At 36.8% G+C, this 288358-nt stretch overlaps 23 protein-coding genes, 1 long non-coding RNA gene and 8 other non-coding genes across 40 annotated transcripts; 13 read left to right on the top strand and 19 right to left on the bottom strand.

Moving 5' to 3' along the window:
- Positions 1–50339: 50339 nt before the first annotated feature.
- Positions 50340–51651, bottom strand: LOC133837236 (involucrin-like). Its single transcript, XM_062267922.1, has 2 exons — positions 51570–51651; positions 50340–51409 (listed from the first exon to the last, which is right to left on the bottom strand). Exons 1-2 carry the CDS (start codon positions 51649–51651, stop codon positions 50340–50342), a joined length of 1152 nt encoding a protein of 383 aa, XP_062123906.1.
- Positions 51652–51943: 292 nt separating this feature from the next.
- On the bottom strand, positions 51944–52684 carry LOC133850488 (salivary glue protein Sgs-3-like). 2 transcript variants are annotated; one of them, XM_062286609.1, is made up of 3 exons: positions 52564–52684; positions 52141–52533; positions 51944–52074 (listed from the first exon to the last, which is right to left on the bottom strand). In XM_062286609.1, exons 1-3 carry the CDS (start codon positions 52643–52645, stop codon positions 52016–52018), a joined length of 534 nt encoding a protein of 177 aa, XP_062142593.1. In that variant the 5' UTR covers positions 52646–52684; the 3' UTR covers positions 51944–52015. The 2 variants fall into 2 exon arrangements, with proteins under 2 accessions (XP_062142593.1, XP_062142592.1); XM_062286608.1 differs by having other exon boundaries at positions 52141–52667.
- A 2863-nt stretch (positions 52685–55547) lies between these two features.
- Positions 55548–56390, bottom strand: LOC133850644 (uncharacterized). Its single transcript, XM_062286781.1, has 2 exons — positions 55802–56390; positions 55548–55741 (listed from the first exon to the last, which is right to left on the bottom strand). Exon 1 carries the CDS (start codon positions 56306–56308, stop codon positions 55859–55861), a length of 450 nt encoding a protein of 149 aa, XP_062142765.1. The 5' UTR covers positions 56309–56390; the 3' UTR covers positions 55548–55741; positions 55802–55858.
- A 19659-nt stretch (positions 56391–76049) lies between these two features.
- Positions 76050–78269, bottom strand: LOC133845835 (conserved oligomeric Golgi complex subunit 8). 2 transcript variants are annotated; one of them, XM_062280416.1, is made up of 5 exons: positions 77994–78269; positions 77452–77927; positions 77179–77392; positions 76948–77138; positions 76050–76892 (listed from the first exon to the last, which is right to left on the bottom strand). In XM_062280416.1, the coding sequence occupies exons 1-5, from the start codon at positions 78064–78066 to the stop codon at positions 76116–76118; spliced, it is 1731 nt and encodes a 576-aa protein (XP_062136400.1). In that variant the 5' UTR covers positions 78067–78269; the 3' UTR covers positions 76050–76115. The 2 variants fall into 2 exon arrangements, with proteins under 2 accessions (XP_062136400.1, XP_062136411.1); XM_062280427.1 differs by having other exon boundaries at positions 76948–77123; positions 77994–78265.
- Positions 78270–79553: 1284 nt separating this feature from the next.
- LOC133849931 (uncharacterized) lies at positions 79554–80170 on the top strand. The gene is made up of 2 exons (XR_009895525.1): positions 79554–79769; positions 79821–80170. It is a non-coding gene; the product is annotated as an uncharacterized LOC133849931 (long non-coding RNA).
- Positions 80171–83283: 3113 nt separating this feature from the next.
- LOC133842762 (protein spaetzle 4) lies at positions 83284–91461 on the top strand. Its single transcript, XM_062275987.1, has 3 exons — positions 83284–83700; positions 89055–90355; positions 90416–91461. Exons 1-3 carry the CDS (start codon positions 83641–83643, stop codon positions 90876–90878), a joined length of 1824 nt encoding a protein of 607 aa, XP_062131971.1. The 5' UTR covers positions 83284–83640; the 3' UTR covers positions 90879–91461.
- Positions 91024–99005, bottom strand: LOC133842746 (disks large homolog 5). The gene is given in 10 exon segments (XM_062275961.1): positions 91024–92364; positions 92434–92650; positions 92706–92935; positions 92989–93227; positions 93286–93505; positions 93574–93828; positions 94271–94642; positions 94705–98674; positions 98676–98836; positions 98902–99005. Coding segments are annotated over 10 exon segments (5823 nt in total). The 5' UTR covers positions 98957–99005; the 3' UTR covers positions 91024–92260.
- Positions 99006–102579: 3574 nt separating this feature from the next.
- On the bottom strand, positions 102580–111403 carry LOC133842780 (aristaless-related homeobox protein). Its single transcript, XM_062276034.1, has 6 exons — positions 110875–111403; positions 109388–109555; positions 107573–107889; positions 106128–106185; positions 102966–103264; positions 102580–102905 (listed from the first exon to the last, which is right to left on the bottom strand). The coding sequence occupies exons 1-6, from the start codon at positions 111284–111286 to the stop codon at positions 102729–102731; spliced, it is 1431 nt and encodes a 476-aa protein (XP_062132018.1). The 5' UTR covers positions 111287–111403; the 3' UTR covers positions 102580–102728.
- A 1648-nt stretch (positions 111404–113051) lies between these two features.
- LOC133842811 (MOB kinase activator-like 3) lies at positions 113052–114830 on the bottom strand. 2 transcript variants are annotated; one of them, XM_062276074.1, is made up of 6 exons: positions 114672–114830; positions 114385–114535; positions 114185–114308; positions 114025–114128; positions 113404–113519; positions 113052–113340 (listed from the first exon to the last, which is right to left on the bottom strand). In XM_062276074.1, exons 1-6 carry the CDS (start codon positions 114711–114713, stop codon positions 113221–113223), a joined length of 657 nt encoding a protein of 218 aa, XP_062132058.1. In that variant the 5' UTR covers positions 114714–114830; the 3' UTR covers positions 113052–113220. The 2 variants fall into 2 exon arrangements, with proteins under 2 accessions (XP_062132058.1, XP_062132052.1); XM_062276068.1 differs by having other exon boundaries at positions 114666–114818.
- Positions 114831–115037: 207 nt separating this feature from the next.
- LOC133842755 (double-strand-break repair protein rad21 homolog) lies at positions 115038–118004 on the top strand. The gene is made up of 2 exons (XM_062275972.1): positions 115038–117692; positions 117765–118004. The coding sequence occupies exon 1, from the start codon at positions 115130–115132 to the stop codon at positions 117311–117313; it is 2184 nt and encodes a 727-aa protein (XP_062131956.1). The 5' UTR covers positions 115038–115129; the 3' UTR covers positions 117314–117692; positions 117765–118004.
- LOC133842801 (probable transcriptional regulatory protein Tlet_1011) lies at positions 117899–119590 on the bottom strand. The gene is given in 5 exon segments (XM_062276056.1): positions 117899–118122; positions 118180–118275; positions 118341–118506; positions 118583–118905; positions 118907–119590. Coding segments are annotated over 5 exon segments (801 nt in total). The 5' UTR covers positions 119018–119590; the 3' UTR covers positions 117899–118017.
- Positions 119591–120185: 595 nt separating this feature from the next.
- On the top strand, positions 120186–122955 carry LOC133842842 (uncharacterized). Of its 3 annotated transcripts, none has more exons than XM_062276110.1 (4): positions 120186–120208; positions 120873–121077; positions 121142–121265; positions 122723–122955. In XM_062276110.1, exons 1-4 carry the CDS (start codon positions 120202–120204, stop codon positions 122807–122809), a joined length of 423 nt encoding a protein of 140 aa, XP_062132094.1. In that variant the 5' UTR covers positions 120186–120201; the 3' UTR covers positions 122810–122955. The 3 variants fall into 3 exon arrangements, with proteins under 3 accessions (XP_062132094.1, XP_062132110.1, XP_062132102.1); XM_062276126.1 differs by lacking the exon at positions 122723–122955 and adding an exon at positions 121925–121968 and having other exon boundaries at positions 120187–120208; XM_062276118.1 differs by lacking the exon at positions 120186–120208 and adding an exon at positions 120215–120327.
- Positions 122956–123181: 226 nt separating this feature from the next.
- LOC133842826 (nematocyst expressed protein 4-like) lies at positions 123182–123910 on the top strand. Its single transcript, XM_062276085.1, has one exon. The coding sequence runs from the start codon at positions 123258–123260 to the stop codon at positions 123804–123806; it is 549 nt and encodes a 182-aa protein (XP_062132069.1). The 5' UTR covers positions 123182–123257; the 3' UTR covers positions 123807–123910.
- A 432-nt stretch (positions 123911–124342) lies between these two features.
- LOC133842763 (bone morphogenetic protein receptor type-1B) lies at positions 124343–178461 on the top strand. 2 transcript variants are annotated; one of them, XM_062276000.1, is made up of 4 exons: positions 124343–124483; positions 153853–153990; positions 175187–175374; positions 175439–178461. In XM_062276000.1, the coding sequence occupies exons 1-4, from the start codon at positions 124420–124422 to the stop codon at positions 176744–176746; spliced, it is 1698 nt and encodes a 565-aa protein (XP_062131984.1). In that variant the 5' UTR covers positions 124343–124419; the 3' UTR covers positions 176747–178461. The 2 variants fall into 2 exon arrangements, with proteins under 2 accessions (XP_062131984.1, XP_062131992.1); XM_062276008.1 differs by lacking the exons at positions 124343–124483; positions 153853–153990 and adding an exon at positions 159265–160514.
- On the bottom strand, positions 127022–128921 carry LOC133850368 (probable cytochrome P450 4ac1). The gene is made up of 5 exons (XM_062286439.1): positions 128651–128921; positions 128377–128580; positions 128229–128310; positions 128072–128172; positions 127022–127995 (listed from the first exon to the last, which is right to left on the bottom strand). Exons 1-5 carry the CDS (start codon positions 128850–128852, stop codon positions 127037–127039), a joined length of 1548 nt encoding a protein of 515 aa, XP_062142423.1. The 5' UTR covers positions 128853–128921; the 3' UTR covers positions 127022–127036.
- LOC133850508 (probable cytochrome P450 4ac1) lies at positions 129998–135276 on the bottom strand. Its single transcript, XM_062286637.1, is given in 13 exon segments — positions 129998–130419; positions 130421–131079; positions 131156–131224; positions 131227–131255; positions 131312–131393; positions 131460–131663; positions 131734–131950; positions 133609–133923; positions 134013–134377; positions 134483–134583; positions 134640–134721; positions 134789–134992; positions 135060–135276. Coding segments are annotated over 13 exon segments (2829 nt in total). The 5' UTR covers positions 135262–135276; the 3' UTR covers positions 129998–130119.
- Trnan-guu (transfer RNA asparagine (anticodon GUU)) lies at positions 149009–149082 on the bottom strand. The gene has a single exon. It is a non-coding gene; the product is annotated as a tRNA-Asn (tRNA).
- Positions 154067–154138, top strand: Trnad-guc (transfer RNA aspartic acid (anticodon GUC)). The gene has a single exon. It is a non-coding gene; the product is annotated as a tRNA-Asp (tRNA).
- On the bottom strand, positions 154556–154627 carry Trnad-guc (transfer RNA aspartic acid (anticodon GUC)). Its single transcript has one exon. It is a non-coding gene; the product is annotated as a tRNA-Asp (tRNA).
- Trnad-guc (transfer RNA aspartic acid (anticodon GUC)) lies at positions 155189–155260 on the top strand. The gene has a single exon. It is a non-coding gene; the product is annotated as a tRNA-Asp (tRNA).
- Trnad-guc (transfer RNA aspartic acid (anticodon GUC)) lies at positions 155670–155741 on the bottom strand. Its single transcript has one exon. It is a non-coding gene; the product is annotated as a tRNA-Asp (tRNA).
- Positions 178083–178998, bottom strand: LOC133842834 (troponin C). The gene is made up of 3 exons (XM_062276098.1): positions 178837–178998; positions 178325–178742; positions 178083–178262 (listed from the first exon to the last, which is right to left on the bottom strand). The coding sequence occupies exons 1-3, from the start codon at positions 178837–178839 to the stop codon at positions 178234–178236; spliced, it is 450 nt and encodes a 149-aa protein (XP_062132082.1). The 5' UTR covers positions 178840–178998; the 3' UTR covers positions 178083–178233.
- A 1973-nt stretch (positions 178999–180971) lies between these two features.
- On the bottom strand, positions 180972–182430 carry LOC133842791 (pancreatic triacylglycerol lipase). The gene is made up of 4 exons (XM_062276046.1): positions 182292–182430; positions 182110–182221; positions 181474–182057; positions 180972–181417 (listed from the first exon to the last, which is right to left on the bottom strand). The coding sequence occupies exons 1-4, from the start codon at positions 182314–182316 to the stop codon at positions 181077–181079; spliced, it is 1062 nt and encodes a 353-aa protein (XP_062132030.1). The 5' UTR covers positions 182317–182430; the 3' UTR covers positions 180972–181076.
- Positions 182431–183252: 822 nt separating this feature from the next.
- On the top strand, positions 183253–187539 carry LOC133842775 (TBC1 domain family member 19). Its single transcript, XM_062276020.1, is given in 8 exon segments — positions 183253–184014; positions 184094–184280; positions 186142–186235; positions 186294–186534; positions 186599–186832; positions 186834–187069; positions 187137–187218; positions 187284–187539. Coding segments are annotated over 8 exon segments (1518 nt in total). The 5' UTR covers positions 183253–183744; the 3' UTR covers positions 187458–187539.
- A 46-nt stretch (positions 187540–187585) lies between these two features.
- LOC133837213 (probable cytochrome P450 28d1) lies at positions 187586–192566 on the bottom strand. The gene is made up of 12 exons (XM_062267889.1): positions 192464–192566; positions 192298–192405; positions 191606–192236; positions 191276–191545; positions 191051–191209; positions 189851–189915; positions 189272–189474; positions 189076–189214; positions 188911–189018; positions 188216–188846; positions 187886–188155; positions 187586–187820 (listed from the first exon to the last, which is right to left on the bottom strand). The coding sequence occupies exons 1-12, from the start codon at positions 192473–192475 to the stop codon at positions 187654–187656; spliced, it is 2763 nt and encodes a 920-aa protein (XP_062123873.1). The 5' UTR covers positions 192476–192566; the 3' UTR covers positions 187586–187653.
- A 6950-nt stretch (positions 192567–199516) lies between these two features.
- On the bottom strand, positions 199517–200288 carry LOC133850815 (uncharacterized). The gene has a single exon (XM_062287024.1). The coding sequence runs from the start codon at positions 200071–200073 to the stop codon at positions 199669–199671; it is 405 nt and encodes a 134-aa protein (XP_062143008.1). The 5' UTR covers positions 200074–200288; the 3' UTR covers positions 199517–199668.
- Positions 200289–206103: 5815 nt separating this feature from the next.
- Trnap-agg (transfer RNA proline (anticodon AGG)) lies at positions 206104–206175 on the top strand. Its single transcript has one exon. It is a non-coding gene; the product is annotated as a tRNA-Pro (tRNA).
- Positions 206176–206261: 86 nt separating this feature from the next.
- Trnap-agg (transfer RNA proline (anticodon AGG)) lies at positions 206262–206333 on the bottom strand. Its single transcript has one exon. It is a non-coding gene; the product is annotated as a tRNA-Pro (tRNA).
- A 201-nt stretch (positions 206334–206534) lies between these two features.
- Trnap-agg (transfer RNA proline (anticodon AGG)) lies at positions 206535–206606 on the top strand. Its single transcript has one exon. It is a non-coding gene; the product is annotated as a tRNA-Pro (tRNA).
- Positions 206607–206695: 89 nt separating this feature from the next.
- LOC133836327 (protein outspread) lies at positions 206696–277187 on the bottom strand. Of its 3 annotated transcripts, XM_062266751.1 has the most exons (12): positions 275953–277187; positions 241638–241661; positions 239073–239153; positions 217515–217580; positions 216880–217453; positions 209811–212617; positions 209616–209750; positions 209201–209340; positions 208982–209131; positions 208803–208914; positions 208249–208588; positions 206696–207864 (listed from the first exon to the last, which is right to left on the bottom strand). In XM_062266751.1, exons 1-12 carry the CDS (start codon positions 276157–276159, stop codon positions 207593–207595), a joined length of 4908 nt encoding a protein of 1635 aa, XP_062122735.1. In that variant the 5' UTR covers positions 276160–277187; the 3' UTR covers positions 206696–207592. The 3 variants fall into 3 exon arrangements, with proteins under 3 accessions (XP_062122735.1, XP_062122740.1, XP_062122747.1); XM_062266756.1 differs by lacking the exon at positions 241638–241661; XM_062266763.1 differs by lacking the exon at positions 208249–208588 and having other exon boundaries at positions 207728–207864.
- On the top strand, positions 220226–222149 carry LOC133843422 (alcohol dehydrogenase). Its single transcript, XM_062276957.1, has 4 exons — positions 220226–220353; positions 221016–221151; positions 221229–221633; positions 221696–222149. The coding sequence occupies exons 2-4, from the start codon at positions 221059–221061 to the stop codon at positions 221960–221962; spliced, it is 765 nt and encodes a 254-aa protein (XP_062132941.1). The 5' UTR covers positions 220226–220353; positions 221016–221058; the 3' UTR covers positions 221963–222149.
- LOC133843413 (alcohol dehydrogenase-related 31 kDa protein) lies at positions 222220–223354 on the top strand. The gene is made up of 3 exons (XM_062276943.1): positions 222220–222362; positions 222425–222829; positions 222888–223354. The coding sequence occupies exons 1-3, from the start codon at positions 222267–222269 to the stop codon at positions 223206–223208; spliced, it is 822 nt and encodes a 273-aa protein (XP_062132927.1). The 5' UTR covers positions 222220–222266; the 3' UTR covers positions 223209–223354.
- Positions 277188–288358: the final 11171 nt, after the last annotated feature.

Here is a 288358-nt window from a genome sequence, read left to right as displayed (position 1 = left end):
CTTAATAAATTTGTTAATAGATTGTATCCTTTAAGGTCAGATTTGCTTTATACAGAAAGTCGCACAACAGAGTGTGTTCGACTCTGAAATATTCGCTAGTAATTTTTAATAAAGCAAGATGACATTCTTAAAAATTTCAATAATTTTAAAGTATTACGATATGCTGATGTAAATTGTATTATATATGGTTAAAAAAATAACAAGAAAAAAAAATTTATATTTCCACATACGTGTGAAACTAACGGCCGCCAATTTTCATTATCTCTTTTCTGTCACGCGATATTTTATCGAGGTGAAGTCGAAAGACTTTCTTTCTTACTTGTTTTCTGATCGCAACCAAATTTTCAGGGATCATAACTACTATAGTTATTACTGTATATACCAAAATTCGTAACTCTAGCTTTAGAATTACGCTTGTTATTCGATTTTTTTGATTTGCGGGGGCGGAAGTGGGCGTGGCAAAAATTTGAAAGAAACTTGATCTGCGTGCAAACATAACAAATGCTGTCGAAAAAAAAATTATAGCTCTATCTCTTATAGTCTCTGAGATCCAGTGTTTCATTCGGACGGACGGACAGACGGACAGACGGACATGGCTATATCGTCTCGGCTGTTGACGCCGATCAAGAATGTATATACTTTATAGGGTCGGAGATGCCTCCTTCTACCTGTTACATACATTTCCTGCCGGCACAAAGTTATAATACCCTTCTACCCTATGGGTAGCGGGTATAAAAATTGTGGAAGTAATTAAAGAAATACTTTTGTATGGGTAAAAAACGCCTACTTACTAGGGTCTGAGTTGCTTTGGCTGACAATCTGGTATATTGTGCCGTCTATGGTATATTTTGAATGCGGTACTATATCGATATACCACATATATCATTTGGTATATTTTTAGTATTTTTGCAGTTTATTTGGTATATTTTGAGAATAATACCGCAAAATATATTGCTTTTATTAAAAATGGGTAGCGGGTATCTCACAGTCGAGCACACTCGACTGCAACTTTCTTACTTGTTATTTTTGCATGAAATTCAAGTTTGCTTCAAATTTCACCGCATATCGAAAATTATCAAATATTATTTAAGAAATATTTTTGTAGGGAAAAAAATCCTTAAGCAATCGTACTGCATCGATATACCAAATAAAACATTTAGCATATTTTGAGTATTTTTGGAATATTATTTCGGTTTTTTTTGGATTATGGCTTCTATCTATCTCGACTCTAGCTTTCTTACTTGTATAATATATATATATTATACAAGTAAGAAAGCTATATATATATATATATATATATATATATATATATATATAAATAAATATATATATATATATATATATATAACAATTGAATTATTTAAAAAGTCATGGAAATATACAATGTGAGTGAGGTCTTCAAAGCATAATTATACAACTTTGGTATTTATTTATGATGCGTTGTTTATATATTGTATGGAAACTAAGGAACATTTCCATTTGCAAACATTAACGCTACATAAAAGCTCCTTGAAACCACTAAAAATATTTTTAAGAGATATTTTACGAGATCGTTGCATATGTAGTCACATCATAAGCTAACATTTCCATGTAAGAGTTCAATTAATTAGCTATCATTATGAGTTTATCACGTAGAACAGCCACTTGAAATAACGGCAAAGGATTAGTCTCAAAGTTGTGCTGCATGCGAGCGAGAAACATTAGCGCGGATTACATTGCGGCGATTGTGGATACAGTGCATCTATGAGATACATTTGGGAGAGTGGGCACAGAAATAGTCATCATTAGGTTCTGAAATTTATGAGTGGCGAGCAGGCCGAAGGCAGGGGGAAGCACGATGGGGACTGGCTGCGGCACGTTCCAAAACAATTTAGAAAATAATAAATGGCAAGCATAAATTAAATTATTGTAATATTGAGTTTTGTGTAAGCTTCTTAAATTAACCAAAATGTCGCTCGCGCTTCTGCTGCGCAATTAACTAAAGTCCCCGAAGACGAAACCCCGTCACCCTCGGACCGTTTCCATGCAAGGCCCCCTACATTCGATTGTACGGCGGCAAATATGGAATAAACGATGGAATGAGAATGTCAAAAACGCAATTATTTATACAAACTGAAACATTTTAAAATCAATTAGAAAATGTGGCGACGCATGGCGCATGACGAGGCGTCTGCTGTGTGGCAACCGCAGTCGCAGTCGCTATCGTTGTCGAAGTCAAAGTCACAGTCGTCATATCCACCAACTATAAGCTGCCAACCACCAGCCTCCCTCCACCCCATTCTGCTGCTGTTTATCCAAGCAGCACAAATGAAGTGCATCGTCTGCGCTGCGCTTCCCTAGTGAAGTGTTGCAGCCCGATTGTCTGCCACATACGGAAAGAGGCAGAGAGGGAGGCCATCCTCCCTCCTTCCATCTGTCCATAACGATGTCAATGACAAATCACGGACGCACGTCAAAAATCTGTCCTGAAATATTTGAGCTGTCAATTTGCTTGGATCGACCCCGAAGCCTCGAAGAATATCTCCTTTGTGTGTGACTCTGATTTCTAAAATTAGTTCCAAAATATTGTTACAAATGTGTTGAGTCTAAACAACTGGAAACTAATGAGTGACTGCAAGCGGGGTGGGGAAGAGAAGGAGCGAGTCTCTACTTCTACTTATGCTAGGCCTGGCCTGTTCTTCAAGTGGATGCCAGCAATTTATGAATCTTATGAAAGACGTCTGCCGAGCCTTTCAGTCAATTGATTGCCAAACTAAATCACTTGAAGGCACAACTGCATCTTTTGGATGTAAGAACAACTACTGCAGTGAGAACATAACCTAAGACAATATTTTACTTATGCATTGAAACATTTTATTAATGAATTTATTGTATGAACAAGATCAACATCTTCTTGAAAATGAAACTGCATTACATATCCAGAAAACCATTAAACCATTATTACCCATTTTCAATAAAACCATTTTCGATGGTGCTCGATTACCAATTTTTAATAAAAGCAAAACAGTACGGTAGTATTCTTTAAATTCATCAAATCAATATACCACAAAAATAATAAAATATACCAAGGACTATAATTGGAATATTGACAAAGTGCTACATTTAAAATATACCATAGAATACAAAATGCACCACTTTGTCAGCCAATTACAATTTTTATCTGATCTCAAAAATAATATATAGTTATTATTGTATGTACCAAAAATCGTTACTCTAGCTTCAATTTTATTCGATTTTTTGTTGAAAAAATTTGAGACAAACATGATGTACGTGTAAACATAATAAATGCTGTCGAAAAAATAGTGAAACTCTCAGGTTATAGCCTCTGAGATCGGATAGATGGACAGATTAACATGGCTGTTGACATTGATCAAGAAAATATATACTTTATAAGGTCGGAAATACCTCCTTCTGTATTTTACATACGTTTGATGCAGGCAAAAATTTATAATGCCCGCCTAACCTCTTGGTAGCGGGTATAAATACAGAAATATGCCGAATGGGTTTGGTACATCGATATAGTGTAACATTCAAAAAATACCCTTGAGTACAAAACATATCAGATTGTCTGCTAAAGCAGACAAAGATCTTTGATTTGCACATGCAAAATATATTTGAATATTTAAAGTAGCAAGCATTATAATTTGCAAATGAAACAGATATGAATGGAAAATATTAGCAAGTAGCAATAACATAATCGAATCACTGTGAAAAATGCCATCAAATCGATAAGATGAGTCTGCGGTATAGAACTAAAAAGGCGCATCAAATCCTTTGACAGATGACACGAAAATTCGCTTTCATCGCGAAATGACAACGCATTTTACTCATCGACCAAGGAGATATTGAGGTACTCCAACTTACCATATATGTCCTTGTTCTAGTAAGTAGTACCGTGTCGAAGCGGTAAATGGGAAACCCTTTCGGCGAGTGCCGAATCAGGAGTCATCATTGAATTCGCACTCGTATTTCATATGTGATGCATCAAAGCAGATTGACAACACAACAGCATTCGCATTTAGATCAATAACTTGTTCGTCAATAAGGCCACATCGAATGCAACCCCCAAGTGAAATTGGTGACAGTTCAAGTAAAAAGCCAAATAAAGCGTAAAAGTTGCCGCTTGTTTTTTTGCTTGCCTCTGTTTTTTGCAACCCTTTTGGCAAAATGAATTCGAAACGGCGTAACAACAAAAAAAAAGCGCTACTCGAGGGCGAGCGGAACAAACAAGTGCTGAATGTGGTAGGAGATGGGGTATAAAAGGGTGATGGGTGAGAGGTACGGATACGGATACGGAGTATGAGGCGATGGTATGCTGTGAAGCGGAAATGAAATTAAGCGAAAATATGCCCGCGACTCGCCAACATGGAATTAATCAATTTAATCTGTTAAATGAATGAAGGGAGAGCGCAAGAAGTTGTGGGGGGAGGGAGGAGGTGAGCACAACATGCTCTTACTATATGTTATATACTTAAAGTGGAAAAGAGAGGCAGTTACAAGAGGGTAACGATCGCCGCGTCGTGGGCTGGCCATTAGCAAGATTTAGTACTGGTCTGCCACTTGTCTCATTACCATAAAAGTTCTTATGCGTATTCTACGAATTCCGAATCTCCCGATTCTTTCGATTCTCCGTCAATTTACAGCTGAGACTAAAAGACGCAGAGACGAGTCGGTTTGGGAAAGTTGAGTATCTCTCAGATTGAGTATCTCAATCGCTTACTGTATAATTTTTATGATATTGTGCGAGAGTTGTAATAGCCTCCCAAAGAGCTCTTACATTTTGTTGAGAAGTGTGTAACACAATGTTAAAAAAGTTTCTGAATTTTAAGAATATCTTAAAGAAAATTTACTGTATTCAACTATTTAGCTGTGGAGTGGGTCTTGGTTAATAGATCATCTATATTATCGATAGAAACTTCCTTTCATAATTAAGATGCTGACGAGAAGTTTTCATTAAGAGAGTTCTCAAAATATGTAGTTAAGATGCAGTAAATATTTATTGATACACAGCAAGGGTATTAAGTCGCCGACTTGTCGAAAATAAATTGTCGTTTCTTGATCAGTTTTGTGTTGTTGCTTTGTTTCTTATTCTGCTTGTATTTTATTTTTTAATAGTCGTGCGTTGCTTTCAACATTTTATACTCAATTAATTCATCATTATTCGAGTTTTTCTTTCACTCGGTCATTCCTTAGATTGGTTACAACAGCAACAGCATTCATTCGGTGGATGCCACACGTTTGGATCTTTGGTGTTTCATCTTGAAACGAAGCCATCAAAATTTTGTTTTTATGATTTCAAGCGAATTTTTGTGTTGTTTGTATTTAATTTATTTATTTTGAATTGAATTTATTTACATTGAAATTCAATATTTGGTAAATGTATTTTTAATTTTATGACCCTTGTTGATTATTAACCGAAAATGGTGTTAGATAAACTCGCTTCGTATCGCTGGAGTTGATGTAAAGGAATTTCTAAACAAATACTTTTTAATGGAAGCTCTTGTTGCTGTTGTCGTTTATGAGCTTTTTGATGGGCCCTCTTGCATTATTCGAATAGATTTTCCATTTTCCCTTTACCATTTACCAGTTGACACTTTGCCAGTAGTAAGCTGTGAAACTTTGATTTTTGTAGCATATTCGAGTTGAAGACATCGCAACTAAATGAGATGTACAATATATGTTAGAAAGTGAAGAATAGATGGACTTTGTTTAATTCTAACTTGAGATCTTGATAGGCGATTGGTCAATTTCATGTGAAAATATCTTGCCAATTTATAGCATAAATCACTTGCGAAGTGACCGAGAAAACAGCGATAAGTTTGCAACTCGATCAGCTTAACAGTTTTTGTCTGGGTTTCAGACTGGGGGAATAGTTCCAATCTAGAGCCGCAGAAACAGAATAGACAATGAGCTAGTAACTAGGAGCTGGAAGGGAGCTGCACCCTCAAATCCCAATGCAATCCCAATATGTGTGGGCCCAATATCCAAACCCAAACCCAATTCCAATCCCAATCCCAGTCTCAATTCTGGCACAAGTGAAAATATGTGCAAATGGTGTAGTCGAGAGGTCGCTTGTAGGCGTTCCAATCGAACAGCGGGGGGGGGGGCGAGGATGTGGTAGGGCGTAGGTAGGAAGGCGAGTTTTGAGGGAGTTGCATTTGCGGAAATGTGTGCACAACATGCAACATAAATGGAAATGCCGCTCGGAAAACATATTGTTTTTGGGCCCAAAATGCACTAATTTTCCTAACGCGCCTCATGGGGGATGCGAATGCGGATGCGAATGTGAATGGACAGTGGGCGATGTCCAAGTCTGGGTATGTAGTCCAGCTTTTGGAGTTGGCTCACAATTTAGAAATTGGACGGCATTTTTCGTTGAATTGTGTGCTGATTGTAATTCATTCGGTGCGTGTGTCTGTTTGAAGAGTGCACACAGTAGCTTCCCCTGCTACCCTTCCAGTCCTGCCCTATACCCACTACCCTTTGCTGATGCAACTTGTGCGTTGCACACACAGAGAAAATTTGAAAATTTTGATTGCATGTTTCGATACAAAATGGTGCCGGCAAAGCGAACGTTCCGACTGCTGCTCCTGCTCCTGATGGTGATGATGATGAGGCATGCCAATCCCGTTGACGATGAGGACGACGAGCAATTCGCTGAAGATTGCCCCAAAAGGGGGTGAGCTCGGAAGGGGCAAGGTGAACACTCGAAATTGCAGTGCGTGCGCTGTGCGTCGGTTCTTTGCGATTGGGACTGGGATGTGTGTTTGTGTCTGTGTGTGTGTGTGTGTGTGTTTGGACACTGGGCAAATGTGCATTTTAGGTCGACGAAGCGTAAATTAGGATTTCAAAATGACATTTGGAATATTTACGACTTTTCCAACGGAGAGACCATCACCTCCCTCCCCCTCGCAGAGCAAGACTCCTACATAGTTCACTGCCGGACGTTGTTGTTCATGGTAATTGCGTAGCCGGTACCTCGCATCCAAAACGAAGCGAAATGAAAGGACGGGGACGGTGACGGGGACTAGAACGAGAGCGAGGCTTGGCCTGTTTGCCTGCACACAGGTGCAACTGTAAAAAGAGTGTACAGTCTCTATGTGTGCGTGTGTGTGTGTGTGTTTTGTGGATGCGTTTGACGTTCTTTGTTGAATTATGCAACTTAAAAGTTGCACAAGTCGACTTAAAATTGGCAAAATAGAAGCTTTTGATTGGAAAATTGTTTGATTGGTTGCAATTTCGAATTTAAATATTTTCACAAGGCCACAAAGGCCCCCGAACAATAGCCCCTTCCCTCCCCCGCACCGTGTGTGATTGCATGTATGTATGTATTTATGTTTACTATGTTATATACTCACATACTCCCAACAGTGAAACACCTAAAAAATGTTTCATTTGAACATGCAAAACCACTCACAGGCCGACAGGATCTATGGGTAATCAATCTCTTTTTCATATAAGTCAAACTTGTCGCAACGAAAAAAATGAATGAAATCCAAAACGCCAGCCGAACGAGCTCACATAAAAGATGAGGCACCAAAACCAAAAACCAGAAACACAAACCAACCAATTTCACCCGGCCAACGAATCCGTCCAGGATAAGCTCCTGCCGCCATCAATGTCTCCTGGCTGCAAAATAGAATGTCGTGATAAAAAACCAAAAATGACAAGAATGAAAAGAAAACAAAACGGATCGAAACGAAACGAAACGAAAGACAACAAAAACAACAAGGGGAGCAGAAAATCCAGAGCAGAGCAAAGAAAAATTATACAAGTACAGACACACGCACAACACACAAACACAAGTCCGTCCATACACATTGAGTATATTTTGTATATTTTCAATTTTCACCGAAATAAATAAACATCATCAATGTCAAATGGAAATCACTCGTATTGGCAGCACACACACACACACACACACACATACACACACAATCGCGTCACACTCTGCGACTCCGGGGTGGGCGGTAGACTGGCATTTGCTTTTTATGAAACTATTTCAAAATGCGAAACCAATTCGCATAAAATTTTGTCAGCGGCATGTGACAACATGAAATAAAAGCAAATTCAGCATACAAAATAAAATAAGAAACTTTCGCAGTGCGAAATAAAATAGAACAGAAACACGAAAATAGGAAAAAAAAAATCAAAACAAATGTCAATAGCCCAGTCCGTCTCCGTCTCTCCCTGCTCCTCCTCCTCCTTCTTCTCATCCGTCTCCCTCTGTGTCTGTCCGTGTTTATTGACATTTTGGCAAACACAAATTCAAATCTGAATTCGCGACAGGAGGACGCCAAATCGCTTGGGAGGTCATCGTTCTCGCTCTCGCTGCCATTCCTATTCGCTCTCTTTCTCTCTGGCTTTCCCGTTACTTGCAACCAGACCTCCAGCTTTCGTTCCCGCTTCTGCTCCTGTTCAGGTTCCTGAACTGCGGCAAATATTTTCAAAAACCATTGGCACATGTCCTTATGAATGATGTGTTAATGTGACAGCCAGTGACGAATGCAAGTGAGTGTGAGTGAGTGTTACACTGAGTGTATGGGTGCAAGATTATGTGTGAAGAGTGTGTGAAGTTTAAAGCTGTCAGAGCACAGTGCGTTCTCAAAGTAACAGTGAATAATGCCAGAGCAACACATAGTGTATTCCAACTCCCGATTTCCACAGAAATTCAGAGAGTCATAATTTTCCTTCGTATTTATTATTTATAATTTATAATTTATTTATAATTTACTTCATCTTAGTCACATTAAATTAAAAAGAATAAAAATATTACGATAACTATATAATGCATAGTTCCTGAGAATTTTCTATTCAAATTTCCGATGTAGATAGTTATTGAAAACCCCAAGAAAACAAGTAAGAAAGCTCGTCTGTGAGATATCCGCGACGCATTTTTAAGGAAAGTGCGGTAATATTTTAAAATATACCAAATTAATATATTACAAAAATACTTAAATATACCAAAAGCTTTATGTGGTATACTACTACATATACCACTGAGTACTAAAATATAACAGATTGTCGGTCAAAGCAACTAAGACCGTACGGAATTAACCCTTAAAGGATAAGGGGAAAAATAAAAATAAAATAAAACTAAGAAGTGAATGCAGGCATCTCCGTGACAAATATTGTTCTTAGCTCCAAAAGTCTCTGAGATATACCCACTTTCACAAATATACAGGCACATTTACATCAAAATAGGCAAATTGTATAAAAATAAAGAGCTGATTCAGTTACTGTATAGTCCATACTCGCTCTGTAAAAATACATATTTCAAACCTAGAATTCACTAAAAAGAACTATGAGATAGGCAATATCGAACCTTAACACATTTACTATTTCCTTATCTAATTATTCTACAATTAGAATTAAATTTCTTATTGTTCTGAATGAATCTCTCACCGATCTCACTTTCAGAATGACCTCTTCGAGCTCCTTTATTTTGCCTAATTACAGTCAATTGTTTAGCATTTTCCGCTCCTAAAAAAATTCGAAAAAATCAAAATCTCCCCTGGGCTACATAAATTAAAGGCTTGACTAGCAAGCTGGGTTTCCACACGCTCTTTTTCAGTCTCCTTCTCCCTTTCCCACTGTTAAACGCCATGCAACAAAATAGACCGACACGTGGGATATACATTCGGCGGGGGAGGAGGGGGATATAACAAAAAATCGCTTTGGGACAATGACAGCTCCAAAAGCAGACAGGACACTTTGCTCTAAGTGTAATGCCGTATCCTTAGGAGACTGATTCTGTCTCAGTCGCTGTCGCTGTCGCTGTCGCTGCCGTTACTATTACTGTTGCTGCCGCTGCTGCAGTCACTATGAAATTCCAAGAAAATGCGACAGTTTTCACATTTGTGGGGGAAGCTGAAAAAACATTTGGCACGCGGCGTGTGACATTTATCAAAAAACAAGATAGAGCGATCTGATTCTCTTTCGGATGAGGGAAAATTATTCTTAACTTTTACCACCACTATTTCGATGCTCTCTCTGAAATTTTTAATTTGAAAATTCGAATTATTGAACCTAATGAAAATTGTAAAATTGATTCAATTATTGAATCCCACCTACAATATTTGACTAAGTTGTAGTTAAAAAATCTGAGCGGGTTACGTATTCTACCATAACACAAATATATGTATTTTACTTCGAAGGGTGTAGACCAAGAAATAAATAAAAACCTTCGAATTGTGATTGATTGGCAAGCAAGTGTCACAGAGGGAGGAAAGAAATTATAGAGCGAACACCTTGAATTTGGGATAATTTATGGGCGAGCTTTGTTCTGACCTTTGAACCCGAATCGTACCAAAAATTTATGGACCATAAGTAAACCCTTTTCTTTTTGGAATGCGGTTGCATTATTGGCCCACACAATTTTATTGAGGGGAATCAATCATGACTCAAGGTTGACTTATTGCCTAGAACATAAGCGCGAATTCTTGTTGCCAATTTAAAGTGACTGCTGATTGTTGTTGCCATAAAACTTCTTGGAGTTGGGCTGAAATGATTATTGCTTTGGCTGGAGATCTTGGCCATAAACAATTTGATTGGCCAATCGTTCTTCAAGATTTATTTTCAACTAGCCAGAAATTTATTAATTGCCAAGCGTCATAAATACTTGTGACCAGTTTATGACATATAGTATGCTATGTATGACGAGTGCAACATGCGGAGCTTCAGCCTCAATTTATATGCTGACCTGGCGACTGTCTCACTATCTGATAGTGACTCTGTCTCTTTGACAATCGCAACGCATTATATTTTGTGGCACAGTCATAACTCAGACCAGAGATGGCAACCAGAGTCGGCAATCACACGCCAAATCGATTAAATTGCATTTGTCTTCTTCTGTTGAACACAATCAGCTATCTACCTGTTCGCATACTTATGTGGCACACTGTTGACGACAACCCGTCCACACTCCAGCTCCAGTTCCAGCTCCATCTCCAACTCCAACTGTGCCGAGCCGTTTACTGCATTCATTCATTTATAATTTAATAACGAGCAGTGTTGGTATCGCTCCACTTTGATGGATGAATGGATGGCTGAAAGAATGGTTGGATGGATGGATGAAAAGCTTTGTGGACAGGCGGCAGGAGATGTTGCATTGGGACACATGGTCATCGTAAAATTTTATGCGCACCTCGTTGCCAGCTTTATGGTCCGCTTCTCTTCTACACTTCTCCAGTGTTCACTCTCCCCAGCAGCGAAGCGAAGAGCGGCTCATATTTTTGTGGCCTTCGTGGCTTTTGCCAAATCGAGGACCATAATTCACAATTTAATTAAGAGTCGCAAAAAAGACTATAAGCACCTTTTGCAGCGTTTCGCTCATCGGTTTATCACTTTTCCTTCAACATCCACCACATTATTCAAGGATGTATCAAATATCGTTTTAGGTCAATCACAGTCTATTCGATTGAATGACAATTCTCATTTATTGACGACATTTTTTAGAAGTTCCACTTCCACTATATAGTAATCTGTTTATAGATAGCAAAAGAAGCTAAAAGGATTTTTACTTTATATGTTTTAGAAGATCAAATAAAAATAACTTGATATATCATTTATACAACACTCGCTACCCGCTTGGTTATTGCCTACAGGAAATGTATTTAACAGGTAGAAGAATTCATCTCCGACCTCATAAAGTATACATATTCTTGATCACTGTCAACCGTCGAGACGATAAAGCCAGCTATTGTTATTTTTGTTTTGATTTTCACGATGATTTTGTATTGCAAAAAACGGTTATAATAATCGAATCTTAACTACATTGACATATGTTTGTACTCTTGGCATATTTTCAGTGTCGTAGAATTTCGACCGAAAAAAGCCTTATAATAATCGAATCTTAACTACATTGACATATGTTTGTACTCTTGGCATATTTTCAGTGTCGTAGAATTTCGACCGAAAAAAGCCTTGGGTACATTTTAGTATTTTTGTAGTATATTTTTGGTATATTTTTACCGCTCCCACTATCCGTTGGGTAGTAACTTTGTGACTACAAAAAAAAGGCTTTTATTAAAAAGGCGTAATGGGTATATCGAAGTCGAGCACACTCGACTCGAGCTTTCTTACTTGATTTTCCTAAGAACCAACTTGGATAGGAACGTATAACTTTACGAATAGATCGCTATTGTGTCATAACATTTCTCATTGAGGAAAAGTTTCAATCATTTGCTTACTTCGTCGGGACTGACGCTTGCCACATGCCGCATAAAGTTTTTGGCACACACAAAGAGGCCGAAGTCAGGCGGGGGAGGAAGGAGACTGCTGAAGGGAAGAGAAAATGCGTAAAAGTAATTTTAATCGAAAATTGATTTATAATTGAAAAATCTCATTTGCAGAAATTGATTCACCGCAGATGCCGCAACGCCTCCTGCACAAGATGCGTACGGCTGGTAAATGCGTGCAATATTTATCGCCGATGGGCGGAGAGGGGGCAAGTGGGGACAAGTGGGCACAAGTGGGCGAAGTGGCAAGAGGGGCAGATAAAGGGTAGGTAACCGAAGCTAGCGTCAAGTAGTGGCTCCAACAAAAACTTTTCTCCAAAGTAGAAAAATGTCTGCGAAGGACGAGCAACTGCAAAGGCATCTTGTGGATGCGGCAACGGCATCCTTTGGCTTTCTTCCTAACCGTCTGCCCCGCGACTCCCCCCTTTTATCTTATGGCCTTCATCAAAGAATCTGCCGCTGCCGCAGCTTGCTACTGTTGTTGCTGCTTCTGTTGGTGGTGGCGTCAACAACTTTTCCGATTGACTTTGCTTACGTTTAGATTTTTCTAGCTTCATTGCTGCCCCCACCTAAACCTCTTATGCTGCTGTTGATGCGGTAAGCGCCACGCTTGTGGCAACATTGTAATTTTGAAAATGAGTAAAGTTTGAAAAACCTTGTGGTTGTAGTTCTTCACGTCGCCCTCTCGCTCCCTCTATGTCCTAGCCCATCCCTTGATCCTTTCTTGACTGCGGCATGGCTTTAGTTAAATCAAATTCTTATTGAAATCTTTTAGCTGTCAGTGCTCTGCACCACTTCCGTTTCCGCTCTGACACTTGTTTTGATGTGAGCTCCACGCTCCTCATCTCATTCAGTCTCTTTTGTCAATGCTCTCCTCCGCCATTCGTAATTCAATTATGGCCGCCTAGCAGCGAGTGCACAAAACTTTTTAAATTATTTAACAAAGTTCTGCACTTGGGGGAATTATGTGCACCGTCTCAAGTGTCATCTTTCTTTGTCTTTCAGCAATTGTCCTGCGACAGCCGCTTGTGCTTGTCCTTTGCCAATTATTGCCCTCTCCACGCACTGCTTTTGCAATTAAAATTAATTTTCCCTGGGATTGCAGACGCCTTTGTCTGTCTGTCTGGCCAGGACCAGACAATGTTACAAGACGTCTTCATTTTGAAAATGACGAAACAGATGAAACGAATAGACTGGGAAATTGAAAGATTGCCAAAAGTCTCACTCTTTCCCGGCCGGCTCATACATCTTTATTTACAAAATGTTCGGAATGATTCAAATTCTTATTGAAAAACAAAAACATATAATTTTGAATTATATAAAGAGGTGATTATGTGTTTCTGAGAGTTTAGCACTGATTTCATGGCACTCGTCGCACTTTGAACACGAAATATTACAAATTAAGCAAAATTACTCAAACTAATTAGGAAATCAGCCGTCATTTGTTTAATGACAGTCTACAACGCGCTTTCAGATGACGAAGCTTACAAATTGATTGACGGCTGTCTCGCCGAAATGGAAATGCCACGGCGAATGCAACAGCAACGGCAACTGCAACTGCAACAACAACTACAACAACTACAACAACAACAACAATGACAACTCGGGTGCGGCCGGCGTGACAATACTGAAATGGATGCATAGTTTGGATAACTCTGTAGTTGTGTATGTACGAGTATCTGAATCTGGTATCGTAGTATTTATTGGGGAGCATGATGCAAAGTTAATGCACCGATTTGACTTTATTAAATTAAACGGCCGCAAACGGTCAATGCGGGCCGATTCTGCCAGCTTGGCAATAAATCAAAAACAAGTTCAAAATTTGTGTCACCTCAGATGCGATCCGATCCGAAGCGATGCGACGGACGCGACGCAAAGTGACGCGATCCAATTCGATCGGCAATCGATCAGGTAATGTGAGCAACGCTTTTAAATTGGCAACAACAGCTCAGAGATCGCCTCGTACGTGAACATTTTATTGAGCACATTTGACTATTATTAGGGAAATCGCATTGCTGTTTCGATATTTATGGAAACATGATTTATATCGGCTCGCTGCCCAATTCGACATTGCGTATACGCAGAGTAACGACATACTATATTTGGTCAAATTGCTTACAGCACACGTTGCATATGAATCAAATCATATCACTGCGAATTAGCTAAATCTGAATGATCGCTTATGATTATTTGGAACTAATTCAACTATCTTTCAGCATTCCCTCCGATTATTTGTTTAACAAACCTAACGCACGCCTACAACTCAATGCCGAAACGGAAGTTTTTTTCATTAACAGCTTTATGTCTGTTTTAACAGCATTTGGCAGCGACTAATCGGCCAAATAAAATAAACCATATCTCTCTCTGTCTCCCACTTGATTTGTCGACATGTGAGCGCACTAAAATACTTGTATGTGGAGAGTCTCTTCTTTCAGTGTCAGAGTTTGCTTTTTGTCATTCAAATCGCCTGCTCTGGTCATTTGCATTGCCATTTACTCGTTATTGTTCGATTTTATTAGCTTCATAAAATATTTCTATTGGATACACGAAAATGATTAGGTTTCTTTCCTAATGTTTTAATCTTTAAGCTTCAACAGTTGAATTCCATTTGGATTTATGTATTTTTTGATTAATTTCTCATTTTATTAATTTTATGTATTTAGGCATTCCTTTGCACATAGCTCAGCGACAGCCTACAAATGAATGTTGCGGCTGTAACATATTCATTAAAAATATTGAAATGGATTAACACAAGCAATTAAAAAACTAAATGCATTTATAAATGCAAATAGACAATTCTATTTACAATATCATTTTGAGAGTTGTGTGCATCAACTCAAGTCTCTATTTGGTCAATAAAATTTAGTTTATTTATCGCTTCACAAATGTAAATTATATTTCTAATAACTACAATTCGAATTTATACTAATGTTGTTGTTGTGTAAAAATTTAGTATTTATTTACAGTGAAAAGAAAAAAAATCTCTTAGCATATTTACAGGTAAGATTGATTTTAGGAACTTTTTGTTTTTCATATGAAATCGTTAATTTTTGCAATTATCTCAAACATAACAGAACAAGTAAGCAAGGTACAGACCCGTGTGCTACTTTTACCTATTTTGATTAAAAGAAAAACAGTCGATATTATTCCAATAATACACAAAATAAATACACCACAAAAAAAACTATGATATATATTGTTATATTACTAGATTTAAAATATACATACTATAGAGTTCAAAATATCCCTCATTGTCCGTCAAGGCAACTAAGACGCCTAGTAAATAGGCGTTTTTGAACATACAAAAATATTTCTTTAATAACATCGACCATTCTTATCTGATCGCAACCAAACTTTCAGAAATGATCAATAGTGTAGCAATATGTATGTATCGCTGATTTAGGTTTAAAATTTTGCTCGCTCTTCGATTTTTGAAACAAACTTGATCTTGACAAACAAAACAATTGCCGTCGAAAAAAAATTATAACTCTATCTCGTATATTTTTTCAGATGGACAACGGTATATCTTCTCGGCTGTTGACGCTGATCAAGAATAAATATACTTTAAGGGATCCGAGATGACTCTATTTGCCTGTTCTATACATTTCCTGCAGACTCAAATTTGTAATACTCTGCTGCCCTATGGGTAGAGGGTTTAAGAATTAACTGCTGTTACACAGAGTGCAAGAATACAATAATAAAATATTGCAGACCCACAGAAAAACATGCTCGTATTCCGAGTTATTTTTACATCCAATTAATGGAGTTGTTCCTTGATATTGATTATCACATCAAACAGAATGCTTTAAAAAATATTTAATGTTATCTGAATTCCAGAAAACTCGATGAACATTAACTGTCTCTTCACAGTCGCTAGTTTGATGATTACCGGTTAAATGAGTGACTACGTGGAGAGCATGAAAGAGAGATCGAATAAAGAGAGAGAGAGAGAGAAATATGAGCAACGAGCTGGCAAGTTATTACCAGATAATGAATAGTCATAATGGTAAATGATAAATGGTTAATGACAGCTAGCCAATTAAATACATACATATTTGATTTTGATTTCGTGTTGCCAAACAGCTTTTCATTATATAAATGCGTCTAATTAAAAATTAGTGCAGTTTTTAATTAAGAAAAATACGAAAATGAGACTTCATAACCAGTTGCCAAAAATGGAGTATAAAATGGAAAGAGGGGAAAAGGAAACTCGAATCGAAATAAAGCAAATAAAGCAGCCACAAAAACGCAAATGGTCGACTATAAAATACCCGGTACACGGATCTGATAGTTTATGTCCCATAATGAAATTTAATATTTAATAGACTAACCATTTATTTTTATTTACAAATAAGTGTTGTCATAATGTTTGGTATTATACCTTTTCCACATATGAGTGACGGGTAGAAAAAACAAAAGCAGAGACTGAAACACAAACAGAAACTGAAATTAAATAAATAAAATTGAGCAAAAAAATTGAACTGAATACCGCAGCGACACAAAAAGGCATAAGCGACATAAGCAACAACAATGACAACAACAACAACAACAACAAAAACAGCGACGAGCAGCAATCAACTAACAACAACAACTGCAGCAGCAGCAGCAGCAACAACACGAAGAGAACGCAGCGCGTGTTGACAAAACGCTGTCCGATGCTGCCATTTATGAAACTCATGTTGACATGCGCCGGGCAGCAGGCGGCATATGAGGGTTAGAGGGAGGGGGAGGTGAAGGGGAACGTGTATGAAATAATTTCTGTCTTTCTGCTGCGCCGCTGCTTTTGGCCTGCGCCGGCATTCTTGCCGCAATTTGCTGCCAGCTGCCGCCAGTTGCAGTACGTACTTTATGGTCATGCGCTCCGTCGACGACTCGCTCCAAATTCTTAACAGCCAGCCAGACTAAGCCACCGCATCACCGCACCAGCGGCTCACCATAGCGAGCGGAACGTGCCATAAATTCGCTAATCAAAGCGACGCTTCATTCTGCGCGTGGTAAGCGACTGATTGCTGGCCAGTTGACATATAATTTGGGTATCGCTGCCAACTCCCTCGAGGTGGCGTGCAACGCATCGAGACCACTAAAAAAAAGTCGTCGCTGTGTTGCATTGCATCACTCTGCCCGTCACTTTCAGTGTTGGGTGTGTGTGGTCCTTGAATTAACACGACTGCTTCAGTTGCAGCTGCGTAAGAACGTTCAGCACTTTTGTATAGAGGTGCTAACGATGGAACCGCTGAACAAATCGAGATAGCCACTTTGAAGCTTCATTAATCAGCACTTTCCCTAGCTACATACATATGTACATTTATCGCATACGCATTCTGGGGTACATGGCATTAGATAGATCCCAATGGCACAATTAAGAAAATATCTTATCCTTTCTACGTAACAACTTATGTAAGCGCAACAACTATTGAGTCATCTGTGCAACCGAATATACTTTATAATATAAATTGGCAAATATGTATCTGCATAATTTTTTTTTTTTTTGCATAATTTGTATTTGGAACTTTGGAAAAGATTTAAGAAAAGAGTTTTGCGTTAGTTAGATGTTTGACCAAGCGTTGTTAATTATGAAATTACAAGTGATAGTTTTAATTTTGCTCACCTAACCTCTCCCTATTCAGCATACATAGATTGATTTGACGTATGGAAGGAACAGAAACAAGGGCCACCTTGAAGTTTCTTTCTTGAATGACGTCCATGTTTTTTATGTAACTTGTCTACATTTGGAGAACACGTCTGGACTAAGATTCTTATGCACAGATAAGTTCTAAAATCAAGATTTTTTCAAGGTTAAGTTTATGTGGCATTCCAAAACAATTCAATTAAATTAAAATATCACTGAAATTAATAACATTATTACAATTCAATAAAATATTTTGTTTTTTCCAATTTATTTAACTGTTTAAGTATTTTTAAACCTACTATCTCTAAATTAGAAGGGTATTATAACTTTGTATCGGCAATAAATGTATGTAACAGTCAGAAGGAATAATTTCCACCTTATAAAGTAATTTATAAAGTACATTTGTAAACAGAGCCTATTAGTGCAATACAATAACTCAATACATATTAATAACGAATTTGTGCATAAACATTTTACATTTTACAATGCTTAAAAACTAGGTCAGTTAAATTTTTGATATGAAAAATAAATCGAGGGTTTCTTGGGGTACTATACGAGACACTAAGTACAACATTGTTAGTAGTAAATGCATAATTAATGAAATGCAAAACTAAAAGAATGTGGGGGGATATCAAAAGCTTTGGTTAAGTAATTCCACCTTGCAGACTTATCAACATGGTCGAGTTGTTGGTAAAGTACTCGTTGTCGATAAATGGCTGGTATGGTAGCAAATTTATGCATTCAAGTCATAAAACAAAACAAAAAGGCTAAAGTTACACTTTTTTATAGCTATTTCTCATAATAATTTCCCAGGCAAGCCCGAATCGAAAACGTGCGCCATAAACCCGCCGACGTTTATAAGAAAAGCGATAAAATTATGAAAAATTTTAACGAGTTTGTGCGTGTGCAAGTACCCCGCATACATATGTTGTGTGCTCCCCCCATATTTAGACATGAGTATGTGGAACATGGTTAAATGTGAGAGACATGTAACTTGTCATAAGTGCGACGCAATTCAGTTTCCCAGTTCACAGTTCCCCATTTCCAGGCCACGTCAACGTCAAAGAAACAGCTCGACCTGAACACGTTCCACATCGCGACGTAGCCATCGTCGTTGGACTTGTTCTTCTAAGAATCACAGCCCAGCACGCGCGGAACCTGCTGTGGAATAGATTTGTCGTAGTGCGTTATACGCATGATAGTATGTAACATCCATATGTATGTACTCATATGAATATGACGTGTAGACCTTCGGGCGATTATGCTCCAGTGCTCGACTATCGCACCCTGTAAATCACACGTAGGTGAACGGCATTAAAATGTCGTTGATGTTTTGAAAATTAAAATGAAATTACATAAATTTCAGAATGCGACAAGAGCGCTGAAGAATACATTACACTATTCAAGTATGTAGAATATTTGATATTAGGAAAATTTAATAAATGTATCTGATCAATATTGTTCATGCTCCATTTATCTCTGTAAAAAAAGTAGGATACAAAATAAATTAAATACTTGGCATACGGCTCAAACACCTCAGCGAATTCCGTAATCAAATTAGCGTTAAGCGATGAGCAGCTAATAATCTGTAAACCGTATTAAAAAGAACTTAAGACGCGTTCAAGAAGAAAACACCAAAAAACAAAGACCCCTGAAAAGTAAATGCAAAATGAAAAAGGAAACCCAAATGAATGGCTCGAAGGAGGAGAGGAAGGAGACAGGAAAAATATTTCCAGAAAATTAAAGCTAATGAAAGTGCCTTTCTCGGCGCAAAGAAGACCACCTTAAGAAAAACTGACAGCCATAATTCATGGCCGTCTCTAAAAGATGCCCCCAAAACGGCATCTATGCAAAGCGAACACTCCCACTGGCCACGCCCCGCCCCCCACCCACTAACCATCCCCTCGCTTTCCTGGTGGCACTGACACTGTGAAAAATGTGCTGCCTCGACGGGCTAATGATAATGATAACAAACATGCCTCAAGTCCCGAAGTCAGAAACTTTTTGACATGACGCGCTTTGCTACAGTCTCCCAACTTTGCAACTTCCCCAACCTCAAGCTTCGCCATTGAACTGCTGAGCTGCGAAGTTGGTATCCTTTGCGCATATTTCAATATAATTCATTCATTTGCCCATCATTTGAAAATGTGAATTCTTGCGCATCATCATTGTTTGATTACTCGTGCTTTATATGTATGTATTTGTATTTCAAACTTTATTTTCATTTTCCTTCCGGTTCATCTTTCAAACTGAGGGGTGGCTGGGACAGCACGGTAACTTTTCACTTTCTCCGACTTTCGCTGTTGGAAAATCGCTTGATAAATTGGGGTCGAAATCATTATAAGCGTTACTCTAACTCATTGCCATTAATTTTTTGTGAGATTGCCTTGCCTTCAAGTGGAAGTACAATAGAATTCATAAGACATGGGACCCATTTGAGAGCGAAACCATTTTCTTTATTTCTTTTATGTTACCAAAGATTCAATCTTTGATTTGAGGCTTGTCTTAAAATAATTCCCAATTTATAATATATTTGTATCTACTTTATTTTAATAAATTATTTCGCAATGTTCAAATGTCAATTTTGATCAAAGCTATTGCCATGCTATACTATTTAACATTAGCTCAAAACTTGTATATTAATCCGCTGTAGTATTTAAGGGTTACTTCCTATTAGGCACTTGAAAGCCGATATGCGAGTGAAAGGTTAATTCTTATTGAACTTGCCGATTACGCAAATCGATAAAAATAAAAATCTTTGGTAGTAATAGGACGTCTAAGTTTGGAGGAATAATGCGGATTAACTTCTTCTGCGCACCCCTATCAAAATCATAGATATATTTAGTACTTTTTGAAGTATATTTACATGATATTCTCACAGGTACATAGTTTTGCCTGTTCAATGAAATTACAATTTTTTTTAAATTATATGATAAGTGTGCAAATAATTTGAAATTTGGGAAAATTCAGTGTCTTTTATTTAATCTATCTATATATTATATATAAAAGAAAGTCTATAATGTTTCACCACTTTTAAATCAAGAACGGCAAAACAGATTTGAGTGAAAATTGGTAGGGAGGTATCTTAGAGCCGGGAGACTGCTATAGGATACTTTTTATCCCGTTCAACAGCGCGAATTTTACTCCACCGACATGGCTGCACTTATAATAATGTGAGCGTAACGTATCATACACGATATTACGATATTAGTTATACATTTACATTTATTTTACAGTCAGCAACGCCGCGAGCAAGACGATCGAAAAAAAATCTATATACATAAAAGAAAAAAAGTTTTGAAAATTGAAAAAATGTAAAAACTTTGGAAATTAAAAAATCATATACATTTATTTTACAGTCAGCAATGCCGCGAGCAAGACGATCGAATCTTAAATAATGAAAAATAAAATAAAATAAACAATTTGGTAGTTTTCTATCTATTATCTATCAACAACAACGTCGATCGAATCTTAAAAATTGAAAAAAAAAATAAATAAATAATAAATAAATAAAATAAAATTAAATAATGAATGGTTGAGTGAGCGAGCAATTTTAGCGGAAAAAATTGTAAAATCGGCACAATTTTAAAAATCGGAAAAATTTCGGAAATTGAAAAAATTATGAAAAAACCGGCAAAATTTTGAAAATTGAAAAAAAAAACGTAAAAATGTGCAAAATTTTGCAAATTAAAAAAAATTAGAAATCGGCAACATTTGGAAATTGAAAAAAAATTGAAATTGAAAAAAATTGAAAAAAAAAAATCATTGGAATTTGAAAAAGTGTAAAAATCTGAAAAATTTTAGAAATTTAAAAAAAATTGTAAAAATCGATAAAAATTTGTAAAATGGAAAAAATTCCAAATTTTTGGAAATTGAAAAAATGTAAAAATCTGCAATAATAATAAAAAAAAAAATAACTTCATGTGTGCCGAACAAAGTTTGCCGGGTCGACTAGTTATAATATTATAATAATAATAAAGTGTATAGAAAAAATCATCGTTTCATGGAAGAAGAGAGAATTAGTAAGAGTCTAGAGAAAACATACAAAGAAATACAAAGTCTTTAAAAATGTTTAGGTGAAACATTCCAAGGTGAAACATTCCTTAGCGGACAACTCTATTTATTGGTCCCCATTTGTGTGACACTCCTTTTGTGTGACACTCCTTTTGGGTTTCAAACATAGCTTACTCTTTTGGAAGCATTACTCGTATCTTGGCTTAGTAATAAACTTGATGAGAAGACCTCTTTAATCTTTTACAACTTAAATTATAATATAAATTTACTAAAATACATGCATTTCCTTAAACCACATTAATTATTAAAGGATTGTGTATTATCTCGGTTTTTATTTTAGTTGATTTGTCTTTAATTCATTGTCCCAAAAGCATTAAGAGCAGATTTCACTCCCCTTACTGTTACAAGTAGAATAATAACAAATAAACAGCTCAAATAAAAAAGGCTCCAGTCTATATTTTGTAAAAGTGTCAGGGTATATTGTCCTCAGACCAATACTCCTGTCCTGCCTGGTTGCCGTAACTCGGGGGTGACTTTGATCATGAATCACATTTTAAGTGAGTGTCGCACACGTCGCTCATACCCCGAAGCCAGAGGACATTTTTATAGAGGGAAGTGGTGGTGGTGTCAAAAGGACAAGTGGCAGGACAAACCGTTATGAAAATTCAATTTTGTGTCGAATTTATTAAAAGCAGCTTAAATCGTAAGCGCGTTGAAAAGGGCATTTGGGAATTTCGACAAGTGCAGTTTGAAAATAAGAATATATGAACTGTCATCAACTGAGGGGCGGCCTTCCATCTCCATCCAACTTACAGCTTACGTTTTGGCCGCAGGCTAGCTCTAATGGAATAATTTTGGCTTCAAGTTAATCAAATAATAGCCCAGCATGTGCATTTCCTATTTGGGGCGGATATTTTTTTATCAATTTTTATTCAACTTTTATGCAAAACTGCGATCACAGATGGCATACACTAAATGTATTACAACTTTTTGTGCTCTTTTCAATTTCATCTTCCACACTAATACAACATGATTATGTGTGTGATAATGTAAACTAATTACTCGATAAATTCTACAAAAGATTTACCTTAATATAAGCACTAAGCATAAAAGCTTAAGTGTGAGGTGCATTTTGAATATACCAAATTAATATAACATTAACATAAAAAAAAAAACAGTAAGAAAGCTACATTCGAGTGTGCTCGACAATAAAAAAAGCCGCTACCCATTATGAATAAAAACAAAATATTGCGGTATTAATTTTAAAATACACCGAAATAATATATATATATATATATATATAAACATACCATATTTGGTAAATTTATATATAAAAAGTAGTATATATGTTAACTAGAATGTAGTAAGATATACTACAGAGTGCAAAATATACCAGATTGTCAGCCAAAGCAAATAAGACTTCTAGTAAGTAGACGTTTTTGCCCATACAAAAGTATTTCTTTAATAACTTCGACAATTTTTATCTAATCGCAACCAAATTTTCATTACATTCTTTATTTTATTATTCGATATTTTTCGACTTGCAGGGGCGGAAGTGGATGTAACAAAAATTTCGAAACAAACTTGATCTGCGTACAAACATAACAAATGCTATCTAAAAAAAAATTATATCTATATCTCTTATAGTCTCCTAAATCTAGGTGTTCATACGGACGGACAGACAGAAGGTTATTATTATTTGTTATATATGTGATTCACTTCAATTCTCCAACTTTTAGTTCATTATAATTATTTGCCACTTTAAAATTGTCAAAAATACCCCATCAACAAAATAAACTCATCAAAATGAAAAGTTCTCCTTTTGCTATTAATTTGCATAACCCCAAAGAAATCATATGCGCAGTCCATAATTTCGACTTGTGCACATCTTTAACCCCAAAGAGATGCCCGGGGAAAGAACAGAAGGGCAACCACGCCCTCTTCCACACTAAAAGCCAGCTTAACACTTTGCTGATTATTAGAAGCATACTTCAGGGCGAACAAGTGCATAATTTTCCAATTGCTTTGTTTCACAGTCGACGCTTTCGGGGATGATTGTTTCATTGCACAAAGTCCCTTTATTGCCGAACAATGTAAACAACAACACGGACAGCAACAACTCGTCGAAAGCGTTTCAAAATTACATTATTTTAATTTAATATGCAAAAAGGGGGACGGTCCAGGTCCAATGTGCACAAGGGCTAACAGACATTTTGACATATTTTCATTTTCATTTCCACACTCACCATAATTTCCCCTGTTGTCTTTATGGAGATTTTAAAGCAGCAGCCCCGTGGGTGGAGCATGCCACAAGGTGGCACAACTGCGAGCCAAGTGCGCAATTTCAAACGCAGTCGGCAGGTTGACTTTCAGACGAGACCGAACGAAGAGTGTGAAGAAGTAAAGGGGAATGGGAATGGAAGGAAGGGGAAGGAAGCAACCCTAGAGGGTTGAAATAACACTGAGTGAAGCTGTGCTTATGATTATGATATTATTTCGAAATTATCCGCTTAGTTTCACGCATATGCCCCTGGCCCATTCTTCTGGAAAATGAAATCATTTTACTGTTAATAATGATGACATATGATTTTCATTGTCAATGTTGCTTCGTGTTGTCGTAGTTACTGTTAAGTGAATTAGACGCTTTGTCATTTTATTGAATTTGTCGGGCACCGAGTCAACTGGTGGGCTTGGTGGCTCTCGAGGGTAGTGCAGGCACGGGGGTGCATAGATATGGCTAGTCAAAAATCTAACCGGTTGCGTTAAATTTGTTGGCACATCATTAGTCAAGGCATTGACAGTGACAAGGTTCATGTTCAGCATCTGTTTTGATATTCTAGTGTATACCAAACTGTGGGCCAGTTAAAGGGTTTCAACTTGACTCGTTTTGTCCACATGAAAGTGGGCGTCAAATAAAGCGAATTTTGATTTATGATTAGCACAGAGACGGTCATTAACATTAGATGTGTCTCGGTAAAACTAATTTAGCCAAAGACTTGTAAGACTTTCTATTAAAATGTAAAATAGACAAATTTTGTCACAGTTACTTTAACATGCAGAACGGAGAATATCTATGCTATTCTTGCCTTCATTTTAATTATTTAATGTGATGTAACACTGTAAAAGTAAAATTTAAAGTTTAATTTATTCTAAGCGATGTATAATAATTGATTATTCTTTTGTTTCAAAAATATTCAAATTAGGTAAATACATACATTTATAGTGCAAGTGAAATGGCAGTGATATATGAAAATATCTTTAATTTTTAATGGTCTTGATGATAAAGAGATTGACAGTGCTTTAAAATCCAAAGAAATTAAAAATTGCAACCCCTTTTGCTAGTTTTTTTAATAAAATCCATAAGACCATAGCCAAATATTGCAGCAGGATCATGGCCAGTCCATCAATCACATTACCGGCAAGACACCACACCACAATTTCAATGGCCGCCAATCAATGCGAGGTCTACTATAAAATGTCTACCAAAGAGTCACAAAATTGCCGCCACAGGATTCCTGTTCCTGTCTGAGTAATCTGCACCCACTCTATGGGTTATTCCGTCCCCCTTCGCGCTGTCATTAGTACCTGCTGTGTGTCTCTCCGATCAGACTAGGTTCAGACTGAAATAGACTCAAAGCAGGATTAAAATTACGACCACGACGGGGATGAGGGGGAGAGAGAGAAAGAGAGTACATGACATTGCAATGGGGCTGTGGACTTTCAGAAATTATTCTGGACAAATTAATAAATAGTCTAAGCTCGAAACGAGACGTGAAAGAATACCGATTTCACAAAGGACATTTACAAATTTCGAACGATTTGTTTCGTCGAATTCGTTGTTTTCACAATTTCCGCGAGGTGGGAAGGGTAGGTTATAAAAATAAAACCTGCCTTTTGCCATATGCCATTTAAATGATAAAAGGATTTCAAAGCCCCACTCCGCCCCCACAAAACGGACACGCACACGTGGTCAATTGCGCTTGGGGTCAACCCTTTCACACGAATGCCATTATTCTGCTTCGCAACTCCTGCCTCAAGCTTATGCTCCGGCCTCGAAGTGTCAGCACATTTTTCAAAGGAGCATATAAAATGGCAGTCATACATTATGTCCATATCTGCCCGTCGGCCGTTGTCCGTTGGCCGTTGCCTGCTGCCCGTTGTCCGTTGTCCGTTTATTTGCTCCTCTCTTGTCTCTAGTCCCTTGCCCCTTGCCCCTTGTCCCTGGTACATTGTCCAGTTCGTTGGGGCTGTTCCGCAAAGGTTGTGGCAAATGTAACACCACATTTGATGTACATATTGTACCTCGAACAGATTATGCATTAAGCGCTTATTTAGCATTTTTCGTATATAGCTTTGCTGCTCCCGCTGCCATTTTGCCATTGGAGTGGCCAGTCGGTCCCCCCAAAAATTCACATTTCCACATTAGAATGCTTAAAAAGGGTTGCAGAGACCTAAACGTGAGGGCATTATAAAGTTTCATTGCCTACTTCAAAATGTATATATGTTTATGGAATGCATTATGTTAAGAGACAGTCAGACAGCATTTGTATACTCTATAGAAATACAACGATTTGATGGTGTATGCTGAAAGAGTATTTAATATATAATAACGTACAACTGAATAATAAAATGCGCTTATTAAATAATTAAATAGTAAGCACTACTAAACAAATAAAATTAAAGAGATGTGGTCTTAAATATATATAATATTGTATCCTTTTATTAATAAGATCTTGGTCTTATATAAAATGTTATTCAAATCGAGGTAATATTTCTAGTTCTTGACGCACTTTTTAGTACTTTTTGATTTTAGTACATTTGATTTAATCTAATAAAAAATATACAATTGTATTTTAGTAAATGCTCGCAATTATATGCCATTACAATAAACATTATAGCAACTTTTTCACATTAAATCTATTCTTTTGTTTTTCACTATTCTTATTAACGTTGGAATGAGTTAAATGGTTTTTTATTTAGTAAACTTCTCACAAATTTAGTGATTGTTATTTAATTCGCTTTTAAGATACAGAAAATAAATATAATCAAACTTGAGATTTACCGTATTGAAATTAGTTTAATCCGTTGATTGTCGCCGATTGTTTTAATTGCAAGAAGCACCATAAATTTGTGTGCTTAATTTAAAAAGTAAATTTCAATTGCTGGACCCTTCAAGTCAAATGGATCTGCGAGCTGAGCACAAAGCAGAGGCCGAATAATTGCTTTTTGCTAATTAATTTGTTATTTTGAGTTAGCCTTCATCTGGTCATCTGGCAGAAAAGCGCTCTGTGGGCTGATTTCCTGCATTTCACTGAGACCCCGCTCAAGCTTATTTCGCTATTAAGGATAAGTTCTTGTCGTTCGTAGGCACAGAATAGATAATTAAATAATGTAGGAAAAAAAGAAAGACCAAAGCATAGCACGGAAATCTCCAGAAGCAAAGAAAAATAGAAGCGTTGAAAATGAAATGAAATGAATGAAAATTGCATTTGAATTTGATAAACGCCAATCATAGTAGAGCCTCTCTGAAGCAGTCCTCAAAACTAATTGCCCACTCGCAGCTCTAGCGGTGGCTCTGAGAGGTGGTTCATTATGGACCGCAGAACCACATAGCTGGTGAACCCACAGTCAACCTTCATAATTTTCAAATGTGGCTTAAAATAATTGCCAACTTGGCTTAAAATACTCACAAAAGAACGTCACATAGTTAGGATCCTTTGTCACGTCCAGAGACAAAGCAAAACCCAAAAACAAGAAGATTGAGCAGGAGCAGCAACAGGGATGGGGGCTGGGGCTAGAGGAGGAACGACTGAAAAAATGGCCACTCGGAATTGTCCGTTTTTTGTTTTTTTGTTTTTTTGGTTAGCTGTCGCTCACGTAGGCATCGTCCATGTAATTAAATTAAAATGGAAAATTTACTCGTACTGTGGATTAAATTAATTTTCATTTGCATAAGTTTTGCGAGTTGCAAGTTGCCACTTGCCACTTGCCACTTGCCTGTTGGCCAGTCAACTCTGTGCTTGTCCGTTCATTAATTCCCTCATTATGCCATTTATTGCTGAATTTACTAGGAATGTGCCTTCATTTTTGTCTCTCATCCATTAGGCACCGCAGTAAGTATAGCATGCACAATGAATTAGCCCAAGCACGAAATCGTTGAACAAGTAATTAATTTCTAAATCTAACATAAACACATCATGGGCTGTGCTCAACTATGATGTACCCAGAACTTAACTACATATGTATATTTTTCAATACATTTCTATCATAAAGAAAGAAAAAGTTAACTAACATAGTGTCATCACAACGTAGTGATTATATTTATATTTTCTTGATAAACACAAAGATTTCATTTTATGAGCTAAATTGTTCCATATTAATCAATTTCATATTAAAAGTTTTCCTGTATAAAAGATAGAAATACGAACGAAAAGTTTAAATAACGAGACATTAGCTGGTTAGTTTATTGTGTTCTCGATTATATATGCTAACTTTGTTTTGTATGGAATGGTATATTTTTATACCAACTACTTTGAAATAATATCTTTGTGTCGCATTCGAATGTTCCACACACTAGATAAGTTTTCTTGTTTTTAATTCTTTAAAATCTTTTTACAGATGCTCCAATATTCCTTATGCACAATGTGTGTCCGAATGAATGTAACAAATTCCTAGATGATAATTGGATTCAGAAAAGGATCTCTACAATATTATATCTTTTATTCTTACTCTTTTCTTATTTAAATGTAAGTTGTTAAGAGTTTCAGGTATTGAAATACTTTGAAAGTATTTTTAAACTGTTCTATAGCGCTAATATGAAAACCAACTTTTATGCATTGGATTGTTTGATTTAATATTTTTTGATTAATTTCTCAATTAACTTTCATAAGTTATAGCAAGAAATCAAAGTAAGAAATAATCAACAACTTATAAAGGACATCGGTTATAATAACTTTGTTTCTTTGCTTTATTTCTCATTATAAATGATTTCCAACTGAGAATTAATTTTAAGCAAACTAATTATAATAACTCAAACACTCACTTCAAGGCTTAAGTGAGTGCAACAAAATGTGAATATTGTAATTGTGAATTGAAGCTTAACGGTTTACTTATTTTAATTACTTTCAAATAACAAACAAATGCCAAGCATACTTATTTCACAACCCTTTTCTTGGTTTTGTTCGTTAAAAAAAAGGCCAAAGAGAAAATGAAATGTTTACAAGGTGGATCCGAAAAAAATAAAGACGAAGCGCACAAAAAGTAAATTAAAATGAAAATGCAATTTTATTTATTGTTATGTAGCATTTTTTGTTCAACTGCCTTCTGCGAGCTTATGTAAATTTATTTATTTTGCGTAATTTTTCTTGTTTTTACAAAAGAATAAATTTGCCTTGTTTTCCACAGGAAACCCTAGAAACCATGTCCGCCAAGTCGCCACGTCTACTGAGGCCTTTTTTCAGAGCTAAAAAAAATTTAATTAGAATAAAGAGTGGTGGACGTAAAGCGGAGCACAAAATTAAAATGAAACGAAAAGTGAGAAGTGAGAGGAAAATATTTGTGTATAGAAAAAACCCAAAAATAAACAAGACGAAAAGTCGACAGTTCTCAACCGAAAGATACTCGGTAACCATACTAAAATATTTCTATAAAAACCTGCAATACTTATTACGTCTGTTCAATCGGACAATGCGCTTGAGAGAATACTTTGACAATCTCCATAAACACAAACGAGAATCTTTAGAAAAGAGTCCATTCAAGATAGGTGTATCAGGAAAAAAAAGGTGCGTGCCTCTAAAGTAACTGTATAGTAAATTCAACAATGTGTATTCCAAACTATTATCTTCATCTAAAAGATTATATTGTTATATATAAACACAACTTTATCATACTGTTATGTCCTCACGCTACCGGGTATAAAAATTACATGGCAGCTTTGCCGGACTCAGGGCTGTCCGAAGATTTGCTCTGTACATTTTTTTGTAATAAGACAAAAGTTGTGCAATTTTCATGTGGAACTGACAGTCGTCGGTGCCTCCGAGCACTCCGTAATGAGATCTAGCGTGACGGCATTGGTCAGTCCGTGGTACGGGAGAGAAAAAAGGATACCGTGTCCAACTCCCACTTAGGCTTTGACGCCAAGTAAATTGGCGTGTTCTGGCGTCGCGTTGGAAATTATAACCAATAAAATTTAAAACGCTACTAAAAAAAAAATGTGCAGAAAAGAAAATGTGATAAATTACATTTTCAAATGCCAACAGTTAGAGCTCAGCTTTGAGAAAGACTTCTTTCTACCCCTCACTTTCTGTGCTTACGAGTATATTCAACTTAATTACGCACATTGTTTATGACTTCATATAACAATCTAAATATTCTAAAATAAGGTTTAAGCACACCCGAGCCAAGACCGAGGCTAAGGTCTGTGGCTCATACTGCTGAGCTTTACGTAGTTACGCATACGTCGCATCGTTACGCTTGACGTTAGTTTGGTGCAAATTTAATTACGTCGTATTATGGAATTTATATGACAATGCCAGAGAACATATACGAAAGCATACCACATGTATGTCTCTATGTATGTATATACACCCCCATGTGTGGATGGGGATTAATTATGATCTGCCTAAATTGTACAACGAGTTTTAAATGAATTGTAATAACTTTTGTTGGAGGATTTTAATTTGGAATTTCAAAACTGTTCAGCAAATAAATTTGTCAGTCAGTAACATAAGAATTAAAACACGCAAAAATCCCATTGAGAGTTTATCTATATAATATATAATAGCATAACGACTGTTATTTGAATTTCAAGATTTAATTTTTCATACCCGCTACCCACAGGGTAGAATATATTATATATTTTCTTGATCAGCGATTTTTGGTACAAACATTACTAACTGCAGTATTTATGATTCTTGCAAAATTTGAGTAAAAAAAAGGCCATTACTACGGGGGTTAGTTGCTTTGACTGACAGTTGTTTTGAATGAAATATATAAGTAAACCAAATATAATTTTTAGTATATTTTAGTATATCGCACTGAATTGCGTTAATTCAAAATGGGTAGCAGGTATCTCACAGTAGGGCACCCCCGACTACAGCTTTCCTCTTTGTTTTTTTGTGTAAATACATTTGAAGCCAAAAAGTATCGAATCAATCAATATTCAGTCACGTTGACTTCCCAGAAAACATTCATGAATACTGGATAACTTTGAATCGAGCACACGGGGCTGTAGATTAATATAGTCAACTTGTATATAAATTGAACTTCATCCTTAGCATTGATTCTTATAACAAACTTAATTAATTAAATAAAAAAGAAGCAAATAAAAAAAGCAAATCCCATGCAAATTATATTAATAGCAAAGTTCCGACATTTCAGCGCTTAGCAAACAGCAGGAAGCATTCCAATCACCCATCAAAAGGACATAACGATAATTAATGGAATTTGCCGATGGAATACCTAATGAGTAGAACAAAACAAGAACAGAAGCAGGTTAAGTCTGGACTATGTCGAGATGGACGTTAGCTTTCTTTCCATGTATTTTTATTATTTTTCGATCAAGTTTGTTGTTCTATTATTAACATTTTCAACCATTGACAGTTGCCTGCTCTGCTCACAGCGGCAAACAAACTTGAATTCAAATGAGTTTCCTCCCGTCCTGGCCTAGATCTGGGCTGTGTGGTGATTGAGACGATGTAAGTGGAAAAAAAATTAACATTAAATTACTGGGTGTCACGAATGAGGGTAACTGGGTGAGGTGGTGAGGGGGGAGCATAACATTCGTATGACAATTTGAGAACGACTTGAAGTTGGAATTTTTACAAGGAAAATATGTAAATTGTCTTGTAATAAAAATGTCCAAGAGCAACACCAAGACCAAGACCAAGACCGAGGCAGCTGCTCGAATCCGCGCGTATCTGCAAATATAAATTTTATGAAACATTCCCGGAAGAGCGTAGGAATTAAAACAACGCGAGAATAAAAAAGATGCGAAATAAATAAATAAAGTGAGAAGAAAAACAACAAAAAAAAATAAGAAAAAAAAATACAAAAAGAAATACAATGAAACAAAGTAGAGCCAAGTGACTGCGACAGAAATGTAGCAAGAGGAAGGAAAAAATTATATCCCTGCAGGACATTATTTTAAATACTAATCCGCATCAGTTTTCATTTGAATCTTAGTGCTGGGGCACGGTGAGGCACGACGAGCTGGGAACGCTTTGCCCTGTCAGCAACCCCAGGACATCGACATCAACATCGTCGCCTGTCCTTCTGCTCTCTCTCTCTTCTCCTTCACATCCACATCCACGACGACGTCGACGTCGGCGTCCACGTCCCAGTTTGCAACGTGCCTGCCATCTTTGTTTGTGCGCCGTTACATAAATTCAGATGTTATCCTAAATGCGCAGCATGCACGTTATTAAAATAACGCCAGGCAGCCCCCAGGTCTTGGCAATCTATGCTCAGGCAACAGCCGGAAGTTAACAAATGAAAAAATAACGCCCGATGCCTGTTTCTCTTTTGTCTGGCATTCTATCGGATGTCACCGCATCTTCTCTGCTATGGAAAGAAGCACGTATGACCAATTATGCTCCAAAGGACTACGAATCTTATACCGCCAAATTAAAATGTAATTAATCGAAGTTCAACTTCAGGCATTCAAACGCGAACAAACCCAATATTCACAAACTCTTTGGGGTGTTACATGGCGTATACGTAATCAAAAACATTATGTTCTAAAAGCATTCATATTTTGAATTAATTTATTCGATTCATAGATTCCACATTTAAATTTTGTTAAAGGTTTAACAACTAAACTCCAAGTATATTTAACTGATAATGAAGGCATTAAATATGCAAAATATTTCGATAAATAGAAGGAATATAACAATTACGTTCCACTGAGATTAGAACATTACTTGCAGTCAAACACTCTTAATACGAAATTTCTTACAATACTAAAGTAATACCTTTAATTATCTTCGAAGGAGTACAAGGACCTTCACAGCAAGCTTTGAGCTCTAATAATCCCGGAGATCCACGTTTATACATTTAAATTGATAAATCCTATTTCATTTATTAGCTTCGCACAAGAGAATATAAACTATTTTTCATTTTTAATGGAAGACTAAGAAACATTATTAAAAGTCTTTCATCTTCTCCCAATAAACTCAAATCTTGCCTTTCCTTCAGTGAAAATTCTACGTGATATATTTGAAGGTTTTTTTTTAAACATAAATTATTCGAATGAGTTTAATGTTAAAAATAGGTGCAGAGATTTCAGATACATTTATATGTAGGCACATTTAGTTTATGTAAGCAATCAAAAGTTTAACTATATCTAGTATTGCAAAAGCTGTTGTGCTTGTTGTTGTTCCCAGGAATAGTATCAGTTATCGCTAACAAAGCACAACCAACAACCGAATGCGAACCACAACCCGAAACGTGGGTTGGTACCCAGCAAGATAAACTGCAACTGCAACTGCAGTGGCAACAGAATGGCAGATCATTGATGCCGTTCGCATTTTAGCATTTTCGGAAAACCCATTTGCATTTCCATAAACATGAAGCAACATTTATGCTTCTTTGGTTTCAGTTCAACATTACCGTCCGTAGCGCACACCTAATCCAAATTTGTGGTTTGGTCTGGGTGCCCTTCCATTTGAATTAGTCGGCGATAATTACGCGGCCATATTTCCTGTGAATCATTTGCATGCAAAGCGCAGCATACAAAATAGAGGTCGCCCAATCAGCTGTCCATTTCAATGTCGGTTTAATTATCTATTTTGAATTGTGCTTTTGAGAAAATTTCTAAATGAATGGGCGTATCGCTCAATTTTTAATTTAAATTGAATTTTCAAATTCATTTGATAAAGGTAAATGTGAAAATATGAAACCTTTCGTACATTCCTGATTCATAATGCCAGTAAATCGTTGAACTCGTACAGCTTGGTAAAAAAAAAAAAAATTTTAAATGTAAAATTCGTGTGTTACCTACGTAATTGAATTTAAAAATGTTTCCTTTGGGTTCTTTTCATATGGCTCACGAAGGTGGCTGCTAAATTATTCTCAATACAATTTCCAATAAACAAATAAAATCAGAGCTCTATGTAACTAGTGAATTGGGACATGAATATACATATGTGTACGGGCATTGTGCAGGAGACACGGACATTCGACATGAACAAACAGCAGTAAAATGAACAAATTGTTGTTGTTGTTGTTGTTGCTGTTTTTGTTGACGGCCATAGAAAATTCTAAATGCTTCAATCAGCAATTCGTATTATTAAATATTAATGCAGAACTTAAGTCGTCCTGTCTCGGACTGACCCTTTCGATGTTAGTCCAAAAAGGTCAACATGTGTCTGCACCACACATATGCACACACTCACACACAGATTGATAGAATGAGATAGAGGAACAGAGGAAGAGAACGGGTGAAAGAGAGATGTACTCCCAGACACTCCAGGAAGCCAATTGGAGAGTGCATGGTAAATGGAATCTTGGACATTTTTCATCATAAAGTGGTGGCTGGTTCTGGCTTTGATTTCGAATTGGATTTGAATTTGGAATTTTGGCTTACGCCGCAGGCGTGTAGTAGTTGGAGCTGGCCGACACATAAATATTTCTCTTTGTTTAGCACTGGCTGGGCAAAAAAGAAAATGCCCAGCTCTATCCCAGCTGACTGCGAGCTACAACACAAACAAACAAGCTGAGAGACAAGCAGATGGACAGGCAGCTTTTCTTGCCAGTACAAGTACTACATATATGGTATGTTCAGATATGACTAACGGTCGAATGGTCAAGTCAAACTTATTGTCATGTCATGTAAGTGTTTTCCGCACATTCCCCACAACTGGACAGCCCCACAAAGAGCCCAAATGCATTGTTCGTCTTTTTCAATTTCATTCCACAACAAGTGTCCCATTTGGTTTTCATACTTTGCGGAAATGAGGTCCAAGCAATTCATCGCACGTATCATCAGCTGCAGCTCAGGAGCTCAGGCGCTCAGGAGGAAAATTCAAAGCATGAGATAGCCAAAACTGAAAAATTTTGATGGACTGCAGACTTTTCTTAAAATGGATGTCAACATTCTGTGTTTCAATTTCTCTATGAATTCGCTTAGATAACTATCAATATTTTGGTTCTAGGGAACTTAAGATAGAAAATCAATATTAGCGGTATCCTGCTGTTGTCCGTATTACGGTATTTATTTGCTCCCACTTTAGCAGAAAGTAAACCATTTTCTTTCTACGCACTAACTGAATGTAAACGTCTGCTGGGTAGCTATCAAAAATTCATTTCAACTTTTGTTGTAGGCCAAGAGGATGACAAGTGAGAGAAGACAAGTCAAGTGACAGGTCGGGTTTTGGGACTCGAATGGGAAAAAGAGGATACGTGGGCAGTGGACCAGTTGCTGTAATGTAGCCACATCACAAAAACACAAACACAAACGGAGGAAATGTAAATATACCATCTAATGGCCACTCCCCCGAGAGGGTGAGGGGGTGGAGGAGATAGATGAAACTAGCCCTAGCCAAGAGTGACTACGTAGCTAACTTTCGCCGCATCTTTTGCGAAAAGTTCAAAGTGACTTAAGTGAAATTTTGCAGCTCATGGCACGGCCAAAGGGGCCACCATGAACATGAGTAAAAATTAAATTGATTTTGCTCGGACATGGCAAAAGTTGAACTTTTATTTTTTAGTTTTAACACAGACTCTCTCGTCTTGCCATTTCATACTTGGGTTTATGGCAACCCCCCGAGTATAGTTTCGCTGTCCTTCTTACTATTTATTTTAGATATTCTTCTGTGAATTGTAGTTTGAGTAAGTGAATGCTCTGCATAGTTTCATGTTATTAAGAGTAGGAAAAAATGTTTTTCTATTGACTTTCGACTTAAAGTCGAATGCCTGAAGCCTGAAGCAAATTACAATGTATTGTCGTCAGCTGAACCAGAAGATGGGTAAGGGATGATTTGTCTTTTTCTCAAACCTGCTCAGCAATTTTATTTCAATTAAATTATAAATTATGCTCTGATCTGTCTCTTGTGCTTCCATTCAAAGGGTTTCTCACATTTTAATTTCACCTCTGCTGATAATTTTCAAGAATGGTTTGACACTTCAAAGTCATTATGAAGATAGCAACCTCTTAGTTTGACTAACCGTCCCGCCCCCCCTTCAAGATATCTCGGCAATTATACTGGAATCTAGACATTTATGTACACAACTCGCTCACTCGCAGCCGGCAACTGGAAAGTGTAGACGACGCCCAGGCATTCATTCCTTTCATTTGCCTATGCCCATCGTTGCTCATTCATCCATCCGTTAGCTTCTTCACTCTTTTATTCATTCGTTCCGTATATCTGTCTGTCTTTCTGTCCGTCTGTCCGTCTATCTGTCTATCCATCTAACTGTCTATCTGCCTGTCGCCTCAGTCGGTGGGTTCTGCCACCGACATTCCTTTAGCACTTTTTGATGTAATTTTGGCGTTTGCCAAAAAATGCCTTCTGGCTGCCGCCTGTAGATGTCTCTGTCGCGATAAGACCGACTGTCAAGTGTTGTGGGACGGGCGGGCGACAGCCCAAAGGACTCAAAGTGGTAGGCGTCAAATGGCGACGAAGCGAAAGCAAAGCGGTTTCCGAATGAGACACGCTTAGGTAAATGGAAAAAAAGTGGCGGGAAATTAAGAAAACGCTGGCATGGAAATGAGCAAAATACCTGATTATGTTGAAATACATACATATATAAAGATGGTTAAGAGTATGTCACGCCTTGACTCGACTCAAATGTGAAATTAAAATTTTAACATTGCGCACATAATTTTATGCCTTTGACAACAGAACAGCAACCTTGAAGGGAATGAAGAACGGACGGTTTAATGACGTTCTCAACTGTTATTCACATAAATAAAGACACAAGATAATAGAAACTTTCCCAACCCCATGAAGATGATGTCAACAGACTTGTCAATGTCTCGTCGCATATACTACGCCTAAAGTTGTAAGAAAATAATTGGAAATGACATATATTATTTCATATATTCATGTGGATATATAGTAGCTATAAATTATCTTCTAATGCTTAACAATTGCATTATCGTCCATTTTTTACTCCATCGATATCGAAAAATCTTAACTCAAAAAGCTACAGAAAAAAACCCTTTTAGCACTGTCCATTTCCATAAATTATTTCACAGATAAAACTTATATGGCAACCCAAAACCATCCTCATATCCATTTCCTTTTCTGTACACCAATCCAATCTCTACCCTGCACCTTTTGTAATACGAACTGAGCGGAGGACCATTCTGATGTCCACTCCCCAGCGACTTTGGCTCTGTCCAGAGAACTGACGGTATTGAAAAATAAGCGACGCTTCAACGTAGTTCCGGACCTAACGGTCGGTCTGGAGGTGAAAAATAAAAAATAGCGTCCAGTCGTTGCTCAACCTCAAGATTCATAGCAAGAGACATACAAAAAAAATGAGAAAATACTCGATGAAATAACGCAAAAGGCAACAAAGAATAGGACAAATAGTGTCGGACAAAAAGAAGGAGAAAAAGGAAATCAAAATAGCCACATGCCAGTACTATATTATAGAAAAAACAAAACTCTCTCTCTCTCTCTCTCTCTTTCTCTTTCACTAATACATACAGACACACACTCACATACATACATGCGCAAGCACCCATACATTGAAAACTGAACATGAAGGAACGCCGCAACGGAAATGGAAAGGATAAAATTAATTTTTTCTTCTCTCTTTTTTCATTTACTTTTGCCTTTATTCCGTCGCGATTCTCATTCTCACCTTGGTCAGTGGGCGGCCAGGATGGTGATTGGGGTAAGGGATGGAGAAGTTGAGAGAGTTGAGGGCCGCTTCTGACGCTATCAAACACCACAATCCCATTTAGTTTGTGGCGCATTTGTTTTTGCAACAGGAGGCGACTCCGCTTTCTCCCTGCTTGGCCATAAAAATGTGAAAAAATTGTGAAGGAAAAATAAAATAAAAATAACGGAGCACTGAACTTGCGGACAAATAAAAATGGAATTCGACTCACCTGTAACCACCAAGCTACACTTTTCAAACATGGAACATTATGAAAAAAGTAAAAGATAAATACATAAGGATTACATATTTAACAATTATTTTCACCACTTACAACAATATCATTCTAATCCAAAAAGTATGCAATACAATTTTAAACATAATATAAAATAATAAATAAAATCATCGACTCCTAACGAGATATGTATATACGACAGTATTATGAATACCTGTATATACATATATATATCTGTATATATACATCGTACATTCCAAGCATATATAACCGAGCAACTTTTCCGTTTATGTGTGTTTGTGAATATATGTGCACTCCAACACGTAGACAACTTTTCAGCTTTTCGTTTTCTATGTCTTTCGTTTATCCGCTTCTCTCTCTCGCTTTCTCTTTCTATCGCCAAGTCAGCTCTAAGTGCTACAAACAATAAATTTACTTTTTGTAGAAAATGTTGAAAAACTAGCGAATGTTAAAAAGAAAAGAAAAATACGCTCACACACTCGAGGTCTCGCACCGCAGACGGGATTCAAGAATGCTAGAAAACTCTATATCGAAGCAAATAGAGTAAAGGAAAAACTAAGGATAACAACGAAAGCCAACAAAATAACAATTTATAAACTTTCTTATGTTGAAAATACACAGCGAAACAATAATAAACACTATATAAAGTTTTCGATTTTGGAAATCCAAATTATAAATTTTCTAAGTAAATTTAAATAAAATATTAAATATCCTTATTAAATTAAATCGCTGCTTTACATCGCCCACAGCGGCCAGTTCTAGAATTTGTTGCGCATACGCAACGCAGGCCGCCATTTTCCTGACTCTGCCTTTTTCATATCCGGAATTATGAAACTAACCACAGAAATTATGAATTTAACAATGAACGCGTCTGCGTCAGGCTTTTGGCCAATGCGAGGGCAGCAATAGAACAGAAACACTGAGCTTGGCAACACGCCTACCACGGTGAAAGTGGGGTGTGCTTATTATATAAAGTTATGTATATCATAATCCATAACGTTTCATATATAATACCCTAACTTAATATTGTTGTTGTTGTTGTTGTGTTCGTCTCTTGGCTTGGAAATTACAACCACAAACACAAGGAAATCGCTGACAGTTGCAGTGGCAGCACGCACACCAAAAGGGGATATGAAAAGTAAACTCGTCTTCGTGCTAGAGCAGCCCTTAAACACTACGTTCGCCCACCCACATACCCACCATACACACACATACATATACAGACAGATATGGGGGCGCTTAAATCAACAAAAGAGGGCAAAGAAAAATGCGACGCCTTTTGGGGGGTGAAATGCGACGCAGAACGCAGCAAGTGCCACCCTTAGCGGCACCCTTACCGCGTCAATGCCACCCAATTATAACCATATATACACAAAGACCACGCGTGTGTGTGTGGGAGTGTGGAAGTGTACGTGAGGAGCGTGGCTGTGCAGCGAGGGGGCAAAGAGTAAGAGAGCGAGCTCATTTGAGAAACGATTTCCTCTCCAGCTCAGACGTCTTCCCAGCAGTCCGTCTGTCTGTTGCGGTGGTCGTTTTGTTATTGTTTCTTTTATTTTCTCGATTTTTTCTTCGATTTCTTTCAAATAAATATGTGTACACACATATAAATGTGTACATATAAAAAGGACAAAACAATAACAATAAAAATCATATATACTCGTTCCCCTGCTCCCCAACCTACTGGCCAACCACCACCCCCTACACCCCCTTTCCCATAGTACAAAACGCACGTGCACGCACACATACATATGTTTTGGTATATACGCAGGATGTTAAGATATGAGCGCCCCGAAGGAATACAGACAGACACACATACATATACATACATACACATATACAAACTGCTCTTTCAATCTCCTCCACTCCCACCACACGTTCTATGCTTATGTGCTGGACATGTTCCCTTCTCTTCCCCCCCTCCAACCATGGCAAAGTGCCACATTATATCTGCATGCATCTGTGTGTGTTTGCTTGTGCGTTATTCTTCGTGTGTGGGAGTGTGTCAGTATATAAATACATAATGGTCAGAAAAGTATCCTTTATGAAATTCAATTTATGTTAGATAGCTGTGTCCACTCCGCCTTATACCTTATTAGCTGCGAGGGCTGCACAATAAGTTTCAGCATGAAGTTGCCATTCCCTTAAATGTGTAATTAGTAATTATTCGTTTTAATTTTAATTGATGTAAATATATATTCTATACCGTATGAAATGAAATCAGCTAAGATGAAGTTAAAATCACGAAACCAATGCAAAAGACCAAAGCCATTAACTAGGCATTGAACTCGTCGATTACCCCATGGTATAAATGGCAATTACAATGGGGATAGACTGTATAAGCGTTGGTCAGTGGGCTCTCATTTCGTAGTTCACTGTTCGCAGTTCCTAGTTCCCATGACTATCCATTGATTTTTTTGCACATTTGCCACAAATAAAAACACATTAGACAAACTGAACGTTATCCGAGGGGACGGGGAGTAGGGGGCTCAAAAAAGCAATTCGAAATCTTCTCTTTCCACAACCACACAAGTCACAAACGTACAATGGGCCAAGGTAATCCTCCAGTCTCAGTACATAACACAGTCCTCTGAGTCCGCTCCCTGTCATGGGCTCTGTTTGATAAAATGCGTTAAAACGAAAATTAAGCAACACAATTAATGGCCCTCGGTTTATCATACAATTTTAATGGCACAAATAAATTGGCCAAGACCTAATTTGTCCGAGCAACGCACACATGTGTACAGCCAGCCATGTGCGTAGTTTTGTTTAGGCACAGAATTTGGAGAGTCAACTGAGTATCGCTAAATATGAGTATTCAAAATATTGTATGAATTATTACAGCTGCCGAAAAGTATGCAATCCGAAATAAACACAACTGCTTTAATTGTGTTATTGAAGCAAGCAGTTCAAAATTGTTCTGCTTAAAAGTATGCAAGGGATTTAATGAGATTGTGCTTCTTCCCGTTTGTGTCGTAACATGTGTGCATAAAGTTCTTAAATTATTTTTCTAAACAATTAACTGAATTATCATTTTATTTTTGTACAATCTTTAAATGAATATTTTTGTTAAAGAGCAATATCTGAGAGTGACCACATGGCTACATAACGTAATAAAAAACATGACATCATTCGGGAGATGTAACCGCAGAGTCAACACCCCATAGGAAAAGTCGTATGAGGAACTAGACACAGTGTTGGGGGGGTACAGAGGGTCGTTGTCCCCTGTTCTCGAACTACTCAATTCGCTAACATTGTTATAAAAGTGCAAGAGGGCAGCAAACGGAGAGCGAAGAGCGAAATGTTAAGGCAGATGAAGAGAAACTATCTTCTCTCTGACTTGACCAATACTCAGACGTCGACGCCCGGACTCAAGACGGATTCAACGGATGCTGCAGACACATTTGCAGAAGAAGTAATCAGCCCGACTCTGCTCCATGAGCGAGAGAGCAACAATAAACAAGTGAAGCTCAATGACGAGTGCTGGGCAAAAAAACGATGACGAGGACGATAGAAATGGCGATGGCTATGAGGATGGAGTTGGCAATGGCGTCGCCGACCTGTGGCCACCAGAAAAAAAAAGGAAAAACAGAAGAGTAGAGAAAAGTGGAAAAAATGAGAAACCGTGCGGAGTCCGCTGGCTGGGCAAATAAATTGTTCGACATAAAAACCGAGTGCAAGCGAAACAGCAGCTCACCAAAAAGAGAAGTCGGCTGCTCATACCATCACATCCCCTCGTCCTTTCCCATACCCTACGTCATCGCAGTCACCGTCTCTTTCCCCTTCTCTTTCTTAGGCAGCCACAAAAGACTCACGTGCAACAGAGCGAGAGCCAACGAACAGCGCACGGCACAAATAAAAAATTGAATGAAACATTTTTATAACCAAAAGAAAGGAAACGAGAAAGAGAAAGAGAAAGCAGCAAATGAGAGAGATAGAGTAAAAAAAACGAAAGAAAGACAGAGTGAGGCAGATGAAGGATATTGATGGCGTGCAACAGTAAAAGCAAGCAGCAAAACAGCGGCAGCAACGGTGCAAAGAAGCAGAGCAAAACTTGCTTATCAAATATGAAGGAGCTCACAATGTGGGTCGCAGCGCGCTCCGCACTCTTCGTTCACCTTACTATGCGACCATCGGCCATCGGGCATCGGGCATCATAAAAGCCATGAGCTCACCTAGCACAAGGTTCTGTAGCCAGCCGCACCTAAGGGTAGTTAAGTCCAAAGTTTTATGGGCAACGACAGGTGGACAGTTGGGTCAAGCGACCCAGCAACTAAACCACCCAAAAGTCGCCCAAACCACGCAAAACACACCCACTCCTATGTATCTTACAACGAATATATATATTCTTTTTGTAGTCATAAAATCGCACATTGTGTAAGTTCGGGGCAGGGCTCAACAGCGAAACAAAGAGAAAGAGAGAGAGAGAGAATGCGTATGCGAAAGCGAAAGCGAAAGAGAGAGAGCACCACTGGGAGCAAGAGTGTGGATAGGAAGGGGATCAGTGAGAGGCAGAAGGAAGCTGCACACGTGCGGATAATAAAAAATGTTTTACTTTTCAATCGACCAATAATATGGCGTTCAATGGACAGGCCAAACGTGCGCAACCCGGACCCATAACAATGGATTGGAACACACACATGTACGCGTACACACGCGCTACAGTAGCTTCAGATACGAATACCACCAAGCTACAAATATATACATACATTGGAAACTCACACGTACGTAGTTCAATCATCGTTAAAAAGAATTTCATTTTGAAAAATGCCAGAACTTCAATAAATTATATTGCTTGGTCAGAGCCAAACCCATCGGTTTGCATCGTACACAAAATGGCTCGTCTCCCACCAGCTTCCACTTACCTATCGGATGATAGGAGGTCGAGGCGAAGGATGGTTGGATCTCTGTGTTGAGGGGATATTTGGGGTGGGGCTTCTTTTAAGTTGTGGCTCGACTTGCTGGCACCTCTGTTATCATAACCACAATACAAAGAAAGCGGCGAGAGTGGAAAAAAAAATCCCAGCCCAGGTGAATCGGGTCAGCGAGGGAAGCGGCAACAAATGGTCAGCCATTGTGTAGCCACACACACACACATACACATACACACATAAATATACATATACATACATATAGATGCCAGACGTGGATACTGACACTGAGATGCAGCTTAGAGTCTGGGTCTGGCCCTCGAGTGGGTCAGGGTTTGAGTCGTTGCCACATCAGGAGGAGGACGAGAACAAACCAATGGCAAGCTGAAGCACGCTGCCCGGTCAATCGTTATTGGTTCGCGTAGCAATAATACATATTATATATGTACAGACACTCACACTCAAGCGTTTCCACACATACACTTACGTATGATATAAAAATTGTGAAATAAAAAATATCTCGGAGCAAAGGAAAACGAAAAGTGAGGTTTAGTTGAGTAATGCCTTGTAGCAATAGAGATCACCTGTTGTAGAAATCCAAAATCTTGTAGATTTAATTTCAATCTCACTTAAATTACACTCTATCGAATCTCTTAAATACTTCTTTAGAAACTATCAAGTCGAATACGTTGACTTCACTATTTTGAAACGCGAGAACTAGCCTTCAACTAATCTATGACTATCCCATCAAAGCCATTATTAATTATACAGGGTATTGAAAGACGCAAATAGAAAAACATCTGCTGTGAAGTGAAAAAGTAAAAAATCGATCTAACCAAAGAGAGGACACAAAAGCTAGTAAGGCGAAGGGGAAGAGCTAGCGAATGTCACGGCAAAATAAGGAGGAAGATTTGGCTCAACTTTGTTGCAACGCGACAATTTTTCTGCGCTTTCTCTCTGCGTCCACTTCACTGAATTGGATGGAATAAATTGGGTGCTCAGCGAAGGGAGAGCAGAAGCAAGCACAGAAATAGTCGAAAAAGGAAATGAACAGAAGGGGCAAGCAATGGATGAAGTCAAGGTGCCTGAGATTGTCATAATGACGCGCATTCCTGGGCGTTGCACTTGGATATTGATTGCAGCTTCTTTTGTGTCGTCTCTACAGTTTGCCAGATGCAGTGAAGCACAACGCTGGCACGAAATTTGCTAATTAAGTCATGAAATTGTGAGCTCCTGACACTCGAAGACTCAAGGAAGGATTGCTTACAGTTGGAAGACGCCTGAGACTGAGTAGAGTAAATGTCTGAAAAAAGCTATGACTCATTTAATTTGTAGTTACCATATGAATGCGAGCGAAAAGATAGATGGCGGATGCCTAGGGATTTCACTTTACTTAGCTGAAGCAAGAAATGTCAGCATTTATTTGAAAGGCAATCTGGCAAACATTTTTGACAAAATCTGTCAGAGTCACGCACATTTAGGCCCGCAGCTGAGAAGCAACTGGAGCACATTAGTTGGCCCCATTTGGGACAACTAGCACATGACATGGAGGATATCCTGGAGGCGCATACATTGGCATTGTCGTTATATCATCAGCACGGCGCAACGGCATTGACAATAAGCCAAAAAAAGGATGCTGAAAATTATATCAATTCCCCCAGAGTGAACGAAACCAATGCGAAGGAGTTTGTGAAAATCAGATGCTTTTTTGTCGACAAGATGCGCGTCAAACTTTTTTTGTTTGCCGCAGGCATAGAGAATTGCAAAAAAAGTGTGTATGTTGCGTGTTTAGTTGAAAAATCGCTAAAGGATAACATAAGGATTCCCCTAAGGGCATTTGGCGAGCGTACAAGTGATTTGTATGTGAATTTACATATCCATACGAACAGGTTGCTTTCCGCCACATCGTTACAGCCATCTAAATCCAAATCCCTGGGTATTTTCCAACTCGTTGAGCAGCCCCAAAAGTGTCGTCATCGTCATCGTCATCGTCATGCTTTCATGCTAAGTTTGAATGCGTTGTGGCAATAATTTTGCATAATGTATAAGTTATAGAATAGACGGATTCAAATTGAATCTACACAGCATCGAAGCGTATCTATCGCTTGGAAATGGATATTGAAACCGATATCCTGACAACACATACTTATAAGTACATACTCAATTAAGGCTATTCGGCGGTGAATTTAATTTTGTACTTAAATATATATGTATGTGGCTTTATTTTATTAATACCCTGTGCTTTTCTAGTAACCCTCGCATCGTAGATATCATTTATAAATTGTAATTTAAAAAAAAAGAAAATCAAGCTGGAACTGAAATAGAAATAGAATCCGAAAATAGAAATAGAACATAGCAACACCAAGAAGGAAAACAGGAAAAGCGTGAATTAGTCAACGTGCCTCATTCAGTGTCCAGTTTAGGGTGGCTCGTAGTTCGTCTGACAAAAGAACTAGCGAATTGCGGGGGGGCTGCCGGGTGTACACTTACAGTGGACAGTTGCGAATTGTCTGGTAGTTTTCTGCTTGGCTCATCATTTCTGAACCTGGTGTAATAAAACTCCCCATTTGCTCATTTGGCAATTATCCCAATAAATTAGCCGCAGCCATAGTCCAAACTACGGTCAGAACCCGATTTCGTTTTCTAAATGAGCCCAAAGGGAAGGAAGCAGGAGTAGCACATGAACTCGGACTTGAATTTATTCTCATTTACAGCGCTAAATACGAGTATTCTCTTGTCTACTGGCAAACGAATGTATGTACTCAGATGTTACCATAATCAGAGCTCACAAGTGGAAGACCAATTTGATTGCCAACAGTCATTATATAATAGACAGATGATTGAAGGCATATACGAGTGTATAGTTCTTTTTGTGATTGCTCAGCGTAATTTAATTAGATTCACAGATATATCAAAAGAAACCATGATAATAACAACGACACATGAATATAATTTTCATATGATTTTCTTTAATTCACATAGTTCTACTTATTCATGAATATTAGTTTTATATGCATTGGTCTAGTCTAGTCAAATTTGTATAAAGTAAACTTGGGCTGAGGTTATATCGTAGTCATAGACTAATGATAACAGAGCTAATAATAGCTTAAAATAAATTTATTTGTAAAACAAAAGAAATTCAGAAGTTGGATAATGTTTTTAAACAAATTATATACGACTGTAAAAACAGCAAATTTATAAAAAAAACTTTCAAATTTCCTTAAAATTGCCTCACTCATTTATTGCATTTGAATGATGTTCTAAAACTCTGTGCACCTCAGATTGCTGTTTTATCAGATTTACTGGTCCATATGTAGGAGAGGAACTAACATAGGATAGCGAGCAAAGCAAGTGGAGATGGTCCCACTGCAAATTGCAAAATAAACGAACAGTTTTCAAAACGAAACTATTGAGCCATGTAAAAGACTGCCCGGGTCTTTCCCCATCTACCAGCAACGTACTCGTAATGCTTTTCCAGCCGCTACTACTATCAATCAATCAACAAACGAACAAAACGCGTATACGCAATGTTGTCCGTACTACACCAAGGTAACAAATGAACACACACGCACTGAGTCATTGGTTGTTTCGCACTGCTTTCCAAATACCACAAAATCTATTTCGATTCGCAATCAAAATCCTAACTTCCATTTGGGAGTCAGCCTCTGCCGCTGAGCGATAGTAGGCCGCTTTTACTTTTACAATTGCAGTTGCCCCAAAAGGTGGCATAGCTGCACAGCTGCTGTCTATTGCCCATTTCAGGCGTTGCCCGGACCGTGGTTAGTTCCCCAATCGTGACCAACTTGTGCTTGAGTGCTTTCGTTTGTATTTAGTGGTGGACTTAAAAATACAGAAACGCCCGACGCATCCCACAAAGGCCGTGGTCGCCAATGCGTCCGGCCTCTGACGTTGAACGATAAGCCGTGGCCAACGCCACATCCACATCCACACACGCATTCACATTCACATTCACATGCACATTTGGGTCTCATTCCCATGTCCTTGTCTATTCAGTTGCCATGTTTTCCAATTTTCAGCACAGTGCATCGCACATTTGGGATTCGGATTCGTCCGAAAGCAACAACAAAGAAAAATACTCGCACGGCTTTCTCGAAATTTAGTCATTGTTCGCCAAATTGCTTATAAACGGTGCCCGTTCCCTGATCCCCGTTCCCACTCTAACCGCTTTCAATCTGACCCGTCATGTCGACGCTTTAGCTACTGTACAATGCGAGTTTGTCCTCCCAATCTTCCTCTTCTTCAACCTTCCCTATTCCTGTGTTGGCTTTGGCGGTTCCAAAACCGCAGAGAGCCGCTTTTTGATCGTTCGCGCAGTGGCGTAAAAATATTATTGCACTCACGCGGCCTCAACATGGCCCAACAAAAACTAAGCCCTGCGCCACCAACAATCCTCCCCTTTAGCTCTTTATTGATGGCCTTTGTGCCCAATCGCTAGTTTAGTCACTTGTAAACTAGCAAGTATCTCCACTAAAATATGGGCATGGGATGCGTTTTGGCTGGAACTTGTTTATCAAATTTGATTCACGTAACAAATGGAATTTATCAATGGAAATAACTCTGATTGGTGTAGTGAATATAAGACAATGAGACAGTAAGTAATTTCCTTCAATATGATAATATATGCATCTGGAGAAACTTAGTTGTTCTGTTTATAATATGATCATATATTATATAAATATATATAGGAAATATTGGTAATGGTACATTTTCATAACATTTATTAGGTCACAGTCTAATATTTTCTCTTGTCTTAGATATGAATGATTTTTTAAAAAAGAAACGTGTCTTTTTCGACTTTTGATATCAGAGTGCCTATGAACACTTATGGACACATAAGAGAATTTTGCCTCATTACTATAACATTAAGTTTATATATGTATCAACTTCATTCAACAAAAAATATGACGGTATTCGATATATTTTAATGAACAAAAAATATAATAAAAAAAAATGTTGATGATAGTTAAGTCCAGCAAACTATATTGGGTGTATGTTATTTATATGATTAAAATATGAATATGTGGACACCATAACATGAGAAAACAAGTAAGAAAGTTACAGTCGAGTGTGCTCGACTGTTGATTCTTTACCCATTTTTAATAAGGGCAAAATATTGTGGTATTATTTTCAAAATATACCGAAAATACTAAAAAAAAATACTAAAAATATACCAAATGGTATGTTTGGTATACCGATACAGCACACCATTCAAAATATACCATAGACGGCACAATGTACCAGATTGTCGGCCAAAGCAACTAAGAGCCCTAGTAAGTGGGCGTTTTTGCCCATACAAAAGTATTTCTTTAATAACTTCCACAATTTTTATCTGATCGCAACCAAATTTTCAGGAATCATAACTACTATAGTAATTATACTATATACCAAAATTCACAGCTCTAGCTTTAAATTTACGCTTGTTTTTCGATTTTTTGGTTTGAATGGGCGTGGCAAAATTTGAAACAAACTTGATTTGCGTGCAAACATAACAAATACTGTCAAAAATAAGCTCTATCTCTTATAGTCTCTGAGATCTAGGTGTTCATACGGACAGACGGACGGACACACAGACGGACAGACACACAGACGGACAGACGGACATGGCTAGATCGTCTCGGCTGTTGACGCTGATCAAGAATATATATACTTTATAGGGTCGGAGATGCCTCCTTCTGCCTGTTACATACATTTCCTGCCGGCACAAAGTTATAATACCCTTCTACCCTATGGGTAGCGGGTATAAATACATTTCATTATTTGTTCTTTAAGTTTCTCTATGCGACGTATTAAAATTGTGCCCGTAACACTTATATTCTTACATTCTATAATTGTTCATTGTACAATAATGCAGCACGTGGAAAAATTGGTAAATATGTAGTAAGTGTTTCTTTAAGACACCTCACCTTTATTCGTTTTAATAATTGTCAGTTTATTTTAAATACATACAAAGCACGCATAACATAAAATATAACAAAGCAATCAGGCCATCAGTACCAGTCAAACGAATGTGAATACTATTTACCATTTTACTGACGATACATACATAAATATTCATATTTGCGTAAGCCAACGGGAAGTCCAGAAATAGAAACACCTGCGATTTATACCCATATGTGTTGTGGCAGATTATTAAGAGTATACCCATATTACCCATTTAAATCATTCTTGATTTTAATTTTATTCAGTCAAATAATCCTTAAACGTACAATATTTAACACATATTCCACTTGAAACTCATCTCATAATTTCTAAATAAACCACAAATAGCGGCAAATCTTTTGTAGTACTATCTAGAAAATATAACTAATGTCCTCGAGCAATAAGCATTATCAATATCATCCTACAATCCTACAATTACAAACTGTCGCAACCTGATTATAAAAAAAAACTAATATTGAAGTTTTTTAAATTTTCTAACATTATAACAAAACAATAAATATTTAAGAAATCTACAGTGCTGTGAGTGCTGTGAGATACGCGCTACACTTTTTTAATAAAAGCAAAACGGTGCGGTATTATTCAATAAATATACAAAATTAATATTGTATACCAAAAATATGAATATAAAAATTTCATATATTTATACATACATATGTTTATGGGTAATTCCATAAACTGAAACAATTTTAAAAATAAGTGAATGTTATTCTTAAAGCTCTAGATAAGCACTATATTTAGAGCTAAGATTGATTTTATGAACACTTGATCTGTTTTCCGATAATATATAAATTTTCATTCATTTTTTAGTTTTGCGTACGAATTGGTTAATTTTTGCAATTAACACAACAGAAAACAAAACAGAAAAAAAAATCTAAAACCATTCATAGCTCTAATTAAAGTACTTATCTAGAGCTATAAAAATAAACTCATCTTATTTTCAAAATTGTTTCAGTTTATGTTATTTTCAATGTAAAGAGTCACGGGACAAATTCCGTTTTGGAATTACCCAAATATAAAATAAACCAATATATACCAGAATAAACATATAATAATATAATAAAGATTGTAACAAATAATATGTTTGAAGTTTTTTATATATGTAAATATTTTTCATTGCTTCCAAAATGAAACATTTCGTATTATTGTGTCATATTTTTTTTTATCTCGCTCCATTATAGTTGTTGTTCCATTCATTCGTGTATCCTCTTATTAGCTGCAGTCTATGTTATTTGACTTTTGAGGGCAATTCCCCTTAGACGATACCCACGCTATAAAAATGAGACATTGCTATATTTATCAAACTCAGACATGATAATCAAAAGTTTGCTTACCTTCCCCTCTTCTGCAAATGTGATTATCGAGTTGACATTGGTTTCTGAAATTACAGTGGATGAATCGCCCCTCACGAAACACAGTGCCACAAATTGGGTCCAAATCTGCGGGACAAATTTTATAGCAGCTCAATCTTCTAGTTGTTCGCCTTATGTTCCGTCTAGTAGAACTTGCTGTAGTTCTTCTAGGAGTAGGCCTTCCGGTTCGCCTAGTCAGCCTCCTTGTAGTTCGTATTGTTGCTCTTCTAGTAGGATGCTTGGAAGAACTTCTCGTAGAACGCCTTGTGGTTCTTCGAGTCGGTCGCCTAGTATTTGGTCTAGTAGGCCTACTAGTTGTTCTTCTAGTCGGTCGCCTTGTAGGGCGTCCTGTGGATCGTCTAGTCGGTCGCCTTGTGATTCTTCTAGTAGTCCTCCTAGTTGTTCTTCTAGTTGGACGCCTTGTGGTTCGTCTAGTCGGTCGCCGTGTAGTTTGTCTACTAGGCCTCCTAGTTGTTCTTCTAGTCGGTCGCCTTGTAGGGCGACCTGTGTTTCGTCTAGTTGGTCGCCTTGTGATTCTTCTAGTAGTCCTCCTAGTTGTTCGTCTAGTTGGACGCCTTGTAGGGCGCCTTGTTGTTCTTCTAGTAGGGCGCCTTGATGTTCTTCTAGTAGTCCTCCTAGTTGTTCGTCTAGTTGGACGCCTTGCAGAGCGCCTTGTTGTTCTTCTAGTAGGGCGCCTTGATGTTCTTGATGATGTTGTTCTTCTAGTTGGACGCCTTGTGGTTCGTCTAGTCTGTCGCCGTGTAGTTTGTCTACTAGGCCTCCTAGTTGTTCTTCTAGTCGATGGCCTTGTAGGGCGACCTGTGTTTCGTTTAGTTGGTCGCCTTGTGATTCTTCTAGTAGTCCTCCTAGTTGTTCGTCTAGTTGGACGCCTTGTAGGGCGCCTTGTTGTTCTTCTAGTAGGGCGCCTTGATGTTCTTCTAGTAGTCCTCCTAGTTGTTCGTCTAGTTGGACGCCTTGCAGAGCGCCTTGTTGTTCTTCTAGTAGGGCGCCTTGATGTTCTTGATGATGTTGTTCTTCTAGTTGGACGCCTTGTGGTTCGTCTAGTCTGTCGCCGTGTAGTTTGTCTACTAGGCCTCCTAGTTGTTCTTCTAGTCGATGGCCTTGTAGGGCGACCTGTGTTTCGTTTAGTTGGTCGCCTTGTGATTCTTCTAGTAGTCCTCCTAGTTGTTCGTCTAGTTGGACGCCTTGTAGGGCGCCTTGTTGTTCTTCTAAAAGTTTTCCTAGTTGTTCTTCTTGTGGTTCGTCTAGTCAGTCGCCGTGTAGTTTGTTTAGCAGGCCTCCTAGTTGTTCCTCGCCTTGTGGCTCTAATCGTTGTTTGTATTGTAGGAGGTCTGGCTGATCTGGGAGGGCGGCCAGGTCTGCCAGGTCTTCCTGGTAATGAGCCTGGCCTTCCCGGTAGTCTACCAGGTCTAATTCTTTGGGCGTTTATGGAATTGACCACATACAGGACTACGATGAGAAGTAACAAAATTGTAACTAGTTTCATCTTAATGAACTGTCTGAATTTTTGGGATACTCGGTCGACTTATATACACATTCAAACAAAAGAGCCTCACAAAAATTATTCAAAAGAAAAAATTCGTTTAATTACCTACTGGAATAATAAAATTCTATATAAATAAAAACCCTAAATTTTTGTGTTCGTTTCAGATGTATTTATAAATTTATAGTATTTTAATAAACACTATACTCCCGAATTACAAAAGAATATTTTTGAATGTTTTGAATACCCTTAAAGAAAATAACTTCTTGGCATATTAGTTCACCAATAAGACTTGTTTTTTTAGTTGAACATATTTTTAATTCCCAATATACATAAATCGTTTTGTATTTTATTGTTGATTCTCAAACTAAGCGCAGTCTCTGTTGCTGGACTTTTGAGCGCAGTTACCACGGGTTGATGTCCAAACTACGAGTATGAAATAAAATATTATTTCCCACAGTCACGTTTAACTATTGCGCTATTAACACTTACCTTCCCGTCTTTGACAGCTGTGATTATCAAGGTTACATTGATTGCTAAAATTACAGTTTATGATCCTTCCGTCACGAACGACTGTTCCACAAACAGGTTGGAAGTCATCTGTACACACTTCATTGCAGCTTGGTCTACTAGTAGTCCGCCTTGTTGTCCGCCTTGTTGTTCTTCTTGTGCTACGTCTTGTAGTTCTTCCAGTTGTCCGTCTCGTAGTTCTTCTAGTGCTACGTCTCGTAGTTCTTCCAGTTGTCCGCCTCGTTGATCTTCTAGTGCTACGTCTTGTAGATCTTCCAGTAGTCCGCCTTGTTGTTCTTCCAGTGGTACGTCTCGTTGTTCTTCCAGTAGTACGTCTTGTAGTTCGTACCGTAGTACGCCTTGTAGTAGGTCTAGGTCTACCTGGTGATGTTCCAGGTGGTCGAGGTGGTCTGCGTCCTTGCGCGTTCACCGAAGTAACCACATACAGGACCACCACGAGAAGCAATACAACTGTGACTAGTTTCATGATGAACTACAGTCTGGTTTACAGTGATATTTGCTTGACTTATATAGACCAGTCGACACCCAGGTAAACAAAACACCAGCAATACAATTGTTAACCAAACAAAAGAATTATAAATATGTTCTTCACTTAATTGATTCAACTATTATTCAATTGAATTTTCTTAATGCTTAGATTTTATATGTTGGTATTTACAAACTTCTTGAACGTTGTTAAACCTTTTTGGCAATACTATTAAAGAAGGATATAAAATCGTCATCGCTAACTTCCTTCGGAAAGAAACTAGTTAAAAACCAGTGATGAGCATGTAATACGGCACGCGAAGGAAACCAGTGATGAACATGCTCATCACTGGTTTTTAACTAGTTTCTTTCTGGTTTCTTTCGGCAATCGAGAATTGTTGTAGTAATACTAATTCATTTAGCCTTATTCTACTGAATAATGAAGACACACAAAGGCACAGTGCTCATCCAGACCCAATATCACCACTTCAAAGGTCAGGCATTTTTCGCCAGAAGTCAAACTTTTATACTTCAATCCCATAAGGATTTATCACTCAATTATACTGGGAATCTAGAGGATTTTGCCACATTGTATAATTTAACTTCCCATATAAACATTTTCAGATGATGTTTTTTTTTTTGTTTTTATACATTTATAAAATAATGAAAGATTTTTTATGGTTTAATCTCTATTGAACAAACACACACCGCAGGGCTATATTTGTACGAAATAGAGGGGTGACCTCCGAAAAAAGATAAATATTTTATGTTTAATTACCGAACCGAGTATCGTACAAAAAGAGTCGGCTTTAAAGTGTTCGCTATTAGAAAATTCATTGCTATAATGGAATGTATGTACATGACTGTAAGGTCCTCGCTACCCATTTTCAATAAAACTAAAACAGTTAGAACAATACACTAAAATATGACGCAAGCTATATTTAGTTTATTTATATACTACCAGACAGCGTGCAATAATACGAGGGTTGCTATTTAAGTTTCTGGCCTAGGTCACTTTTAGCCATATTAGGACCAATTGGCTATTTCCCAAAAAAAGTTTGAACTTTTATCGATAAAAGCTCCATACAACTTTTTCATGTGCGACCACGTTTGATATCGATAAACGATTAATCAAAAACTTAACTCGGCAGAAAAATCGAATTAACTCGTGAACACTTTCAAGCAATAATTTTTCACAACTTTCGACTTGGATTATTACGATAAGAGTGCACCGATGAACTTAAATCTTTATAAGGCGATGAAGTGTCATCCTATAGCCCTGTGAAATACTGGTTTAATGGATTCTATCGTGGCCGATGCTCGCTGGAAGACGAAGGTTGTGAAGGTCGTCAAAAAACAGACGTTGTGCCAGAAAACATTGATGCCGTGCGTGAACTGATAATGCTAGATCGTCATGTGACATATCGTAAGATAGAGGCATCCTTTGACATTTCTTCCACCAGAATACATTCGATATTGCATAAACACCTGGTCGTAAAAAAGGATTGTTCTCGTTGGATCCCGCACAATTTGACAATTGCTCAAAAAAAGGCTTGTGTGGATTGGTTCAAAGAAATTTTGGAAAAATACATTCCCTGTGCTTCAAAAGACATTTATAAGATAGTCACAGGTGATGAATCATGGATCTATGGTTATGAGCCCAAAACAAAACAGCAATCGACGGTGTGGATCTTTGAAGACGAGCCAAGTCCAACGAACCTTGTACGTGGAGGAAGCACTATTCAGCAAATGGTCGCCTGTTTCTTCGGTAAAACTGGTCATGTGGCGACAGTTTCGCTTGAGCAATGTAGGACGGTCAATTCTGAGTGGTACACCATAATTTGTAAGCCTGAAGTCCTTGTAGAAATTCGAAAAACGAACAAGAAAAGATGGATCATTCCGCACCATGACAACGCGAACTCTCACACACCAGCTCAAACCCGCGCCTTTTTTTTGTGGTCAAAACGTGGAATTCATGGGTCATCCGCCGTACAGCCCTGACTTGGCACCCAATGACTTCTTTTTATACCCGCACATCATCGAAAAAAGGCGTGGTCATCAATTTTCGATGTCAGAAGATGCTGTTAAAGCGTTCAAAAACCATGTTTTGGAGGTGCCTCAATCAGAGTGGAAAAAGTGCTTCGACAATTGATTTGAGGGCATTCAAAAGTATATAATCTTGCTGGAGAATACTGTGACAAACAATAAATCCATTTTTTTTTTATAAATATTCGCATTTTCATTATTAGGCCAGAAATATAAATAGCAACCCTCGTAACAAGTGTTGTCAAGAATTATCCAGCTGTATCTTTTCTGAGATCTAATTATTCATATGAATAGACAATTCGACTGTTGACGCTGATGAAGAATAAATGTATACAAGGATGAAACAAACAACAGTTCCACTCTTTCGATTGAAATCATTGATTCACTTCAGGGTGCCACAGTGTATTGGCTAAAAATATTAATGAAAAAAAACCTATCCATAAAGAGTGTTCAATTTGTGATTAAAATACGATTAAAAAAAATTGGATCTACAAATGAACGTGGCTATATATCTAGGCTGTTGACGCTAATCAAAAATGTCCATACTTTCTGTAGTCAGAGATGACTCCTTCTGCCTACATATGTATAGTCTCCGCATTATTAGGTTAGCGCCCCCTTTTTCATTGTTTTATTTTCCGCTATTACTACTACTACGCAGTTTCGTAGCTTTTGTTTTGTTTTCATAATCATCATATAGTATGTGCTCTTTATCACATCGAAAGAAATTTCGGGGTTTCTCAAATTAAGCACTAAACGTTTATTAAAGGTTGTCGCTAACCTGACGCGCAGTATATTTCCATTTTGCAAATTATAATATCACCCTGGTAATAGGGTTTATGTTTACTAATGTACCAATGTACTTTTTGATTGTTTTTATTTTAAAATTCCTTCTATCATTTTATCAAAAAAAGACAAAAAAATATTTTTTAAGCCATTAATTATTATTTTATCATTTAAAAATAATCTTTTCATATCAGTCGTTTTGTATTATATTAAGCACAGTCTCTGTTGCTGGACTTTTGAGCGCAGTTACCGCTCCTGGATATCCACACTGTAACGACAAATATTATTTATCAATATCATCAATAACAATCGATCCCTTATCACTCACCTTCCCGTCTTCGACAACTGTGATTATCCAGATTACATTGATTGCTGAAATTACAGTTTATGAACCTTCCCTCCCGAAAAACTGTTCCACAAACGGGTTGAAAGTCTGGTGGACAATTATCATTGCAGCTCGGTCCTGTTGTGGTACGTCTCGTTGTCCTTCTTGTAGTACGTCGTGTTGTTCTTCCAGTGGTACGTCTCGTTGTTCTTCCAGTAGTACGTCGTGTTGTTCTTCCTGTGGTTCGTCTCGTTGTTCTTCCAGTGGTACGTCTCGTTGTTCTTCCAGTTGTACGTCTTGTTGTTCTTCCAGTGGTACGTCTGGTTGTTCTTCCAGTTGTACGTCTCGTTGTTCTTCCAGTTGTTCGTCTTGTTGTTCTTCCAGTGGTACGTCTCGTTGTTCTTCCAGTGGTACGTCTGGTTGTTCTTCCAGTTGTACGACTTGTGGTTCGTCTGGTTGTAGGCCTTGGCCCAGCTGCCGCTGTACCCGGTGATCTAGTTGCTTGGGCATTCACCGAAGCGGCGACATACAAGACTACCACAAAGAGCAACACAACTGTGACTAGTTTCATGACGAACTACTTTCTGATTTACAGCTACTATCTGGTCGACTTATATAGAGATATCGATACCCGCGTAAATACAACTCTAACAAAACAATTGTTAAACAAACAAAAGAATTTTGAATGCGATCTTCACATAACTGAATAAACTACCATTTATTTTCGTCTTTCCATTGTTTGCATTTCAGATGTATTTACAATTTCATTAAATTTTATTTATATTTTTAGAATATCATTCTATATTACACAAGGATATATATAGTAATATATCCACCTCCATAATAATTTCTCGTATGTGACACATACTCATAATTATTCCCCTATCTTCCAAATTCTTTCCCACAAGTCATATTGTAAACATAAACACTTGTCGAGACAGCACCAACTGTCACAAACAAAACGATCCTATTACATTGACGACCATGCCACTTTCAAAAGTCCAAAGTCAATTAAAATTTTCTACTTGCAACTTGAGGACTCAGCATTAATGCACTAACACAAACACCAAACATCACACGTATGTTAACTTTAAGTCGCAGTAAGAAGTTTTATGTTAAAGCTCAGCATATTGTGAAATTAGTTTTTAAAGACACTTTCCTCGCCTAAGACGCGTAAAAAACACAAGTAACAATAAAGTAGTCTATCAAGTAAACAAAAATAAATCTTTGTGTTTTTTATTTTGTTTACTGTTCGTGAACCGCGAACATTTAATTGGCGCAGCCGGTAGGATACGGCGCACTAGAAATTGAATCAACGAAGCAGTCGTGAACCGCTAGAAGGACTCTAACATTGTCCTGGGTAAACGTGCATAAGTTGTGAACTATACAAAACGTATCCGCAAAAAACATCTACGTGTGTGAGTGCATTATCGAAACGGTAGTACAAAAGAACATTGTATAAACCCGTTATAATAAAACTCAAATAACCCGAAACACGTGTGTGTAAATTAATAACAACACCAAAAAATGGCAAATGAACTATCAGAAGCACACCTAAACCAGTGCTTGAACCAGATTAAACATGTGCCAGCATTTGACAACGGCGCAGAGAATCTGTCAGCCTTCATAAAGAGAATAGACTTTATTCTATCTTTATACACAACAAACGATGTACGTCAAAGTGGCGTAATCTTTGGAGCCATCGAACGACAATTAGATGGAGAAGCATTGCGTACAGACCAAATAACGCAATCCAAAAATTGGCCATCATTGAGATCATCACTCATCGAAGAATTCAAAACACAGACGCCCTACGAAGAACTACGTAAGTTTGTAGAAGAACTTGAAAGAAAATCTTACATAGTTAGCAATAAGTTAGCATTAGATAATGATGCTAGTACTGCAATAATATATAAAAATGCATTAAAAATAACTACCAAAAATGTAATAACTAGGAAACTACCTGATAGGATATACATGACCTTAGCAAGGCATGATATCACAACAATAAGCAAGCTAAAAGCTATTGCTCAGGCAGAAGGGATTTATGAATCTTATGAGATTCAGAATCACCCTAAATGCGAGAATAATAGTCGCAGAAATCAAAACAGAACTTATGCAAACTATTCAAATAATTTTCATTCAGATGATATGTCCAATTCTAAACCACAAAACAACCATTCAAATTCCAACCAAAATAATCAAAACCTACACCAAGAGTTTAATAAAAAATTAAAAGAAGGTCAGAACCAAAACCCTTATAATTATTCGAGGGACACCTCAACAAGTCGTGGGCCTAACCCACCAGTGAAAAGACAAAGGGAAAGCCAAATTGGCCAGTTCAAGATGGAACAAGGTGAAAATTTTCATCAAAGTGCCTCGGAACAAAATGCAGAGTAAACACACCATACATAAAAATTAAGATGAATGAAGTAAACCTAAAATGTATCATTGATACAGGTTCTTCAATAAATCTTATAAAACAAAACATTTTCAGTTTTCCGACTTATAAAATCCCTATTAATGTTCAAACAATTAATGGCATTACTGAATTATTAGAAAATATACTTTTCAGTCCCAGTAGACTTTGCCCCATAAAACAAAAATTTTACATTAAAAAAATACCTAAAAGTCAGTAAATCTCAAATTGATTACGAAAATGGCAAAGTTACGTTAGGAGATTATAAATTCACATTCCAAAATGAGGAAGAAACTTCCGGAGAAACTTATACAGAAAACTGTGCAAATCCACCTTTAACCGAAGATAGGCCCTTCAATTTCGCAATTGAAGATGAATTAAAAGAGTGTAATGAGTTCAGATTAGAACATCTTAACACAGAAGAGGTAGAAAAATTAAAAAAAGGTTTTACGTGAATTTCGCGATATTCAGTACCGGGAAGGTGAAAATTTGACTTTCACTAGTACGATTAAGCACTCATTCAAACAAATAACGAAGACCCAATAAACAAAAGACCTTACAAATATCCACAGGCTTATGATCAAGAAGTCAACAAACAAATCAATGAAATGATAGACCAGGGTATAATTAGAAAATCGAATTCCCCTTATTGTTCACCCATATGGATTGTTCTAAAGAAAATGGACGCTCCAGGAAAGCAAAAATTCCGGCTAGTCATTGACTACCGAAACCTCAATGAAATAACCATTGATGACAAATTCCCCACACCAAATATGGATGACATCTTAGACAAGTTAGGTAAATGCCAATACTTCACTACGATCGATCTTGCAAAGGGTTTCCATCAAATCCAAATGGATCCCGATTCAATTGCAAAAACTGCCTTTTCAACCAAGCATGATCACTACGAATTTACTCGTATGCCCTTTGGGCTTAAAAATGCTCCAGCGACTTTTCAGAGCTGTATGTATAACCTACTTGAAGACCTGATCTTCAAAGATTGTCTAGTTTACTTAGATAATATTATCATTTACTCCACTTCATTGGAGGAGCACATATCATCCATTTCGAAAGTCTTCTCAAAACTTCGGGAAGAAAATTTGAAATTACAATTGGACAAATGCGAATTCATGAAGAAGGAAACTGATTTCCTCGGGCATGTAATCACCACGCAAGGTATAAAACCAAATCCGAACAAGATTAAGGCAATTGTTGAATTCCCAATACCTAAGACACCAAATCAAATCAAATCATTCAAAAAACGCCACCATAAATATAAAGGATCCCACATATGTATCTGCGTTTGAAAAATTCAAAGTTTTAATAACGTCCGATCCGATACCAGTTTATCCAAATTTTGAGAAGCCATTCTCATTGACTACAGATGCTAGCAACTTCGCTATAGGCGCCGTTCTATCACAGGAACACAAACCCATTCGCTATGCAAGTCGAACTTTAAACGAACACGAATCAAACTATTCAACTATAGAGAAAGAACTATTAGCCATCGTATTTCTAAGTATTTCCGTTCTTACCTATTTGGTAGAAAATTCCAAATCCTTAGTGATCACAAACCATTAGTTTGGCTCAGAAATTACAAAGATGGATTAAACGAATATGATTATCAAATCAAGTATTTACCAGGAAAAGAAAATAATGTAGCAGATGTACTTTCGCGTATAAAAATAGAAGAGAATTTCTTAGGAGAAGATGCAGTTAGCACAGGAGCAACTATACATAGCGCTCAAGAGGACAGCCAATATCACATACCTATAACTGAAAGACCTTTAAATTACTTTAACAGGCAAATAGAATTTATAAAAGGTGACGATAACAAAGTCGAATCGACTCACTATTTTCATAAACTTAACATTAAAATTTCTTATAAGGAAATGACTAATCAATACGCCAAAGATATGATAAAGGAATATCTTTGCTCGAAAAAGAGTATTGTCTATTTTCATAATGAAATAGATTTTCCAATTTTTCAAAGAGATTATTTAGAAATAATAAGTCCAAATAATATAACTAAAATAATGAAAACAAGCTTGAAATTAATTGACTTACAAACATTCGCAGAGTTTAAAGAATTAATTTTAAAAACACATAAAAAGTTGTTACATCCAGGAATAATAAATTGGTTTAAGGAAAAATATTATTACCCTGATTACCAGAATCTAATACAAAACTTAATTAATGAATTTGAAATTTGCAACATAGCTAAAACCGAACATAGAGATACAAAACTCACGTTCGAAATAACACCCGAAGTACTTAATGTTAGGGACAAATATGTAATAGATTTTTATATGATAGATAAGACACAATTTCTTTCTTGTATAGATGTTTATTCCAAATTCACAACATTAGTTGAAGTCCAAAGTAGAGATTGGCTAGAAGCTAAAAGTTTTCAATGAAATAGGAAAGCCCATAGAAATAAAAGCAGACAAAGACTCAGCATTTATTAGTGCAGCTTTGCAGATTTGGTTACAAGAAGAAAACATAAAAATTAACATAACTACAAGTAAAACAGGAATATCAGATATAGAATGATTTCACAAAACTATAAATGAAAAGTTAAGAATAATAGGAAGCGATGATAATGTAGAAAATAAAATAACAAAATTTGAAACAATATTATACATTTATAATCATAAAACAAAACATAAAGCAACTAATAGAACCCCAGCAGATATTTTTATTTATGCAGGAACCCCTGAGTATAACTCACAAGAGAATAAAATAAATCAAATAAATAACCTCAATAAAAACAGAAATGATTTTGAAGTAGATACACGATTTAGACAAGCTCCATTGGTTAAATTAAAATCAACAAATCCTTTCAAAAAGACAGGTAACATTAAAAAGCTTGATGAAAAGCATTTTGAAGAAACTAATAGAGGCAGAAAAGTTACACACTATAGATCGAAGTTTAAAAAGAAGAATGTAATTAACAAAAGTAAATATGTTAATTCCAACCCAAATGATGAAACATCCTAAATTGCTGATGTTACTTATATTATCAATTATTTGCACAACCGTAAACACTCAACGAATCGAGGTAAATCCAATTCAAAATGACCAAGGATTCATCCTATTTGAGTCAGGAGCAATTAATTTACCAATATCTTTCGAACATCATTGTTTAACTATAAACGTAACAGAAATAGAGAATTCTTTTGATTTATTATTAACTAAAAGCCATATCTTTAATAAGTACCCTCAAATAAAATATTTAATGAATAAATTAGAAAAACAAATGACAGGTATTAGAATAACAGGTCGTACTAAACGAGGTTTATTCGATTTTATAGGATCATCACTTAAATTCCTTTTTGATGAAGAGGATAAGAAACAATTTGAAAACCAAATTAATATTATTGCCCATAATTCAATTCAGGCAAATAATCTCAATGATTTTATAAACACATTTAATCAAGGTATAAACATTATAAATAATCAAAGCAAAATCTTGGAGGAAGAAAAATAGATCATATTAATCACGAAAAATTAATAAATATCAAAACTTCTGCATGGTTCAATACACTTACAAATGATATTTTCAAAATGTCCCCTATCCCATTGAGTAATCTTGAAACTAAAACTTTCCAAATAATCCTTTACCCAGATAAGAATGGACAAATCATAAATGAAAATATTGAAGGAAAATTTTATATACACAATAACTTTGTTTCGAATTCAATCTCTAAAAAGATCATAAATGTCCAATTCATAACTAATATAATAAAACATGAGACTCCAATTTGTACTTTTAATAAATATCGTAAACAAGAACTCATACAAATAGAGGAGCCGAATATTATAATAACTTGGAACTTAAGCAGAACCAAACTAAATCAAAATTGTAACGAATTAGGTATGTATATTGAAAAAGATAAAATTATAAAAATATTTAATTGTACCATTGAATTAAAAAATGTTCAATTTCAAATAGAGCACAACAATTTACAACCATTATGTTTACAGAATACAATGTAACTAAAATAGAACCACTATCAAATATTGAGATAAAAGAAATGATTATGTATAACAATAGAGAAAACAACATTTATAAATATTCAATAATTATGATTGTATTAATATTAATCCCCATTGTTATATACAACTTAGTGAATAAGAAAATTAAAACACTATTCAACACAATAACACAAAAATTTGTAAGAAAACATGACACAAACATAAGTGCTAATGCTGAAACCGATAATATTGAAATTCTAGTCCCACTTATGTACCCTGAACTAAACGCTTGAGGACAAGCTAACCTCTATAGGTTGGGGGAGTAATATATCCACCTCCATAATAATTTCTCGTATGTGACACATACTCATAATTTTTCCCCTATCTTCCAAATTTTTTCCCACAAGTCATATTGTAAATATAAACACTTGTCGAGACAGCACCAACTGTCACAAACAAAAAGATCCTATTACATTGGCGATCATGCCACTTTCAAAAATCCAAAGTCAATTAAAATTTTCTACTTGCAACTTGAGGACTCAGCATTAATGCACTAACACAAACACCAAACATCACACATATGTTAGCTTTAAGTTGCAGTAAGATGTTTCATGTTAAAGCTCAGCATATTGTGAAATTAGTTTTTAAAGACACTTTTCTCGCCTAAGACGAGTAGCCCGCGAACTTATAAGTAACAATAAAGTAGTCTACCAAGTAAACAAAAATAAATCCTTGTGTTTTTATTTTTTTTTACTGTTCGTGAACCGCGAACATTTAATTATATATATATATATATAGAACTGGAAGTAAGGTATGTACTAGTTATTACCTAAGTCATCAAATCAATCTTATTAGAAACATAAACAATTTCGATTATCCGCCTGAGGGATATTTCCAATCACTTGAATTTAAATTGCGGCCACTTTTTATGAAATTTACGCGATAGCGTAATAATTATATTGCAATTGTCAATATAAATACAATTGCATTTAACTCTTTAATCTTTCATTTCATCATCCGTTTTCATGAATTCTGGGAGACTTTATCCCAACTTAGATGGCTTGCAGCATTAATTTACTTTAATAAAACAAAAGAAAATTATAGCTCAATCTCTTATAGTATCTGAGATCTAGGTGTTCATACGGACGGACGGATAGACAGACAGATGGACATGGCTACATCGTCTCGGCTATTGATGCTGATCAAGAAAGTAATATATCCACTTCCCATAATAACTTCGCGTATGTGACACATACTCATAATTATTCCCCTATCTTCCAAATTAAAAAAAAGTAAAAAAGGTTTAATATGAATTTCGCGATACCCAGTACAGGGAAAGTGACAGTTTGACTTTCACTAGTACGATCAAGCATTCGATTCATGCAAAATACGAAGACCCAATATACAAAAGACCTTGACTACAGGAATCTCAAAGAAATAACCATTCATGATTTCCCATACAAATATGGATGAGATCCTAGATAAATCAGGCAAATGCCAATACTTTACTACTATCGATCTTGCAAAGGGCTTCCATCAAATTCAAATGGTTCCCGACTCAATTGCAAAAACCGACTTTTCAACCAAGCACGGTCACTACGAATTCACTCGTATGCCCTTTGGGCTTAAAAATGCTCCAGCGACTTTCCAGCGCTGCATGAATAACTTACTTGAAGTTTTGATCTTCAAAGATTGTCTTGTTTACTTAGATGATATCATTATTTGCTCCACTTCATTGGAGGAACATATATCATCCATTTCGAAATGCTTCTCAAAAGTTCGAGAAGCGAATTTGAAATTACAACTTGACAAATGTGAGTTCATGAAGAAAGAATCTGAATTCCTTGGGCATGTAATCACCACGCAAGGTATAAAACCAAATTCGAACAAAATCAAGGCTATTGTTGAATTTCCAATACCTAAAACACCAAAGAAAATCAAGTCATTTCTATGTTTATGCGAATTTTACTGCAAATTCATTCCCAATTTTGCAAAGCCAACGATAATTAAATTAAAGAAAAATGCCACTATAAATATAAAAGACCCCCTCATACATGCATTCGAAAAATTCAAAGTTTTAATCACGTCCGATCCGATATTAGTTTATCCAAATTTCGAGAAACCATTTTCATTAACAACCGATGCTAGCAACTTCGCTATAGGCGCCGTTCTGTCATAAGAACACAAACCAATTTGCTATGCAATTCGAAGTTTAAACGAACATGAATCAAACTATTCAGATATAGAAAAAAGAACTATTAGCTATCGTGTCGGCAACTAAATATTTCCGTTCTTACCTATTCGGTAGAAAATTCCAAATCCTAAGTGATCGTAAACCGTTAGTTTGGCTCAGTAATATTAAAGAACCAAATATGAAATTGCAAAGATGGGAAATCCGATTAAATGAGTATGATTATCAAATCAACTATTTAACAGGCAAAGAAAATAATGTAGCAGATGCACTTTCGCGTATCAAAATAGAAGAGAATTTCCTAGGAGAAGATGCAGTTAGCACAGGATCAACTATACATAGCGCTCAAGAAGATAGTCAACATCACATACTTATAACCGAATATCTTTAAATTATTGTAATAGACAAATAGAATTTCTAAAAGGTGATAACAAAGTTGAGACAACTCGCTATTTCCATAAGCTAACCACTAAAATGTCTTATAAAGAACTGACCAATCAATACGCCAAGGATATGATAAAAGAATTTCTTTGCTCGAAAAAGAGTATTGTCTATTTTCACAATGAAATAGATTTTCTAATTTTTCAAAGAGCTTATTTAGAAATAATAAGTCCGAATAATCTAATAATAATAACAATATCGAAAAAATAAATGATGAAACAAATATTCAAGAGACATTAGGCAATCTGCAAAGTTTAGATGAGTCCTTTGACATTGTTCAAAATGAAACAAGGAAAACATTTTCCTTATTTCAAGTATCTGATCATGAATCAAAAAAGAGCAGACGTTCAAACACGTCGGTATCCTCAAATACGAATACAATAAACAAATCAAGTCATTTATTTAATGAAATGAATGAAATTGTAAACTTAGACAATCTGGAACAACAAATTGTTCAAGATATAATAAGAAAGCATTCTAAAATTCAAACGTGTTTTCCCTTTAGAACAGATATCAAAGGAGAATTTAGAACGTTGAATGATGATGCAATATACTGTAAACAATATCCTTATGCGCATTCAGTTAACAATTTTGTTAATATGGAAATTAATGGGATATAAGCAGAAAACATAATAAGACCCAGTCAAAGTGCCAACAATTCTCCAGTATGGCTAGTAGGATAGAAAGGCTTTAACGACGACGGTACTCGAAAAAATCGGCTAGTAATCGATTTAAAGAAACTGAACGAAAATACTATTCCGAACAGGTATCCAATGCCTGATCCTACAGTATTAGTATATTATCTAACCTTGCGAAAGCACGATTCTTTTCAACAATAGATTTAAAATCAGGTTTTTATCAAATTCTGATTAAAAAGAAGACATTGAAAAAACAGCATTTTCCATCAACAATGGAAAATATGAATTTCTCCGATTACCATTCGAATTAACAAGAATCTTTCAGAGACCAATGGATAATACGAGATAAAATCGACAAAACTTGTCAAATTTACATAGTCACATAATAGTGTTTTCAGAAACCGCCAAACAACATTCGGATAATTTACAAGAAATCATTGAAATCTTATTCAATGCAAACATGAAAATTTCATTAGAGAAATCTAAATTTTTCCGAAAAGAAATAGAATTTCTTGGATATATAGTATCCCATAAAATTATAAAAACAGACCGGAAATTTGTAAACAACTATGCAGCCATAGCTAAACCTTTAACCAAATATTGACAACGCCATAATGGAAAAGTTACAAAACATATCTCAAGGAAAACAGAAAGAACACTTGACGAAGAGCCTTTCAAAATTTGAAATCGCAGTTAATTACAAAAGTTGTATTAACACAGCCAGATTATTCAAAGAAATTTGTCCTTACAACAGTCGCATCCGATTTTGCTATAGGAGCCGTACCTTCCCGAGATAATAAACCAATTATCTTCGTCTCCAAAACTCCGAATGAAACATATGAAATTATGCAACCAACGAAAGGGAATTATATGCCATTGTCTGGGCTTTAAACATTCTCAGAAATTACTTGTACGGAGTAACCAAATTTATCAGCCCAATTTAAATCAGCTATGAATCGCACAGGCTGAACAATTTATTTCGCAGACCCCAGACATAGTTTAACCAATGGTAAGAGTTCATTCAACATTAATTGAAATTTCTCGTTGCATTCAAGAAGAATTTAAAATAATGGATCCTTCCGATGTCATATACAAAGAGGCAAAAGAATACAATAACACTATTCAATCAACAACCCAGCAAAAAACCAATAAAACAGAACATGACACCTTACCAGCCAAACTTCAAACAGCTCAAGACGAAATGTTAGAATACCATAATGAAACAAGTAAGAAAATTACAGTCGAGTATGCTCGACTGTGAGATACCCGCTACCCATTTTTAAGGGCAAAATATTGCGGTATCATTTTAAAAAAAAATATACCGAAAATACTAAAAATACTAAAAATATACCAAATGGTATATGTGGTATATCGATATAGTACCGCATTCAAAATATACCATAGGCGGCTCAATATACCAGATTGTCAGCCAAAGCAACTAAGACCCCTAGTAAGTTTTTGCCCATACAAAAGTATTTCTTTGATAACTTCCACAATTTTTATCTGATCGCAACCAAATTTTCAGGAATCATAACTACTATAGTAATTATAGTATGTACCAAAATCAATATCGTAACTCTAGCTTAAAAATTACGCTTGTTATTCAATTTTTTTATTTTCGGGGGCGGAAGTGGGCGTGGCAAAAATTTGAAACAAGCTGTCGAAAAAAAAAATTATAGCTCTATCTCTTATAGTCTCTGAGATTTAGGTGTTCATACGGACGGACGGACAGACACAGAGACGGACAGACACACAAACGGACAGACGGACATGGCTAGATCGTCTCGGCTGTTGACGCTGATCAAGAATATATATACTTTATAGGGTCGGAGATGCCTCGTTCTACCTGTTACATACATTTCCTGTCGGCACAAAGTTATAATACCCTTCTACCCTATGGGTAGCGGGTATAAAAACAAGTTGTTAAAGAACTCTTGGGAAATAAAGTAATAATAAATAACAGAGAGAGGATAATTCATGAAGATATCATAACATTTTAAATATCATTTTTACTTATTTCATATATTTTTTTATATATATATTTTTTTTATTATTTAGCATGATCATAAGTATACATGATTTTATACATTTTACTACCGATTTGTGGTTCGGAAATTATTAATTATTCAAACGACGACTACGTCTTAGCAGAGGATACAGACAAATTATTATTATACAAAACATATGGAGAAAATTTCCACGTTACTGAAGTTTTTATAATGATATTTTTGAAAAAGACCTAAAATTATTCAAAAACAATACTATCGATTGTGAAGTAACTAAGGAATTAAATTTAATCAAAACACTTATTTCTCAACTCACACCTCACAAAGTTTTTAAGCGCAGTGTCAATGAGCTAGGTACCATTTTTAAATGGATAACAGGAACACGAGATCATGACGACATGATAAATATTCAAACGAAAATCAATGAACTCGTACAGGACGATAATCGACAAAATAAAATTAATCCTGTAAAAAGTAGCCGAAGTATCAACAATTTTAAAAAATATTAAACTTGATCAAGAATTTTTATTAAAAAAATACAGACTCAAATTATTATCAATAGACCTTCAAGATCTGCTAAGCACTATAACCTTTTCAAAAGCCAAAATAGTATATTAAGTCCAAAAATTTTAAGCAAAGAAGATATGATAAACAATTTTAACCACGAAAAATTAAACATTACTCTAATAGGCCTTTTAGATGTTTTGTCTTTTTAATTATATCATATCAAGGTTTAATCATATAAAATAATTAATAATTTAATTTATATAAAATATCCAACTGTTAACTATAATTGTAAATCACGCAAAAGCCATAGCTCAAAAAGATGGAAAATGATTTGTAAACAACAAAGTAGCTAAATGTAATAACACCTTTTACGCCATTGAAAAATATAAAAAAGAAATATTCAATAGCTTTGCTAAAATCAATTTTGAATCAAATTGTTTTGTAAACCTCCAAAATAAGAAATTTGCAAGTTGTATAAAACTAACTTTAAAAAATAGACCAACAGAAATCATAACAGATGGTGCTCTTCTAGTATTAGGAACAAATTATATAATATAATATTAAAGAAACATTTTTTATTGCCACCCATCTAGTTACTTTTGAAAACATGGTTGTAATCAATAATACATCTTATTTTAATGAACAATAAAATATATTAAACTATATAAAAGGCATAAAATTTACAAACTATTTAATAACTGAATACCAACCTACTAATATCATAGAATTACAAATAGAAAACATAAACGTTTTATCAAAAATTTGTATCACTTTAGAAAATAATCATTCTAAATTAACATTTTTATTATTTATATTAATTTGTATATTTTTTGTGATAAAGATTCTTAAATACCCGCATATCGCTTTTATAAAACAAACCTCACGATTTGCCTCCCGAGCAGGGACCAAGTGAAATAAAAAGAAAACAGTAGACTTTCGCGTCGCGTACCAGTGTCTTAAGTAGCCACACAGTGTAACTCGCTATAAGTGCTTTATGAAAGCCACAACGTTAGTGCGATTTATAAGGAATAAAATCTAAAGACTCTTAACGACTCTTAAAGACTCTTGAGTATCAGATGTCTTCATTGAAGAAGGGATATTTGACCATTGTAGTATGTGCATATATCGAGGGTACACTGTACCAATAAATAAACAGCAATACAAAGTTGCATTACATAAATAAACAAACTAAAGTGGACGTGAAATAAGATCACCCACTTATGCTGCACGCGAAGACAGCAGTCAAGATAAGTCAGCATTCCCACGCTGACCGCTTGCAATAGCTTGCAATCCGGAGGAATCTCCGGAAGCAATAAGAGCATTAGCAAGCGTGTATCGCAGAAAAGCTCTAGACATCTTTGTGAGAGGTCTCAACGGAAATTTACCAAGACATCTTGGTATTAAGGAACCAAGAGATTTAAGCCACTCGAAAGCCAAGAGCATAGAAATATGTTTGCACCTACATCTAGGCAAACACCTCCAAGTCTACCACCGAGACAGTCTTTACCAATTAGCAACAAAATACCCAATACCAATAAAAACAATTGAAAACGCTTGGACACTAGACTCTATTACCATCCAAGTAGCAAACCCATATCAGCCATATAGACAACAACCACAAATGGGACAAGGGCCATACCAGACCGTCACCAGTCAGATTCCACCTCCTCGTCCAACTGGACCAAGGCCAGAGCCTAAGCCAGTACCAATGGACGTAGAGCCATCCATAAATTATATGAATCGTCCAAATAATAACTTTCCGGGGAAAAGTCCACCGCCGCTTTCACAAGTAAACCAGCGTCTCAAGTATTAAATGCAATTCCATGTATCTTCGCGGATAATGACATATTCATTATGTCTCCATATCCTAAAGAAGCCTCCGAACAAGATTACTACGAGGCTTGGGAACAGAATGGATCAATTAATCCATATGAAGAGGATGATCAGACCAATGAGGGACATGCTTTAGAGAGAGTTGGAGGCTTCTGATATCCATTTTTTATACTAAATAGTTTCTCGTTGCCTTACTTCAATTGTGCTATGAGGGACGGCAAAATTTTCAAATTTTTAATTGACACCTGTTCCAACTAAAATTACATTCAGACAAATTTAATACAGAATCCGAAACCTAATGAAGCCATTTTTTGCAAATTCTATTGGAGGGCAAACTAAGATTACTCACCACACTCACTTTAGTTTATTCAATTGTCCCAATCACCCAATTAAATTCTTCTTATTACCCACGCTTAAAACATTTCACGGTATATTAGGTAATGATACGCTAAAAAAAACTCGATGCGGTGATCGACGTAACAAATGATATTTATGTCATAAAAGGTAATAAAGTAAAGACAAAGCAATTGGCAACCTTAAACAGTAAATCACATTAAAATCGGAACAGAACACATGACAGTATGTCAAAAAGACATACTCAATCAAATAGTAAAAAAAAACATACTGAATTATTTTCAGAACCCGACGAAAAACTAACATACACCACTGCGGTACAAGGACAAATCAGAACAAATACGGATCTACCAGCTCATATCAGACATTATCCATACCCAGCTTCTCTAAGACCAGAAGTCGAGAAACAAATCAATCAGTTGCTCGATGGTTACATAATAAGACCTTCACGGTCACCTTATAATGCCCCAGTATGAATAGTACCCAAAAAAGCAGATTCATCTGGTGAAAAGAAATATAGACTTCTTATAGATTATAGAAAACTTAATGCTATAACAATATCAGATCGATACCCAATTCCAGAGATTGGCGAAATCATCGCCCAATTGGGTAGAAATAAATATTTTACAATGCTCGATCTGAAAAGCGGTTTTCACCAGATCCCGCTTAATGCGAAGGATATAGAGAAGACAGCGTTTTCGGTAACCGGGGGAGAGTTTGAATTCACTAGACTGCTGTTTGGCTTAAAGAACTCGCCATCTATTTTCCAAAGAGCTCTCGATGATTTCTTACGAGAATATATGGGAACGAGATGCTATGTCTATATTGACGATATAATAATTTTTAGCAAATCATAAGCCGAACACACCCAAGATCTCGATAAAGTATTCTCCATTCTAGCGAAAGCTAATATGAAAGTACAAATCGATAAGTATAAATTTTTCAGAAATGAAGTTTATTCCCTCGGCTTCACTATTACCAATAACGGTGTAAAAACAAACAATGAAAAAGTCAAAGCTTTTAATAATTTCCCGGTACGAAAGACCTTAAAGGATTTGAGATCCTTTCTAGAGCTATCAAGTTATTACAGACGTTTTATTCGCGACTACGCCAAATTAGCAAAGCCACTCACAACCCTACTCAGAGAGGAGCAAATGGTCGTTCTTCAAAAAACATCTCTCATAAAATAAACATAGTCTTCGACCAGAATTGTAAAAGCGCATTCGAAAATATTAAGAATACTTTAGTTTCGCAAGATGTATAACTTGCAGATTTCACGAAAGAATTTCAGCTCACAACAGATGCTTCAAATTACACAATAGGCGCAGTACTGGAGCAGAACAGCAGACCGATTACCTTTATTTCGCGTACACTAACTGAAGAGAACTCTTCCACAAACGAAAAAGAACGAAATGTTGGCCATAGCTTGGGCTCTCCATGTACCTTTACGGTACTTCTATAGTTATAATATTCACTGATCATCAACCATTAACTTTTGCATTAAGCAACAAGAATGGTAAACTCAAAAGGTGGAAAAGCTACCTTGCAGAGTACAATCATGAACTCAGATACAAACCAGGAACTTATAACGTAGAAATCTAGAAATCCTCCATATCCTCAGATAAATAGCACCACAGGTGCAATTCATAGCGACAAGAGTTCATCGCACAATCCTATACCTTGCGCAAATATTCCAATTAACGTATTTAAAAACCAATTATTATTACTGACTTCAGATAATCTTATGAATTCGAATTACCATTTCCACAGTACACAGCGAGTACTCTGAAGAAGACTTGATAAAAATCTTAAAAGGCACGTCCCAAAGATTGTAAACGGTTTGCTTACTTCCGAAAGAATAATTGGAAAAATTCAAAATATTTACTCTTTTCATTTCAGTAGTAGTTGACAAAGAAAGTAATGGCTATTGCCAACCAATGCGAAACTTGCAAACTTTCTAAGTATGATAGGCATCCTCATCATGGAGAAATTCAACCAACTCCAATACCTACGTACCCTGGAGAAATTATTCATTTATATTCATACACTACACTTTATACACTACACAGAAAACTTAAAATTTTAAATTTTCAAAATATGCTCAGATTAAAATAGTAAAATCAAGAGCTGCTAAAGATCTAAAAACCCCCTACGGGAGGTAATGATGGCATTTCGCATGCCAAAGTTAGGCGTCATGAACAACGAAGAGGCTCTAAACGCAGCATCAATCAAGTTCTTATTAAAGGAGCAACTTCACGAGACCACTGTATGCCTCCACAAGCAACGGTCAAAGAGAAAGATTTCATTCAACAATGACCGAAATCTTGAGGTGTCTTAAATGAGACGAGACCACAGCCACTTTTAAAGATTTGATCTTCAAAACGGTAAAAGAATCCACTCAACTACGAAAAAGAGACCCATAGACATATTTTTTGGCAGAAATCAGATTAGTAATAATATCAGCAAAAAATAGGAGGAAAATATCTCTCTCTGATTGTGATAATCAGAAACGAAACTCTATAAGAAAATGTGAAAAAGGTGAAACAATTTACATTAAAATTGACAAAAGACTAGGTAACCAAAATAAAAGAAATTGTAGCAAAAGACAAATACAATAGTAAAAACTCAATCAGGAAGAATTGTCTATAAAAATAATATAAAAACGTAATTTTGTACACAGGTTTTTTTTGCCATTGTGCTACGGATTGGCAACCGTATTAGACTACTCACACTCACAGCTAATCCCGATAAAAACAATCCAGGAAAGCACATTTAAAATAATCCATGATTTTGACATAAAAGAAATGACCTCAAAACTAGAGGAGTCATTACAGAAGATTAGGTATTCACACCAATTATATCCATACTTGGAATACGAATTAAATATAATCAAAAATGAGTTACGTAGGTTAAGACCGAGAAACCGAAAGATTAGATCCATCGATGCTTTAGGAACAGCATGGAAATGGCTGGCCGGTACACCGGACAGAAGTGATAATGAAATTCTAATAGCAAAATTAAATAACCAATTAGAAAACAATAATAGACAGGTAATAATGAATAAAAAAAAATTAACAGCAGGAATAAACGAAATGAGTCGCGTAACAAACGCAATATTAAAACCCTATAGCCGCTAATGATATTAAAGAAAATTTTTTATCAATTTTAAAATACAAACTTCAACTTTTAAAAAATGACCTTAGCAATCTAATAAATGCAATAAGCTGGGCTACAACCAATACTGTGAACTCAATTATATTATCAGAAATTGAAGTAAACAAAATAGAAGAAATATAAAGTAATGAAAAAGGAATGTTTATGAATATAGAAGAACTACTTGAATTTGCGAAAATAAAGATAACAACAAACGGCAATAGTATGCTCTATATGGTAAACATACCCCTAGTAGGAACACAACCATATACGTTAACGAAGGCAACTACGAGGCAATAGAAGCAAAATACGCAAAAGCAACTTTTCCAATTAATGGCCGAAAAGACGTTAACAGAAAAGGTTATTTCGCTACAAATGCTGAAAGAAATCAACATTAATAACACTCGGAGACAGGATACGCTAAGAACTGAGAGCTTCAAGGCAAACTCCATCAGTTTCGGCCATATGGGCATGGAAGCTGAAATCCGCCCCAGAATTACAGAAGGCCACAGAAGCACAGAAAGCCGAAACTCCAAGCAATGGACCTCAAAAACGCTTCTACATTGCGTCCGAGGACGCGCTTAAAGGGGGAGGATTTAGCAACAATGCTAACACGTCAAAATGTGGCTAAGTGCATTGACACCCGAAATACACTCAGCCAATTCTGCAAGCTCTGCAAAGTCTGCAGAACATCCGCCACATGCCCTGTGTCAGCAGAATATCGATCGTGGGACACTTGCGCAACCATCACCATCGTCAGCAGCGACGGCAGCAGCAGTATCGACAGCGAGTTTTCATTTTAAGTCTTTAAATTGTAATGAGTTAGTCTTAATTAGATTCTGAATAAAAGCAAATCGCTGCTACCCATGTAGAAGGGTATTATAACTTTGTGCCGACAGGAAATGTATGTAACAGGTAGAGGCATCTCCGACCCTATAAAGTATATATATTCTTGATCAGCGTCAACACACTTAGCATGTCCATCACCGTCTGTCGTCTGTGTGTCTGTCCAGTGTGTCTGTCCGTCTGATGAACACCTAGATCTCGACTGTAAGAGATTTCGACAGCATGTTTGCACGCAGATCAAGTTTGTTTTAAGTCAAAAATCGAATAACAAGCGTAAAGCTAAAGTTACGAATTTTGGTATATACAATAAATATAGAAGTTATGATTCCTGAAAATTTGGTTACGATTAAAAATTTTCGAAGTTATTAAAGAAATACTTTGTATGGGCAAAACGCCTATTTACTAAGGGTCTTAGTTGCTTTGGCTGACAATCTGGTATATTGAGCCGTCTATGGTATATTTTGAATATTGATATAGCAAACATACCATTTGGATTTTTAGTATTTTTAGTATTTTCGGTATATTTTGAAAATAATACCGCAATATTTTGCCCTTATAAAAGCAAATCTGTAACTTTTTTATAAGACAAACCTCACGATTTGGTAATTAATATACACAACCAGATTATTGGCCTTATTACAGATGCACCCGATGTTACAATTGGAGATGTGTTTCCGCAAGTCAATAAACTAATAAAAATAGTTTCTAAAATGGTGCAAACAATTATATATTCATACGATCTAACTAATTTAGAAACACAGATCAGCAACCGCTTTCATTTTCAGTATCTGCGCAAAATCCTAATTCAAAAATTATTAGACCAATTATTTTATTGAAGAACTTCCTAAAATATATTACAAGCCATGTGGAACTAACGCCGTTGCAAGAGTAACAATAAATAATAGAAATAATGAGGAGTCGTCCTAAGCAACCACTAAACCAATTCAAACAAGCACGAGAAATACGAAGTGTCTTGTAAGACAACGCATGTTACCATATATGATACAGTTGGCAACTATGTATGTATATAGTTATTTTAAAAGAATTTTATCATTGTTCTCGCGAAGAAATACGAAATTCATACTATAAAAATACCTTTACAAATAAATGTCTTTATACCGAAACGTTCGATCAAGATATCAAAAACAAAGATACCCAAGAAACATGCCCGTGTGAAAATGGGATTCGATGAAAATCTCAAACAAATTCTAAAATATTACAATTGGTAAACATTGTATGAAAAACATTAGGCAACACATTCGTTATTATGAAATTTGCAACAAAAATAAGCATAGCAGACATCCGAAGTTAATACCAATATTCAAAGCACCTATTCCAGAAGAAGCAGAGCAATTAAAAAAATTATTATTTTTAAACTGCCTGAATATAAATTAGAAATTTTTTGGAATAAAATAAAACAAGCCAAATATGGAAAATAAAACAAAAACAAAAAATATTGAATTCTAAGAAACATACAAAAATCACAAATTATTGATACTTGATGCAAGTTTTGAAATCTCTAAAAGTTGAAATCTTTTTGAAAAATCATTAGGTTTCGGTGATAAATATCATTATACCAAAGTTTTAAGATTAGATTGGATTTTACTCCTCATTCTGTTTTCATCATCTATTTCCAGGAATTCTTAGAAGATGTGTCCCACGTTAGATTGCTTGCAGTATAAGTTCACTTTTTACTTTAGTTCAGTTCGCCATAAATAACATTTTTTTTCTCTATGCACCTCAGCTGAAATGATTATTTTCACATGTTATAGCAAATATGCTTTTTATACCTACAGAACTATGCGCTTAAAATGGACTATTATATAATTGTAAGTCATATGGTAATCTTTTTAAACATCGAACTTTTGATTAAAAAAAATATGTGTAAAGTGTAGTATATATTAATGTTTGGAAAATAAGTATCACTATTAAATGGTTACAAGGCGAGTTTTTAGCCTTCCGTGGCAATAGGCGCACTTGTAGCCTCCGCAGAAAGTGCTGACGTTAGGGGGATTAGAACTTTTGTTGGCAGCAAATGCTTTAAGGGCTCTAGAATTTGGTGCTGCTGCAAAAAAGTTAGTTGCTGTTGCTCCAGTTGCAACAAGCTAATACCAAGATTCACAGTGAGAGACTGAGGTGGAAATACACCGTGAATGCAGCGCTGCACGAAAGGTACGAGATCGTACGAAAAACAAGAGCAAAGCTTTACAAATGTCTCGCGTTCATTTCCTGTGAATGCTTGTTGTTCTTGTCTATAAAAGGCAAGCACTCGCTGTGCCACAAATTGCAGCGATTGTTGTAAACAGTTGGTAACGTCAGTGGCAACAGCGAATGGTGCACAGAGACGAAGTTCATTAAGTGCGTTGAGGTAACCATTGCACAACGCAGCAAGTGGATAAAAGTCGAGCAAAGTCTCGGGCGGAGCATACGTCTTCTGTTCGCTGGATGGCATGGCTGTCGTATCAAGCGGCTTTCGGCTGTGCAGTGTTACCTTGTTAATTAGCGTGAACTTTTCCAACTCCTGTTCAAAGTTTGCATTGACTTGCGCAATGGTGGACTCGAATTTATTGCACACTATGCGTACAAAAATTGGAGCAATCAATCCTCGAAAATCGGCACCGACACGACTGAAGGACAAGCCGAAGTACATGCACTGTCCCAATACTGTTTCAATTGAGTTTACACCACGCTCCAGATCCGTCTCGAGTGTTAAAAGGAAGCCATTAATCTGCAATAGAGTCTATGCTTAAATTGCATTTAGACTTGAATGAAAAAACGCGTACCTTGTTATGGAGCCATGCCTGAAACAAGCGATCTCCATTACAACTGACGCCTTGCAATGGTTTCAAGGAAACCGATTTGGCACTCTCATCATCTGGAAATATGGCGCGATACTGTGTAATAATGTTGAATAAATTGATTCGCGTGATTTCGATCGTCTTTGTTAGATGTTGCTGGGCTGTAGGAATAGTGACTTTAAAGAACACATAAATCTACTATATATACATTCATACCATCCGTTTGGGGAACCGCCTCCAGACATGTTGTAAGCCAAGCATCACGTGCCTGCAAGAACTTTAATTTGAGCTCGTTGTCGCTAAAGGCCTGCATGCGCCGCAGATAACCAACAATTTGTAAGCACTTGGGAAGCTGCAGGTCCATACGCAACTGTGCAACTAGCTGCACAAGCATGGTGTGCCAGAGCGCTTCTACAGAGCAAACAATGCTCTGGAATTGAAATTCATTTGTGCATTTTAGGATAAGAAAATAGCTATGTTGATATTTACATGCACCACAGGTATTAGATGTCCTTGATGCTGGCCAAGCCTCTGCACATAACTGGCCAGTTCAAGAGCCTCTTCATATCGATCCTCCCGGATGCAGCGTTCCATCAATTGCGGCAACTCCAGAATCTCCAGTAGCTGCGCATTTTTATGCAGAGTTGTAGTATTTAAGCGTCGCTGCTCTGTTAGCTCCGCCGAATCCTTGAGAAATTGTTCACACTTTCCGCTGAACGTCGGCAGTTTATTAATTAATGTATCCACCTGATCTTCTGCTTTTTGAAACTCGTTGAAAATGGAGCGAGAGTTTTCTGCTGTTGTGATAAAAGTTTTGTAATTAGAAATAGCCAGCTCTTGTGTTTGATCCAATATCCTTTTCGTCTCGTCTCCCAATCGGGTTTGCTCCTTTTTCAGCTGATCCACTTTGCAAGTGCCGAGCTTGGCCAAATAATTGTCCAGCTCCGGATTGCCACGCAGATTACCTACGCAAGAGAAAACAGATTTATAATTTGCGCTGTCGTGCAAATGGTTTGTAGCAAAATAATTACTTGGAACTCCATGAGGGAAAATCAATTTTAGTACACGCTCATTTTCCAAATCCATTTTATCAGGAAAACTCATTGTTTTTATTAATTTTTGATACAGGGATCTATGTAGAGATGACACTACTAATGTATCGATATTGTTAAATTTCTTTAAACATCGTTCTTATGTTCTTATGACAACCATGGATATTTTTTCGATCTTAATTTAAGACCACATTAATATGAATTATTTATAATTGGACAAAATTATTCTTTTTTATGAATATCAACTTTTTAAGCCCCGTTTCCATAGCTCCAAAAAACTTGTTTTATCTCGGTTATTTTCCATAAAAAATCGGTTCGTGAGCTATGTGAAAATATCGATAGCGAACGTAGAAATATCGAACACACTTTTTGGGTAGTCACGCGATATTTTACCGATGTGAAAACGCCAAAGAGCTCACCACTCAACAAACAGCTGATAATTAAGTGCGCCAATGTATGAAAAAGAAATAACAAATTTATTTTGTGTCTTAAATCAAATCTCTTCCTGGAGTGGCATTCACGATGAAATGTTGTTTAAGTAGGGAGAGGAAAAATTGACGGCATAGATGTCTGCGCAAAGAAACACAAGCATACATCAACGAATATACTACAAAATAAATGTATTTATTTAAATATTACATTGCCGCCAGCAATTCTACTTCCAAAGGCCCAAACTGACATCTCCATTAGATCTTTCTCCACTTCATCCAAATCTTCGTCAAAATATTGCAATTTAAAAAGTTTTTAATTTAAAAAACTTGCGTATAGTTTATAAATTGTTCGCCAACTTTTGTTTACATTCGAACAGCTAGGTATTTCAGAGCAGCCATTCATTCATTCTTTTCCATTCGCTGCTGTGAAAAAACTAAAACGGGACTTGATCAAAAATAAAAATGTCTATGGAAACGGGGCATTACTTAATAAAAATAATGTGTTTTAAAACTCTTTTATTTAACACCCATGCTCTAAGGGGTGTGACCACATTTTAATTTAAAAAATCCCACTATTTTGATAAATGCAACTTGGTTACACTTTCCATAGTATATTGGTTTACTTTTTTGGTATATTGGTTTACTTCCAAAAAATAGCGTGTTATTTTATGTAGCTTGATCCTAGTCCAAGACGTCTCCAATCAGATATTTTTACACTAATCGAATGTCTTTCCACGGAATATACATAAGGAATATAAAATCAAAAAAATTGTGGCTTGAAACGCAAAAACATTTGCCTTCAAAATGTCCTTTTGTGGACATTTACAGTTTGAGGACCACTTGAGTGAGCAGTGCGTTAGCGACACCAATAGATGCAAAACTATTTTTTAAAAAACTGTAGAGAAAAAAATTATAAAACTTAATAATCATAATCATAATATTTGAGGTTCCCTCAAATATTTCAGGTAACAATGCTTCCGTTTTTAAATTTTACTTTCGTACGTACGATTTTAATATTGTTGCCGTTTATTAAACATACATTGTGCAAAATTAAATGAATAAATCGTTATCGTTTTTTTTAAGCTCATACATCGTTTAGTATCGATAGTCGCGTATTTTCAAAGCCACTAAAGACAAAAGCTAATTGCTGTAATACATAGAGTTAACAGGCTTGTAAACCTTTTTGTTACATTTTTGTTGCAACTTTTGCCTTTTTCTTTAATCAATTAATAAATCTTTAAGTTGCGTAAGAATAGATTGCCGCTTTAAATACATATGTATATGCCTGAGTGTTTCTGCGTGTATAGTTGTGGTCTTGGTGAAAGTAGTACATATATTTATCTGTTTTCTAAAATGTTAAGCGTAATTTTTGTAGATTATTCTTGTACATTAAGAACTTTCAATTTACCGTCCAGTTGCACGGAGCACACATTGATGACACTAATGAACTTCAATTGCATGGGAAGCAAACCCACCAATAACGCACTTTCATATCGACTGCAGTCTAGACTCTATACTCTCCACAGTCAGCATCTAAGTTTGTCTCAGACATTTCGGCGTCGACGTTCGCAGAGAAGTTCGTGATGTCGTTGTAATAGTGAGCTAAACCCGCTTCACTTGAGGAGAAGTCATAAACGGGTTGTATGGCCCCTAATGGGATTGTTCTTATTGCACGTGTAAAACTTGTGATGTTTTTCAATAAAACATTTATGTAGATACTAAAAAGTATTGTCACTTATTTATATATTACAAATAAATTACTAGAAAGTATTATCTTATCTTCAATACAACAACAACATTAATATATTAAAAATAGATATGTATTTCCCAAATGAATTTCTGACGCTTTTCTGAAGACAAATTGTTAAATATTCGCCTTTCTCACCTTTGAATGAATGAATTAATTTATTTTGTCTCTAAGATTACCGTTAGAAATATATTTAATTGATAAACACTTTATATTTTGAACATTAACATACGCTTATTTGATTAAAATAATATTATTTTTTATTTTTATTATTTTTGAGGGTATGTTAAACTGTTAAATTAGATTAGATTAAAAACTTCCACTTCACTTTATGAACATTGTAATTGATTTGTTGCCAGAATATACGCGACAACTAGAAAAGATTGTTTCCCCAATATGTAGACCTTTAATTTACCCCGGCTTTACTTTACTATTATTATTTTTACACTTTCACTTACTTTATCTGAAGTATCGATGCAGAACACAATGAACTGAATTAGTATGAACAAGTGATGTTTTGAAGCTTCGAGTGTTTATAAAAGTCAAAGTCTATAAAAATAGAAACCATTTTTAACTAAGCAACAAGATACCCTATTGGGAGGCATGCTAAAATCATAAAACACAATTGTCTTTATTTCGCAATCATCTTGCCAGCAAGTACAAGCAAAAACAGGAAACTGTAACCAGATTGCATTTTCAACTACCAACAACCAGTAACAACAAATTTGGCAACCTCTTGAAAAAAAACAAAGTAAGAATATATTAAATTGAAATGGAAGACACAAGAGGGCAACATATGTATGTATATAATAAAGGGGGAACATAAGAAGAAGCCACCCACCCAAACATACGTGTATTTTGCTACTAACACAACATGAATTTGGCGTGGTTTAACTTCGTGTGCAACTCCTCTCCCCATTTGACTCAGCGGAAGTCTTGGACATGCGGCAAAAAGATTTACACATTGGAATCGAACTTTAACTATAGTACAGTACAGTACAGTACTGACTTATAATTAAAAAAAAAAAAAACATATTTTTCTGTTACCGATTTTAAATTAAATACAAGTAAAGTAGTATTAATATTAAATACAAATACGAATGTAAAATTACGCGTTCCTTTAGAAGTAGTTGTATAAGTGGGCAGACGGAATAATTTACACTGAGTCAAGTTTTCACTGTTTACGTTCAAGTTGCAGCGAACATGCAACCCAACAAAACAACAACTCCACCCGGCAGTAACACTGTCCCAACGCTACAACAACGCCACTACTGACCTACTAAGCCGGCGTCATCGTCATCGTCTTCGCTGCCGTACGAAGCTCTTCCACTTCCCACTAGCAGCGACAATCAGAGACAACAACATCTACAGCCGCAGCAATCAACTGCAGCAAGAACAGCAGCAGTACAGGCTAAGTCGTGCTTTCGTTTCGTGTCGTCTCGGCAAACCATCTTCATCTTCGTATTTTGTGCTTTGCTCTCTCATCATGTTGTTGCGTGTGGCGCTTTTTCTGTTTGTTGGCGGTTTGTTGTTGTATTTTTTTGCACAGCTGTTGTTGTTATTACTGCCGCTGCTACTGCTGCGCCTGCTCGTTTTTCAATGTTTGTGTTTTTGCTGCGCCTCCCGACGCTGACGTTTCGAATAATAAATAAGAAAAAGTTTTCCTGCAAACGCAAAATCTAAGAAGAGTCGTAAAAATAACAAGTCTGATTGAACTACTTGTTGATATTGATCGACTAGTAATGACCCTGTGAATTTCTATTGCACATATCTGGCTTAAAATATTTATGTTTTGATGACAGGTTTTAAATATTTTTGGACAAACTAAAAAAATGGCACCATCAAGTTGTGCAAACTTCGGCCTTCAGACAATACAAATATGCTACTTAAACTTATTTTGCTTATGGGAAAATAATAATATCTCTTGAAAACTTGATTTAAGCTTTGAAGATTTTCTTAAGTACAATGAAATGCAGATATTGCGTCTTACATGAAATTGTAAAGAGTATAAAAAGAGTTTTCGCTTGCGTCGCAGTTGAGCCATTTGGCAAGTCGTCTCTCTGTCTCTGTCGTGAGACCTGGTTGTTGGTTGTGCGCGGGGTGCTCAGTCTGCACGCTGTTGCTGTTGCTGTCGACGACGTCGTCGTCGTCGCCGTCGCACAGTGGGCGATTTGGTCCCGCTAGCGGCATTTAATTCAAATTTTCAAATTGAAAAATCCGGTAATATTTTTCACATATCGATAGCAGATGCTTTGATTAGATTTTTAAAAGCTTTTGAAAGCTCTACGATCAGCTGATCATCAGCTGTGATCGGTCAAACACACCATATGATTTCGCAAAGAGCTTTACACAATTTCTTCTCTTTGCGCGCATGGAATTTGAGTTCCTCGGAAATTTACAATTTTTGGTGAATTTGTTAGAAGTTTGGTTTTTTATTATATTCAAGGTATGTATTTTCAAAAAAATCAATGTTTGTGACCGGTCTATAAATGTGTAGCTCATAAAACGTAGTGGTAATTCAGTGTATTAACAACTAGCCCGGATTAGCGTACACCTGTCTTTCGTGGAGTAGAACTTAATTTGTTCAACTAAGTCCAGTCTAACTCCTTTATTAGCCGAAAGTGTGAATCAGTGGCGTCCAAAATGTGAATTTATCAACTGCTATTATCTGCTAGCCTTGAAACTATGGTACTTTTTAGATACAGTGTTAGTACCAAAAGGGATCTTTTTTAGTATTGCACTCAGAAGTCATCCCATTTTTTCCATCATCCCATCATTTTTAGATAAAGTTTATATATGAAATATGTTAATTGAAGTTCAAATAAAATAAAAATAAAACAAAATTTTAAATTTAAAAAAAAAATTTTTTTAAATTAAAAAAAATTTTAAAAATTTAAAAAATTTTTTAACTTAAAAATTCTATGATTTTTCTGATCAGCGAAAAACCGACTGAAGATATCTATTTTAGTTTAGTTAATTAAATGCCGCTAGCGGGACCAAATCGCCCACTGTGCGTCGCGACGTCGTTATTGTTAGCGTTACTGTGGTTCAGCTCTGAGCCGTTTTGCCTTAGCTCTCTCCGCAGTTGCAATCGTGTGAGCGAAGCGTGCAAACGTGATTAGATTTTTCGGCTCGGCGCTGAAATGAGCTGTGATTAATATTTGTTAAAAAAAAATATGAATTTTTCAACTTTTAAAATATATGTGAAAACCTATCGAAAACTCAATTTAAACAAATGCCTAGTATCAAATAAGTGTGATTATAAATAAACCTATCCAAATCCCACTAAAGAAAAAGGCTTTCAGGGTCCAAGGCCCTTAAAAAGTAAACACCTAAATAAAGCAAAAATAAAAAGTGAAACATTGCGAAATATTTTTACAAAATTACGATTTACTCATTTTTGCATTGAATATTTGTGCGTGTGTGCCAAGCAAAGTGAAAGTAAGCAATGGAGCTCATGAAGATAAATATGCGTATTTCCAGATTGCGAACGACAAAACTAATAACGGTAAATGCTAACGAGAGTGTAAAATATCGTCACATAATACCTAAAGATTTGGCACACTTTACTGTCAGTTAAAGCTCTCTTCAATACACTTATTGAAATTAGCTTTAACAAGCTTACAGTACATCATTTTCTTATTCACTTATTTCTATACTCATAAATCAAATACCTAAAATAAAAAAGATGCGAAAGCCAATTCATAAAATTGAATTTCCAACTTCAAAAAAATTTGGTATCATTCCAAACGCATTCTGAAGCTGAAAAAAACATAGTTTCTGAGCGATTTAAATTTTGGTAACCACCTTGACTACCAATTTCTAGTGGCAGCTTACAACATGTGTTGAAATCCGTAAACGATCAAAGCCATTCAGCGCTTTATGCATATTAACAACTTACTAAATGCCATACACATACAGACACACAGCTGTTCGTATGTATAGCCAAAGAGTAAGCTGAAGAAAAAACTCAGCTGTTGCTTTTGTTATTTTGTGGTTGGCGCTTTAAAGATACGAAAATAAAGATAAAATAAAAAATTTCACTTTCTTCGAGGTGCTGCCGGCTCAAAACGATTTTTTAGTTTTTGGCACTTCTTTTTTTTGGGCCGCTACCATTGAATACATTCGAAGAGAAAAACGATAAACAAAAAAGCAAATGTTACCAAATACAGAGAAAAGTTGCTACGATTTTGGTGTGCCTTTCCCGGCAAGTTTGGATAAGTGAAACCGAAGACGCAAACAGTTGAACAGTTAACAATCAGTATTTTTTTTTTCGACCAAGACAATGCCGATGAATATGCATTATTTGAACACTTCGAGGTTCAGACACAACATACTACATTTGCATGGACTTGCATGTCAAGTTTGTCGCCTCAGTCTTTTTTGCGTCGCGCTACGTCGCATCAGTTAAGTTTCACCAACTGTTGTTGCTGCGACAGTGACTAGCAATGGCAATTAGTAAGCACAGAAACGGCAAAGAAGCAATCCCAAATTTGGTTAAGTGTAACATCAACTTCATTTGCAGTTGCCAATTGAATTGATACATAATTCATTCTATGCTGCACCGCCGCACCATAGCATTACCACATCAACAGCACCACAAGATTGTCTGTGGAGTGTTTAGAAAATGAAGACATAGACAAGACACGACGACAGCAACAGCAACACCAACAACAGCGACATATGCGATTGCTCAGCTGGCCAATCAGACAGTCAGGTGGTATGGTGGGTCAGTTAGGTGGCATGGTGGTGATGCAGGGGTTCTATAGAAAGTTGCGATGGCATATTAAAGTGTTGCTAACTTACAACAGCTGCGATGCTTCAGAGTGATAAATGTCTTCCTCGATGTAAGTTGACTTAATGCCCATTTGGCTCTCTCGTACGGCGCATTGGACATATTGATTTGTTGTCTTTAATGTTGACAGCCGCCTGCCAGCCAGACAGTCCGCCAGCCTTGCAACCCGATTGTTGCTCCAATTTCCTTATGCCTTTTTCTAGACTTACTAAGAAATATGACACTCCATACGTAGCTCTCGGCTCACACGACCCGCCTGTGTTACAATTTAATTGTCCCCATCATTTTCATACAGATAAACATACATACATACATATATATAATTTAAATGAACACAAATAAATAATAAATAGATATTATATTCACTTCCCATATTTATTGTCAGTGTATGCAGATATAGATTGTAGATTTGGCGTCAAACAAAACGAAAGTAATTTGGCTTTCCATTTCAGGTTGTGTGGTTTGCTTTGCTTTGCTTTGACCTGATTCGATTCTGAACAACAAAAAATTGTTGAAAGCAAGTTCGTTGCCTCAATCATTTGTTGTCTCATCCTCCATTCTACGCTTACTTTTACCCCACGGCTCCGAATCCACATAATACTTAGCTTAATTGTAATCGTAGTGATCACTTGAGTGATCATGATGGATTTAATTATATATGTGTTGAGTTGAATAGTTTCTAATTTATCTCAAACTGGAGAGAATTGATGATATCTAAGTAACACAATAATCTTATCAAAAATAATAATAATTGTTTATATACTGAAGATATTTACGATGTGAAGGATGCGAGGATTTTTTATGCATGATAAGATGAGTCAGATGGATATTTTTGTTAAATACATGAAACACTTGTTTAAGATTTTATTTTATAACAATCAGCATGAAGGAAACATGATAAAAGACTAGAATCGAAGCACCTTCAGAAGGAGATCGTAAATTATAATCACATATTATGTTTCCTAAACATTTCTTTTCTAACGTAAATTGAAACTTCTTACTGAAAAAATACAATTATATTTAACGAAAATCAATTACTGCAGAAAGTACTACATTTACATTCCGTAATAATTAATCAAGGATAGATCAGTATAGTCGAATTGCCAGACTGTGAGAACCATATAGTAAATTTATGTTAAAAATAGTAAAAGTAGAAATTATCAATTTTGTTTCGAATTACAAATGCAATTTATCATCCCAATTTCAGTTATAAGAGTAATTAAGAGAAATAAGTTTTGTAACATTTTCCGCCTTAACCATTACTTATTTAGTGAACAAAAAATACAAAAGAGGGGTGCTATTCGTAACTGAACATGTACTTGTAGAAACAATTATCATAAGATTGATATATAGATAAGAAAATTTAATTTTGTGAAATAAATCAAACATTTTTTGATTGAAATCCTTTGGATTGACAAATTTTTATCCGGTCCCGAAATTATAGCAAAGTTTCAAAATGTAAAAAATCGGCAAAATTGCTAAACGTATTTGCTTATATTAGGGTCACATTACCTAATCGATGTGACGTTGTTTTATAAACATATTTGTACATCTCAACACACTCTTGCGCCATTCAACGAATTTAACACTTTCTTTTTGGTTTCGAGGAGCGACGCAATAAAGGTGAATCATACACAGCAGTAAAATAAACCGCATATTCGTACAACATCAAAACCAAATGATAACTAAATTGATATCAAATTTGGGAAACCAGTTCAGCGAAGAGAAAGAAAAAGAAATAGTATGGGTTGGTAGAGTTGCGAGTGGCACAGGCATCAAACCGACTGCGCCATAGACCCGTTTTGGCGCCCAAGTAAAAAGGTACGAACACGTACACGGCATGCTGTATTCAGCTTTGTGTGTGTATAGCATGTGCTCCTTGGTTGCGTCGCGGTTCGTTTCGATTGTGCAACAGAAAAGGAAAGTTTGAAAGGGCCACATAAATGGGTAGATCGGCTGGTCCGCTGGATCGTTTGGCCAACAAAGCGATGCAAGGCACTTTTACATTGCCTGTGTCGCAACTTACTTTTACTTGGTTAACCCATTTCGCTTTTAATTGCTCTCTGCATTTCACTTTGTGATGGTTCGCCGGTGGCCGGTGGCCAGTGGCCGCCCCACAAACACAATCACATGTGCAGCACGGTAATTGCGGTCATTCTTCATCCCCCTTCCACTCGGTCTCTCTCTTTCTCTATCAGTCTCTCTCGCACTTCTTCTACTCACTTTTCTTGAGCTGCATGCAAATGCACATCGATCATCTTCATGACTTGTGATTGTGCAGTTGCCGCGTGAAAGTAAAATTTGATTTTATGCCGGTTCATTAAGCAAAAGAGACAGCAAAATTCCAAGTGAGTGAGAGAGCGAAAGAAAGATTGAGCACGAGTGCGCGAGAGCCTAACTAAGCAAGAGAGTGGGAGCAACATTAGCCAAGTGTGTGCTTTTGTGTTTCTTCCATGTTTCACCTCGTCACGCTGGCGACAAATTGTTTACTTGAGTGAGAGTCAACTGCAGCCAGTCCCTTACATATTTACTGCAATAGAAATCTCAGCATATCTGTATCTATATCTATATCTATATCTATATCTATATCTATATCTATATCTATATCTATATCTATATCTATATCTATATCTATATCTATATCTATATCTATATCTATATCTATATCTATATCTATATCTATATCTATATCTATATCTATATCTATATCTATATCTATATCTATATCTATATCTATATCTATATCTATATCTATATCTATATCTATATCTATATCTATATCTATATCTATATCTATATCTATATCTATATCTATATCTATATCTATATCTATATCTATATCTATATCTATATCTATATCTATATCTATATCTATATCTATATCTATATCTATATCTATATCTATATCTATATCTATATCTATATCTATATCTATATCTATATCTATATCTATATCTATATCTATATCTATATCTATATCTATATCTATATCTATATCTATATCTATATCTATATCTATATCTATATCTATATCTATATCTATATCTATATCTATATCTATATCTATATCTATATCTATATCTATATCTATATCTATATCTATATCTATATCTATATCTATATCTATATCTATATCTATATCTATATCTATATCTATATCTATATCTATATCTATATCTATATCTATATCTATCTATATCTATATCTATATCTATATCTATATCTATATCTATATCTATATCTATATCTATATCTATATCTATATCTATATCTATATATATCTATATCTATATCTATATCTATATCTATATCTATATCTATATCTATATCTATATCTATATCTATATCTATATCTATATCTATATCTATATCTATATCTATATCTATATCTATATCTATATCTATATCTATATCTATATCTATATCTATATCTATATCTATATCTATATCTATATCTATATCTATATCTATATCTATATCTATATCTATATCTATATCTATATCTATATCTATATCTATATCTATATCTATATCTATATCTATATCTATATCTATATCTATATCTATATCTATATCTATATCTATATCTATATCTATATCTATATCTATATCTATATCTATATCTATATCTATATCTATATCTATATCTATATCTATATCTATATCTATATCTATATCTATATCTATATCTATATCTATATCTATATCTATATCTATATCTATATCTATATCTATATCTATATCTATATCTATATCTATATCTATATCTATATCTATATCTATATCTATATCTATATCTATATCTATATCTATATCTATATCTATATCTATATCTATATCTATATCTATATCTATATCTATATCTATATCTATATCTATATCTATATCTATATCTATATCTATATCTATATCTATATCTATATCTATATCTATATCTATATCTATATCTATATCTATATCTATATCTATATCTATATCTATATCTATATCTATATCTATATCTATATCTATATCTAAATCTAAATCTATATCTATTATTAAATGGTAGAAACTATTATATATTTCAGCGGAATACAGTAGTTGCGCTGCTCTTCATCTTTCTTGTAAATCTCACCGATAGCACGGCCAACTTTGGGTTCGACTCAGCGAACTCGTGTAACCCAAACGGTAAAATTTCCCGGCGTGGACGTGCTCAGATGCTGGCAGCGATACCATGTGATCTGGCGAAGCAACCATTTTGTCATCTACCAGGTTCAATTTATCCGTGGCACGCGGTGCGGCGATTCGTTCACGAGAATCAGGGTCTGATGAAGCGCATGTACGGCGATGTGCGACATATATCAATACTACGCGATGAGATACAGAATAACGAAGTAGTCGATGTGGACGACATAGAAGACGCAGCGGATCGGTATTCGAAGACACCACGTGGAGCTAAGTTTATGTTGCAACGCAGAGACGGAGACCGTGATGAATTTGGCAGTTACAAGGGCAATGATGTCATCAAGGAGCCGCATTTCCGGCCTGTATCTGCTATGGGAAGCACAACCACACCGTCCACAACATCAACAACAGTTTCCAGCTCACCAACAACTGCTCCCACATCAAGCTCGAGTAGCCCTACAACATTAAGTATATCGTCAGGAGCCGCAATTGACGAGTTGCAACTAGAGACAGTGCCGGACGGTGACCGTGAGAGACCCAGTTTGGAGTCCAACAGCGTCTACGAGTTGCCCAGCAGCACAAGTTCCAAGACAGTCCCTACAAGTACCACAAGTCGCCCACAAACTACAGAAAGAGCAAATGCCGAGACTGGCGATAATATAGAAGTCATTGACGCGCCACAACTGGGAGAAGCCCCCAAGAAACTCGAGGGTAGCCAGGGCCTTCACAACATAAGCATAGCAACTGTTCCGGTCACTTTGGCTACTGTTGTAAAAGTCTCTACGACGGCAACTAAGCGTACCTCAGTGGTGCCCAGTCGCAAGCAGAAGCCCAGCGAGGCTGCCACTCCTTCTACAACTCCGCTAAAGGTGACTTTAAAAGCCACAAATTCGAGTACGAGCACAGCAGACACGGCAGCATCAGGTGCCACAGTCAGCAACACAAGCACAGTTGGATTGATGGCCCGCAAAAATGTCACCAAAACGACGATGGGAAGCACCACACCGGTGAGCTTCGCATCGCTTTTCTCATCCACATTCACAGCTCTGAGTATGGACAAACAAAAACGTCCATTAACAACCAGCACCACAGCCGCACCCCCGATGACATCCTCAAAGGCAGGTCTCTTAAAGGAGGGTGGCCAGCTCTTCCAGGATGCCATTAAGCAAGAACCAGTTACGGTAACCAGTAACATGCGTGGCGTGTAAGTAGCTCAGTCTAAGATGTACTCTAAATGCTAATTCACATTTTTTTTCTCTCGCAGCAATGCTTGTCCAGTTAAGGATGAGGTGGTTGCTCCATTCTGGGCTAATAACACACGCGGCGAGGTCTTGGCTCTGCTCAATCTTTATCCCTTCGAGCAGTACGTGCACTGGGAGAAGTGTACCCATGAGTTCAAGCAGATGTTCTGTCGCGATGGCTGCCGCTGTGAGCAGCAGTATCGATTGCATCGGCTATTGGCCTATGATCCGCACAATGAATGCCGTGGCATCTTTTCAGACTGGTTCCGCTTTCCCTCAAGTTGCATTTGTAAGTGCTACAATATACCCATGGAATTTCGTGCCACTTCGAGAAGTCCGCGTTCCGACAATAGTTTCGATGCACCACAATCTCAGCCCATCGATCCCATAGGTGCTGCCGAGGCAGAAGTTCAGCGTGCTATCTATGAGCATGCCACAGATCAATGGTATCGGCCACGTGATGAGTTTGATATCTTTGAGGGCTAGTCACCCGAATTCCTGAGCTATGGATTAGCTCATTAGAATGAGGCTTTGGACAGACCTAGTCCCTTGGAACTGTACAGTAATATGAATAAATTTAGGATTCCCGTGCACTGAAATAAATTTCATTATCTTTGCTAAATAATTAATCGATTAGTGTATAACTTTCCGACAAGAGATCAAGCTATTTATTCTCAATCATAATCAGCGTATAAATCCTATTTAAAACACAGATTTCCACTTCCCACAATTCTAGCTTGCTAAGTAAGACAGTTTATTCGCCTTTATAGGTTGCAGGTTACCGGCACTCCAGCCAAGTAGTTATGAATTCTCATAAAAGGGGAATTCCGTTCTTAGGTGTTATTTATAAATTATAATTGAAGAAAAAGGAATGTGTTTTTGTAAATATAGTTAAACACAATATCCTACCCAGCGACAATTTTACAGAGCGAATGTACCTTAAATTATTTGTTAAACGATTTCGTGGCAGCTACGTTTAATAAATAGTATTAGCTATTAATCATTTATATTACATAACGCAACTGTGGCCATAAATAAAATCATTCTTTATAAATAAAATGAAAAATAATTTGGAAAAAGTACATATTTATTGCCAAATTTATAATATTCATACAATATTATTTATATATACGTGTAGTTGTTATTGTTGTATATAAAATGCTTACATAAATATGTATAAAATAGACTTTAATGTATTTAATACGTTTACATAACACTTTAGTAAATTGTTTAGTGTTTCGCAGAAGGCGTTTTGTTTTTTGCAGTTTTCACATTCGTAATTTAGTACTAATATATTTATAAAAGTAATAGCATTTCTTCTTTAATACACATTCTGATTATTGAATAAAGATTTAAATGTTTAATGTTGTATTATGACAACCAACATGATATTTTCTATTTTTTTCAGTTTTCTTTTTTTTTAATAAGAAAAGGCACTTATTTTTTATAAAGCTTGATTCTATAAATTTTGAAAATAATTCTTGAAATATTGCCACAGTAATGAATTCGAAATAATTATCGATTATTTTGATGCGTTTAAAACCATATTTTTTATAATTTGAAGTTCTATTGTAATTTTTTTTTTTGAGAGTTTCTAAAACTCTCACATAGAGGAAACAGATAATTGCTTGATATAAATAGGGGGACGTAAAGACAATCAATAGAACTAAACAAACAACAAGAAAAGAACGCGCCTTAAATGCAAAAAACCAAAAAATGTGCAATAGCATAGACGACAATTGAATACTCTGCGTTGAGCGTATCGAATACAGAATTTGTATATATAGATGAGCGACAACACCCCTTACATTTTCAAGGGTATCAGCTTTCACCGTCTAATAATAACTAAACCTAAAATTATCCTTGTGCTAGCCATTCGTAACAGGCACCCAGAGTAGCTTGTCCTGCTCTTTATCGACGGCGTCCTTAATTTGGGTGCACATGTGTTTGATGCTGACGCCTGGTATGACGGCTGAAATGCATACAATCGCAAATTAATAAAATATCTGCACGCTTTTACTTTGGCTTTGCAATTCCTAACCTGATATGTACTGCTTATAGTCGGTTTCCAGTTTGAGGGCACGCTCATACATCTCTTTTGCTGCTTTAGCTGATATCTTATCTGTGCCAAAGTCGCGAATGTCACGTATTTGTTTGGCCGACTTGAACCGCAAGAGGAGAACTATAGGATATATTTGCAGACGTTGTAGTCGCTCAACGGCTGAGATTGACACATCCAAGATGCAGTGGCGTCGATCCTGTAAATAGTTTACATCATTAATGGATAGTAACCAATGTGCAATGATTTCTTACATTCTTGCACGCATTGCTTATGGTTTCCACTGTGGTGCATTCGAATTTGTTGCCGCGACGCCGATAATCTACGAATATGTTCTCTTTTAGGCCCTCTTCCATAGCTTCCTGCGAGCAATCCATCGCTGTAACCTCACACAGTTTAAACAAGTTGGAGAAATCCACCTTTAAACGAGCTATTAGGCACTCCGAAAGCGGCCCAATTATTAGCACGGGTCGATGAATAGGCGCTACACATTAAATAAAATAAAATGAGATTTCTACAAATATATTGACTACCTACAGTCGAGCAATTCCACACGCTGATAGCCCATGACAACACCATCGTCGTTGAGTATGCCAGAGTCGGGGAAGAAGCTCAATTGCGTGTTACTGAAGCTCGCAATCTCTGTTGAATCACGCGATGAACTCCGTTGATTCTTCTTCCGTCGAAAGAATGAACGACGTGCTGATGTGCTGCCTCGACGCGCAGTGCCCGTATCACAGTCAACCACTTCTCCTGAACGTAGTTCCTCCTCCACCCTAAAGTCGAGAGTGAATAAATACATGTTTTCGAGCGCTAAACTCAATGTCCACTCACTTCATTTGACTTGGTATAATACCACATTCTTTGCGATGTCCCATTGCATCTAGTTTCCAGGCTCGCCACAAACCGAAGGTACCATTAAATACGGTGTTGTCCACATAAAGAACTTCATCCTTCACAAAACGCAAGTCATCCTCGTTTAGTTCACCAATCCGATCAAACCCCACGCGTATATAGAACGAATCTCCTGGCTTATCTTTAATTTGCTTCAGAGCTACAATTAATTTAAATGATAAAACAAATAAAAAGCTTGTTAACCTAAACCTTAGGTATAACTCTCACTTTGCAATTTGTTCTGCACCAGCATGGTGACCGTATCGGTGAGCTTGGAGATCTCATTAGCTGCCTGCTCGGCGGTAACACCACTTAAGTCGACGCCATTGTATTCCAGTATAAGGTCACCTTTACGTATACCGGCGTGATCAGAGGGTGAACCAGGAGCCACGTCGTGCACATAGATGCCAACTTTATTGCCACCAAACAATTTAATGCCCAGATTCTTAGACTTGTCCATATGAAGTGTGACAAAACGCAGCGCTGTAATTCAATAATATGAGTGAGATACTAAAACAATTAAAGGAAAGTTTGAAGGATGTTTAAAGAATAGGTATTGACGGTATGTTGCTATAACTATTGTTACTAACCAAATTAATCAATTCAAATCTACATGAGTAATAAAAATTACAAGTGCTATCTCTTCGTAGAACGCGTGTTATCTGTTCTTGCTAATTTGACTAGAAATATTTCTCTTGAACTGCAATTAATTAAAATTTTCAATTTTTCTTTTGTATATAATTGATTTACAATAATTAAAGTTGATTTTGATTTGACTATTGTTGAAATTTTTAAAACCACTGTCATATTGATGAATTTATATAGTTAAATCTTTCTAGGTGATGTTTTTGATTTTAGCCTCGACTTGGAAATTAAATTGGTTCAAATTTTGTGAAAGGCATCTAGGTTTGTAAGCGTCACTTACACTCTGCAGTCACAGAAGTCGGTGCTGGTGGCAACGATGGTTTCGCATCGTCATCGTAAACCGTAGAAGTGGCCGAAGCGGTGGTTGTTGTTGTGGTAGCCGCTGAGGAGGGCATATCCTGGCTGCTGCTTATGTCCGATTGATTTTCCAAGCTGTCCGTAAAGCTTTGATCCTTAATGGACTGATGGGAGAGAGGAGCACGAGTCACAGTTGGCGCCGGTGGCAGCAATGAGAGTGGCTGCAATGGCATTGCCGCTTGCACACTTCGAGCCGGAGGACGCGGTGAATTTCGTGGCGTTGGCGAGCCAGAGTGATTCAGGGGAGATTCTGGTTCCATGTTGTGTATACCCTCGTATTCAGTAGACTGAAATTCTGGCGAAACATATAACGATAATTAACGATATGGTCTTCATCTGTGGGTCAGTAATACTTACTTTCAGGGTTATACTGCACCAGCATAGTAAAAGAGTCGCCGCACTGGCGTAGCACATTGGCGGCTATCTCGTTCGTGGCAGCACGCATATTGATGCCACAGACTTCCAAGAGTTGATCGCCCACCTGGAGACCGGCACGCATTGCGGTACTCTTGTCGGCCACTGTGGACACAAAAATACCTCCGCCATTGTTGTTACACTGTATGGTAATACCAAGCGACTTGTCGCGCTTATCAATCGTGACTCTTCTAAGGTCTCCAGGGCATAAAAAATCCGTCGCTACATTCGAGCAGCGCTTTCCACTACCGCTTGGCCCGCCATGGCTAAGCACCTCGACATGCACCTGCGGCATGGGAGATCCCCTTCCACTGCCACCACCTCCTCCTCCTCCTCCTCCCCCACCATTAACACTGCTCACGTTCGGTATATAGCCCGTGTGGTGAACAGAGTTCATGAGAGAAACTGGTGCTCCACTGTGGCTAGAGTTGCTACCCGTTGCGTTGCCATAATGATGATCAATGGAGCCAGAACTGTTCTTCACTAGACTGCTGCTGTTCTGACGATTGCTCGCCACGCTGGGATTGGACGGAATGCGAACCCTTTGATTGTCTTTCTTGCGCGGAAAAGTGCCACCCTCGTAGATGATACCGTTGCCAGGACCGGAAGATACACCAGCCAGGCTATATGGATAATTCAGTGACGGCTGTTGGCTATAATCGATGTAAGGAGGATGCTGCATATGCTGTTGATGAGCATGTGGATGGGGATGCGGATGGGGATGCGGATGGGGATGCGGATGGGGATGTGTAAGTTGATGCTGTTGCTGCGACTGCTGCCCGGGCACAAAATCCAAATCAGTAGGAATTCCAATGGTGCTGCTATTGCTATTGCTTTCCATTTGAGCAGGTGGTGTTGCCTGCGTTGTCATTGTCGTCATCGGTGCGGGCGGCGGCGGCGAAGACAATGTCAATGGGCTCGACCGTCGCATATAACGGCCATGACTGCTGGGCGGAAAGCTGGGAAAAAGCTGCGTATGCCTATTGCCGGCTATTGCCATGTAAGCTTGATGAGGCGGTAGATAATTGTGACCGGATGTTACCAGAATACCCGAGCCAATGCTCTCGCTGTCACTGGGATATTTGGGCACATGCTTAGGCGGCATTGGTGGCACTGCTCGCTTCGGATAGACATTGCACTCACTAATAGGCGGACTCTTTGCCGACAGCATTGATTCAATAGAGTTCTGCGACTTTAGGGATACGACGTCCACAGTTCCTCCTCCGGAACCAGATCCTGCCGAACTATTACCACCAGATACTCGTGGCGGGGGTTGCAGCGGCATAAACATGGCATTCCCCTTGGGCAGAGGCAACGGCGGTGTTGGCTGTTGGAACATATCGAACATTTGCTGCTTACGTGTTGGAAACTCCCCAGCGGCCACTGCTGCGACCACCTGTCGCTCTGCCTGCTGTCCACTCGTCTTCGGTTGATAAAAATCCCCGCCACTGGGCGGAATATTCAGTGAGAAGCGATGTGGATTATGGAAACGTGCTGATCGCTCCTGAGCATGAGGCTTCACACGCGCATTGGCACCCATCATTGGAGCGGGACGTTGCAAGAGTAGTTGCTGCTGCTGTTTCTCCTCCGGAGGCGTGGGTACGCTGGCGTAGAGCGAATGTCGCGGATATGTGACTCCTACACCAGGCTGAAAGACGACAGAGGAGACCACATTCCCGACAGGATTGGAGTTGCGATTTGGATGTGTCTTGATGGCGTTGCCATTAAGGTTGCGCGGTTTCGTCAGCTGCGGTGGCAGTGGCGGTGGTGGCAACTCTTGTAATTGCAATTGCGGCTTCGATTCCACGGGATCGGCCTCGACATCATCATCCTTATCTACATTAATAGGGCCGGCGGTGAAGAGGGACATGAGTGCACGTTTCTTTTCGCCGCCACGCTGCACAATAGTGCCAGTTGGATTGTCGTGAGAAATATTGGTTCGTGGCCATGTGCCCATGCTCTTGGCCTCTTTTTCACCTTTTTTACCGCGCTTATGGCGCTTAAAGAGATTCTCCTTGCTCTTCTCAGAGCTGTTCTCGCTGAGTACCGAGTCCAAAGCTGCAATGGCTACATCATGTTCCTGCTCAAAGCTATCATCGGCTGTGCCCGGCTTACTGAACTTCAGCTTGCGCAAAAAGTCCGCAAATTTCGACGGATGCTTGGCGGCGCTACTATTTCCGCCTCCACCACTCCCGCTGCCACCAGGAGTAATACCTGTGCTGTTGTTCAGCTGTTGCATGGAGTCAATGGAACTGTCCGTCTGCGCTGATGAGCTCGTCATGCGGCAATGCGAGTCCGGCTGCTGTTCAGCCACATACTTGAGGGCAAAAATATTGACCGTTTCGCTTTTAAGCAACTGTGTCACCTCATCGATGGACTGTAGCGAATCCATGGACTTATTATTGATGCTTAGCACACGATCTCCCACGTCCAGTTCGGGCTCATAAAAGGCCAGCGTGTTGGGTTCTATCTTAGCTATAAACACGCCCATGTCCAGCTGTAAGCCAATAGCATCTCGGTTGTTTGTCTTCAGCTGCACCGCATACGAGTGACGTTTGCTTTGATGAGTCCTTGAGACAAGCAGCAGGCAGCGTGGCGCACACGCCCGTATCTCATCAAGGACCATGCGTTTCGAAACGCCGAGACAGTCGAGATTATTCACTTTGCAAATGACATCATTGATCTTCAGCTTGCCAAATGCTGGCGAGCTATTGGTGACACCACAGACCAGTTGCCGTTTGTTACTATCGTCTAGTATAATGCCAAGATCAACATCATGATAATTGCAAAGCTCAATCTCCAAAAGATCCTCGCCGCTTTCGTAGCTGCTAAGGTGGAAGCTGCGACGCGAAGCAATGTCTGTCGGCGTGGCTGTTGTTGTTATAGTTTGGCTCTCCAACTGTTCCTTAAGGGCATCAATCTTCTTCTGTGCCTCATCTTTTTGCTTTTTGATTTTCTCGCTGTCCCGAATGGCCATTAGCAGATCAGAGATTGCCTTGTCGCGTTCCTTGCGCAAATTATCACAGAGCGTCTTCACCGAGTCGCGCTCTTGCACGATTTTTTCACGCTGTGAAATCGCCCAGTCTCGAACTCGTTTCGCCTCCTCGGCATCTTGAAGAGCACGCTCAACCTCTGACTGAGCCTTGTCGAGGCTCTTACGCATCTTCTCCAGTTCCTCCTTGCTATCGTTGTTAAACTCTTTTGACCAACTGCTCTCACGCGATTTTAATAAATCACGTTTTTTGTGCTCTGCATTGGCCAATTGCAGTGATTTCAACTCGTTCTTATAGATGAGCTCCTCCTTTTTGAGACTCTCAATTTCTTTGTTGGCCAGCGCTAAATCATCGGACATCTTTTGATGTTCCTGCAGCACATTGTCCTTTTCGGACAGCAATTGATTCAGTTCCTCATTGAGCGACACCACATGTTTCGTCTCTTTTGATAGCAACATTTTTAATGTTTGATTCTCATCTCCACGTTCCCGATAGAAATTACGCTCTTTCTCCAGCTCAATGTAAGATTTCTTGTATTTTTCTCTCTCCATGGCTATCAGATTACGCTCTTTCTTCAGCTCCACTACCTTTTCGCTGGCACTGCAGGTGCCATCACACGGTGTCTGCATCTTTCCATAGTAGAATGAATTGCCACCCGCTCCCGAGGATTGGGGAGCTGAAGGATTGCCATTGTTCTGATTTTGGCTCTCCAGTAGCATAAGCTTGCGTTTTAGATGCTCGCTCTCTGCTACAATATCTGTGTACTTGTTACGATCGGCCATATAATGTTCCTGGTAGAGATTTAACTGTGTTTCCAACTCATCGCATCGCCGCTCCGAATTCGAATGTCGAAGCCTAAGTGTAGTCAACTCCAGCCTCGCTGACTCGTATTGCGACTGAAGCAGATCATATTTTTTTGGCACTGCCACCACCGCTTCCAACACCGACAACGCCTCCAACGCTGCCACTGACCACTTTTGTGGGCCCATTGTTATTGGCCATATTAGCCGTCGTTGTGCTGCCACTGGAGTTCGATGGCGGTCGAAGTGTGCTATCGTAGCCCACATACTCTGAACTTTCTTCTGCAACAATAATTGCATCAAATTGATTAAAATTTTAAGGCATACAAAAAAATTTCCGTACTCACCCTCTTGACTGCTTGTGCTGGTCAACGAAAGGTCACCAGATGCCATTTTCGCCATCACAACATCTTTTTACGATAATACAGCATACGATAGAAGTAAGATTAATCTGCACGAATTCAGGGATAGTACATAAATTATTCAATGTAATGTAACTTAAATATACATATCTAAAATTTATTGTATTAGCGCTCATGGTATGAAAAATGTTATTACAAAGAAGTAGACATTTAAAAAAAAAAGCAAAACAAAACAGTACAAATTAATATATTGAAAAATACTAAAATATACCATCGGCTTTATGGCTTTAGCTGAACTCAGCTTTTCCGAGCTACCCATAGCAGGCATAAAAATATTAGTTGATTATTGTTGTATTTATTTTGATGTATAATAACTTGCTATACTCCTAAAACCAGCAATACTATTATTTTCATCTGCATATTCATATTAAGGGTTAATTAGGAACTGTATTGTTATATACGTGTTTTCAGAAGTATTTGTGCTACATGATCAGTGTTTAAAAATTGAAATATGTACTTCGTTTAGCTATCCTGTGACTTACATTTCAAGCCGATCGAGTTTATTTGGAATGTTGGTTTACTAATTCAATTCAATTTTCATAATTTTTTATAACTTTCGCAGTTTATTTGTTTTCACAATTGAATAAAAACATATATGTACATATAAATAGTTCAACAATAGTAACCAATTAAACAGAGCAACCTATAGAGTCAATATTTCAACCGGATTACATGGAGGAGCAAAGCTTTCAACTTGGTCTAAAGCTTACGAAGCTTTCAAGAGGCTAATGACTCCATTAACGGTAACGTTTGTTATTGCGAAAAATATATAAGCGGATGAATGTGTGTGTATGCAAGTGTTGTAATTAAGCAAAAAAAAAATAATAAAAGAGCGGCTACTGTAGCTTAACTAACAGAATTAATTGAGTCAGCCAAGCATAAAGCGTTAATTTAACACGATACATGCAATTGCAGAGAGTAAAATAGGTTGACGAAGAAACGAGAAAGAGATAAAACAGAGATAGAGAGAAAGAGACAGATAAAGAGAGAGTAGGAAAGTTTGCCTTCTAAGCAGCAGCACCAATTGGAGTAATCGTAATGAACAAAACATCATATGTATGTATGCATCTAGGCACATATACACTCACATACATAGAAACGCTCAATCGAACAAATGGATATGTGGGCAATACACTTACACTTGCGTTCACACACACGCATACAAATAGTACAAATGAATGAAAATGAGCAAGCTACAACGACTACACCCCAATTTTAGCCCCTGCGCCTCTTCTCTGACGTAGAGGACGCGGATGCGCAACAGGCGAGTACGACTTTTACCGTTTTAATGCTACAAGCATAACAACTAAATAGCCCGGATGTAAGGAGAATGAAAGGTCAAACTCCAAAGCTTAAAAAAAACTATCGTACATCACACAGACAAACACTTGGCAAACACATATTCGTTTTTAAAAGAAGTATCACGAAAAATAACTTACAAAACAACACACACACAAAAAAAAAAGCAACCTCCAGAGTCGTCTAGACCTGCAAACGTCACTGCTTTATTTTTCACTCTACGTTCATTTCAATACTTTTATGTGGAGATCGGATCTTCGGCACCGTGGAAGATATTTGTTACGTTGCGCACTATAACTTTAGCGCTGTTTACGTATTTAAGCATCTTAGAATTGCGCTTCCTTTAACCATATGCATGAACATAATAAATTAAACTTTTTAGAAAACAAATTAGATGTAAATAATAAAAATTTTCGCTGAAGAGCGACCGAAACTAGAAACGAAACTAAAATCAGAGTGAACGCAAGTTTAATTTAAAAATCCACTATTTTTCGTTTCAAAATATACTAAAATATACTACCTATTAATTGGTTATTATTTATTAACATTCTAGTATTTTTGTTAGGTATATATGCGGCTTATATATTTTTGAAAAATATATTTTTTTTAATCTTTAATTTAAAACAATTTGCAATATCTCCATATAAACATATGAACGAAAATAAATTAAATTCGATAAGCTTCAGTATTTCGAAGCCATCAATACTCTAAAGAGTATATATGATAACATGAATGGTCACTCTGACTACGAAATAATCAAAGAGACCAGAAAAATACCAAAATATACTAACAAACTTTCTATATATGGGGAAGTACAAGAAATGGTGAATTTTAAAATTAATATCTACTAATATCTAGTTATAGATTTTACAGCAATGCCACACTTCGTAAAACCATAAAAAACATGTCAAAATTTCTGACAGTAACACTCTCTTTCAGAGAAAAACTTTGGACATGTATGAGTTGAATAAGAGAATAAAGGTTAATACAATAGAATCCGGTTATAACGACGCCGCTTATAGCGTCCGTCCGGTTTTTGAGACGAAAATTCGATGACTTGTTGGGTCCCCATAAAAATTAACTTGATTAAAACATTAATTAGTTGTATTTTAAAAACCTATGGCAACCACAAAATAAACAAAATTTTATTTTTTTTCAACTTTTGGTTAGTAGGTGTTCCGGATATAACAACCTTTAGAATTTAAAAATTATGTATCATTTAACTAAATTATATACTTTTTTGATTTCATCCATTCAAATTCATCGTTGTCTACCATGTCTCCAAATAATTTCAAAATGTTTCTTATACGGTGATGTGTGGTACATACATATGTATCATCGATGACCAGTACGCGTATGTAAATACTATATGTATGCATATTAAGAAACGTCGTGCTGCCGCATTCTAAGGAAAACATGCCCATTTCAGCAGGATAATGATCCTAACTAAGCACACTAGCAAATTGGCCGAGGAATGATTTAGATAGGATTGGCGTAATGCCATGGCCAGCCACCTGATGGAAACATCAAGTGCTACACAACAAAATATTCGTCATGGCCAAATTGTTATCTAGAAGAATTAAGTTTAATTTGAAAGCTAGGTTACGATTTTCTTAGTTGCTGCGGCTGACAACTAAATATATGCTCTTCCTTTTAGTCATGCAGATGATAAATCTTTTTTATCTTGCAAAGAATTTTCCCAGTGATTGTACGTCACTAATGTAACAATTGTGTGCTTGCATACCCACATGCACATGCCGGCAGGAAATGTATGTAACAGGTTTGGTACATACTATAGTAGTTGTGATTCCTGATTGCGATCAGATAAATATAGTCGAAGTTATTAAAGAAATACTTTTGTATGGGTAAAAACGCCTACTTTCTATGTTTATGCTTTGGCTGACAATCTGGTATATTTTGCACTCTATAGCATATCTTGAATGTTGTACCACATCCATATACCAAATATACAATTTCATACGTTTTTAGTATTTTATGATATTTTGTTTTCGGTATATTTTGAGAATATTACCGCAAAATTTTGCTTTTACTCAAAATGGGTAGCGGGTATCTCACAGTCGAGCACACTCGTCTGTAGCTTTCTTACTTGTTTTTGTGTAATATTTAGACAACTTACATTTTTATAAATATAATGTATAACCTAAAAAAATATAACATTTCAAAATGTATGTATTATAGGTTGTACGTATTTAAAGAACTTTAATTTTTATAAATATAATCTGTAACTGTGTTTTGCCCTTCGTTCAAATAAAGATTTCGTATATTTAAAAAACAAGACAACTAAGCATTTATTTAAAGAAACATTTAGTATATATGGTATGGTAAATGTAATTATTGTAAGTTTGCGTTCAATCAATTATTTTAATAGTAAATTGTCTTAAAATAGACAACTCTAGTCTAGCCTATATCTATTTCGATGCGCAAAGTATGTACTAAATAACCATATCAGTTTCAAGGCCTAAGGACTCGGAATGTTTCTTAGCTTTCATACGAAGATCCGCGATACTAGAGTTCTTGTGGGCGGCGGCGAATGCAGCTAAGTGAAGCGGATATTGCGGCAGTGGGAAAAGTCCAGCGGGCCTACTTCTATTACTTATAGCTGCTGCGTACTGAAAAAGATAAGAGAATATGAACAACAAATATCGAAATCTTTTAAAACACAAAATTACCTGGTGTGCTGCTGCCGAGATTATGGCTGGATCGAAGGCAGAGAATGCTGCAGCAGCGGCAACGCTGCCCGTAAAATGCTCTGCGGCTGCAGTTGCCACAGCCGACGGCGATGCAACACGGCTGCCAACAATAGTAGTTCCACTCTTGCTAGGTGGCTGCTGCACATTGCTTATACCTCCAGCAGAGGGCATTATAGAAGCACTGGTACTCCTTATTGTAGCCAGGTTGACATATGGCGCAACGCGACATGGTTCCAGAGGAGTGGCCACTGGGGGGCTGCGACTGCTTAATAAAATGCCTGCAAAAGGTTTTTGCTATGTAAGTTACAGATGTACTTCTCTAATAAAACATAAATATATATACGTATATATTAATAGGTGAGGCAATCCTAATATCGTAAAGAAGTCTAAATGTTAATAAATTGTTGAATTGCAAACTGGATCTCAAAGTATCATATGTCTCTAAATTAAAAGTATATTTAGATGAATTTGCTAGAGCTCTCCTGATCTATTTTTTTTAATGTGTTGAAATTTTTATTAAATTTAAGCTTCGTATGTACATACATACATACATAATTTACGTAGAGCCACAAGGCCCTCACATATGTATGTGGTTGAACCTGGAATCAAGACCGACTACACACATACATATATACAAATACAAATGAGCATCCCAATTTGGCAAATCGGTACAAAAATTCGTGACAAGTAATTGAATTCATTTTCTAATTTATTGCCATGAAAACACCCTCGAGTTGTGAGGTTAACTCCCACTTCCTTCTCCATCACCCGGCTACAGCCCACCGAAGCTGGGCTAGACGGACACATATCAAAATGACACTCCTGGGACCGCAAGCCCAGGACCAGGTTAGCTTCGTCTTTTATGCTGCGTTTTGCTTTTAGGGCTATTTCTCTTTCGTGACTATAAAAAGTCTGAGAATTGATATAAATCCATAAAATGATACCTTCTCTATCTGTTGCCGTCTTTCCGCCCCGACTCGCTTCTGTCTTCATTTTTCTTTTTGCGCACTTACCTTTTTTTATTCGAATTTTAATTTGATTACTTTATCCCAGCCTCTCTATCTCAGTCACGGTCGAGGACACTAAACACATTTCATTTCGCATTTTAGATAAGTGATTTAACAACAATTTACTATATACAGTAAATCATTAAGATATTACGAAAAACTAATGCTGATTACTTTGCAAATGGAAGATTTTATTCTCGTTAGTAAATCATAAATTCATACGTGAGACAAGCGAGACTAGACAAATTGAGAGCACTTAAGATACCTCTTAGCCAGCAGGTACATATGTTTGTGTCATAAACAAACTCTTAACAATATTTTACACCCTTATTTAACGGTCAGTCAAGAGTTAAAAGGGAACATTTAGTGAACCAGAAAGTCTACATGTGATGCCCCGTCGAGTTGTCTGAACCCAGACGCTGGTTGGCATCTACATAATACAGTAAATAATATCCAGCTGCGTGAATATCTGCTATGTGGGAAGGATGCAATAACAGAGCCTTACTATGTTATGTAAATTATATGGATGTATATTTGTATTGTTTATTGAAATTACTAAAGAATAATTGAGGAAAATATGATATGGACTTATGCAATCATTCGATCCAACAGCAATTCAAAAATTATTTGTAGGCAATTATAAAGATATCTGTGTAATGCACTTCTTTATGAATGTGATTGGTACTTTGATAAACTTCACCTCGTCTGACGTGGTTATAGGCTCTGTAGAGACTCGAAAACCCTTTCATACAAATTGAAAACTTACTGTAAAACCTCTATCCACCTCTTTTACTCTTTTTATCTTGTACTTTGGTTGACTCTTTCTAACTGTCCCACCCCGCAAAAGCCAGACTAAGCTAGAATCCATCCCGTCTCTATGCAAAACATGGAGCTGATTTTAATTTATGCAAATTTAAAAGAGCGGTGCAATTAGTTAAGTAAATGTTGAAGGTTTAGAGCTTAACAGGAATGCCACAGTTGTCTTAATGGTTGTAGCTTCTTAATTCTCCCAACTGGTTGACACAATATGTTACGGTTTCACAGTTTATTCAAATGTCTCATCGTTAATATATCAAACAGATTCCCTCTCTCAATCCCAATACCAGTCTAACCCAGCTCTATATCTATCTCTCTTTCTCTTCCTACTCTCTTTTCCTGTGTCTCTCTCGTTTACTCGTGCCTCACCACCCTTCGGACTCTGATTTGGCCGCTGCTATTCATCAACGCCCCCTGCTCAGTCGATAACATTTTTATTTTCCACTTTTACGGCTCGAATATTTAATTTGATTAAGTTGGCAATGATTTGTGTCGCCTGCCATAGCGTACCGAATATATAAGTATTTGTTTGTATGTCCAAAGGGGAATTCTCTATGGAGCACTACCGAGCGAAAATCACGGCAGATGCGATATTCAAAATTGTGCGATAATTTTAATTTTTATATCAAACAAGCGTACAGGATGTTGTTTAACTTCGGCTGTACATATCATAAAATCTACATTTTATTGTGGCAACCGAAAAACTTTATCAACCAGAAAGGACTAAGTAAAAATGTAAAAGGCACTGATTTGAACAAACCAACGCTGCCTTAGGTAAAATAATATCTAAATTTGTTTATGCCTAAAATATATGTATATTCTCTAAATGTATGTACACCAAAATTATTTCTACTTCATTACTTCATGTTAACATGATAAATGCATTAATCTATCTGTTAACAGCAATTTTCCACTCTTAAAATCGTTAGCGTAACCCGTCCTTGGGATACTCTCTCCCATTCATCAAAAAGTTTGTTAATGACTTCGAGAAGGGGCCAAGTATGTATAAACGAAGAAGTTCCGATTATTATGTGTTAAGTGTCTGGTATCATTAAATAGCTCATTATTTTTCAGTTATACGCCATATTTGCAGATACTCAATACCCCTTTACTAAGTACTATATTACATGATTTTTACCTGACGGCCACCCTCTCTTAATGCAAAAATTTGTTTCTAGCCACATCGGTGCATTAACTATATTGTAAAAAAATAAAATATCACTTTTGTACACATGTAATGTATTTTACGATTATCACAAAAAAAAACCAACCAGAATATCAAGAAAGATTTTCACAGATTTCATACTTGTTTGCTTACCTTTATGCATTTGATTTTCATGCTTTCTGCATTTAGCTCTTCTATTTTGAAACCAAACCTAAAAACACAAACAAAATTGAATATACTTTCTACTTATTTTTAATGTTTTTATAGATGCGAAAGCAGCAATGATTAATGATGGTAACAAACTTGTAATTTAGTGCGTGCAATGAATTTGTCACACGTAAATAATTCTTGTGTAAAATCAAAAGACAAGTAGAAAAGCTACAGTCGAGTGTGCTCGACTGTGAAATACCCCCTGCCCGTTTTGTAGGCCTGGCAAAAATTTGAAGCAAACTTGATCTGCGTACAAACATAACAAGTGCCGTAGAAAAAAATTATTGTCTCTGAGATCTAGGTGTTCATACGGACGGACATGGCTACATCTTCACGGCTATTGACGCTGATCAAGAATACATATAAAAAGAATACATATGTATGGAGTCACAATGTTATAATAGCCTTCTACCCTATGGGTAGCGGGTATAACAAGTCAAGAAGCTATAGTCGAGTGAGGTCGACTGTGAGATACCCCTACATATTTTCGATAAATATATAATAAGAAAATTGTGGTATGATTCATAAAGTATAGCAAATGAGTATACTAAGTGCTGTCAAAAAAATTATACTTCTATCTCTTATAATCTCTGAGATCTATTAAGGTGTTGGTTGGGACAGACAGATAGGCGGACATGGCTATATCGGATATGTAGGATTCACCTGCTATATACATTTCCTGCGAGTACAACGCTATAATACTCTTTTACGGTTAGCGGGTATAAAAAGTATCAACGCATTATAGTTGCGTTATTATTAATTGAATAAACTTCTTCATTTATAGAGTATCATATTCCATTTATTAATTTATTTTTCAGATGAAAGATCGTAACAACAATTTTAGACACCAAAGAAGCAAGTGTCATTTGACTGGCCTTATAAAATGTCTATTTATCTTATCGTGACATTCCTCGGGTAATAGCGTTTGGTCATTTCTATTAGTTTGAATGCTTTTACTAGAAGTCGAAGGGAATTGTAATTTATTACAAGTGAAAGAACCAGTTTGTAACTGTTTTGTTAGGTCATATAATACCACATAGTGGTCCATTAAGAGCCGCCCTGATTGAGCATTTAAGTTGTAATCGGCCCCCTGTTGTTTCTACATTGTTTCCTTCCTTGGGCATAATTGTTGTCATGGGCGGCAGCGGCGGCGTAAACCACTTAACACCCCATATCACTTGCTCTCTTGGTGGTGGAAAAGTCAAATTGATTATAAGGACTTCAGATTGGAATCTAGGATAAAATCTCCCATCCTAATAAAAAGTACTCGTATAATGAATATCAATTGAATTTCAATTTGTTAGATCAACTGCTGGTCATTACTTCAAATCTCACTCCAGAATTGTACTTAAAATTTATTGCAATACACAATTTTCAAGCCTAATTACCTGTACTCGTGCTTCACTGAGACCTAGTCTCTGACTCAATTCCTCTCGCATGAAGGCGTCTGGATAGTGAGTCTCCTCGAAAAGCCGTTCCAATTCGTTTAGTTGCTCCAATGTAAAATTTGTTCGAGATCTTCTCTGTTTACTGCTAAGTCCTGAGGCTTCCATTCGTCCAAAATTATCTCCTACACTTGCTTGTGGTTCCGGGGAAACACATTTCTCTGAAGAAGCGCCACCTTTAGTTGAGTGAATGTCAGGAGAATTGCTATCGTCGGAACATTCGTTAAGGTTTATTGTAATTGATGCTGACGTTTTTAATTCTAAAAAAATATCGTATTGTTAAATATTTACAATAAATGCTATAAGCCCGTTTATTTTAAATATTTCATATTTTCTCTAGCAAAATGAAAAGCTCTCACAGAAAGAAAACCCCATTCCAAAAACAACAAATAAGAAAATCTACGGTCGAGTATGCTCGACTGTGAGATACCCGCTACCCATTTTGAGTAAAAGCAAAATTTTGCGGTAATATTCTCAAAATATACCGAAAACAAAATATCATAAAATACTAAAAAACGTATGAAATTGTATATTTGGTATATTGATGTGGTACTACATTCAAGCTGTACTATAGAGTGCAATACAAGTATTTCTTTAATAACTTCGACAATATTTATCTGATTGCAACAAAATTGGGAATCACAATTCCTACAGTTATTATTGTATATACCAAAATTCATGGCTCTAGCTTTAAAATTACGATTGTTATTCGGAAGTGGGCGTAGCAAAAATTTGAAACAAACTTGATCTGCGTGCAAAAATAACAAATGCTGTCGAAAAATTATAGCTCTATCTCTTATAATCTCTGAGATCTAGGTGTTCAGACGGACAGACGGACAGACGTACTATGACTATATCATCTAGGCTACTGACGCTGATCCATTAGGGTTAGAAGATGACTGCTTCAGCCTGCTGGATGCACACAGTTGTAAAATTGTAAGTTGTAGAAAAGATTTTAATGTAGATTTAATGATTAATGATTACATATAATTATACCGCTGTCCTTGAGTTATGTGTACTTACACAAGAAAAGAATTCGAGCTAGGTAAATTTTAAATGGTTTAAATGCTGTATTATAGTACAACGTTAAATGCACCTCTCTTGCTTGCTTTAAGTGATTTTAATGTGATGTATCCAAATTAAATATCATGTTAATATATCTGAGACTTCAGCGCCAAACACACTAAAATGGCGATATTTTAATAAGGTTTTAAAAGATCAAATTTAATTTATTTTGTTATTATTTAATTATTAGTCTTCTTGAATTAATTAGATTGTTAAGTCCCGCGCTCTTATTTAATTCTATAAAAAGATATATTGCGGATATTATTTAAAAAAACACATTTATTATACCAGCTACCCATAGGGTAGAAGGGTACTGTAATAATACTTTTTGTCGGTAGGAAATGTATGTAGCAGGGGTAAGGAGGCATCTCCGATATATTCTTGATCAACAGTCGAGACGAACTAGGCACGTCCGTCTATCCATATGAACACCTAGATCTCAGAGACTATAAGTAATTTTCGACTATAATAATCGACAGCATTTGTTCTCTTTAAGAATCGGGCATATTTTGAATGTAGTACTGTATTAAAATACCTAAAATAGCCTAAGGTGTATTTGTAGTATTTTGGCCATAATTAATTTGGTATATTTCAAAATGAATACCGCACTATTTTGCTGTTATTCAAAATGGGTATCCGGTATCTCATAGTCGAGCACTCTCGACTGTAGTTTTCTTACTTGCTTTTACTTACTTTCGGCATCATAATATGGAATATCCTTAACGCACTTGCTATTTGTTTGCAAATTTACATCGGGACATGTAGAACACAACTCAAGATTGCTATCATTATTGTTCTTAGATGTGTGTACAGTACATGGTTTTTGATCGCTCACAGTTGATGTTTGTTTTTTACTTTCATCTGAAATTAACAAACGAAATGATTTAATATTCTGATATCTATAAGATAGCTAACTATAGAATGACAAGGAAGGCTATCCATTTAATATATTTAAATTTATGAATGAATATGCCTTAGCAACTAAATAAAAACACGCGATTTTTATCGATTTTTTTTTGTAATTTTTTAAAAATATTATTACAACATTAATTACAATTATTATAGTGCTGACATATTGAAGTATTCACTATTATTTTGGTTCAGTATTAGCTTCATTCATTTCAATTTATTTAATTTCCAGCTTTAACTGAATCACCTAAATCTAAAACATAATTATTTTATTGAGAGCAATAACATAAAATTACTTTTAAAATATACAAAAGAAAAAATATTCCAATATCATAGGTGTAAAGTAGTCGCTAGAGATGTATACGGTTTTTCATGGGAAATTCTTTACTTCAAAATTTTGTATACCCGCTATCCAATCTATGACTTCAGCAAAAGTATATAGCAGGTAGAATGAGTCATCTCCGACACCCATAAAGTAAATTTTCGCCAACAGCCGACAGAGGCATTATTGTAATGTTTACTCGAAGATCAATTCCGCCCCTCGTAATTCCAAAAAATGAAATAGCCATCGTAATTTCGTAGCTAGTTTTACGATGTTTGGTGCAAATATTTCCAACTATAGTTCTTATGATACCTGCCTGGTTCGGTTGTGATCAGATAAATACAGTAGAAGTTAATTAAGAAAAGATTTTATTTACAAATAATGTTATATAGCAGAAAACGAATACTGCAGTCGGGTCTTAAAGGCTCTGACTGACAATCTGGTACATTTTGTTCTGCATGGTATATTTTGAATGTAGTACTCTATCGATATACTAAATATCATATCATTCGTAATAGTGTATTTTAGTATATTAAATAGGTATAAATCATGAATACCGCACTGTTTTGCTTTTATTTAATATAGGTAGCGTGTATATTGCAGTCGAACACACTCGACTGCAGCTTAATTTTGAATCAATAACTATTTTTGAATATACCCCAAAAGCATATATTAAAATTCCAAATACGCTGAGCGTATTGAACACTCTACACAGTTTATCCCATAAAAGTCATATATTATATTTTTCTATACGCACACAATGTATATTGTTCAATCTAAAGACATATAAGTTTTTTTTTATCCGTTGCAGTTTTACCTTGTCTTTCTTTTCTTAAATTTATATTAATTATATAATGAAATAATCTACCAACCCATTGAAATTAAAAAAAAAAAAAAAATATATATATATATATATGAACATGAGGTCCACGCATTGATTTAAAATTACCTTCTGAATCCGCATCCGATATTAGAAGATCAGATATTAGCCAGTTTTTGGGCTTAGAGGCATCAGACTTTCGAATAACTTCACTATTAGCGACGGAAACAATTGGTTTCGGATCGATAGTTCGAATTTTGACTAAGGACAGAGGCTTGGACACAATAGCCTCATCTTCATAACTGCTGTCCTCGGCGACAGATATATCAGTAATATCAATATCCATAGATTCTTCATCGTTGGGAGAGACTTCAACGGAACCACTGTGAGTTAATCTTTGGGAGTTGACTAATATCGAATTAGTCGCTTCGGTTAGTTTTTGAATGCGAGCACTGGTCATTGAGTTGAATAAATTGTTAACCCGATTGTTAGTTAAATTGAATTCAAATGATTTATTTACAAACTGCGCTAATTGCTCCATCTTTTTTAATGAAGACGTTACACGCACGGTCACATAAGTTCATTTATATGGAATAATTATTATTATATGGTTGATTCACAGCACTTTTACTCCGATGCATAGTTGCTCTTCTGAAATTAAACGCTCGACTACTTCGCAGCGAAGGCCAATAGCATTACAGGTCCTTTTTGGACAACAAAGCTAACAAAACTACGTCTTGGCTCTCTCTTTCTCCCTCTCAGTTGCTCTCTTTCTCTCTTCAACTGCTGCGCATGCCATTCACTAATATTGGTAAATCCCTCACAAAGATTCATCACGGTGAGAGTCGAAATGCATTCCTAAATCAACAAAAGTATTTTGGAGATATTTTTTATATACTTTTATTCTCATAATATATCCCTATTAGAATTATTTTTAAAATACTATCACGTAATTTAGTATAAATATATATATTTGGTACCTGTGCTTTAAGCGAACATGCAATGTTTTACTTATTTGTAATTCAATTACAAAGATTATTTCATCCATTATTCTCATTTCGCTCGTAATGCTTACGCTTCTTGGGACTCGACTGCTCTCAACACGTTCGAATCAACCCCCGGATAGTATAGAGTGGAGGTGTTCTTATTGCCCAGCCTACGACGATTTCAATTTATTTTCATTGGTCTTTACATGTTGTGTTGTTGTTGTTGTTAAGTGGTTGTAGGTTGTTGGCTCAACCCTACTTTACTGTTATTGGTTATAGCCAGGTTCGTGCTGTATACACACATTAAGCGTGTATAAAACACCTAATAATTTTGTGTGTAATCGCCTAGGTGGGTGGAGTCTCATCTGTGTTGTTTTCAATTGCTTTTGTTGTTCGGATTCCTTTTGAATAAATGGCTAAAAACTAACTGAAATTACCGAAAATATTTATTATCTAGCAGCAAGTTTTTCATATCCGGATTAAACGTGTACGAACTGTTTCTAAATAAGTTCAGTACTATCAGTCGATTAAGGAGATACTTAATTAATTAATAACGTTAAAAGGCCTCTTTTCTCAAAGAGAGCAAGTATACTGGATAAGCTTGTGAGGATGAGGTTGCATGTTTAATTATCTCAAAGAAGACATATGGGTAATATGGGTAATTCTCTGGTAAATGTCGCGTTTACAGTTAAAAAAACAAGTTAAAAAAATTTAAAAATAAGTGGAGGTTATTCTTAAAGCTTTGGATTAGCACTAAGATTGATTTTAGAAACTTGTTCTGTTTTACGATAAAATATATAAAATCGTTAATTTTTTGGTTTTGCTTACGAATTTATTAATTTTAGCAATTATCAGAACAGAAAGCAAAACAGAAAGAAAATTTCAAAACCATTCTTAGCTCTGATTAAAGTACTAATCTAGAGCTAAAAGAGTTACCATTTCTTATTTTTAAAATTGTTTCAGGTTATGTTTTTTTTTTTGTTTACTGAAAAGATGGTCGCACGCGATATTCGTCAGAGAATTACCCATATACTCTAACTATCTAAAATTTTCTGAAGTATCCAGCACCCAAACAAAACTAAACAATCTGATAAAGCAATCGTTCAAAGCGACTGGAATTCTTTCGAAATAATATATACATACATGCATTTCCGGTTCTCAATGTATGTAACTATTTTGCCTGTCAAACAAAAAAACAAAAATAAACAAAATGCCTCTAATTAGAACAGGTTAGGAATCGTACATTTTTGAAATTCTTCTACCAAAACATATTCATACATATATAATTTACAAATCTAAAATGAATCTATGAACACAAACTTTTTTACAACTGATTAGCGTTTCTGTTTAATGGTGTACGTTTGGACATCACAGTCTTAGAACTAACATACATTCATATACATATACATATGCTATTTATTATTTATTAAAAGCATCCTACAATTATGACTTTGGAGATTTCGAGATATTAAAATGTTCTCAAAACATATTAATCTTTACAGATTCTGGACGTCATTTCGTGCAAAGGTTCCAATTCCTTTCCGGATATCAGTTCAAATTCTTGCACAAAGTAATAAAAATGCTTATAGCAAGCATTTACGTGTGCTTCCTGTAATGAAATTAATCTTTATTTTAAATTTTATGTTGTTTTTGTTTTTTTTTTTTTACTTACCGCGCCAATAGTAACAATTCTATCAAAATGGTGGATGTAGACATGTACAAAAACACGAAACAAGCGTGTCAGAATCTTGCGACTAAGCGACAGAAATGTTTTCGGGAATGGCACATCTGAAGTACAAGTTGAAAAATAGTCAACATGGAATGAAAGTGTATTTTTTTATATACATAAAAATACGTATAGTCTGAAAGTTCAATTCGCTTATATGATTTTATACATTTTTAATTATCTTAAAGTTTGAGCAAACAAGACGTAAAATTCAAAACCGAAAACAAACTTGATCGTTATGAATGCAAGACTTAGTATAGCAAATGTGATGTGTACTGTTCTTAGTCTCTCGCAACTTCATGGCTAATAATGATTATATAAGGTCGGGGATGCCTACTTTTGGGGTTTACAAACATTTTCCCGCAACGGCACCTTTTAAAGCCATCTAGCAAAAGGTAAGAGGTGTACAAAGAATTCGATATTATAAAGAGCCATATCCTTTTAGAACCTTAATAGTCTACAGTACTTTGTATATTCCTTTCGCGTAATTGGAAATTCCATTATAAATGGGAGTAATTCCCCGAATAGTTTAGGTATAATAGTCTTGAGTGTTGACATTTGCCTTACCAGTGGATACAGGAAATACAGATTCATTGTTGATTTGCGTCTCAATCCAATCCATTAAAAGTTCAATATATTTTTGGGCAGGCAGTGCAGTAGGTTTTTTGTACCTTAAATTGAATTGAATTTAATAAATACAGCAAAAGCAACACTGTCAAGACCTTACAAATCTCCATCTGCCCAAAGATATTCATACCGAGAACCGCCACTCATCGTTGGACACGTCGTTTCATTACAGTACTCGGATACAGTGCCATAAATCAGATTGATGCGGTTAAAAAAGTCCACGACTATACATAAGAATAAAAATAATATACAATAATAAGGAATATATGTATATATATACATATGCCAATATGTACAAACCGTGCACCGCTAACCAATCGTTCATATTCTCGCCTTCTGGTAATCGCACTGCTAGGCGGAGATTAATGCCAGATTGCAAACTGGCCTGGGCTTGTTTATGCAGTGAATACCGAATTGTTCCAGCGGTGAAACCCTTCTTTGGTCTGAATGTCTGCATGGAATTGCATTTTAAAAATATATCTAATTTAATCGTTGATACTCAGTGATAAGAACGAAAACAATGTTTGTCGATACAAAAACAATCTTTCCGGCTCTCCACTGTTAGCTTTTCAAATACATACACATACCTTTCCCTTCTGAAAGAAGTCAAGAAACCCGTTAAGGGCCATAGTAATATGTTCTTATATTGAAATAAACACTTTCGTTTGGGAATTATTGAATTACTTTAGCATAACATATAATAATGAAAACAGTGTGACCAATGGGTGAAACTAAAAAATACCGATTAAAATACTAACAGCAACATACCGGTTAGCCATATGAATTTATCAATCATACCATTTCAAAGTGTGAATTTATCATAAATTCATATTTAAAATTCAATTTATTCATTTTAAATTATTGTTTTAGTCAAATTATGTCATTAATAGAGTGAAGTACTATTTAATTGAACTCGTTCTTATCGATAGTATGTTATCGAAAAATGATGCAAACATCGATGTCGCCATGTTGTTTAATAGTTTGTGCATCTCTGTTTTGTTTGTGTATTAAAGAAAAATAAGAATTGTGTTAACAAAAAACAAAAATGTTCTATGAACACATAATACTGGCCAAAAAAGGGCCACTAGCCAGAATTTGGTTAGCCGCACATTGGGACAAGAAAATAACAAAAGCTCATGTGTTTGAAACCAACATAGAAAAATCTGTCGAGGGCATTTTACAGCCTAAAGTGAAATTGGCGCTTCGCACTTCGGGACATTTGCTCCTTGGTGTTGTGCGAATATATTCGCGAAAAGCCAAATATCTATTAGCGGATTGCAATGAGGCATTTGTTAAAATCAAAATGGCCTTTCGGCCCGGCATGGTCGATCTACCAGAAGGGCACAGAGAGGCTAATGTGAATGCCATCACGTTACCCGAAGTGTTCCATGATTTTGACACTGCGCTGCCCGAGTTAAACGACATTGATATCGAGGCGCAGTTCTCTGTAAACCAATCCCGAGCAGACGAGATAACCATGCGCGAGGATTATGGTAGTCTATCGCTATCTCTGCAAGATGATGGGTTTGGTGATATTGGCTTCGAGGCGGACACGCCTGAAATGATGCGCGGCCCCTTGTCGGCCAATATGAATGATCAGCTGTTTGATGACGATGTCCTGGCCAACGTGGAGCCGGGTGACCCAAATATTAGACTCACGCAATCAGAGTTGCCCAGTGATCGGCTCGATGGCGACGGCTTTGGAGATTCCTTTGGACAGCCCGCATTGTTTGAGGATGATCTTTTTGGAGAGCCACCGCAAACGGCAACAAGTATCAATAAGGATGTGGACGAAGTGAACAATCCACCCGACTACTCGGACGATGACGATGGTATCGACAACTTTAATAATGCTCCCTCGCCCGCATCCTCGTTGGCCAACTCCGTGGCGGACGACAAAGAGGATAATTTCAATCAGGCAAAGGATCACAGTTTCAATGAGGATGTCAATGCCTGTGGAGCAGATACCACATTAAACGATTTAACGTTAGTGCAGAATGATGACGAGGGATTTGCCCTTGCACCCATCGATGCTACCACTTACAGAGGCACCACCAAGGCCAAGCGCAAGCGCAAACTGATTATTGATGAAATTAAGAATATCTCGGGCGAGGAGATGAAGGCTCAACTGGCGGACACTTCTGATATACTCACCACATTGGATCTGGCACCGCCAACGAAGCGTTTAATGTACTGGAAGGAGACTGGTGGTGTGGAGAAGCTATTCGCTCTGCCATCCCGCACCATTCCCGCCCGAGTTCTCCTAAATAACTACAACCGACAATTGTTGTCGCACTCGACACCACTGGAGGACTTCTCGAACATTGCCCCCATGGATGTGCTGGCCCTGGAGCTATATGCTCACGAAGGCGAGAGCTCACTCATCATAGTGAATAAGAAGGGACGTAAGCGTAAGAATGATGCTTCAGCCAATCCCATTGCTGAGCTGGCAGCGGACACAACGCTGACACAGAGCCTGGCCGCTCCTGAGTTGATTCGTGAGCAAGAGAAATCTCTGGCCTTGTCAACAGTTTCTTTGGACATTGGAGCTAAGGAACAGGACAGCATTGCGCCACAGAATGACGCTACCATTTTCGATGATATGCGCAGTCCGGCTCTGTTAACACTCAATGAACTGGAGAACTTCTCTAACCTTAATGAACTACCGTTGACGCCGCGCGATGGTCATCATGATATGGGCGATGATTTCCACCATGGCGATATGACTCCCGCCGGCTTGGATCATGGACAGTTAACACCGCACCATGGCGGAATAGGTGACATCGATTGCATACCAAATCTGCCGCCCGATCAAGTCAGTTCGATACTTAACGAAACCGAAGAAAGACCCATCAGCGACGTGAATAACTTCAATAAGACATGTGAAATATCGACGGATTGGAATGATTATGATTTCCCACCATCGGTCGGACTGCAAAATGCGCCGGCAGATGAGCAAATGGAAAACGAAACCGATGAACAATTCGAGGAGCGAGTGCTGAATAAGAGGGCTGCTCAACTCTTCCTCGATGTCAGAGTACATTTTAACAACAACGATCACCTGAGTCTATCCCAGTTAACAGTTCGGAACTCAAGGAAACAGGCCGCCCAAAAGTTCTACTCGCTGCTTGTCCTAAAGAAATTCAAGGCGTTACACATTACACAGTCGGTGCCCTATGCTGACATAACGGTTACTCGAGGTCCTCTCTTCGACAATCCGAAATTGTAAACTCTGGCATGTTTGCATGGTTGCATATTGCAGCAATTGTTACAATTACAAACAAATAATTATATAATATTTTATAATTACTTAGTATATTTCTTTTATTAAGTCATTGAGGGAATGTTTTGATGGTTTCTTTAAAGCAATTATCTATAATTTAAAAGTATTTCTGTATTTATTGAATATCCTGTTGAAATGACAAAAGCAAACGCTATGAGAAACAAAAAAATTCAGTAAATTAGATTCTATATGTATAACATTGTCTGCTAATTTTAAATGATAAAATTATATTTTTGTGACCAAATATAAAAGTCGAACACACACCCAGTTCCCTAGATTGATGAGAATGACGATGAATGGCTACTAAGGATGAATTCCACTAACTGTAAGTAGCAGACAAACTTTAAATAACATTCTTTAAATAGTAAACTCTTATCATATATTATTTATTTTATAGATGGCTGGATCTAAGCACTAGAATTTCAACTTTAGTAACCAATTTACAACTTTACCGCCTTGTTAACAGCATTTGACAAAGATTTTGTAGAGTAAATTTTGTTCAACTAGCAGTAGGATCACGACAACACATAATTGAAATAGTTTTAAAATTTATTATACAGGCATCATCACTTCTCAACACATGTAATTTGAATTATAGCAATTATGTATGTACAATAAACAACAATGTATTTGAATTTAGCCATCAATCATTACTCCACATTGTCGTATATATCCTCCATGCCCGGCACATCTCTTAGCTTTTGCAGGAATACATCATATGCCTTTTGATCATCCACTGTCAATTGTATGAGGTTCTACAACGAAAGTAATTTAATTAATTTGGAAATACTACTTTACAAGGTCTCTGTTACATTTGGTGTGAACATATGTTCGCTATTTTCAATAGAATAACCATTCTGAGACAACGTTTTGCTGAGTCCAGTTAGATGAGCTGGAGTACAGATGAACTGAATATGGAAGAAACGAAATTATTCATAAATAAACTCTTTCAACGCTCATCTAAAGTACTTGCATTAACTAATCCAGACTTGGCATCAACAACTTCAATTTCCTCGGCACCAAATTGAATAGCGTCCTCAGTGGCCTTTTCCTCCAGGTTTTCGGTAGTTGAACTATCATATCTTGTCTCAATGAGCCCAAAATCTTCAAACATATGACCAACATCAACGAGAACACCGCTGAAAATAATTTGTTCTTGGGGTGTGATTAAATGTGGTTTCTTGTAGTATTGCTTTCGTAAGAATTTAAACTTACCCAGATTTCTTGATCATTGCCGTTGAGTCCATCTTAACTTGGGCAATATTGTCGGTATAAATGCTGCATATTAAGTATACGTTTCTCTTGAATCGTATATCCAGTCGATGTTTCCTCAACTGCGCCTTGTTACCCTGGCACTTCTTGATTGTGTTTTGTATGGTTCCAATAGGCATGTTTTTCTTTAGAGCATGATCTATTTCCGACCGCAGTAGAGAGTTAACAGCCGGATCCGCCGATTTGCCCTCTTGAACTGCTAAACGAATTTGCCTGGAAATCTTTGTGAACAACGCTGCTCGCTGTCCGTCTTTTTGGGCCTTTATATGTATGTTTTATATTCGCCCATTTTGAATGGCCGGCCATGCCGCGAATGTCACATTGATTAAATTGTATCTTAACATTTTGAATGCCAATTAGGGATAAGCGTCGAAACATTTTTTGTACGCAAAACTGTATTAAATAACTATGTATATTTTTACTAAAAGCAACCGCATGCGATTGTAGTGTGCAGCTATCGATAAAAAGCGTATCGATATTGTAGGGTTGTCATCATGCAAATGACTAAAAAATTATTCAATTTTCAGGTGTTTGGCGGATGGCTTGTCTGTTCTATTGTGAGTACTCACACGACTGCCCCGAATTTAAAACTCCTTGGGCAATGGACGCATTTGTAGGGCTGTTCATCAAAAGAGAGATTATACAACGTTTCCACGCGGGGAAATTCCTTCGGATAATTTCTTCTGAATGATATCCTCTGTGATTATGAAGTTCGGGTACTGAGAACATTTGAATGGACGCCCAACGATATGAACTCGCAAATAGGTTGGAGGTACCCGCTCTGTGCGAACGCCTTTGGACTTTTCGAGTGACTATTGAATACTTGGAGCTTTGACTGCGCTTGCACAGATCCTCGCATTGTCGATTTTGCAGCACATTTTGTAAATGACAAGTTTCACATTAAAAAGTATTGGCAAAAGAATTGTTTGCTTTGCGCCCATCTGCGCTGGAAGTTTTTAAAATGTTGAGAAGCAAACACGCATGACAAGCAAATCTGCTTTGGTAAAGGATCATTTGGGTTTATTGGATATGCACTCGTATAGCATTTCTGCCAAACCAAGTTTCTGCTCTGACTGCTGAGAATCGTTTAACATGCCGATGAAGGAAACTGAGGCAATGGTGCAAGCGGGGCAAACCTTTTCTATGTTAAATTCTTATCGTCAACATTTTTAAAGAGCGTCAGTCTACAAAGTACAGAGTGACCGCAATCCCAAATCAAAATATAATTTTTAAAAATACTACATTACTTATTCTATCGATAACAATCCGATATAAAAAATCTGTATTTATTTGAATTTACATCTTAATAACATCTTAATTAATGTTTGGATATTACTCTTTAATAATAATTATAACAATTTTCGTCATTTGTTTCACTATTAAAAATATACCAAAAACTTTCTACTTGCTTCAAACCTAGATTTATCTGTGTGCAACAATGAATTTGTTTCTATTGACTGGCCAAGAAACCGGTTTTGAAAAACAACAACAAATGTAAATTGCCATTGTCTTTAGGCCTTAAGAGCTTTTTCAATGCACAGCTTTTGGTAGTATTTGCAAGCATGACATGTAAGACGGACAACAGTTTAAATTAAAGTTGGGTTGAGAAAAGTGCGTTTTTCCTGGCAATATTTTTATTTGTACGTACAATTTGTTACAATTATTTGCTCAATTTTAAGTATTCAAAGGTATCTTTTTTTGTTTAAAGAAGTGAACGCTATTCGAAGAAGTTTTATGGTGGATGTTCATACTTACGAACTTAGATGGAAAAATATGCATTAAAGGCATTGAAGTAATCAAGGTTACATGTTTATGTTTTATGACATTACTTTAACCTTGTAACAAACATTATTTACTGAATAATTAGTGTCATATTAGGAGAATATACACGTCAAATGCAAAATAAGCAAAAACTGCCCATAATAAGAAATTACTTATGATGTGGACACCTGTCTTTTCGTGTGGGAGAATTGACTAAAACTGATTGAGCTTGTTGCTGATGAGATCATGATTATTTTTTTTTTTAATTTTAAACCGGGCCGAAGAAATCTGCACAATAATATGAATGGAATATAAGCTCTAATGTTAAGTTCCGGGTTAAATAAATTTCAAAAATGTTAAATTTATTGCAGGATTCCATTACAATGAAAAGAAATCGTGCCAGCGAAAATCAAAATATTTATGTTAATATATCTATAAATAGTATATAGTATTTTAATCAACCTAATTACAGATTGCGATCACTTCAATATGAAGGCTCCACTATTTTCGATAGCTATATTTGCCACACTGTTGTGCAGCAGCTTGGCTACATTTGGTGATAAAGCTTTACTCAAAGAGAAGGATATGATGAGGAAAATAGTATTCGATAAAAAGACACCTGATGTATTTTATTGTCCGATGCAGAAACCGTCTTCAATGAACAAAATCATTGTCACGTAAGCACACAATACATTTTGTTAGAAATTCTTAAATCTTAATTTAATGCAAAATATATTATAGAGCACGGCCACTGCACAAATTGTGTGAATACGAAGGAAATCCTTTACCTCCCGAATATAAATCGGACTGTTATATGGATATTGACGAGTCAGATTATGCATGCAAGGAAAAATATAGAATTATGGTAAGTTGAAACATCATAAGTGAAAGGGCTTGTTAAATTTAATTTAGGAAAATGAGAAGGTTTTCTACGGTTGGATAAAAAGTTGATTTTAATTATTTTGGGTTATAAGTTAGAGACTTGTGCTGTGGCCGTTAGATTGGTATTCGAATAAATCATATGGTCAATAAACACAACTATTTTGAGTTTATCTGATGATTTAAGTTTTCTCACCAAAATATTGATATTACCACTATATTTTTATAAATAACTAACATTACCGCCTTACCAAAATATTCACATTAAAACCTGTTCTGAACTCCATTTTGAAATAAATTGGTTATATTCACTGCGACTGCTTTGAAATTGGAGCTTGGAAAAGACCTTTATCAAATATTTGTAAAAATAACGGATGATAGTCGGCTTCAACTAAAATAACTTTTTAATATACAGTATTCAATAATGCTATAATCAATAATAAATAATAGATGATAGAATTACAACCTTGCCTATGAATGTAAGTAAATGATAAATGCACTTTACAAAACAACCCACTTTTGCTTTATTGTTTCTGGAGGCACCATTAGATGAAAAAGCAAATAAATAAAATTTATAATTTAATTAATAATTTAGAGACATCCCACACGAATTGTAGCCTAATATTGAGTTTTATTTAATTGCAGAAACGTTTCGCCAAAGACGAACCCTAGTAAAATAATCACAAAAACAATACAACAAACCCTAACACCTTGAATTGAAACAGCAACAACATACCATACTTAAATTATGTATTGTACATTATCATACGCACAATACGCTGGCGGCTTTCAGTAATTGGATCACACGACTAAATACCGCAATACATGCTGTACTTACAATTATCCATATACATACACACATATACTCCAATACCTATACATATATATGCATACATACATATTCTGTACCTATACTTAGAACGACTTTTATTATACACAACACAACTAAAAAACTATAACAAAATGTATAGAAATTATCATATTTTGTAATTAAATATGATTGTATACAATTTAAAAATCAAGCTAAATCACTTTCGATTTAAAGATTTTTTGTCAAAAGTGATATGCAAAATTGATTTTCAATTAGATTCATATCAACTTATATTATAGGAAAACATTAGCACTTAGCGCTGGTTTCTAGAATATGTTTTCGAAACTAGATGTTTATAGCATACATAGATAATCTGATACTGGTTTAAACTAATATCATATTACCTATGTATCTCATTCATGGGATTATGGTTTTGGGATACTCATACCAGAATTAAAAAAAAAAAAAAATTGTTCTTATATTTCTTTTTATCAAATTTTCATTTTTCAATAAGAACTTTATTATTTGCAAATTGTAAGTAAGTAGTGTTTCACCTATTACTCTTCTCCATTACATAAGTGACTCATTATCTGTCTATCTATTTCTATTTTCATTTAAATACTTTGATTTAGATGCGCAAATTTCCTCCGGGCAGCGAAGAGCCGTTCAACGGTGCACGACTTAAGCGATTCATGAATTTTGATAAGCTTACCAACTGAACCCGACATACATAGATGAGCATTAAATACTTGTAGATTATATGAGAGCTAAAATATTTCCTAATAATATGATCAAAGTAATACCGAATTTTACTTCAATACCGAATCTGTCTAACACATTAAAAAATCAAAACAATTAAAATAAATTGTCTAACATATTTAAAAATGAAAACAATTAAAATAAATTATGTCTTTTTTCTTGGAATTTGAATAAAGTGATATAAACAATGTACTGCGAGACTAAGATGGGATCATATGTATGTATTTTCGTCGTGTATATAAATAGTAAAGTACACATATTTGTGCTGCTTATCAATGAAAAACAATATATTGCGACTTCCATTGCGACATTCGCATTACTTAATCTCGACGCTTGCCGCACGTTTAGTCCAGTCTGAAAATTCATTGACTTAATACAAGTACTGCTATTTTATTTGTCTTCGGCGCGATGAACAAGAACTTGTTCCTGCTTTTCATTCTGTTGCTGGTCACAGCATGTGTCCTGGCAAGCAGTGGTAGTGATAGTGACAGCGACAGCGATAGTGACAGTGGAAGCAGTAATCGTGAATATGACGGCTACTACGGCGGAAAGCATAAGCACAAGAAACACAAGCATAACAAGCCAGTTTATCCAAACGGATATCCCCAATATCCTCAGTATCCACCATATCCACAATATCCGTATCCGTATCCCTACAACCAAGGACCTTACAATCCGCTGCCCAATTATCAGATTGGCACTCCATACCAACAGCAGCCACAGCCATATGTGCCTCCTTCTCCACCTGGATATCCGCCTAGTCAGCCACAAGCTCCGTTGCCACAGGCTCCAGTTTATAATCCCGGACAGCAATCGCCGCTGGGGCTTGGCCTTACTCCTGGTCCTAGTCCTGTGCAGCAACAGCCACCAGCTTCTAGTGTTATCAATCACTCACTTAAAGTCAATAAGGAATACAAAGAAAACTTTAATAATCATGTGGAATCAAATGCTGTATAAATTGTTAAGCTTAAAAATGTTAATTAATTTTAAATTTCCGATGCTTCTTTAAAAAATTATTTTAAAAGAAAGAAATAAAAATAAGTATTTCTTTTATAGGTACACTTCCAATTCGTTTCGATACGTACTCACATCTTGTAGCGTATTTTACATTTTAAAAATTAGCGCTGTATCGCACTTATTATGTGGTCACATTTATACTGTGTGTGTACTTCGATAATATATCGAAAAATACACAAGGAATCTAATTGCTTAATTTTATTATTTCTAATTCAGTGTGACCGACGGGCATATTATATATGCAGCCCTGGGAAATTTATATAATTTAATTGTTGCTTGTTACCAAGTGACAAGTTAAATGACTTCAAATACTCATGGATAGTGCATTTGATAATAGACAACAGACATATCTGACTGAAAGCACAAGATTTTAACGAAAAAAAAACGCAATATACATGAGCAGAGCTGTATTTCAAATCATCGATGGTGAATTACCGAACATTAATATTACCGATACTTTTAAAATATCTATCTATATCGGTGTTTTACCATCTCTAATTGTATTCCAAACAGAAAACAAAAAAGGATTGTTTTTGTTGAAATTAATGTTAGAATGTGCAAAACAAGTGTGTTAATGATTTTATGTGTCTTTGTGTTTTTCGCTCAAATACCAAATGGTGAGTGCAATTTTTTTAATTCGTGAGAACTCTTGGATTTGGTGTTGTGTTTGTAGCAAACGCGTACATATATGTCCATATGCGCTTGAGAATGTGTGATTGTGCGCGCGGGTTGTTTTGTTATTCGATGCGCAAATGAAAATTTATAATCGAATTAGGCACTTGTGCCGAACGCTTGCCAATAACATGCGAGACTGTAGCAGTAGTCTTACTGCTCAGCAAACAGTGCAATACAACAACATTCACGCATACTTACAAATAAATATGTATTCATACCAGTTGAGTGCAAGCAAATACAGTGCTTGGCTTGTTGGTCTTACGGCAGCCATTGTCCACGAGTGCCAAATGATTCCTGTTAGGCAAGAGCAACAGGGTTACAATTCATTCTAATAAGAATACTAGGAACAAAACATTGATAATATTTTTAACGTTTACATACGTGCCACAATGAGAAGTTTGTTCAAAATTTTTGTATAGCGTAAGATATTATTAGTAGTAGAGTAATTGAATACAATTGTTAAAGTTCTCCACTGCCGTTGGACGATAATTATCTGCTAATAATAATTTGTTAATCTGTGGGCTATGTACATATATAGTGTTTGCTTTTGATTTTTGTTTTTAATATTAATTTAACTATAAGTCTTACATGTTTTTATAGGTTGTTCTCCCATTAATTTATCTACAGTGGCCAATCAACGTTTACCAAATATATTGCATAGTTTTAGGCTAAATATTTATTCAAACAACAAACAACAGTAAATTCTTCAAATTCATTTTTCGCTTTCGAATGTTATGTATTTCGTTATAAATTTTATTAAATTCAATTTCCTATATATGACAATAGACAAATCGTAAAATCGTCCCAGATGCATTAAACAAATCGGAAAAATGTATTTAAATTTATCTTAAATTAATTTAATTTCAATTCGAATTTTAATTCTGATATTGACATCAACTAAAAAAGTATTTAATCTCTTCTTATTTTATTATTGATATGAAAAAAATGTATTTTTGTTTATGTACTACTTTTTTGAAAATGCGCAAATATACATTGATTTGTTTATAGTCGAGGTTGACACAGAAAAATATAGGTAAATCAAAATTGAATTTACAATGTTCTACTTTTTTGTTGCTGACGACTTGTAACCATTAGCTTTACGCTATTTTGGGTGCGCAGGACAAGGCCATACTCAAATAAAACGTCCTCCAATCGAGTTACTGGCAACAGTTTAAAATTGCGCAATATGGAGACTAGCATCACTTTTATCTCCAGAATGGCAAACTTCTGTCCAATGCAATTACGTTGTCCAGCACTAAATGGAATAAAGGCAAAGGGATGGCGATTAAGTGTGTTATGGGGTAAAAAACGATCTGGTTGAAATTCTGAGGGATTTGGAAAGTGTCGGGGATCTCGCATTATATCAAATGCATGTATATTGATCTGCGTGTCTGATTGATAATTATTAATAATGATAAATGATTTGGAACAGATCAAGTTAAACCTTGTACAATCGCAAATCTAATATTTTCTATTCTTCTATTTTTTTTTGCAGTGTAGAGGGTTCATCAGATAGACCTTTTTCCAGTCAGTACCATTTTTATACCCCCGCTATCCATAGGGTAGACCTACCGACCCTATAAAGTATATATATTCTTGATCAGCATCAATAGCCGAGACGATCTAGCCATGTCCGTATGAACACCTAGATCTCAGAGACTATATGTTATGTTTGCACATATATTGCACATATATTTGCATATCAAGTTTGTTTCAAATTTTTGCCACGGCCACTTCCGACCCTGCAAATCAAAAAAATCGAATAACAAGCGTAATTTTAAAGCTAGAGCGAATTTTGGTGTGTACAATAAAACCTATAGTATTTATGATTTCTGAAAATTTGAATTTTGAATGTGGTACTATATCGATATATAAATTATACCATTTTATACATTTTTAGTATTTTTGTAGTATTTTCGGTATGTTTTGAAAGTAATACCGGAATATTTGGCCTTTATTCAATATGGGTAGCGGGTATCTCACTGTCGAGCACACTCGAATGTAGCTTTCTTACTTGTTTTTTGTAATTATTTAAATGCTTATTGAGTAAAAATGCTATCAAATGCTTACGATGCTCTAACATTATCATGATTAGAGTAGAGTAAAGGAAACTTCAATCCTAAATATTTATTCTTATAAATAGTAAATTCTCCAAATTTATTTTTTGCTTCCGAATATTATGTATTTCGTTATAAATTTTATTAAATTCAATTCCCTACATATGACAATAGACAAATCGTAAAATCGTCCCAGATGCATTAAACAAATCGGAAAAATGTATTTAAATTTATCTTAAATTAATTTAATTTCAATTCGAATTTTAATTCTGATATTGACATCAACTAAAAAAGTATTTAATCTCTTCTTATTTTATTATTGATATGAAAAAAATGTATTTTTGTTTATGTACTACTTTTTTGAAAATGCGCAAATATACATTGATTTGTTTATAGTCGAGGTTGACACAGAAAAATATAGGTAAATCAAAATTGAATTTACAATGTTCTACTTTTTTGTTGCTGACGACTTGTAACCATTAGCTTTACGCTATTTTGGGTGCGCAGGACAAGGCCATACTCAAATAAAACGTCCTCCAATCGAGTTACTGGCAACAGTTTAAAATTGCGCAATATGGAGACTAGCATCACTTTTATCTCCAGAATGGCAAACTTCTGTCCAATGCAATTACGTTGTCCAGCACTAAATGGAATAAAGGCAAAGGGATGGCGATTAAGTGTGTTATGGGGTAAAAAACGATCTGGTTGAAATTCTGAGGGATTTGGAAAGTGTCGGGGATCTCGCATTATATCAAATGCATGTATATTGATCTGCGTGCCTTTTGGCAGGATCAGACCATTTACCACGCATTCCTCTGTACAAATACGTCCAAAGAAAGGAACTGATGGGAAGAGGCGCAAGGATTCCTTAATCACACACTCCATGTAAGTCAAATTATTGTAGTCGAACACGGTGAGATCGCTGTCGTCGTTCGAAAGGTGCTGCAGCTCCTCGAAACAACGTTCTTGAACATCTTCGTGTAGAGCCAACATGAGAAGTGTGAATGTGAGACAGGTGGATGTAGTGTCGTATCCTTCGAGCATGAACGTGTTAACTTCATCACAGATGCCCTGATGATCGATAAGACCATCGTCCTCGGCTGCCAAAAGTGTGTCCAACATTGCATATCGTTTTTTTCTTCCGTATTCATCAACCGATGTGGACTGCTGTTGCTTGAATTGTTCTCTCTTTCGCTCAATGATCCGGCTAGAGAAGGCATGTGCTATCTGAAGATTTGTCACGTGCTTTCGATAACTACCAAACAGATAATAGTATGGTTTCAGATATAAGAGCGGATTGCAAAGTCGTTCTACTATAACTTCCTCTATAGCATGTATTGATTTTCGATACTGTGCCCCTTCCACCATATCATCGAGCTTAACGCCAAGAGCCGTTTCTAGAGCATTAAATAAGCAGAAATGTTAATAAAGAGGAATTATAGAATTCATTATGATATTTTTTCTAATCTTTACCGCAAATATTGTTAAGCGTAAATTGTGGAATGATCTGTTTTAGCTCCAGTTCAATATTCATTTGTTTTTGCAGCACTTTTCTCAGCTTTTGTGACTCCTCTCTGTAAAAATTGTGATATTAAAAATAACCCAGAATGTTATATCGAGGAATAATAACTTGAAAATATCCAAAAAGTTTTGCAAAACATTGAAATGAAACGCAGGTGTCAATAGTTTCCTTCTGAAGTGCCACGTTTGATCTGAAAAGTGATGTTATCTTTAAATATATTATATTTTCGCGTTTTTTAGAGTGTGGAATTACTTACCAGTGCTTATAAGCAATCCTTCGCCCAGAAAAGGCCTTAATAGATCATAGATAACATTCTTAGTTATTAACTTTGTACTTTGCATTATCTCCTCAACATCTTCAGCCCGCACTGCATTGTACATGGCACATAAAAGGAAATAAAACAAGTAACTTTTTCCATTTGACTTTGAGTGTGCGTTTCGCATAAATTTAAACAGCATCGCTGAAGAAGAAAATTAATTTTACTAATCAGTAATTGAGTGGGGTACGTAAATGATATGCTGAATACTTACAAGGCGTCATTTGTAGTACATCAAGATTATTACCGAATCTCGTCTTGCCCGGCACTACAAACACTTTTTCTTCCAGTGGACTGCCATCTTCAGTCTGTACACGTTTCGCCAACGACAGGATAAAGTATCTGCTCTTAAGTTTTTCCAGTAGAATCCAAACTGACAAGAGTAGAATCGCACTTAAAAATAGAATCGTCAGCATAATAATATTTAGGTTTCACGGAGTAGATCAACCAACGCAATCGACGGCAAAATACACATTGAACTGAGGCACTGATAATACACGTTTTTGACTCGAAATGACACATATTATAAATTTACTAATTATGTACCGACTACACTGCGACACAACGATGGGTAATTGTCTGATTGATAATTATTAATAATGATAAATGATTTGGAACAGATCAAGTTAAACCTTGTACAATCGCAAATCTAATATTTTCTATTCTTCTATTTTTTTTTGCAGTGTAGAGGGTTCATCAGATAGACCTTTTTCCAGTCAGTACCATTTTTATACCCCCGCTATCCATAGGGTAGACCTACCGACCCTATAAAGTATATATATTCTTGATCAGCATCAATAGCCGAGACGATCTAGCCATGTCCGTATGAACACCTAGATCTCAGAGACTATATGTTATGTTTGCACATATATTGCACATATATTTGCATATCAAGTTTGTTTCAAATTTTTGCCACGGCCACTTCCGACCCTGCAAATCAAAAAAATCGAATAACAAGCGTAATTTTAAAGCTAGAGCGAATTTTGGTGTGTACGATAAAACCTATAGTATTTATGATTTCTGAAAATTTGAATTTTGAATGTGGTACTATATCGATATATAAATTATACCATTTTATACATTTTAGTATTTTTGTAGTATTTTCGGTATGTTTTGAAAGTAATACCGAATATTTGGCCTTTATTCAATATGGGTAGCGGGTATCTCACTGTCGAGCACACTCGAATGTAGCTTTCTTACTTGTTTTTTTTGTAATTATTTAAATGCTTATTGAGTAAAAATGCTATCAAATGCTTACGATGCTCTAACATTATCATGATTAGAGTAGAGTAAAGGAAACTTCAATCCTAAATATTTATTCTTATAAATAGTAAATTCTCCAAATTTATTTTTTGCTTCCGAATATTATGTATTTCGTTATAAATTTTATTAAATTCAATTCCCTACATATGACAATAGACAAATCGTAAAATCGTCCCAGATGCATTAAACAAATCGGAAAAATGTATTTAAATTTATCTTAAATTAATTTAATTTCAATTCGAATTTCAATTCTGATATTGACATCAACTAAAAAAGTATTTATTCTCTTTTTATTTTATTATTGAAATGAAAAAAATTTATTTTTGTTTATGTACTGCTTTTTTGAAAATGCGCAAATATACATTGATTTGTTTATAGTCGAGGTTGACACAGAAAAATATAGGTAAATCAAAAGTGAATTTACAATGTTCTACTTTGTTGTTGCTGACGACTTGTAACCATTAGCTTTACGCTATTTTGGGTGCGCAGGATAATGCCATACTCAAATATAACGTCCTCCAATCGAGTTACAGGCAACAGTTTAAAATTGCGCAATACGGAGACTAGCATCACTTTTATCTCCAGAATGGCAAACTTCTGTCCAATGCAATTACGTTGTCCAGCACTAAATGGAATAAAGGCAAAGGGATGGCGATTAAGTGTGTTATGGGGTAAAAAACGATCTGGTTGAAATTCTGAGGGATTTGGAAAGTGTCGGGGGGTCTCGCATTATATCAAATGCATGTATATTGATCTGCGTGCCTTTTGGCAGGATCAGACCATTTACCACGCATTCCTCAGTGCAAATACGTCCAAAGAAAGGAACTGCTGGGAAGAGGCGCAAGGATTCCTTAATCACACACTCCATGTAAGTCAAATTATTGTAGTCGAACACGGTGAGATCGCTGTCGTCGTTCGAAAGGTGCTGCAGCTCCTCGAAACAACGTTCTTGAACATCTTCGTGTAGAGCCAACATGAGAAGTGTGAATGTGAGACAGGTGGATGTAGTGTCGTATCCTTCGAACATGAACGTGTTAACTTCATCACAGATGCCCTGATGATCGATAAGACCATCGTCCTCGGCTGCCAAAAGTGTGTCCAACATTGCATATCGTTTTTTTCTTCCGTATTCATCAACCGATGTGGACTGCTGTTGCTTGAATTGTTCTCTCTTTCGCTCAATGATCCGGCTAGAGAAGGCATGTGCTATCTGAAGATTTGTCACGTGCTTCCGATAACTACCAAACAGATAAAAGTATGGTTTCAGATGTAAAAGCGGATTGCAAAGTCGTTCTACTATAACTTCCTCTATAGCATGTATTGATTTTCGATACTGTGCCCCTTCCACCATATCATCGAGCTTAACGCCAAGAGCCGTTTCTAGAGCATTAAATAAGCAGAAATGTTAATAAAGAGGAATTATAGAATTCATTATGATATTTTTTCTAATCTTTACCGCAAATATTGTTAAGCGTAAATTGTGGAATGATCTGTTTTAGCTCCAGTTCAATATTCATTTGTTTTGCAGCACTTTTCTCAGCTTTTGTGACTCCTCTCTGTAAAAATTGTGATATTAAAAATAACCCAGAATGTTATATCGAGGAATAATAACTTGAAAATATCCAAAAAGTTTTGCAAAACATTGAAATGAAAAGCAGGTGTCAGTAATTTCCTTCTGAAGTGCCACGTTTGATCTGCAAAGTGATGTTATCTTTAAATATATTATATTTTCGCGTTTTTTAGAGTGTGGAATTACTTACCAGTGCTTATAAGCAATCCTTCGCCCAGAAAAGGCCTTAATAGATCATAGATAACATTCTTAGTTATTAACTTTGTACTTTGCATTATCTCCTCAACATCTTCAGCCCGCACTGCATTGTACATGGCACATAAAAGGAAATAAAACAAGTAACTTTTTCCATTTGACTTTGAATGTGCGTTTCTTACAAATTTAAACAGCATCGCTGAAGAAGAAAATTAATTTTACTAATCAGTAATTGAGTGGGGTACGTAAATGATATGCTGAATACTTACAAGGCGTCATTTGTAGTACATCAAGATTATTACCGAATCTCGTCTTGCCCGGCACTACAAACACTTTTTCTTCCAGTGGACTGCCATCTTCAGTCTGTACACGTTTCGCCAACGACAGGATAAAGTATCTGCTCTTAAGTTTTTCCAGTAGAATCCAAACTGACAAGAGTAGAATCGCACTTAAAAATAGAATCGTCAGCATAATAATATTTAGGTTTCACGGAGTAGATCAACCAACGCAATCGACGGCAAAATACACATTGAACTGAGGCACTGATAATACACGTTTTTGACTCGAAATGACACATATTATAAATTTACTAATTATGTACCGACTACACTGCGACACAACGATGGGTAATTGTCTGATTGATAATTATTAATAATGATAAATGATTTGGAACAGATCAAGTTAAACCTTGTACAATCGCAAATCTAATATTTTCTATTCTTCTATTTTTTTGCAGTGTAGAGGGTTCATCAGATAGACCTTTTTCCAGTCAGTACCATTTTTATACCCCCGCTATCCATAGGGTAGACCTACCGACCCTATAAAGTATATATATTCTTGATCAGCATCAATAGCCGAGACGATCTAGCCATGTCCGTATGAACACCTAGATCTCAGAGACTATATGTTATGTTTGCACATATATTGCACATATATTTGCATATCAAGTTTGTTTCAAATTTTTGCCACGGCCACTTCCGACCCTGCAAATCAAAAAAATCGAATAACAAGCGTAATTTTAAAGCTAGAGCGAATTTTGGTGTGTACAATAAAACCTATAGTATTTATGATTTCTGAAAATTTGAATTTTGAATGTGGTACTATATCGATATATAAATTATACCATTTTATACATTTTAGTATTTTTGTAGTATTTTCGGTATGTTTTGAAAGTAATACCGGAATATTTGGCCTTTATTCAATATGGGTAGCGGGTATCTCACTGTCGAGCACACTCGAATGTAGCTTTCTTACTTGTTTTTTTTTTTGTAATTATTTAAATGCTTATTGAGTAAAAATGCTATCAAATGCTTACGATGCTCTAACATTATCATGATTAGAGTAGAGTAAAGGAAACTTCAATCCTAAATATTTATTCTTATAAATAGTAAATTCTCCAAATTTATTTTTTGCTTCCGAATATTATGTATTTCGTTATAAATTTTATTAAATTCAATTCCCTACATATGACAATAGACAAATCGTATAATCGTCCCAGATGCATTAAACAAATCGGAAAAATGTATTTAAATTTATCTTAAATTAATTTAATTTCAATTCGAATTTCAATTCTGATATTGACATCAACTAAAAAAGTATTTATTCTCTTTTTATTTTATTATTGAAATGAAAAAAATGTATTTTTGTTTATGTACTGCTTTTTTGAAAATGCGCAAATATACATTGATTTGTTTATAGTCGAGGTTGACACAGAAAAATATAGGTAAATCAAAAGTGAATTTACAATGTTCTACTTTGTTGTTGCTGACGACTTGTAACCATTAGCTTTACGCTATTTTGGGTGCGCAGGACAAGGCCATACTCAAATATAACGTCCTCCAATCGAGTTACAGGCAACAGTTTAAAATTGCGCAATACGGAGACTAGCATCACTTTTATCTCCAGAATGGCAAACTTCTGTCCAATGCAATTACGTTGTCCAACTAAATGGAATAAAGGCAAAGGGATGGCGAGCTCCTCGCACTAAATGGAATAAAGGCAAAGGGATGGCGATTAAGTGTGTTATGGGGTAAAAAACGATCTGGTTGAAATTCTGAGGGATTTGGAAAGTGTCGGGGGTCTCGCATTATATCAAATGCATGTATATTGATCTGCGTGCCTTTTGGCAGGATCAGACCATTTACCACGCATTCCTCAGTGCAAATACGTCCAAAGAAAGGAACTGCTGGGAAGAGGCGCAAGGATTCCTTAATCACACACTCCATGTAAGTCAAATTATTGTAGTCGAACACGGTGAGATCGCTGTCGTCGTTCGAAAGGTGCTGCAGCTCCTCGAAACAACGTTCTTGAACATCTTCGTGTAGAGCCAACATGAGAAGTGTGAATGTGAGACAGGTGGATGTAGTGTCGTATCCTTCGAACATGAACGTGTTAACTTCATCACAGATGCCCTGATGATCGATAAGACCATCGTCCTCGGCTGCCAAAAGTGTGAAATTCTGAGGGATTTGGAAAGTGTCGGGGTCTCGCATTATATCAAATGCATGTATATTGATCTGCGTGCCTTTGGCAGGATCAGACCATTTACCACGCATTCCTCAGTGCAAATACGTCCAAAGAAAGGAACTGCTGGGAAGAGGCGCAAGGATTCCTTAATCACACACTCCATGTCCAACATTGCATATCGTTTTTTTCTTCCGTATTCATCAACCGATGTGGACTGCTGTTGCTTGAATTGTTCTCTCTTTCGCTCAATGATCCGGCTAGAGAAGGCATGTGCTATCTGAAGATTTGTCACGTGCTTTCGATAACTACCAAACAGATAAAAGTATGGTTTCAGATATAAAAGCGGATTGCCAATGCGTTCTACTATAACTTCCTCTATAGCATGTATTGATTTTCGATACTGTGCCCCTTCCACCATATCATCGAGCTTAACGCCAAGAGCAGTTTCTAGATCATTAAATAAAGAAAAATGTTAATAAAGAGAATGATTTCAATTATGAGGAATTATATATAAATAGATTTGTTCATTGAAATAGTTTTTTTAATCTTTACCGCAAATATTGTTGAGCATAAATTTTGGAATGATCTGTTTTAGCTCCAGTTCAACATTCGTTTGTTTTTGCAGCACTTTGCTCAGCTTTTGTGACTCCTCTCTGTAACAATTGTGATTTTAAAAATAACCCAGAATGTTATATCGAGGTATAATTACTTGAAAATATTTAAAAAGTTTTGCAAAACATTGAAATGAAACGCAGGTGTCAATAGTTTCCTTCTGAAGTGCCACGTTTGATCTGAAAAGTGATGTAATCATTATATATAATATTTTTTACGCGTTTTTTAGAGTGTGGAATTACTTACCAGTGCTTATAAGCAATCCTTCGCCGAGAAAGGGCCTTATTAGATCATACACTACATTCTTGGTTATTAAATTTGTACTTTGCATTATCTCATCAACATCTTCAGCCCGGACTACATTGTAGATGACACCAAAAAAGTAATACAACAAGTAACTTTTTCCATTTGATTTTAAGTGTGCGTTTCGCATAAATTTAAACAGCATCGCTGAAGAAAATTCATTTTGGTAATCAGTAATTGCGTGGGGTACGTAAATGATATGCTGAATACTTACAAGCCGTCACTTGTAGTATATCAAAAGAATTACCGAATCTCGTCTTGCCCGGTACTACAAACACTTTTTCTTCCAGTGGACTGCCATCTTCAGTCTGTACACGTTTCGCCAACGACAGGATAAAGTATCTGCTCTTAAGTTTTTCCAGTAGAATCCAAACTGACAAGAGTAGAATCGCACTTAAAAATAGAATCGTCAGCATGTTAGTATTTAGGTTTCACGGAATAGATCAACCACCGCAATCGACGGTAAAATCACCATAGAATTGAGGCACTGATAATACAGATTTTTGTCTCGGAATGACACATATTATAAATGTACTAATCATATACATATTACACTGCGACACAACGATGATTAATAATTATTATTATCAATTTAAACCTTGTACAAATGTTACTTTGTGCTATTGCAAATCTAATTTATTCTATTCTGCCAGTTTTTTCTACATTGTAGAGAGTTCATCAGATAGACCTTTTTCCAATCAGTATTATTTTTTTTTTTTAATGATTTAAATGTTTATTAAGTAACAATTCTATCAAATGCTTACGATGCTACTATAGTAAAATAATTTTGCATTCAATTAAATTATCATGATTTCAAGTAGTGTAAAAGAAACTTTAATGTATGAGCTGTTTAGCTCTTGAATTTAATATCTTCGATTCTTCTAAAAAAATACTAATAAATAATGCTGTAGGATGCGATGGCGTGTCCATAAAAATGACGTTGCTTCGACTTATACGCTCTTTCTTCAATGCAACAAACAAATATTTTCCCATCGTTTTTCCTATGGAAACTGGCTTTAAACGGAAGAGAAATCCACTGACTGCAGTTGACAATTAATACTCTTTCCAGCACGACCAAGGTACTTTGTTGGCTTGTATTGTACACTTGCCTTTCGAAATATAAAAACATTTTAGTTCGCTACTATGAGAAAACTAATTTTGAAGGGTCATCGGTTTTATAATAATGTTCAAAGTGTTTATCTTCCATGCAATAGGAATTCCTTAAGATATTTAGTATGCCCTATGACAAGGGTATTCAGAATGCAATGCAATGTCACATCAAAATACCGCATTGATTAAACTTTGATTAGCTGACTGCGAGTGTGCAATTTGGCTTGAAGAATTAATTTGAACCAAGTTTGTAATGTTGGGCCTCCAGAAATGGCAACATCTGCAATAGAAGCATCCACGACGACGGCAAAAAACTCTCAAGAAGTGCAATATAAATGATTGAACAACTGCCAAATATCCTGTACAAGACCCCCTCAAATATAATTTAACCATTAGTTTGAAAGGTATTTAAGAATTCGTCCATCTAAATCGAAAGTATAAAAAAGAATAATTTCTTAAAATTGACCCTATTATACCCGTTTTTCAAAGTACAGGGTATTCGAAATCACAGAACGTAATTACATTTTCTGTGGAAAAGAATTGAACGAGTAAGCATGCTGCCAGACGAGTGCGTTGACGTCAGCGTCAGCGTCGACAGCGACAGCGACGGCGACGCGACGACAATGTCAAAAATAGTCAATGCGCCGCAATGTGATTGCAACTGCAACAACTGAGACAGTCGAGTACAACTGCATTTGGGCATGAAAAGTGCAGCGCCGACAATTGGAAAAGCTTGGCCTGGAAACGATTGCCTGACGCTGACGTTGGTAATACTGGTGTTGTTATTGAACAAATGTTATGGCAACATCAACAATAGTTTGAGACCAAGAAAGAGTAACATCAACAGCGGCAGCAATAACAAACAAGAGTAACTGCAACAGCTTATTAGGATGCAAAAGGCGTCGTTTGCCGCTTTTTAGAATTACTAATTGAATCGACGCGATCAGTGGCAATTGCAGCGGCATTGGCCACAAAAACAACGAGAGGAAAACAAAAACAAACCAACAACATGCAACATGCAGCAGGCAGCCAGCAACGAGCGACCATCTCCATTTTATATCATCGTGAATCTGTTGTGAATTCACACCCTGGAATAGTTGAAGATAGAAAGTAGTCAACGTTATAAGAGAAGTTATAAATGTTTTTTTGGTTGAAGGTTACTAAAATTATGTATTTCCAACTTTTGCGTTTAGTTGGATTACTATTATTTACATTAAGAGTGGAGATTCCGAACAATTCAATATTTATAACTTGTTAGCTTACTATGAACTAAAGCTAGTGCAGTATATTTTCTTTAATTCCCATACATCTCAGTTGTAGTGGGTATCTCGTAGTGTGACCATACAGTGTGACTCTTGGTATTGTTATTGCCAGTGTTACCAGCATCCGCTAGGCGGATAAAAACTGCCTTGAACTTAGTTTCGGTGCACTCATGTAATCGAGAGGCCATTCGTGCCAGCGGAAATGGAGATATATTCAAACAATTTTTTTGCAAACAGTTCTCAACTTGGAGAATGGATATTTTTCTGAAAAAATAGGATTAACAATTATGAAAACCATGTGGACTAATTGCCACAATGTAGATTAAAAAAACTTATTTGCATTCGAGAAAAGGAAGTAACCCTTTTTTTGGGTTAAATGATTTGCAATAGTTTACAATAAATGAGACTCACAACGTTTCTAAGCAGAAAGTCTTGTAGCTACATACGTCCACGTCGTGGGGCAACATGCTTTTTCAATTATTGGCACGGCATGTAAAATTTGTTAGCTCTTTTCTTGCATATTTACTTTAACACCTCGTGGTTGGAGTCGATGTTGAGAGACACCAACAGCAGCTTCGAGGACGGCAGACAGCGACGCTTGTTATGTTGCCAGCTCGCCATGTTGCAAGGCTAACACTTGTTGAACGGCATTCTGCCTCAGCAACCTTTTGCGGTTGTGTTCCCTCTGCCGATTCATCTGTGACGTGTTCTGCTTCTTGTTGGCGTGTGTCTTACGCTCCACAAAAAAACTTTTAATTAAAATATTGTCATATCAGTTGCGGCTGCTGCTTCCTTTTGTGGTATTTTGAAAGTCACGACAGTTTTTTATATTTTTTTTTTAATTTTTTTTTTGTTTCTGTAAGGTTTCAGTGGAGCAAAGTTTTCTGGCATTTCTCAACAACTTTAATCGCTGATAACTAAATATGGCAAGACTTTCTAAAGGTAGTTAGTGACTCTGAATGTAGACAGATTATGAAACAATCCATCAATATGACGATTGACCAACTTTCCCACGAAATAGCCTCACAGACAACAAAAAAAAAAACAAGCTAAAAGTGTGCTCGACTGTGAGATACCCGCTACACAATTCCAATAAAACCATATTCTAAAAGTATATTACACTAATTTATCAAAAGTACTAAAATAAACCGATAGTTATAATTGGTATATCGATATAGTCCAAAATATTATATATCAGATTATCAGCCAAAGCAGAGATGATAGACAGATAGGAAGGCATAGATATAGCGTATTGGCTGTTGACGCTGATCACGAATATATAGGGTCGTAGATTTCTCCTTCCTTCTGCCTGCAGGCACAAGGCTATAATACCCTTCTATCCTATGGGTTGCGGGTATAAAAAACAAGCCAATTGGAATTGCAGTTCGAATATTTTCGCTATTATGGCTGGTGATCAGTTGGCCACGATTTATTGACATAATAAAGACTAATTCGCGCACAGTTGACAATCATTTATGCTTTATTAAGTTACTGGCAGCTTGCCTGTAAAGCTGTAATTAATTATCTTGGATTAGAGTGCCCCTCAGTATACAAGAGTTGGCTGGTTTTGGTGCCACCAGCCGGTTACCATAAGACATATGACCAACTAATTGCACCTCTCAGTTAAGAGCATTTCATTTGCCGGAAACTCGATTCACTTCAATATGAGTTTCACATATCTAACTATTTAGTTATGCTAAGGGGGCCGTAAATAAACTCCTTTTTCTGTGTTTATCAATTAACAAAGGAATTGAGATACAGTGTAAAAAGTCTGTGTTACAAATAATATTGAAAGAGATATTAATAATTCGTAAAATGAATCTTGCGCATATTTTGCGAGTGAGTATTTTATTGGGCTTTGCATTGGCTTCTAAATCCTGCATAAAATATTTTTTTATTGGCTTAAGACTTAGGGGCATCAAAGAAACTTTGCCGATTTGTGAGACACTAATTAAGTGGAAGAAGAGGTTAAAGTTAGACAAGTGCGGCATGTGAATATCCACGTATAGAAATAAATAAAATTTATCGCATATGCGGCAAGTAGCTTCTCCAAAGGAAACCAGCAACACCACCACAAACACCACATGAAGGACAAAACATGCCGCCAAGCCGTTGGTGCGTATGTGTCTGCGGTTTCAACTTGTTTTATTTATTGCAGCCACAAAAGCAGGCCGCGTGAGCTTTCCGCTGATTCTGAGAAACAGTCAGAGACTCCGACTCAATCTCAGGCTAAGCTTCAAGCTGATCGTGGTGGTTGTAGTGTTAGGGTCTGGATCCAGTTATCTTGTTGTTTGTCTGTGGTCTGTGGCCTTAACAAGTCGACACTTTTCTTCACACCTCGCTAAAGGAGGCTGCATTTACCTACACGACCTCAGGCCTTAATGACCGCCCGTTGCGCTGCTTGAACCACCGTCTGCCTCCAAGCATCAACCACGAATCACTGACCACCAATCGACCAATCGGTGGCAGTTTAGTGCTTGTTCGCATGGTAAACGGATTATTAAAATTAACGACAGCCGGTTGCTAATGTCATTACCAATCAGTAATCAGTAATAGAAGCCCAAGTATCTTATCATCCACCTCGATGTGCGTACCCAAAACGTTCGGGCAGACGACCCTCGATATTGACCATATTTTTGCGGCTTATTGCATTCAATTTTGGTTGACCCATAAATTCTCATACTTTATGCCAAGCTTAGCCCTATGCTTGGAGCCTGTTTCTCTTATCTTGTGGTACTTCCTTTGCTTTTTATAAGCAATGCGATCGTAAAATTACAAAATTTATATGCACTTAATTGTGATCCCCTTTTGGTATCTGTCCTCTTTGCCCTTTGTACATCCTTGTGTTCTTGTTACTTTTCTACTCAGTAACCCAGAAAAATTAAAGAGATGCAACATGCAACATTGTCAAGGACCGGCCATTCATTGTTAATGTCGATAGGTTGTAATTGCGAAAGTTGAGTCCTTGTCTTTGCGGTTTAGCTTTAGACTCAGAATAGAAAAGAAGCTATCATCTATAAATAGTTAGTAAATACATACACAGTATGATTATGCATATTTCCAAAAAATAAGAAAGAAGTTAATGTGCTAGAAAAATGGTTTTGATTTAGTCATTAGATAAGCTCGAAGGCAACCGCATTTATGATTTCGGTAGTGGAAAAATACTTTGTCGACACATTTTTAATAAAATATAATATTATATACGAAGTATTAGCTTACAGTGTATTATAATATGTTTCGAAATGCTAATTCGGTATAATGTAATTCCGTTGCTTTGTAGCTTTCTTACATCTTTATTTTAATAATTTTTATACCCGCTACCCATAGGGTAGAAGGCGGCAGGAAATGTATGTAACAGGTAGAAGGGGGCATCTCCGACCTTATAAAGTATATATATTCTTGATCAGCATCAATAGCCGAGACGATCTAGCCATGTCCATCTGTCCGTCTGTGTGTCTGTCCGTGTGAAACACTGGATCTCAGAGACTATAAGAGGTAGAGTTATAATTTTTTTTTCGACAGCATTTGTTATGTTTGCACGCAGATCAAGTTTGTTTAAAATTTTTGCACGCCCACTTCCGCCCCCTCAAATCAAAAAAATCGAATAACAAGCTAGAGCTGAATTTGGGTATGTACAATCATATTTATAGTAATTGTGATTCCTGAAAATTTGGTTGCGATCAGATAAAAATTGTGGAAGTTATTAAAGAAATACTTTTGCATGGGCAAAAACGCCTACTTACTAGGGGTTTTAGTTGCTTTGGCCGACAATCTGGTAAATATACCAGATTGCTCGGCAAATGCCGTCTATGGTATATTTTGAATGTGGTACTATATCGGTATAACAAAAATACCATTTTTATTTTTAGTATTTTTGGTATATTTTAAAAAAATACCGCAATATTTTGCTTTTATTAAAAAATGGGTAGCGGGTATCTCACCGTCGAGCACACTCGACTGTAACTTTCTTGTTTATTATGTAGTAAATACACAAATTTTTATTTCAATTTAGCCTTTAAATATCAAAAGTAAATGTAAAATTGTCTATAATTAAACAAGTAAATAATTTGTGATATTCATAAATGAGAGTGAAACATTGTAGAGTATTGAGTAAGTGTGTGTGTTATTTTTCTGTAGTTATTTCAATTTCCTGTGGACTTTTCTGTTTTAGTGAATGCTGGGCACATTGCCAGATTTTTATCACTTTAATAAAATTACGAAAAGTGAAGAAAAAATACCCAGCCAGACGTAATTAAATTAGAAAATTGTGGAGTGTGAGTTCGCTTGGGACACGTCGCGGGGCAGTCTAAGTTAATTGCAATTTCCAGTGGCGACATTATGCAGGGAAACAAGCGGAGGTTGCTCGATTTTTCATTTACTTGATGAAGGGATTGAGAATTACGAAATGAAAATGGACGAACAGTGGCAAATGCTTAAAAATGGATTACATTAAGGGAAGATTCGTTAAGGTTATTTCCTGTTGCCAAGAATTCAAAATTCGACGTGTTACTATGGACAACCTGGGCTTAGTAAAATGTAATCAAGCGATTTGTTGCGCATGCGCGCGAAAAGCTCTTTTCGCTTTCTCAGTATAGAGCGGGCTTTCGCTACGGCATAAGCCGGCTTAATGCCCGACGAGATTTATGCTCACCAAAGGGCAAAATGAGTATATTCCGATATGATTAATTGTAGCTCGCGAGCCCCAATGACTTCCAAGCCTTACGAGCAGTCTTAGTCTCAGTCTCAAGTCGCGATGCGGAGACCTCGATAACAACACCGCAGAATATTTCTTTCATTTCCTCTTCCTTCGCACATTCGGCACAGACTCAAATAAGGGAATTCTCAAAACGAATGTAGCCGAGGAGTATGGGACTTCTTTGGAGTTTGCCTGCCTTATGAAGCTGAGACTGAAAAAAAAAAAATTTATTCTCCTTGGCCTTAGTACTCAATCTATGCGCAGAAATCTTCCCCAGCATTCGCGAAACAAATGTGCCTGTAAGATTGAGACTGAGTTAGTTCGACTCTTCAATGCTCTTCTCTTATGCTTTTCTTTTTTAAATTATAAAATATAAAAAACCAAAATCGTTGATTGATTAATAAAGCCGCTTTCGTTTAATTATAATGAATTACTTATGTGAAATATCTTGTATTCGTATGAATAAAATTGTACATTATATGTGGTAATATGAAAAGTGCCAAGAGGACAATAACTTAATTTCAATTAAAAAATGAATGTAGGCACTCAAATCCGAATTGGAGCATTTTAACACAAAAGAGTATCTAAACGTCGCGGCAGAAGAATTCACGAACTTCCCTTTTTCTTCGTCAACGTCTCCTATGGCGGCTTTAGTGCAAAGTCGTGTCTGACTTTGCATAAAATGTGGCATGAATTGGTTGCGAATGGATGAAATCTGTTTGTCAGTCGACATTCGGTTTGCTGCTCGACGTCAAAGTCTGTGAGGGAGAAGCCGAAAACTGAAAACCTTTTCCTTGCCAATGCCAATGCGGCAATATTTGTGTTTGCGAGCCTTAATCAATGTGTCAATACTTGTATGTGCTGAGAGGCTCTTCTGACCAAACATTTGACATTGCTATAAAGTGTCAATAAGTTTGAATTGCTGCCTCCATCCCCATACAGTCATTAAGAGGTTATGACCAACCTGTAGCGCTTGTTGCAAGCTATCAAACTGAGACTCAGATAATACTACACACTCACTATTCGGACTCATACGAGGGCAGCCCTATGCCCCGCTTTGTGTCAACCCCAAAAAAAATATAATAAAAAACCGTAGTGATTTTTATCGCTGTCACATTTATGACATTATCATTGTATCAATATTAAAATGATCGCTCCCTCGCCCCATGGCTCACACCTTCTCGCCTTTCCCATCTCATTCTCGTTCTCGTTCTCTTGCTCGTGCTCGTTGTAGAACTCCCGCAGTGGGGAAAGAGGGCGAGTTGTGTTTATGATGACCATTATTATTGGCAGGCCACATAAATAACATAGCCGGCGAACTTACTGGCTATTTAAACTGAGCCTAACGACTCGAGTGCTGCCATAACCCATAAAGATTAAACTCTTAATGATAACCAACACCAACAGCAACCGTCACCGCCACTGCCACTGCCACCGCTACAGCTAAGGCAACAACAGCAACGAGAACTACAGTGGCTGCTCGTTGCATGCAGCATAATTAAATTTTAGACACATCGCACCCACAACGTAGAACCAGAATCTGGAATTGAACCCATCCCGAAAACCTTTTCGCTTATCAACATTTAATTTGTAAATATCAATAAGAAAATGAGAGGGACGAAATCAAACTGGTTCTTAATTAAAACGACAACAAAGAACTCTGTGTCGAGTTCTTTGTAAATAATCGTAACGAATCAAACGGCAATATTAAGAGATGAGCATAATCGAATAGTAGACCCGCTCTCTGAGGATCGTAACATTTAACAAATAACCTTTTACTGGAAAATTTTAATATTTAAATTTTAAACTATAAACTAAATAAAATATTTTTTTTGTAAAACACTCCCATTATATATATAGTGTGTTTGCGAATTGTATATTTTACTGAACTATAGAGCTTTCTGTTGAAAGTTAAAGGCGTCAGAAGATGCGAATAGAACTAAGAAAAATGAACATTATTAACATACAAGAATGGATTCCTTCGACAAGAAATGGCATTTAATCATAATTGCAATTTTTGATCGCTGCCTCTTAATGATTAATTAGTGAATTATGATTCTAATTGTTGGACTCTTGCACTTATTAGGTAGACTAATTGATTTCGCTGGTCTCTACCATCAAGTCGGGCTATTGCGCTGGCGAATGCAAAATAATGTTGGGTGCCACTTAAGTGCAGCAGCGTGGAGCCGCAACCAGCAAGAGTCCAACCAACATACAGCAGCACAGTCAACGGCTCCCTTCGGAGACAGAGGCAGAGTCTGGGACTGGGACTGGGACAGAGTCAAAACAGTAGCAACTGGCGTGAAGCCGAGCCGCCACATAATCTGTCAAAAGGAAAAGTTCATAATAAATCAAATGTCACGTAAACAATATTATTAAAAAGATGCAGTCAGCAAACCCTCGCCTCGCCTCGAGTCGAGTCGAGTCGGCTCGGTCCAGCCCAGCCCAGACTCATTAAAAGGGACCCAAAAAGAGCTTGCGGCACGCAGAGGTTGTGGCAGCTCCGACTTAACGTCGCGTCGCGTCGCGTCGCGTCGCATTGCGTCGCCTGCACATCGCGTTTGCTTATCTGCGGCTGCTGCTGTGGTAAACACATAACGAGTTGGTCATTTAAGCTGCCAACCACAAACAGTCCAAACTGGCTTGCCTCAGGTAGACAGACTAAGAGCCCAACAGACGGACAGACTAGGGACTGCTCTGACTTGAAGTTTGAGGATTCCGGCGAGGTTTTGTGCAGCTTCTGCGCGCATTTGGACGATGATTTTGACGACAACGACGAGGAGGATGCAAGATGCCGTGGGTTTTTGTCAACGTCGCCAACGCCAATTGAGTCGGACGCGGCAGACGCAAGACATTGTGTCAAAAAGGTAGAGAGACCCCGACTTGGGTCGCAGCTCTCAAGTTCCAGGTTCCCAGTTCTCCAGCTCCATTTGCAGTCGCAGGTACGCGTTAATCACACTTTACGTTTGCCGTTTTCGACGTTGAATATACCCTGTAGCGAACAATGACCGATGAGGTATATTTGTTAAACAGCTGCATTTAATGACAAGGAATACTTTAGTCATTACTTTAGTCTGGACAAATTAATAGAAATTAAAATAAAAGTGTATTCTATAGTCGGGTAGTCGGTATTCAGTATAATTTTCGTTTAGGATATCTTAAAGTTGGGAATATCATCATTCTTTAGCGACAGCAGATGAAAATACATTTAAAATTCCTGCCACGTTTTGCAGCCTGGCGAATTGCCTTGCTATTATTTTAAATTCTTACGAGCTGTCCTCAAAAACGAGAAAAAATTAAAAACAAAAATGAGGAAAAAACCAAAAATCGGAGAGAGGATGGTAAAGGGAAGTCTTTTGGTGGGCCTTTAGGGAATATGCAGAGGCAGCAAATTTCACACCTTTTATTTTTTTCACTTGGGTACAGTTGTCCGACATTATTTTTTTTAAGGGCGTGCATCGTTTAAGCGTAACAAATGCAGTACATGAGATAATTGCGGGATTCTAATAAGCATTAAAAGTGCAATGAACCCGAGTTTTCGTTTCTGCAACAGGAACAATGCGCTTGACCATTAAAACGATCGTTCTATACGTCCCACTCTGCTTGCAGCCTTTTCTAATGATACAGCCTGAACTGCAGTCGAGACGCCTGTTCGTGGTAGATGATCAGGGTCAACAGACAAAGAGCAAGAGCAAGTCCCACTCGCACTCGCAGTCGCACTCGTCGCACCACTAATCTCTAGAGCAAAATCGACTAGCCAGGACTGGACCTGGCTTAAGCAGCAGTCTTCCGACCAGCTGCATTTGTGCTTTGTTGTTGTTGTTGTTTTTGAATTTATGTTTAAGCATTTCATGGCATTGCCAGAGCTGAGCTGAGCTGAGCCACGTACTCTGCCTGATATGAGATCTGTTAGTCGGGGCTTTGCAAACTTGGCCATAATATTTATGCCGTTTGTGCTGTTTGCTGCTTTTGCCCTTTAGAGCTGACTGCTGCTTACTGACTGTGCGGACTGTGGATTGTGGATTGCGGACTCTGCCATGTGCCTGGTGTGAAAAATTGATGCCGTTGCACAGATAAGGTGCCTTCTAAAAGTGGAGTTTCGTGGCAGCCCCATTGTGGTAGGCCTTATACATAGGACCCGCAGAAGACTCGAATCGCGAAGCAGCTGAAGAAAACAGAGCCAGCAAATAACATAAATGGGCTTCAAAACGTAGATGTTGGCGAATCTCAACATAACCATCTCATTCCCTCTTTTGCAGACACACATACACACTGATACGTCCACCTATCTGTTCCCTCTCTCGCACCAACGTTGTAATTGCAAATTTCTTTTAATAAGCCTTTCAACGCCTCGATGCCATTGCCAATTGCAAATTGCACCCAGATTCCCTAGCCATGCCATCAAATTATATGTATGTATGTCTGTACTTAGCGTCCTTTTCCGCTGTAATTTAAATTTCAAGTGCTTGAAGAATTGAAATAGCAGTTGAGAGCCAGCGAACGAACAGCAACATAATGAGAGACTACCATGGAGGTCACTTGAATGGTTTCCTCTCGCCTCTCTCTTTCTCTCCTCGCTCTCTTTATTTTCTGCTCCGTCTCGTCTTGTCTCGTCTCACAGCGATCAGTCCGATCATTTATCTTGTCAAACCTAATTTAAAGTTGCCATTTTTCTGTTTTTTCGTCTTCCCTTATTTCGCACGTGAAGTGCTAAAGAGCAACACCAGAAACAACGCCAACAAAAAGCCAGTTAAGTTTTGTTCAGAAGAAGCACAGAGCACATTGATATACACTAACAATTTGTGTAATGGTATCGTAAATATCGGATGTTGAATCATTCAGAAAGTGCTTATTATATTATTATAGTATCGTTATGAAGATAAGTTCATTTGAGGTCTACAGACGAGAATTTTAACAGAAATACTGATCAAGAATACATTTACTTACATTAAGAATGGTCTGTTGTTTCGATAGTATATACTACGTAAGTACTGATCAGTTTCGCCTAGAGCGTTCTTACTTATTTTAATTTGATCTTTCGTATGCTTTTCAACCTTCGCTTTTATGGCAATGACATTTTGTACTTGACCAATGCCGAATGCCTTGAAAATTGGCATCACTTATTCATGCGTCAAAGCGTCGCGCATTCAGCAGTTGTGTATTCTGGAGGGAAGTTGCCATTGTGTGAGCACTGAGACTGTAAATGGGATTTGCAACATTGTGAACTGCAGTGCTGCCTCATAATGAGGCATAGGCATGCGTGTCTAGGCAACAGTTGCAAGCAAGACCCAAACCAATACCAAAAGCAACATCGAGACTGAGATCGAGAGCGAGGCGCTCGTCAATTAGACTTTCCTTCAAAAAAGCACCCGAAATGTAAGCAGGCAACGCCATCGTCTGTCCATTGTTGCAAGATCTGTGTGGAACCAAGAAACATGTTGTTCGACACCACAATTTGTGTTGTACTTCGAGTAAGCAGCGACAACGACAACAACAACGACGACGACAACAACGTCGCGTCTTTTGCATTGCTAAGTACAAATGCAGGCCAACAAGTGATGAGAAGGGAAGAGCTGAGAGAAGAATGGAGCAGGATTGGCTGACTACCTGGCGGCTGGTGGCTGACTGGATGGCTGGCTGCTGTGCAACGACCCTGAGAGCCAAACCAGCAGCCAACTGCAGCTAGCAGCATCCACATTGTATTTCGCCTGCAATCAATTGTTGCATCTTGAGGCAAACGTTGCAGACAAACAGCGTCGCGTCGCCACAGGCTCCACTTCCTCCGCCCATGCATGCATGTTGTGGCTCCTGGTCCACCTCCACCTCCACCTTCACATCCAGTTGGCCAGCTTGGTTGCTTTTCGGGCCCCGGTAGGTGATATTGCCTTATCTGATGTGTCATTTTTGTTTGCTTTTGTGACTCTTTGTACGCGCATTGCGAGCCTTCCTTTTTTCGTCAATAGTTTTTTGCTTGTTAGCGTTTTGAGCCAGTTATGTGGAAACTTTAAAAACGGTTTACTGTTTTCGGCTGATGTTGCTGCCTTTGCTGGCATTGCCGTCCGTCTCTGCCGCTGTCGTTTTACCCAATCATGAGGCACGTTCCTCACGTTCCGCAACTGTGTAACTTGACACGCCCAAACCGTAGTATCCTAGAGCTATTCAATTATTGATATGGTTTGAAAGCTGTTCACACCAATACAATTACTTGGCTCTCTTGTCCATAATGTAGAATTCAATATGGAATATATTTTCATTTTAGCTTTTCTATCTCACAATCTGCATAATAATTTCTTGTTCAAAATTATTGTTGCATTAGCTTTTCAATTTAAACTGCTAAAATCTAATCGAATCTTTATTTGGCCTCTTGACTTTATTCGCTCGAGTTGCTTCAATTGCCTTTGTCTTATTCATTTGCCTTCCCGCCTTTGTTATTCTCCATTGCGCTTTCCTTTTGCTGAACTCGGTCACTTGCCTGGTCATTAATGAACAAGCCCAAAATTTAGGAATAGAAATTACGAGTTCTCTCAAGAAATTTGTCTTATACACTGCTTTTGCCAACACCTTTAAAAAGTATGTTTTGAACTGAGTTAGAGTAACTAAAGGTCGAGCTGAATTGTTGTATTGCTGTGTCATTTTATTTTTTATCAAACATATACAAAAGCTTTGTAAAAGGCCTCAGAGAATCGAGGCACAAACTTTGATCATCGATCTTATTTCAGTTTCTCAGACTCAGTCTTTTGTGTGAGCGCAAGCAACAATTTTGTATTTTTATTTTTTATTGCGGGTACCCTGCAGCGCATATCTTGAGGCCTTTTGACCAAAGTAAAAGTTGATTCTATTGTTTTGCTAGCTGCAACAATAAAAATGTATCGCAATGTAGGAGTTTCTAGTATTTTGTTTAACAAAGCTTATTGGTCATTTGAAACCAACAACTTGTTCATTAGCATTTTCGATGTATATATGAATATTTAGTAATTTCATGCTATTAAAAAACAACTTGAAGAATAATCCAAAAATGTATGTAAAACGTCACTAGAATATAAAAAAAATTAAAATTTTATTTATTTAATATTTAATAAAACAAAAAGTTGGCAACGCCCCCGGGTGGACTCGAACCACCAACCTTTCGGTTAACAGCCGAACGCGCTAACCGATTGCGCCACGGAGGCAGTTGGAACCGGGCGGCAATTTTGAAAGTCATAAGCTAAAGCGAGCGATACCATGAGAGGCGCTCAAGAACTTTTAGTCAGTTTTATGAAGAGCAATAATAATATGATAAGGAAAGAAATATACAAATAAATTATTATTATCTAGCACAGTTTAACTAGCGATAGTCGAAGACGTCAGCAGTTAAGCATTTCTTTATTATCTCACCGTCTTTTATTGACCAGAACAATATAAAAATTTAGACTTGTTTACATTATTTAATTATGTTTTTTGCAGATTGAGTACTCATTTATTTACTAACGACTAAATCCAACTTGTACGACTTGAAGCAGATAATTGCATTATCCTTATCTTAATTTTGCTTTTTGGTTTTATAAATGCCATCTAAGTTTCGCTACGATGATTATAGCTACAGCAGAGTGCGCATTCAAAAATTTTTGATTCTATTTTGAGAATATATCTAGTAGTCAGGCGGATTTCTTAATTCATTTCATTTCGGAACAAATTCAAATGTCTTTGAAAAAATACATATATTTATTTTATAAAGAAAAGAACATTTGTGTTGTGTTCTGCTCTCTTTTTTTTATTTATCCCCTTATTTTAAAAACAACCCCTTTTCTTTCTCGATGAGAGTGTGTGTTATCTATATCTCTAGAGTCGAAAGAATGAGCATATGTGTATCTTTTGGATTTTGGTCGTCTTATCTTTACTGTCATTGAAATGAAATTTAATATATACATACATATCTATAGGTATGTGTGTGAGTGTGGAAGTGTTCAAGTATTTTGAAGATAATTCTTTGTTGAAATCATATGCACCTCTTCACACTTTTACTCTGGTGTATTGAATTACTTGCCGACGTGGCAGTTGACATACTTAGTATGATCAGCAAGTTGTGATGAGCATCCTCATCATCCATCCACATCCAGGGCATCAAATCGCCGTCTCAGCAGCAGTGACATCCGAGTCTAATTCTGAGTGCGGTGTGATGGGGTCTGCACAGTTTCTGCTTTTGGGTGACATTATTCAATTTAAAGTGCTCTTTTTCTCCTCTTGATTCTTCTGTCACTTATTCTCGTTGATCGCAAGCGGCGCGTAATTCATTTTGGACGAGACCGGAAATCTTCAATTATATGTCTAGTCTTTGAAATTGAGAACATTGCGCAAAAGTCCCGCACACACACACACAGACATCCGAACAAGCACAGCGATCACTCGCAATGACGCTTTGTGGACCACCCAAAATGTTTTTTTTTTCTATGCTAACAAATGTACTATATGTACTACTATATAACGAAAACATAAACAAATCTACAAATTATGCGTCTCGCCTGCCATTTCAATTACAAATCAAATGTCAGTCATAATTTTGACGTTGACTCGACGCCAAGCAAATAATAAAAGCAGTGAAAATATTTGAAAGCACACAAAACGTGTACACGAATGGATTCATGATTGCATAAATAATCAATATGCTATGATCTAAATATCTTGGGTGGTCTTTTCAAAATTGAGATATCTAGCACATACCATACTATATCTACCATATGCTATGGTGGAACTTTATTTGCAATACTATAAATTGGTTAGTCTTCTACGGTCAACTTATTTTTATTTTCGTCATAGTTAACAATCGCGTCAAATCAGAAATTGCTCTACTTTTTATATCTATGCATAATTATGTTATTTTATTTAAAGACTCGACATCAGTAAACATAATAACTATCATAATGACTATCAATAAACGGATTCCCCTTATATTAGATGCAATTAAGTTAAATGCGATATGTCTAAATGATATAATACTCTCGGTATCTCTGTTTGTCGTAAGTCAGATCACATGCGAATTAAATTGACGTGTTATAGCTTGGGGTGTAGATGAAGATGAAGATGGCGATGGCGATGACGATGACGATTAAGATGAAGATGGAAACGAAGATGGTTTGTGATTGCAGTCGCTTCTTATGTGGCGTGTCCAAACTGGCAACACCTGCGGAGGTCTTGGACACAAGACCCATCCATTAATTGTGTTATTATACGATGAGTTTTCATTTCGTGCAGAACCCCAAAGAAAATTAAAGCCCTATTGCGATGCATTCAAGAGGAGAACAACAGAAATTTTGAATAGCTCCCCAGCAGCAGCACCCAAGGGCAATTCGAGCTGAGGCATGACCTGACCTCGCGGCAATCAGTGTGCCTCAAGCTGTTGTAAACAAATTTCGAGTGGCATCGGGCCTGATTGGACTGCCTCTCAGTTCGCAGTCCTCAGTTTTCAGTGTGTGTGCCATACTCGTTACTCGTACTTGAATCCCACTTGCAGCTGACGCTGTCGCTGATGACGTCCACGTCCACGTTCATGTCCATGTCCATGTGCATGTGTGGAGACGAAGACGTGCCTTCATTAGGCCATGCGCGGCGCATAGGCCGCTAAAAGCGTAAATACGGACGGATTCTTGTCCATTCCGTGTGCCGTGCGGAATTTTAATTGATTTCATATACGCACTTTTGACTAATGCAGCGCGGACGCGATTATGGAAGGGGGGAAAAGAAAGGAGGGAAGGAAGGCAAGAGAAGAGCAGGGGAAGGGGAAGGCGGGTTGTGGGTGTGCGCTGCAGCTCATTTAGCATAGACTCGAAGCGTTGATAGACAGCACCCAGTCGGGTCGCAGTGCTATGGGGCATGCATCACTTGCCACACTTTTCTGCTTCTACTTTCTTCTTTTCATTTCTCAGTGAGTCAAAAGTATATTTTTGCATATTCCTCCGCCAAGTCTAAATCGAAAAAAGCCACTAGAAAACTCGAAATGCACTTTGATCTATTTTCGTTTGCTATGCAAAAACTGAGTTGCCGTTTATACCCTGGCACTTATAAGCATGAAGGGCATTCTACGATGAACGGATAAGCAAAATATATTCTATCTTAATAAATATATATACATTAAAGTAAATATCAAGCCTGTTCAATATATGATGGAAATGGAAATTAATTAAATGTTTTGAAAAACATTCAATTCTCTCTTGCATTAATATTTAAAACTGAATATAATAATTTTTCGCAATTCACAGGGCATTTTTTTAGATTGCTACTTGCGACCAAAATTTCCCTATTTATTTTGATAAAATATAAAATTTTAATTGCACGAAAATATCGTTTCCCGTCTAATGACCTACTTTTCGTAGTTGCAAATAGACTTTCTAAAACACTCGAGATCTTTTACTATTTGCATACACTCTCAACTTTCTATTCTAGTACAGTAAATCAGTTAGTTTGAGGTGACTCATTATTCGCCCACGTTTAGAGTTTTTATGTGAATTTGGCTTCTCATCAATCATTTTTTTTTCTCCCGATGAAAGTGCCAGAGTATTGATATATGTTTGACTACGAATTACCCATATAATTAAGCTGCCAGGTTTTCATTGATTCATTTATAAAGCATTAAATATATTCAAGTTCATTTAGCTTGGAATAGTAGTAGAAAGAGTCACACCCGATTCTGGACATAGATTGCGCCATTAATCAAGAGTCCCGAGGGGCGGGATGGCCAAGTAATTGGGGCAACTTGCCAAACGGCGTTTAGCATTCAGTTGGCATTAGCTTTTATTTCTGCGCAATTGCGTTTCGATTGATGCGATCCGATGCGAACGGCGCGAACTATATCATCGCTATATGCATAATGATTGATTGCCATTGTCATCGTCATCGTCATAGTCATTGGAGTCGTTATCGTTATTGTTATCGTTATCGTCTCTTAACACGCATTGCTCTAATTTGCCGGTGTTGTTGCGCATTATGGTTAAGTTTGTCGCCTGTTGCATATGAAATGAGTTTGTCCCCGCTACACCCACTTTGAGCCAGTCACGTTTGTTTTTCACTTTGCGTTAAAACTGTTTCTGTTTTTGGTTTCTGCTTTGCTTTTTTGTTTGTTTTGCTTCTCGGAAATTGCATTATCTTTTCCCATGCCCATGCCCATCCTCATCCCCATCCCCACAGAACGGTTATTTACTGCATTATGTCAAGCGAGTTTGATAAATGGTTTATGTAACTGCCAAGCTAGCAGTGTGTGCGAGACCAGCAACAGCGACGGCAATTACGCACTCCACTTCGTCAGCAAAGTGCAAAACCATTTAATCAATTAACGCCTCTGCTCCGTTTCAGACCTTTACTTGGTGTAAATGTCTCAGCTTTTATCAACCAAGCTTGCTGCTACAAATCTTACCAAACTCTTACAAGTTGTGTACTGGTTACTATAACATTTTCGTTTGATTGTGGAATACTAAAATGCAAGCAGCTAAGAGGTTATAGCTCTATTCTGCTATCTGCACTTGTTTGTTAGAATAGCTAAATTAGAATAGCTAAAATAAATTGTCATATTTCCCATATAATTTATAATTATATGTATTTGTACTACACATTATCACTATACAAAAGCATTTTCGTCTCTTGGACTTGAGGTTTTTCACTGTAATTATTTTTGGCAATATGAATATATATAATATAATAATAATAATAATTTAATTGTTAGATTAGTTCACAAAAAAAGTAATTTAGAATCAAAATTCAGCGAAATCATAAATCCAAAAAAGAATACAAATAACATGTAATACATTTGTTTTTCTTATTAATATAATTTAATAAATTCATGTATTGTAAATTGTGTACTGTGGCTTGGTTAAAATTTATCTTTTGAATCTTTCGCATCTTTCTGATCCGGGTGTTGCATTCATAATACTTAACAAATAATGTTATATTATTTTATCTTTCATATTTTACAGGTCAGTTCAACACTTACGATTTAACTGCAGCCGATGAAAGAGTCGAAGACTCAGCCGCCTATGATGATGTGGCTGTTGCAAAGTTAAGGGAAGCAGCAGCAGTAACAACACGCATACACGAAAAACCAGCAGAAATTGGTGAGTGAGAATGTTAGAAAATGAAAGAAAAGAGGTGCTCAGCTGAAATACATGTTTTGACAACCGTGCTTCAACATCCTCGATAGTATAGTGGTTAGTATCCCCGCCTGTCACGCGGGAGACCGGGGTTCAATTCCCCGTCGGGGAGATGTGAAGTTTTTTTCCTGCTCTTTTTTTACAAAAAAGAAGTGAATATATAACGTAACTAAATGAAGTATTCAATATATACTCAACGTGTTTAACAGAAACTATTTCAAACTTATATTGGTTATACCACTAACCATACAATAACGCCGTTAGCACATCGAATTTTCGAATGAGCCGAAGAGGCTCGGTGTTCGAATCGCAGCGCACGACCCGACTGGGGCGGCAATAATACTGTTTTCAATGGGACGTTTTGGTTGTATGGCGTGACGCATCTATGTATTGTATGGTTAGTGGTTATACTTTACATAATATTATAAGTGTTGACTTTTAATACTTATTTGTAGTTTATTAAAAGCCATTTTTAATGTAAAAATTTTAAAAATGTATTTAAAATTAAAAAAAAAAATTCGCAACGTCTCTCCCCGACGGGGAATTGAACCCCGGTCTCCCGCGTGACAGGCGGGGATACTAACCACTATACTATCGAGGATGTTGAACGCTGCCGGTCAAAATGTCTATTTGTACATACGCCTTTTTTCGTATTCACTGGGTCAATATGAATGAAAATGTTTTCTTTGGTGTATTGTTTTTCACTCTCTTTATTTACAATCTGTCTGTTTATACAATAAGTAAATTATTCAATACAACTAACAGAAAAAGCAGTTTTTTCGATGAGCCCTGCCATTTATATCATCTTATCAGTTGGATGGCAATTGTGAACACATACATACATATGTATGTACAAATACAAAGTGAGATGGACGAAATACAATTGTTTAGTGTATTGTAATTTGTGATTGTTGCATTGCGACATACAATATTTAAAAAGTACGTGTTCACTGATGCTTGGGTAATATAGAGCGATAGATTTTTTGATGGATCGAAGTAAATTACGTGAAATTTGGATTCCATATTATGCGTCAAGAGCAATTAGCTATCAGATCGATTTAAAGATTCATTAAACCGGAGTAGTAGTAGTCGATAAGAATCTACCAATAATAAATAAATCAGTGTTATTGGAAAAAATGTTTTTGTCAAGACTGTGCCAACATCCTCGATAGTATAGTGGTTAGTATCCCCGCCTGTCACGCGGGAGACCGGGGTTCAATTCCCCGTCGGGGAGAATGTCTACTCTATTTTAAAATAACTTTTTTTTTTATAAAGTTTTTTATACTCAGTAAGCATTAATAATTAATAATCGAAAAGTTCGGTATTGTATTTTTTGGTAAACTTCACTATTAACTATTGTCGTGTCGTTGCGTGTTGGACGGATTATTTTACATAAATTCATCAAGAGGAATAGACTATGGTAGAATAGTTTCAACAGAGGCAAAAAAATGATTTTTTTTTATTACATACATACATATATGGACATATTTTTGCAATTTCAGCTAATGCTTTATTTAATAGAGAGTTCAATCTTGTCGGATAGAGTTCATGAAATGGTATTTATTCTATTTGTGTTTTTAGTTATTTCAACTGCTCGTTGAAAGAATTGGTTAAGTAAAAAATTGAAAAAATCGTATCTCGATCTCCCCGACGGGGAATTGAACCCCGGTCTCCCGCGTGACAGGCGGGGATACTAACCACTATACTATCGAGGATGTTGAAATTGGCTTGCCTAAAAGACAATGTGGCATACGACATTCGCTTGAGGTTAAAAAGAATATTTATTCTAACTTGGGGTTCTTAAATTTTAGAAGTCTTATTGAGATTTTGTATTAATATAGAATTTTCGTAAATATGGTATACAACTCAAATCCAAATTTTAATTAATTTGCAACCATTTCAAAAAATTGAGCTAACACTTTCATCCCCAAGGTGTTAATGAAATATTTGTAATGCATTTACAAATTATTTTTGACTTGTTTAATATCTCCAGCACCCCAAAGAAGTTAACGTACACATTTATTATGCATGTATGTGCTTCTTGACTTATGCTCAGCCGTGCGTGTAATTATAATTTATCGTTATAATTTATCGGAATTTGTAGCATTTTTTGTTGTCCACATGCTGATGACAAAACACGAAATACGTTTGTACTTATTTTTACACACTAACAAAAGCGACTCGCCCACGTTGACACAAATTTCTTGTACAACACAAACCGAAATTTCCATGCAGTAAATACAACAGATATAGAGACACATTCACATTCAAGTGTTTGTGTGTATGTATGCAAGTGTATCTGTGAGATACATCAGTCCATTGCTACTCGAAAATGAGAGAAAAGGAGACGGGAAATCTTTTCCTTTGTTCAGAGCATCGACTGACATTGATTTAATGCCCAGCCACACTTGAAGTGACATTTCAAACCTTTTGGACAAGACCTTTTTGGGTATTGTCGGACCTTTGTTCTACTGAGGGAGATCGATAGAGTCCCAAAGATGGAAAGAGATCGAGAGAGAGAGAGAGAGAGGGATAAACAAAGACTGAGAGCAAGGGGAGCCTGTTGCGCACATCTGTTGGCCATGTTGGTCCGTTGGCTTGATGCATTCTTCATTCTGTATCTAATGTGTGTTGATTCGTTCCAGATACAGGTACAGATACCGATAACATATACTTGGGCCGCCAGTTTGTCTGGCATGTTGTCTACATCTTGTGTCTGAGAGACGTACAAAGGCGAACATTTAATTTCCATGGAAATACTCGAAACATTCCATGAAAAACCCATACCAATTGTATACAAATAAAAAATTCGTCTCTATACATACAAAATAAAGAAACAACAAAAAGTTGTTTCTCCCATTCTCTCAATGGTGGATGCTGTTTTTTTTCTTATTTAAACAAACGCAATAAATGTTAATGCACATCACTTAAAGGTGCTAATTGTAGACTGCAGCAAGTCCTCACGTTTGTAATATTAGTATAAGTCATAAAAATTTCGCGCCTAGCATTTTTGGTGCCAGACTCCCGACTGCCGCCTTCCGCCTCCCTCCTTCTTGTTGCACATTTCCACTCACTGTTGCAACCAAGAGTGCCCAACTCCCTTTTCCATTCTATACTTGTTCAAATCCCTATCTCTCTCTACTCTCACATACAAATACACGCTTCCAGCTAGATAATTGTAGAACAGACAGAGATGGCATTCACAGTGGCTGCTGAAAAAGAATGGAGATCCAAAAAGAAAAATCAACATTTTTCACAGTCTACAGTCTACAGAGAGTGCCAGACTTGTTGTGTTCCCATTAATTTTTCCTAGTTCAGTGTGAATGCTCTGGGTGGAGAAACCCATATATGAAGAAGGTATTTTATCTAAATCGTTTAAAATTATTTAATTGTAAAATTTTGTCAACATTATTTGCTTATTTTTTAACATTAATAAATGTTTACTAGTATTCGATTTTATCCATTTAAACTGTTTCTTTATTTGTTTGTCCACATCTAGTCTCTGTGAGTTTCCTCTTTAAATGTCTTTGGAGCTTACTCTCTTCATCACTCTGCCTTTTTATAGGGTATTGCACAGAGAAGCTTAATGCCCTCGCAGGCTGGCTGCATCCACCGTCTTTGGTGCACCACAGGCCATGGCGAGCGAAGTGTTGCCGGCTGTGCGCTGCGTGACTCCTACACTTGAGAAATCACACCTCGCCTGCCAGCACTCTCCACATCAACAACAATAATAACAACAACAACAACAATACGTTGAACAAGCGTAACAACAACTTACGTTATTATTAACAACAGCAAGAGCAAGAATCTGGCAATCAGCGAGTAGAATCTGACCAAAGCATTTAGATAGACAAATCCAGAGCAGAGGGCTCATGCCCAGCAAAATATTGTATATACTATAAGTTATGGTTTTTCTTTGTGCGAGATAATGAATGCATTTGGAGTCGAAATGTTTTTTTGGAGCTGATTCGAGGGATCATATGGGTTATCGTTGGACTGAAACTATGCTCGAGTTCATGGAGTACTCGACATTGCAGCTGTTATTCCAGCGAACGCAATGCCAAATGCGTTTTTAATGCAAAAGTATGAAATTCAACTACCTGAAAGCGGTTGAGCTGCTGGTCAGGTATTTACAAGCGAGCCTAATTAGCGAGGCTTCTGTTTGACTTATGCGGAATGGGTATCGGTTGACATCTAATGAGTTTTTGTGGACAGAGTTCATTAAGTGTTGGTGTTGCACAAGAGCGCAGATGAAAATCTTTGTGCTGGGATTATGATTGTACTTGCTAGAGATGGAGATGGAGATGGAATTGGCTTGGTGTTGCCACTAATCACACATTGCCTTAACAAATTCGAGACAAAGACTGTTATTATTATTGCTGGTTGTTATTGTTGTTGGCCAGTTGGCAGTTGTCAGTTGGATGCATATGCAAAAAAGGGCCTCAGATCCGTGCCCATTGCAAGTCTCCGTCGCAGTCCCAGCAATTACGCAGCCGACAGCCGTAGAAACAGCAGCAGCGGCAGCAGCAACAGCACCGACGGGCATTGCCCATGCCTTATATCTAGATATGTCAGTTATAATAAGCAGCAACGAAATACGATGCTACACAAACGGTTAAAGATCAAGATACTCGTACAAGCCATTCAAAACTTGAAATACAAGTGAGCGTGGCCAAAAGAAAAACGCCAAGTGAGCATCAAAGAGAGCACGCGTTTTAAATCGCGCACAAAACGCGCTACCGCTTTTGGCGCGCTCTCTCCATCAATCTATGTTTCCGTCTCTCTCATGCTCACTCTCTCTCTGTCGGTCACCCACACGTTGCCGACATAGAGACGCCAACGCGCTAGCGTAAAGTTTACAAGCACTTGAATGTGAGAGCGTTCGAATCATAGAAAGAGTGACAACAGTGCAAGAAAATACTAGTACAATAGTTACAATTCATGATTTCGGTAAATTTATTTTAAAAAGAAATAAATGTTTCTTACAATATATATTTGTGCAATAAAATAATTAATGTAATGTAATGTTTTAAAATGCAACTGTTTTCACGCATTTGAAGAATGAAATTCATGCAGACATTTGGAAAGTGCTGACTATTTACGCTCAGTGTTCTTAGCTCTCCCTTAATGCGGCTCTCTCAAATATTACCTCTCTCTTTCCGCTCTCTCTCTCTGTTTGAGTGCGCACACTCTCTTTATACGCCTGTTGCTGCAGGCCGCAGCAAAGTCAGTACCTCATACGTTGTGCTCGTGTTGTGACGTATCTGCGGATTTCGTGTCGTGGAGGCTGCGCTGCGTTTCTTTCGTCATTCGTTTGTCGTGCAATTAGCAAACATTTTAAATGGCAAAGATTATTAACTGAATTGGCAGTGCGCATAGATCAAATGACAAGTGTTTAAGAAATCTAAATGAACGGAACGGAAAATGAAAAAAATATTTATTGATTGCTAGATAGAATTGTGTGGATATTTGTGAATAATTATAAACGCGCTAAAAATAATTTAAATGAAAAAAGAGAAGAAAAAAACAAAACGAAACGTTCGGTTCACAAACAGTGTTGTGTCTGCCTGAAGTAAAGTGCCAAAAAGTTGTATCCAACTAGAAAGAAATAATAGTTTGAGATTCAAATCAAATTGTATTTTGGCAAGTGTCTGTCCCAACGTCTTTCGGTGTGGCTTTCGCAGGATATCCGACGACTCGACGTATGCTTGGATTGAATTTCACCTGATTTGTATTGCCACCTTTCGTATATAATTATAATCAACGTGATCACGCGCTCACACCACTGCGGCGACAACAACAACAAGCAGCAACAACAGCAACAACAAGGCCCAGCAAAAGAACAACAACAATAATAATAACGAGCAAAGGAAGAGGCAAGAACGGCGCACACACAGGATCAAGTTTGCCAAAAGCCATAATTTTGTCCGTTGTTGTATACACTTGGAACCCACCAAAGGGGGGAAGCAACAGGAGGCTCCATGGTGTCGCCGGTTTGACCGACGCCGCCGGCCAAACGACCGCAATAAACTAACCAAACCAAACCGAGACGAACCGAACCGAAAAGCAACCATCAGACTGACAGAGAGAGAGAGAGAGAAAGAGAGAGAGAGAGAGAGACGGAGAGAGGTGGAAGAGACAAAGGTATATAACGAATCCAGTTCTCGTTCTTCCACACGATCCACAACACACAACACCACATAGACAAACGGCTCGTGTTGCTACGTTGATGTTTGCAGTTGTTGTTGCTGCCGCTGCCGCATTTATTGTTTTGGTGCACGGCTGACCGAGAGATCGAGAGCTGAGCAACGGGTCCCAACACCCGAAGACAACAACTTGCAGAGAGGTTGCTGCATTGCAGCAACAGCAGCAGTCACTGTCGCTGTCGCTGCCCCACCGCTTCGCATAAAAATCATCGGCGTTGGTTGTTGTTGGTGTTGTTGCATCTTCAGACATGGCGCCGAAATCCAGAAAGAAGAAGGCACATGGTAAATATTAATATAACATTTCATTTATCTTTTTGTATGCCCCTGCGAACTCATAGATGGGGCATTTTAGTTGCAACTTAAAGCTAGAATGTACATATAGATAGAATATATTGTCGATTTAATCTTTCACTAAGTAATTATTTTAATATATTAATCTGCTAATGATATTTGGGCTTTAGTTTGAGCAATATTTATTTCAACCAAAATAAATTGAATAAGAATTGCTTACAACGAAATATTACAGGGAATCTGAGCGTCGAAAAGCTTAAGGCTGAGAATGATATTGTTTGACTCTTTTGTGTTGTTTTTCAATTATTGAAGTTTCCTATAGTTTCCCTTGCAGTTTTCTCCATGAGCTGAGCTGAGTTGAGTTGAGCTGAGATCTTCTGTCAACGTTATCGTTTCTTGAGATCGACGCGATAGTCGCGGAAATGGACATGTCCCAAGATCATGTTTCCATGATCTTCAACCGATGATTGTAGCTCATAAGTATGCAGTGCTCATATAACAAATCCTCTGAAAATATCCTGTTTAGTGTGTTCGTTGTCGATGGTTTTCAATTGAAAATTGAAATTTGTTGTTGCCTCTTTTTTGTTTTCTTCTAATTGCGTTTTGTTGTTCCCTCTATGTCAAGTGCTGAACACAAAACCGAGTCGAACAGAGAGCCAGAGAGAGAGAGAGAGAGAGATAGTAGAAGAGCGATGTCGACGCGAAAGGCGGCCTAAAATATGCGACGTCTGACGGCTCCGATATTCCCGTCTGCCGTCTCCTTTGCGCCTTTGCTTGTTGTGCATGTTTTTCTTAATTTTTTATGGACGTGCGCAGGTAGAACAGACCAGACTAGCAACACACAACAACAACAACAACAACAGCAGCAAGAAGAACAAAAACAACATGAAATGAACAAAAACAAAAATAAATAAAAATATACCCGAAATCAACGGGCACCCCTTGCAAATGAGGCAACCAAAAAAGATCAGCTGTCAATTTAATGGATGCCAGTCCTACATCTGTATAGATGTGAGTGTGCCTGTGTGTGTGTGTGTGTGTGACTATGAATTCTCGCATTTTATGTAGAACCTTGTGTCATTCGATTTCGTGTGCTTAGATTATTTTGATATGCATCTCAGCATTTAATTCAATCTACCCTCTAAGATTACTTTAAGTAAAGGCGATGTAACGTATTATGTCCATATAATGGATGATACCTAAAGTTGGAACTTCAAAAATGAATTTGAAAACAAGCTAAAATCGAATTTCTTATTGACTAAAAGATGCACAATTTCATCCGCATTAAATACAAAAATGTGTAAATGTTCCTATTCTCTTAGCCGAAAACAGATTCGAAAGGTATTTTTGGGTTCTCGGGTGCATAGATTCGTTAGAGTTCAAAGTTGGAGTGTTTCTTTCGCACATAATCCTCATTGTCAGTAGTTGACCAGGTGTAGCCGCCTCTTGTTCTCTGTTCATTGCATGATTTATATTGTACATACTTTTAATAATAAACTCGCCATGGGAGGCCTTCAGGGTGCGTCCCGGTCGGAATCGGAGTCTGAGTCAGTTCATAATGCGCAAGACAAATCGGGCAAATGGAGAAACGGTCAACAGATAAAAACCCAAAGACGAAACCCAAATGCGAAAACACCTTTTGATGTGGGACTTAGAGAAGTGTGTGAGAGCTCTTTTTGCTTCAAAAATTATGATTGAACCGAACTGGACAACGTAGGCTCCATTTTATGGAGGAAGTGCACAAGTGCAGGGTACGAGTATGCTATCATTATTTTCAGTTCAGTTATGATTAAATGCGCGACGTTTTCCGTTATCAGCACATCAAAATTTTCGTGGAACCACAATAAACTGATAAGGCAACTTTCGAGGTGTTGCTCCCTAGGTGTGCGTGTGTGTTTTATATGGCCCGACAACCTGGTCGTCGCTTGCCAGTTTGTTAGTATTGCCAGACTTAATCTAATCAGCGAGTCGCTGGCGTAAACAAACAAAATACAAATAAAAATAAAAATAATAACAATGAGTGCAAGTTAAAAAAAAAGCCAGGCCGACGCAACAACTACTCGCCCTCACCCTCGCCCTGAGCATAGATGTGGAAATACATACTCGAATTTTTGAACAATCATTTGTGAAACTGTTACAATTCGGAGTATTTGTGCTGACTTGTTTGCGCTGTTCGTCGTTCAAGTTTTGTGCGATTTACTTGCGAGTAGCATTTAAAATTAATTCACTTAAATGCCAACTTGCCGATTTTCGGGTTTTGTCGTGCAGCACACACAGCAGCGAAAGAGGTCATTGATTTTATGGGCCTGCATTCTGCATTCTGCATTCAATGTATCTGCGCCTCCTCTCCGCACCTCTCTTTTCTGTTCGTCGCTACTATTATCACTCAAATCGCCCGCTGTGGTCAGCAGAATTTACAGACGTCGCCGTGTCGCGTCTTAAAAGTCAAAACAAGCGAATTTGTTTTGTCTGCTTGGCGACTTGACGAATTTATTCATCATTCTGACTAACTCAAAAGATGACCCAGCCAGCTACGTGATCTATTCGTGTGAATACATGTCGATCTATTTACATACATAACCGAGTGCCAAGTGTATAGATCTCTCATTGAATCATTATTGACTCATACTACTTTGGATTAGCATTGGATTACTTTTCAATCTTTTAATTCACGACGTGTTCATTGATTATCGCATAAATATTCTTGGTCGGGATCAAAAGAGTGTTTTTTTTATCTGTTACCCATTATTTTATAACTTTGTGTCTATAGAAAATATATTCTTAATCAGCATCAACAGCCCAGACGATATAGCCATCTGATCGGGTCTTAGTAGCTTTGGTTACCAACTGGGTATAATTTGTACTGTATATTTTAAGTGTAGTACATTTCAATATTTTCGGAATATTTGTAGAATATCGTTGCATTCAAAATAGGTAGCGGGAATGTCATAGTCGATCACACTGGAAAATGCAAAATTATGTATTTTAAATTTCGGGAGAATCCCATGCCATTTACACAAGTTTTCGCAAAATCAAATCGTATAAACAAGAAAGATACACAAATCAACCAAAAAAGCTCAGATAATTCGAGTGTTTTTATTACTTTTTATTCATTAATGAATTTTTAAAATCGAAAAGTTCTAAATATTAATCTAGATTTATTCAATATATGTTTATCAAATTCTATATGTTCCTATTTTTAAACTGTAAAGATATTTTATTTAATTTTGAGATTAATCAAAGATCAAGAGCTTTTGTTTTATTGCTTTAGCCCTTCTGGGATTGCATGTGCTGACAGGAAGCTGCATTTACATAACAACTGTCAGTATGTGTATCTGCGTATCTTGCAGATACATTTCACTTCACTTCACTTCATCATCAGCAAATTCCATGCCATTGTAAGGCAGTACGGGCAATCCGTGGAGGGTTTTCCATTGCTTTGACAAACAACAGCAGCTGCCTGCGTATCCGTATCTGCATCTCTGAGTATCTGTCGGATGCAGAGCTGGCTCATTTCAGTCATTTTCACGCGCGCCCTCACATGTGTTGCACACACGTTGGCGACATATCTGCAAGAAGACCTGTAGCAGGATATGATCACACTCTGTGATAAATACAAAACGATATTCTTTTGATTTCGGGAACTTTTTGTCCTCATTATTCAGTACATCTTTGGGTGGAAATATGTATTGACTATTTTTAGCGAGTTGAATTTATGAGTGTTAGTCCATCATTATATTTATATCATATAATCAACTGCTACTGATTTCAGTAATTGAAATCTCATCTTAAACACGTTATAGCAGACAAGCTTTTTTAAAGAGATGAACCTAATATTTGGTATAATAATTAAATTCCTAATTCAAAAAAAGAGACTCCACCAATTAATTTTTATATATGTACATATGTATGATATGTAATTGAAGTTGCTTGGTGATTTATTAAAATAGAAGACCAATTCTTACTTTTGGATGAGGTTTTAGATTAATGATCAGCAAAAAATATTCTTATGGACTTATAGACATGCCATAGAAACTCGAGTCACGGGTATTTCGGTGTCGAGCAGTCTCGATGAAAGCATTTTGACTTCTTAGATTCCTCTCAGTGGATTTTCTATATGTGTACCACAGACAGCGCGACGGCAAGTTTATTAGACTGAAATAACAACAACAGTATGAACAATGGCCGACAACTGTTTGGGGGCCAGACAATGCGAAACGAACCATTGACAACGCTCATATAAAAGATATATTTATATGAATATGTATAATTGGATCTACTAGATGTCTTCACAGATGTATATTCTTGTCTCTCTATCTCTATCTCTCTCTCTTTCTCGCTTCTTCATTTTAGGAGCTAAGTTTTTTTGATATATTTGTGTACACAACGTAGCAGACGGTACATAGTATATATATCGGACTATGTTGCTGGCGCTGCACACGTCAGCAGAGCGCTTCGCAGCCATAAAAGGCGCGACAGCAGAATGTGTTTGATACCCTGCGCCTGTTTGACATAGAGTATTACAGTATTGTCCAAATGCAAGCGGGTGGCGAGTGTCCAAGAATATATAAATTATAAATGATTTGTGTTATTTGTGTTTCAGACTCAATGTACTTTTCGTTGTTCGAATCATGTTTATTTTTAACAATATTGTTAATATAAAATATAAATGCTATCCTCTCGATAGAACTGAATCTGAATCTCAATGGTCATACACGTTTTACTCTTCTTAGAGTGAGGGTATTTACTAGTCGTACTTTTAAGACTAGATCGCACTAAACTTGTTGATTCATAATAAGGTGACCAAAGCCAAATAAACGTGTACAAAATCAAATTTTATAATTTGACAGTCGCCGGCTTTCGCCAGGCTGTCTGTAGCAGCAACTGGTCGCTGTTGATTTGGTTGTTGTTGTTGTTGTTGGTATCCAAAACGGCAGCAGCAACATGTTGCTGCTGTCAATGGCTGAGGGTAGCAGCAAATCAGAGCTAAAGCCACAGAAGCAGCAACATGGCCTAGACTTTTGTATGCCAGGCGTGTGCTGCACATAAATTTAATTGACATTTTGACGCGACTTGCATATTGGCCATTGGGCCACCCACACGAGCATAAACTTAGTATTCAAATTGGCCAAAAGGCTGCTGATTGATGGCAACTGTCAATTTCCTCCATTTCCTTTAGTTTTATCATTGGCTTTAGCCTCTTTCCTGTAGCTTATTTTTAAGTCGCCGCGGCGACGACTCAGTTTAAATATAAGTAAATGTTTATTTTTGTAGCGCGGAGCAAGCCAAATAGCATTTGCTATTTCATATGGCAGACGCATAAATTTAAAATTCTTTTTTTTTCTGTTTCTTTTTTGTCGATCGAAAAACAAAGACGACTTATTAGCATCGCATTTGTTTCATCTGCGTTGAGCTATAAAACAACACATCAAAGTAATACCGAAACGGGTTGCATCAACTCGAGAAGTATCTGCTGATCGGCAGAGCGAGTTTGTTGGAGTTTAGCACGGATAGGGTATCTGATGGTCGGGCTGCATGCGAATTGATATCGCAATGACGCTGTGGGGCAGGTTTGTGCAAAGACGGCTACTGTTGAATCGACAAGCAGCAGCATAAGCAACAGCAACAATGATAGCTAATCATCACCATTATAATCATTATGACGCCTTCATTTTGCGATTTAGATATTCGAAGATTTGGCGATTCGCCGACTTAGCGACTTGGCGATTTGCATTTATCAACATCAGCCGTAATTTACTGTTGAAATTGCCATAAAAAAATCAAGCGAATTTATTTATTGTTGTATTTAAATTCGATTTTCAATCCCAAATAGGTCCAGAACCAGTTGCTATTTGATTTATACATTTAGTTTTTGCTTCGATTTAATTTTTTAATTGATCATTTTATTTGTATCTTTGATTAATTGTTACTAACCTTATTTATTTCTCTTTTTATTACAGGTAAGTTTCGACATAAAGGAAAATATAAATCGAGTTTGTATATAATAACTACAACATTTTACACTGATCTGGCTTCAGAGATTTTCCATTTATTCATTATGAGCTCAGAATCTCCACAGCATCATTTTGGGTGGTCCACACTCATTGCAATTCCAGACCAGATGATTCAAAATATCTCATTTGTGTTTTTAATCATTTTGCGACTGCAATTAAAAACCATTAAGCCAAATCGGCGGGCACAGTCTGGCGGCGACCTCTCTAATTAAAGCTGATTGTGTTGATTTGAACGGGGCACATGCAAAATACATATGCATCGAAAATAATTTCCACGACATCAATGTGCACTGTACGTAAATGCAATTGTTTTTAATTGCCAGCAAGAGCAGGACAAAAGGGGACAATGGGGTACAGAGAATGACTCCCCATATACCAAAGCGTATATATGGATGCAGTTTTAAATCTGATAAACACACAAAATAAACGTTTTGTGTCCATCTATGACTATTTGGGTTATTGGCATTTCATTCATAACAACTCGAGGCAGTTTGTACAGACAACCTAGGCACATATGTATATAGACGCGGTTCGGCATTAATTATAGCTATTTATAAGGAAAAATCATTTTAAAAGTTGTCATGCTCACAACACAAACTGAAAACAACAACAACAATCACAACGTCAGAGGTTTAGCTTCGGAAATACAACTTTAGACGAGAAACGACAACAGCGTAAAGCAAAACTCGTTTACCTTCGCTGTCGTTCTTCTTTTCGATACCCTGTATCTAGTTAATGAAAATACGAGTGAATACACTTTCCGGCTCAAACTTTTTTTTTCAGAATTAATCAGTTCATTTAGTAGAATTATATGTATTTATTTTACTTAGACAAAATGTGCTTGAACTCAATCAGTTCCTATTGCAGAGTATGTTCAAGCCAAGCATACACTTCGAAATCCTCTATATGTTACATTTTTTTCTTTTTAAGAAAAACAGTCAATTTCGTTTTAGTTATAAACATTGTTTAAAGTCCGATGATTAATTTATTCGCATCGAGAAGGGGAGAACAGAAGAGATCTTCAAACCGAATACCCTTTACACTCTACAATCGCGAGTCAGATAATTAATACATACATATCTCAATTCAGTAGCTGTTCGATTAATTTTCTTGCGATTATCGACTAGGTTATTTATCGAATATCGTCACAGCTTGACTATACAAACCCAAAAAACAGATGCTTAATTAAAGCTATAAACTTTGGACAATGGCATCTGGTCGCAGCAATTTGCATTTCATTCGTTGCTGCTGAGGGCGTATGCAAAAAAACAAATTCAAAATAAATACAAAAAGAAGCGATTAATTACTATTGATTTACGGGGCGTATGCTTGATTTATGTATACAAATAAATACATATACGCGCTAGCGTTTGTCCAAGACGTAAGATTAAAAATAAAAAAAAACAGCGGGCGTTTCTATTTGTGTACGAGCGAACGCTGACAAAAATAAGTAACTGGAGATAATGAAGATATTTATATTGATGATGAAGATAATGATAAAAGCACAAAGGATGACGACGACTTTCATGTCCATCCCAAGTCTTGTTGCAACTTGCAAGTTCAGAGCAGCCGCCAAAATTTCACTTGTGTATTACAGTCTTCCTCTGTTGCTGTTGTAATTTATGCAGCTCTCTATGTTTTCGAGCATTTCAATCAGCTAACAAACTGGTATGTGTACCTTTATATGTACATATAGCAAACGCTATTCTTTTGAACCCGGATGTGTGTAGCACAGAGACGTGGCAAAAGGGAGGCTAAATCAAAGTCAGATTTGGATATGTCAATCGTTTAATGTAAATCGAAATGAGAATGAATGAAGAGTCTACGTTCTTCTACGTTTTATACTCGTTCCCCAGAGAGTAGAAGGGTATTATAACTTTGTGCCTTCACGAAATGCATGTAACAGGCAGAAGGAGCGATTTTTGGTATATACTATACAATAATAAATTCAGTATTTTTGATTCCTGAAATTTTGGTTGCGCTCAGATAAAAATTATCGAAGAATATAGAAGAAGGCTCCTGTATATATGGTATATTTTGTACTCTATGGAATATTGTGAGTGTTGTACCATATCGATATACCAAATATACCCATCGGTATATTTTGTATATTTGTGGAATATTTTCGGTATATTTGTAGAATATGGTTTTCATTTATTGGGCACACTCGACTGTAGCTTTCTTACTTGTTACACTTTCTTTTTTTCTCTGAAAATTGAATAACTGCGAATCGAAATCATTTGGCACTTTGTCAAGATTTGAATTATCGTAAATGGATGTTTACTGTTCACATCCCCTTTTGAGGCTGACTACGCCCCCGTGCTGAGCCGTTGGCATCTAATGCGAATTCCGTTTAAGCCTTATGTATGTATGTAGATTAGATTATGTATGCTGATTATGCGCAGGGTTGGACACTCGACAGTCAATCTTTAAGCCAGCCAATATGTGACTCGAGTCGCGTGGGTGTTGTTGTTGCTTGTGCTGCTGCTGCCGCTGCTGCTGCTGCTGCTGGTAGATGATGGCTGATGGTTGTGGTTACCTTCTGCTTTGCATGTGAAACGAGTTTCTTAAAAATACTCGTATGCCGAGAGCAGACAGAGACGGAGACAGAGATCGAGACGCCCTTGTTTCACAGCAGCATCCGGCGGCGGCAAAGCCCACGCAGCAAACAGTTCCCTAGCAGTCCCTAACAGCTCTCACTGTGTCTCTGTTGTATTCACACTCTCTCACCGAATCTTTGTCTCTTGCTCTCTTTCGTACTCTTTTGGTTTTTTTGAGCCCACGCGCCAGCAGCTGGACGCGTTTTCCATAGCTCAACTGCCGCTTGGGCGTTATTTGATTTAATTAAAAATATGCGACACTTAATTAAAACGCATGCAGACGCTTTTAAGATTTTGCAACTGCCGCAGTCGGACTCGCTGGATGAATGGCGCACTCACGACTGACACATGCAGCCAGTCTAGTACAAGTAGAGTTTTATTAAGAATTTTGACAGCGTTTTGATTAAGAGGCAGCCGCAAGGCAATCACTGTCTTACCAGCAGCAGCAGCAGCAGCACTTGGCCAACGAAAACGCCCACGACAAACAGTCTTCCAAGTAGTTTTATTAGAAATAACTGGTTGGCATTTCCACAGACTTGCTAAATAAAACGTAGTGTGTATATGTGTAGTATATTCACTATCTTGGAGTCTGAGAGAAAACAAAAAGCCAATCATGCACTTTACAGCAGCTTAACAGTCGAGAAAACATGTTTCAGCATTTACTGCGTTTGTTGTTTCTGTTGCTTTTGTTTGTATTGCCGGTGACACGTTTTGAAAGTCAATTAAACGCCTGTAATATGCATTTATGCAAATCAACCGCATTGGAATGCAAATCACAATTGCCAATAGCATAAGCGCAGCTTCTATTCACTAACAAGTCGGAACAGTGACTTAGCAGATCGTTTACAAGAATGCGTGTTCACATTAACACTTCAGAAATATCTTTATACCTGTTCTATGTTTCATTTAACGCATTCATTTAGTTCAAGTCCGTTAAGTTCACTGGATCTTTCAGTTACCTATTACCACATGAAATTAAATGTTGTTTGCAGATTGATTGAGCTCAAGCCGCACAACCAGTTTTTGAAGTGTTAATTTTGACACGTCAGAACTCTCTATGTTTGAATATCGTTAAATGTTTATTCCTCAAACTTGAGTAGCACTTTAGTAAATTTTATTAGACATTAGCATGCAAGAATAGCGATAACAACTCTTGCCAATTATCGCAGGCAAGGGAACAAAGTCTAAGCAAAGTCTTAGGGGAAGTTCAGCTATTGGAAAAACGTAAAATCATGCTCTGAAAAAGCTTTTATTTGCGAAAAATATTTTTATTGCATACAATTTGAGCGTGTTGACCAAAAGCAAATTGATCTTGATAATCAGCTAAAAGGAACTTTCATCTTACCCGGCTTTGTTTACAGTTTCTGTTTTAAAGTTCTAAACTCATCTGTTGCTACTAAGTTAAAGAATTTGAAAACGTTTGTATGGCAAAAAACGCCGGCTTCAATCGTATCTTAGTTGCTTTGGCTGACAATCCGCCATATTTTGTACTGTATATTTTTTGGTTTAGTACAATTATGATATACCAAATATAGGCTTTGGTATATTTTCGTATTTTTGCTGTACATTTTTGATATAATGTAAGAAAATGGTTTTATCGAAGCGGGTATCTCACTGTCAAACACACTCGACTGAGGCCCTCTTACTTGTTTAAACTGGTATTTCTATTGAGTCAAGCTCATTTTTTGCTCTTCGCTAGATCTTGATGTGTAAATATGGCGATGAATTTCCTGGACTATTAAAGTACACTTATAAAGTAATACCTGATCCAATGTTCAATTTTATTTGTTAGGAATGATCAATGAAAAGACTTTAATAAATGTAATCACTAAACTGTAATTTGTTGTACTCTCGAGGCTTTCAATTCACTTACTAGCAGCAGCTGCAGCTGCGAAGATTGCCGTTTGACGTTTGGCGTTGGGGGTTGGCCATGTTTACAGCGTGAATCAGCTAACGATTTCCGCTGCCAACGCGCATCACCACACCACACCAAACAAAACAACACAGCCCATCACATCACATAGTCGTGATGTAGTTTCAGAGTAGGTGCACTTTTCCACAAGCTGCGATAGCTGATTTTGCATTTACATTTCGATTGCATTCGCATTCAAGCGTTTATCATATTTCCTCGCTCGCTCACTCGCTGTCTCTTTCTCGCTCTTTGAGGCGTGGGCTGCAGTCGTGTCGTAAACATTATGTCAGATGGCCGCCCAATCTATAAATACTCCTACAACATTGGGCGACACTCGCAACAGCTTCACAGCGCTCCAGCCAAAATGCGTGGCATGCCACACTCTAGGCACATCCGCCATGCTTGCTCCGTGCGTCGCCTTCTTCGGAAATGTTTGCCAAATGCCACAAGACTCGTGCTGCATAGAAACATATGTACGTGCTGGCTGGCTGGCTGGCAGGTCATGTGCTACCTAAAGATATACAAATCGGGCCACTATCTTCACCTACATACGAGAGAATGCGTATGTGTTTGTGCAATTCGAGTGTGTGTATTTATCTGATAGATACATACGTATTCATAGTAAGCCCGCTGACGTTGGCTCACTCGGAGGTGAGCTCATCAATGGCATCAACAGAATCAACAATAGCAACAGCTGCTACATCTGCGATTGTCTCTATCTATGACTCTGCTTCTGTCTCTAACTCATCTTGTGCTTTTGCCACAGTAGCAGAGAGTTTGCCTGTTGCCAAAATGTTTACAGCAAACATAAGTACATCAACAATCGGACAGAATTAATGCCAGCAAAAAACTGTTTGCAATACGCCGAAGATTAAATACTTTATTCGCGTAGAATACATAGATTGATAGTCAATTGATTAATGGGGAATCAGTTGCCATTTTTATCCCTTCGATGTGTCTTTTAAATGCATTGTCAAATATTTTCGCTCGATTATATTATATGGATCCTATAAAACAACTTCTCAGACTGGCGATAGGGTGAATGTATTCCTGCAAAATTCAAAATGTTTTGCTATATAACTAATGGTTCTTGTAATAAATACACAAAAAAAAAAATTTTATTAAATTTAGTTTATTCTTTATGTAATAAAAGTCAAATTGTTATGATATATTAAGCAGTTGCTTTTAGTAATATATGTTAAACGGTATAATTGTTTAAAGTGCTGTTAATTTTAATTTCCCAGCTGTTTAAAATATTTAATAATTGCTAATTATAATGCTTTACGAGTATTTGTTATTTTTTGTTGTTAGTTGAATATTTTTTAAAGTCTTCAACGAAATATGAATTGTGATTTCTGCAGCGCGTGCAGTTGGCGCCAAGTTGAAGCCGCTCAGCATCTTGAAAGGCCCGACTCATGGCCGAAACAGGTAGCAAAATATGTTGAGAGGACCCAGACCGGGTCTGGGTCCAGAGATGGGCGCAACAATTTGGCGTCTTTTCATAATTTGGTTTCCCTTTTATCTTCGTTTTTATCATAAGAACGGTATAAAATGTATAATTTGTCTGGTTGCCGTGTTGACGACGCGGTTGAGATGGAAGTGGAGGACAAGCCGAAGAGGCTACCGTGCTACGTAGGAACAGTCTCAGTTAATGCACAGGTATTGGCTGCTGTCAATATCGACAGCAAAATGAATGAATAAAAAAGGCATATCATCTACTTGTCATTGTCGACAGTTTGCAGTCACGTTTTGCGTTGCCAAATCACTCGCCAACAACTAGCAACAGTTGAACCAACAAACTGCAACAACAGCTGAGAAGAGCTCTAAAACAACAACAACAACAGCAAACGTCGCTGCTATTAAATTGTAATTAAATTATTATCTCGCCATTGCGCCCATTGCATTCGTTGGTGGGGTGTAGCCCAAAATGCAAACAACATCCGCCAATTTGTGCTTTTTGTCGTTACAAAAATCGAACGACACTCATACTTACTCAATCTTGCATTTGTGTGAGTGCTCTGAATTTCCCCTCGCTCTCGTATTGAGCTGCTCGACTGTCAGACACCCTGCAGTCAGCTACACAGTTTTAGGAAATTTGCTTAATTGCCTAAAGTCACCCAATGGCGTCTGTTGTTGTTGGATTTATGCAACAACTGTTTACTTATTAATCCAATAGCAATCGCCAACCGAACCCAATGTCAACAAAGTGAACTAAACCAAACAATTCTCAAGTTGAAGCAAAGCTTCGAGTTGCATTGCTATCAACAATTGAGCCTTGTGAACCAGTTATTTTATCCAAATATCCAACTAATTACACAAGCTGAAAGCAAGGCCTAAAAGTTTGATTTCTAGTTGTATTGTTAGGTTCTGAATTAATGATTCGTTGATAATTTTCCAAGTAACATCCTTACACAAATAACAAATTAATCAATTTCTCTAGATGGATTAATCTGTTGCCAACTGCGAGGCAGCTGGTGTCATTGTGGAATAGTTGGTCGAACAAATTGAGCTGCTTCTTGGAAGAGACAGCCGTATTATTTACCTCAACAACTCATGACACACATCCGCCTAGCGTTGTAAATCTTCTGGCAAATACTCGTATGTTCGTGCAGTATTTTATGGCTTATAAATAGCCGCATTAATCGGTCTCGTTTGCGTTATAAGAATGTCTAAAAATATGTTAAATAGCCTGTGCTTTGCCGTGTGGGCTGAACAGGCAGCAGCAGCGAGGGGAATCCGAAAGCAAACAACAGGCAAAGCAACCTGCAGCTTGCAGCTTGAGTATATAAAATTATTGCACATTTTGCACAAGCACTTAAGTGATTTTTGTGAATGAACAGCAAATGCAGTTATTGAGGAGCTGCTACACAATGCTGGCAGCGTGTGCTAGCGGGCGGGTGCATAGATCAGCCATGGGAACGACTCAATGGCTTGCTAACGGCGGTTGCTGGCTTCTCTTAAGTGTCAGTTACTGCAGCCATGCGAAATGTGGCCATAAAAACGCACCAAGCTCAGACACAGACACAGACATATACGCAGACGCCCACAAAGCACAGCAACAACAACGGGCAGAACCTGTAAGAAGCTAAACCGTTAAGCTGTTGTAGCCATAAATCGCCAGCCCATTGGCTCGGCTGACCACCAAGCAGAGCTGGAATTGAAGTTGCAGTTGAAGCTGCAGCCGGAGAAGCTGTCACTTGAGCACACACTGAAGCTCAGACTCAGCTTAGCTGGTAGCCTGTAATTTGTTACTTAGTTGCTTAGTTACCAAGTTAGCTGCTAAGTTGAGTTGGCCGCTTGGCTTGGCGAGTAAATGGCGTGCAGCGGCGACCTGAATCAATTGCTCGAATTACCGTTATCGGTCAGCCCAGCTCCACACCCCAAACCCCAAACCGGCCATCGCTCAGTGGAGCTTTGTCTTCATGCTCAGTCGCATTTCATGCACGCGCGCGTTTTGCGAGCGTTTTTAACCGCACACAGTTTGGCTTCTAATTGAATTGTTCAAGCTAATTATAATTATTGGCATAAACGTGCATGCAACAAGCGATTGATACCCTTTTTTGCTCGAATATGGACATTGAATTTATCAGTTTAATTAAATTATTTATTAAATACAACCTTGATATTTGACCTAAATGGGTTTTCTTTGTAAATCTCTTGTTAGGGTACTTTATTGCTGTATTGCTTTAACTACTAAATAAATCTAAAATCTAAAGAAAAAAGTTTTGATAAACTTTTGCGAAACTTGCTTGTTATATTAAAAAGTCTAGCGCAATTTCTTTATCGCAATTTTTGGGGCATATACGAAATTTTATATATATTATATTAATAATAACCAATAATAGTTCTGTTCTTTACCATATTGAATGATAGACAAAAACTTAATTTCTAAGACAAAGTTGCATATATGTTATTAACTTCACTTTAAAGATAAAAACACAAATTTATTTCATGCTTTTCCTTGCACCTATTCTCCAGTAGGGGAGCTAGACCCATTATACGATGCTTCACCTCACAGCTTTATTGTTATTAGGTTGTTAGTAAAACCGTGCCATATGTGAAATATATTTAATTTGAAATATACTTAACTGTACCTCAAACTTAACTCGAACTCATTAAACTATTTTCCAATTCCAGCACGCTCTCTGCGCTGCTACTGCGATGGAAGCTGTCCGAACAATGCCAGCAACGGGACCTGCGAAACACGACCTGGAGGCAGTTGCTTCAGTGCCGTTGAGGAGGTGTACGACGAATCGACAGGACTCTACGAGGAGGAGCGCACTTACGGCTGCATGCCGCCAGAGGAGAATGGTGGTTTACTAATGGTAATGCTCTCATCATTTCTGCTTTCGATTGTCATACTAATTTCCTCGTTCTATTTGCTTACAGTGCAAAGTGGCCTCAGTGCCTCACATTCATGGCAAGAACATTGTCTGCTGCGAGGGCGAAGACTTCTGCAATCGCGACCTGCAACCCGCCTACACACCCAAGCTGACCACTCCGGCACCGGAGCTGCCAGTGAGCAGTGAGTCGGTGCATACGCTAGCACTCTTTGCCTCCATCATTGTCTGCATGTCAGTTTTCATAGTTGTGGTGTTTATCATGTGCCTCATCTATAAGCGTCGCGAGAAATCGCGAAAGCAACCGCGCCTGATCAACTCGATGTGCAACTCACAGCTGTCCCCCTTGTCGCAGCTGGTGGAGCAGAGTTCGGGCTCGGGCTCAGGACTACCTCTGCTTGTACAGAGAACGATTGCCAAGCAGATTCAAATGGTGCGTCTGGTGGGCAAGGGACGCTACGGCGAGGTGTGGCTGGCCAAGTGGCGCGACGAGCGTGTTGCGGTCAAGACCTTCTTCACTACCGAGGAGGCGTCGTGGTTCCGTGAAACGGAAATCTATCAAACCGTTCTCATGCGTCACGAGAACATCTTGGGCTTCATAGCCGCTGACATCAAGGGCAACGGTAGCTGGACGCAAATGCTGCTGATCACTGACTACCACGAGGTGGGCAGTCTACACGATTATCTGTCCACGTCGGTGATCACTCCACAGAAACTGCAGCTGCTTGCCTACTCACTGGCCTCGGGATTGGCCCATCTGCACGACGAGATCTTTGGCACACCTGGCAAACCGGCCATCGCGCACAGGGACATCAAGAGCAAGAATATCCTGGTGAAGCGGAATGGCCAATGCGCCATTGCGGACTTCGGACTCGCAGTCAAATACATCTCGGAGCTGGACGAGATTCACATTGCCCAGAACACACGCGTTGGCACACGACGCTACATGGCTCCCGAGGTGCTTAGCCAAGCACTCAATCCGCAACAATTTGAGGAGTTCAAGCGCGCCGACATGTACTCCGTTGGCCTTGTGCTGTGGGAGATGGCGCGTCGCTGCTATACGCCCATTTCGAACACAAAGACGACAACGTGCGAGGACTATGCGCTGCCCTATCACGATGTTGTCCCCTCCGATCCGACCTTCGATGACATGCACGCCGTGGTGTGCGTGAAGGGCTTCCGGCCGCCAATACCAGCGCGTTGGCAAGAGGATGATGTGCTCGCCACAGTCAGCAAAATTATGCAAGAGTGCTGGCATCCCAATCCCACGGTGCGACTCACTGCGCTTCGTGTGAAGAAAACACTCGGTCGACTTGAGACGGACTGCCTCATCGATGTGCCCATGAAGATTGTCTAAGCCGCAGTCCAGTCCAAAATCATCAACTGTTTACTGACACATGTTAGTCGATTCTAGTACCCATATGTGTAGTATCCATAGACTGTAGTTCCCTTAGTTTAAGTGGGTTTGACCTAAGTTTCATTTACATATACATCTTCGCCGAATATTTTCTGTTCCATTGTCTGTTCATTTGACATAACTTGATTTTTTGCGTATCAATTATGTTTTCATTGTGATTTCTATTTTTCAATGAAGAAATTTGTTTATCATATTTGAAATAGTTAGTTATAGTCTCTTGCATGAGTTCTTAGAGAAGTACTACACTTTGTGCCTAGTAATAAGCTTACGCGCAGTACTGATTGTATGTTCATTGGTTAAAAAAATGCTTTAACTAATTGGAAAATATCATTTGATATAGTTGTATACACATAATACTTACAATGTACATACATGCAATTCTGATCGAAGATGAAGCTTATCTATTTAATTGACTTTCTGTGCCAGCCTTATTCGTATGCTTCTAAAGTGTACCCGTTATCGTTACTATTACTATAACTTATACTATTACTGAAGACCATAACTCAACGATTTATTGTCACATACAGTCGCTGAGGGGAAAGAATGCATGCAACATTTGTAAACTCGATGGAGAACTACGATTTTTCTTCAGTGCCTGCATTTGCTACATCGTGTGAAATAGATAGACCAAGTTATTCTTGTATATTATTAAGCAATCAAGTTGCAACTTGTTGCCTTCAAGCAAGATAATGCTGCCTTATGTAAAATCCACTGAATAGTTTTTAAGACATATACAAAAATGAACTATTATATTATATTCTATACATATTTCTATGTATATGTAAAGACGAAAGCTGGCAAATCATTTTGTCCAATATTTCACATACTTAGTTGTATTAAATTTAATTTCATTAATTTTAAGTACTCTAAGATAAGCTTAACTCCCTTTCCCTCATCATTTTGCTAACGATTCACAAGATTATATATTTTTTTTATGCCAACTGCTTGGCACAAGTTAACACATCTGCATATCATTTTGCTTGTTTCCTGTTTTTTTGTATATATAGACAAATAGTAATTGATTATAGGCAAGTAACTATATATGCGTATGATATAGATTATATATTGTCGTTTAGAGCGATCTTGTAAATAATCTAGATGTGTCTTCTGATATGGTATGACAAAAACACGTTCTTAAACTTAACTCTTAGACTTACGCTTGAATATAATTTTAAGTCTAGACTTAGTATCAACTATATGGAAATGTAATTATTATTAATTGAATTTGATTTGATTTCACTGTATGCTTAAGTAACCCACAACAACTAAAGTTTGATTTAAAGCGTTTAGTTAATTTATTTAATAATAATAAAAAAAACTATTATCATTAAAAAAAGCCAAATTTTACACACACTCTTTTCCGCGAGCCTCTCTCCGTCGCCTCTTACAGCTCTCTCTCTCTCGTTCTGCCTATCTGGGAATATGTTTTAATCACCCGTCATCATTTCCATGAACTCTGAAAATTATATTGGTTTAAGTGAGTTACAGATGCCTGTTGTTATGGTTGATAAAACCTACCGTCAAAGTCAACGGTGCCGGAACCATCAGTATCAATTTCCGCAATGATGCCATCAAGATCACTGGACGACAGCTTATCATCGAGAGCGGCGAGAATCTCTTTGAGTGTGGATGTTGTTATGTAACCATTGCCCTCGCGATCGTATAGACGAAAAGCTTCCTTCAGCTCTTTTTGTATGGCTTCGGCGTCTTCCTCTTCCAGGAAATGGGCAGCAATATTACAGAAGCCATCAAAGTTGACTTTGCCTGTATCCTCGGGATCATTCTCATCGATCAGATCCTGCAACTCGCTCTCCTCGAACATCTGACCCATGCTGTTCAAGATGGTCTTCAGTCGCAGTGTCTCAATAAATCCCGTCTTTTGGGTGTCGAACATTTGGAATGCCTTCCGCATGATGTCCATTTTCTCATCGTCCTCCTATAATATTATAGACACACAAATGTATAGTATGTCCGTATGATTCCATAAGATAGCATATGATATAATACCCGATGCCATAGGCGATGCGTACCATGATTCTGTTTCTGTTGTGTTCGGATGCGCGCTGCGATTATGAATGCGGTATGCGAAATGGCCGAGCAAGTGCTTGGCCAAGTGCTGAGTGTGCTGAGGTTGCCTGTCGACGAGTTTCTGCGTTGGACCGCGAGCACCCACTAATCCAATCGTCTGGCCAAGATCATTATTTATAAACAACAAAATCCGCTTAGTGGCCACGTCACTCGCATTCGCACTCGCACTCGCACTCAGTCTCACAAACACACACTCAGGCACACACATTCTCATCCTTCAGGTTGGGTTATTGTTGCTTTGGCTTTTCCGAAACGCTTTATTAACAACCAGCGACAACCCCTCGCTGTCCCACCGTCTTACTCCCACTACCTCCCATACCTGCAGCTGCTGCTGCTGCTGCGTCGGAGGCTGCTGCTCTCTGTGTGTAATGAGTATTGGAATGTGGTGGAAGAGGCTGGCCAGACACGGATTTCAGATCAAAGTGCTACAATACAACGGATGATCCGACAGCAGGTCGCTCTCGACTGGGCTAAGGTCGGGCCAACAAATGAGATCGGCGAAATAGACGGAAAGTGGGAAAATGGGAAAATCGCGGCAAATCAGTCGCTTGCATTGCTGCCACAAATGGCGACGTCATTTTCATCGCTGAACTATTTATCTTCATTTCCATTTGGCAGCCGGAAAGCAATCATTATACAATTATGCAAAGACGTGGCAAATGGTCAGTCAGTCGGTCGACGAGACGACGATGGGAAACAACAGCAAAGCAGCAGAACATCAACAGTAGCAGCAGCTATAGCAACAACAGATCGCCCAGTCCGTCAGTCACTTAAAATCGGCTATAAACGTCCTCACAATCAGTCACAAAATCAGCGCAATTTTCTCACGGTAATTGTATTTTTAGTACTTTATAGCAATTTTTTCCATATGATCATGAGTGGGCCAGATGTCGATGGCATAGCTGCTGCTCTAGTGATGCTGCTGCTGCTGCTGTTGCTGCTGCTTTTGCTATAGCTTGTGCTCTGCTCACCTCTCTCCGGTGGGGTTTAGTGGGTCTGAGTGGGGGAGTGGGGACGCGCAAATTGTTTTCAACTCAAAAAATGTTGATGTGGTTTTATATTTTTGCGTTAAAACAAACAAACGGGCATTTCAGGCTGGCAAATGGACATCAGAATAGTTGGACGTGCACCAAACCAATGGACAGGTCGCACGGGAGGCATGGTGCTGCAGCGGTGTGTGTGTGTGTGCGACTGTGCGAGAGTGTCGGTGTGTGCGAATGTGTCTGTATACACAGTATAACCTTCCGACGAAACGCTCAAGTTTTTCTTTTTGTGCCGCATTTTTGTCAATTGCCAAAGGCAAAGGCAAAGGCAACTTTTGATGGTCACTTGATTTTTATTATTTATGACAAAACGTGAAGCACTTTGGAAGGCATTTGCAACAATTTCTACTCGCTGTCTGTCTGTGTACCATACGAGTATGTATGAGTTTGTGTGAGTGTGCGCGTACCAGGAGATACTTTGCTTCGATTGTTTTTGCATATTTGCGGTCTTAATATTTCGTATAAATAGCACATGTGGCATAAGTTCTAATTTAGTTGCTGACACTTTTTGTTGACACGAAATTTTAGGCTAGATTTACGCTCCATCTATGTATGTAATTACCAGAGTAATTACCAAATCGAATGCATAATCCATGGCCGTAGTTAATACTAATGGTCCACTTGGCCCTACCTCCTCACACACTTATACAATTGACTTACATACCGTATCAAACTTGATCTAATTTAACAAATACCCTTGTCGAACTGACCACATAACTATGGGATAATACTGGATAGACTCGCTTAAGAAATGCATTTACTGCCAGTAGTTAACTATTCCTGACCATCTAGCTGACTGAGAAGAGATTGCTTATCACCCTCAGTGACTCGCATCGCGTCTCATTACGATGGTATTCTCAAGTCGAGCAGCACAATTGTCTCATATAGAGCTTTTCTAAAAATATTAAGAACGAAATATGCGCGCACCACTGACGCCAAATTGAAAATGTAGAATTGAGTAATTGGCGTTCTAAAATAATTTCAAAATGCAGACGAGAATAAATTATCCGAAACGAGTACTAACGCAGGCCTCGTGAAATAAAAATGTTTGTCTATTCAAAGTTGATTAATTGCAAACATTGATCAATCCTTTTTATACCTATAGCATAATTGAATGCGACAAATTTTCGAAATTTCCATTAATGAAAGGTTGTAAGCCCTCTTGCTCCATCCTTCATTTTACCTAGCATCTCAATCATTTCTTTGGGGAGGAACGTCTGGTTTTCTAAATTGCGATCTAAGTTAAAGAATTGTTCTCCACGAGCATAGGGTGGATAATCATTGGTGCCTAAAAAGTAGTTGCCGCGTGCCGTGCGAGGTGTATTATATCCAAGTTCCACGAGGTCGTCATTGGGCTGGCATTCGCCTACAATAAAGCCGTACAGATCCTTGCAGCGGAATGCCCAGAATTTAGTCGGAGAAAAGATTGATTCTGCATAGTATTCAACTGAGCGATGGTGGTAGCAGTAATTCGATTTAACTGGTTAGGAATTAATTATTAATTAGAATTCTTTCGAAACTTTGATAATTACTTACTATCTTTTGGGTCTCCGCAATTGGGCTGTACGACGCCCTTGTTGGGATAGAAGTCTACGTGTCCAACGGGCTGCATAAGACCAAGTACCATAACATCCGTGTGAATGACATCCACAAATTCAGCATCACTGGGATCAATCCGCTGTTTCACGTCAGGTGTTAGGAACAGGGCCTTGGACGGATTGAGTGCAGTAATGTGAGACACCTTGGAGTGAGTACGCTCCAAGATGTTCGAAGTAAATGCAGCAGCGTGTGCGCCCAGCCCTAAACCTATAAGATGAAGCTGATTTGCCTCCAGCAATCCGAGCGACAGTAGAGTGGCCAACAATTGTGCCAAGCAACCAGCTACAATGTGAATATTATAGGACGATTCAGTGTAGCAAGGTTCGGGAGATAATTTCTCATAGTCCACGACTAAAATGTTCACATCGGGAAGTTGTAACAACTCTGGGATCAGCACGGAATTGGGTGTGCTGTACCTGCTGCCACCCATACTGTGAATCAACACTTTCAACGACTTCGACGTTAAGGGTAGACCTGCTAAATGGAGCGTATCCACCAAGATGCCTTGAGGCCTCAGAGGCCTATCGAAATTGAAAGTAGTATTGGATTTATTATACCTAAGGGTATACTCACGTGTGCAGCCAGAAACTAATGTTCTCATTGGGGCAGCTAGTGTATGGCGTCTTGAAGCATTGTGGCTGCAAGTCCGAAGCGGTCCCGATCAGAAACTCCAGGCTTAAGTATGCTTTAGTTCAATGTAAAGAAATGATGTAAGTGCATTCGGAGTTCAAGTAAATTCGTTGTTTTTTAAGTACCAAATAGGATCCATAGCTTAAACATCTTTGTGTTGTTATTGGCGAAGTCAAATGGCAACTAAAGCACAAAACATTAATTTGCTAGACTTTAAGCTGATATCCACGAACGATACCGTGACTAATTCCTTAATTTGCAAGCTCCAATTTAAAAATTACATTTGTTTACAGTGAAGATTCTTTTTGTTAACATTTCGGCTCTTTTGGGCGGACATTTCCTTTGGAAATCCATTCATGACAGTAAATAGCTTAATACATATAATAGTAATTGCCATAACCTACTTATCTACACAGTTGCCACTCATTAAGCATACCTTTCAGTATGTGCAATATATTAATCAGCGATGTGTTCTGAGAATTCCGGGGCAAAGGGTCAAGGGACAATAGTTAGAGCGCATTAGAACGCTAAACTTCATATTTGGCAAATAAATAGAAAAACATGTCAGCTTACAGTTACGTACATTTGTTGATAAGTAGGTTGAGTTGCAATTGGTAATACACATTTCAATCATTCTTCTATTTCATTTTCCACCGATGCTGGCACTCTGACGAAAGCAACATCGGTGTGTCAGCGCCTTTGTTGTTGCCGAATATTTTGTTGAGCACTCGAGTCGTACGCGCAATATTTATGACACCTGCCAAACAACATGATGGTTTTGTGGCTGTACGCGTACAGTGGATAAAAGTGTTAGCTAATGTGAAAATAAACAAATAAAATATACAAAAGAATAAAACGAAACATAGTTTGAAGGAGTAACTGTTGTGTAAGCGCTTGCCTGCTACGTGCGTTGACACTTCCTCTTTAAGGCTCGCTGCTATAAAACCATTTCTAACACTTCCAATCATTGTTTATCGATAACAAATCGAAATAGAAAACTCGTTTATCCACTGTACGTTTGCTTCTGAGTTGTGCAATGCGTTCGACGGACACTGTATGTATGTTGCACAGATGTGCGCTCAATTGTGTTTGTGTGCGAAGGTGTACTTTGAAGAGTAGGTGGTACACAATTATAGAAAGCAATTTCACGCGCCTTTAGCTGTTGTTAATGCGAAACAAACTGAACTTTTCGACTGCCGCTGCGATATGGACGAGTACAACGTATCGGGGGGTTGGAGGCAACGTAAGTTGTTGTTTTCGAGGACGCACCTTCCAACTGCCGACTACCAAGCCAACTACAAGCAACTGGCAAGTCGAAACGACGGCTGACAGTTGCCAAACAAGTGGTTGCATTCCGTAACTAAGAAGCATTCGGCGGAAGTAGTATGTAGGTATATTGCTTTCAAATAGTGACCCGGCAGCAATAGAAATGCAAATCAAAGCAGGCAGCAAAGTTTGATCGATAGAATTGAAGCGGCTGTAGAAGGGCTTTTTGACAACATAGGAACAACAGCAGCAGCAAAACCACATAAAGAGGCAAAGAGTACAGACCTTTGGAGGAACACAAACTAAACTAGCATGGAGGAGCTGCAGGATGCTAGCATTCATCATATGACTGCTAAAGTTATAGCAGCGATAAAGAACACAAAGTGTTACGAGCCCATTTATGAGGAACTGCAGCGTCTGGTGGCCAGTCCCAGTGTCGACAAGAACGACATGCGCAACACTCTTGAAGATGCCATTAAGGCCGCTGGACTGGAGACTGAAATTCGCAATATGATTTACAATCTGGTTCGAAGCCGCCTTGAAAAGCTAGATGTTGGCGATACCAGGCAGACATCTTCTTCTGTAAGTTCTACATGATGTTTATCATCATGGATCAGTGGTTTCTATTCATTTTTATTTTGCCCTTTGCGTTCAATACTAGAAAGCGACACAGAGTGATCCCTTGGGCTATCTAAAGCGTGCTGGAGTTCTCTGGGATCGGCGTGTCCGCAAGAGCCTCAATGCTATGTGTGGCGAGTTGAAAGTTCCACTGCACGGGCAACCACGCATTAGTGCTGATCGAGAAGACTTTGTAGCAAAATGGAATGAACTGAGCAACTATAACATGGGTAAGTCAATTTTAGCCAATTCCTTATGTTAGGATGCCTGTGTCTGCATAAGATCACACCAAATTTTTGTTTTAACAGCTCTTTGTTTTTTTTATCTTAGTCGTCATTACGGCCATGCACCACTATGCATCACCATTCGGCACTAGTATCGACTAGTATACAGTCCCCTTCCTCTAAAATGGTAGATTACAGCCAATCCACTTTTCCAGTGCTCGTTATTACTCCTTTTAAACCATGGCTGTGTGCCTTTGATCTTGAAATTGATCTTTGCTCATGCACCAAACACTGCACTATGTCGCATATTGATTTTAACCCCTTTTTGGTGTTTCAACAATTGAACTTTAGGGTGTCTATTGAATACATTACATTTTTTCAAGTTGAAAAATTATTATTTTACTCATTTTTCCCAATATATAAAAGTTATTTCATTTTTACATTTATATATTTGAACATACATTAAATAAATTCAAATTTGCCTGACAAATGTTGTAATTTCAAAGACAAATTTAAAATAACTACATTTTCACTAAAAAACTTCAACTTGGCCTCTTTGCGCTAATTGTGCCAACATGTGCCTTTTTTAAAAGCATTCAAATTTATTGTAAAATAAGTGTATACAATAGGTAAAAAACGTTGGGCCCCGGTTTGTAGCGGTTTGTATTTTACACTTAACAATTATTTTCTATGATCAGTCCAAAAGTATGCAATCTTTTCTTGTACTATTTTGCAATAAATTGTTTGCAGTTCTGACAGCATTGCCAAATGAAAAATTTGTGTAACATAATCGAAGGTGACATAATAATCACAATCAAAATTAATTGATGTTATATCCTACATGTTTCATAATCTCTAATAAAATTGGGTTTAGTTAATATTGGTCTGACATTTTTCTTTTAAATAAGCAAAATTTTTGAGTTTGGTTAGGAATATTTAAATTTCTCATATTCTCTAAAATTTTTGAGAATTATTAGCCTAAAAGCACAGTTTTCAAAAGAACATTATAGCCAATGGTTAGCAGTAAAACTATAGAAATGGCGACGTTTAAGTCATTGATGTGAGTGACTACTCACAGCGTATCAGCGTATTCAATTTAGTTTTGGAGTTAAATTATTAATTCATACTTTTTACCATAAAAAGTCTCTCATTTGAAAACGAGCGTAATAAAGTTTATTACTGAATCTTAGAAAAAGGTTTTTGTCTACCTTCGAGTTAACTTCCTTTTCTTGACATTGCCGAAAGTTAATAAAATTCATAGCATACTTTTACACGTAAAAGTTATTCAACCAGAAACGGTCTACTAAAGCGCCACCTTTTGGTCGAGATACCAAAATATTTATTTGCAATTTGTTTCTTTACATTGCATTTAATTTTTAACGAAACTCAACAATTAGTATTACAATTGCATACTTTAGATCTACTTTTAATTCAATTCTTGCGTGTTTTTGAACGAAAGAAACTCAACCAAAAACATTATTTTATTCTTTGGTAATTTAGCAACCTAAAAATATACATGCCTTAGATTGGAAATAATCTACTTCCGCATGAAGCGTTAAGAAATATTTAGTATATTGAATTTACCCCCAAAAATTCTTTCTGTGAGACAGACATACGTACATCGCATAATTCGAGGGTATCAAAACATTTAGATAATGTAATGATCAAGATAGGCTTAGATATATTTAATATTAATTTTTTTAACTGCACAACACTATCTACTGGCCTATAGCGCAAACATTTTAAGCATAATAAATAAATTTATTATTGCATATTTTGAGGATGAGCAATTAAATAAAATTAATATATTTAAGCGCCATCTTTTGGTCAATAATAATTTTGATAACTTTTTTCTATAATCTTACAGATCTTTCAAATTATCGACCCGTATATGCTCCGAAAGACCTTCTGGAGGTTCTACTATCACTGAAAGGACCGGCTAGAACCACCGAAAGTACTGAGTATGTATAGACTCGAATATGATATACATTTGCATGTAATAATTCTATTGTTACACAGTCAAATACCACAATGGGAATTTTCACATATAGCACTACCCGTTAAGAATCTCTTCGAATTGCGAACACATTACGCAGATTTGTTACGCAGTGATCACTACCCTGTGCCGGACCAGTGTCAACGTATTCTGGATAGCAGGCATGCCCCAATGTGTCAGCAGTACTTGAAGAAGGGCTGTACGCCAGCTCCTTATCGCGGTGCACTTTGGGCTTCTGTGCTAGACAGCAAGCTGCACGACTATGTGAGTTTCAAACTGCATTGAATTATTTATTCAGTCTAATATATGTATATTTCCTTCATCAAAGGACATTGAGTATTGGCAGAAGTTACGGAATGTCGTTTGGACTACCGATCATATTGTGGATAAGCTTGTTTTCAAGGATATCCAGTTGACGGCTTCTAACGATGATCAGTATTTCGTGTTTGAAGATGTACTCTATCAAGTACTACTGTGCTTCTCTCGCGACACAGATATAGCCAACTGTGTAGAATACGAACAATTTCCAGTGAAGGGAAAGACATATGAGGGACCCCCATCGGGGGGTTGTGCCCTTCCACGGCATCTGCATGTTCGCCGCCCCATTTTGCTATTTGTACGATTCTCCCGTGTGCCTATATTATACATTTAGGGCATTTTACATACGCTATTGCCATCGATTGACTACAATCAATACGCACCCACAGGGTATCGTTAGCCTGTGCCTGCTCTTCGAAAAGCTGCTTCAGACTTATGAGCCACAATTGTGGTCGCATTTCCGTGAGTTGCAAATACAGCCGTAAGTATAGCAATTGGACTCAATTTAACTCATTCAATCGAATCAACTGATTTCTATGGCCTTGCAGCTTACGTGTAGTATTCAAATGGTTAATGCGAGGTTTCTCCGGCCATTTGCCACCAGATCAGTTATTGGTGCTGTGGGACTTGGTAAGACCTTTCTATGTTCTTCTCCATCTCTTGACGATAAACTTATTTCTTCTTGTGCCTTGCAGATACTCGGCTTTGATAGCTTGGAGATCTTGCCACTATTTGCCATCATAATTTTAAGTTTTCGTAAAGAGAGCATAATGCAAGTGGCCTCACTAGATAGTATCGAGGCCATCTTGGCCGACTTATCGTCTATTAAAGTCCTGCCCTTGGTGCAATTGGCTTTAAGTCGCGACTAAATAGGTGGCTCATACCGCTTGAAAAAATGTATTAACGCTCTAAATTTAAAGTATAAAGTATTACATAGATCTGTGTAGAACACATATGGTTGTTTTAATCATAGAACAAAAACTACAGAACAAATATCTTGATTTTTGCTCACCAGGAAATGTATAGGTATTGATTTACTTTATTATGATCAGTATTTAAAATATCTTATTCACGCTCCTCAAAGTCCAACCAAATGCCGCCTTTAAGGGTGGCCATGAAATACGTTTCATCCAAGATGTTGTCGGTCCGTGTTTTTGGATTTGGCTTGATATTGTATTGACGAACGATTGCAACCAATGCAGCTTTGAGTTGGGTAAGTGCAAAGCGCATTCCTGGTGACATATGGAAGGATAGACCAATGGTAGTAATATTTACGAGTAGTATTATCTTTACGAACCTGGACAAACACGAGGTCCATCACCCCACCCAAAATAGAGTCCCTGCTCACGATATTTGCGCACGCCTCCATTGTGCTCGAGAAAACGCTCGGGCTGGAACTTTTCTGGATGCTCATAGTAGTTCGGATCATGGTGGAAGGCATAGTTGGGCACAATTACCACGTCTCCAGGAACCACCTCCACGTTGACTCCATTCTTGTTAACAAACTGAAAGGGTTCCGTTACGAGTTTACGTGCCACCAGTCCCGGTGGGAATATACGAAGTGTTTCTAGGGATTTAAGTTGCGCTCAGATAAAAAGAGTAATTGGAATTCGATTCATTTACCCACCGCTTATACAGGCATCCAAATAAGGCAGCTCACTCAGTTGATCAAAGCTTAGTTCTCCTGTTGCCACCTCCTCGCGAAGCAGACGCTGTGCTTCCGGATTGCGAGCAAGTTGCAACAAAGTGTGGGATAGCACCAAGGCGGTAGTCTCAAACCCGTCGGTTAGGAAGGTCATTGTGTGAGATGTGAGCATCATTGTGTCGAGTCCCTTCTTTTCTTGCAGCTGAAGCATGTAGTTAAGAAAGTCCGCTCGGTTGCGATGCTCATTGTTTTCTCGTCGCAAATTGATGGCCTTCTGCATGATATCAAAGAAGAAATTTTCTACATCCTTCGTGAAGAATGGAACACAGTAGAATTTCCTGATTAAAGGAAAAAGCGATGCCAACGTATTGAAGAATATGAAGCCGAACGAGTGTTCAAAGACACGCTTAATCATTCCCACAAGCGGTGTCGGATTATCACTAAAGCTTCCCGACGAAATGCCCAACACACAGTCGGCTACCACTTCGGTGGTGTAACAAAGGCAAAGGGCTTTCGCATTTAGACCACCAGATGGCGCCATGCGCTGTTGCTTCTTTATGTAGTCGACAAACTGCTTGCAAATGTTTTGGGTGACGGAGTAGACTGCTTGAACCTAATCAAAGTAAAAAAATATTTAGTTTATGTTCAACTGGTAAACAATTTAATAAAATTGTTACCCGATTTGGTGAAAGTCCAGGTGTTATTTCAGCGCGTCGCTCCTTCCATTTGTCACCCAATAGCAAAAACGGATTGTTTGCCAGTATCTTATCCACTTTCTCATTGGTCTTTAAAAAATATTTAATTATAACACTTCTGTATTCTTTCATTTAATTTCCACTCACAAATTGAGACATTTCATTGTCATGAAATTTTCGAAACTCTGTCACGTAAACAGCTCGCGCATATTCCGGAGTTAAGATCAACAGCTGTGGCGCTCGGGTATTCAGCACGCCTACGATATTTTCAGTATCTTTATACTGGCTGAGGGGAAAAAGAGAGTCTTTAGCAAAATTTTACAATAATATATACCACCATTACTTGTATATATCTTGAATTTCATATGCAACATTTCGCTTTTGGGTAAACACACTTGGGAAACTTCCAACAAGTGGCCACGATTTAACAGTTTTGATACCACGTTTGTTCCAGTGGTTGAAATTCCATATCAGAAAGATGTATATCAGGCCTATCAATAAGGCGAGTACTATCAATGCTATAGTTATCGGACACATTGCACAACACTACAGCTAGGCGAGCACATTCAAACTAAATTCCAGATACGCTGTTGATTGTCTCTACGCTGATTGTTTGTGATGAGCGAACTCGTCGTTATCAATTGGCATGATGATGAGACTGTCACTTGAACCTGAAACCGCGGTCTTGATTGTTTACATCCAGGGGCGGACTATGCCAACAGATTTATATGAACACATGTACATATATGTTATACTGACAAGGCGTAGTTGAGGTGCAGCTCTCTATTAAACTGGTTAACCTATTCATGGTTGCCATTCCAAAAAAATTTTTTCTACTAAAATTTTGAAAAAATGTACCAAAAATGTACTACAAATTTTTTCACGAAAGATTTTTTGTATTTCACAATATATTACTGTTTACGTCGTGATAGTCCTTAGATTGACGCATACATATTTTCTCAATTGACACAATACGTCGCAAATCGACTGTATGCGATATTTTCCAGTGTTTGTCATGGTTCTAACTGATACAAATTTTGTATCTGGTGGAACAGAGCCATTTGGTAAAATAATATGTGTGAACATAAAATTTTATGAAAAATTTAAATACTAGGCCAGGCATATTGAAAATGTACCAATATGAAAAGAAGTGATCCAATGTATCAACGCAAAAAAATGTACCAGTTTTGGTACATTTGTACCAAAAGTGGCAGCCATGTGCCTGTCTTTAAAATTTAACATTCTGTTGTGAAAGAGCATGATCGAACGGACTCCTCCTATATAACATTCTGTTATTATATTTTTCTTATGTTATTTTATGTATGTTAAAAATGAAAATGATTTATAAAACTGACGAAATTATTTGACATAACCGGTTCGTTTAAATTGAGCGCTAGATGGCGCTAAGCTGGACTAATTTGTTTCAATAATGTTATAACATCTATCGAACGATTTTGTTTCCCACTTATAACAGTAAAGGAATAAATGAATGAAATGAACCATATAAGTATGTGATTAAAAATTTATGTTTAATAATTTCAATAATGATCTTAAATATGGCTGGAATTAAGGCTATTAAAATGATTATATAGAAGAACTTTTACAAATAGTGAAATCTTCAAATGAATATCTGATCTACACCCTTGCTTTAAAAGAATGTAAGTGAATTTCAGGTCACATATATAAACATATATAATATTATGCCTTACATTTATTACATCTCAATTAGCTTATTGTCTCTTGAAGTAACGCCTTTGGCTCTAAATTAGCGAGTCTTTCCGCTGGATATATGTTGTATTAACGTTCTACATTTATGTAGTACATATTATATAGCAACAATCAAAACATAGAATATGGGTAACTCCGTATTCCGGTTATATTTTATAACTACAAAGCTACTGAACAAAATTATTAAAACCTTACAGATGCAGACTGATTTTGCAATATGAAATAATTTCTTTTATTTTTTTAAACACTGTAGTAATTACTGTGTGTATGAAAAAATGTATTTATTTAAAATTACATTTGGGGACAAAGATAAATTTCCTCCTGACGCAAAGTTATAATAACATTCTACCCAACGGGTCGCTATAGGTAGCGGATGTGAAAATATCTTAATCACGTGCCTCAAAATCCAACCAAATGCCCCCCTTAAGGGTAGCCATGAAATATGTCTCATCCAAGGCGTTGTCAGTGCGTGTTTGTGGATTTGGCTTGATGTTGAAATGACGAACGATTTCAACCAATGCAGCTTTGAGTTGGGTAAGAGCAAAGCGCATTCCTGGTGATATATATAAATATAGCCGAGTAGTAGAAATATTTTATGGATAGTATTTTGTTTACAAACCTGGACAAACACGAGGTCCATCACCCCACCCGAAAAAGACTCCCTGGTCACGATATTTGCGCACGCCTCCATTGTGCTCGAGAAAACGCTCGGGCTGGAACTTTTCTGGATGCTCATAGTAGTTCGGATCGTGGTGGAAGGCATAGTTGGGCACAATTACCACTTCTCCAGGAACTACCTCTACGCTGACTCCATTTTTGTTAACAAATTTGAAAGGTTCCGTCACAAGTCTACGTGCCGCCAGTCCCGGTGGGAATATACGAAGTGTTTCTAGGGATTTAAGTTGCGCTCAGATAAAATGAGTAATTGAAATTCGATTCATTTACCCACCGCTTATACAGGCATCCAAATAAGGCAGCTCACTCAGTTGATCAAAACTTAACGCTCCTGTTGCCACCTCCTCGCGAAGCAGACGCTGCGCTTCCGGATTGCGAGCAAGTTGCAACAAAGTGTGGGATAGCACCAAGGCGGTAGTCTCAAACCCGTCGGTTAGGAAGGTCATTGTGTGAGATGTGAGCATCATTGTGTCGAGTCCCTTCTTTTCTTGCAGCTGAAGCATGTAGTTAAGAAAGTCCGCTCGGTTGCGATGCTCATTGTTTTCTCGTCGCAAATTGATGGCCTTCTGCATGATATCAAAGAAGAAATTTTCTACATCCTTCGTGAAGAATGGAACACAGTAGAATTTCCTGATTAAAGGAAAAAGCGATGCCAACGTATTGAAGAATATGAAGCCGAACGAGTGTTCAAAGACACGCTTAATCATTCCCACAAGCGGTGTCGGATTATCACTAAAGCTTCCCGACGAAATGCCCAACACACAGTCAGCAACTACTTCAGTTGAGTAGCAAAGGCTCAGAGTTTTCGCATTAAGACCACCAGATGGCGCCATGCGCTGTTGCTTCTTTATGTAGTCGACAAACTGCTTGCAAATGTTTTGGGTGACGGAGTAGACTGCTTGAACCTAATCAAAGTAAAACATATGTAGTTTTTGTCCAATTAGTATTCAACTCAATAATTCTTACTCGATTTGTTGAAAGTCCAGGTGTTATTTCAGCGCGTCGCTCCTTCCAAATGTCGCCCATTAGCAGAAACGGATTGTTTGCCAGTATCTTATCCACTTTGTCATTGGTCTTAATAAAAAATTAGAAATATAAAGCTTCTGGACTCTTTCTTTTAATTTCAACTTACAAATTGGGACATTTCATTGTCATGAAATTTTCGAAACTCAGACACATAAACAGCTCGCGCATATTCAGGAGTTAGTACTACCAGCTGCGGTGATCGGGTATTCAGCACGCCTACAATATTTTCAGTATCTTTATACTTACTGATAAAAAGATAGTTTTTAGTAAAATATTAAAATTTTAAAATTCTTATTATCGCTATTACTTATATATTTCTTGAATGTCAAATATAACATTTCTCTTTTGCGTGAACACACTTGGAAAACTTCCAACAAGTGGCCACGATTTAACAGTTTTGATACCACGTTTGTTCCAGTGGTTGAAATTCCATGTTAGAAAGATGTAGATCAGGCCTATCAATGCAGTCAATATAAAAAGTGCTACAGTTATCGACCCATTGTACAACAGTGCTGTTAGACGAACGAAGTCAAACTAAATTCTATTTACTTTGTTGATTGGCTCAACGACTTGTGTTTGTGATGAGCGAGTGATTATGAATTGTCATGATGATGAGACAGTCTCTTATTTGAACTTGAAGCTACGAACGCGATTCTTCACATCTAAGGACGGCCTATGTTAACAAATTTAAATGCATATCTGTTAGTATTACTGTTAGACATGGCCCCACACTTTACATTAAGTCGGTTAACCAATTTTTTCGTCGGTTAACAGTTTAGCTAGGAAGTTCTATAAAATAAAATAATAAAAATTACCACTTTTTCGTCATATACAGTGTTGCCAAAGTTTGTTGAGAAAAAAAAACTGTTTTTGACGGGAAGAACGATGCAAAAAAGCTGAAAAATTAGGAAAAAAAAGATATAAAAAAGCTGATTTTTCAATTCATTGGATTCTCTATATTTTTCTGATAGTCACAGGATGAGCGCACGAAATCGGCTTTATTGTCATATGTTCATCCAGTTCCTATAATTTTTAGGAATTTATTAGGAAGGTTATACTATATCTATAGCAGCATTTGTCAAGAATAAAATGTATTTCCATTTAAAGTAGAAAACAACGAGTAGAAAAACGAATAGCGCTGTCGTCTTCAAAGTATTTAACTTTTGCTTTTTGGTCAAAACATTGTTGCGCAAATCAGAGAGTTATGCGGTGATAGTACATTTGCAGTAACTTTCTTCCGTGTCGTCCGATATTTTTGTTTAAAGTATTTTGACTTTTTTTAATACAATCAAAACACACTGATCTTAAGATCAATTCACTTTCCACTTTAGTGACGCTACGATAAGAATTGGCGCGTTCTTAACAACACTGTAAAATCGATTTGACACTAAAAATGTTGCAGCCCGCTGTTTGCAATTTTTTCAAGTAAATAGTATTTGAAAAAAAAAAAACAGTTTTGACGGGAAAAAAGCGGCTCTGGCAACCCTGGTCAAATACTTTAAAGAATACTTTTCCGTAACTAGTGAAGTTAACCGACGTTATCCCGGTTAACCGGTGATATAACGGTTAACGATTAAATAATCGGTTAACCGATCTTAACCGATCACTTAAGCGTTTATATCGCGCTTAACCGATTATATAAACGGTTGATTCTATTATCGGGCTTAACCGATTATTTAAACGGTTAACCAATGTTATCTCGGTTAACCGATGTTTTACGGTTAACCAATTGGTGTTATAAATTCTTCTTCTAAACACTTCAAATCGAATATGAGTTACCCGTTTTAATAATAGTCAGTGAGGAGGTGAAAATAAAAGTCATATCATGTAGCGTTGCAATGAGTGTAGACAATATCTAGACAATATATTCAGTTCTCAATGTAAGAACAAGACGTACATAATAATTTGAAGTAGTTTGGGCATGGGAAATAATAAAAGAATATTAAGTGCATAATCTATTAATATGCATTGCATAATATCAACGCATCTTTTGCTACGTTGCGCACATGTATAGTACAACAAACAGCACAAATTGCGGTCAATTACCCGAGTTTTCTAACAAGTTAAGAGAAATGGGTTGCGCTGGTGAAATATCACTTAACTGAGTGAGTGGCAACACTAAGCAATAACAAATGTATTGGTCAGTGGTGAATAACCACTGGTGGTGCAATACTTCCGATAGTTGAAATTGGAAATCGACCGAACGCACAAGGGTTCAATTCCTCGCTATGGTTATTGGGATTGCTTCGCATGATTTACAAAAATTATAAAGCTTTGCATACTTTTCTGCGTTTTAAGAAAACAGTCCCACGTTATTGTTTACTTTTTATGTTTCCTTTTATACCCGCCGCCCATAGTGTTAACAGATAGTTAATAACTGAAGTTTAAATACAAATATGTCTTAATAAAAAAATACTTTAAAAATGTCAAATAAGAATATATTTTTTTAAAAATAAGTTTAAAATGAAATTTACATGATATCAAAACATTTTCATTCTTTCTACATATAACGTATAAAAATTATTATCACATATTAAAAAAGTTAAACTAGTGGTATTTGTATTTTAAACATTACAGCTAAATAAATAAATAACTTAAATCTAAATTATTCATCAAAATCTACAGATTTTATATATGACAATAAAGCTACAGTCGAATTAATATACCGTAAATACCAAAAGCTATATTTGTTGTATCGACATTCTACTACATTCAAAATATACCATAGATTACAATATACATATACCAGATTATCAACTAAAGTAATTAAGACCCGAACGCACTAGCCTGATTTTGTAATATAAAATTATATCTTGAATATCTTTTAAGATTTATATTTATTTTTATTTAAAGAAAATTTTATAAAGCCTGTAGTAATTATTGTATGTAACAAAAATCGCAAATATAGATTTTAAATTACTCGGCTTTTTATACCGATACTCGACTGTAAGTTACCAGCTACTGAAAAATTCTACTTCCCCAAAAATGAAACAAAAAATAAGCAACATAGTAAGGCATAATGAATAAAAGCAAAACAGTGCGGTATTAATTTTAAAATATACAACTAAGACCCGTAGCAAGTACGGGTTTTTTCCATACAGACAGACCAACATGGCTATATCGTCTCGACTGTTGATGCTGATCATGAATATATATTCTTTATGGGGTCGGAGATGACTCCTTCTGGACAAGTTATAACATCATTCTATCGTATGAGTAGCGGGTATAAAAATTGTGAAAAAATAATTTGTTTCTTAAGATCAATCTGAGCCATTCAGAGGTGTTCTGTGTTTTACTCGCAATTATGACCATGAGCCTGGCAGAAACGCCCAATCTGAATTTCAGGTTTATCAATTGATGTTCTGTGTCTTTAAAAATAAATCGAACTAGCTTCTGCAACTTTGTGGAGAACTCTATCGATTAGGACAAGCATGTTGTTATACCCGCTACCCATAGGGTAGAAGGGTATTATAACTTTGTGCCGGCAGGAAATGTATGTAACAGGTAGAAGGAGGCATCTCCGACCCTATAAAGTATATATATTCTTGATCAGCGTCAACAGCCGAGACGATCTAGCCATGTCCGTCTGTCCGTCTGTGTGTCTGTCCGTCTGTCCGTCTGTCCGTCTGTCCGTATGAAACACTGGATCTCAGAGACTATAAGAGATAGAGCTATAATTTTTTCGACAGCATTTGTTATGTTTGCACGCAGATCAAGTTTGTTTCAAATTTTTGCCACGCCCACTTCCGCCCCCGCAAATCAAAAAAATCTAATAACAAGCGTAATTGTAAAGCTAGAATTACGAATTTTGGTATATACAATAATAACTATAGCATTTATGATTGCTGAAAATTTGGTTGCGATCAGATAAAAATTGTAGAAGTTATTAAAGAAATAGTTTTGTATGGGCAAAAACGCTTTCTATGTATGTGTTGTATGTATGCGTATACGTATATACATGCTCGCCTCTATATTTGTATATGTATGCAAGAGACACTGCGATAGCTCTATTGGGTGCAAGCTTATTACTGCTGTGGTAGTCGGGGACTCGGGTTCGAGTCCGCTCGGGGTACAAAATAAGAATATATTTTTTTTTTTAATCGTATTTACAACAATTATAAATACAAATTGTGGATTTTGTTAAAGAAATATTTTGTATGAGCAAAACCGCCTGCTATGTATGTATTGTATGTATGCGTATACGTATATACATGCTCGTCTATATTAGCATCTGTATGCATAAGGGTACTTAAGCAATGCGATAGCTCAGGTGGTAGAGTGCAAGCCGCGTATGTTGTGGTGCCCGGGTTCGAACCCGCTCGAAGTACAAAATAATTTTTTTTTAACCATGCTTTTATTCAAAATGGGTAGCGGGTATTTCACAGTCGAGCACACTCGACTGTAGCTTTCGATTACTTGTTTTTCTTTCTAACCAATTCTTGTATAACTTTAGCTTTAGATTCTCTTTGCATCTGTGTCACGCGGCATTTTGATTTTTATCTGCCTGATTAAACTATTTTATTTTCTTCGTTATTCTTTCTTCTGTTGACCGTAATTAGATAGCGATTAAATTAAAAGGCTTATCACCATGCGATTTATTATTATTGTTCCTTTATTTGGATGCTACCTAAGCATTTGCCCGTTGGCATATTACAATGTTCGACTTTCAAACAAATTATTATTTATTTGTTACGCCGAGAACAGTATAGAAAGTTGTACCTAAATGTGCAGTGTCAGCTTATTAGGTATAATAGACAATGTGCTAGCAGCAAGTTAGCATGTGAGTTTCTATTTGCTCTCAGCATTATATATTCCCTTAAGTATAGGATATTGACTGTTAGCAAATGCTCGCGCCATTAGGAAATGCATGTTGTATTCCCTTGTTGCCTTTTGTGGGATCCTTCTGAGTGCTTATGTTATGTTCTGGGTATTTTACGTGGGTTATTGCTATCAATATACTGTTCCTGCTTTTCGAGGCTCAGCTATTGTACTTTGGCCATTTACCACTTATGAACATTGCAATGCCTTGGAGTTTAATAGCATTAAAAAATCTTATTCGAAGTTAGGTCAAAACTTTTTCAGTGCCTATGTTTATGGATTTGATTTGAAGTTCAAATAATGATCGAATTTAATTAGTGCAGGTTTAAGTTAGTTAAGTGCAAAGTGCATTTCTAGTGATAGAACAAGAAGTTTAAAAACGATTCGAACATATTGAAGTCAAATGAGTGTTCGAAGACAAGTTTAATCATATCCTTAAACGAATTTCGATTACCATTATGTGAAAACGAAACCAAAATATATTTCGTTTATGTCCAATTGGAAAACTACTTATTTACTTCTATTCTGATTTATTAAAAGTCCTGATGGTGTTTCCTGATGAAGTTTCGCAACTTAAAGAATTCGCCAAGTACCCGATATCAGCTTCACACGACAAAATCGTGTAACTTTTATGACTTGAGATCTAAACTTTTCTAAAACTTATAAAAAAATTTATATTACTTTTTAATGTATTTTATACTCTTTGCCATCTATCAGCTTTGCGATAAGCTTCAATAAACCTGACAACACTTCCACTCAATGATAAATGTGATTAAGAAACCCTATCTTATCGACGTGACAAGAAAGAAAACTACTTCTTTCAAATAAGAAATACCCGGTAATGACATATACATATACATATACGTAGGGCTAATTACATACGAAATCTTTTTTTAGATTAAAACCTGGAAATCTTGATGGTAATTGAAAAATTTTTACATGGGGCTTAGAGGGATTTGAGTGTACTCTCGCATTGCATCATATATATTTTAATTTTAAAGTTACATATTACAAAAATTGGAAGTTAGTTTTAAATTTACCATTTTAAATGTAAATTTTAGCGAATGATGCATTAAATATCAGAAACAAAGTTAACATTATGTTAATACAGGAAATGCTGGAAAAACATATTTCTAGTCAAAAAAATTAATGGTTTTTTAGCAATCGCCTTGTAAATTTGTATAATTTTCACAGTTTGCGAGCAAAGGATTAAGAGAAGAGGATATGGAGTAATATATTCCATACCAAAAAAAATTTTAATACAATATATTTAGATCTCCCAAAAAAAATCACCACGACCAAAATAATTTAATAATTTATTTATCATTTTGTTTAAATTTAAATAAATTGATTTACCTAACTCATTACTTAACATCAGTCTGATAATCGTCGTTCAAATCAGCAGCGAGCACACTGGCAACATAAAGTGTACTCTATTGAAAAACTCATCAATAATTTTTCATCAAAAAGAAACCCTTGTACCCATTTGTTATTCGGTATACGCGCAAAGAGGTATTCACCACTTAAGAATTATTTGGTATTCCCCAATTGCGTAGTTCTTAATTTTAGAGATAATAAATCGAAATATGGTATAGTCTAGTGACTACTGTTAATATTATTTAATGAATATCTGTCAGCAATATTTTAGAAAGACTTTTTTGTGATGAAAAAAATTGTATAAGACAAACAATTTTGCCGATTGTATAAGACAAGCCTCTAGATTTTTAAGGGCACTTCGGTCGCTATAAGAAAGCTATGCATAGGGTAGAAGTGTGTTACAACTTTGTGCCTGCAGGAAATTTATGTAACAGGCAGAAAGAGGCATCTGATCCCGTGAAGTATATATATTCTTGATAAGTATCACCAGTAAAGACGATATAGTCATGTCCGTTGGACTGTCTTTTCATATGAAACATTAAATATCAGATGGATAAAAATATTATTATTTTTTCGACAGCACTTGTTATTGTTGCCCGCAGATCGAATGTCTTTCAGATTTGTGCCACGCCTATTTCCGCACCAATGAAAAATAGCAAGCGTAGTTGCGATTAGATAAAAATATATAATTTATTTAAGAAATTATTTTATAAGGCAAGAAAGTTGCTGCTGTCTGGTCTTAATTGGTAAGGTTGTCAAAAATTTGCTATATTTTGTATGGTATATATTTTTTTTAAATATTAATATCAATTTAATTATTTAAGGAATAATAATAATGTTAAATTTTTATCTTTCTAGTTTTTATACTTGCCCTATTATTGTTGATTAGTTTCCGTAAATTGAGTTAAAAAATCCATTTTGTATGTATATTTTTTATTATATTTTTAATTAAAGGCATCTAAGTTCTTATATCTATCTATTTCTATACATATCTCGAGTATTCTTATATCTTCGGCGAGTATTAATATTCTTAAGTACACATACATATATGAAAAAGACTTAATTTAACAATTACAGACAATTATTAAATCTGCTTCCGCTTTTCAATATTTCTCTTCAAGTACTTCCAGTCTCGAAAGTTGTATGTAAAAGTAATTTTTTTCTGTCGCGATTCATGAGAACACGAGCTAGCATATATTTCTCTTTTACGAGCGAAAACAATTCCTGTTGAAAGTATTCATGTTGATCCTCCTTGCAATTGTAATACCGTCGAATTTGGTTATCCCTGCGCTGGAACTCAAGCCATAAGATCTTTAGACCTTGAAACTTATTTTTAATGAACGTTATCGTCTTGCGATCGGTCGGTGATTTTTTATAGTTCTTAATCGCATGAAAGATGAAATTTGCATTTATTTTTTGCTGTAGCGCCAAATGGTTAAGCGACAAGAGATTGCAGGAAGGACATCCAAGCTCCTTAAATGGTTGATCAGGTTTCAACATTGAGGATACCACGTTCGTCATTATTGGCGATTTTTACTCTATTCTACTCTGTCTTTGCTCAAACTTAATACTAAATTATTTACCAGCGCTGGTTGTGTATTTATACAGCATACAGTATATATAATCAACATTTTTTTTTTGGAATTTCCCTTCAGTCTGATTGCTCGATACGTAAAATCCAAGTTGATGAAGTTCAATGTGAATACATAGTATTATCAGTTTGACTGCTTCGAATGAACATACATGCGCCTGAGGTACAAATTTGTGTTGATTTGAAAAAGCCGCAGTGGGTAAATTAATTGTATTACGAGTATTTGTAAACTAATCACCTTTAAATTAAATACGAAAATAAGTTATTTGGTGACACGATTTGTCTTTCTCCCCTAATTCTCTATTTGTAGCATTTACGATTTTGCAATTCGAACAAACAAACAGAAAATGGCTCCGAGACTCCGTAAATAACAAGTGCACCGGTGATTTCATGAAATTGGGTCTTCAAGAATGCACTATTTCTATATTTCTATATTTCACTATATTTTTTTCTTATTCTTTTTTTCTTACTCCTTGCTATGTATATTTAATAAACCAAAAGCCAATATTTTTGTGGGAGACCGTAAAAGTTGCGATATCCGTTAGTGAATACTATATTAGTTTTATAGGATTAATGGAAAAGAATAGTACAACTTCTGTCAATAGAAGCTGTCGCATTCTTTCGATGTGTTATCGTATCTATAAGTAAGGCGTGGAAAAGTGTTATTAGGTATTGTCTAATGCAAATTTAGCATGATTTGTGACAGTGGAAAATAGGTTGCATACTTTTCTGCTTGTTAAGAAAAGAAACTGCTCTCCATACGGCTAAAGAGGGATATAGCTTGGTACCCACAGGACTTGTATTACGTATAAGGCAAAAAAAAAGCATCTTTAACTCCATAAACTCCATGTTAACAGCCGTTCGATAGAGCACCTTGGTTAAGAGGTAGTGACGTCACGACGCTTATTGCCATTTAATATCAAAAGAAGGGAGATATGGACATGTATTCGAGTTTGCTTGACCATGAGATACCCACGCTCGTTTTCAATAAAAGCAAATACGATCGAAAAAATGCAGAAATATACCCAATTTATATTTGGTATTTCGATATACTATTATTAAAAATAAATATCTTTAAGTAATAAATATATAGATTTTTAACCAAAACTCTGATTTGCATCTATCTCTATCTCTATGCGTCGCGTCTGTTGACGCTGATCACGAATACAAAGACTTCATGGGGTCAGGATGCTTTTTTCTGCATTTTAGTTACACATCCTGTTGGGTACATTGACGGATATAAACATTAATTTATATTTGGGTAATATTTATTAATTATTATTAGTATTTATTTATTTATTTTAAATTTTAAAAAATAATAAATAATTCTGCTTGACGGATTTCGTTACAACAGACGACTGCAGCTGCTTCTTTCTACTTTTGAAGACTGAGGATCTACTTCTACTTCTCACGAGTGGTGCTGCCAATTGAGCTATTTTCAACCAGATTTGGCTATTTTACAAGACCTAAAAATGGAAACCATTCGATTTAGCAGGAGCCTGTTATTTTAGCTATTTCACAAAAATAATGTACTATTTTAAATAATTTGTATTATTTGATGGCATTTATTTATATAAAGTCGACTAAAAAACAGTCGACCTTATAATTTAATGCTCTAAAAATTTTCGGAAATCCTCATTGAGTGTAGCTATCGATGCAAACACACTACGTCTACCGCCCAGCGTGACCGATTTGTAAATTATAAATTCTAAAATATTATTTTCCCTTTGTAGTTTTAGGATACTTTCAACATAGTTTCACGATCTCATTCAAATTGACTGATTTTTGTGGTGCGTTTGTTTGTACGGTGATCGTTGATTGTGAGGTTGAAATTAGCAATTTTAGGCAAATCGCTTAATGAGGAAATACCGCAAAATAATTAAGAAATAATGAACATACCTACAATAATTTATTATTAAATATTAACGGCTATTTTAATTTTCTATTTTTTAAGAAATCTAGCTATATTTGGCTATTTTTATACCCGCTACCCATAGGGTAGAAGGGTATTATAACTTTGTGCCGGCAGGAAATGTATGTAACAGGCAGAAGGAGGCATCTCTGACCCTATAAAGTATATATATTCTTGATCAGCGTCAACAGCCGAGACGATATAGCCATGTCCGTCTGTCCGTCTGTGTGTCTGTCCGTCTGTCCGTATGAACACCTAGATCTCAGAGACTATAAAAGATAGAGCTATAATTTTTTTTCGACAGCATTTGTTATGTTTGCACGCAGATCAAGTTTGTTTCAAATTTTTGCCACGCCCACTTCCGCCCCCGCAAATCAAAAAAATCGAATAACAAGCGTAATTTTAAAGCTAACAAGTAAGAAAGCTACAGTCGAGTGTACTCGACTGTGAGATACCCGCTACCCATTTTGAATAAAAGAAATGAATTTTTCGGTATTATTCTCAAAATATACCAAATATACTGCAAAAATACTAAAAATACCAAATGGTATATGTGGTATATCGATATAGTACCGCATTTAAAATATACCATAGATAGCTCAATATACCAGATTGTCAGCCAAAGCAACTAAGACCCTAGTAAGTGGGCGTTTTGCCTATATAAAAGTATTTCTTTAATAACTTCGACAATTTTATCTGATCGCAACCAAATTTTTAGGAATCATAACTACTATAGTAATTATTGTATGTATGTTGTCCCATACCCAAAAACAAAACAAAATAACAGCGACAGTGAAAGACGAAGGCAACAATAGATGAGAAAGAGAAGGATTAGGTTGTGTTGAGGAGAGTGTGGGAGTTTTGTATTGTGATAGAAGTGTGTACGAGACAAGAGAGAAAGAGAGAGAGACAGAGCGACAGAGAGAAAGTAACGGAGAGACTTAGAAACGAGAAATGCATTTCGTTTACCTTGGAAACATAAACGATTCTGATACAGGGCAAATATATCGCTCGGCTTGTAGCACGGTTCATAGACGAGCTCATCGATGTTATCGACTCTATCGAATTTATCGATATTAACGATATCAATGCCACTATCAGGTATGCTTGCAGCAGACACTTGGCAATGATTTTGCCTATGGTAGGGTATCACAAACAGGTTCTGATCCATTTCTCGGCACTCCCGATGCAGGGGTTCTATAGTTGTTCTTCTAGTTCTTTTACTTGTGGTTGTTGTTCTTGTTCTTTCTTACTTGTTTTTGTTTGGCCTTCCCTGCTATAAATGACCACCACGAGTTGGTGATCAGTCGTGTGACACAATTGATGTTACGGATAGCTTTGTGTCTGTCGACTTGCCAATGTGAGTCGGGTATTGGCTTAGAGGATCAAGTCGATTACGCAAAATGCAATTTGAGTGGTTGAAGTGCACTGATACGCAATATGTTGGCAGAAATGAGATCATCAACCAAGACAGCAATAACAACATCAATTGCTACATATTTGCAGCACACTAGCAACAAGAAAATTAAACACGCAGCAGCTGCAGATGCAACATATGTAAATAAATCATATATAAATATATATATGTATGTATAATGTAATAGAGAGAACGAAATCCACACAGATGGGAATGAGTACGATAGGATAAATAATTATTCATTACTTGATGATTTTTCAGCAATTTCGACGTGTTTTTTCCTGTTTCAACATATGTTAAAAAAAAGTGTATTGCAAAATTAAAGAATTAATTAAACATTAAATCACATATATGTATGTCAGTGATATTTGATTTAAGTTTGTGGGTATTAAGAGATAAGAGAGTACCTTAGTCAATTTCAGTTTATTCTGTTTTAATTGAATTGTGACCTGGTGTGGCATCACATTCACTGTTCCTGCTGGTGAGATTGTGTGAACTGTTAACATAATTGCAATCTCTTGGCGGTCAACATGTATTCGTTCACACAATATGTGACATACACTACCACAGTCTTACTTGACTGCTGATGATCTTAATCAGTTGGTTCCCCTGGGGCATGTGGTCTCCCTACTACGCATTGTGCTCAAAAGAGGTGTATGGTGATGGCGGATATATGACTTTACAGTTCCAGTGCCGCAGCTTTGAAACAGCTTCGCGATTGGGATCGAGAACGGGAAGGGAAAGCCCAATAGGTGCAGCAACGGGAACGGGAACAGGAACAGGAACGGGCGCAAACCTTTCGTATTGTGGCACAACTATCGCAATTTACGATCAGTTCAATTAGGTAGCCCATTGTCCACGATGTTTATGCAATGCTTCTTGATTTTATATCAACATCAGGCATGTGTAACTCTGCCGCTTTGGTCTTTCTTTATGGCCTTTGGATGGGTATGTGACTTTCGCATTGCAATCATGTTATCTTCCTTCGTCTTCTGCTGCTGTACCTTGCAAATATGAGATTACCAAAAACGTGATGACAACAAATTGCTATCCTTAAAAAGCAAACAGATTTCATAGTTCCCAATCCTCTACTTCTCTTAAGAAGAGACTATATCCTTATGAAATTCCCAAAATGGTTCCATTGAGTCACCACTATCTAATCAATTTGGATACATTTATGTTTCACACGATTGCCAAAAGTACAAAAATCAGCAATGCACTCCACGTTGCCTTTAAGCCTGACTTGTTCTAGCCTTATCTGTGGATCCCACAAGGTTAGGTTGACTTTCGTTTTTCAGACTTCCCAATTCCGCAGCAAGATTGTGTGCAGATGATCCGTTGATGCGATGTACCGATAAGGCAATTTACCGGCCTGCCTTCTGTGTTACCCAGAATGTGTGTTACCGTGCCTCAGTGGTGTCCGCGCCAATCCCAGGCTGATTGCACATCCAAATCCCAGTCCGCTGAATCTGGCACAAACAGTAACAATTACCAATTGTTTATTTGTTTTTACAACGAGTTGTTGTCGTTGGTGGCCCCTCTGCTTGTGTGCTGGAAACTGCAGCTTGTTGATCGTTTAGTGGCTGGCTGGTTTACAGCTTCGATGGCTTGGTGTGTCGGTGGCACGTTGGGTTTGTATGTCGATGGCGCTGCGAATTCATCAATTGCTCGTTATCTTGATCGAAAAGAGTTGCAAATTCGCCACCACATTCTGGCCTTCAATTTGTTTTTGCTCATAGTGAAACTTTCTTTTGACTATATTTTGTTCTCTTTCATGCATTTTTTTAATTAATGGCGAATAAAGACAATACAGTGGCAATCCAATAAAGGTTGAAAGTGTTTTAGAAATTTCAATTTATTACAAATCGATATGCGTAAATATCGCAGCCTGATAATTATAAATACAATATACATTGTTAAGGCCACGTTGAACTATTTTCCTCAACTGAAACTAAATTTCAACTTGAAAATGATTCGCTTGAAGCCCAATTTCGATTTCCATTTAACTGCAATAGTTGCGGAACTTACATCTGTTTAAGTGCATTGTGATTCCAGCAGTCGTAAATCTAAACCAGAAACAATTCTGGAGACCAGCCCAAATTCCTATTGCAGTGAGTGTTCGTTCGACAAAAAGTATGTCAGCAACATTTGAGGCTTTTCTGATGCTAGTGCAGTTAAAGTGGCACGTAATTGTTGTTGTCGTTGCACGTCTCTTGTAGCTTGTACTTTGTTACTTGCTACATGTTGAATACCCCAAGACACATTAAAGTTGTCGTCGTCAATTAGTTGAAAGGCTGTACAAATTTATGTTATCAGCCCACAATCGTAATATGCTCAAAGAGTCCGAATAACAAAAAACTAAAAAGTTAAAACAACAAAAGAATCGTATAGCTTTTCCCTTAAACTCATTATAAGAAGCATGTATATGTGATTACAAATGTTTGGTTCTTTAGTATATACAAACATTGATATGTATATACATATTATTTTGTAATACACATATATTATAAAAATACACTTTTTATTCTGGTTTTCTGTTATTCATTTTACTTTGACAACAATAAAACTAATTCAGTGTTTACTATGGGAGATGTAATATCAAATAACTTTTTGGCCAGCCATCGCAACACCGGCTCGTTGGTCTAGGGGTATGATTTCCGCTTAGGGTGCGGGAGGTCCCGGGTTCAAATCCCGGACGAGCCCAAGTGTCAATCTATTTTTTATAAACATTTTGTGAATTTTAAATTAAAAAATAATGGTTTTTAATTTTTAAAATAGAAATCGCTGTTGGGCTCGTCCGGGATTTGAACCCGGGACCTCCCGCACCCTAAGCGGAAACCATACCCCTAGACCAACGAGCCGATATGTTTCGGTTAACTTTACATTAAAAATTGGGCAAATTAATTTAAATCTCTTCCTTAAAATATACATTTTTTAAATTTGTTATATATGATTTTACATAGTAGCAGTAATAAAACTCAAACGTCATTTTCATTTTATGAAAAAAACGGTATTTTAGTGTCTTTGCCTTAAATAGCAAAGTTGTCGCCATCCATCCAATTGGCTCGTTGGTCTAGGGGTATGATTTCCGCTTAGGGTGCGGGAGGTCCCGGGTTCAAATCCCGGACGAGCCCAAGTAAAAAAGCTTTTTTTAATTGTGTAAATCAAACTATAGACATTGATTTATAATTTTTTTTATTATTTAATTTTGTTTCACAAATAACGACTTAATTTTAAATAATATTAAATGTATTGTATTTGCCACTAATATGGTAAGATTAAAATTCCATCAGAAGTAAAATATTTCATTAATACCAATGGTTAACAAAACAAATATGTATATATAGTATGTGTATTTAGAGTTCTACAATTACATATTTATATATACACATACGCAAAGATATGCATGCTGCAAAACAATTTAGATATAGTATTAAGGACATAAACACAACAAGTTACATGCAATGCCTTCGATGCATAAATACAATAGTTGAGCAATTAGGTTGTATAGTACGTATTAGTTATTGCTCTTCGATTTGATTTGATTTCAATTCATCTAAACACTATATAAATAAATGACACATTTTATGGACATAGAAAATTCTGGTAAACGTTACAGATACAATAATAGAAAAGCTGTTGATAAATACATATGTAAATTTAATGCTTTTTTGCCAAAAGAAAAACTATTTTGTCTAATAACAGATACACGTACTGTTATTATTGTGAGTTGTGTTATTGTTGCTGTTGTCATTAGTCATTCCATTGCTCAACGTCCCTTCCTCTATGTATCGGAAGGGGGTGAACAGTCGTTGTTAGCGTTTAACTCAATCTTTTGCTGTGTAAAGTTTACAAGAAGCTTTGCTGCTCCGCTGCTGTTGTTGTCAACATCACCAACATCATCTTTGTTAATTTATAAAATGATTTTCGCATATTTACATGTAAGTGTGTATTCTCGTTTGATTTTTGCATTTGGTTTAGTTAATTATATGTTAAATAATTAAAGTTATTTATTTATTTATTATTAGCACTAATTATTCTTTGGTTGTTCCACTGGTTCTGTTGTTGTTGTTCGCTCTTGGTTATTTGTTTTATTCTTGTCGTTATTTCATTGCATTGATCATTGTGCTTTTTCTTGTTTTATTGCATTGCCTGCGTGTTGCTGTTGTTGAATATTAATAACGGCATCTGTCTTATAGATTCGATTGTGACTGGGTCCCTTTTGGACGGGGCTCTGTACTATTATTGTTGCTGTTCTTCGTATCTCTGCATTTGATGGTGATGTTGATGACGACGATGATGATGCTGGTGATGGTGATGACAATGATGCTGGTGATGTTCTCGCAGTGGATTTTCTTAAATTCTTTCCAAACGTCGAGTTGCTTTTCAAACCTTCAATAAAACGTAAAAAGACATTAAGATTTAGCACTGTGCATTTCTGGATATTGGTTAACTGTTATATTCTAAAACGAATATTGTGTTATTTTTGTGGAAGCCAACAGGTGAGTACTTAATACTAACAGAAATGTGCTTACGTATATTTAGTATGTATGTATGTTGTCCCATACCCAAAAACAAAAACAAAATAACAGCGACAGTGAAAGACGAAGGCAACAATAGATGAGAAAGAGAAGGATTAGGTTGTGTTGAGGAGAGTGTGGGAGTTTTGTATTGTGATAGAAGTGTGTACGAGAGCAAGAGAGAAAGAGAGAGAGAGAGAGCGACAAGAGAGAAAGTAACGGAGAGACTTAGAAACGAGAAATGCATTTCGTTTACCTTGGAAACATAAACGATTCTGATACAGGGCAAATATATCGCTCGGCTTGTAGCACGGTTCATAGACGAGCTCATCGATGTTATCGACTCTATCGAATTTATCGATATTAACGATATCAATGCCACTATCAGGTATGCTTGCAGCAGACACTTGGCAATGATTTTGCCTATGGTAGGGTATCACAAACAGGTTCTGATCCAATTTCTCGGGCACTCCCGATGCAGGGGGTTCTATAGTTGTTCTTCTTGTTCTTTTACTTGTGGTTGTTGTTCTTGTTCTTGTTGTTGTTGTTGTGTTTGTACGAGTATCAACCATTATTTGTGGTGCACACTGAACAGGCTTTGTTTGTGATCGAAATTTTGATATTCGATTGTTTTGATTGTTGTGTGTGGTGTTGTGGAAGATGGTAATAAAGTTCAGTTAGTTGCTTGTTTGTCCTTTCTCTAATATTAGGGTTAGTCACAGGTATTGGTTTTTTCTACCAATAGGTAGAAATCACTTAAGCATAATCACACTTCACAAATCGAACTAGCATAATCAGAAGAATGCTCACCTCGCTATCTTCACATGAAGCATCGTCTTTGGAGCCAGCTGTTAGGCCTTGGACGAAATGCACATCGCTGCTAGGATCGTCAGAAGCCAGATGGGCGCGAAATTGTTGATTTCTGCGATATGGAATTAATGACGGTTAGTTTCTGTTTCTCTGATCAGATCTGTCCGATTGAAACTTACCTGAGCTCCAGCTGTTGCATTTGCTGAAAGTGCCTTAACTTCCCGTTAGCCAGATGCAGCTTCTCCTCCAATGCTGCGTTTTCCACACACTTGATGGAATATTTTTCAGAAAAGGACAGTATCTCCAGACGTAACTCGTCGAGCTCCTCTCTGATTGTTGTTTAGTGTTCAGAATAAAATGGAAGTTAGGGGTATTTCATTGCGATAAAAACGACTTACTCTTTTAGCTTGGCGCCATCTCCTCGCATGTGCTCACCCCGTTGCACCTGATGCAAAAACTCAGACTTGAAGCGTGAAACCTCTCGTTGCACCTCACTCTCATGCGCCTTACGCATGGCGTCCAAAGCGGCCAGTGTTGCCTAACGAATTATAATCATTAAGATGTGAGATTTAAAGAATTTGAATGGAAAATTTAAAGACAGTTATCAAAAATATCAATAGGTATAGAAACAGGAGCGGGAATTGTTTTCAGCAACGCCTAAATGATTCGATTAAATATATATCCTGCTCTATAAACTGGATTAGTAGTATTTATATTTGACATATTGATACCCAAAGTAAGGCACCAATATGTCAAAGGAGTCTTATAATTAAATCATTTAGAAAGTATTGATGGCAAGAGAGTAACATAAACCTGTGTCTCCTCAGCCAGAGCTGTTTCCTTTTCAGCTAGCAATCGATCAATTTCTATCTTGTGCTTCTCCTCCATATCGCATATTAGTCGGCGATGTGATGATTCCATGGCACTGAGACCCTTTTCGCAGAGTGTCTAAAATGAAAGTGTCTCTCGTTAATATCGGAGGGATACCAACAAGGGGACCCTATTTACCCTCAGCTGCTCAATCTCAGTCTGGTAGCGCTTACGGAAACTCTGATCCTCTGAAACATTGTCATGCTCATGACGGTATACCTGGCGGAGACACTCAAGTTGCTTGCCGTGCTCCCTTTCCAGAAGATCAAGACGCTTCTCAAGTCGTTTGCAGCGCTCCTGCTGCCGACCCAGTTCATCGCTGAGCTCATTGCGCTGTTGCAGCAAAACTTGCTGCTCGTTCTCCTGGCTGGCACATTTCTCCAATGAGATCGCTAGTTCTCCCTCGCGCTGTTCCAGCAGCTGCTCACTACGCTGTAAATCTGTTTCAGTTTGTTGATGAAGCGTCGTCAGCTTCTCAATGCGCTGATGAAGTTCGCTGCACTTGTGGCACGCTTCCTGCAAGCAGGAGAGTTCCATCTGCTCGGTGACCAGCACACAGGTCTCGACCAGAGCTCGTTCCAACTGCCTGAGTCCATCCTTGCGTTCATTTAGCGGTGATACGGATCGACGGCTGCGCTGACCAACACGCAGCTGTTGCAGCTGGTTGAGACTTTGCTCCAGACGCTCCTTGGTGTTCAGCAGTACATGCTCCAGACTGTGCAGGCGTTGCAATAGATGCGCATTCAAGGGTGATGATTGACTACTTGAGTCACCGCTGGATTCAGTGGTGCTTGCCGTGCTGCAATCGCCGGACTTATGCTCAACAGTTTCCCTTTGCAGCTCACTTAATTTCAGTTCCAATTGTTCCTTGCCTTTAAGAGAGAGGGACCGTCTTCGTTCGGACTTGGCTAGTTTCTGCTTCAAGGCACGTACTTGTCTTTCTGATGTACTGTACTTGATGGTCAGATCCTGAATGCGTGCTGCCATCAGCTGCAGCTGGGCGCCGTCTTCCATCTGACAGCGTTCTAGCTTTTGTTGCAGTGCTGTCTGGATCAGTTCCAGAGCATCGTACTGGTTCTGTGACTGTTTGAGTTCTCGCTTCATGGCTCGAATCTCATTGACTGCCTTTTCGAATCGAGTACGCAACTCATTGTACTCCTCGGCAAGGGAATCTCTCTGCAAGCAGTAGGGATCAATGTCGCTAATAGTCGTTAGATCGCTTAGAGAGTCCATGCGCTTCATCTTGTGACGCTGCAGATTGCTCAGACTGGCCACTTGGTTGTTGTCCACTTGGAAATCACGCAATCTTTTATATAAGCCTTCGTTCTCCTCAATCCCCTGGGCCAGACGATCCTCCAGCTGTTTGATCTTGCACTGGCTCTCTGTTAACTGCAGGCTTAGAGTGTGAACCAGCTCCGCAGCACTCTGTTTGGCACTGGTCAGTTCCCCATTCAATTGCTGCTGCTGCTCCTGCAGACGGGCCGTGAGTTCCTGCTCGGTACGTTGTAGTGTTGTAAGCAGCTCGGACATCCGTGCCTCTCTTATTTTGGCCTCGGTGCGAAGCGTCTCGCATTGTTGCTTTAGCTCACGCTCTGGTCGAATCTCCTCCGGCACGGCCATTAGGGACAGCTCATCACTTGTCACGCTATCCACGGTGCTGCGGCGTGAGCTTGGTGGTGAGCTTCGACTGCGCTTGTGGAGACTGGCCAGGCTCCGGTTTCGCAGACAGCTCCGTAAAACGGGAGGAGATGGAGACAGCGGAGAGCCCCAGTCTAAGCTATCACGTCGACCGCCTTCTGATGCAGTACGATACTCCTCGTCCGAGGAGAAATGTGGTCCATTTGCCGGTGTACACGGTGTTCCTGGTGTTCCAGGTGTAGCTGGACTTGAGCTGAGCGGATGTGTTGAATGTTGTTGCAACTGCGCTTTGATAAAATCTTGCTCAATGTCGCTGGACTTCATTATGGCTGCTGATGATGTCGCTATTGGTGTCGTCGTTGATGTCTCTAGTTGCTGTGTCAGACCTGCCGCACTCCGCAGGATCGCTAGCCAACTATTACGTGAACTGGGCGACAAGCTGGCCAGGAACAGGCGCTGCTTGTCCCAAGTGATCAGCTGAAAGGCATGCTGCTTACTGGCACTAGGTTCCTCAACTACAGTTGATAGGCTGTTGACGTCCAGGACACCATCGAGAACTCCGCGTTCTTCGCAAAGCGGATCGCGATAATAGAAGAGTGCTGCTCCACTCAAGGTGAACCAATGCTTGCTCCATTCGCCTGTTCGGTTATCCAGCTTCATTAACCAGCCCTTTTTGGCATTTAGCGATTCCTCAACACTTTTACCCAACGTCTTATTAGCTGATGCTGCATTCTTGTTGCTGTTGTTGCTTAACTTGCTAACCGATCTCAGCTCATCCGATTTGGACATGTAGTTGGCGCACAGTTCATCCAGATTACAGCCACCATCTGGATCGCCACGTTCATGCTGATAATGCTTGGCAGGCTTCAGTTGTAACTGCAGTTCTAATCGACCAGATGACTTGTTGCTCTTTGAGTTATCTTCTTTTAACAGCTTCAGTGAGTGTTGTTGCTGCTGTTGTTGTTGTTGCTGCTGGGAGACGAGTACCGTGGGTATCTTCTTGACTACTGCTGACACAATTGCTGGAGTCGAGTTAGCGGCTAGTGGTAGTGACTTTGGCCTTAAATTAACAATTGTCTGTGGCTCACTGCCAACGTTAAGAGATTTGCCCGAGGACATCACCTGGAAATCGGTCTCGTCGCAAGATGTATGGTATTGGTAATGATGTTGATGTTGATTATTCAACGCATTGTTCACAGCCATTGTGGACCAGCGTTTGCTTTGCTGTTGACTTAGGTTCGTTATTGTGTTGGCTATATCCTTGATTGACTTTTCATCCCGCCGTATATCCTCGATCAACAAACAACCTGCAAAATGGGAAATTTAATAAGTTTCAAATTAAATACTAGTTGTTTGTTTGTTATGCATATCGTTTTAAAGTTATCTTCAACTATAAAAATGTAACGATTAAGGGTTTTTCAAATAATCATTAATTTTGAAATTTTACGAATGTTATGGCTTTCTTTGCAATGTTTTCCAGAATAGCTATTATTTTTGTAGGTTAATTCGATGTCAATAATTTCGTAGCTTAACAGTATAAAGAACTTATTTCACTCTCACGAAAGAGGTCCCAACAACAATAAGTTAACATCCATTATTTCCTTTAGCGGACCCTGTCGATTGGAATAGGTCCCATCCCTAACGATTTTTATGGCAACCATAAATCCATAAAACGCAGTACTGTTAAGTTATTCGTGGGCAAATATAATAAAACGATGAAAACAAGTTGAATGGTAAGAGGATCTTCCTCAGGAGATGTGCGATAAGGCGAACAAGTTTGCTCATCTAGTCTGTCAGGAGATTGAGTCGATAAGTAGCTGAAGGGAGAGCACCTGAGCAGGTGAGGGACCGAAATGGAGACATAATTTTATTAACACTCAAGTAAGCTGAGGATCCATGGGAAGGAGTTGTCCCATAAATATGTATGATTACAAAATATATATTTAGACAAAGCTGTTCTTGTCCTCTGGGCAGACCTGTTTAGGTTTATTATGATTATGATTCGAATTTCCGACAGACCATTAAAATCATTGTGAGTCTGCGTGTCTGACCAGAGTTTGACTTCGAGTTTGATTTTGAGTGCGATACAATTCGGTCAGTCGAACAGGTTGCACTCATAGCGAGCAACACGACGAAAACAGCAACGCAGCGTGCAAGCTTAATTTTTAGACTTTTCGGCCAATCGAACTCCCTACATTTATCTCGATTAGTTGGGCAAGAACCATAAGAGGAAGCATAACTAATGGAGCATCTGGCTTGTTGGCTGGCTGGTTGTGTGAACTCCTTTGATCATGCTTCCTCTGACTGACTGAGTGACTGACTCACCTAGCAGGTTCAAGGTTACTGTGCTAAATGCTGAGCTCTATACCTTTAATTGGCCGACTTGTTGGTCCCCAGTCGCTCGCTTAAATAACACGACACGACAGGGCAGGGACAGGGACACAGACAGAGACTGGCAGGAGTTGAAAACTGGGGCTGGTAAGGGGACCACGACGCCATCACTGATTATACTCAGCCCGAAAAGCTATGAGTATGTTCAGTATGTCTGCAATGGAATTTATAATGCTTATGATATTATACACACTGGCATTCAGGCAGGCTAGGATGGAAGACGGAGGAGAGACACTGCTTCGACGATTTACTGTCAAGTTAAAGCCGAAGCTATTTTACTCTCACCATTGCATTGAAAAGTGTACTCAAGATTGATTTGAATTCTTTAATTGCAGTGAGCATGATTGGCGGATGTGTGGCTAACGCTTCACAATCGAATGATATTATTTTCAATGATTTGATACCAGCATTTAATTTGGAGGAAATGAGCTTATGATTGATTGAGTGGACTCCGTAAATATTGCAAATCGTTAAAAGACGCGTCCGTTCTCTTTCTCCTGATGTTTTTTAATTAAACATATTTGATTAATTATATCGGCCATTACGCCAAACTAAGGAGCCCACTTAATCATGGCCAAGTGCTTCCTGTAACTTACAAAACAACTCCGCCTTTTCATAATAAATAAATAAAACCATTTGCCATGTTCTAAGCTAGCATCTTTTGAGGCAATGAAACGAAATGAAAGCGAAAATTGCTTTTGCAAAGAATCTAACCCATGCCACTTACATCTATACTACAAACTCCATACTCCATGCTTCATTCTCCATTCTCCATTCTCCTCACCTTGGGCAGCTCTCACATGATGACTTTGAATAATTTCTAACTGACTGGATCGATGCATAAATTGAGCGCCAGAGCTTCTTGGGCAGGAACGGAGTCCTTGCACTTATGAATATTTATTGCTTGCTGCGATGCCAAGCCGGCAACTCTTTTGAGTCTCTGGGGTCTCTCGTAAATTATAAAAAGCGTGTCTTTGGTCATAGTATTCGCCATCTTTGTACTCTTTGTCTTAATTCAGATATTGAACTATCGATGACAGTTTCTATTGGCAGTGTAATCCAAAAGATGATGCATTTATCTTCTCAATGTACGTTTTGATTTAGCAAAGGTTTCTTAAAATTTCCAGTTTCAGAATGATCATTCATTCTATGGTATTCAAATCATCCGACTTTTGAGAGCAATCAACATTCGAAAAACCCTTTCTCTGTCGCTCTACCCCCTCAATTAAGGTTTGCAGCACGCCAAGATATATTAGCACTGTAATTATTCACTTTGTGGCAACTGTTGTGAATCTCGCCCATTACAACTTCCAACTGGCCACATGCATCCCGGTCTATGGAAATGTATAGGATGGCGGACTATCCAGAAATGCCAGCTTCAGCGAGAAACATACAGACATTTATACAAATATATGTTTTTATGTGTATTTCGAGAGTATGTATATCAGTTTCAGTAAGGGCCGCCTAAGACAGCCGCAAGGCCCGAGAACATTAGGTGAAGACAGTTTACAATCTTTGTCGTTGTGCATTTTCAAAGTGCTCTTTCATCGCGAACGTAGCCAGAAAGCTTCTGTCTAGGTCAATAAATTGCCTCATTTGCTGGGCAATTTGGCTCTCTGATGGAAAATAATAAGTTTGTGTCAGCTGAACAATTCATAATACTGCTTTCAGTAGTAGTGAACGATAGAGCAGGTGAAAAGGGATTTGATAGTAATAATAAACTTAATATTTTTAATAGGAAACAAAATATAAATATAATTGTCTTTGAGTTATCAAAGAACACAATGAATGATGAAAAATATGAAGCAAACGATTTGAGGTTAAAAATTCCAATAAGCAAAATTCAGTTTGATTCTCGAATAATAACTTGTAAATAGATCGAGTTTAATTTGTAAATTTTCTTTTTTTAACGCATTAGCATTTCATGACATATTAAAAATGTAAAACTCGTATGAATCATATGACGCTATGCGTACGTATTTTTGGGGCATCAGAAGGTATGAGGATGTTTGGCGGATACACTATAATTTAAGCGTGAATATCATTTTTCCATGAACAAGTATCCTGCAGCAATGCATGTGAGAACATTCACAGTATCTGCAATTACGAGACTCCGTTCGGTCAGCGAGTCAGCTCTGAGGCAACCTGAGCTGAGCTGAGCTGAGACCCTTCTGAAACCCCTTTTGAGCCATTTGGGCATAAGCTATGAGGTAGAAGGAAGACTCGCAAATACTCGTAAGTGTGTGCATCTGTCTGTCCTTCTGTTGGATCTAAAGAAAATTTATGAAGCCTACCATTAAGTAGGGATCTGGGGAGAAGCTGGCCCTGCACGTTTGTGCCTATTATTGTTGTTGTTGTGGTAACTGTGCGAATTCAAGGTTAATTTTGTAGCTGCGGATTTAACTAGCTGCTCCGCATTGCCCTCTTTGCCAATCAGGAAAGCATCTACCGCCGCAACCGCCGCCCTTATGCCACCCAGCTGAGAATGTGTCTGGGCCCTTCTGGTTGATAATTTTGATTGCTTGAAGCCATAAATGATCATAAAAATTATAACAGTCGGTGCAAAGAGGCCAGCAAAATGTGAAGAAGGCAAAATACAACAACTAAATACTAAAACAGCCTGCGAAGGGTGGGGCTTAAGCAGAAAAGAGATGGGGGGGGAGAAAAATAAAATCACAATCATGATGCAGATTGTGCAAATATAGGCTTTGAGGCAAAAGTAAAAGTCGCTTTATCATCTTCTTAATACATGTTTATATGAACTCGTTGCTGTATTTTAGTTGGCCTCAATACAAAGAGGTCCTTGACTAACTGTTCCTTGATCACAACATATACATTATATATATTCCTTGTATACCCGCTACTCAAAGGGTAGATATTATCATTATTAAATCAGAAGGAAGTATTATATCTCCGACGCCATAAAGTTTATATATTTTTGATCAGCGTCAACAACTGAGGTTGTTGTTTTTTTTTCGATAGCACTTGTTATTTTTGCTCGCAAATGAAGTTTGTATTAGATTTTTAGCAGTGGAGTATTTATAGTGTTAAAGTATGTTGATATACCAAACAAGCCTTCGGTATATTTTTGTATTTTTCGGGTATAAAAGTAATGCTTTGATTTAAATAAAATAAACTACTGAATGAGTTTTAATTTCATCAAAATAGAGTTTCTTACCTCGATTTGTAATTTCGTTGCCTGCATTCCGATTGTTCTCGTCCTGTCCTCCGATGCTGCTAGATGATGATGTGACTTTTGCTTTTCTGGACGTTGACACTTGTTGCTCCTCATCATCATCACCATTGTCATTTTCGTCATCATCTTCATCTTCGTCCTCCCCAGTTTCAACACCATCATCTTCATCATCATTGGGTGTTGAGTTTCTTGAACTGGGACAATCAAGATTACCAATCAAACTTGACGCGGACTGTGAGGACGTTAGCGTATCCTTGTGATATGAACTATGGCGATTTCCCAACTTGATCGCCAAGTCTACATTGGCGGATTGGCGAAGACAATTGATCTGACCACCCGGCAATGTGGTACTCCGCTTGTGACGACCCTTCGACTTTGGAAACGCTGTCAATATATTGAGCCACCATTGCGATTCCTCTGAGCTGATGCCCTTCACATAAGTCACGCGCTCCGGTGCTGTTATGGCAATGGAGTTTGTGTGGCCGGTTACTTCCTCCGCGCTGCTTACTTCCATAACTTTGGTCATATCAATGCAAGCCTGTGGCACAGTCTCGGGCTACACACAAGATTTTGATTTAAAATGGTTCATATAAATAGTAAGTTTACTGTTTACTTACAAAGTCATCCACCGAGTAAGTGAGCTCTCCATCGTCATAAAGCACAAACCACCGTCTCTGCCAACGCTAAAATGGTGAATAAATGGATACAAATATTTGTTATTTCAAGATGGGAATTAATTAGATTATTACAATGTTCTAATGATTTTTATCAGTTATTATAATTATTAATTTTTATTATTATTATGGTAATATATTACCAAGTGATCTCTTACTCATAGCCAGAGCCAAACAAATATCCAGAGCCTCAGCCGTATCTATAACTTACATATGGTCTTGGTTGTAACGCCTCCATAGAGGAAATCAGCATTTATATTTCATTCATATGCCATCGGGTTTTTTTGCTGACGATCCCTCTCAAAATTGCGAGTCAATGCCTACGTTTATTTTAACACGACTTTGATTATTACTGTTGTCACGAAAGATTACAATAACAACAAAGACGGTGCATAGTCTACACCTAGGCGGAGAACCGTCTCTGCTCGGAGTGCAGAAAATTGTGGTGATGGTGATATTTATGCAAATTGCTAAAAGTCAACGCAAATTAAGCTAAAGATTCAAAAAGATGACATTGAAATGTTGCATCGTCTTTTAGTTCGTTCCTAAACTGTATTCCATATATAACTTGATTTTCCTGCCTCCCACATTAAAAGCACAACAAACCATTCAAATAAGTTCAAGTATATACATGTATTCGTGTGAATATGGGCGTGTCCGTGTGAGGTGTGTCGAGTGATTTATTTTTAAACAATTACTATTCACCAAGTTAGTGAGTATACATTGCTAGCCCATCGCCTAAAATATCAAATCAAAGAATATTTTTTTTAAATTTGTACTTGCTTTATGAGCACACGCCTCCTTTTCAGCGTAATATCCAAATATTATAATATTTATTTCCAAAGCATGGGAAGTTCATTGAGAACTAATACAGTCTGAGCAAACATATAATATTTAAAATAATTTCTAGAAATAATGCTCACTACATTTTTGAAAAAAATATATTAATCTACTAATCAACTATGTATATTAAAAAGAAACTAATGCTGATAACTCTCGGTCCAGGCGAGGTATGCACTATTGGGAATGATTGATTACGAGTATGCAATTTCCAATGTAAGTTTAATTATTTGCAATATAGTATAGCTCTGTTGCTATGGGTAAAAATGTGGCAATTCACATGTGCTGCCTAAAAGGGGCATTAAGTGCAGCCTTTAGTGTCTGAATACTAATTAGGGCTAATCTCAATACTGATTATAATATTTGCTTCACTCATTGATTAATATATAAATGAGAACATACTATATATGCCAAACACTTTCTAATAATATATAATATCGGATGGGTCAAAATAGTGTTAAAGAGTGTAGTTCGGCAACGACTTTCGGCAACCGCTCGCGGCTGATAAGAACCCATATCGCCGCCAGACGTCTGAGGTTTCTTTTGGGTCTCAATCAGTCGATTACATAGCTCGAAGCTCATGGCTCTGCACGATGCAAATGGCCAAAAGTGTTGCTAAGAGAAAGAAAGCATTTATATATTGAGATTTTATGTTGCGATACTGCAGTTTAATATACTTTATGGCAATAACATACGATGTAGAATGTGTAGATCATTTTTAAATGCCATATGATGTGCTCTGCATAAAAGACCAATAAATTTACTTAACTACACTTGAAGTGCGTATATAGTATTTAATCTGCTGCCCATTCTATTTACAAGCATATCTCTCATACTATGTATAAACAAAACAGGCAACACGAGCCCACTCTTTCTACTCATTTATGTATATCACAGATTGTAAACAAGTTTTATTTTTATACTCTTTAAGAGGGTCTAGTAAATTGATTCAACCAGAGTGATTATAAATCCAATTTACCTAGGCAATTTGTTGTGTTAGGGTATCTCATTTTGGTAGAGTCTATGCACGATTTTTCCTTGCTCGTGTATCATATTCTGCGTCTATTTAACGTTTTCCGCGTTCTATCTCTTTCTAAGTGTCTATTGCTTTATTCTACAATCCAGTATAGTTTCTTTAACCCTATTAGGGTTGCTGAGCTTCTATTACTTTGATTCACTTTATAAAGATATTCAGATTAAATATAGATTTTGCAAAAATAAATACATAAACAATTAAAGCTAATATATTTTATTTCTATAATAAGTCAATTAAACCAGAATTTATTAGGGTTAAGACTGATCTCTCCATGCACATGGCAAATTTATTTTTTGCTCTCTTTGGCGACTGTGGGCTCGGCAATTTAAGGCAGTCTGATGAGATGCGTTTTAGCGGGCAGAGAAGGTGTGTGCGGGTGTGTCTCTCTGTGTGCTCGTGTGTGTGTTTGTGTGGTCTCCTCACCACACAGTCTGTCTTTACCTGTCTGAGTATGTGTTAAACTAGTGAGAGGCCAAGCATGCTGATACCCGTCTTGATGCCCCCAGCCAACCTAACGAAGTGCTGCTCGGCTATGCAAATGAGCCGATGTTCAATTTGTGACCACAACAAAGCAAAACATCTTGCCTATGTCTATTGATTTGACTTTCAGCGAAGGTCAGATCTACAAGCGTGCTGCTATTTATGTACTCTCTGTCTTTCCTTCTGTCTATCTATCTCTCTCCTTCTCTCATTCCTCCATGTTTCATATCGTTTGTTTGTTTTCGTTTTACACTTGCACATTACATTATACATGCACACATATGTATATACAAAGTATGCTTGTGTGTATGCCCGACTTGGATAGCGGCTTGGACTTGGGCGTATTTAAGCCGTGACTTGCTCTGAGGCGAACGATTATTGTCAGCACTTTGAAGGCAGTTAGACCGGACTCATAATCTAAGCTAAGTAAGTAAATATTATTATTCTAGCACCATGTGTTCCTTCACATAACATAAGATATGAGTGCGATAAACTAGTCGAAAGTGTGGCGCGTGCAGACTAGATATGTCAGAGGTTTATAATTAGATAAGGCCTCGCAAGGGGGGCATTTAAAGAGGAGTATATGCGTTGCGCAGAAGGACACTTAATCGCAATTATAATCACAATTGAAGGCTAGAACCTTTATCAGTCAATAGATGAGCAATCCCACCTGCAATCTACATCAAAACGACTCAAGAATCATTCTACCCGCGAACAGCAACTGAAAAATGGGCAAACGCACACGAGCATAATAAATAAAACAAAATATATACGCCATGCGGCTATATAAAGCCGGCGAAAAGTTGACTGGAAAAAAACCAAAACAAACGAAACAAAAACATACGTAAACATACGACAGCAGCTGACGGTGACATCGACAACGTTGACGTCGACGTCGACGACGCACTGAACATCGCAGTCGACGTCTGCTGCGCTGTAGACATCTCTGCCGACAACACGCGTCGGCAGTGATAAGCCGTTTGCAAACGAGACGGTACGGGAGCCACTCGGAAATCTATAGAGAACTATTTCAGCTATAAATAGAAGACTTCGTCTAGCGAATCTAACATACAGTTGTTCATTCTCAGCCCATACAGGTGCTCAGTTGAAATTACGCAAAACAAATTCAGAATGGCAATCGCTAACAAGAACATCATCTTCGTCGCCGGTCTGGGTGGCATTGGTCTGGACACGAGCCGGGAGATCGTCAAGAGCGGCCCCAAGGTAAGTGTTGCACACTTTCCAGACGTCTCTGCGAATGTGTCCTTCATGAAAATTCTCCGCACCTTATGGTATTTTAGAACCTGGTGATCTTGGATCGTATTGAGAACCCCGCGGCCATTGCCGAGCTGAAGGCAATCAATCCTAAGGTTACCGTTACCTTCTATCCTTATGATGTTACTGTTCCGTTGGCGGAGACCAAAAAGCTCCTCACCACTGTCTTTGCCCAGTTAAAGACTGTTGATCTCTTGATCAATGGCGCCGGCATCCTTGACGATCATCAAATCGAACGCACCATTGCCGTCAATTTCACCGGTCTGGTCAACACCACGACCGCCATTCTGGAGTTCTGGGACAAGCGCAAGGGCGGCCCAGGCGGCGTTATTGCCAACATCTGCTCAGTGACTGGATTCAACGCCATCTACCAGGTGCCCGTTTACTCTGCCTCAAAGGCCGCTGTTGTCAGCTTCACCAGCTCATTGGCTGTAAGTATATCTACGACCATTTTTTAAACCTCAGAATATACAATGAAATATTCTTCATACAGAAACTGGCCGCTATTACTGGAGTGACTGCTTATTCCATTAACCCTGGTATTACCAAGACAACTCTGGTCCACAAATTCAACTCTTGGCTCGATGTGGAGCCTCGCGTTGCCGAGCTGTTGGATGAGCATCCCACTCAGACTACACTCCAATGCGCCCAGAACTTTGTGAAGGCAATTGAGGCTAACCAGAATGGTGCCATCTGGAAACTGGACTTGGGTCGTTTGGACCCCGTCAACTGGACCAAGCACTGGGACTCTGGCATCTAAAGTGTTTAGGCAGTTTAGAGCAAACCATTATTGCGCAGTAGGTTAAGGTTATAACATATATTGTATATATTCAAGTATCTCGCGTTCCACTCGTTTTTAATTCGGTTCGAATCGTTCACTACGTTCTATTGTATTTTGAATATGATAATAAACATAATAAAAAAATCCATGAAATTCAAACAACAAATACGAGATAAGTGTGCTCAATTAATTAAATAGATAAAAAATGGACTAGATGGGTTGCTTGCTCCACTTAAAGACTCCGTCAGTGGTAAACCAGAACTCGAATCGTCTAGTAGGAACAATGTTCGATTTAACGGGCAAGAATGTCTGCTATGTGGCTGACTGCGGCGGAATTGCGCTGGAGACCTGTAAGGTGCTGATGAGTAAGAATATTGCTGTAAGTACGAATACTCGAAGCCCGAGCTCTCTCTGATTTAGAAACTGTTTTTTTTATTTTAGAAACTAGCTATGTTGCATAGCGTGGAGAATCCTCAAGCGATTGCACAACTCCAAGCAATTAAGCCCAGCACGCAGATATTCTTCTGGACCTACGATGTGACCATGGCAAGAGAGGATATGAAGCAATATTTTGACGAAGTCATGGTCCAAATGGACTACATCGATGTTCTCATCAATGGAGCAACACTCTGCGATGAGCAGAATATCGACGACACAATCAACACAAATCTCACGGGAATGATGAACACCTGTGCTACGGTGCTGCCCTACATGGACAAACAGCAACTGGGCAAGGGCGGGCTGATTGTGAATGTGACCTCTGTGGTTGGATTGGATCCGTCCCCTGTTTTTTGTGCCTACAGTGCCTCCAAGTTTGGAGTCATTGGCTTTACGCGCAGCCTGGCGGTAAGAAAGGCGAAAAATATGCTTCAATTTCTCAGACGCTAAGTGCATCCTTTTATAGGACCCACTGTACTATACTCAGAATGGAGTGGCTGTGATGGCGGTTTGCTGTGGTCCAACCAAAATGTTTGTCGATCGGCAACATACCGCCTTCCTCAGTTATGGACAACCATTCGTCGATCGTCTACGCACAGCCCCTTGCCAAACCACCTCTATATGTGCCAAGAATATTGTGAAGGCCATCGAATGTGCTGACAACGGTCGAATATGGATTGCGGACAAGGGTGAACTAGAACTGGTCAAATTACATTGGTATTGGCACATGGCCGATCAGTTGGTCAACTATATGCATAGTCCCAGCGAAGATAAGGACGATGATTAAGGCAGATAGTCAACGGGGATGTATCTGTAGTTCTATTCCAAAAATAAATGATAATGTGAGTGTGCCTAAAGTATGCTTTGTATTTCTAATCAAAAACAACCCCAAGTAATATTCTAAAGCCCATCAATATTTGTGGCGCACAAAAGTATGCATTCGTATTGAATAAGTTGAAAAATATATATTTTATGCAGAACTATTTTGTAATAGAACGAGGTCGTTAGTAATGAACTATTTATTAATGGAGTTGTCGCTCAGTGAAGTTCCTTCCACGAAAATATGACATGTCGTTGGCTCACATTCAAAGTCGCACTTAAAACCAATACAATTTGGAATAAAGTAATGAATCAGAAATCAACTTAGAATATTCTCACGCCGATTCTAATCTACGCCCCTGAAAGTATGCTCAAATCTATTACTAAAAGATTTACACACATGGCAATAAGTGTGTTTACCAATTAAAAAATGAAAATAATTTCATACTCGTGTTTCTCATTTTACAACGACACAAAGTTAATCGAACTTTGGCACATTTCCAGAGTTTCTCTGCGAATCGCATGCACAGCGAGAAAATGAAAATCAAAAATAAATGTGCAAAGTATGGAAAACGTCGTTAGAGAGATATAAGGTGTTCCGATGATTTCATGAATAATCAATAACCGAAGGAACAATAGAAAAACAAGTAATAAAGCTACAGTCGAGAGTAGAGATATGAATAAAAGCAAAAATACTGAAAATATATCGAATGCTATATTTTGTATATTGATATAGTACTACATATACAGTATACAGTCAGAATATATCAGATTATTAGTCAAAGCAAATAAAACCCCATTGCAGTAGGAATTTTTCCCCATACGAAAGTATTTCTAGAATATCTTCTTCACTATATAACAAATGCTGTCGAAAAAAAGTATAGCCCTATCTCTTATAGTCTCTGAGATCCAGTGTTTCATACGAACAGACAGACAAAAAGACAGCCAGACGGACATAGCTAAATCGTCTCGGCTGTTGAATCTTATGATATATAATATATGTACATATATACTTTATGGGATCAAAGACGTCTCCTTCTGCAGGTTACATACATTTTTTACTGTTATAATAATTGTCATTTACCACTAAAATGTGTTAAAAATATTATGAAAGCACATTTAATATTATTTTTTAATAGAAACTAAACAAAGCTTGCAGTCACAAATGATTTTATGTAATAATAATAATAATAAATACAACAAAGAACGGCGAGAGAGGAGAGAGAGGGATTGGTAGAGAAAGATAGCGTGATAGAGAGGCAAAGAGAAAAAGAGGGAGAGAGACACATACAGCAAAAGAATGTACGATGTTGCAGTAGGTGGAGATTAATCAAAATGCTGTTTAATTTGCATTACGTGCTTGGTCACCAGCTATTTTTATTAATTAACCTGGCGGATGAACGTTGAAGCAACTAAAGATTATAATTATAGTATTACGAGTACGAGCACGGGTCGCGAGTCGAGTCCAAGTGCACATAGCATGGGCCTGTCGACATTCAGTTGATATTATGGATTATCTACATAATCATGCATAGTTCTCATAAGCATTCCTATAGCACGAGAATTTTATAATGAGCAGAGTGAGTGACAGTCAAAAGGAATTATTATTGTTGCTTGCATATGGAAGGCCTTACTTCTTAGTTAAATAACTCTTAAGTGTAGTTTAATACTTAATCAATAAAAATAAGTATATATCTGTTCTGATAAAGAAATCCAAAATCCATATCTACCACCAAAACTCTTAGTGCGAATAACTTTGAAAGTTAGTGGCGCCGAGAATATTTGTACATATTCGTAATATTGAAATTAAATTTAGTTTGGAAGGAATTTTAGTCAGAGATGAAACTTTTATGGCTTCATTTTTAAGGGATTCGTTAGCACGTGACTAAATAGTTTGGAAATTGTTGGGCTGCGATCAATGTTACTCATTACTCATTTCTTGGGTGCAGAGTCAGCTCGAATACGATGCTGAGCAGCTAGAGCAAAAAAGACAGTCTTCAACCGGTCTACAGAAACAGGAAGTAAGTTTTGTTTTGGATGACTTCGTTGCATGTCCCGTCCCATCCCGTCCATCGTCAAGTTCATTGTCAGAGTTGTGCAATTGATCTGGGCAGCAAGCGAGCGTCACCCCAGACTTGACGATATCGATGATGCTAAAGTTGTTGGGCGAGTCCCAAAGCCTTTTACCGGTCTCAGTCCTGCTTGGGGCCTACTCGGTATGCGCTTTGCGTGCCTGCCTGCCTGGCTGCCTAATAGAATTCGCTTGATGCGATAGTGCGACAAGTATGTTACCTGCTTCAACCCCTTATTCTCGATTACTTTTTTCGCCTGCCTTCAAAAAAGGCAGCTGCATTGTCTATTGTGTGAATAAACTACCATTCTTGTAGATTGGTGATGATGTGCGACGCAATCGTTGCATCAATCTTGGCCAGTAGTTCAACATTTACTGTTATTGGTTGCACTTTTATGCAATTCTTTTTGGGTGTGTAAGATGCCAAGAAAGGCGATTGGCGATCTTCAGAATAGTATGCGTAGAACAAAAAATTGTGGAATGCGGCAAATATGAAACTGAAAACTAAATATATCTTTGTATAAAGAATTGCTTGTCCTGATTGACTGATTCATTCATTATTGTTTTGATTTAAGGTTTAAAATATATCTTTGTAATTGATGTTCCTTATTAACTGATTGAGTCATTGAACTTTCAGCGCATAGTGTTATTATTAACAGTAATTTTTGCATATGATATCAACAATCAAAGCTTAACGAAAGTAAAAACACTTCATACAATTGATTTGTAATTACTATTATTAATGTAGTAAAATAAGAACTACGTCAGATGAATACTTTGAAAGTGTAGTTTTTGTGTGGAGACAAACAATTTTGGAGTAACGGTGACCAATAAAAATAGAATAAGTTATGTTGCCACTAATTTATATTTAATTGCTAATAGTACAGTAATTTAATGGTGTAGTGTGAACAAATTCAGTGAGAGCCAAAATATATAAGTTTTATCGTTAGAGCGACGCGAATATTCTGAATGGGAAGGTTATTTATCGTTTAAAAAGAGTTATTCAATAAGCGCTAGTATAATATAATTTGATATCGTTTATTGGCTGTTTAATTTAATTTTAATTGAATGCCAGCTTGTAGTTATTTTTATTGTTTTTATCGTAAAGTTAGTACAACAGCTGTCAGCTTTTAAGGAAACTTGTGAAAAACCACTGAAGCAGAACGCCAATCAAATGTTGCGTGTGCGGCAAAATTATCTTGTATTTTACTGGTAGTATTTACCGAAATTCAGAGAGGAAAATCTATTGCGAAATGCATGTTTGAAACAAATGTTGCTGTTGTTGTAGTTGTTGCTGTTGCCGCTCATTTCGAAGGCAGCTTTTGGTATTAGGTACTCTATACATAGATAGACAGGCCGACAGACAGCAGACGGAGACGGAGAGAGACACACACACACCCATAAATGGATACCACAGAATGCGGCCCCAAAAATAAAGTCATCGATGTGTTGCATACATCTGTATGTGCAACGCCTCGTGTGGAATGCTGCAACTGCAACTGCAACCACCTGGGAAATGGCATGGCATGGCATAGTCGAGTACTCAGTACTGCGGCTGCGACTGCGAGTACGGAGTGTAGCGCAAAATGCATCTACCGTTTACCTTGCTGGTCGCTCGTTTGCCGCTTGCTTCTCTTTCCCGCTGGAAAACTCATTCAGTCATTAAATGCCGTTATCTGCTGATTATACAATAAAAGCAACCATAACAAAAACACAGCTATAGCAACTACGGCAACAACGGCAACATTGGAGGCAACATTGGAGCAGCAGCAGCAGCAGCAGCAAGTGGGCGCTACTGGGTGCCCAAAGCTAAAAAACCCAATTGAAGCGCATCTGTAAAAGAAGAATTACGACAGCAGCAACAACAGGCAACAACAACAAAAGGCAAACGACAACAACAACAATAGTATAACGTAACATTTAGAACATCTTTGTTGCAACTCGCACACAACAACAAGTAATTTTTTTAAGCTGGCATCATTCGAGTGGAGTTGCCTATGAGACTGGAAATATGGGGTGGGGCATGAGGCATGCAGCATGCAGCATGCGGCGTGCGGCAGGCCTGCCAGATTTGTTACGTTTGCTGTCTGTTTTCGTCTGTCTTCCTGTGCTGTGGCTGTCGCCTAGACTAGGACATGTCAGAACAACTTCCCCAAACTGCCACACAATTTCTGTTGGATGGTGCCTTTCACCACGCATAGCTGTTTTTTGCTCTCTCGGATGGCAATCAAAAGTGCGCAGTACTAAACTAAGCAAGCACGCACACAGCACATACGTATGTACAATATAATAATAGCTTGATACATAAATACTATAACGCATCCGTACCTTTCGTAAGCATTCATTTTGTCCAGTTGTACAATTCTATTTCAGCTACCATACAACAATAATTCTATATCTTATTGATTAAACAATTGATAAGTACTAAACAAATAAAATTAAATAAACAGACTATAGTGAAGAAAACTCTCTTAAGAGATCTGAGAAATAATAAAAAAAAACATGGTAGTGATGTACATATCGAAGACACATAGATTCATATCAATTCTAACCCACTTGTATGTGTATGCAATAATTGAATGTAAATGAACTTTACTCTAACGAAGGTCAATTGCTTTTAGCGAGTGTGTCTCGATGCTGTCATAGTGCTATAACACTCAAGACATCTGGTCGACGATACTTGCAAAATTCGAAAAGCTAATTACGAGCTCGGCGTTTAACTTCTAGCCGTTTCCAATCCCCTCACCACTACAAAGAACAAAACTGATTGAGCCGGGAAACTATACACGTATTGAGTAACGTTGAAAAAATAGTAAAATAAAAGACACATTGTGGCAATTAGTAACAGAGAACACAGAATAAGAAACAGGTGTGCGAAACATTACAAATTTTTCGTAACTTACTGGTTAATTCATATAACGATGGCTTATAGAGTTCACCATAACTGACATTTATGCTGAAACCCGACCTTAGATCTCTCAACATCGAACAGTGCTCTCGATTACTATTTACTTAATTGACTGGAGTTTGCACGTCGATGGTCGCGTTACTCACCTGAAAATAAATGAGAAGAACGAAAACATCTATTAATAATGAGAATGGAATATGGAAACATTTAAATATTCCTTAAAGTTAAGGAACCAAATAAGATGGTTAGAGCTAAAAAGTCGAAATTAGCCTAATTTTTGAATGCTATTAAAAAAAAATCAGAGTTCGCAGTTTAAGAAACCAACGAGTTTTAAGCAACGAGAGAATTAGCACCACAGCGAGATCATTTGATGAATTGTCAATCATGATGTAATCTTTAAGTAATACATGAAGCAGCAGGTTTATAATGGTATTCCTCTCGTTTATTTTTCTCGCTGTGACACTGTCTCTCTTTCTTTGTTGCGTAGACAGCACAGAAATACAGGGAAATACTTGCAGCAACTCCAAATGAGCATGCGTTTCAGGCATTTTAACGCGTGGCATGCGGCGCTTACAGAGATCTGAAAAGAATGCCAGACTGATCATCATTTATTTTACTACGGCCACGACATCTGTGGCACAACTTTAAAAATATTAAAAGGAAACTCTATTGGCATGATTTTTTGCGGCAGCTATTTTGATTCGATTGTTTCTGACCAAAAAGTATATCATGTTGATAAACGCCCCATCATAAATCCCATCTATGTATAATTGAACGTCTTAAAGGGCAGCGAGGAAAAAACTTCTTGATTTGGTTTTATTGTTACTTACAATAGAATTCTTAAAACCTTTTACTTCAATCGGATTTTAAAGTTAACAAGTCAACTTTCCTCGATGGTTCGATGCATATTACCATCTAAGTTGTATGAAAGTGTTTTTAAAATTGTCAAGGCTAGATCAAAGATTCCTTGTACTCTTTGAAATATTATATCGCATTTTTCACATTTCAAAGTTGTATTTCAAAATGTTGTTTGTTCTCAGGCAAGCATTTTGTACATAAGATCGAAAAATGAGAACGTGGCCCAACTATTTTTTTTTTTAAACATGCTAGTGCATTGAATCAAAATTTACAAATATGGTGTCAATAAAGCTGGTTTATTTCTACAACTTCCAGGGTACTGAGTGCAACCAAGCTCAACATTTGTTTACACGAAGACCTAATACTCTTGTGTGTTGGTCAACTGAATTGCCAAGCGGAAAGTCGATTATCGATTATTAGCGGAGCTGAGCGGACTAGATTTGAAAAGTGAACTCGCACGAGCTTGCGTTCAAGCATATTGATATTCGTTCGGTTGATTGGCGGCTGGAGAGCAGCTGTCACAACAGCTTCCTCTGGACTATTAACTTGTCAGTGGTGTTTTTTTTTCTCTTTCAGTAATTTGCGTGCCTATTACAACAACATAGTGCTATATAGCCACAGGTAGGGGGTCTCATTTTAATGCCCCGATGGTCGCCCAGTCGCCCAGTTGCCCCGTCACACAGTCACCCAGTCGTCAATCATTTTCGTTCATTCGTTTTGTTAAACGTGCCAAATAGCTCCAAGCGGAAATCGCTCACTTTTTATGGGTCTCTGATAGCGAGTTTATTAAAAACGCTTTGTATGCCAAATGCAGTCGGTTGCAACATCACTTCGCTGTAATGCAAGCCACTGCCACGCCTAGAAGCGAAATGGCTGACACTTCAAGTAGGCGTAGTGTATTTGCATTTGTCAAAGATTGGCACTAACAACAAACCCATTTCGCAATTGAAAATGCATCCATACCACTCAAAATGGCACATTTTCATACGCTCTGTTCATCTTAGAGCCAAAGCACAAAATTAAGTAAGAAGGCTACTGACATTAAAAACCTTTTCTTGTCAGCACTTGTCAGCACACATCGAATGTTTAAAACCAAAGAAACCTATTATTATTATTATTATTATTATTATTATTATTATTATTATTATTATTATTATTATTATTATTATTATTATTATTATTATTATTATTATTATTATTATTATTATTATTATTATTATTATTATTATTATTATTATTATTATTATTATTATTATTATTATTATTATTATTATTATTATTATTATTATTATTATTTTATATAGCTTAAAGGAATAGACTAACTGTACTTGCATTATTCATAAAAAAAAATCACTCATTGCTCCCATCTCTTTTATTTCCAGATTAATTGCTAGTCAGCACTTTTATGGCAAATTGTGCACATAACAGTTGGATGTTAGATTTGTATGTAACCTTTTCTATTACGCCTCAATCTCTTTTTCCCTCTATCTATCTCACTTACAGTCTCTGTCCCTGTCTTTGACAGTTTGTCAATGTAACCACACGAGCTCAGTTACCTTCCAAGTTACCTACTATGCACTTCCCCCTAACCATGCGAGACTTTGTAAAGCCGCCGTGCGCCGTTGCCCAATGACAATGACGGCGTGGAAACCGAATACGTGGATCCAAGTCAACGTCATCCCCGTCAGACGTACAGACATATACACCTATACATTTACGTATATGAGTCGTACGTATGTCTATGCCTTCCGTTTATGTAATTTTAAAAACGAGAGGGAAAAAACTCGACAAACTGATGCGCTATCACGTTGATAGCTGGACGCGGAGAGTTGCCATCTTTAAATATGACTATGAACAATATGGAGGTGTCATTTTTACGTCAGTTGTTGCAGTTATGTTTTGCCACATATGAACTGAGTGATGGCCTCAAAGGCTGGCGAATAGTTTTTCTTCATCTTTCCTCATCTTTTAGCATTAGCTGCTAGTCATGCAATGCGTTGGCGTTGACGTTCGCGTTCGCGTTCGCGTTGTCTGTCTGCCGCTTCCCGTTAGGCACCCAAAAGCAATTAATTAACACACATCCCAAGTGACGCCTACTCTGTTGACAGTTACAAATACATTTTAATCATAATATGGCAATTGCAAGTGTATGAATGAGTAGGAGCTAATTTGAAGTTGGCTGCTTCACGTACTTCCAAATAGATCTACAGTTTTGCATTTATATTTATGAATGAAACTTGATAATAGGAAATGACTGAAGGGGAGTTGTAGGAATTGTGCTTGTGTGTTCATTACTTGCATATTGAAATGAAATTCATTTTCTAACCAAGGTCAGTATGCTCCGTCCAAGTAGTAGCCGCTGTTGCTGTTTATGGTAAAGAGTTTAACACGCCAAGATATATTAGCATGTTAAGCTAATTGCAATTTATTAGAGGAGCGGTAGAGAAAGAGAGATAGACGCACAGATAGACAGACAGTCAATCCGTCAAGCTCTCTTCCTCATGCTGTTCAAGCTTCTATATGCAAATTTGCTGCATATCTTTAACCCACTTGCTGCTTGATAGAATGACGAGCAGATTAACAACTGTTTGAAAACAATTATTTACATATGTACATACGTACATACGATCATTTTAAGAAAAAGGTCTACCGGTACATACATATATCAGTACATATTTCTATATAGTGGATATTTGAATAATTAACTTATGTTCACATAAGACAACAAGTAGAGATAGTCTCTGCCCATTTTCAATATAAGCAATATAATGCGGTATTACTCATATACTGAAAAATATTGAAAATATACCAATGCCTACATTTAGTACATACCAATGCCATTATTTGGTATCTAATATTAAATTTATATTATTACATTTTAAATAAATTATACAGTACAAAATATCGCAAACCGATTTTGTAAAAACACGAAAGGAAAGCATCTACAACCCCATAAAGCAGTGCCAATATAGATTGGACGGTAGACTGACCTTTTGAATAAATATGTCGCAGGAACTTTAAAAGATAGATCTACAATTTTTGTTTTGCATTACGAATTAATCGCCCTCTCAAATTGAATGAAAATGAACTAACAACTACAGACTTTACTAACTATAAAAGTTGGCTACGATCAAATTAAAACCCGACTGGAGCTGTCAGGTTTTTATTGCTTTGGTTGACAATGTGGTATGTTTTCTATCTCAGTTTCTTGAATGTAAAACTTAATTTTTATAGCAAATGATTATATTTCAGTATTTTTAAGTTACATTAATATATTTTAACTATAATAGATACCACTTTACCATTCTGTTGGTGTTGTAATAGAAAATAGCTGTCGAGCCGACTGGTATTTAATATAATATAAATATTAAAAGATAAAACATTCTCTCTATATAAAATAATCATTAAACATGCATTAATTTCATTTCCTAAGTTCCACCTATGTACGTAGGTTATTTGTCATTTAATTTCATTGAGATTTGATTCAATTAGATTGCATTAGATTCGTTTCGTTTCGTTACACTTGTTACACCCACATGCTTGTGGTCTGAGGTCTGGCTACACGTGAAATAATAAGTATTGCAGGTGGCACTTCTCTCTCTCTCTCTCTCTCTCTGCCTTTTCAATCCCCTTGGCATTACATGTCAAATTGTTGACTGTGTCTAATGAATTTGGTTGCGTTTTTCCGATATCTAAAACGTGTTTCAGATGTAAAAACCAATTGCAAATGTAACGGACTGTTCAATTTATTTCCCATTTCTTATTCTCTCTAAACAATTCCACTCCCTTTGGAGAATTGTAATTAGTTTTTCCAATCACTTAACAGGAAATTACTACTACGCATTGTGGGCGTATCATAAAAAGAAACCAAAATGGCCCCACCTAAAAATCATAAACGTTTTTATAGTAAATGCTGCCATCAAGAAGACTATAAACTGAAACGCCTCAAATTCCAAAAAGCAGCTACAACAACAATAACAACAACAGTATAATACGCAACATTTTGTGTAATTTTCATAGCGCAAAACCATTTCCTTAATAATGGTAAGACATTCCCCACAACCGACGAGTGAGTAGGACAGATTAGAAGATAGGGAAACGGAGATGACCAGACCGGAGGGGACCAGGAAGAGGACGGAGACGTTCCACTAATGCGTGCATAATTTTTAATAAATATTTCAAGTTCTTGGCATGGCTGCAAGCCTAGCTGGTGTCTCGAAGACAGCCCATGAAGTCTCGGGCAAACACTTCCTGGTTTAATTAATAAGCCAGACACGGATCGATGACCGGACCACGCTATGTTGCAGCGAACTGACAAAGACCTCGGGACTTGGACTTGTCAATCAACAACATTTGTGGATAGTTGCCTTACATAGATGATTGTGATTATCATCAACTGCATTACTTAGATCAGAAATCTGGAATCTGGACACTTTACTTTACTCCACACTGGCACTGGCGTGGCAAATACTTCCGTTTTGACGGCCAGGTACGTTGAACTTATTTTTTTACAGCTCTTCGCTTCGGTTATCCTTCAAAGCAAAGACCGAACCGAACTACGCCGCGCCACAGAGGACCCCTACTTCTTTCCTCCCAGAGCTACAACCGATCTCATCTACATGTTGGCTTATCGGTTGCTGCTCAACCAGCGCTTAACTTGGCCCACGTGTTGTGTCTCCGGTTATGTGCGTTTCTCCCTCTCTACCTCTACTTCGCTCTCTCTCTGTCGTTGGGGCCCCTGCTCGGCAGGTTTTCTTTCGAATGAAAATTGTGCACTTTGTATGCAGAAAAGCTGACTCGTCGATAAAAATCTACATAATTCTGAGCAGTACGTTTATTGTCATTTCCTAGCGCGTTAAAAAATGCTCTTCACGGGGGAAAAAGAATGGTACAGAGTGGTAACCTGTTACTGCTAGTCGTGAAAGGTTGGTAAAGGGGCGACGACGGGGAATTGAAAAGAGCGCGGGGTCGGGGACACAGAGTGAAATAGTGCTGTGAAGGGCCGTTGAATGTCCCCTGAATTCACTGCATTCATAATTGTAAGCTGTATTACGTTATATGTGTATGCTAAACTATCTTAACAAAATTGCAGCAGTTCAGTTCAGATTTTAATTTATCTTATTGCTTATGATGCAAGTTCCAGATTTACGGCCTCTATATACTATATACATAATATTAAAATGCAAATGTTAAATGCAGATAAGAAATCAACACTAACATTTAATAATATTCAGTGGACAATTAAACAATACAGAAAACTACTGGAGAGTGTGTTCGAGTGTGAGATATCCGCTACACATTTTCAATAAAAGCAGTCCGAAAGCGGTATTAATATTCCAAAAAATAGTACGCAAATAGATACGCAAAAATAAGCTGTACTGAGGGAAATAGTATCGGGACTGTTTGTAAGTGAATTTCAGAAGGCAATATGGTAATTTTTGACTGGATTTCCACAAATTATAGGTGTAATATTTCATTAAAAAAATCCGCTTATCGTTGCAATACAGCGTTGCTGAATAGTTTCAAACAGGGTACAAAATCCTAAAAGGCACTTTCAAGGATGGATATATCAAAAACTAAAACTTATTTCGACTAGTAATCTTTAACGAAAATGTATAACAGTGTTGCCAAGTTAACAACAAAAGCATTTTTTGCTTTTAGAATTCTGTTGAAACAAAACCTGCACAGACCCGATACACAGTAGATATCTGCAATCATTTTGGGTAAAGGCCTTCAAATATTAAAGAAAATGTAGATAACTCCACACTCTAATGCTTTCAAAGATAATGCGCTTATAGTAATTTGGCTTGCGAAAAAGAATGTACTGAAGACTTAAAGGGCTTACGATATGCTAGATTTCAGTCAGAGAGACCACCTGCTAATAAACAATTTTGGGTTACCCAGAGCTTAAAGCACAGTTGTGCTGGAATACTTTCTAAAAATGCAGTATACTCGAAGTCACTAAACTTCACTGTATGTACAAAAAATGATAGCTAGTTTTCATTTTGCAATGAAAATGTTATATTTAAAATAAAATAGTCCATTCAAAACAAATTCTAATCATGTATTAATGTGTCGCAGTCGCAGTGTTTTGTTTTGTTCACTTTCGCGCTCTCTGCTTCTTCTACTATCGCGCGCTCTCGACGCTGGTTAACTCTCCCCCTCTTTGCATTGTTGGTGGTTTTTGTCTATTTTGCGTCTCGCTCGACACGCGCATACTCTCTGTGCTTGGGTTTTGTGCTCTTTGTAAGTACGGATCATAGTAGTTGCAATTTAACCCTAGAGTGACAATTTTAATTTTATTTTATTGCATATGTATATATTATTAGGTAAACGCGGACGAGCTTTAGAGATATATCGCGGGCTTTAAAAAATTCTCTGATAGTTTTTTGGCTTTTGGGTTTAAAAGTATGGACTCTTGATTGAGTCTCTGAAGCGCAAAAAGGTCAAAACCCGTCTGTCTATTTTTTCGATTGAGATTTCTGTCCCTGATGATGTTTCCTTTTTGTCTGTACCATCTGCTGGGAAAATAATGTCATAAGTGAACAATTTGGCAAGATTTGCAAAGAGTTTTGGCCTAAACACCTATTATTCAAAGAATTTGTTGCTAGGAAGAAAAATCGGCCCCTGGTTTAAATTCTTAATAGCAGCAGTAAATATAATTCTAAACCTCCTTCTGTCAGTTCAAAAAACTAACATCCCCTTAATAATCGTATATTATCTCTATCCTTAAGAATGGGAATAAATCCAATGTTTAAAATTATTGTGGTAATTCTAAGTTGTCTGCGATTCCGAAAGCATTTAAAAAAATCATAACTTCGCCATATCTACATATGGGCATTTCCAAAATCGCGCACGGGACATTCGTACGCGTTCAAAGTAAAACACGGCAAAAAGGAAACGTTTTTTTTCAACTGAAACGCTTAATGTACAGCATTTTATTAGCTCTTTCATTGGTGCAAAAGATTGATGATGGGTATTTTTCATTTAGAAGATAATTGCAGAAGTCAAGTGATTCGCACGGGACACAAAACGGAAGTGGTTTAAGAGGTCAACCAATTCAAACGCAAATTTCAGCTAATCCAGAGGCAATATTTTAATGCAACTAATTTTAAATTTTTGTGCATTGATGCCTCATTAAGAAGATTATAATTTTTTTCAAAAACGACTTGTATTTTTTTTAATTCAATTTGAAGTAAATTCGCACGGGACATCGCGCACGGGACATTTTTTACCACCACTATTTTTACAACCGCTACCCATAGGGTAGAAGGGTATTATAACTTTGTGCCGACAGGAAATGTATGTAACAGGTAGAAAGAGGCATCTCCGACCCCATAAAGTATATATATTCATGATCAGCGTCAACAGGTGAGACGATCTAGCCATGTCCGTCTGTCCGTCTGTGTGTCTGTGTGTCTGTCCGTATGAACACCTAGATATCACAGACTATAAGAGATAGAGCTATAATTTTTTTTCGACAGCATTTGTTATGTTTGCACACAGATCAAGTTTGTTTCAAATTTTTGCCACGCCCACTTCCGCCCCCGCAAATCAAAAAAGTTGAATAACAATCGTAATTTTATAGCTAGAGTTGCGTATTCTGGTATATAGAATAATAACTATAATAGTTATGATTCCTAAAAATTTGGTTGCGATCAGACTAAGATTGTGGAAGTTATTAAAGAAATACTTTTGTATGGGCAAAAACACCTACTTACTATGGGTCTGAGTTTCTTTGGCTGACAATCTGGTATATTGTGCCGTCTAGGGTATATTTTGAATGCGGTACTATATCGATATACCATATATACCAGTTTGTATATTTTTTAGTATTTTTGTTGAATATTTGGTATATTTTGAGAATAATACCGCAAAATATATTGCTTTTTTTCAAAATGGGTAGCGGGTATCTCACAGTCGAGCACACTCGACTGTAGTTACTTGTTAATTTTGCGGCAATGCTGCCAACTTACTCCATCATTCATATTGTGTAAATATGAGAGAGGAATAAGTTGGTACTTATGTTGTGTACTTACGGTCGCGCACGGGACAAACTTTAAATGATCACCAAAAATACAAATATTTTTTTTTCTCCAAATTTTTTTTATATATTTACTGCGCGCATAAACTCTGTTTGCAAAAAAATTTGATGCAATTCGAACAAGTTATTTGGATTTACTGATAAGAAATGTTGTTTTCGGTCGCGCACGGGACATTAAAATAAGTGATAATGCAAATCAAAATTTTTACCGTTATTTTGATCGCATGTTACTTTTTGCGTTCTCTTTCGTTTCTCGCAATCTCCAAATGATTTTACAAAGCAAAAGACAAAGCATAATGCATTTATTTTAGAAGTTGTTATTAAAACAAAATATGCCCTACAAACATCATAATCACAACAGGTGCGTTTGCGGGACTTTGCATTCGAATATTTTGAAATCTATAAATGATAAATGCAAAATTCTTTCAAGTTTATTAAATATGAATATTTCTTTATGTAACCATGTTGGAAAAATCATTTTCAAGAAATTTTAATTTTTGGTCGCGGTGGACCTTTCTGTGGAAATGCCCATATGTAAATCTATAATTTCACCCCGTCAGTATGGGTAAGGGATTCGAAAATAATATGCAAACTGATGTTAGTTATACCGATTTTAGAAAAGTTTTGGATTCGGTGAATCATTATCTCCAAATACTGTAGTTATTATTGTAACATATGTACTAAAATTTGAGATGGTACGGTTATTACTCAACTTTTGTCGACTTAGTCGAGCGGAAGTGGAAAGTGGCAAAAATTTGAAGCAGACTTGATCTGCCTGCAAACATAACAAGTGCTATCGAAAAAAATTATATCTCTAGTCTTTGAGATCTAGGTGTTCATACGGACGGACGGACGGAGGGATAAGACTATATCGTCTCGGCTGTTGACGCCGATCATATATATACTTTATATGTCATACATATCCTGGCGGCACAAAGTTATAATACCCTATGGGTAGAGGGTATAAAAATTAACAAGGAATTATGTATCAATATTTCAATCTTATAAAGAAAGTGTTCTCTATATGCACAACGATTACACTTACTACGTTTCGGATAATTCATGGGAAGTCAAAAAAAATAGGGACTTGGGTTGATAAAGAAAATAACAAGATAGTGAGAGAGAGTGTGCCTCGCATATCCGGTCACAATGCTATGCTAAGTCTACCCCATGAAGAAAATGTTAATTAAATACCTGTCTAACCATGAAAAAATACAACAATTTATGCTGTTAACTAGGAAATGCGCATTTCGCATATGCACAATTTTATTATTATCAGAGACGTTGATGTGTATGTTGATGTCGATGTGAGCGTTGATGTTGACGTTGCTCAAACTTCAGTTGAGCACTTGGCCATTTTCAATACAAATTTTCCTTCAGTCTCCCTCCTCTTTAAAGAGGCATTTGCATACGAGTTTTGTCGCAAATGCTGGCGGCTTAAATGGTGCTTGCTTGCTGTTGCCTTCAGCCTGCAGCCTGTTGCAACGCCGCGACGTCATTCGCTAATTGGTCGAGATACACATCGGGAAGAGAGAGTCAGTGAGTAAGTGAGATAGAGCGAGGGGTGGAAAGGCGTTGTCTGGTCTAGACGAGTATTCGCAGTATTGAGCATCGAATACCGGATAGCCCAAAGCGGGTTCCGGGCTGGGATGCCATGCCAGGGATGTCAGTGTCATGGTTATTCGACACCATACCACTTCACGCCATATTGTCGATGTCACTGCAACGAACTGACACTTTCTTTATACAAATAAACCAAAATCTAAAAGCTAAGCTCTCAAATGTTGTAGCATAGTGCGGTTAATTCGTTGAGTTTTGCAATTTGTTTCTTTCTTCTGTTAATCTACCGGAGTTTATAAAAGTGAGCAACTACATCTTCTATGTTTATATCCAGAATTTATATATATATCTATTTCTAAGTAACACTGATTAGTAACCACATCAAACTCACCTTTGTTCTGTACAACGGATTGCTGAAATCCCAATCTGGTGCGACAAACAAATAGCCACATTTGGAGACTTTCCGCGATGCCTGGAAAGAAAGGTTGGTAAATTAGTTTAACATATTAAATTAAAATAAAATGAGACTCTGAATTTGTTTTCTAAGAAAATATGAGTAAGAATCTTTGCCTTAAAATATAACAGATAAAAATAAACATGCTCCTGGCGATTAATATATGAATAGACTCAAATGATGTTTAACTAAATGTTTCTTTTGTGGACACATTTAAAGAAAAAACCATCAACTTTATTAAAATATGACGCTTTAAGAATTAAACAATATCACATATGAATTTTATGTACAAGCACGATAACCTCAAGTATGACTAATGGAATGACGTGTACTTATTTAACTATCTACGAGTTTTTACTTGTTATTTTTGGGCGCTGGAAAGTCCCATAAATTACCCACTATTTCAAAGTACTCGAATTCTTGACAAATAGATTAAATGTTTAATAACTAGCCGCCTTTACTTTAGTGTCTAGGCGAAGCAAGGCGAGTGGAGCCAGAAGGAAAATGAGTATGTCTGCGTTGGCACCAGTTGGTCGAAAAGACAATAAAAACAATTGGCCGCCTTAAAGTGGATTTTGACACTGATAGTTTGTCATACCAGTCAACTCGGAATGGTTGGCTATTAAACCTTATATCCTCAGTCTATCTGATCTGTATTTCAGATTTAATTAGATAAGTGAAGCTACATTCTATGTAGAAAGTGAACTTAACGATCTTAAATGATTCAAAGTTTAACTTTGGAAAGCTTTCTGTTTTCGGTTTCAGAAAAAACCTTGCTGTCTCTAGTTTCTAAATTTTGTAAGATCCAGAAGGTAAGCAGAAGCATAGCTATGTACGCCAGAGGTCGGAGTTTATTGTTGTTATCTGTTATATAAAAAAAGTAAGTTTTTACCTTTCTATATTAAAATTGCAGGGTATGAATAGATTTTAATACGCAAGTTTATAAATAAATATGTATTTAATTGCCTTCTTCAACATTATAAATTTGTGAAACGATAAAAAAATACAATTGTCTTAGTGTGGTTAAAATTCTTGGAATTTCAATTAATGCCAACATTTAAAGCTAATAGCATTATATAAAATGGGGATATTGTAGAATGGATAAAGGTAATTTCAGCGCCAACTAGAAGAATTTGACAGCTCTTTACTAAAATTACTGGGGGTAATTTCATTTATCGTTTTTATGTTACCATAATGTTTTTTTTTTGTGAATTTTTGCAAACGTGTTATTTATTGTGATTTTTATGTTTATTCGCACCTTTTCTATTTAAATAGGATGAAAAGAAAAAAAACTTTGCTACTGTGTTAACCTGTATTTTTGGCCAAAGGAAAATTTACATGGCTATAGTTACTTTCATAATTGATTTTTACAACTGCAACACTTAGCACGTTTTTCACATAAATTGAAATAGAGCTGGCGATACAAGATGCCTAATTGGTGGCAAGCGTGGGGCAACTACAATTTCCTTTATACACCTTTTGAATACGAGTGTTAACAGACTACTTATCATGATCTACAATTCTCACATTTGGAACTGGAATAAATGTGATGCAAATTTAATTTGTTTTACCAACTGTGTCATTAAGTTTAATCATATGAACATGGCTTGAAGTGTCTAAAAACTAATGCAATGCCAATAAAATCTTTTAGAGTTAATGTCATATATATGATGCGTCATAATATATGACGCAAAATAAAAACAAGTAACAGCACACTAAGCTGCCAAGAATAATGAAGTAAATTAAAGCTGCTCTTAAAAAACTATGCATTTTGATGTACCCCAGGTTAGATGTATATTAATAATAAACGTATATTACTATTTAAAATAAGTAAGAAAGCCCCAGCCGAGTTTGAGATAACCGCTACCCATGTTTAATTTTGTATATCATAGAAAAATGCTGCACTGCTTCTCCTGTGCAGCATTTTTTCTATGATATACAAAATGAATATACCACAAAAGTACTGAAATATGCCGAAGGCTATATTTGATATGTTGATAAGGTACTGCATTCAAAACAAAGTGCAAAAATAGTAAGAAATTAGGAAATGTATGTCATAAGCAGAAAGAGGCATGATAATAAAGATAATGTTTATATAACTTTACAAAATACAAAAAATGTATGTAGGTAATTGTATTTTATTGTCTACACTTATTCTTTCCTTTGCAATACAATAAAAATACATTAATTGTCATTTTTAACCGAAAAATGTGTCACAAGTAATAAAAAGATTAATTTACAGATGTTTATTTTTAGAATTATCAATGCACAAGCCTTCACAAATAGTGAATACTTTATAAAATGTTGAATTAAAGTGTAAGTAATTAAGTTTTTTGAAGTACAATAATGCGTAAATTATACTGCGGCATTTCTTTTAATTTAACTTCGACACATGCATACATATGTCACATTCTCCCATGCAAAATATTATATAATTGTTATGGCATATGTGAATGAAGTATCAGCTATAAGTTCGTAATTCCTTTTTCAGTTCATACTTACGAGTAGTGCCAGAGTCTTTAAAGACTGTTTTGTAAGCGTGCAAATGCAATGTAGAATGCATTCGATTAGTAATAGAATACATATAGTTATTGTAAATAACGAGAGGGATGAGGGAAGAGGGCTGAGTGGAAGACTTTGAAAGCTGCAATATTAGCTGATGATGATAATGCATGACATTTAGTTAACTCTATGCTGAGATGACATTCAAGTGGCGAGCCTCGAAATGAATTTCAATTGCCATCAACTTGTTTTCGATTTAATTTGATAACGAGCCAGCCAACCCATCGCTGTCGTCTTATGACTGCAAAATGTCAAATCAAAAGTCACGTTTTTCTCGAAGCTTAGCCAAGCCACTATCAGAGCAGTAGCTTCAGCTTGAGATACAGCTTCAGTTTGGGCTCCATCTTCATCTTTATGTTACTAAGACCGCTGTTCATAAGCCGAGCTATTGCTCGAATAAAATTTCACTTTTTTCTGCTGAGACCGCGACTAATACACCGATTGACAAATAAACAATTTGTGGCGCACACAAAGCATAGCGCATAGCACACATAACAAATACAACAAAATAGATACATACATACACACGAACTAAGTGTATACTTATCGAGAGAGACGCACGCACACGTGGACGTGTGTCCAAGTCCAAATCAAATCCATCTCTAAACTCGCCACAGCTGGTGGAAAGTTGTTTGCATTGTTGATGTTGTTGCTGTGGTTATTGTTGTTGTTGTTGTTGTTGTCGTTGTTGTTATTGTCGCTATAAGATACTTGGGCTTTTAACTCAATTTCAGGCTGGTTTTGTCGTCGGCTTTTTTGCTTCTTTATTTACACAAATGTGTTTTTTATATTTTCAATGCTATTTAGTTTTCGAACCGTGGCTTAACAAGACGCCAAGGCAGTAGCCAAACCGATTCACAGTAAAGCCACCAGCACCAATATTAAAACAACATCTACAAGTAAGAAAGCTACAGTGGAATATTCTCGACTATGAAATACCCGCTACCTCTTTGAAATAAAACTAGATTCTATACTCTATATTTGGTAAATATCAAAATATATCATAGAGTTTAAAACATACCAGATTGTTGGCTAAAGCAACTAAGTCCCATATCCAATTCATGTTAATATTTGTGCAGTTCTATCTTTTATTGTATCTGGTATCTTAAAGTTCAATCGGATGGACCGACAGACAGACGGACATGGCTATATCGTCTCGGCTGTTGACGCTGATCAAGAATATATATACTTTATATACTACACCTACGGGTAGTTTTGGTTACATGACTATTCAACGTATACAGCAGTTATTATCGTTAAAAAATATATATTTTCTATAACGTAAAATAAACAATATTTATTCAGAAATCGTTTTTATGTAATACATTTATTTAAGAAAAGTACAAAAAATTGTAATATCATCCGATCATTTAACTTGACAGCAAGTAGAGCGGATACTCGGTTTCTAAACAAGAAAAACACCAACTCCGATCAAATGTTTCATGAATGAAATTTCTTTAAACAAAAAATACCATAGTGAATTCCAGTTGAGGATCGATGATTGCTGTGCCAGTGCACGTGTGGTCGCAGAGGCAAACTAGAGATCGGGTCGAACAAATCGAAAATATTTCAGAAACGAAAGAAAAACCAGCCTTTATATTCGTAATTAATGTGTGAGAACAACTTTCCAACGATCAATGACGACGGAGCGGCGCATTGTAGCTGTGACTGAGAAGAGACAGCGACAGAGACAGAGACAGAGGCGGAGACTGCGACGACGACTGTGACTCTCTGATCATCATCTCCGGTCGAAAGGCTGACCATGACTTGACGTGAAATAAAAAAATGAAAGTGGTCGCCCGATGCGTTGTCGGACAGAGGCAAAAGACCCAACCAAAAACTCGGTGCGGCGAGGCAAGTTGATGTTGATCAAGGGCCACTCTCGGTTATTAGTCGCGATTAAAGCGAATGGAGGCTAATCTTGGATCATTCATAAATACCACACATGAAATTGGAAACGTCGCGATGTCTGCTTACGATGTGATATGATTAATAAGTTTCGCACGCCTATTAAGCTTCCCCACTGTGATATGTAGAAAGTGTCTGACTGTGTTTGACAAATCTCATACAGAAAAGCAAAAACGAGCTGCACTGTGAACTTACTGATAAGCTGACATCCGACAGGTTAACATTCAGGGTCAGTGCCCATAACGCCCAAGAGGTGTACAATGTACACTAATTATCGTTTCATACTAAAACGTTAGTATAAAGTAAGTATTTTTATAAATTATAAATTGCTCATCTGCCTAAGATGATGATTGACTACTATCGCATAGCTATAGCGAACTTTAGTTGGTTAACATAAACAACGCGCATACCTTCTTGGATTTTCAAGGGTATTAAAATCGAAAGCATAAAAGAAATCGAAAGCGAATGTGGAACGCCAAGTTAAGCTACACCGTGGAACTGTGGATCGGAGACAGAGTCAGAGTCGCATTCGCCGTCGCAGTCGCAGCCCGAGACGAACATCAAGTGCATCGAACGAATGAACCGATGAGCAAGTGCATGCGAGCCGAAACAGAGTAGAGAGATAGAGAGAGAAGAGCAAGCGAATGGAGTGGGGAGAAACTAAACTGCGCGAGGTGTGGAATGAAGTAGTAAGGCAATGGCACAGCACAGCACAGCAAGGCACTGCACGACATCATGGCATAGTCAGAAATGTGAGTGACCATCTGAAGCGACTGCAGCGCGAAATGAAAGCGAATGTCGTCGCCGCTGCCGCACAGTGGGCGATTTGGTCCCGCTAGCGGCATTTAATTCAAATTTTCAAATTGAAAAATCCGTCACATATCGATAGCAGATGCTTTGATTAGATTTTTAAAAGCTTTTTGAAAGCGCTGATCATCAGCTGTGATCGGTCAAACACAGCATATGATTTCGCAAAGAGCTTTACACAATTTTTTCTCTTTGCGCGCATGGAATTTGAGTTCCTCGGAAATTTAAAATTTTTGGTGAATTTGTTAGAAGTTTGGTTTTATTATATTCAAGGTATGTATTTTCAAAAAAATCAATGTTTGTGACCGGTCTATAAATGTGTAGCTCATAAAACGTAGTGGTAATTCAGTGTATTAACAACTAGCCCGGATTAGCGTACACCTGTCTTTCGTGGAGTAGAACTTAATTTGTTCAACTAAGTCCAGTCTAACTCCTTTATTAGCCGAAAGTGTGAATCAGTGGCGTCCAAAATGTGAATTTATCAACTGCTATTATCTGCTAGCCTTGAAACTATGGTACTTTTTAGATACAGTGTTAGTACCAAAAAGGGATCTTTTTTTAGTATTGCACTCAGAAGTCATCCCATTTTTTTCCATCATCCCATCATTTTTTAGATAAAGTTTATATATGAAATATGTTAATTGAAGTTCAAATAAAATAAAAAGATTTTTTCTGATTAGTGAAAAACCGACTGAAGACATCTATTTTAGTTTAGAAGTTATTAATTAAATGCCGCTAGCGGGACCAAATCGCCCACTGTGTGCCGCTGCCGCTGCCGCCGCCGTCGCCGTCGTCATCGACGGCTGTGACTGAGACCGCGGTCGTTGTGGTCGTCGCCCCGCGGTGCGCAACAGTTCAAGCTTCGTTAAAAACCAAAAAATGTGCAGTTTTTAGATCACAACATCTATTTTGGTTCGTTTGTGATCGGGATTCGATACGAAGATATAGATAAAGCTGTTGATTACTTTTCGTTGATACTTCAAGTGCTGTCTCTTTTACGCATTGTATGGATCAAGTCAATGCCCTGTTTTTGGTTGTGGTCTTATTATCATCTAACCATTTGCACTTATACAAATTATGAAGCTAAGAATATTTTCACTTTTTTTTTAATTTTTACATCTGATCAAAACATAAGTACATTAGATTTTAGTGATAAGAACACTCTCAAAGGCCAAGCTTAATTTAATATGTATTACAAATTAATACAGTGTGGCATTAAGTGTTGTGGAGATTATTTTTATTTGAATTCTTATATTTTTCGTATTATAATTTTCTAATATATTAGCATGTTAATAATTTAACTTGAGGTGCGTCATTGGATTTCCGAAAATCAAAGCAATAACTAAAGTGTAATCTGTGTAGCCGATGAATTATTACCAGGTGTTAGAGTATTTCAGAGTCATGCTCAGTCGATTCGACGACACTTATTTAAATACAAATGTATTGTGGCAAGAGGTGTCAGCAGAATCTAAGAATGAGTGCTAATAAATTAAATGGATTCGTATTTTAGATGGACACAATGGGAGTTTGGGGATAAAATTTAAAGTTCACACTAACAAAAAAAGTAAGAAAGCTACAGTCAAGTGTACTCTTTTTTAATAAAAGAAAAATATTGCGTTCAAAATATACCATAGAGTGTAAAATATACTAAATTGTCAGCCTTAGCATCTAAGTTGGCATAGTTGGTTACAATTTTCATAAATACTGTAGCTATTATTGTATGTAAAGTTACGCTTGTTATTCGATGTCGAAAAAAAATTGTAGCTCTTATAGTCTCTGCGATCTATGTGTTCATACGAACATAACTATAACGTCTCGACCGTCGACGCTGATCAAGAATACATATATTTTATATGACCGGAGATGCCTCCTTCTGCCTGGTACATACATTTCCTTCTACCCTATGGGTTCCGGATATTAAAAGTCATCACAGGCTACATATACAAATACACTCTCAATTACATGTGTGGAGAATAGCAAAGAGGGAGGGATGTAAAATGCGTTTGTTATCGCGTCAGATATTACAAGAGAAAAGATGTTAGAAATTGATTTTCCATATGAAAACTGTAGAGAGTTGGTGTAAGACAATGATAATAATAACAATGGTAAACAAAAGATGTACAAAAACAGAAAATCAAAAAATACAGCTGAGCAACATTTCACTTTCGATGGGATGCGAAGAGATCTCAGTGCAGCCCCAAAAGCGAGCCCGAGGCAATCAGTTATATGGATGGTAGTATGTAGCCACATAGCTACAATACGATTGATGCTTGTAGATAGATATATGTATATGGAAAGTACATACTCGTACACATTTAGTAGGTAACTTCATCATCTCTATCGCAATGTCTCTCTTTCTTTCCCACTCTCGCTCTCGCTCTCACTGTGTTTCTCTAACATATTTTGCTCTCTCACACACTCTTTTTTGTCGATCTATAACTCCATCTATGTATCTCGCATTTTTACTTTATGCGTTAAGCTATTGTACAATTGTTGCTGAGTTTGTTGTCTCTTCAATTATGCCATTTGAAAGTCGAAGTCGGCACTTGAAATCGACGTTTTGGCTGGTGGAAAATCGTGCACATGAGCTTTTACTAAGTAAAAGTAAAAATCACCTCTCCCCAACACCAACCAACAACATTAAGTCTGAGTCTAACATTAACTGTTTCGACTTCGACTGTTTGACTAGATGCTGTTGTTGCTATTGCTATTGCTGTTTAGTTTCGAATTGTTTCTCTGAATTTGGGCGCCGTACTCGTATTCGTATTCGTATGTGTTTACATTTTGTGTTTTGATTTTTATTTTAACTGCCGCCGCACATGAGCTTGCAACTTGTCTTTGGAATGACACTCTCCAGCTGCTGCAGTAGATAGGCATCACAGTTCGTGCCTACTAGCGACACCAACAACAACAACAACAACAAAAAAACAGCGACATCGACAACAACTACATCAACTAGTAAGGCATCGACGACTACGAATACGTTGCCAAGCAAGGCGAGTCCATGTCATATTACAATTCATTTAAAACTGCATTTAAAAATACATAAAATACTTTGAGCACTGACTGCAGTGTATAAAATGAAAGTGAATACTTTTACGAGTAGTATGCCAAACGAAAAGGAAAGTTTTGTAATCGCAAAGTGTGACCAGACTAACTGTTTTTTTTCGTTTTCTTCATTCATTCCGTCAGGTGAGTTAAACTGTCGTCACACGTTACACTTTTAAAATGCACATTATTCATGTCCAGTTGTATCTACAGTATGTCGTATAGACATCCATAATTATAGCTTTCATATTAATCGATGCAACTGGTCAAATTGAAGAAAGTCAACAACAATGATAACGACAGCTTCCATCATTATTTACGGCGATTGCACAACGTTTTTTCTGTAAAAGGACCACCCGGATAAATGCTCAAACAACTCAAATTAATCATCTGTCCAAGTCGAAAAGCAGTCAACAGTCAGGAGACAACAACAGATCATACAATCGGACTTCATAAATAACAACAAAATCGTTGTCGTGCCCTTGTGTGTCAAATCCATCATTAAATGTCAACGCTTCGGGCGACCTTATCCGAAAGTCTGATGAGTGCAGCTTTTTTCTTTACATTTTGGTTTTGGAAAACGGGAAAACTGGTAGGTTCATCTAAAAAGGTCAACAGCTCGTTTCCAATTTAGTAACTTAACAAGGCGGCTGCATTGCTCAAGGAAAGACCACAAATTTCATAAGCCGAACCAAATATGCGGAACGCTCACGATGTGAATGCTCGACCAGAAGATGCCCTATGCTGAAATGTATGCATAATGCATATATGGGCAATGTAACTATGTGTGTGTGTGTAAAGTTATTTTAAATATTAAGAATTATAATTAATATAATTTCATTTATATTTTACTCTTGAGTACTATTTTTCGAAACCCCCCCCCAAAAAAAAAATGAAATATCGATTTTTATTATAAAATTCGAAAAATAAAAGTTAATTTCAAATATTAATGATACAAATTATATTGATATTTATACATATTATCTATATATGAAAGCTTTTATATTAAAATATATGTGCATATAAATATTGGCTTATTCAACAAAATTATGAATGAATTCCTTTTTGTATTGACAGTTTCTTTTTTCGTTTTCTTTTACTGTAACAAAATATTTTTTTGACAATTCAGAGCATGAAAGCTGAAAGAATTGCGATAGTTAGGAAATTCGCAGGACAGTTCGAGATATCAGCAAAGCTACTCAAACTTTCGTTTTCAATATAAAATGTGAAGAAAGAAAAGCGAAAAATGGCAACGAACCTTCAATAGACGGACAAAGTCAAGTTTCCCGCATAAATTTCACAGTAACTGATTGGGGGGAAGACGACATTCCCGGTGGAAGTAAGAGGCGAGGTCGCCAGAGCAAAACGAAATGTTGCTTGCTGATGAAGATCAATGATTATCATCATCAGCATCAGCGTCGGCTTCGGCTTCAGATTCAGCTGCAGCTGCAGCAGCAACAACTACTTTATTGACACTAAGTGAAAGTGAACTTGATGGGACGTCGTCATCGTCATCGCCGTCATCGTCATCGTCATCGATTCATGATCTCTGCATGCAAAAATGAGCTTTTTGGAGAGAGTTAATAACTACAGCTAATATATATTCCGTAGTTAGTTAGTTCGAGGTGGAGGTAAGCATGAGGTAAATTTCCTGAAATTAATGCATTTGAAACTTATTGAAACTATTTTCTTTCATACCCTCATTACATAATAGTTAACTTGTATTTATGGGTCTTCAACAGACTAGTAGATTCCAAATGTTTCGTCTTGACCGACATAGATAAGGCGAATGAATGGCATTATCGCGTTTTACGCTTGGATTTAAAAGGTGCTCTTACCTGAAAGTAGATAAAAAGTACAAACAATTAGGTGGGGGCTATGATAGTGTTATGTACGCAAGTATAGTACTAACATATATGTATGTAAGTAGTTTGTGTTTCATGAAGAGAGTGCGTTCCAAACGGGTCAACTGACCGCTGGAAAAGTGGCACAAATGTCTTTATTTGAAGAACAGCCCGAAATGGTTTGCTTATTCGTTCATTTGTTTGCTTGTTCGTCATTCGCTTTAACCGCCTTATGTTCGCTGTGAGCCAAGTTGGGCCGTTGTGATACGACGCCGGGCCGCGGCTAGCGGTATTGTTGTAATTACAAAATTGAGTGTGGCGCGACTGAATTGAAAGCTAGGCCTCTTCCTCTAATGCCTCCATCTCAGCAAACCTGAAGCTACCGCAATTCTTTTCATTTTTATGAATGAATCCAAAGTCGGTAGCCAGACGGTTGTTTTTCTATTTATGGCCGCAACATGACTATATCAGTTTGGGTAGGATTTCAGATTTCATTCACTGGAAAACCGTTGATCAATAAGCGAGAACCGAAAACTGGAACAACTCACCTCAAAGACAAGTCTATGAATGTTCATTACTTCCTTTTTGCTAAGTTACTGTGTACAACAGGAACCTTTGAGATTTTGCACTCGGGACTACTTACTCATCTATCCATTTAAAATACACAAAATAATGGAATTCGAGTTTTTATGCTTAGTGCCAGCAGGAAATAAATATATTAAGTAGAAGGAGATATCTCTGACTCCAAAAAAATATATATGAATTCTTCATCATCGCGAACAGCTGAGGCGCCTAACAATGTGATATAGTATGCACTCTATGGTATATATTAAATAATAGTATAACTTCATACTGTATATACCTTTTGCTATATTTAGTACATTGGCCTGTAGTCGAAGGTAGGCAATATTTAATGTACTGCTGTTATATACATATGTATGTATATTTCGATTTCAACAAACCTTCCAAGCAAAAAGTTAATTTAACTCCATTTTTATAGTGCGTATTTTTAATTGGCTTTCTGGTGATCCAAATTTGAATTCACATTTATCACCGCTTACATATTTAGTTAACTTAGTGACACTTTTGTTTTGTTAGGCTATTCAAGCTGGAAGTAATTTTACAGTTAGTATGTCAGTGGGTCGAGCGAAGCGAAATTTAAACATTAAACGAAATGTAACTGAACTTCATGGTAAGTGGTCGCTTGAGATAAAAAAGGGAGTGAAGCCGGTGTATGAAACCAGCTGCATAATTACATAAACCATCAAAGTGCTTGGGGACCCAACTCAACTTCCGCTTTGTGACCATAGCCTACATACTTTCGCTCTTATTTATGGGCGTAAACTGATCTCAAATCCCTGTGGTAATAAAGATAAGAAACACGAATCTATCGAATGAAAGGAATGGAAATTCAGAATGAAGGGCGATAGTTAGGAATCAACAAGTTAGATAAATATCATAAAAATTCTAACAAATAACATTAATATTGGTATTTAAAGGTGGTGAACGAATTTCAACGTTGGATTTGAGATAATTTATTAAATTTTAAATCAGTTTAATATCAAGGATGATCATGAGCAAACATTTGGCTTGTTGAAATGCCAAAGTAATGCGACATTAAAATAACATAAGTACATCTAATGATATATGACTGGAGGTTGTAGTCGAATTTGTACCTTTTTTTATTACATGTTTTTAAGATATATAGCATGTATATTATTCATAATTTTGATGATTATACTTATCGGCTGGCACTAAGTAATTACGACGTATAAAAATGCATTTTTGCCTTGGAGTGCAACGGTGGCAAGCAACACATGAGGTTGAACGGTGCAAGACGACGCAGAAATTGGTAAAGCGAAATGACTAAAGCTAGAAAAAGAACCTGCTAGCAAGACTTGTGACCGTATTTGTTATTGCTTAATAGTTGTTTTTGTTCTTATTGTTGTTTCAGCGTCTACTGCTGTTTTTGTTGTTGCTGTTGCTGCTGTCAGGTTGGTTATTCAATTAAATGGTTTTCTTATGCAGAGAAAAAAACTAGTTGGCTACTTTTCAAACTGAAGTAGGAGTTACTGACTGGAATTGCTCAATTTGTGCCTGCGTCGACTGCGACTGCGGCAGCGGCAGCAGCAGAGGCAGCGACTGTGGAAAATACATCAGAAACAGTGGCAGCGTCAACAACTCAGAATAAATAAGTCAACAAACAGTTGACAACATGGCGACGCTGGCTGAGACGTTGCCAAGCTGCTACGTTGCTGAAAACCAGCCAACTATCAATGCCGCGTCGTTAGCAGTCACAATTGCAACTACAATCGCAATAGTATCACCAGCAAACAGCAACACATGTGTGTTAAAACAAGTTAGTCTAACACCAACGTTTCATTCCGAAAATTACATACAGCAATCTTTGGTCTTAACTCTATAATATCGCTAGAACCCTTTATATTTTTTAAAAAGCAATCAATCAGTTTATTCTTATTCACGCTACGACTGAAGGAGGCATCACCGACCCTATAAAGTATATACATTCTTGATCAGCGTCAACAGCCGAGATGATATTGCTGTGATCAAGTATTTCCCCCTTACGCCCAGCAAATAAAAATAAATCGAACATCAAGCATAATTTTGAAGCTAGAGCCGCGATTCTTAGTACATATCTTTGGTTTGTATATTTCGTATGTAGTGATATATGGTGATATATTTTGAATGTAGTTCTACATCGATATTCCAAATATAACCTTCGCTAATTTTTTTAGTATTATTTCCCTATACTAATTTCGTATATTTCCCCAAAAAGGTTTTATTGAGAATGGGTAGCCGACATTTCACAAATGTTTTTATTTTATTTTAGGCAATTAAAATTACTTATGAAAATAATTATAGCGGCAAAGTGCATATTTACACTAGAATACTTATTATAGAGTTTAAATTGTAAATATATATTATTGTTTATTATTGGATGTTGGGACTGTTATTATTCAGGTCTCAATTACAAATGTCAAAATTGTTGGTGTATATGGTAATAGCGGATTTGGAAATTCCTCTCTACTAATGGAAAAAACCAAGATTTCAGATTTTTATATCGAACTCCGACTAGAACAATACCGAATAGAACTGCATGTGCTTATATAACTATGAAATACTTGATAACATTTTATTTTTCATTCTTTTATTGGTTTGTAGTCAGTTTCAATTTGAAATTGAATTAAAAAATTGCGGCTTCAGAGGTCGCTCTCATCTCGTGAATCGATTCAATGAATTTAAAATGCATTTAAGTTGAAATTTAGGTCAAAAGTAGTTGTTGCTGTTGCTGTTTTATTGGAATTACTGTCTGCCGCCAGTGCCGGTTACCGGTTGCAAGTTGCAAGTTGCTAGGTTGCTGGTACAACTTGCTGGTTGCTGCTGCCGCTGCACGTTCGTCAAGTATAAAATATTCTTGCATGGCATTTGGAAAACAACTTGCGGCTTAGAATTACTGGCTTGGGCTGACTGCAGATTGCCGACTGTGGACTATGGACGCCGACTGGTTTCTGTGGAAAACTCTGATCTAAGAAGATTGTGTAGTGTCGGTAAAGTGCGACGGACTGCAAGCGGTGACTGCATACAACAACTGCTTGAACGAACGGTGACTACGACTGAGACTGAGACTGCGACTCTGTTGCCCTACGCCCCCGTGCTCCTTTATCTCTTGCGCTGACTATTGCAGCTCATTCTAATTGCTCTTTTAGCACAGTCTTAACTCGGAGGCCGCTAAGAAGAGATCCAAGTGTCCGAGCCTAGGCTTCAATCAGATTCTGACTCCAAGTTGCAGACTACGACTCCAACTCCAACTTCGACTCCGACTCCGACTCAGAGTTTGAGTCTGTCTTCGACTGTGTCCATTTACAGCTGGGAAAACTAGTTTGGTTTTGTCAGCGACTTGCGATTGTGTGTTGGCCGTAAATATTTATGAGTTAAAGTCGGACTTGGACTCGAACTAGCAACATGTCTCAGGCGTATAGCGGTAGCCGGCTAGTCATAAAAATAAATCAACTAATATTTCGCTGATTTTCAGCTATTCAAACGGCAAGTGAAAATCTGTCAGTAGCTTGCGCTTAATTAGACGAGTTTCATGTTCTATTTGTCTTACCAAAATGACAAAAAAATTAATTGAAACGAAAAGCAGGTAAAAAACTGGATTACAAAATCTAATATATCAATGTTAATTAGTGGCTTGCTAGTAACTTTCACACTTTCCAGTTTCACACTATAAGATTATTAACAAAAAAAAAAACCAAGATCAAGATACAAAACGAAACCCAACCTTAGAGGTATTTTTTTAAAATTCAGTTAACAGATTTTTACTGTATGTTTGGCAAATTAGATTATTAAATACATTTTGCTTCACGAAGTAAGAATTTGTAAATTTAAATAAAATTTAAATGTTTAAATTCTATTCTGAAGATAAGAATTAAATATCGGACTTAGACAATTCCGTTAGATACACTTAAAAAATGCTGGCAAACATATGCGAAGTGAAAGACAAAGGCTAAAGGGAAGGCTACACAGAGAGAAAAAAATCTAAATTAAACAAATGTTGACTTAAAATATTTTCGATCTTAAAATGAATAATCTTGAAATAAGATTTTTTGGTTTAAGCAATCTTAAATCAAGATTTTTATGCGTAATTGGTATTTATGAATAAAAACATCTTATTTTAAGATTCAAATCTTAAATCAAGAATGCTTTATTCCGGATTGAAAAGCAAATCTGGACTTAAGACAATAATTTCGTTCCTGTTTCTTAAAAATGTTGGAGTCTCTTCCTTTAGAGTTAGAACCTAATTTTTGGTGTTGTTGCTGTTAGCTCAGTGAGTAGAGATGCCGTAAATCGGTTCGTACGGTATATAAAAATGGGTAATTGTTATAATATAACTTAACCAATTTTAAAAAAGTAAATATCACTCATAAATGTGTAAAAAAATATATAAAAAACACACAATCTACTTTTTTTTGTTTATTTTAATCAATCTAAGTTTAAAAATATTAGATCTTTTTTTTATGATTTTCCTTCTTGGTTTAAGATTTTCTTACTCTTGAAACAAGATTATTATCTTCAATTTTAAGATCGGGCAAACTAGATTTTTTGTAGATTTTCGATCTTGATTTAAGAATAAACCTTTCTGGTTTAATTTTGACAGAAGCACAATCTTGATTCAAGATGTTATTCTTGATTTTAGCACATTTTTTTCTTTCTGTGTAGAGGAAGACCGTCAGAGAGACCAGGAAGCAAAGAGCACACTGCGAGTGCATTATCAAAATGGTAAAAGGCTTCTGAAGCAGTTTTGTGCTGCATACTCTGACGATGTCGGCGTACCGACTTGTCAATCAAGCTATTGACTCTTGTACCAAATCCTAAAGACAATCTCGATGTACTCATCCAAGCCAAACGGTAACGATATCTTCGCTGAGTGTCCCAGCATGCTAGTTACAGTTCCAGTTGCAATTTCAGCGTCAGCTACAACCTCAGACGCTACCCCGGTCCTAATCGGAATAGCAGCTTCAGTTGCAACTGCAATCTAAGTACCAGTCTTCGAGTCCATACCAGTTTTGGTCCAATGTCCAATCTAATAAAAAAACAGCACTGTTGGGCTAGAATATGCCATTTCTTGGTTTACGTTAAGGCAGCAGAAAAAATATATTCCTTTGCCTAATTTGGTTAAAATGGAAATTCCGCACACCATATTGTACCGAGTACTTTAAATGACAATGTCTTTGTCGATAAGAACACAGAAAACACTCTCTATACCTCCGCGGAGTAGAGCTTTATTTGGTACGAGTATTTCTATCCAAATTTCAGAAGGAAAGAATCATGTCCTTGGATTTGTTGTCGGTTGAACTATTCTATCATGAACATATAAAAAATCTTCTCCTATTATCCTAAAATAAAATTCTTTGAATTTAAGATAATAATAAGCCAGTAGACTAATTATTATAGTTATTTTGTGTGCATACATACATATTTAAACAGTACAAATTCTAAATCTGTTAACTCTAGCTATTATTATCTCAGCACTCTAAGAGTTCCTATTGATTTATGGATATTGTTATTGCGGGTGAGTTCTTTGTAAGAACTGATGTTTATTTTTTTGAAATTATACAGTGGCGTGCAAGTGTGAGTACATGTTTGCAACTACTGACTTTGGGTTCGCATAAAAAAGTTATTAGTAAAGTAAATGAGTCCAAATTTTTTGTGTTTATTCTTTGAATATTTATTAACAAAATCTTATACAAAATATACCAAAAAAATCTAATTGGTTTATTTACGAAATAAAAAACAAAAAAAACTCGCATGTACTCAGTTATGCTCATTTTGAACACTTTTTAACAAACTTTTTTTTTTAATACTTGGTCCAAAGATCGATATTTGTAATTGTGATATTTATTCATTTTGGTATATTTTCTACCAAATTTGGTTTTATTTATTTTAGAATAGCTCTCCATTCTTACTGGACTCGGCGCTGCATCTCGCGCTAGCTTGCTGGTACTGATTCGTAGAGTTCCAATCGATTTTTCATTATCGACCAAAAATTTTCGATCGGATTGAGATCAGGACTCTGTGCTGGCCACTCCTTTAACTTAAAATGTTGTTTTGCGATCCATATTTTGAAGATTTTGGACGTGTGTTTTGGATCTCCTTATATGCACATTTGTCAACCAAATCGCAAATATGGGTTTGCAAAATATCTAGAAAGTCTTCCTTTTGCATAGTATCATCTATTTTCACAATTGGTCCAACGCTCTACCAAGTAGAACAGCTCCAGGCCATGACATTTCCACCTCAGTGTTTCGCAGTTCCTTGCATATTTTTAGTCTAACTCGGTGGACTGCGACGACTTTTCAATTTCTGTCGATAATCGACATTACTTTTACCTTTTATGAACATTCCGTGTTAGTTATAAAACCTTTCTACTATTCATCTCGCCCCCAAAAAAACTTGATTAGACAACACTTTGATTTCACACGCTTTACTGACTAGGCAAATAATTCAAATAGATGAATGAATTGTATCGTTCTTAACCTTTTAAAAGTTGTCTTATCATCTGTCATTTCTTTACTCCGTCCACATCACAACGTTAATACGAGTATATGAATAAATTATGCAAGTCAAGACAAATTTCAATAAACATGCGGTTTTGAACCCGCAAATTATTAATATCTCTGGGCGGAGTCAATAAAAGTAAAAGTAATGCCAGAGTTACGGAGAGGCCAAACAAAGCCATTAAATTTGTGTACCGAGTCGATCTCGGACCTCAAAGACAGATTGAGATACCTCTATAAAAGAAAAGGAATACAGATGCCAAGCTCGGGCCTTGGGCCCAACGCTCAAGTCGAGCCATACCCCAACTCATATGGCAAGCCACATTTGAACTTTAACACACGATCTCGAGAGACGAGAAAGAGGAACGACCCAATGAGTGGTCGACAACGACGACGACGACGACGACGACGGCGATAAAGTACCACAAAAATTTCAAGTTTGCCAGACGGGGGCCACATGGGCCGGCACATGGCCTGTCGCCAGATCTGCTGAACCGGGGTCAAAATTATAAAATCGTTTCAGTCAGCGGGACAGCGCAAAATACAAAACAAAAAATGAAGAAAATTCAACAAAAAAAGACAAAAAAAAGGCATCAACAATCAAATTATTTATGACCAAGTGCATGGTGGCTGCTTAAGTTATGGCCCAGGCCCAGAGTGCTGGTCTGCGACAACGACAGCAAAGCGTAGAGTAGAGATGGAGTGTGTGAGTGTGTGTGTGTGAGGGGAAAGGTGATGCTGCAGCTTGGAGTGTTAACTGCCTGATCAGCAATTGCAACTGCTTGCAACTGCAACTACGAGTACAATTGTCATTTCAATTGCAATTACCGCAATGGCAAAGCTCCAACAATACGATGACGAATCGTCTGCGACTGCATTAAATATGCACTTTCGTCGCTACAGACGAAGTGCCTTCAGAACATGGTGGCTATAATGTGTGCGGGGTACTGAGAAACACAAATAAAGAGTCAAATAGAGTACGAACAAAAGAGAACGAAAGAGATGCCTCGTGTGATTCAGGAAATTTCTGCAATGTTAGGGAGGTGCTTTCTGTTTCTCTGTGTTTCTATTTCGCTTAGTTTCCCAACATCAAAAAGATTATACTACTGACAATGGCAGCTGTCTCTTGCGATTCGATCTGACACCCATCGCCATGTGGGCATTTCACTTTTGCCATCAAATCAGACAACATTTCAAAAGATTGGGAGAAAAACAAAAATTAAAGTTACTCATTTTTGGCAATAACACAGCAAAAAGGGATATTAAAATACATACATTTAAGTTAACATAATTGATCCTGCGATATTTTAGAGCTCAAATTGTTAAATTGATGATGATCAAGAGTAATTTAATGCAATTTGTATGGTCGCAAATGTCTCCTTCTCTCTGCCTTATGCACTAACTTATTACACCCTTAAACCTTTGCTTACCGGTTTTGAAAACTGAAAAATGAATTGCAAAACATTACAAAAGCAAATTTCATATTCAGCTTGCAGTTGCTTCATAAACAGGAAATAATCGCTTTTTTGACATCTGATTGTGAAAGAAAGGCTGAGCAAAACAGAAATAGAAGGAGCGCATGAGTGAGATTAAGTAAGATAAACAGAAATATTGTGGAAAATTATAGCATTGGCTTCATATGGGTTAATTACCAACAGACAACAGAAAAAAACCGAAATGCAATTCTCTTAAATCTGTGTCATTCAGATGAGCGCAGACCTGATGCTAAAAATAATCAAAACAATGCAAAGTGACAACTCAAAAACAAAAAAAAAAAAATGAAGAAAAAATGGAAGAACTTATATGGAAACGTTTAAAACTGTTTTTAAAATAAAATACCGACTATTTAATACTCTTTCTTTAATGTTTAGTTCTGTATGAACCTTGATCCAATTATATCATATCCTCCAATTAGAATATGTCAGCTATATGTATATTATATTTAGGGTTTAAAATTAATTATAACTTCTTGGTTAGAGCATCAAAGTACAAAAACAAAAAGACTTTTACGCTGATGCTAATTTTTTTTAGACGGCTGTGTCAGCTTTTTCAGCAGCTGCATGAAACAACGTATTTATTTAAGGTGATTCTCTGAAGTTGTGCACAAAATGCATTTTAAAATGTCAGGTCGCTTAACTTGAGTTTATGTTGATAAGCTCCAAAAAAAGGAACTCCAATAACAGTAACAACTATTTTTAGCAACATTTTGAAAAAGGAAAAGTGTTAAAAAGAGTATGCAAGCAGAATTATATAAAAAAAAATGCAAGTTGATTTTATGCGAGTTCTGTACACTTGCAAAAAGCAGAATAGTTATTATTGAAATATTCTGGTAATAAGAGTTATTGATTTAATTAACGGCGAAAGAAATATAACCAGGCAACTAAGCCTTAAGCTTAGAAAAGTCTATCATTAATTAACTGAGTACCGCTATGCTATGACAATGACATGATTGCAATCATTAGCGACTTAAGGGGCAACACACTGCATAGAATGGGTGAAGTCAAGGCGTTGACTGGGAATTCCGCATAGCTTTAAGCTCTTCGGCTGGCAGCTTATCGGTCGCATAAATCTGGGATTTCTATTTCCGCGAGAGTTGCGCGTAATCGAATGGCAAACCTGAATCGCAATTTGTCAGCTTTTGGTAATAACTTTGGACATTTACCGTAAGCATCTGAACGCTACTCTTGCAACTTGCAACAAGAAGTTGTGATAAATTGAACTTGTTATGCTTTGGGGGCTTTCATTTGACTCTCAGTAAGATAAGCGCTGTAGATAAAAATAACTTTGTCCAATAGATGCGTTCAACTTGGCTTAATTGATTTTAGCAAGTGACTTGACTGCATGACAATTTGATATCACACATGCAATTATTGTCATTCACAAATTGTTACCTCGGTATCTTTAGGTTAGGTTTAATGTCTTGGGTCTCGGGTCTGTGCTGTTCAGAATAGCCTTGCATCAGAGCTAGGCATAATAAATCCAAAAGCTAATTTCTAAATTCAGGAACAGAACCTGTATTCATAAATAATGAAATTACATTAATCGGTATTTTAGTCTGATCCTTTTAAGCAAACTTTTGTGTGCCTAAAATTGGCACGGAAAAGGTAAGAAGGAAACAGAACTATTATATTTTGATTACACTACTATATAAATATACCAAATATAGACTTCGGTGTATTTTAGTATTTTTGGTGTATATTAATTTTTGAATTATACAGCACTAATTTGCTCTTATTTCAGTCGAGCACACCCGACTGTAGCTGTCTTACTTGTTTCTTATATGGAAACAGTACTTAAAGTTAAAATACTATTCAGATCTTTAATATTGGTGATTTGTATCATCTGTATATACATATAAGCTTGATGGTCTCCACTGACTGAATACACTACGTCGCTGTAACTCGTATGTATCTGTTACAATACCAAATGTAATTACCTACGGTAAAATGGAAAGATCTCTTGATAGCTGCATCATGATTACACAATCCACATTACAATTTACAATTTGTTTAACATATAGTACCTTCTTAGTGGTTGTTGTATTATCTTATTTAAGAAGTTAATACTGAGCAGACAGATTTAGTTTTTATATTTTTTTGTTTTATTTGTCTTCGATGTGAAAAAGAGTCAAGTGAGGTCAACAACGACAAAATGTAGCTGGGGCTAATAACAACTACCTTCATTCGATTGTTGTTTTTGCTGGCAGTGCTGCTGTTTGTTTTTGTTGATGCTATTGTCGCTGATATTGTGGCTGTGATTTTTTACTTGTAATTTAAATTGTTACTGCATTTTTTTTGCAGCTTGTAATTGATGTTATGTATTATACAATTGCCCTCAAAACGAAAAAAACAACAACAAAACACAACTATGTAAAATACAGAAGACTAGTTTTTGAATACCCTATCAAAATATTTTGATATTGTGCTAAAGTCTACGAATGACCTGTACTATCACAGTGTATAAAACATACTGAATATTTAGTATTTTATACACTACTTGACATAAGTCGGAATAACAATTGAAGGGTATTTAATATTTGTTGTGTCTATGATTTTTTTTTAAAACTTGTTTTACTTGTTGTTTTTCTTTGTTTCGACTGCTTCTTATTGCATTTTTGACATTTTAGCTGTGTGGCAGCTGAAATAAATGTGTCTGTGGCAGAAGACGGGAAAGGGGTCGCAGCTTTCAATGATATTTGTAAAATTTTTCATTGGCGAAATATTTAAGATTTCGACAGATTGGCGCACTCTAAGCGACCTCTGTTGTTTCTCGAACGCTTTGTTTAAAGTTGTGGCTCTGATTTATTGATTTTTCCAAGAAGATAATGTGTGATTTTTCTCATAGCTGTTACGTTGTTGTAGCTTGCCTAATGTGAGAAACTTTTTACTTGTATGCTAAGATCTTTTGTTGCAATTTCTGCTAGTGATGCTATTGTTGCATAAGAGTTTCAGAGCCTGTCGATGACAGTGTAATCTGATGTACTGTGCACATTATGTTTGTTTTTATAAACATGATGTCTTAAACTAGATCTGAACATTGGAATTTAATCATAATATATTGCAGATCTCTACCCTTGGTCTTACTACAACTAAGACTCGTAATTTGAAAGATTTTTGAATTATCGTTAAAGTGTACAATTTTTAATGAAAAAATTAAGAATATATTTAAGAATCAATATCGATATATAAGTAAAGTGTTTACTAATCTTGCTTGTTTTGCAAGAGTGGAAGATTCTCTAACATTCATATCGTAAATATGCAAATATATTTTCAACTTGTGATAAATATACGAAATATAAATATACGAATAGTTTTTCTAGTAGAATATGCAATAATACATGTTGACACATATTATTGTTAATTACAATGTTCATAAAAAAATTAAATATTTTTACAAACTATAAGGCAAATGAAAGCATCCGTTCTAGAAGGCATCATAAATATTGTTGATCGATATAACTAATTATGTTCTATTTTCTACCATTGAATAAAACATATATTGATTGTATTTGAAGTCACTGCAGATATAAAGTATACATTATGTAAGCTCCAATAATATAATTGCTAAACAACAAACCAATGTTGGCGGCATCTTGAAAGAATGAGATTTACAAAATTTATAATGAAAATACTTTTAAGGTTAAATTAAAAACAAATTATGTATAGGAAAAAGAAGAAAAGTAAAGACGAAAATAAGACGAGCTATTGAGTAGATTTCTGAATATATTTGGGCGTGTCTCAAATTTCAATTCATTTGTTTTTTTATAGGCATCAACCTGTAGGAAAGAAGGTAAAAATGCCTGTTTGATAGCAATATGCATTCGTAATTAATTAATTCGCTTCAAGCATCGTTTTCATATTTCTAAGATTCTGCTTTCTTGAGTTTTTCGATTAAGCTTTATCAATTATTTCAGTAAAGTAAAGTGAAAGTTGTTTTAACTTCTAATTACAAGGAGATCCCCCAGATAGTTGCAGTAATTTATTGAAAAATTAATAAATTACTCTTGTGGTTTTGGCAACGATTTATAATTAATATACATTATCTGTTGGTATCGTATTTTTGATGATTCTTAATAAAACTGCCGAGGACGAGTCTACGCTATTTTAGGTATCATATGTTTGCAGAATTTATACAATATGCAGTTTTTTATTAACAACTACAATTTTTTCGACGGATTTCGTCATTGAGTTTAAATGCTGGATTTCAAGGAAAAAATATTTCAAAGACGGAACATAATAAATAAATATGGTTAACGTTTTACATAATTACCGTTTTTAAACTACCAGACATCATTGGCTATTTATTGGCAAAAGTATGAAACTATCAATTTAAAAAGAAAATCATTCTGCGAAAACAGTAGCTGAGAAACGGAAAATTACAATTAAATAGCTTTATGATACGAGTAAAAGTTGTACATTCAAATTTAGCACATACGGTATGCATCTACCTCTCTCCCCTTTGTGCTGAGTTTAGTATACAAATATGGAAATGCGATGATCAACAATGGTGAATGGTGGTTTTACAATTATTTATTGCAACCGTAATTCAATAATTCAATGGGTATGTGAAAGTGCAGTGCAGCGAAAGGTTTGAAGAGGTAATTAACAATGCACTCACTGCCTATAACAACAAACAGCATTGAAAGCTGGCCTTATTAAACTAATTAGTTGCAGGTTCACGTCGTAGACAAATCGGACAAGAAAAGTAAAAGGCCCTACAAAAATGAAATGATTTCAAAAGCGCAGCAACAGCTAAAACTATCGGTGGGAGTTCCCCAAAATAGGTCATGGTAATGCTTAACTTGAGGTCAGCGACAAATGCTAGTCCGTTAATTGCTGCTGACTAAACTAAAGATTGTGGATTGTTTATCGCTTCTCGCAGATTCCTTAAGAACATGAACGCCAATTTACAAATGTTATCAGTATCGGGTGTAAAAATACTGCATAAAAATATAAACATAATCATCTAATATAAAACGAACTATACAACAAATATTATTTGAGTTCTGTTAATCATGATGATATGCAGGTGAGTTTGAAAGGTTTCAATGGGATATTTCAATCAAACTACAAAGTAACGTGAGGTAAATCCAAATATCATTTCGATGATGAACTACAATAGGTCCTTAAATCTTTTTTTTTGATAACTTTTGTACATTTTATAGAGCACATTACATTGCACATTTATTAAATAATAAAAGTAAGGTAAAGGTAAACAAAAACAAAAGAAAATAATAACAATAACGAAATCTATTTAAACTCGAATTATATATACAAAATACTGAAAAAATACTCAAAATATTCACAATGATGTTTTCAGTTTTGAGGAAATTACATAAGAGGTTCAAGCCGCAGTCGTTGCAGTTTAATGAAGTGGAAAATAAACATAATCGTATATGTGTATGTTTGTATATCATATTGTGGAGCGAATAGAGGCCTAGTAAGAAATGTTCATAGAGTAAGCAAAGCGGAAAATTAAATTAACCAAAAGAGTTAACGACATTTTCCAAGTTTACATAACATTTGACTGTCATCATTACGCAATTCAAGTTGTTTTCCATCGTTGCTTATTTCGTTGCTGTTGGTTCAGTTCTGTTGAAGATTGTTATTGTTTCTGTCACGGTTGTTGTTCTAGTCAAATGTTCATCACCTTGCCAATGTTCCACTTGTTAGCGTCATTCGATTTACATAACTAGAAAGTGAATGTTACAATTAAATACAATGGATTATTGGCCTTACAAGAAGTATTTGACTGACTTTTAGTAAAGGGCAGCTTTTGTGTTCCAATATTCGCTCGCTACTTTAATCGATATATCACATTCACAATACGTTTTAGTCACTCACACCATGACTAACAAACCCCCAGCCGGTCACCTAGTTAACTGGTCAGCTAGTCAATTGGCACACACACTTAAACACAATCGCATAAAGCAACTGTGGCTTATGGCAGGGGCAAAAGTTGAAGACTGTGAAAATTCTCACAGTGCCCACAATTCGACGCATATGACATTGTGCTCTTTAGCACTAAATAATTTATGCATTTTGTATTTCACCTTTACTCACTTGTACTTAAACATAAAATATATTTATACCTTTTTTTTTTGCACAATACCGAAAGAAATTAATAGCAATTGACAGGCGCGATGCAATTGATTTATTGACGAGATGGAAACGAACAAATGCTTCGTGTGGCAAAGAACATAAAGCGGGTCACATAGGCTAAGACAGATGATTTATTGGAATTTTCTACATTTAAGCGTGTTGACTAAGAATGCTAGAATAAACACCTACATTGTGTTGCCAATAATCTGTTCTACTATCTCACAAATGTGATCAGTATTTATTTTCTAATAATAGAATTGTTATCATTTTACAAATTAAGTAGGGAAGAGTAAAAACATATTTACCCTCAGCTTGAAATTTTTTGGGTAAATGAACTCGAACTCGTCTGTAGATACTAAAAGGGTCAGAAATACATTTACGCACTTCGAACAATAATTTAATGAAAATTTTCGAACACACATTTAAACTTGACTTAAGTTATCTACTCACTAAAAAAATGGTATTAGGTCTTTGTTTCTAATATTCTAATAAAGAGATAATTCTACCTGAAGAGATATTCAGCCATTAATCGCTTAATAGTTTGAATTCCCCCGTAAATTTAAAGGTGACGACTGAAAGAGAACTATTAATTTGTGGTAAGATCAATCCCAAAACCAGTCCATGATAACACAATGCGCTCGTAATTTAAAATCATGTTTTAAAATAAAAAAACAACTGAGGCTTCAAGAAAATATTAACGAAAAGGAGTTTGAAAACTCTTAATCGAAGCTTAGATGCTTATTGTTGTGGAAGGTTTCAAGATAATTGACATCAAGATTTCATTATACTCGTTCGATGTTGATTAGAATTTGCATAGGAATAGGGAATACCGATTTCTGACTCTCACTTCGAGTACTCTCTGCGTAAAATATAACAGTAAAACGGTGTGCACAAACAAAAGTCCACAAGCGAGTGGAGTACATGATAATAATAATATTAATAATATTAATAATAATAATAATATAATTTTCTATAGTAGAACTAAAAGTATGAACGGTCCGTGGGATGAAGAAAGATGGAGGGAGCGCCAGACACACTGATGGACGGGAACAGAAACGAGCACAAAAGCCAAAGAACAGCCAACTGATTGAGGGAACAAAATTGAAACCAAGTTGTACAACAAGTTCAACAACCTTTTGAAACCGTTGAGGAGAGAACGAAGCACGGAGAACGAGAGAGGAATGAATACTTACAACAACATTTGAGGCCAGAGCCAGAGTTGCTCGCTGTGGTTTGAGTGGCAACTACGTAGTACGTACCGATTACTTCACATACACAACGCAACACAACACACACACTCGCTCACAACTTAGCAAGAGAGCTTTGAGACTGTCGATGTTGATGTCAATTTCGATGATCACGATGAGGAAGCGCGAATAGCCTACGAAAGGGCGCCAACGGTACATGAAAGTTGAGTTCTTATTCTCATTCTCAGTCTCATTCATATACTCATTCCCAGTGCTTTGTCTAAGCAATTTCGCAAATCGAATCAAAGTAATTTGTCCGCCTCGAAAATTGATTCCTATGCGTCGTTGTACTACGAAAGCGACGAGTTGTAGTATCTATAGATACTTACTTTACGAGTTCATCATATCTCAAGAAGTTTAGCTTGTATCTGCAACCTGAAATTGTTTGCATGCTATACCCACAGTAGCTCCTCAAAACAATTATTTGATTTTGGCAGCAAACAAATCAAAAAAGTAGGTAAGAGAGTAGTTAACTGACGATGGAAGTTGAAAACCTGATCAGTTTTGTTCGTTTCGTTCCATTGTTACCAACCTTTGTAGGCCTAAATTTGGATCGGAACGTTTTATGGCCACACTAAAATCCATTATAAAAATGTTTGAAAACACACAAAGTTAAAATGGTTTTGATTTAATTTGAAATATTGTATTCTCATTAAATACCAAATAATCTAGTAGGTATTAATTTTCCATTAAATGAATGGAAATTTGAGAATGAAGAATTGGAGAGAAAAAAATAATCAATAGGAGTAATAGTTAATGAGCGTACAGATACATCTGCTTGAGTCCTTTTTATACTGTTGTTTGATTTACTTTGTACATGAGTACTCGAATATTCACTGCTTCAATGATTTTACCCGCGCGTGTGGGCTCTGCGAAAGAAATCTGAATGACAGCCAATCCAAAGTGAATATAAAATCGAATTGAAATCTGTAAAGCAATCAATTGACCAGCGATCCAGAGCAGTAAAAGCCGGTCTGCTCTATGTGTGACTGTCAGATTGTCGATCTGTCCCAGAGGCTGCACCTAGACCTTGTCAATAGTCAAAAGCGAGTTCAAATGCGACTCTAATGAACACAGAAAAACAATGAATTGGTTTTTAAAAACTTACAATTACTAATGAACATAACAAACTTTATACACCCTCTATTAATATGCATATAATATATATAATATCGTGTTCTTTTACAAAACTATATATAATATATATATATATATTCATAGATCATCTATGCGTATGTATTATAGGACAAATATTACAAATATTTTGCTGATACTAAGTCCAATGGAAAGTTTGTATTTGAAATAGACAATTTCAATAACTGATGAAATTTATTACTGGAAATGATCGATTCTAATGATCGTTCAACAGCAATTAGACGCTATTTACAGTCATAATTGCAATGAAAGCTATAATGATATTCGAAAGAGTATCGACATTTCAGTGCAATGAAGTATTCGAATAATTTTCTTCACATCGATATAACAAACACCTAAACACAAGCTAAATGAATGGAATGGAAATAAAGTAGGTCACATACAGCGACCTAAACTTGTAGACATGTGCGAGTTTATTGTTGTTGCGGCTATTGCTGTAGCTGTTGCTGTTGTTGTGGCTGTTGCTGTTGCTGTTACTGTTGCTGATGTATTGTTGCTGCCACATTTGTCAACTCGAAAGGAAAATGAATGAAACGCATTGAAATGCTACGCTGCGTGTGGCGGTCTTCAATTAACAATCAATTGAACAGCAACTAAATCGAATCGCCTGAAAGGTGTTTTTCTGTAAACAGCATTCCGTGTGCCACACCCACTTATTCTTTCACTGGGCGGTGAGAAATCTATGCTAAATGCAAGATAATTTGATTAATTACGAGAAAATTACTTAATACGATAGATAGTCTGAGACTTTCACATGAAGCGACATTAGCCCAATTCGCCATCATGATTTATGATTTTTTCTAGGTTCTGTAAATCGTTTTTACTGTTTTTTTTTTCTCTCTCTTTTGTTTCTGCATCTCGTTCTTCATCTTCATCTTCACATTCAACTTCATCATTTCGCTTTTGCTATTTTCTGCTTTTTCCATTTTTATTGTCCGTCATTGCAAATTAATTTCTCTTCGCGGTTGCCGGAAGTGGGTTAATAAGTGATAACGTGGCGAAAATGTAAACACAGTGAACAGAACGTGAAATACGTATTCGCTAAGTGATAAACAGTTAAATAGCAATGGTGTTCGAAAAGCGCACAAAAACCTGTAAAAACAAATGAAAATAGCTGATAAACGAGAGAAACCAAACAACTTTGACACAGTTTTTCCTCTCAATTCAAAACTTAGGCTCAATTTTGGTCAACAAAATTTCAACGTCGTTCTACACAATTTATTTGGCCATCAACATCATCAAAAGCTAAGAACTATCATCGCTCAATTTATTTACATAGATCTGTCTGTTTGTGTGAGTAGGCGTAGGATTAATCATCAAATCATGTTTCCGCATTATTTGGGCATGCAATATAATTAATTTTAATTAAAATTGACAATTAAGCTATTTGTAAACCCTGTACATAAAAAGGAATTTGGCAATTTTTTAAGTAAAACATCGATAGCTGAAATTCTCATTTCAACTTACATATCATTCATGATTTAGATCTCATAGCTGTAAACTATTTTCTGAAGCTTAAGTAAATGTTATTAATAATGGTTCCAACGAGTAACAATACCTTGATTTAGCTCCAACAGAATACGATATAAGTTTAATTTTGACAGTCATACATACCTAAAAATTGAAAAGAAAACATTGATTAATATTTATCAAAAATAAAGTTTTACATCTAGTACAAATATGTGAGAATGTTAAAGTTGAGTGAACATATTGTCTATTGTCTACGTAAAAAACTGATGTTCATTTTAATAGAATACAAAACATATTTGTGAACAGCAGCAGTGTTAATACGGTCAATACTAAAAAAATTTCCTATTACATTAACAGAGACGAACAAGAGTATGTATATCGACTCGTTTATTGATCAGGAATATGTTATATCATATCTATATAAACTTTACAAGCAAGAATAGAGTTAGTATGTTTTACCATTATTGGGTGGATAATTTCTCACTACGCTTCCTCTACATACACTTACTATATTATAGTATGCTACCCAAGGAGTAACGGAAATATTAAATGGAACAAAGTTCCGACCTATACAACTCGAAGCAAAACGGTTGATAATTGGCCAATACGCGTAGATATTTGCTTAATGACTCGACTGGAAAAAAACACTTGCAATTGACCAACTAGAAGGGCTAATTATGACCACAGACTGATTGCTATTGACCTGTGCTGCTCCGGAGGTCAGAGTAGTTCAAACTAGTTTTGTGATAAATCAAGTTGCAACTGGGCCGAAGCGAGCAACGCAATGTTGAATTTTGTAGCCAAAATATTTCGGTCCAAATACGGGCAAGTAAGAAGTATCATTCGCAGTCGTACATCTGCGATACCTTTAATTAAAAGTACAGCCGTATAAATTATGCAAGACTTGCTCAAATACGGCAAACACCTAAATATTTCATGAGCTGGATTCCAACTACCATTTCCATCTCAGCGTCTCAACGTCTCAGCGTCTCAGCGTTCCCCTTTTGCTCTAACTCATGCACACACATTTAGATTCAAACAATGGCGGCTCGGTCTTACGCTCGGGTGTGTCTATCGTGCCACATAGTACAATCTCTAGCAATTGTGCATGATTTGCTCAAATGGAGCTCGCCCAAGCTACATTGGCCAGGCCATAGCTGTAGCTGTAGCTGTAGCCATCGGCGGTGGCATAGTTATTTGTTTATAGCTGTTTTTGTCGCCACTAACAGCAACAACAACAACAAAAAACAAAAACAAAAAACTGCACAACAGCAACAACAAGAGCACTAACAGACTTTACTACATTTTGACTGTGGCCCACGTACGTGAGGCAAACAAATCGAAGACAAAGTTGAACAATGTTATAGTCGGTTAGAAAGGAGTGACCAAGAAGACGGTGAAGAGAAGAGGGTGATGTGTGTAGACGCACCACCCACAAGTAATGCAGCATTGAATATTGTACCAAAACTGAATTTAAATCATCAATACATGTGGAGTATTATATAAAACCAATCACATGACTTCAATGAAACATCGCTTACCATTCTGTGATGGCTTTATAACGTCTACTAATATTTTCTTGTCTGCACTCATTTTTGAAATACGCAGATTATGATTACATTTCTAAATTTTTTCGTCTCTTTCTTTAACCAGCTCAATTTTGTACGACTCTTAAAATGTATAATAACGACAGCTTGATTTTTTGGGACAACAAATTTATTTTACTTAAATAAAAATGCACTCGAGGGCAGCGGCTGCTAGAAAAAGGTAAAAATGCAGGGAGAGACGTTTTTGCTGTTATTTTTTGGGCGCGACTTGGAAATTGTTTTTTTTTTCTTTTTCATCTGGTTTTAGCGGTGGAGGAAACCTTGGGGGTTTCTCAGTCTCTCCCAACTCTCTGGCAGCAGTTTAGAGACTATGTTTGGAGTGTCGGTGTCTGCAATTCGAAATTATCGCGTCCACCTACATAATTTAGCATGTGTTGTTTGTGGTGCTGCTGTTGCTGTTGCTGTGGCTGTTGCTATTGCTATTGCTGCGGTGGCTGCCTAAATTATTGGTTGTAAATAAAAGCATTGACGTCGTTGGGGTCCGTTGTGTTGTCTATTGCCGTAATTGCCTAGAGTCTACATTACAAGTTCATATATAAGAAACTTTTGGAGCTAATAACTGTCTGTTTGCCTTTTGTTTGGATCTAACAAAACTCAGATTTCAAACTGGAATATAGGTCCACAAACTCAGTTCTGGGCACGTCAAAATCTGTTTAACAAATATTTAGCAAAATGTTTTTAAGAAAACAAAATTATTCAAAATTATCTCAAAACGTAAAATATCTCATAACAATCAATACAAGAACATTTCAATCGCGGGTGCTTGACTTCGAGATACCCTTTCGTATCGCTTATAATCATTATAAGATCAGAAACTGAGATTTTTAAAACAGATTTATTATTTTTTGTATTATTATTATTTATACCTATAAGTAAAATGTTTGTCAGTTTTTATCAAACATAATATACTCCACTATTCTTTACGTACAAGATTAAAACAAAATATTTAATCAAATTCAAGATTGTCAAATAAAAGGCAGGGTTTTAAATGATTTATCGTCTCGCCAAAATACCAAGCGACAATATCAACTTTAGCAGAAATCGCATCGTCTTCCTGGAAGTGCTAAATTATTTTGCAGAATTTGGCTCGTCACCTGCCTCGGGTTTTTTGATCGCTCGATTGCTCCTTAGCTCACTCACCTTGACCGCACATAAAAGCCAACAGCAATATCAACAACTACTATAAGAACAATACAACAAGAAGAAACATCACATTTGAATATCGTAAATAAAAAATAACGAATGGGCAAATATTTTTGAGACCGGGCTGCCCCAGACCGGAGAAGTTTAATATAAATTTGTGCTGATAGGAAATATACGAAACAGGTAGAAGAAGGCATCTCCACACCTTATATATAATTTCGCCGCTAAAAAAAATTAAAATTAAAAATGGGTGCTATTCTTAATTTTGTAACTGATTAAATATTCTTGGACAAACATAAATATTTACAATTATTGGAGATACTAAATTTATTAACATTATTTGTTGGAGTTGCACGCTGAGAAAGTTAGTATTAGAACTTTCGTTTCCGCTTAGCAAATTGAAAAAATAACAACTTTAAATGTGAAAGGTTAATTCCGGTACATAAATGAAAAATATATTAAAACGATTAGTTAAAAGCACCTGACCAAAATGAAACGAATTTTTTAATTAGGTAGTGCAAAATCACAACATTATTCCTATTTTCGTTATAGAAGAATGGGCAAGACTGATGCTATAAGTGAAAAAAGATGCGAACTTAGCTATTATTTTCACAAAATGACTTTCTTATTTAACGTTAAAGTTTGAGGTTTGAAATTTTAAACGTAGATATTAGACATTAGTAGGCATTAGATTCTACTGAATAGTGACATGTCCAAAGATGAAGCTGTGTTAGTTAAACATCTGATTGAACTCGCCTTTTGCATTTTGTATTACTGTTCTATGATATGTTGTTGTCTTTGTTATTGAGACAGTAGACTGAATGATTGATGATTTGTTGTTTGTATAGCATGATAAGATTCGTTTGTCTATAGCAACTATTTGTTGAACAAATCTGGCAACTCTGGCCATTGTCTGGGACAACCTTGCTCATGTTGAGTGACAGAAAGGTTCGTGCTGATAATTGTTGAATGCAAAAATACGAAAGAGAAAAATATATGAAGACTTCGACGTACAGCTTTGGAGAGGAAAATTTGAGAAAAAGGCTAAGTCAACGAATCTCAAATCTTTACTAAATAATTATATGAATAGATACATAGATAGATAAGATAGCTGCCACAAGGCAACACAAATAGGCAACATTATAATAGCTGGCGATAAGGAAAATTTAAAAGAAGACTCTTATCTGCAGATTCTCTTACATTTAGAGTCTAAAATGTACTAAAACAAGTAAGAAAGCTACAGTCGCTACGTTCTTTAAATAACCGCAAAACAATACGGTTTTATTCTTAAAATTTACCAAGTTAATACACCGAAAAAATTCTAAAATATGTCAAAAGCTATATTTTTTATTTCGATATACTACTTCATTCTAGATATACCTTAGTACTATATACAAAATATATGAGATGAGTGGCGAGGGGGTAAAAACATTTATATTATAACCAAATCTTTGGAAACGAAGTTTCAAGAAGAGATAAAGAGAAGCATTTATTATCTATGTGTGTATATAGCCTCGATGTTTGACGATGATAACAAATGATTAACAGATACCTCAAAATATCAGCAAAGATTCCATTTAAAAATTAAATTTATCACACTTAGAGTCTTTAATTATCAATTAACTACTGTAATTTTGTTCAAGTGTGTTGTTTACTGTATTAATTACTTGTTATTATAAAATATATATTCTAATTTCTAAATAATAGTGAAAGGATAAGCATATTGTAAACCCTTCTAGAAAAGTTCACACTACGCATCTCTTCAAAGTTCAATGCACCTATCTAACTAATTAACCTAGAAAAATGCAAATAGCCATTCGCACAGCAACATTGCCCTCAACACGCTCCTTAAGAGTACAATAACGTCAACAGCAACAACAAAATCTAAGCCAAACAATCAATCAACGCTGTCGCAACAGCAACAAAGTTCTCTTGAGCACGTCGCAAAAACATCATGCAGAGAGACCGAATCGCATCTAAAGGCACACAACCCTGTATAATTATATAGAAGTATGAACGCACTCATTCTTTTTTTAAATACAGTTGCATGTCGCATAACAAGGTGGGTTAAGATAATGTTCATGCATGTAAAATTATTTTTTAAATTATTCCTATGTCTGTTGTGCATCCAACACTACTATCAACATTATTTTCATTGGATTTTTAACAAGTAGTGACCTGCTTTGTAGCCATCTCCATTGTCAACTTGGTCCATCATTTGAAAATGCAGATCATGAATTAAGAATGTTGCAATATCTCGGAGTAGCTCAAAGACACTAATTGATATTTTCAAAAGTTATTTTACAATTCAACATCTTAAATACGCACCTAATCGATGTCTTTTAAGTGGCCACCGTTGAGTGTTTTCTAGAAGTTGACTGTAGATGGTCACATGGGTAATTCAAGAACTAACTGAGATGCAAATACAAACGAGATGCATACAGAGCAATTATGATCACATTATACACAGTGACAGGCAAGACAGGGGCGATTGTGCAGAGGAGGGCGCAAACAAGAGAAGACAACTTCGAGGGTAGTGAAAAAGCAAAAACAAAAAACAAAGTGCGTCTAAAATTAGAAGAACCGTCTAGGGGCACCGTTTTTCTAGGGCCCTGTGCCTGGGGTCGATCTTTTAGGTGATTAACCGCACAAGGCCCCAGCAAAACTCGACCGAATGCTCGTACTCTTGACAAGCAGATACGAATGCCTTCTAATTGCAGCTGAGCAAGAGAGAAAAACTCACTATATCTATTTTTATCTATAACCGAGAAATTCAAGGAACATTATATGCTACAATTCACGGAACGACATAATAACTATTACTATATATTATATTTTTAAAGCTTCTTAATAAGCTAAGATAGATTAAGAATCACTTTATTTGATGCAGATTATAAATTATCGGTAAATGGTATAATTATTTATCAGAATCAGGATCATAATAAAATAATACTAATAATAACGGCATTATTAACAGTACAAACAGCGTCACAAGAAGTCACACTTTTAATATTTCTTTAACTATTTGTCGAAAACAATGTAAATTGATTTAACAATTTTAAATAAAACTGCATACCAATTTAAGGGTTAGTATTTTTATATATATTTCATTTTTATATTTTTGCTTATTTTTGTTCAATTTATTTATTATCTCTTTTAGAGAGCAGAAAGACGTCTTACATTTTATTGACAATCATTCACTGCAAAATTATTTATTTCTGTTATTTTTGTTTATTTATTTGTATTTTTTTTCTATATTTCTGGGGCTTAATAAATTTTGTATGTCAGAAATAGTAAAATATGTGTAAATATGTTGGACGTAATTACGCTTTTAGCCGGCAATTGGCACAATTTTAATTGATGTGATTGCAGTATTACATCGCCTTGGGCTGAAATTGTTTCGACGGGACAAAATTTGTGCTATTTGTGGGCTGAATGTTGAATTCAATTATTTTGCTCAGACCATCGAGCTCCACAGCGAATAATTGGACAAAAAAAAACTGTTAACAAAATGCTTTTAAAGTAAGCATGAGTAGTACACTTCAGCTCAATTCACTTGGGTTTCCATAAATTCACAGTTCGTCTTTGAAAAGAGTGAGACTCTAAAAACGATAAGTTGGATGGCCCTCAAAAATTAGCACAAAACACAACAATGGTTGTCGTGAGAATAGGAAGTCATAAACCGAAGCCGAGGGCAAGTTCTTAACACCAAATGGAGCACTTAACAGATATGTCAATACTTCGCTTATTGGTATAGCTGCTCCTTTATTTACATATACATTGTATACCCATACTTACTACTATATCTAGTTAGATATTTACAAAAATGCGTGCGCTGTGAGCAGAAATATTGAAACGCATTTCACTCAACATTTGAACTGAAGTGGCAAATGTTTTAATAAGGGACTCAACTGATAAATAATTCTGTTGATACAAAAGATTTACTCAATTAACAAGCTAACCATTTTTGTTGTTGTCAAAGCATCATAGAGAGAAATGAATACAAAATTCTTTAGTTTGTAGTACTTTTATATACAAAGTAAACTACATAATTCCTTTTGCAAAAGATGATTCACTATATTCTATAACATGATTAAATTCACTCTCATCAAAAGCCAGATTTCAAACTTTTCTTCTATCAAACTAACAAAAAAATGTTAAAAAGGCCCTTTAAGACAAAATCAACTTTTGCCTTTTACGTTTCTTAGAATTTCAAGCCGAATGCGGTCAACATTTAATTAAAATAACAAAAAACCAATCAAAGCATTAAATTGTAAAGCTAGCAGTTCATGGGGAACCTAAAGGTATGCGGGAAAAAGTGAAAATCAGTTGTGGCATTAAAATTTACGACATACATACATGCTTTAAAAACTGAAAAATACAAAAGTACCTTTTTTGTATACATGCTTTAAATATTCTGAATCATCTTAAATTTAGTTTTTTAGAAAAATTTGATAAACAAAATTTCATAAGGATCCAATCATATTTATATAAAGTTTGTTTTAGATTTGAGCCAAGACTACTTCTGCCCTGGCAAAACTCTTAGTAAAAGAAATGCTGCTGTTTCTGTTCAAAATCTGTTTTTTTTGTAAAAGGATCCACTAAAATGTAAAATGAAGTATTTTTCCGGTATATTAATTTGCTAAAATTTAAGAATAATATTGTAATGTCTTGATTCTATTGTTCCAGTTAGTTAACACTTACGCACGATAAAATTTCTTATATTGAAGTACTGTATAAAACGAATAGTTATTTCCTTTGTTTTTAAAAAATGAATTATCGTGTTTATATACCAATACAGTAAAAAAGTTTGACATCGAAGCAGAGCCCAAAAAAATCAATTATTGTAGTTTTTAAATAACATTATTGAAATTATATTGATTGAAGTTATTTTTATTTGATATGAATTAATGTTTTGATAAACTTTTGAATTTGATATACATAGAAAATATCGATTGTCTGTGAATTATGGATAATATTATACAATCCCTTACATTTCCAATAAGTAAATTGTACAAATTCATTAATACTAACCTATTTCCAGTCGTAAAAAGCTAAAAAAAATCAGTGGAATAAGATAGGAACGCAGAACGATCTTTTGGTAACATAAGAAAACCATTATGAAGAATGCTACAAGTCCATAAAAACAGCACACAGCACACAAGATATACAAACTGCATCTAACAATAAATATATGTGGTACATACACAACTTGTGAAAAAGAGACAAGGATAGAATGTATCTATGATCCACACATGGGATCCCAAATTCTCATTTATCACCGACACTAGTGGAACTCTTCTGTTCATCCACCCCTCCCCCTCCACACCATCATGTTTTACTCACCCTATTGCATTCCAAGGCAGCGGCACTGTGCTCCTCCCGTTGACGAAAACAGTGGCTGCATTTGCTCTTGTTGAATATATTTGGTGAGAATTTACGACAGTCCGCGGTACGTCCGCAACTCGCAGTCAGCGGGGGCGTTGAAACTGCCGTTGTCGCTGCTGGGGCTGCGGCTGCTGTTGTTGTTGTTGTTATTGTTGAAGTTGACATTTTCTGCAGTTGCGTTTTGATTTTTTTTTCTCAGCTGCTGGACCGTTGCAATTGGAAGTGAAAGAGAAACGAACGAGCAAGATAGACAGAAAGAGAGAGAACGAGGCAGATAGAGCTCACCTCAGCGTTGTTGCTTTTGCTCAGGGCTAAGCGGCATTGTGTTCACATAAACAACACACAAAAACGCACACGCACACTCGCACACACACTCGCGAAACTGCAAATACGCGAAAAGAGCAGCAAAACACAAAACACAATTGGAATAATTTTGCACAATTTGTGCTTTTTATATCTCTCTTCTTCTGCTTCTTCTAATTTATCTTCTTCTTTCTTGATGTTTGTCGACACTTGATAAAAGGTGGAGCGCAAGCAGTCGCAGAGGGGCTAACAATATGACACGGGAGGCGGGTTCTGGCAGCCTTACATATTTATGCAAATGCGCCGACCGACGACGCAATTGATATTGTTATTTTTGTTTGCTGTTGTTGTTGTTGTTTTTCGTACTCCACAGAAGCAACGGCACAGCAGCCGTAAGGCTTTAGTGTTGCTCTTGTTGTTGTTGCTGTTGCCGTCGACGTCGACAGCGACGTTTCGTTGTTGTCGTTGTTATTCTTTGCTAATTGCTCCAAAAATAGCAATACAATCGCTGAGTCGGCTCCTTGTTGCTGTTACAATACACTTTTTAACTTGAATTCGCTAAAAGTTATGCGCGTTTGCTTTGCCCTTTAGATTTTTATATCAACTTTATATTTTTTGGCATGGCAAGCAAATAATATGAATATATATGAATACAACCGAGAAAACGGAAAATACACAAACACAACCACATGCACAAGCACATTTACTCACACGCAACGCGCACACACTACAAAAATTATTCAATTTTGCTTTGCACTTGGCTTCTTTGGGGCACACCAACAAAACACTTGGCTGTGGCTGTGAAGTTTCGCTAGAAGCTGCTGCTATTGTTGCTACTACCGACAAACATGCGTTCGTTAAATGTTGCTCTCGGTTCGAATGCACACACGATACTGACTACCAGACCCAACAACAAGTCGAGCGGCAGCCACACGAGCGCCAATACCGGAGAGTACCCAACCATAATAAGAGAGCGCTTTAACGCTATGTCAAAACCAAGATGTCGAGAGACATTAGCAAAGCAATTTGGAGTCGGCTCTCTTGGTGGAGGCTCTCTCTCTCTCTCTCTCTCTCTCTTTCTTTCTGTGGCTCTCTCCGACGCGTCGGTCCGTTGTACTTAAAGTTAACAGGGTATTAGTTCCAATACACTGTGCATTTGATAACTGATAAAATTGAACAGCAATGAACAAATTTACGTGTAAAATAACGTATTATTAATATGAGACGATTACAAACAGAGTATTAAGAACTGCATTTCAAAACAATCAAAATACCGTCATACATTATATAATACATTACTGCTTTATTTATAATTTATGTAAACATATGTACATATGTATGTCTGTATATATTTACCCATGCATAATTCTTAAAAACAAATTGTTAAAAAATCAACACGAATACTGTAAAGTTCTGTGACATCATGCTCTCTGCTGCTCTTCTGCAAGAGAGCAAGTGCGCTCATACTTAAGCTCGGCTTCAAACTTGGTTCGATGGAGCTGTTGCCATCGTAGCGGAAAAATCACTATTTAGCCCCGCTAAAACGCAAACGGCTAGAAATACATATACGATTTCCAAGTTATAGCTTAAATTTACTGGAACTATACATCCTGAAATTACAATGTATTACAAAAATTCAAATAAAGTGTACAGAAGTTTAATTTATCTAAGAAAACACTTTTATTTGTGTAATCAAATTGAAATTCTTTAATCTCATAGTTGCAATGAGTTTTTTGAACCTGTTCTCGGTACTCAAATTGTTCTTTTAAAGTGTAAAAAGCAATGCAACCATTATCCAACCATTCTCCATACTCGATGTACTTCCCGAATCGATTTGTTTACAACAACATCAATCTAGACACAACAACAATAACAGCGGCAACTACAGCAATTAAGTGCACGCTTCATTAAGAGAACCTCACACAACAAATTTTCAAGTGTGCTGCAAGAGGCGAGCGAACGAATGATTGAGAATCGGCGAACCAGATATGAGGAAAATGGTAATGCAACATTCTCATGAGCGGCTTGAAAGGGAGGCAACAGACGAAAGGTGTTCACTATGCAACTTGCAGGGGTAATGTCAAATATTTTGACTGATTTTGGGTTCTTGGCGCTAGGGATGATAGAATACTTGTTTTTTGGGATACAATAATATGAAATAGTTACGTCCTACAATTCTTATTGCTCCCAATTCACTGGCTCCATTAAATCTAGTTCACGACTATCTTATGTATTTCGATTAGTGTCGCGAATTTCGGGATTTCTATTGTACTTTGCTGAGATATCTGGGGTGCATTTTTGCAAAAGGAAATACTTTGCAGCTCGGGTAATTGAATCATAAAAATCCTTTGTGAGACAAATGTTCGAATGTATTATTATACATAGTATTATGTATTATGTCATAGTAAAATAGTATAATAATATATTATTATTTTTTATTGTACACTTATAAAAGAAATTGAACTGTCGATTGGGTAATTAGTTGCCACGTGTTCGCTGATTCAACTGCAGCATTAGACATTCCATGGGGTCATTTAGTATTGTGGCCTTTCAGTCAAAGATGCCGAAACATGTTGCATGATAATGGATTCTTTTTTGGGAACTGTTGTCGCATTCGCTTCGACTTACTGCGACTGTGTCAGTTGCATTTGTGAGAAATACCTGCAACACGGCTTCCAATTGCATTACTGCATATTGATTTTTAAGGTGGCTAACAATTGTATTTGGCGTTATTGTTGTTGCCGGTGCTACTTCAGTTATTCAGTTTGCTGTCTGCTCCTCGTTTTGCACATTTTGCACTCTCATTCAAATGTCAAGCGAGTCACGCGCGTCTTTGCACTTCACAAAATGGTGACAATAATGAAACCCAGTTATACAGTTATTTCTGAATCTGAATCAGTATCTGAATCGGTATCGAAATCGGAATGTGTGATTATCTATATCTGTATCTGAATCTATTCACATCTTTGCCTCTGTTTCTATGACGGTTATCTATTTACATACATAGATCAACATTTGTTTTGCAATGAATGTTTTATATGGGGTTAATTTTGATACAACTTGTTGGCAATTCAAAGTCGTCGAATCGAATGAGGGTCGAGGACAAAATGCTGCACACACGAGATTGCAGCTTGTTGTCGCAGTTGTTGTAGTTGTTGTTATTACTGCTGCAGTTGCTACATATTAAATTCATTGCAGCTGCGAGCGGCAACTCGCCAAACACCAAACAACAAACACCAACAACACGCTTTCACTTTTCTATGCTAATTGAAAAGCCAAAAAATAAAACGATCCAACAAAATAAACAATTTTCATAAGGCGCATTTTATGTATTCGAAACTGTCCTTTTACGGGTTTGAGGGAGCATTGACTTGGCAGATTTTTATGGCAACCACTTTCAAAAATCGCCTATGGTTTGATGGGGTTTCGACATTTTCCTGCTGCTGCTATTGTTGTTGTTGTTGTTGCTAGTTTTGTGATGTTTTCAGTCAGGTTAGAGCCGTTTGATTAATTTATTTTTAATTTTAATGCCACATTCGAGAATCCAATCAAAATATTTGTCTTGCCCCGGCAATAGCTCAAGGCGTCGGTATTTTTGGGATTATTCTTCAGAAGTTTTCTTCTCGGTACCAAAAAAAAAGTACACGGGCATATTAATTCCATGCTGATTTGAAGAAAACAGAAAAAATTAGGTTATTTCGATCTATGGCATTAGATAATTCTAGGGAGAAGGTTCTATACTGAAATATGTGCAACGTAGTTTATTAAATTGTAATTAGGAAACAATTGTTTCTATTCTATTTCAATATTCAAATTAGTTATTTAACACCGCATCACATAAATCGAGTTACCGGGTAAATTGCAATCGAACACTATTCATTGTCTTCACCTTTAGCACACTTACTATATCGAGAGAACTTAAAAAACAATGATTTATGCTGAACTTGCGACTTTTGTTTATTAAACGTCCGTAGAGCTAACAAAGCCTACAACATGAATTACGAGAGGGCGATATTCGAATAGACTGTATTTTTGGAAATAGCTGCAAGACTTGTATAATTTTATTGACTTCGTTTTGATGATGAGTATGATAGCATTTTTACTGAATCATACACGATTTATTTACCATGAATAAGGGAGTATGACTTCAAGAGCTAATTTAAATTGAAATAAACCAGTCGATATTAATAAAAAATAAAATAAATGGGAGGATTGAGTTAATTATTACTAAGAGTTGTGAGAAATAAAACTGAATCTATTAAATAAGTAGCCATGGAATACCTGAAAGTAGCTAAACATTTATATAGCTGGCGTTTCAGTTATTTTTACTACTTTTACCGAGAGGATTGTAGGAATTTTTAATACACTTTTAAAGAAAATCAAGAGAGAGAGAGAGACAGAGAGAGAGAGAGAGAGAGAGAAAGAGAGAGATAGAAACACTGCAACTCGATTCACATATTGTCCACCTGCAAAACTACCGTTTCAACAGGTAGTTAATGCGCTAAAGCGGCAGCTTCGAAAACTGGCTCATCAAAAACTCATTGGCAACAGCACTTCCTCGATGAGGAAGCACTATAGCTAAGCCAGACATGGGCGTCAGCTCATGGGCAATCCAAGCAATCCAGCTAACTAACCAAACGACCAAGCGATCTCTGACCATTATTTGCCTGCCTGTATGACGGCAACCACCTGCGAATAATTTCCCATAAGAAAATAATAAAAAAAAAAAATACAGAAAAACTCGTGAAAAACGCCGCAAATCGACGTCTGACAGTCTATGGCTGGTACCAATTTGCCGTCGATTCGCAACTCACGCTATGCCACAGAGAGAGAGAGAGAGGGAACGAGGGGGGTGAACGGTGTGGAGAAATGAAAGAAGTTACGAAGAGCGAGGGGAGGAAATCGGGGAGGCGTCCATAGACCTTTTTGTGAAAGTGAAAATTTTTCATAAAGCATGTGCTGCAACAGCAACAGCAACAGCAAACGCAACTGCAACGAAAACTGCAACTGCAACAACAGCTACCTAACTTCAGCAGGACCGCAACATGATTAGATACCCTTTCCTAAACGCATGCTCAAACAATGTCGCCATTTGTTCCCAGGCATTAAAACCGGACTTTAAATTTCATGTTCGATATAATATTCCCATCCGAATTTGTTTGGAATTAATTGATTGAACTGATTCGTTACTTCGAAGTGAGTTAACTTTTAACCGTATAACAAAAAACTCATCACTTTAGAAATACACTTGGCCCTCGCTTAACACGGGGGTTTCGTTCGCAAAATTCAAAATTGCCAGCAAAAAAGGTTTTTTATTGTTCAAATTTGGTCTGATTTTATTAAATTTTCATACATTTGTTCAAAATTAACCAAAATTTATTATGCATATGCCTTTAATAAATGTATAACATTGATATTTTCAAAATTAAAAGTTGGTATTAAATCAAAAAAGTTGCTTCATCTAATTAATTGTAAAGTTAAAGTTTGTAGAAATCTAAAAATGTTAAAAAGTAAAGAGATCATATCATATCAAATTTGAAATGCTTTTGGTGGCATTTAAGCCAGTTTGTTTCAACATGTTTTCTCTTTTGGTGGATCCTTATCAAACAAGTAAGAAAGCTACAGTCGAGTGTACTCGACTGTGAGATACCACTACCCAATTTGATTAAAGCAATATATTTTGCGGTATTATTCTCAAAATGTACCGAATATACTGCAAATATACTACAAAATACTAAGAATATACCAAATGGTATGTTTGGTATATCGATATAGTACACTATTCAAAATATACCATAGATCGCACAATGTGCTAGATCGTCGGCCAAAGCAACTCAGACCCCTAGTAAGTAGGCGTTTTGCCCATACAAAAGTATTTCTTTAATAACTTCCACAATTTTTATCTGAGCGCAAGCAAATTTTCAGAAATCATAACCACTATAGTAATTATTGTATATACCAAAATTCGTAGCTTTAGCTTTAAAATTACGCTTGTTTTTAATTTTTTGATTTGCGGGGCGGAAGTGGGCGTGGCAAAAATTTGAAACAAACTTGATCTGCGTGCAAACATAACAAATGCTGTCGAAAAAATTATAGCTCTATCTCTTATAGTCTCTGAGATCTAGGTGTTCATACGGACGGACGGACAGACGGACAGACGGACAGACGGACAGACGGACAGACACACAGACGGACAGACGGACATGGCTATATCGTCTCGGCTGTAGACGCTGATCAAGAATATATATACTTTATAGGGTCGGAGATGCCTCCTTCCAGCTGTTACATACATTTCCTGCCGGCACAAAGTTATAATACCCTTCTACCCTATGGGTAGCGGGTATAAAAATCGTGGAAGAACGAGGTATTTAGCGTGTTAGGATGGGAGCAAATTTGTAACCGTGTAAGACCGAGTTCGTGCTAAAAGAGTGTTAAGCGAGGGCCAAGTGAAGAAAGTTGGTTATAGCAGAATATATTTCTATCAATATTTCTATCAAATTATTGGAGTCCTTTAGGGTGTACTTATTGATATGGACATTTCTAAAAAAGTCTACTGAATATTTATTTCAATATTAATGAGTCAAAATGGAATTCAAATAAAATGATGCTTTTAAAGCGAAGTTACATTAAAACTCCTACTGTCGTCGTATAATTGAAGAACACTTATTTTTAGATCTATAAATTGCATTTAGTAAGCAATTTAAAAAATATTCGTATTACACATAGAGTATAAATAAAGCGACTCGTTACCATAAAATTGCAAGGTTTTCAAGTAGTGTTTTTCATAATTGAGTTCAACCGCGTGAATAATATCAAACAACGAGTAGTTAGGAAATTGCGTTTCATTAACATAGCAAAATCGAGTAAAAATATAAAAGTGAATTGCCCAAACACTAAAAACAAAACCGAAGAAAAATAAAAGGCAGATAACATGTGATGTGTGACGGGGTGCCAATGTCAAAATTGTCTTTGCTAAGGATAACGACAAAATGCAAAACAGGATTTGGGATTTCTGACTGGCTATTTTTGTTTTGATTTGGGAAAGTGTTACGAATCACAAGAAAAACGAACATATTTATTTGTAAACATTTTTTTTATTAAGGTGACAAGAGCATAATTTACCGTTAACTCTTCGTCATATGCTACGGAAAATCTGAAACCCAAAGTCAAACGCAAACTCAAACTGAAACCGAAATTGAAACTCAAGTTTTGCACGCAGAGGCAAATGTGAGGAGATGGTTTCCTAGTTGGTTTTTCGACCATTTGGCGTGTCTTATGATTTATTTGACATGACAGTCAAATGAACAGAGATTTATTTTCAATGCTGCATTTTTAATGATTTTCTGTTCAGCTCGTGGGGCATTTCAAATTGTACAGCCAGACGAAGATTGAGACACAGGCAGACGGATAAAGAGACGGAACTGTGGTCCGAGACGTCGACGTGGACGTAGACGTGGACGTAGACATCAGCCGTAGACAGGGACAGAGACAGAGATAGAGACAGAGACACGCAATTGCCGCCCAGTCACCCATGTGTCCAGTTTGAATCTATACACCTTACTCGGAACTGTGGCCAGTTCCCGATATAGAGTGTCTCGTGCTTCGCAGCGAACTTATTGCAATGTTGTACTAGCATGTAGCATGTAGCATGTGGGCCACATTGGTGTAGCTCTAATTTGTGCACCTGCTGGCAAAAGCAAAAATCAATTATAAACAGCAAGAGAATTTCAAATCGAAATGCACCAGGCACAATTGCTGAGTGAAACCCAAACTCAGCGAGCTATAACAACATCGATATCTTGTTACTCTTTCTTTAAAAGTTAACTATTTATTTTCTTGTATTTCATTGTAAATTGAGATCAACTCTTAACATATCACTTGGACTGAGACTGTTCTAGAATTACCAATATAAAATACACAAACAATAAAAAAAACGAATAAATAATCAATTCCATATGTATCTTAAATCGTATTCTTTGATCATAAGTAAAATGCGATTTCCAAAAATATATTCTTATTTCAATAACAAATCATAGAAAAGTAGATTGACAAAATAATTTATTATAAAATATTTTCGACATTTATACTTAAGCTCGAGAAGAAATTAAATTTTGATAAGTGTATCTTGATCGAGTGCATCTAATGGAAAATTAAAGAAAATATTAATTTCACTTTTGGCTGCACTTGACCCACTCTCCACTTAAGTTAAGGAGAACTGTGAGTATGCGTGGCAGCTGCGTTTTCATGACTCAGGTTGCAGATAAATCATATAATAAAATGAACACAGCGGGATATTCGCCTAAGGCGCTGTCTAATTTTTGGTCTTGGATGCAGATTCTTATTTAGACTGAAGATTCTTAAGGTAGAAACAGAGACTAGATCATTCAGATTATAGCAGCTGTAGAGTCATGGATAACAAAATTAAAAGCCAACTCAAAGACATTGGAGAGACAGCAACAATAACATAAATACCAGGGAGAAAAGTATCTACCTAGTTGTAAAGCAAATTGAATTAGGAAAATGTAAGTAGAGTCAAACTCAAAGTATCATTAAAAGGTGCATTTAATATAATTTTATATGCAGGGTAGAAGGGTTGTGTACGAGTAACTATGTATGTATATGATTATACGAAATGTATGTAACAGTCAAAAGACTATAAGAGTTTTTGAATTATAATAATAATAATAATAATAATAATAATAATAATAATAATAATAATAATAATAATAATAATAATAATAATAATAATAATAATAATAATAATAATAATAATAATAATAATAATAATAATAATAATAATAATAATAATAATAATAATAATAATAATAACAATGAAATAGCAGCATACTTTAAAGTCGTTTACTCCCGCCCGTGCTATTCTTATTTACTTTCACATAAGCAAAGTGCACAATGTGGCAACAGCATTTGAATACAATTAGTAGTTATGATTTTCACTTTTTTATAGTCAGCAATTTAGGCATTGTTGTTGCTGTAGCCATTCAAATTCATGTGGCAATGCAAAACTACAACAACAATGGCCAATGGACACGTGTGTCTCGCCTCCGTCTGGGATGATTGCCTGGGATGCTGGATTGTTGGGCATGGTAGTTTCATAAGAGCAAACGATCAGTTCAGCTCAGCTCAGCTCGAATCATTTTCGATTGCAAAACGACAACAACGTGTTGCACATGGGGCAAGCAGACAAAATGAATGCCCAAAATGATTGTTACGCGAGGTTGCAACAACGCCAAAGGTGACCAATGAATGATTCAATATGTGAGCATACTCGGACTGTCGCTTGCATGCAGATACGGGTTGCAGATCGTTTTGCCATGCGAGAGAAACAACCAAAAAATCATTATTTATAAAAAACATATTTCAGCACTTTATCGCATTTGATGATGTTTTAGTGTTTTTCATAAGTATTTCAACAACTAATTAGAATTTAATGTATATTTTCTTGAGTGATTTAAATTGCTTTTGTGGTTTTATTTATATTAATTTTGTATTTTAGATTTGGTAATTTTAAAAATAACCCAATTTTAATAATCATATAATTTAAATAATAGATTTATTTGAAAACTATTTGATAGGTCATTAACACTTTCAATTTCATTGCCTGCATAAGAGCAAAAGTTGTTCGCGGCATCAGTGCAAATGAGGTATCTTACTTTATTACGAGGGTTATTTATTTATATTTCTGGCCTAATAATGAAAATGCGCATATTTATTATAAAAAATGGATTTATTGTTTTTCCCAGTATTCTTTAGCAAGATTTATACACTTTTGAATGCGATCAAGCCAATTGTCGAAGCACTTTTCCACTCTGATTGAAACACCTCCAAAACATTTGCTTCGAAGTGCTTCTTCCACGAACAACTTTTGTTGGACTTGGCTCGTCTTCAAAGACCCACAAAGTGAATTGCTGTTTTTTTCGGGCTTATAAGGATAGATCCATGAGTTGTCACCTGCGACGATCTTATAAATGTCTTTTGAAGCACCGCGTATTTTGTATTGTTTTTTTTTCAAAATTACTTTGAACCAATCCATACAAGCCTTTTTTTTGAGCAATTGTCAAATTGTGCGGGATCCAACGAGAACAAACCGTTTTTACGACCAGGTGTTCATGCAATATCGAATGCGTTCTGGTGAAAGAAATGTCCAAGGATGCCTCTATTTCACGATATGTCACATGTCGATCCTACATTATCAGTTCACGCACGGCATCAATGTTTTCTGGCACAACGTCTGTTTTTGGACGACCTTCACGACCTTCGTCTTCGAACGAGCATCGTCCACGATAGAATCCATTAAACCAGTTTTTCACAGGGCTTTAGGATGCCTTACAAAGATTTGAGTTCAGCGATGCATTCTTGTCGTAATAATCCACGTCGAAAGTTGTGAAAAATTATGGCTCGAAAGTGTTTACGAGTTAATTCGATTTTTCTGCCGAGGTAAGTTTTTGATTAATCATTTATCGATATCAAACATGGTCACACATGAAAAAGTTGCATGGATAAAAGTTCAAACTTTTTTTTTTTTGTGAATTAGTCAATTGGTCCTAATATGGCTACAAGTAACCTAGGCCAGAAACTTAAATAGCAACACTCGCTTCTGACAGTCCCAGAAAGTATTAACGTGAGAAATTTTATGAAATTACAGAAATTATCATTTGATGCATAGTTGTAGTTAAAATTGGAATTGAGTTGCGCAGCATATTATGCTTTAATTGACAAATCATTACTGAAATTATTAGTTTGGGTATCCAAAACTTCATTTTTGCTAAATAAGAATAATATACAATGATAGGGTTATAATTTTTATACCCGCTACCCATAGGGTAGAAGGGTATTATAACTTTGTGCCGGCAGGAAATGTATGTAACAGGTAGAAGGAGGCATCTCCGACCCTATAAAGTATATATATTCTTGATCAGCGTCAACAGCCGAGACGATATAGCCATGTCCGTCTGTCCGTCCGTCCGTCCGTCCGTATGAACACCTAGATCTCAGAGACTATAAGAGATAGAGCAATAATTTTTTTTCGACAGCATTTATTATGTTTGCACGCAGATCAAGTTTATTTCAAATTTTTGCCACGCCCACTTCCGCCTCCGCAAATCAAAAAAATTGAATAACAAGTGTAATTTTAAAGCTAGAGCTACGAATTTTGGTATATACAATAACTTCTGTAGTAGTTATGATTCCTGAATTTGGTTGCGATCAGATAAAAATTGTGTAAGTTATTAAAGAAATACTTTTGTATGGGCAAAAACGCCTACTTACTAGGGGTCTGAGTTGCTTTGGCCGACAATCTGGTACATTGTGCCGTTTATGGTATATTTTGAATGGTGTACTATATCGATATACCAAACATACCATTTGGTATATTTTTAGTATTTTTTTTTAGTATTTTCGGTATATTTTGAAAATGATACCGCAATATTTTGCCTTTATTAAAAATGGGTAGCGGGTATCTCACAGTCGAGCACACTCGACTGTAACTTTCTTACTTGTTTGACTTATTTTTGTTATTTTTGTTGCACTCAGATTGAGTTGATTTTAGATTTTTCCAAGCCCAGTTTGTGTCAGGTCTTTGTTAGTTTGGTTGACAATCTGGTATATTTTGTACTCTGCATATTTAGAATATAATAGTATATCGATATACAATTTATAACCTTTGGTATATTTAAATATATAAGCAGACTGTTTTGGTTTTATTAAAAAACAGTCGAGCACGCTTTCTTATATAATATGTTCTATGTAAAACTAAATGTCACTCCAATCCGTTGTTAGTATTATTAATAAGTAACTGAAGAGAAGATGTAATACAATTTATTTTTGAATTAACATTTCTAAACTTCTAAAATCTATTCGGTATAGTAAACATTACATTAAATTTACAAAAAAAAAACGGTTTGCAGAGTTATTTCGTCTCTTTTTGATAAAGTGTAATAGTAGAATCAGAGTTTTGAAAACAATTTTTAACAAAGTTTACCATAACATTGGAGCGAAATTAAAATATTTCAGAGATTACACAATATGCCATATACGGTCAAAC

Source organism: Drosophila sulfurigaster, chromosome 2L, assembly GCF_023558435.1.
Source record: "Drosophila sulfurigaster albostrigata strain 15112-1811.04 chromosome 2L, ASM2355843v2, whole genome shotgun sequence".
In the NCBI taxonomy this organism is placed as follows: domain Eukaryota; kingdom Metazoa; phylum Arthropoda; class Insecta; order Diptera; family Drosophilidae; genus Drosophila; species Drosophila sulfurigaster.
This window is presented reverse-complemented; position numbering and strand designations above follow the sequence as displayed.

Bases quoted from the DNA above. Each gene is read 5' to 3' on its own strand.
- LOC133850488 (XM_062286608.1), bottom strand. From the start codon at position 52,645: ATGAAACTAGTCACAGTTGTATTGCTTCTCGTGGTGGTCCTGTATGTG. The intron at 52,075-52,140 runs GTAAGTGTTAAT...TCATACTCGTAG, and splicing joins CAGCTGTCAAAGACGGGAAG to TTTGGACATCAACCCGTGGT.
- LOC133850368 (XM_062286439.1), bottom strand. From the start codon at position 128,852: ATGCTGACGATTCTATTTTTAAGTGCGATTCTACTCTTGTCAGTTTGG. The intron at 128,581-128,650 runs GTAAGTATTCAG...TTTCTTCTTCAG, and splicing joins TGTACTACAAATGACGCCTT to CGATGCTGTTTAAATTTATG. The intron at 128,173-128,228 runs GTTATTATTCCT...CAATTTTTACAG, and splicing joins AACTTTTTGGATATTTTCAA to AGAGGAGTCACAAAAGCTGA.
- LOC133842780 (XM_062276034.1), bottom strand. From the start codon at position 111,286: ATGGAGCAATTAGCGCAGTTTGTAAATAAATCATTTGAATTCAATTTA. The intron at 107,890-109,387 runs GTAAGTAAAAGC...ATATTTTTTTAG, and splicing joins TCCATATTATGATGCCGAAA to AATTAAAAACGTCAGCATCA. The intron at 103,265-106,127 runs GTAAGCAAACAA...AACCTTTTGCAG, and splicing joins TGAAAATCAAATGCATAAAG to GCATTTTATTAAGCAGTCGC.
- LOC133843422 (XM_062276957.1), top strand. From the start codon at position 221,059: ATGGCAATCGCTAACAAGAACATCATCTTCGTCGCCGGTCTGGGTGGC. The intron at 221,152-221,228 runs GTAAGTGTTGCA...ATGGTATTTTAG, and splicing joins TCGTCAAGAGCGGCCCCAAG to AACCTGGTGATCTTGGATCG. The intron at 221,634-221,695 runs GTAAGTATATCT...TTCTTCATACAG, and splicing joins GCTTCACCAGCTCATTGGCT to AAACTGGCCGCTATTACTGG.
- LOC133837236 (XM_062267922.1), bottom strand. From the start codon at position 51,651: ATGAAACTAGTTACAATTTTGTTACTTCTCATCGTAGTCCTGTATGTG. The intron at 51,410-51,569 runs GTAGACTACCGG...GCGACTGACTAG, and splicing joins CGCCCAAAGAATTAGACCTG to ACGAACCACAAGAAGAACAA.
- LOC133842834 (XM_062276098.1), bottom strand. The intron at 178,263-178,324 runs GTAGGTTTTATC...TATAATTTTCAG, and splicing joins CGGCACCGTTGACTTTGACG to AGTTCATGGAAATGATGACG.
- LOC133842791 (XM_062276046.1), bottom strand. From the start codon at position 182,316: ATGTTTAAGCTATGGATCCTATTTG. The intron at 182,222-182,291 runs GTACTTAAAAAA...ATTGAACTAAAG, and splicing joins TAAGCTATGGATCCTATTTG to CATACTTAAGCCTGGAGTTT. The intron at 181,418-181,473 runs GTAAGTAATTAT...ATTCCTAACCAG, and splicing joins TTGCGGAGACCCAAAAGATA to TTAAATCGAATTACTGCTAC.
- LOC133850644 (XM_062286781.1), bottom strand. From the start codon at position 56,308: ATGCCCAAGCAACTAGATCACCGGGTACAGCGGCAGCTGGGCCAAGGC.
- LOC133842762 (XM_062275987.1), top strand. From the start codon at position 83,641: ATGGAGCTCATGAAGATAAATATGCGTATTTCCAGATTGCGAACGACA. The intron at 83,701-89,054 runs GTAAATGCTAAC...TATATATTTCAG, and splicing joins GAACGACAAAACTAATAACG to CGGAATACAGTAGTTGCGCT. The intron at 90,356-90,415 runs GTAAGTAGCTCA...TTTCTCTCGCAG, and splicing joins ACCAGTAACATGCGTGGCGT to CAATGCTTGTCCAGTTAAGG.
- LOC133837213 (XM_062267889.1), bottom strand. The intron at 191,546-191,605 runs GTGGGTAAATGA...TTAAATCCCTAG, and splicing joins TTTGGATGCCTGTATAAGCG to AAACACTTCGTATATTCCCA. The intron at 189,215-189,271 runs GTAATGGTGGTA...TTTTCCCCTCAG, and splicing joins GAAATTCAAGATATATACAA to CCAGTATAAAGATACTGAAA.
- LOC133843413 (XM_062276943.1), top strand. From the start codon at position 222,267: ATGTTCGATTTAACGGGCAAGAATGTCTGCTATGTGGCTGACTGCGGC. The intron at 222,363-222,424 runs GTAAGTACGAAT...TTTTTATTTTAG, and splicing joins TGATGAGTAAGAATATTGCT to AAACTAGCTATGTTGCATAG. The intron at 222,830-222,887 runs GTAAGAAAGGCG...ATCCTTTTATAG, and splicing joins GCTTTACGCGCAGCCTGGCG to GACCCACTGTACTATACTCA.
- LOC133842763 (XM_062276000.1), top strand. From the start codon at position 124,420: ATGTGCAAAACAAGTGTGTTAATGATTTTATGTGTCTTTGTGTTTTTC. The intron at 124,484-153,852 runs GTGAGTGCAATT...CATATTTTACAG, and splicing joins TTTCGCTCAAATACCAAATG to GTCAGTTCAACACTTACGAT. The intron at 153,991-175,186 runs GTGAGTGAGAAT...TTCCAATTCCAG, and splicing joins CGAAAAACCAGCAGAAATTG to CACGCTCTCTGCGCTGCTAC.
- LOC133845835 (XM_062280416.1), bottom strand. From the start codon at position 78,066: ATGAGTTTTCCTGATAAAATGGATTTGGAAAATGAGCGTGTACTAAAA. The intron at 77,393-77,451 runs GTAAATATCAAC...TTTCAATTCCAG, and splicing joins ATCTAATACCTGTGGTGCAT to AGCATTGTTTGCTCTGTAGA. The intron at 76,893-76,947 runs GTACGCGTTTTT...ACTCTATTGCAG, and splicing joins AGGCATGGCTCCATAACAAG to ATTAATGGCTTCCTTTTAAC.
- LOC133842811 (XM_062276068.1), bottom strand. From the start codon at position 114,713: ATGGCCCTTAACGGGTTTCTTGACTTCTTTCAGAAGGGAAAGGTATGT. The intron at 114,309-114,384 runs GTTTGTACATAT...TCTTATGTATAG, and splicing joins CGATTGGTTAGCGGTGCACG to TCGTGGACTTTTTTAACCGC. The intron at 113,341-113,403 runs GTAAGTAAAAAA...ATTTCATTACAG, and splicing joins GAATTGTTACTATTGGCGCG to GAAGCACACGTAAATGCTTG.
- LOC133842842 (XM_062276110.1), top strand. The intron at 121,078-121,141 runs GTAAGCACACAA...AATATATTATAG, and splicing joins ATGAACAAAATCATTGTCAC to AGCACGGCCACTGCACAAAT. The intron at 121,266-122,722 runs GTAAGTTGAAAC...ACTTTGATTTAG, and splicing joins AGGAAAAATATAGAATTATG to ATGCGCAAATTTCCTCCGGG.
- LOC133842755 (XM_062275972.1), top strand. From the start codon at position 115,130: ATGTTCTATGAACACATAATACTGGCCAAAAAAGGGCCACTAGCCAGA.
- LOC133836327 (XM_062266751.1), bottom strand. From the start codon at position 276,159: ATGTCAACTTCAACAATAACAACAACAACAACAGCAGCCGCAGCCCCA. The intron at 212,618-216,879 runs GTAAGAAACTCT...CCCATTTTGCAG, and splicing joins CAACGAAATTACAAATCGAG to GTTGTTTGTTGATCGAGGAT. The intron at 208,589-208,802 runs GTGAGCATTCTT...TCACAAACAAAG, and splicing joins CTTCATGTGAAGATAGCGAG to CCTGTTCAGTGTGCACCACA.
- LOC133850815 (XM_062287024.1), bottom strand. From the start codon at position 200,073: ATGACGAACGTGGTATCCTCAATGTTGAAACCTGATCAACCATTTAAG.
- LOC133842826 (XM_062276085.1), top strand. From the start codon at position 123,258: ATGAACAAGAACTTGTTCCTGCTTTTCATTCTGTTGCTGGTCACAGCA.